Genomic DNA, 243,824 nt, shown 5'->3' on the forward strand with positions numbered 1-243,824 from the left:
ACCTACCTTTGGGAAGGGACCATCCCTGAAAAGCTCCCAGGAACCTGATGGGTGAGAAAGTCAATCTGACTTCCAAATTTGTTGAAGGGAAGGTTATCATGTAAATCAGTCATTCTATCCTAACTGAAAAATATTGTGTACTTGTTACTTCCCAGAAGAAAAGATACCATGAAGCATAGATTTATAGCTGTTCTTCTGAGACATTTTAGCCTAACCTCCACTCTTTACAGATGGGAAAACTGAGGCTCAGAGGTCTCATGAAATAACCAAGGTCATGCTGGTAGGAAGAAGCAGATCATGGATTTCAGCCTAGGTATTTTGACTCCAAATCCAGCACAATTTCTACTATGACATCACTATGGAAAAGTTATTTCTAAGAAGAAGAAACAAGGTTACTGAAAATTCCTTTCCTTGATGATTGACACTGTTGACATAAGGCCCATAAACGTTTGCAACATTTTCTGACTAATACAGTGAAATCTAAAGCTCATCTCAGTGATTAGTAATTCCTTCACCAGCCCTTTGATGTGGTTTGACTTGATGAATGTCAGAGACTAGAAGAGAGAAGAAGGGCAAACTGTTGGGGTATGGGATCAAGTGCTTTCAATGTTGCTGGGCCCCAGCCCACTGAAAGCTTGCCCCAGTTTCAGGGTGTTCTTGTGAGGATGCCAATTCAAAGAACAGCGTGTTATACACAGTACTTTTCAAGGTTAGACTTTTTTTTTTTTTTTTGGCAACTTCATCTTTATAAATTAGCAGGAAAAGCTCTTTGGCCCTGGATGACGAACCCTGTTCCTGCAGTCAGTAGGCGGAGAAAGCACTTACTGAGCTAATGGTGGTGGTACAGAGTTGCCAAGGCTCCCTAGGGTCTAATCCAAAGCCACCTGGCTAATGGAAATCCTGCCGGTGAAATACACAGCCTCTCCCTGCAATCTTGCAAGGACTGGGTGGAGCTGAGCAGGGGAGCTGTCCGAAGTAGGCAGCATCAGCATTCAAAAGCATTTTTTATTTATTGCAAAGTATTGGAGACTGAACTAAGTTTGGAAGTCAGAACCTTTAGTTAAGAGGGAGGAAGTGATCAAATTTCTTAATGGGGTGAGGGGTGGTTAGGAGTGGAAAGGGAACATTCATTTCTCTGGGAGAGAGAATTCTTTCAAATAAAACAAATGAGTTAATACACCTTTAAAAACCATTTCCTCTCTTTGCACTGATAGAGGCAGGGCCAGCATTAAAATGGAATATAACCATAAGCAATAGCATTGGATATTAATTAACCTTGCCCTAGAACATGCACCAAAAAGTAACCAGTTTACAAACATTTTTTCTCTCAGTTTGACTTGTTCCATAAGGTACAACTGGAATAAAGGAAACAAAAAAAATCACCTTCTGAATTATTCACTGTCCTATATAGAGGCAACCAACACTGGCATACCCAGGATGGCCGCTAGCACAGGCTCTTAGATCTGCTTTACTAGGAAAACTAGCTGTTTAAGGGATTAACAATCTTTTTAAATTACATTCACTAGTTTGGGGGGAAAGTCAGCACCCCAAACTTCAAAGAAAATATAAGCAGAGAAATAAAGACCAACAGACAGGGCTCTGACTGCCTGAATCAACTATAAACTTTACATACAAGCCTAGATCTAGAGAGCCTTTACAAATGAGCAGTTGGGGAGCTCTAAACATGTGGTCACTCAGAATCTTGACCAGGGAATCACAAGATCCTTCTCATAAGCAAAGCACCAAAGCAAAATACCAACTCAGAGTATATATTCACTTCTCAGAGTCAGAAGGCATCACAACCCTCTTGACCCAGTACCTAATTAGAAATTAGCAAAAAGTGTGAAAGCCTTCCTATAAGCAAGCCTCCCCTAAGCAAGTTTTCCTTAATGGGCTCCATGTGAGACCTATTAATGGGTGGGGAAGATCTTATATCCCATTAACATTACATCCTGACATAAAATGGAATAAGGTGCAAATAGGCAACTATGTCAAAGAATAAGTTAACCTAATGAATCTAAGAAATTATTACAACAAAAACTAGAACCTTTGATACCTGACCTCTCTTTCTCCCCTAACACTGAAAGGGAATGGAGTAGGCACTATCTTTATGCAGATATTTACAATGCTTTAAAGTTTGTAAAGCACTATACATATGTATATGTGTGTATGTGTATATATATATGTATGTGAATACATATATAATTTTATCTTCACAACAACCCTGGAAGGTCAGTGATATCATCATTCATATCTTAAGGATGAGGAAACCTGAGGCAGGCAAATATTAAATGACTTGCCCAGGGTCACACAGTTACCAAGTATCTTGAGGCAAAATTTGAACTCAGATCTTCCTGATTCCAAGACCAACACCCTAAACACTATATATAAGCATAATTTGTATTTTTTAAAAAAAACCTAATAAGTGAGCACCAGTCCAGGAGTCAGGAGAACTTGAGTTCAAATCTGGCCTCAGACACGCGACACTTTTACTAGCTGTGTGACCTTGGGCAAGTCACTGAACCCCAATTGTCTTGCCCTTCCCCCTGCAAAAAAATAAAAAGAAAATAAAAATAAGCATCAGATGATGACTTAATTTTTGAGGTTAGAATTTTCACAGATATAAATATGTAGCATTTATAAGATGGGATCTTTTTTCTGGCTAAAAATTCCTTTTCTTTTGATTTAAAGCTTTGTTTCAAAGTATATTTATTTTATTGAACAATAACTTAGTAATTCCTTGAGCAATGTGACAAGTATGTCCAATTGATTCTTATGTAAAAAAAAATTTCTGTATCTGAAACCTTTCCATTCCTGCAAATGCAAACTTTCCTTACATTTTCAACACTAGGCCAACTTAACAAGAGGTGGGAAGCACCAAGATGAATTTCAGTTAGCCTTCATGCTTACCATGAAAATCTAGTTTTCTTCCTGACTCCTGAAACTCCTGAAACCAATGGCAAAAAAAATCCTTAAGTTGTCAGAACCAGCTTGTAATTGTGGTATTCCACACCTTCAGCTGTAAAGGGAGTGGGGGGGGGGGGAGGAGTAAGTCAAGAAAAATACATTTTTTAGAAAGTTTCTTCACAAATTAAAATCTCTCTCTTAGTTGGGATCCTTGAAGGGAACTGCTTGTACCAGGACAGGTTTCTTGCTTCCTACCTAATTTGGCCAAGTTCGGCCTTGTGCTAAATGTCATATTTATTTTGTTTTGTTTTATTGGTCTTTGACCTGCAGTTTACTTGGTATTTAAAATTTCCAGTGAGGAAATTCCCTTTCCCAAAGTATATTTATAGTATTAGAGAACTCTCTGGGGCCCTAAGATTAGATCAGTCAATCAATAAACATTTCTAACTGCCTACTATGTGCTGGACACTGTGATAAGTTTTGGGCATACAAAGAATGGCAAAAGATAACTTAATGGGGAAGATAACATGAAAAACAATTATGTACAAACATGCTATACACAGAATAAGTGAGAGACAATCAATAGAGGAAAGGCACTAGAATTAAGGGAGGTTGGAAGTCAGGGAACCTTAGAAGTAGAGATGAGGAGGGAGAGAGTTCCAGAGTGGAATGTCTCATATACAGCACAGCAAAGAGGCTGGTATAACTCAAATACAGAGTATGTGGCAAGGAATAAGCCTAGAAAGGTGGGGGAGGGGCAAGTTAGGAGGGGCTTTGAAAGCCAAATTGGGGATTTTATATTTGGTCCTGGAGGTGACAGGGAACTACTGGAGTTTATTGGATGGGGGATGACATAGTCAGACTGTGCTTTAGTAAGATCAATTTGACATCTGAGTAGAGGGTAGATTACAGTTATCTCATAGCTTTCCCCAGCAGTTTCACTATACCACCAGTTGGCATAAGAAATTAAATGGGAATTTTGGAGGAGTTTATAGAAGGAGCAGATGACAGATGAATGCCAGTAGATGACACAGAGCCTATAACCAAATATTTACCCCAAATTTTACAATAAAGTACAGTAAAATTCAGACTTTTTCTCTGGCATGAAAAAATTTTCTGAAGATTTTTCCAGGTCATGAGGGCACCATACCCCTGAGCCCCATGATGTGGAGGGGATAACTGTAGAGTGGGGAGAGATTTGAAGCAGAGAGGCTTGTCCTGGTTTGTATAGCTGGAGTGTGCCAGAGGTCTGCCTGTACCCCGTCTTCCTGAATTGGAGGCTGGTTCTCCAACTACTGCCCTAAACTACCTCTTGATAACAAAGTAGTAACTGGCATTTAGTTAATTAACTGACTTTAAAGTCTGCAAAGTGTTTTATATATGCTGTATCTTTTGAGCTTCACAGCAATGCAATGAGGAGGAATGAATATAGGGCACCATTTTATAGATAAAGGAGATTTGGGTCAGAGAGATAAAATGCCCATTGCCTGTGGTCATTCAGCTAATGAGATTCAGAAGAAAGATTTGGGCCAGGGTCTTCTGGATGCCAAGTCCATGACCTAATACACTCTATTCCAGGTTACCTTCTTTTTTTAATTTATGGAATAAAACAAGCATTTTTATAACAGTGCAATAAAAAAAGGATTGTACATTAAATTGCAATCTACTATGCAAAACTTGATATTCCTTTCAAATATACAACAAAATTATCATGCAAGTTTCTTTTTTTCTTCCCATCCCCACCCTAGAGATGGCTACCATTAGACACAAATAGGTATGTGTATGTATGTACACTATATATACTATATATGTTATGTATATAGTATATTTAATATATATTCTACATATTTTTGTTAATCATTTCTATCCCTGGATCCAGATAACATCTTTCTTCATACATTCTTTAATTAATTTGAGTATTTATAATAGACAAAATAACTTTTTAGCTCAAAGTCATTCTTAAAACAATATTATTGTTATTATACACTGCTCCCTTTGTTCTATTCATTTCATTATTTCTTGCAAGTCTTTCCATGTTTTTCTAAAATCATTGAGTCCATAATTTCTCATAGCACAGTAGTATTCCATTACATAATATTCCATATCATCCATATACTACAACTTGTTTAGCCATTTCCCAATTGATGGGCATCCCTGCAATTTCCAGTTCTTTGCCACCACAAAGAGAGCCCCTATAAACTTTCTAGGACATATAGCTTCTTTTTCTTTTTGGAAATAGACCAATTAGAACTAGACTAATATTCCTGGGACAAAAGGTATATATAATTTAATAATTCTTTGGGCTTAATTCAAGGTTGCTCTCCAAAATGGTTGCATCAGATCACAATTCCACCAACAAAGAATTAGTGTCCCAATTTTTCCACATCCTCTCCAACATTTGCCACTTTTCCCTTCTATCATTTTAGCAAATCTGGTAGGTATAAAATGATATCTCAAGGTTATTTTAATATTCATTTCTCTAACCAATAATGATTTAGAGCATTTTAGGTGACCATAAATTATTTAGATTCCTTCATTGGAAAACTGCCTATTCATATTCTTTGACTATCAATTGGAGAATGATTCATATTCTTATATATTTGAATATTGTGTGTGTGCTTCATTGTCCATGGTACCTTTTATCAAAATGTAGTTACTTTATTTATTTTTTAATTACATCTATTTTAGCCATAACTTTGTATGAGATCGTAATTGCTACCCCTGCCTTTTTTGCATCAGCTGAAGCATAATAAATTCTACTCCAACCCAGGTTACCTTCTAAGTCACCCAATTATTATTCTACAATACTTAGTTCAAGTAGACCTGAAGTTCCTCCCTGACTATTTGAATACAATGACTTTGATGATGTTACCACGTTAAGAAAATAAAGTCAGGAAAATGTGGAGCTAGAAAATGTCAGTTTCCCTTCCTATCTCTAAGGGCTTTTCCCACTATCCTTTGGTCTTCACCTTTAGATTTGCTAGTAATGCTTGTCATGTTCAATCTCAAACCAGTCATTAATAATTATTTCACCTGAGGACTCTGGTTGACCTACTTTATCATTAGACTTCATTTTCAGAAGATATAATGAGAAATATCATCTTTGTTGCTGGTTTGCCTATTTGGCTCCATGACCTACTAGTCGACAAGGTCAAATGAGTTCAAAAGATGAGAGGTAGAGAAGGTAAACTCCTGGAGGGCAGGGACTACTTTGTTCTTGTCTTTATATTTCCAGCATGTCACACAGTACCTACATAAAGGTGCTTACATAAAGAATGGAGTAGGTGTTGTCTTCATGTATTTGCTGACTATTGAAGGATAAGGGTACCCTCTCTGAGATACATATCTAGGGGTTCAGAAATTACATTCATTGGGGAAACTAGGTCATGGAGTGGATAGAGGGTTAGGCCTGGAATCAGGAAGACTCTTTCCCCTGAGTTCAAATCTGACTGCAGACACTAACTGGGTGACCTTGGGCAAGTCACTTAACCCTGTTTGTTTCCTCAACTGTAAAATGAGCTGGAGAGGGAAATGGAAACCCACTCCAGTATTTCTGCCAAGAAAACCCCAAATGAATAAAAAAAATTTGAAGGGGCAGGTAGGTGGCACAGTGAATAGAGCACCAGTCCTGTTGTCAGGAAGACCTGAGTTCAAATGTGGACTCAGACACTTGCCACACTTACTAGCTCTGTGACCTTGGACAAGTCACTTAACCTCATTTACCTTGCCTTCCCCCCTCCAAAAAAAATAAAAATAGAAAATTAAGAAAACCACAAAGGGGGTCATGAAGAGTCAGACATGACTGAACAGTGACAACAATGACAATGGTGACAAATTACATTCACAACATTGCAAAGTCTAGTGGGCCTTACTATAATCTGGGAAACTTTTTGGCCATATTTCTACTAGTCCCTTTCTTTCTCTCCATCTCACTCTGTGAAAAATAAGTGGCTGGATGGAGATAAATGAAAAGAAGCTCCATAAGGGGATGTGGAGGTGGAGCATCCCTGTCAAGGGCCTGCATGACTAGAAAAGAGGATAGGCGAGTAGCATAGCAAGAATGAGGAATTACAGATGGCCAGTCCAAGAATTTAACTGTTACATGAAAACTATTCAAGGAACAAGAGAAAAGCCTTCATAGATGGAGGAGTTATGGAAAGATATAGACAGACTTCAGCATCAAATAATAAACAAGATGGAGAAGTAGACATTTTTCTCTGATCCCCTTCACCTCTCCAACCTCTCCAACACAGAAATTACACATCAAAGATAAACTTTGGTTGTCTCCATGATTTAGGACACCTGGAATCCAAAAGAAGGTTAAAAAACCCAACCAACTTTTTTTTAACTGTGAATGTACTTCTATACTGAGCTCCACCCTATCAGCATTTAGGGGGCACTAGCCAACCCACATTGGCTAGCAACAAAAGCTTGCCCCACATCAGGTCTCTCCTCATTCTTTCCTGTACCATGGAGATCCCAGCTCTAAGCTGTGGAAGTGTGTTCAGTCCTGACAGTTAGCTAGCGTACCTCTGTGGCACTCCAGACTACAGAAGCTCACTGGGGCCATACAGCCAGTGCTTCCATGACCGTCTTCTGTAACAATAACAACAACAATGAGCATTTCTATAGTGCTTATTGTGTGCCAGGCGCTGGGTTGAACACTCTACATTTATTATCTCATTTGATCTTGACAACAATCCTGGGAGGTAGGTACTATTAATACCCCCATCCTTTTTATAGACAAAGAAACTGAGACAGATAGAAGTTAAATGACTTACACAAGGTCACCAGCCAATAAATATTTGAGGCCACATTTGAACCCAGGTCTCCCTGACTCCAGGACCAATAATCTATCCAATGCACCACCTAGTTGTCCCATTGCTATTTAAGTATGTATTGAACTAGAGGACTTCTGAAATCCTTTTCAACTCTAATTGTAGTAGTAGTAGTACCGTGTTTCCCCGATAATAAGACACTGTCTTATTATTTTTTTTTTGAAATAAAAACACCAGAGGGCTTATTTTCAGGGGAGGGCTTATGTTGTCCTGCCTCAGCTCTCCTCCGCGGCACTGCTCTCAATGGCGCCAGCAAGCAAATCACTGAGGAAGAACAGGATGACGCACTCACTGCTGCAGCTCTGATTGGATGCAGCTCGGAGTGTGGCGTGCGTTTCACCCGGGGGGGGGGTACGGTGCATACAGAGGGTACCGTAATGTAGCGTGTAGCGCCGGGGATCACCTTCACTACAGTAGCAATCTCAATAGGGCTTATTTTCGGGGGAGGGCTTATTTTAGAGGAATCTTACACAGTAAGGGGAGGGCTTATTTTCGGGATAGGTCTTATTATTGGGGAAACACGGTAGTAGTAGTAGTAGTAGTAGTAGTGGTAGAAGTATTAGTAGTGGTGGCAGTAGTAGTAGTAGTAGTAGTAGTAGTAGTAGTGGTGGTGGTGGTGGTGGTGGTAGTAAGAGTAGGAGTAAGAGTAGTACATATTTATTTTTTTAAGATTTTTTCCAATTAAGTATAAAAATAATTTTTAATATTAAAAGATTTTTTAAAATTCTCTCCCTCCCTTTTCCCCTCCTATCCCTCATCACTGAGAAGGCAAGCAATTTGATATGGGTTATACATGTGCAGTTATGCAAAACATATATGCATATTAGTCGTGTTGTGAAAGAAAATATAGACAAAAACCCCAAGAAAAATAAAGTTTAAAAAACTATGCTTCAATCTGCATTCAGACTCCATCAATTCTTTCTCTGGAGGTAGATAGCATTTTTCATCAATGGTACTTTGGAATTGCCTCGGATCATTGTGAGAATAGCTGAGTCATTCATAGTTGATCATCATAACATTGCTATTATTGTGTATGATGATTTACTGGTTCTGCTTACTTCATTTTACATCGGTTCATGTATCTCTTTCCAGGTTTTTCTGAGAGCATCCTGCTCATCATTTCTTATAGTATGATAGTATTGCATCACAATAATATACTATAACTTTTTCATCCATTCTCCAATTAATAGATATCCCCTCAATTTCCAATTTTGCCACCACAAAAAGAGTTGCTATAAATATTTTTATAGATATAGATTCTTTTCTTCTCTTTAAAAATCTCTTTGGGATACAGACCTACTAATGGTATTGTGGGGTCAAAGGGTACTCACAGTTTTATAGCCCTTTGGGCATTGTTCCAAATTGCTCTCCAGAGTGACTAGATCAGTTCACAACTCCACCAACAATACTTTTGTGTTCTAATTTTTCCATATCCCCTCCTACATTTAACATTTTTCCTTTCTCTCATTTTAGCTAATCTGATAGGTGTGAAATTGTATCTGAGTGTTGTTTTAATTTGCATTATCTAATCATAGTGATTTAGAGTATTTTTTCATATGACTATAGAGAGTTTTGATTTCTTCATCTGAAAACTACCTGTTCATATCTTTTCATCATTTATCAACTGGGAAATAACTTATATTCTTATAAATTTGACTCTATTCTTAATATATTTGAGAAATGAGGCCTTTATCAGATAAACTTGCTGTAGTTTTTTCACAGTTATGATTACTGTGTATTTTCCTCCATCCTATTTCTTCACTATTTAGCCTTCTCTCTCTCCTTTCAACCTGTCAGTACTCTAAAGTGTTTTGCTTCAGACCACCACTTCCCCTAATCCATTCTCCCTTCTATCAGCCTTCCTTCCTTCTCTTTTCCCCTTCCCCTTCTACTTCCCTATATGGTTAGAAAGATTTCTTTATTCAACTGAGGATGTACATTATTCCTTCTTTGGGCCACTTCTGATGAGAGTAAGGTTTATGCATTGTACTCTACCATCACTCCATCTTCCCTTCTACTGTAAAAACTCTTTCCTGCCTCTTTTATGTGAGATAGTTTACCCCCATTCTCTCTCCCTTCTTATTATAACATTATTATCATACATACATACCCCTCAATGGGTTTTTCTGTATGCATTGTGGGTAATTCCATACACAGTTCCACTGTGACTGGGACCCCTCCCCTATTACCTAATCCCCTAACAAACCCCTCCAGTCTTTTTAATATTCAAAATTTTTGTTGTGTAATTGCATCTTTACCCTATAAAAATCCATCTTGCTTTCTCTGAAGTTGTTGGTTCCTCTTGGAATTTAGCCACTTCATGAGAGGCGTCAATCTCAATAAATGCCTATATTTGGATTAGAGGTGATCTGACTCAGAACTCTTAGAGATGGTTCCACCACAACACATCATGAAACCCCACCAGTTTTTGATGTCCCTGGGTGGGTAGAGTCTAAACCACATACATCATGAAACCGCAATGACAAATAAATCATTAACAGCAGAAAGAAATATGTCCTCCAGATCTAGTAAAAAAAGTTATAGCACCTATGGATAAATACTGAAAAACAAAGGGGAAAGTATCTAACCCTTAATGAGACAAAGGGCACTATGGGATTTGAGAAGAACATGGATCCACAACATACTGTTCCTGAGTGATTGAAAAGAAAAATGAGAATTATTAGAGAATTTATGGCCTGCACAGTTGGGGTGAAGGGAAGAATAGAAAAACTGAAATCTGTAAAGATAAGTCTAACCAAGGGAACAAAAGTATAAACTATAGACTGGGAATGCAAATATATGTAAAGATATGGACAGAAATCCTACATGATGAAGGAAGAAAATAAACATTTAATAAGCACTTACTATGAGCCAGGCACTGTGATAAGCACTTTACAAATATTATCTCGTTTGAGCCTTACAACAGCCCTAAGAGGTAGTGCTATTATTATCCCCATTTAACATGGAGGAAAGTGAGTCAAACAGAGGATAAGGGATTTGCCTAGGGTCACATAGCTAGCATCTGGGAGTAGATTTGAACTCCAGTCTTCCTGACCCTAGGCCTCTCACTCTATTCACTACACCACCTAGACGCCTCTATAGAGAAGACATGTAGTTGTTCAGTCATTCAGTTGTTTCCAGTTCTTCATGACCCAGAAGATCATACTGTCCATGAGGTTTTCTTGGCAAGGATACTGGAGTGGTTTGTCGATTTTAATCTCGTCGATTAAGGTAAACAGAGGTTAAGTGACTTGTCCAGGGCCACAAAGTTAGTAAGTGTCTGAAGCCAGATTTGAACTCAGATCTTCCTGACTCCAGGCCCAGCACTCTATCCACTGGGTCACCTAGTTGGAAGCAGTACCAATAGAGGGTACTATTTATTTCTAGACTGATTATATTTCACTGTGCTACCTACACCTAGCATTTGTATTTACCATATTTGTCTCTAATTGTGAACTTCCTCTTCTCCCCTCTCCTTTATTTCATGTCATTCATATGCCTTCTGCCACTATCTCCTCCTTTGCCATTGTCTCATGTGCTGAGGCGATCTTACTCCTTACCAAGGTTAGCCCTTCTACCTGCTTAAGTTGTCCCATTCCATCCCGTCTTTTCCAATACATTGCCACCTCTGTCACACCAACTTTATCACTCATTTTCAACTTCTCCCTGTTTACTGTTTCCTTCCATACTACTTACCAACATACCTATGTCTCCCCCATCTTGAAAAAAAAACCAAACCTTCCTCGATCCTTCCATCCCCACTATTGTCCAAAATTCCATCTGCCCTTGTTGGTTAAACTCCTTGAAAAAGCTTTCTGCAACCACTTTCTCTCCTCTCACTCTCTTCTTAACTCCTTACAATCTGGTTTCTGTCCTTATCATTTCATCAAACTACTGTCTCCAAAGCTACCTATCATTTCTTATTTGCCAAATCCAATGGCTTTTTCTCAGTCTCTCATTCTCCTTGATCTCTGTAGCTTTTGACACTGTTGATCACTTTCTCCTCGATATTCTTTTCTCTCTAGGTTTTTGGGACTCTACACTCTCCTGGTTCTTGTCTTACCTATTTGACCTCTACTCAGTCTCCTTTGCTGGATCCTCATCCTGATTATACTCTAGTTGTCCCTCAGGGGTCTATCCTAGAACCTCTTATCTTTTTTTTTATATTATTCCACTTGGTGATCTCATCAGTTTTTCTGTATTTGATTACCATCTTTATGCTTATGATTCTCAAATCTACTTATCCTGACCCAACCTCTCTACTGACCTCCAATCTCATACCTTCAACTGTCTTTCAACCACTTTGAGGTAGATGTCCAATAAACATCTTAAACTCAACATGTCCAAAACAGAACTCATCATCTTTCCCCCTAAATCTTCTCTCCCCATCTTCCTTATTACTGTAGAGGACAATACCATCCTCCCAGTCTCTCAGGCTTACAACTAGGAATCACCCTCAATTCTCCACTATCTCTTATCCTCCCCCCACCCATATCCAATCTGTTGCCAAGGCCTGTTGATTTCACACTTTCAACATCTTTCAAATATGATCCCTTCTCTCCTCTGAATCTGCCAACCACTCTGGTGTAGACCCTCATCATCTCAAGACTGGACAATTACAGTAGCCTTCTGGTGGGTCTGACTGCCCCAACTCTCTCCCCCATTACAATCTATCCTCCATTTGGCTACTAAAGTGTTTTTTTCTAAGTTGCAGGTCTGATCATGTCACCTATACCCCCACCTCAACTCAGTAAATTCCAGTGGCTCCCTAACACTTCAAGGATCAGATATAAAATCCTCTCTTTGGTCTTTCATAACCTTGCTCCCTCCAAGATCTAGAGGCAGTTGGACCACAAAGCCCCCCTGATGGTCCCCTCGCCTTAGAGCTTTCATTTATCCTCATTCACTCAACTCCTCTCCATGCTTTAGTACAAATCCGGCCTTATTTCCTCAAGTCTTCTGCACCAACATTCCCTGTTTTATATTTCATGTTCTCAATTGTTCTATTTAATGATGCTTTCACATCCAAAGTCCCTGATCCAGCCCTCCAAAATACATCCCTTTGCCTCATACATTGTACCTATCTCTAGGTATAAAGTTTCTGACAAAGACATGTGAATCAAAACAGAAGTATTGCTGTAGAATGTGAAGCAATGGAACAAGGTATGCACTCTCTGAAGTTCTCATACAAGCTCCAAGAGGCATGGTTCCTAAACTTTTTGTGTCACGGATCCTTTTGACAGTCTGGTGAGGCCAATGGATCCCTTCTCAGAAAAAAATTTTCAAATGCATAAAATAATAAGATTACAAAAGAAACCAAATTATTTTTAAAATACGAACATCAGAATGATTTTTACTTTGTTCTTTTTTTCCCCTCTCCTCTCCCCAGAAGGCTACAACAAAATTTAAATGTTTCTTTATAGCTATATAGATTCCATACACATATACATATATGGACATACACCTTCCCAAACCTATTCTACTCCTGATCTTTGTTTTTATGTTTGTGCATCTCTCTGTTTCTTGTCCCTCCTGCCTCCTCTACCCACCACTTTGCCCTCCTACTGCTTGCCTACCCCCCTCCAAGGATCCCTTCCCTATCCTCCCATTCCAATAAATCCAAACACCCTTCTCTATCCCCTTTTTACCTATTTCCCCCCCTCTAAAGATTCCTCCCTTGTCCTCTCCCCCTCCCTATACCCCCAACCATTTTATTTCTTCTGAATTTGGAAGACTTTATATATATAGTTCCCTCTTAAACCCATTCCTGATGAAAGTAGGTTGCCAGAACTACCAGCCCTCCTCCCCCATCTAATTCCTGTGTATCAATTCTTCCTCTTGAACCTCATTTGTATAAAAGAAAAAGAAACAGTTACAAAGAGTAATTTTTTTTTGGCTTTTTGGAGGGGGGAAGGCAGGGCAATTGGGGTTAAGTGCCTTGCCCAAGGTCACACAGCTAGTATTTCAAGTGTCTAAGTCCAGATTTGAACTCAGGTCCTTGACTCCAGGGCTGGTGCTCTATTCACTGTGCCACCTAGCCACCCCCTTTGTAACTGTTTTTAAATGGTTTTAATTTTTAAATTCATATCACACTCAGGTTTACCCCCAATCTTTCTTATGAGCTACCTAACTTTTAATAAGAATCTTAGATATACATTTCATATATAGAAAAAGTAAACAGTCTGTCCTTATGAATCTCTTATAATCAGCCTTTGGCATGTACCTTATATTTCTCTTGGATCTTGTAGGTCAAATCTTCTACTGAGTTCAGAATTTTTTTAAACAAAGTCTTAAAATAGGAGAGTTTATCAAATGTCCATTCTTTTCCTTCAGGATAATACTTAACTTTGCAGGGTATGATATTTTTGGTCACAGCCCCAGTTCTTTTCCTCTTAAGTATACTATCTAGTTCCAAGACCTGGGGCACTTTAATGTCTCTGCTGCTAGGTCTTGTGTGAGTTTAGTTATGTCAGTACCATATTTCAATTGCTTTCATCTTGATGCTTTTAATATTTTATCCTTGAACTGGGGGTTTTGGAATTTGACTATGATATTCCTATAAGTTTTCCTCATAGGATCTCTTTTAACTGATGATTGATAGTCTTTTTTTTTTTCTATTTCTGCTTTCTCCCCTTGTTCTAATACTTCAGGACAATTTTCTTTAATTATTTCTCGTATTATTGTATCAAGATTATTTTTTTGATCATAACTTTCAGTTAATCCAATTATTTTTATAATTTCTCTTCTGGATCTATTCTCCAAATCTGTTTTTTTTTCTTATAAGATGTTTCACTTTCTCTTCTATTTTTTTTTCATTATTCACATTTTGTTTAATTATTTCTCTATCTCTTATAATTTCACTGGCTTAATTTTGCTCAATTCTGATTTTCAAGGTAACATTTTCTTCTTTAATTCTTTTTCTAATTGATTGGCTTTTCTTTCATAATCTTCTTGTTTTTCTTAGATTATTTTTACTTTAAAAAAATTTTTTGGGAGGCCAGGTAGCATAGCGAGTAAGAGCACCAGCTCCAGTGTCGGGATGATCTTGGGATTGAATCCCAGGCTCAGACACTTAGCACCCACCCAGAAACACCTGGCCGTGTAATCTTAAGCAAGTTACTTAACGCCGATTGCTTTAAAAGAAATTTTTTTTCTTTTAGTTTTTCCTCCATCTCTGTCATTTGATTTGTAAAGTCTTTTTAAAGATCTTCTATGAATTCTTTTTGGGCAAGTGACCACTGAACATCACTCTTTGGGGGTCTGTTTTCTTCAGTATCTTCCTCCAAAGATGAACCACAGTCATCAACCATAAGAGTGTTCTATGGTTGCAGATAGCTTAATTATTTGTAGTCACCTCTAGCCCTGGGGTATGGGAAATGGTTCCTCTTGGCCCAAATCTTCAGTTCTTCCCTCTAGCCTGAGACAAAAGCCAAAGCTCCAGTCTCCTGTATGTGCCCATAGCCAGGGGTTTTCTGCCCCACTGCTTCTGCACTCACCAGGTGTGTGCTGGTTTGTTCCCTCCCCACCCCACCCCACAATCTCCCTTTGCTCTTCTCAGCACAGCTGGTCTGAGGTTCCTGGTCAGCAGAGGTTCCCTTGATCCTGCTAGGCTCAAATGCCCAACTCCCTTCACTATCCTGGGGGTAAAAGTTCCCATTGCTAGGGCAGAGGCAGCCTCTTAAACCAACTAATTCCAGGACTTGTCACTCATTGTTAAAACAGAACCTAGCTTGGAGGTGTTTATTCCTTGTGGGGCCAAATCTTGTCCTGGACTTTTTCTTCAAATCTTCTCAAATAGTCCCAGGAAGATCCCTGTTGTGTCCCAGTTCTTATTTATCCACATTTTCTTTGCCATGAGGTGGTATTTTAACTTTTTTGTGGGGGGAAGTCTTTTTTTTTTAATTTCATTTATTTACTTTTGGTTTACAACATTCAGTTTCACAGTCCCTTGTGGGGGAAAATCTTGAGAGCTTGGAATTTTCTGACTTACTGTCACCATTTTCCCAGAATCCTCTCCCCAGAATGATTTTGAAAAACAAATTTATACAGCTCAGGTTAAGAACCTCTTTCCTAGAGTGACAAGATTGAGTCTTAGATCAATCACCTTTATAAAAGATCCTTCTCCTCTACCCAACTCCAGGATATGTGTAAAGCACAGCCACAGAAGACCAAAAGGGAAGGAGGCAAATGGTACTGTGCCTTCTTACTTCCCTGCTTCCCTTCAGTTACCTTCTCCATGGGCCACTTACTCTAAAGGCAGAGAATTGTTGATGCTTTAAGGCAGAAGTTCTCAAAGTGTGGTCTGGTACTCCTGGGAGTGCCCCAGACTCTTTTAGGGGGTCTTCAAAGTCAAAACTATTTTCATAATAACATTAAGACAGTTGAATTTCCAATATGACAAATAACAACAGATATGACCAACATAAACAAAATCTCTTTAGGGTATCCTCAATAATTTTTATGAGAGTAAAGGAGCCCTGAGGCCAAAAGTTTGAGAACCACAGCTTTAAGGGAAGAATATTGGTTCCTCTCTCTATAAAGAAGCAAAATCTGTCTAAAAGTCAATTGCAATGGGGAAAAAAGTCAGTGTTAGGGAGTATAGCAAAAAAATAGTAAGGAGGCAATTCCAGGAGTGAAACCTGGAGAGTAATTAGGCGTCTTCCTTATAATGGAGGTTCTAGAAAGAACCCAATAATCAGAGGGAGAGGCCACAGAGACAGAGGCACAGTGTGAACAGTCTAAGAATAGAGTGAACTTTCAGGATGAAGAAGTTTAAGCAGCACAATACAGAAGATTTTGAGTCAGGAATGCAATCTGGAAAAGAATGAAGACCTGTAGTTCTCAGACTTTTGATCTCAGGACACTTTTACAATCTTTCACAGTATTTTTCTTTTTTTTTAATTTTTCAAATGCTTTATTAACTTCTGATTTAAATCATTCATTTCCACCAGATTTTGAGTTACAAATTTTCTCCCTGTTTTTCCCCTACCCACCGCCCCAAAATAGCAGTCCCACAGGATATCCCCTCCTACAATCTGCTCTCTAACATATCTTCTCCCATACCCCTTTAGACTTTTCCAGTGGATCTGAATTCCCCAGTGCCTGTATATCTTGTTTCCCAATTACATATAAAATAGTATTAATAATAGTTTATATATACATATACATATAGTATATATGTATTTAAATATTTGATTTTAAAACTATGAATTCCAGATTCATTCACTTCCTCCCTTGTCACCCACCCCCACTGGGAAGATAAGCAGTTCAGTATAGATTGTATATGTGTGGCTAATGCAAAACAATAACATAGTAGATATATTGTAAAAGACTGACTACATTTCCCTCCCTCCTATCCCACCTGCCACTTGTTCTATTCTCTACTTTGATCCCGTACCTTTTAAAAAGTGGGTGCTTCCAACTTCCGTCTCCCCAGCCTACCCTCCCTTCCATCATCCCCCCTCTCATTCTCTTCCCCTGCTACTCTCCTGGAGGGTGAGATACCCTATTAAGTATATATATCATTCCCTCCCTGAGCCAAATTCAATGAGAATAAGGTTGACCCATTCCCTTTTGCCTTCCTATTCTTCCCCTCCATTGTAACCATTTTCCCTTCCCTTCTATATGAGATAGTTTACCCCATTCTGTCTCTCTCCATCTCCTCTCATTATATTCCTCTCTCACCTCTTAATTTCACCTTTTAAGTATCATCCCTTCCTGTTAAATTGGTCCTGTGCCCTCTATCTATGTGTACCTGTAAACATGTATACACACATTCACATATGTATTCATATGCCCATATACCCTCACATATAGACATATATATTTCTATTCCCTTCAACTACTGAGAAAAGTTTCATAAGTTACAATTATTATTTTTCCATGTAGGAATGTTAATAGTTCAACTTTGATAAGTTCCTTATGATTTCTTTTCCCTGTTTACCTTTTCATGCATCTCTTGCTTCTTGTATCTGAATGTCAAATTTTCTATTCAACTCTGTTTTTTTTTTTCAGCAAGAATGCTTGACAGTTCTCTATTCCACTGAATGACCATATTTTCCCCTGAAACATGATACTCAGTTTTGCTGGGTAGGTGACTCTTGGTTTTAATCCCAGCTCCTTTGACCTCTGGAATATCATATTCCAAGCCCTTCGATCTCTCAGTGTAGAAGCTGCCAGATCCTGAGTTATCCTGATTGTGTTCCCACAATATTCAAATTATTTCTTCCTGGCTGCTTGTAATATTCTCTCCTTAAGCTGGGAATTCCTGAACCTGGCTATAACATTCCTAGGAGTTTTCTTTTTTGGGATCTTTTCCAGGACATGATCGGTGGATTCTTTCAACCTCTATTTTGCCCTCTGGTTCTAAAATAGCAGGGCAGTTTTCTTTGAGAATTTCCTGGAGGATGATTTCTAGGTTCTTACTTTGATCATGGCTTTCAGGTAGTCCAATAATTTTTAAATTATCTCTCCTGGATCTATTTTCCAGGTCAGTGGCTTTTCCCATGAGGTATTTCACATTGCCTTCTATTCTTTCATTTGTTTGGATCTATTTAACAGCATCTCGATTTCTCATAAAGTCACTAGCTTTCATTTGTTCCAATCTAATTCTGAAGCAATGATTCTCCTCACTGAGCTTTTGAGATTCTTTTTCCATCTGGCAAATTCAGCTTTTTAAGGCATTCTTCTCCTCATTGCCTTTTTGAGCCTCTTTTGCCATTTGAGTTAGTCTATTTTTTAAGGTATGATTTTCCTCAGTCAGGATGTTGACTCTCATTTCATAATTTTCTTGCATTGTTCTCATTTCTCTTCCTAATTTTTCCTCCACTTCTCTTATCTGCTTCTTAAGGTCTTCTATGGCCTGTAACAAGCTCATATTTTATTGAAGCTTTTGGTGCAGGAGTTCTGACTTCACTGTCTTCCTCCTCTTCCATGGTTTGCTCCTTTTTGTCCCCAAAATAAGCGTCCAATGTTGGAATATTCTGTCTGCTTTGTTTCCTTTGCCTGGTCATATCACCCCTCTGTCACTTGACCCCTGGGCTTTTTGCCACAGTAGGACTCTGCCACCAGACAGGGGAGCTTTCATCCCAAATGCTGGGGTTTTCTCAGCTGCTGGAGGTATTAGATGGGTGCCCTCTCTGAGGTCTCCAGACGCTCTGGCAAGCTGGACCCATGCCCCAGGACCTCCACCCCAGACTGCAATCCAGATTCCAGAAGGTTAAAGCAAGAGCAATTACCCCTCAGACTGGTGCCTAGTCCCCCTACACTCTGCAGGCCAGGAGCTGAAGCTGCCACATGGCGCTGGCTGGCTGTGCTGTGTCTCAGAGGCTTCACACCCTGGGGGCAAAAGCCACACACTCCCACTTACTGGGTCCCAAAGTCCAGACTGCACTGACCTCTCACTTTGTCCTTCCCATCTATGTGTTGATAATTCTGGAAACGGCCACAGCTGCTGGTGATCTGGAGTTCCTTCAGCCTGTGGCTGGTCAGGTCCATCCTCGGGCTTAAGCCTCGGTGTGGGTCTGTCCATGGCTCCCAGAGCATTGCGCTGGCAGATTCCTGCCGGCCTGCCGGGCTGTCCTCAGCAGGAGGTTAGCTTCTGTGTGTAATTATGTGGGTTCTGCATCTCCAAAGTTTGTTTAGTCCCCTTTTTACATGGATTGGGGAAGGTGGAAGCTGGAGCAGTGGGGAGGTCCTACTTCTACACTTCCTCCAGTATTTTTCTTTTTAAGCTTTAATCACTGAATGGGAGTTACCTCCCTCAAACTGAGACCTGTTAAAGACCCTAGTTTGAAAAGACCAAGATTTCCTACTGAATCCTGGGCCATCTCCTGTTGTCCTGATCCATATCTGGCTGCTGGACCCACATGGCTCCGGAGGAAAAAGTGAGGCTGGTGACTTTGCATAGCCCTCCCTCACTTAAAGTCAATTCACTTGCATGTCATGGAATTACCTCCCTGATGTCATGGTCTTCTTCAAGAAGAAAGGACAAGGGGGTGGCTAGGTGGCGCAGGAAGTAAAGCGCTGGCCCCGGAGTCAGGAGGACCTGAGTTCGGTTCCAGTCTCAGACACTTAACAGCCACACTAAAAACTAGCTGTGTAACCTTCAGCAAGTTACTTAATCCCAATTGTCCTCCAAAAAGCAAAAAGAACAAAACCAAAAAAGAAAAACAAAAAACGACAAACAGCAACAATCTTAAAAACTATTGAGGACCCTGTCTCCCAAAGAACTTTGTGTATATAGGTTATATCTGTGTGCATGGGTTACTGTATTAGAAATTAAAATATTCTAATCTTGCTATGAAAATAGTTTTAACCTCAAGGACCCCCTGAAAGGGTCTCAGGGACTCCTGGGGTCGCTGGACCATACTTTAAGAAATTCTGCCTTAGGGAGGAGCCAAGATGGTGGCATAGAAGTAGGAAGATTCCCTGCGCTTCCCCATGACCACCTCAAATACCTATAAAAATGACTCTAATAAAACTTTAGAGCTACAGAACCCATAAAGTGACAGAGAGAAACAAACTTCCTGCTAAAGAAAGTCCAGCAGACCAGCAGTGTACTAGGAGCAAAGCCCAGCCCTGCATGGACCCTCAGTTTTAGCCCCAGGGCAGCCTGACTAGTCCCAGCTGGAGGGACCTGGGGAGAGTGGATCACTAGCAGCTGTGGCAATTTCCAGAATTATCAACCCAAAAATAACAAAGACAAAGTGAGAGGTCAGTGGACTTTGGAAACAGAGGGTCTGGGAGTATGGTCCAGTCTCTGCTCCCAGAGGGAGAAGCAGCTGAGGCACAGCAGCTGCTGCCATGTGGCTGCTTCAGAGCTCTTGGCCTGCAGATTGTAGGGAGACCAAGCAACCATTGTGAGGGGTAATAGTTCTTGCTTTAACCTGCTTGGATCTGGATTTCTCTCTAGGGTGTAGGTCCTGGGGTATGTGAGCAGTGAGCCTGAGCTGGTGGAGGCTTCAGAGAGGGCAGCCAATTAATAGCTCCAGCAGCTGTGAAAACCCCAGCGATTTGGGACAAAGCTCTCCTCTCTGGAAGCAAAGTTCTACTGTGGCAAAAAGCTCAAAAGTCAGGTAACTGAGTGACAACATGAGCAAGTAAAGGAAGCACAGCAATCCAACTTTGGATTCCTATTTTGGGGACAAAAAGGATCAAAGCACAGAAGAGGAGGAAGACAAAAAAGTCAGAACTCCTATACCAAAAGCTTCCAAGAAAAATATGAACTGGTTAGAGGCCATAGAGGAGCTTAAGAAGGATTTTGAAAACCAAATAAGAGAAGTGGAGGAAAAATTGGGAAGAGAAATGAGAATGATGCAAGAAAATCATGAAAAGAGAGTCAACAACCTGACTGAAGAAAATAACACCTTAATAAATAGACTAACTCAAATGGCAAAAGAGGCTCAAAAAGCCAATAAGAAGAATCCCTTAAAAAGCCGAATTTGCCTGATGGAAAAAGAATCTCAAAAGCTCACTGAAGAGAATCATTCCTTCAGAATTAGATTGGAACAAATGAAAGCTAGTGACTTTATGAGAAATCAAGATACTATTAAACAGATCCAAACAAATGAAAAAATAGCAGGGAATGTGAAATATCTCATTGGAAAAATGACTGACCTGGAAAATAGATCCAGGAGAGATAATTTAAAAATCATTGGACTACCTGAAAGCCATGATAAAAAAAAAAAGAAGCTAGAAATCATCCTTCAAGAAATTCTCAAGGAAAATTGCCCTGATGTTTTAGAGTCAGAGGACAAAATGGAGGTTGAAAGAATCCACCCATCACCTTTGGAAAAGATACCAAAAAGAAAACGCCTAGAAATATTATAGCCAGGTTCTGGAGTTTCCAGATCAAGGAGAAAATATTACAAGCAGCCAAGAAGAAACAATCTGAATATTGTGGAAACACAATCAGGATAACACAGGATCTGGCAACTTCTATATTGAGGGATCGAAGGGCTTGGAATATGATATTCCAGAGGTCACAGGAGCTGGGATTAAAACCAAGAATCACCTACCCAGAAAAACTGAGTATCATGTTTCAGGGGAAAATATGGTCATTCAGTGGAATAGAGGACTGTCAAGCATTCTTGCTGAAAAAACCAGAGTTGAATAGAAAATTTGGCATTCAGATACAAGAAGCAAGAGAAGCATGAGAAGGTAAACAGGGAAAAGAAATCATAAGGAACTTATCAAAGTTGAACTATTTACATTCCTACATGGACAAACGATAATTATAATTTATGAAACTTTTCTCAGTATGAGAATAGTTGAAGGGAATATAAATGTATATGTGTGTGTATACAGATACATATGTCTATATAGGAGGGTATATGGGCATATGAATACATATGTGAGTGTGTGTATGTACAGGTATACATAGACAGAGGGCATAGAACCAGTTGAATAGGAAGGGATGATATTTAAAAGGTGGAATTGAGAGGTGAAAGAGGAATATAATGAGAGGAGATGGGAAGAGACAGAATGGGGTAAATTATCCCATATGGAAGAGTCAAGGGAAAACTATTACAATGGAGGGGAAGAACAGGAAGGCAAAAGGGAATGGGTCAACCTTACTCTCGTTAAATTTGGCTTAGGGAGGGAATGACATATACAGTAAATAGGGTATCTTTCCCTACAGGAGAGTAGGGGGGAAAGGGATGAGAGGGAGGATGATGGAGGAGAGGGCAGGTTGGGGGGGAGGGAAGTTGGAAGCACCCACCTTTGAAAAGGGACAAGGTCAAAGTAGAAAATAGAACAAGTGAGGGGCGGGATAGGATGGAGGGAAATATAGTCAATCTTTCACAACATATCCACTATGGAAATATTTTGCATAGCTACACATGTACAACCTATATTGAATTGCTTATCTTTCCAGTAAGGGTGGGTGATGAGGGAGGAAGGAAATGAATCTGGAATCCAACGTTTTAAAATCAAATGTTTAATATATATATATATATATTAACATGCAACTGGGAAATATGATATGCAGGCACTGGGGTACCCATCTTTCCCTAACTGACCCCTTCTTCTCTCTCTCCTTTGCTGGACCTTCCTCTAGATCCTGGCCTTTAACCTTAGGTGTCCCTTGGGGTTTTGTCTTGACTTCTCTCCTCCCTCTAAACTACTTCACTTGATGAACTCATCGGTTCCCTTGGATTTAATCACTCTCTCCATGCTGATTGTTCTCAAATCTACTTATCCTGCTCTTATCTCTCTGTTGACCACCAAACTGGCATTCCCTAATGACTCAGACAACTCAAAGTGGATATCCAGAGGATAGATATCTTAAACTGAATATGTCCAAAGCAGAGCTCATCTTTCCTCCTAAGCCCTTCCTATCTCCTACCTTCCCATTACTGTACAGGGCAAAGTCATCCTCCAAGTCCTTCAGGATCACAACCTGGAGGTCATCCTGGATTCCTCACTATTTCTCAACTTCATATCCAATCTCTTTTCAAGGTCTACCAATTTCTCCTTTGTAACATCTTTCCACTAAGTCCCCCCTTCTCCTATGTGATGCTGCCAACTCTGTGGTGCAGGCCCTCATCACTTCATGCCAAGACAATTGAAATAATTTGCTGGGGTTTCTGCCTGCCCCAAGTCTCTCCCCTCTCCAATTCATTCAGTCACCAAAGTGATTTTCCTAAAGTGCAGGTCAGACCATGTCACCCTATTACTCAATTCTTAGTAGCCCCTTATTGCCCCCAGGATCAAATACAAAATGTTCTCTTTGGCACTCAAAGTCAAACCTAACCATCTCCTGCTGTTCCTGCCTTCTTTTTTTTTGGAGGGGGGAAGGCAAAGCAATTGGAGGTAAGTGACTTGCTCAAGGTCACACAGCTAGTGTCAAGTGTCTGAGGCTGGATTTGAACTCAGCTCCTCCTGGATTCAGGGCCAGTGCCCTATTCACTGTGCCACCTAGCTGCCCCCTAGTCTTCTTATACCTTAATTCTTCCCCTCTTCCCATGTACACTTAGATCTATTGACACCAGTATCCTTACTGTTCTAAGAGTAAAATACTCCATTTCTTAGCTCCCAGCATTTTTTTCTGGCTGTCTCCCATGCTTAGAATGTTCCTCCTCTTCATCTCCACTTACTGACTTTTGGCTTCCTTTAAGACTCAACTAAAATCACAACTTCTTCACAAGCTTTTTTTCAACTCCTCTCACTTCTAGTGCTTTTCCTCTTAATTATTTCCTATTCATTCTGTATATAGCTTGTTTGTATATGTTTGTTGTCTCCCCCACTAGACTGTGAGCTCCGTGAGGGCAGGGATTCTTGCCTCCCCAGTGCTTATCACAGTGTCTGACATATTTTAGGTGTTGTTTGTTGTTGTTGTTGAGTTGTTTCAGTCATATTTGACCCTTTGTGATGCCATTTGGGGTTTTCTTGGCAAAGATACTGGAGTGGCTTACGGTTTCTTTCTCTAGTGGACCCAGTGGATACATTTTGTCAGGCTATCACAGATTAACTGACTTTCCCAGGGTCACACAACTAGAAAGATTTTGAACCTGTATTTGAACTCAGGTCTTTCTGACTCCAGTCCAGTGCCCTAGCCACGGAGTCACCAGCTATCTCTAAAAATGTTGTTGTTGAGTCATTTCAGTCATGTCTGACTCGTTGTGACCCTATATGGGGTTTTCTTGGCAAAGATACTGGAGTGGTTTGTCATTCCCTTCTCCAGCTCTCCAGATGAGAAACTGAGGTAAACAGAGTTAAGTGATTTGTTCTGGGTCACACAGCTAGTAAGTATCTGAGATCAGATTTGAATTTTCAGGAAGAGGAATCTTCCTAATACCAGGTCCAGCAATCTATCCAACACACCACCTGGCTGCCCATTTTGGTGCTTAATAAATGTTTATTGATTGATTGAGTTGCCTGGGAGCATTGAGAGATTAAATGACTTGCCCCATGTAACACAGTAGTGTCAGGGATGGGACTTGAACCCAAGTCTTTATCTTCTGTTCTAAGTTGGATTTCAGGGATATATGACTAAGGAAGAAAGATGGGCACGTCACAGAGAGAGAGAAAGTGATGGACAGTTAACCTACTCTACAGGTTTCCATGAAACATGAAGAAATTTAGAAGAAGGTCCATAGAATTGTTAGAATGTTATAATCTTCTGTGGAGGATGTGAGTGGGAGTAGAAAACCAATGGACAAGAATTGTACAAAATGTGCAGGAATGAATTGGTTGTAATCGATATTAACAGAAAGCATTCCTGTAGATGAGATGAAATCACAGATCCATCAAAGTATCAAGGTACGTGTCCAAGAGTCATTTTCCAGCAAGTAAGTGCTCAAAGGATATGAACAAAAGATTTTTAAAAGAAGAAATGAAAGCTACCAACAATAATATTAAAGAGTGCTCTAAATCACTAATAAGAGAAAGGCTGATCATTACTCTTTTAGGTTTCACTTCACACTCATCTTCAGATGGGCAAAGATGAACATGGTAAATAGTAAAGAGTCGATGGGAAGATTAATACATTGCTGATGGAAATCTGAATTTGTTCAGCTATTCTTAAAAACAATTTAAAATTATTCCATCGATACAAACATATTTATAATATCACACGTTGCAGCAGCAAAGAACTAGAAACAAAATAGATGTCTGTGGATAGGAAATGACTGAACAAATTGGGATATATCCACTTAATTAGTTGGGAATAGGGAAAGGACTAAACCTGAGATTTCATTGTGATAGGGAACTTTAAGATGAGGAAATTCTCCCTACCAGTGCAAGATGGTATCTTATCTGTAAATTATAGTCTTAGAACTACCCAAGAGCACTGAGAGGTAAGTAAATTGCTCACAGTTGTGTAGCAGCATTTATCAGAGACAAGACTCATACTTAGATGTTCCTGGCTGCAAGTCCAGTTCTCTTATTCACCATTCCACATTGCTTCTGCTATAAGAAATGAATGTGAACAATTCAGAGAGATTTGGGAAGACGTGTTTAAATATAAGGCAGGACAGAGTAAGAACCAGGAGAATATTTCATGCAAAGATTACAGTAAAAAAAAAAAGTAAAACAAAAACAAAAACAAAATAAAACATTGAAAGAACTCTGAACATTACAATAGCTAGTCGATTTCAGAAGGTTAAAAATGAAGCATACCTCCTGAGTAAAGTGGAGTAGAGGTATGGAATGAGGATATATATTTTTAGACATTACCAATATGTGGATTTGGTTGTTTGTGTGTATGTATACACACACACATACATATATACTATATATGTATGTATGCAAAACAAACCCATATTTGTGTATATATGCATTTGTGTATGCATATGTATACACACATGTACATATATTCCCATCAACTCTATATACACATACACATATGCACACACATATGTATATATGCAAAACAAATCCACATTTCTGCATATGTACATTTATATGTATACATATGTATACACACATATACAATGACAGATTGAGTTGATGGGAATAGTTTGAGAAAAGAGCATCAGGAACTTTTGCTTAAGATGGCACCATGAAAATTAGAGAGAAGCCCAGCTCTTCCACATACATGTCAAGAAACATCTTTTTTTTTCTTTTTGGAGGGGGGAAGGCAGGACATTTGGGGTTAGGTGACTTGCCCAAGGTCACATGGCTGGTGTATTTTTTGGTGTGTGTGTGTTAAGTGTTTGAGGCTGGATTTGAACTCAGGTCCTCCTGACTACAGGGCTGGTGCTCTATTCACTGTACCACCTAGCTGCCCCATGGCAAGAAACATCTAAAAGGGTATCAGAAAGATCAATGATCAACAAGGTCAAAGAAATATAGCAGTTAAGTTCTTCCATCCAATATAGGACTACATATGGAAATATTTGTGTTTGTTGATATTTGTCAAGTTCGTAACAAAAAAATATATATTTTTATTTTTTTTGTTCATTGCCTTTTTAAATTTTATTCATTTTTCAAATACTTTATTAACTTCTGGTTTATATCATTCATTTCTGCCAGATTTTGAGTTACAAATTTTCTTCCCATTTTTTCCCTACCCACTGCCCCAAAATAGCAGTTCCACAGGATATTCCCTCCTCCAATCTGCTCTCTCCCATATTTTCTCCCATACCCCTTTCGACTTTTCCAGTAGGCATAGTGGATCTCTATGCTCCAATGCCTGTATATCTTATTTCCCAATTATATGTAAAACAGTATTAATAATAGTATATATATATATATATATAATTTAAACATTTAATTTTAAAACTTTGAATTCCAGATTCATTCCCTTCCTCTTTTGTCACCCACCCTCACTGGAAAGATAAGCAGTTCGGTATAGGTTGTACATGTGTAGCTAATGCAAGACATTAACATAATAGATATATTGTAAAAGACTAACTATATTTCCCTCCCTCCTATCCCACCTCCCAGTTGTTCTATTCTCTACTTTGATCTTGTACCTTTTCAAAAGTGGGAGCTTCCAATTTCCCTCCCCCCCAGCCTGCCCTCCCTTCCATCATCCACCCTCTCACCCTCTTCCCCCCTATTCTCCTGTAGGGTGAGATGCCCTATTTAGTGTGTATTTCATTCCCTCCCCAAGCCAAATTCAATGAAAAATAAGGTTGACCCATTCCCTTTTGCCTTCCTATTCTTCCCCTCCATTATAACCATTTTCCCTTGCCTCTTCTATATGAGATAGTTTACCCCATTCTATCTCTCTCCATCTCCTCTCATTATATTCCTCTCTCACCTCTTAATTTGACCATTTAAGTATCATCCTTCCTGTTAAATTGGTCCTGTGCCCTCTATCTATGTATACCTGTCAACATATATATTCACATATGTATTCATATGACCATATACCCTCATATATAGACATATATGTGTGTGCGTATATATATATATATATGTATATATATATATATATATATAAAATTATTGGACTACCTGAAAGCCGTGATCAAAGTAAGAACCTAGAAATCATCCTCCAAGAAATCCTCAAGAAAAACTGCCCTGATGTTTTAGAACCAGAGGGCAAAATAGAGGTTGAAAGAATCCACCAATCACCTCCCGAAAAAGATCCCAAAAAGAAAACTCCTTGTTTGAAAGTCCTCTATTCCACTGAATGTCCATATTTTCCCCTGAAACATGATACTCAGTTTTGCTGAGTAGGTGATTCTTGGTTTTAATCCCAGCTCCTTTGACCTCTGGAATATCACATTCCAAGCCCTTTGATCCCTCAGTGTAGAAACTGCCAGATCCTGTGTTATCCTGATTGTGTTTCCACAATATTCAAACTGTTTCTTCCTGGATGCTTGTAGTATTCTCTCCTTAATCTGGGAATTTCAGAACCTGGCTATAATATTCTTAGGAGTTGGGGTGGCCAGGTAGCACAGCAAGTAAGAGCACCGGCTCCAGTGTCGGGATGACCTGGGGATCGAATCCGAGCTCAGACACTTAGTACCCACCCAGAAACACCTGGCCGTGTAACCTTGAGCAAGTTACTTAACCCCAATTGCTTAGGGGTGACCAGGTGGCTCAGTCAGTAATAGCACCGGCTCCAGTGTTGGGATGACCTGGGGATCAAATCCGGGCTCAGATACTTAGCACCACACCCAGAAATAACTGGCCATGTAACCTTGAACAAGTCACTTAACCCTGATTGCTTTAAAAAAAATATTCTTAGGAGTTTTCTTTTTGGGATCTTTTTCGGGAGGTGATTGGTGGATTCTTTCAACCTCTATTTTGCCCTCTGGTTCTAAAACATCAGGGCAGTTTTTCTTGAGGATTTCTTGGAGGATGATTTCTAGGTTCTTACTTTGATCATGGCTTTCAGGTAGTCCAATAATTTTTAAATTACTTCTCCTGGATCTATTTTCCAGGTCAGTGGCTTTTCCCATGAGATATTTCACGTTGATTGCCTTCTAGTCTTTCATTTGTTTGGATCTGTTTAACAGCATCTTGATTTCTCATAAAGTCATTAGCTTCCATTTGCTCCAATCTAATTCTGAAGGAATGATTCTCTTCAGTGAGCTTTTGAGATTCTTTTTCCATCTGGCAAATTTGGCTTTTTAAGGCATTCTTCTCCCCATTGCCTTTTTGAGTCTCTTTTGCCATTTGAGTTAGTCTATTTATTAAGGTGTGATTTTCCTCAGTCAGGCTGTTGACTCTCATTTCATAATTTTCTTGCATTGTTCTCATTTCTCTTCCCAATTTTTCTTCCCCTTCTCTTATCTGCTTCTTAAGGTCCTTTATGGCCTGTAACCAGCTCATAGTTTTCTTTGAAGCTTTTGGTGCAGGAGTTCTGACTTTGCTGTCTTCCTCCTGTTCCATTCTTTGATCCTTTTGGTCCCCAAAATAGGAGTCTAATGTTGGAATCTTCTGTTTGCTTTGTTTTCTTTGCCTGGTCATGTTGCCACTCAATTACTTGACTTTGGGCTTTTTGCCACAGTAGGACTCTGCCACCAGACAGGGGAGCTTTGTACCAAATGCTGGGCTTTTCTCAGCTGCCAGAGGTATTAGTTGGGTGCCCTTGCTGAAGCCTCCACATGCTCTGGCAAGCTGGACAAACACCCCAGGACCTCCACCCTAGACTGCAATCCAGATCCAAGCAGGTTAAAGCAAGAGCAATTACCCCTCAGACTTGTCGCTTGGTTCCCCTACACTCTGCAGGCCAGGGGCTGAAGCTGCCACATGGCAGCTGCGGCTGCACTGCAATCCTCAGTGGCTTCTCACACAGGGGGCAAAAGCCGAGGCCCTCCCACATACTGGGTCCCAAAGTCCACAGTGCACCGACCTCTCACTTTGTCCTTAGCATTTATGTGTTGATAATTCCAGACTGCCGCAGCTGCTGGTAATCTGGAGTCCCTCTGGCCTGGTCAGGCTGGTCAGGCTCACCCTGGGGCTAAAACCTCTGGCTCACCTGGGCCTGGGCTCGGCTCCCAGAGTGCTGCACTGGCCGATTCCTGCCTGCCTGCTGGGCTGTCCTCAGAGGGAGGTTACCTTCTCTGTGTCATTTTTTGGGTTCTGTAGTTCCAAAGTTTGTTCAGAGTCCCCTTTTACATGAATTGGTGAAGGTGGAAGCCAGAGTCGTGTGGAGATCCTGCTTCCACTCTGCCATCTTGACTCCACCCCAGAATATATTTTTTAAAAGGAGCATCAGTGATACATTTTTTTAAGAGAAAGTTTTTAATTCATAGTCAAAAGATTTAGGTTAAAAAGTCTTTTTAATATTACTTATATGTTCTTAAGTCACCTGTCTCAACTGATTCCTGTAGTCAGTCTTTTCTTGCTCTAAATCCTAGGAAGTCCTGTAGCTATTTTCTGTACCCTTCACTTGACATTAGGGACATTTCTTAATTGTTATATTATTAACTAACTATTGGACCTCCCTTCACACACACATATTGGAATGTAGGCACTGTCTTTGTATTTTCCCAAAATTCTTAGTAATTTGCATATGGTGGGTGTTCAATGAACAATTACTATTGATTGATGCTCAATAAATGCATGCATATTAATATGAGAATACTGTAACTTTATTATAATGCTATAGTTGAACATATCCTGGGATGTATACTCCAGGCCTTTATTAGCCATGAAATGCCCTCATAATGAAATCTTTTTAGAGTTTCAATAAAACTTCAACTGTTTCCAATGAGGCACAAGTCAGTTCTGTCTTAATTTTCCTTTCTACCAAAAAAGGATGTATATTTATGCTATAAAAATATTGTTTTAAAAATGGCTGCAAACTTGTAGCACGATTTATATGAAGCAGACACTTTAACTCTGAAGTCACAAACATATGGCCTCACTTTACAATAATCATTTATAAAGTGCTTTATGAGGTAGGTAGTATATGCCATGCACTAGTTTAGGCCTTAAATATAAAGAAAGATAGACTAAACAGTCCTTGATTCCAAAGAGCTTACATAAGTAAGATTGTACTATGTTTGGCTCATGTGAATTGCCTTATCTATATTGTGATATTTTCATTATCCTTTCTTTTTCATTTTCTGGGCCTTAGTAAACATCCCAAGGTATAAAATGAGGGGTTTACTTATGAATATTCCTGGAAGTATTGGGAGATTGTACACAAATCATACAATGTTGTGAATCCCTACATATGAGTCTCATTCATCTTTACCCACAGTACCTAAAAACACTATATATGCTCAATGTTTATTATATGAATTTTACTGGCAGAGCCCACTAACAGTGACTACTACTACTTAAGATCATATTAAGATTTTCTGAATTCAATAGATTACCTTAAATTGGATTATAGATTAGGAAGAAGTCTCAGAATGTACTTACTAAATGCCAGTTTGTGATATATTTTTATTAGTCCAATTATTTTTACCATTAAAGATTCTTAATTTCTTAAAACTTGTAGACTTGGAAATCTGACTTCTCTCACTTCTCCCTATATCATGCTCCTGTATACAGAAGCATTAGTTATACAGTGGCTACTTCTATATTCAGGCTAGGAGAGGTTTTTTTTCCTTTCAGCCTAGCTCATGGGTACCATTCTCTGAGCTGTGTAGTTAATAAGGACCCACGTCATTCGGTTTGTTTCTGTTTTTGTTTTTTTTTGCCTTTTGGAGGGTAATTGGGGTTAAATAACTTGCCCAAAGTTACACAGCTAGTTTGTGTGTGTGTGTTAAGTGTCAGAGGCTGGATCCGAACTCAGGTCCTCCTGACTCTGGGACCAGCATTTTACTCACTGTGCCACCTAGCCACCCCTATTATTTCATCTTTCAATGGAAAAAATCTCCTTTGTTAGCTTATACATAAAATCATTAATGTATAAAATATATCTTCTGGAGAATGCTCAAAAAGAAAATACCCAAAGGGCCTTAGAGGCCTTTACTCATGTAATAGAGTAGTTGAGCAAAAAGCTTTTCCCAACCTGACAGTGGTCAAAACCTCTGCTTAAATACCTCCAGTGATGAACCCACTATCTCATGAGTCATTTAATAATTTATTTTTCTATTCACTTTTTCCTTGCTAAAAAATTGATTTGTTATCTGCAAAATCTGACTTGTACAAATATAAACCAGTATCTATAATCCAATGACTTACCTATCTGCTACCTCTTGTTGAGAATTCCTGTGGCTAAGCTCAATTATTGTCTACATTTATAATAGCAACTTGAGCAAATGGAATATAATTTTTAAAAATTAATTTAATAAATTGTATTTCTACTTGCATATAGTAATCTTAAATGCCATCCTAATAGCAGATATAATTTAAAATTGCAAATCATATTGCATTAAAGCATCCATTTAGGCAATACAATGAACCTGTATGTTATGTAGGTGATTTAGATGTGCAGTAGAGTATTTAAGTGGTAATTAGCAATATCCCCATGCTTTTTAACAAATTGCCTTAAAATAATACTACCATGTGTTTTAACTATTTTCACAAAGGGATTGTTTTACTTATTCTATTTGTATCCCCATAACTTAGTACAGTGCCTGGCACCCAGTAAATACTTAATAAAGACTTGATTCACAAATCAATGAAAGTATTAATTACTAAAGATGTAACATATGAATGAAGCCTATATATGGGCAACACAGAATCTCCTCCAGCCAGTAGGTGGCACTGAAGTCTATCACTGGCAATAATAAATAGCTGATAACTCCCATACTAAGGAATATAGATTTGTAAAACATTTTGCATATTATCTGATTTGATCCAACAGTATTATGAAGTAGGTATTATAGGTATCAGTATGCTCATTTTGTAGCGAGGGAAAAGGTCAAGAAGGCAATATGACCTATTTGTGGCCAGAAAGTTTTATGTATTGCTCACTAGTTACTTGCTTTGTTTTTTTCCACATTATCTTTAGAATTATGATTTACTTTTTCCCCTTTCATTCTTCCTTTCTTCCTCCCATCCATCCACCTTACAGCATCAGACAGTGTTGTATTCTTGTACAGCTCTATTATATCAGTGAAAGAGTGAAATTTTAAGCCCTCTGCAACTGGTTGACTCTGGTAACATTAACTCTTCTTCATCTTCAGGAAAGAGTCTATTACCTCTCATGTAGTCTTGAGGTGCAGCTCTCCTGATGAACAAGTGATGTACAAAGAACAAAGTAAGATAATTAAATCTCTTGATATGTAATAATCTTTACAACTTTTTAAATCTTAAAAAGCTTTTAATGTGATATATTCTCTTTTTTGCTGCAATCACTCATACATGAATTGGCAGTACTTTCACAAAATTTTGATACGTATTCTTTAATCCACTATGAAGCCACACTTTTATCATCATACTGGATATTGTGTATCTTTAAAGAACAGTTAATTTCTCCACATCTAGCCTTTATTATAGTACATACTTTTAAGTTTAAAACACTGAACTTAAACACCAAATAAAGTACATTTTCATACAGAGCAGAGCACAAAAATATTCTATATTAAGCTGTGAATTGCCACTTTGTATTTTTTACTGTAATAGATTCTATATTACTTTCCAAACTGCTCCTTCTGTTTTCTTCTGTGCATTAAAAAAAAAAAAAAGTCAATGTTCCTTTTTCTTTTGCTGGCCCAAATGTTTTCAATGGGTTTAAATCAGATGAGTTGCCCTGCCATTGGGAAGCACATATATGTCTTTAAACTTTTTGTGATATGTGGCATAGTGCAAAGCTGTGCTGCAGTAATCCATCTCTTCTGGAAATTTTTGTTTAAATTCAGAAAAATTATGCTTCTGAGGATATCAATGTATTTATCAAAGTTCACTAATACCTCAAGGGAGATAAACTTCCAGGCCCACCAGAAAGTCCCCCAAATATTTTGGGGTAAATGTTTCACAATTTAATGAAAATGCCCAGATCTTACTGGCTCACCTGAACTTCTGAAAATACTTTTGGTATAAAAAGTAAGTTTCATCAGTAAAACTTTTTCAAATCTTCAGCATGTCATGAAAATCTTTATCATCTCATGATATTTTTTCTTCAGAGCTATGGTTAGCAACTAGGTTTCCTATTTCTATTGGTTTTCTTGCTCATGCAGTTTCAAGAAGCCTACGTTGTAGAAGAATCAATAGCATCCCTTCCAGCTGCTAGGTCCCTCTGAAGGTCTTCTCTTGTTTTCTGATAATTAATTAGACTGTTTGGCAGAAAAAAATTTATTGACATTTAAAAAAATTTCAGTCACACTTTCCTTTGTGCTTAGGTATGACTGTTACTGTTTAATTGTGGCCTTGAATGATCCTTGCAATGCTTTATTTCCCCACACCAACATCGACTGCAATACCTCTAACAGTTGATGAAGTGTGCTCTCCAAGTGGTTTAACTTTTAGATATTTCCTTGAATGATATGTTTTTTTAAAAAACACAGAACTAAGAATACGAGAGAGCAACGAAATATATAAATTCCGCACTCAACTACCAGAACACCAACCAAAAGGGAAATCACATCAATCCTACTGTATCTGGTCAAGGTTAGACAGTCTGGTCTAACTAGTGTCATTAGAAGCACATTCATAATGATAAAATGAAGTCATATAAAAGTTATTTTTTGTCCCAAGTAATTTGCAAAACACTGTATTTGAGTACGCAAGAGCTCTCTCCCTTTCTTCCCCTTAATTTAGGCAGAACCAGGGTTTATTTGAAAACTAGTAAAACCCAAAATTAATGGAATTACAGGTAAACAGAACAGATGAAGAAAATACCAAAGTCTTTTATTTAAAAAAAAGTACCCAAAGTGCCAAAATTAAAATCTAAAAATCATTGCTCATTTGTGAAAACTTGGTTTTACCTATGATAGAGCTCAGAGGGAATTATAATCTTTAAATTAGTCAGAACCAGATTAAGATAAAAAAAATAACTATATCTGATATTAAACGGGTGTCCACCACAAATTATTTGCTACAGTTGTTGTTTGGCAAGTTAACCATAGCCTACTTAGTAATAAAGTATGGAGTTGGCTGTTATGGGAGAGAGTGAGAACCTTATCTCCAATGATAGTTTAAATAGATGATTCTACTGAATACTTTTCTAGGTTTCTGACAGATATGGAAAAAATGCTTCCAATAAAGTGGCAACCCCAAAATAAAATAGAAATGATGTCACAGACACTAAATTTTTAAAAAATAGATTTTATTGATATCTTTTGTTTTTACATCATCTAGATTCCTTCTGCATCCCATCCCTTGCTCCTCCCAAAGAGCCATCCCTTAAAACAAAGAGTGTTTTTGGAAAAGAGGAAAAAAAAAACAGTAAAATTGATCAATACATTTAAAAAATCTGACATTTTATGCAATGTTCCACACCTGAGGACACACTTCCCCTACCTCTGTAAGGGTGAGGTGGGTAGGTGTCTTCTCATATTTCTTCTTTAGGGTCAAACTTTTTTTTTTTTAATAATTTTCCAATTTTTTTTTAAGTTTTGTAGTTCTTTCCACTTACATTATTGTAGTTACTGAATATATTGTTTCCATTTAAGTCTTTCCGTGCCTTTCTGTATTTGCCTCATTCATTGTTTCTTATAATACAGTAATATTCCATTACATTCAAGTACCACAAATTGCTAAGCCATTCTGCAAGTGATGGTAGCAAGGTGGCACAGTTAATAGGATGCTAGGAGTAGAGTCAAGAAGACTCATTTTCCCAAGTTCAAATCCAGCCTCAGAAACTTACTAGCTGTGTAACCCTGGGCAAGTCACTTCACCCTATTGGCCTCCAATTTCCTCCTTTATAAAATGAGTTGGAGAAGGAAATGGCAAACTACTCCATTATCTCTGCCAAGGAAAATCTAAATTGGGTCACAAAGAGTTGAACAAGACTGAAAATAACTGAACAACAACAAAATGTTTTTAGATCTTTGCTATCACAAAACATCTTGCTATAAATATTTTTAGTGTATATGGAATCTTTCTTTTTGCTAATGATTTCCTTGGGATATATGTAAAATCTCTAGGTCAACAGGTATAGGAATAAATGTTACATCCATCAGACAGAAACTTTACTCCCAAGTTTCTTTACTTTTCAACAGAAGGGTAATAGCCCCTTACACACGTGGACGGAAAATTTCAGTTTAAAAAAGTCTGTTCTGTCATTATACATTCATTATCATTTGTGCAATAAAATGTCATGAGAACGAATTTTAAGGATTGTAACATAACAAAGAAATGATCTTCTAATGAGGAACACTTTAACACCATAAACTACTTTATATTTCAAAAACCCTAAGTTTGGCAAATAAATGTCTCACCTTTTATATGAAGTCAACTTCCTTAAATGAAATGTTGATTTTTAGACCCATTTTTCCTAAGAGATGATACTAAAGGTTAAAAGTGAAAGGTCCTACAATAATGTGTCAGCTATTATTATCTGTAGTTTAAATTTATTTAATGAATTAGCAAATGAGTATCATTAGGGGAAGAGGACATAACCAGTTTAGTTTGTGTGTGTGTGTGTGTGTGTGTGTGTGTGTGTGTGTGTGTGTGTGTTTGTTTTCCCTTAAAAATCTTTCATAGAAAGTGACTGCTTATCAGGCCTGGAGAAATCATCTGTTGGGTTATTTTGTTGCTAAAAACCATGTCAATAAGGCATTACATCTATAAAACACTAAGATGACATGGGCTTAGTTTAATTTTAGCTTTCATTGTAACCAAAATTTTATGTGGAAAATGTAAAGCTCACATAACATCAAACAGAACAGGTGCTTAATAAATTTTGGTTGAATTGAAATTTGAATGGTTTAAAAGATAATTTCCTATCTGAAAAACTCTGTTTCAGAAGACACTAAAAAAGGAGAATGTTGAACATAATGGACAGGGTACAGATGGGCATTGTGAGGCTCAAATGAGTTAATGGATGTAAAGTACTTTGCAAACCTTAAAGTATTAAGTAAATGCCACTTGTTATTATTGTTCATTCAATAGGCTTGTACTCCTGCTAAGCTCAAGCAATGATTATAGAGCTATCCAGGGCAAATGTTTAACAATCAGGCTAGGGAGACTGGGAATTAGATAGGGAGGAATGTATGCATACACTTTTAAGTTTCATCTACATTACTAACACTTTTAACTCTGGATAATCAATAAAACAATAAATTATGCCCAGGTTGTAGTCTATGCTGATTTATGAGGTGTTAGTGCTCAGACAGAAAATTTAACAATCTGCTTGAGAATTAGAGCTGGCTCCAGGATATCCCTGGACCTTGGAAACTTCCTAGGTCATGACATCATAAGCAAGTCATAGTCTCAATTTTCCTGTCTGTAAAATGGAATAAAAATATAGTCTTTCTCCAGAAGAACTGTCAAATTCTTTGTAATTTGCCAAATTTGGCAATGCTTTTCAATTTCTACTTAGGAAAGTGTCAGAGAAACCTATCTCCCTGGGTTTAAGCAGAACAAGGACAAACTGACTTGATTTTCAAGACAGCATGGCATAGTTAAAGGGACACTGCATTTGGACTTGGAAGACCAGGGGTCTGATTCTTATTTCTGTCTGTATGACCTTGGAAAAGCTACTAAGACTCTTTGAGTGTGTTTTTTCATCTATAAAATGGAGATTTGGATTAAATGGCTTCCAAAGTCCCTTTCCACCTCTAAAACTAGATAATGAATGTTGAATATTAGGCTCTGTTCAGGAAAAACTGGAAATCCACCTGAAGGCTTTTGCTACTTACAGAACATAAGCTAAAGCATGGATAAAGAAAGATATTTTTAGACTGCTTCTATCTTTTGTATCCACAGCAAAATGATGTTTCTGAACCATACTTTGCCTGAAGGATGGCAATGCTATTCATATTGTTAAATAATTGCAGAGCTTAAGCTGTGGAAACAAGTTGAGTATCAAGTCTCGTGTCACATTACCTCACTGATTCAACTGAATGGTATAATAATATGAAATATAGTTGATTTATTATGTTAGCACTTAGGTATGGAATCTTACAAATTATTTCTGCCTGGGTTTCTGTTCAAAACTAAACATTAAAGAAAACTTAGGAAAAATTATGGACTGGTGTCATTTACAGAAGTTCCATCTGGTGATGAAGACTATCCTCAGAATAAGCCTATCAAATTCTTAAAATGATTAGGGGGTCTATTTCATACAGTATCAAAAACCTATTAAGTGAGATAGGAGAACAAGTACAAAATAATGGAAGCACCTGTAGTCTGCTGAGTTAGTGATGGAGAAAGTCACTTCTAATGTTGCTGATGGATTAAAAGACATTGATCACAATAGTGAAGAGTAGAGTGATTTTCTAGAGGAATAAAATGTCACTTAGGAAAAAGCTATTATTAACTGTGTTGAAAGGAATGTTACATATCCTAGTTAGTCATGCAAAGCTGTAAATGCTTTATTCCACCTATATGAAAAGAGGAAGATAACCAAGAAAGAAACTGATGACAAAACCTTTTTGAAGAACTCAAGTTTTAGAGTTACTGCTAGGATTACTACCCATTTAGCCCTTTGTTCTGTATTATCTAACATCTTCATCTTCAGTTATACCTATAGCATAACATAACTATTGTCCATAATGACTTAAGGAAAGGTTAGGTTATGAACTGTATTGTTTTTAAATAAAAAAGGAAACATAAGTACATTTTATAAAAGTTTCCTCTAATGGCAAAATTACAAAGTTCTAGGACTTAAGAAGTTAGCTTTCTGCTATAAGAAAACTTGACTGCTGAAGATCACTCATTCTGAAGGCTTAAAGTAGCAGGGCATTTACTATGAGAAATCCTGATACTAGTTAGAAAGTCAACAAATATAATAGTTATCCCTTTCATATGACCAGTTTCAATATGTTGCAGGTTAGCATTAGAAATTAAACAGAAATTTGGGAAGCCGGGAGTTTTGCAGAAGCCACAGACAACATGCAAAGGCCAGCAGATGATAGAAAAAGGTTAGAAACTCAGAAATGCATAACCCAAATTTTACAATACGGTACAGTAAATACCCCATAAAAGAAAAAAACAATCAGACTTCTTCTGTAGTACGAAGGGAGGGCCAAAAAAATTTATGTGGATTTTCCAGATCACAGGGGTGCTGTGCCCCAACCCCCTTGATATGGAAGGGGTGTAGTTACTGTGCTGTACCATCTACCATATTTCATTATCTCAAAATGGAAAAAGAATCCATCATTTTGGGGCGGCTAGATGGTGCATTGAGTAAAGCGCTGGTCCCTGAGTCGGGAGGACCTGAGTTCGGTTCCAGCCTCAGACACTTAACACACAAAAACTAACCTTGGGCAAGTTACTTAACCCCAATTGCCCTCCAAAAGACAAAAAAAAATCCATCATTTGATTACTTTTGAAAGAAAGCTTTATGTGTGTACCAAACAGAAACACTGCCCATCAATCTTTTCTAATTAGAAAAGCTTACCTTTCTGCTTTGTTTCAAAGGAATGAAAATTATATTGGTGTTTAATTCTCCACCCAAGTCTCACGACAGTATACTGACAACCCTGGTTGCTCAAAGTTTTTGCCAGGGGACCTACACTCTGGCATGTTCTATCTTAAATGCCACCAAGAACCTGGTGCCAGATAGCTATCACTTGAGAATCCAGCCTGCTTAGATCAGAAATCTTGGACATCAGGTAGATTTCTTTTCACTACAGTAACTCATGAAAATCTCTTAAAGAACAGAGAGATTGTAAATCTGCATCAATGGAGGAAACGGCCACACAGGTGAAAACATGGATCTTTTGAAGTACAGAAATAATGACAGTAATTGACACACGCTAGATCTGATAACATCCCCAAAAAGTATTTTAATCTTTTAAATATTGGTAGTCTCTTCATTTTAGCAGAATTACTAATTAAGTATATTGTAAGCAAATTAACTTCTTACTTTTCTTGAACAAAAAAATTTTTTTTCATGACTGTACTGTATAGTTGTCATATTCCTTAGCAACAATGAGACACTTTCACTGAAAGCAAGAAATTAGTCACAGGACATAACAAACTAAAGTTGTTTCCTTTATGAAATCAGCAACCACAACTCAAAAAGAATTATGTGTAAAATGGAAGAAAAGAGTATGGATCTTATCAGGTCAAATTGATGGAGGAAATTCAATTTATTTTTTTTCTCTGGTTTTGCCCATAAATTGTTATACAAATTTAGGACCCAATTAAAATCACTCTCAACAGAAATTTCACTGCTGTTCTAAAATCTTGGCCCATTAATTATTCAACTGACACAACCATTCACAATTTCCAGGACTGCAGATAAAACTGTAAAGTATAAAATCATTGATGTAAGTTTAAAATGTAGTTTTCATCATTTCTCATTAAAAGTAGTCATATTCCCCCCTCATGTGACAAAAAACCCTTATAAAGTAACTCTACACTAAACTTTTATTCATAAAGAGGCTCATTTGCGATTTCCAATTTCTATTATACTGCAAATTAATTACATTCTGTAAAATACTTAAGATCTTTCCATCTCAAAGGTAGCTTATATTGTATTATCAGGAAAACCATAATGCCCGATGATAGGCTTATTATAATTTTCTTTGTTAATGCTTGAAAAGCACTGTGAAAATGAAAAGTGCTGCTAAGTGCTATTATCTTTCTTAAATTTCGATTTATACTGTTTCATTTTGAAATAAACATATGCAACATGTTCATGTTTTGATATGTATTTTTATTTCCCTGCAGTTTTCACTTATCAAGAACAAGTAACAGGGAAAGTTGTCTGAACTAGTGCATAAACAAACATTCTGAAACACCACTACACATATCTAATTTACAAGAACCGTATAAAAAAAGTCACTAAAACACTACACTACGAAGGTGTCCAACACTTACAGTCAGACTTTTTCCAACCCGTTACTTGCCTTGTAGCCACAGGAAAATTCTCCGAAATTGAAAAGACAATCTTGCCACAACCCTCCCCCCTCCCACCACCTGGGATGGCTCGATATCTAGACATCCAATAATTATTGCAATGATATAATGCAATACATACCTGGTAAAATATTCTTTATGTGGTGTGTTACAGTTTTAAAGCCGTTAAAATATGTAGTCTTCAGATAAAATGTAATCAGTTGAAAAATTTTCTTATCTGCACAGTTTATATGTGCTAGATGCATAATTTTTCCTAGTCAGTTTTTTTCTGTGTAATTATTTTTTATAAACTGGTATTATAAATAGAAATATACATTCAAAATATATGGAAAAGTGAGTTACTACATTAAATTTGCATGTATCGATCCATCCCTTTCCCCTGCACAGTAATAGAAAATACTATTTTGCCTTGAACTTCATATTTGACAGTGAAATGCCACTAAAGTATTTACCAAAAAGTCCATCTAGTCAAATTGTGAAACAAAATGAACCAAGTGAAAACTTTACAGTTCCTTTAGAAAAAAATTACAAGAATTTCATTTCCTAGCTATGAATCTTTAACTTTTTAGACACAAAGTTTGATTTATTTGTACAAGATACAAAATGTAAACATGGCAAAATAAATAGTTAAAACAAGTGATGCAGGATCCCATTTCATGCTCATGATCCCATTAAAGAATTATTTTTTTAAATCCATTCAGTTGCAAATTCAAGTGCAAAAGCATGATGATGAATATCTACTATTCAAGTAACAGAAATAATATTGATGATACAAATAAACTATTTTACAAGGTAGTGATTTTCCCAATTTTACAAAATGTACATTATATATCGATTTACTATACGATATATTGATAGTTCAATAGGTCCATTTTAGTTCTCTGTGATCCACAGAGCACTGTATTTTGCATTCAGCTGGAAAAGAAATGACTACACACCATCAGCACAGGTCAGCGCCACCAGTTGGAGGTTATGTCACTTCCATAGCTACTGTTGTTTCCGCTATTCCATTTAAACCCAATCTTTCTGGTTCATGGTTCTCTCTGAAATAAGAATAATGATAATATAAATATCAGTGTTTTCAATATGATGTTAACATTGCTTGTGTCCCAAGAAATCTTAATAGGTGCACTAGTTCTGAACACATGCAAAACAAAATTCAAAATCAAGTACTGACATAACTAGACTTGAACAAAGAAAGTATAGTTCTTTTCACTGAAAGAATCCCTTTAATCTGCTCCTAACTTGACTATACTGTTATACTTCATCAAAATAAGATCTTTAGTCAATTTACCATATTTGTAAAGAAATATTTTATAAAGCTGATGACACGAACAATTTCAATATGTAACATGAGGTAATCAAAAGGTCTTCTTAAATAACTTCTGGGGTCATCAAGCAAGACATTCCAGAAACATTATGCATAGTGACATACAAGTTTTGCTTATTGTCTTTTAAAAATTAGCATGCATGACTATATGCTTATACTACTTGGCTGTCCTCAAAAGTTTCCCATTCATCAATTTAATAAATATTTAAAGGATGCATATTATATGCAAGTTGCTGTGCTGGGGGAAGAAGAATTAAGATATCATCACTGCTTTTAAATAACTGTGTATTTTAAGAGACACATAAAGGAGGCTGAAAACTTATTCTATAGTAAAAACCAATCAATTAATTAAACGAAAAGCATATTTTAAATACCTACTATACAATGCTAGGTAATGTGCCAAATGCTGAGGATATAAATATAAAAAAATGAGATGATCCCTGACCCAGGGGCTTACTTTCTATAGGGAAAAATAACACATATGCATACAGAAATATGTAAAATACACTTAAAATTAATACAAGGAAACTTGTGGGGGCAGGAAGTGACAAAAGCAGCTGGGATGATCAGGTAAGGTCTCATATAGGAATCAGAATTTAAGCTGTTTTTAAGAATACTAGAGAATCTAAGAGATGGAGATGAGGAACACATTACAGGTACAAAAGTCGGCCTGTACAAAGACAAAGCTAAGAATGATGGAGAAAGTAATAAGAATAAGGTAAATCTGTTAGACCAAAGGAAAGAAATGAAAGAAAATAATGTCTATTATGCTAGAACAGCAGGTTGGAAGTAGAATATGATGGGCTTCAAATGCAAAACAGAGTCTGCATTTGATCCGACAGGTTAATAGAGAGCCACTGGAGTTTTGTCATACATAGCAGTAGGATGAGACTGATGCTTTAGGAATGTTAGTTTGTTGACTATATAGGAGCTGGGAAGAGTGAATGAGAGGAAAGGGGAGGAAGGGAAAAAGGGAAGGAGAGGGGTACAAGAGAAGAAGAGGACATGACAAGACTGACTGGAAATGTACGGGGTGAGGGAGGGTGAAGGACAGTTTGAACTAGAAGATTATTCTGAGGTTGTAAACCTGGTTGACTTAAGATGGTGGTGCTGTCTACATAATTGGAGACGTTCAGAAGAAGAAGAGGTTTAGGGAAAAAGATAATGAGCTCAATTTTAGATATACTGAGTTTGAAATGCCCACAGGACATCCAAACAGAAATGCCCAGTAGTCAGAATGTGAATCAGGACTTGTGATTCAGGAAAGACTACCTGGATATAAAGATGTATGGAGTTGTCTTCCTAAAGATGATATATGAAGCCACAGAAGACAGAAGAGCCTTGGGGATATACCTACAGTTAAAGGTTAGAATATGGATAATGATAAGCCAGCTCAAGAGAATAAGGAATGGTCAGTCAGGAAGGAAAACCAAAAAGGTAAAGAGCTCTAAAAACCCAGAAATAAGGTATTAGCAAAAAGAGAGGAGTCCAATGTTAGATGCAGCAGAGAGGTCCAGAAGGACAAACTATGAGACAGTGCCAGAGATTTAGCACTGAAGAGATCATTGGTAACTTTAGAGAGAGTAGTTCCCATTCAGTGATGAAATTGGAAGCCAGACTGGAAAATATTTAGAAGCACATGAAAAAAGAGGAAGTGAAGATACCTAATGCTAGATGGCTTTCACATGTTAGCCAATAAAAGTGGAGAAATATAGGATGATAGCTAGTGGGCACACTGGGTTTTTTTTAGGGATGATGGAGACATGGTGCATTTGTAGGCAGCAGGAATGGAGTCAGTAGGAGACAAAGAGACATCAAAGATTAGAGAGAGAGTGAAAGATAATGGGGCAATCTGCTGGATAAGACAGGATGGGACCATGGGTGCATGTAAAGTATTGGACTTGGGGGTCACTTCATGTTAGGGGTGAAAGAGCAGAATCTTACAATGTGGAAAGAGTAGGGGAGAATTAATTATGGACATCATGGATACATGTATGAATTTGCTATTCTGTTCATATTTCTGGTTAGAGTTTAGAAACTGCACAACCCGTTCATTTTAAACAAATTAAAAGCAGTCAACAAGCATTTTTGTTTATTCTATTTAAATCAATGTAATATACTGGAAAATGCAATGAACCAAGAACCAGGAAACCTGGGTTTCTAGTATGATTCTGTCACTTACAGGCTGAGTGTCCTTACATGAGTCACTTAACTTTTTGTACCCAGTTTCCTTACCTGTATAATGAGAGGACTGGAATATAGAATTTAGAAGGTCCCTCATAACTCTGGCATTTTATTCTACTCTAGACATTGACACACACCTTGCTATGCTGCTGATGGCACTGCTAGGAGTCACCTTTGGCACTCTGTCCATACTGGCAGCAACTGTGGCAAGTTTTAAGGCTGTTGGCGATGGTGCTGAAGTCCTTGTATTGATATGCACATTGACCGGAGAAACAACACTGACATTGTTGAGGTGCACTGCATTTGTCAGGCAGGAATTGTTCATGGGAAGTGTCTGAGGACTGCTTGTGCACAATGCTGGGATTAAGTGGTTTGTGGTGGTGTGGCCAACTGTCCTTACAAGCTGTACAGTTGAAATCCCTGGGCTGGATGATAAAGCCATATTGGTGGAGTACAGAGTTTTAGAGGTTCCTGGGAAGGGAAGAAAAGTCATCTGGTGAAAAGGTGAATGAAATTATTTAAAACTAACCTACCACAAATATTTATGCTAGTAAATATTTTACTAGGATTGAAAAAGATCAATACTTTTATTAATGAGAATGTGAATTTTTTTTTCAAAAAGAAAGAAATAAAAAATTGACCATTTCTATAATGAGGCTCTGAAAGCTAGCAAAATACATTTAGATTTTTGCCATCTTTTCATTTTCATTATCTAGAAGCATACAAAAAAGGGAAATAGATATTGTGGGAAATTCACATTCTGCTGAAAACAGGCAACTATAACTAGATGAAGCAATGCATCCCCTATTTTAGGGGCATTTTGACAAAAACAGAGGGGAAATTAACCCATATTCAACAAACAGAAAATCTAAGATTGAATAGAGAACAAAATTAAATAAGAAAAAAATGGCCTGTTCACTAAGTGGCCTACTTTAAAAGTCGTATTTCATTCATATACTGGTACTAGGTTACCTAAATGCTTGCCAAGGAATCTTGGCAATCATTCTTAATTACTGTACACTTACCTAAAATTACTTCTACCCTGTCCTTCCTAACATTGTCACCGACCACTTTTCAAATGGCTTTTATACCCAATTCTTCTAACTTAGGCAGGTTAACAAAATATTTTGAATTGCACAGAACTAACCTGATCACCCAAACCATGTTTATGCCCATATCTGACCTCATTATTCCCATATACTTCCCTTCATTGCTGTTACTTCTAAAGTAAATAAACAGTCTTGCTACATGCAATACACTCATCTCCCACAAATCTAAAACTCATTAAAGGGGACCAGGGAAGACACAGTTTCCAGTTGCCTTCAGTGTTCTAGCAAATTAGAGCAAGCCGTATGTAAGTTCAAGAAGTTGAGAGCAAATTTTGGCGGTGGAGGCAGGTGGAAATGATAGTATACATTTTATTCCTGTTCATGGAAGACCTGGGATAGGTACCAATATGGATGTATAATCTGGAATAAGGAATTCTATCAAATAAACATGAAAAAATGTTGGTGTCTTAGCAGATATATTGAATATTAAAGGGTGATGGATGCAAAATATAATAGTCTCTAAAGACCCATGGCAGATGGGAAAGGCAGCCAAGCTACCATATCAATACAGATCAGGGTGAAGGTGAGTCATTGTATACAGTTATATACGTATTCAAAGACTAGAGGTTTAGCACTGATTTCACCTCTTTAAATATCTCTTTTCAATTGTGGCTGATGCATTGATCATTTATTATCCCAAGCGTAATGTGGTGTTGACATGGTATACAAGCACAATGGGTGAGATGAATGGCGAAGAGATTTTCAAGAAACTAGGAAGGATGAAAATAGCAAGGATAAATATAGAAGAGATTAGATTAAATCTGAGTTCTAAGAAATAAAAAAGAAGAAAGGAAGCTATATCATAATTTTCTTTCCTTCCATTCAGAATACCAAGCTACTGACATTCTTCTCTATCCCATTATTTCCCTCCCCTAGATATAAACCTAAGCTCCAGAAAATATCCAAGCGAAGTATTTCAAATTTTTTTTTTTTGCTTTTTGGAGGGCAATTGGGGTTAAGTGACTTGCCCAAGGTCACACGGCTAGTTTTTTTGTGTGTGTGTTAACTGAGTCCAGATTTGAACTCAGGTCCTCCTGACTCCAGGGCCAGTGCTCTATTCACTGTACCACCTAGCCACCCCGAAGCATTTCAATTTTGTGACTATATTTTTCCTCAGTTGGTAAATGAAACTCACATCACTAAGAGGCAGGAGAAAATAATATTTCAATTGTATTAAATCTTTCAGCTAACTTTTGGACACTAGTCAATTACTATTAATTATAACATGTATAAAAGTGGAAAAATCATAAATTATACCAACTATAAGATTTATTTTTAAAAATTTCTACATGATTAAAATTTTAATATTATAATCTTTTCCATTCTATTGCCACAAGTGTCACAGGATGTTAACAAAAAGGAAATCAAAACCTAACTTTGTGAATAACACGACTGGCAGTGTGGCACAGTGGAAAAGGTCATAGGATCTAAGTTTGAATCCCAGGTGTGCAACTTTACTTGGCAAGTCATTTATCCTCTCTGTATCTGAGCTCTGGATCTATGACCCTAAGTTCTTCCAGTCAAAACCACTTGAAATGTCAGCCTTACCTGAAGGCTGGACAACACCATTTATATTACTGTGGCTAGTGCTCTGTTCCTTGGTCACCTCACTGCGAGTTGGAACTGGTGCACTGACCACTGCAGATGCAGCAAAGTGGGCGCTGGCTGAGTCAAGTGTTTTAGACATACAGTCAGAGGTGCTTGAGCCCTACAAAATGAACAAAGTTAAATTCTTAATTCTGATTGTGACTTCCAAAGCACTCTGAAGAATGGGACAGTTCTAAAAGGCTGTTGCCTTTCCCTCTGGAACCATTTCAAAAACACAAATGAAAACATCTAGATTCTGGGCTTTCTTGAAATTCTCAAGTTGCTTGATCAGGATCCTAGAGTCAGTACAAATACTTCATGGAATAACACAAGTCCTTTTAGGAAAATACTGAAACTCCAGTCAACAATATTTACTGCATAAAGATCACTAAAAGTAATGGTGGAAAGTACCAAGGACCTGGGTTCAAATTCCAATTCCTTGTGATATACCTACTATCTGTGTGACCTTGGTTACATCACTTACACTCCCTGGGACCAGGCGTTCTCATCAGTAAAATGAGAAGGAAATTGCCCGTGAGGTCCCTTTCAGCTTTAGATCTAGGATTCCCCCAGATAAGATAGAAACTGTTGCTGTCTGAAAACAATAGTCAGCATCAATATGGGTAGATCCTACCAGGTTTGTCGAACAAAGATCTGGATCCAAGATCATGATAGTATACAGCTGAAAGAGGTTTAGATTCAGATATTTAGCAATGTACTACAGATATCTTTTTTCACTGTTGGCCAAAGTTTATAATCAAGTTAATTTGTACAATTATCTTGGAATATTGACCAGAGTAATAAAGTGAAGATGAAATCTGAGCAATTTTATTTCAATGTACAGATAATAAAGGTTAATAAAGTATACATGTATTATTTACGTTAAAACATCACACTGATTTCAAATTTGAAGCATATGAGGGAGGGGGAACAGTCCTAGTATTCTTATTTTTGTTCCTATTATAGGAATAGAGTCACATCTAGGACTTACTAAAGACCCTAATTTCTGACAACAGTAGACTCTTTCTGCAAAGGACTCCTCATTCTTCCCATGGAAGGTATAATGATAGACAGGAAGGCAGCAAAATAGAGTGAAGTAATTGGCTGGTTCCTTTGTAATTATTAAATTAAGGCACAATAATCTTTCATTTAAAATAAGCATAACAATATAGTGTTTGTTTAAATAATTATTAGAAAATAATAAAATACATCAGAAAAGTTCTATTTTTGGATAAATATTTTTAGTTATACTCTACATCTTCAGAATCTATTCTTAATTTGACCCCCCCCCCCCAATCATGAAAGCAATAAAAAGATTATCTGGCTCAATGAGAAATTCTAAATTTCAGGAATAAGTTAAGGAAATTTACTTTTCAAAAACAGATTAGCTGATGGGAAATTTCATCACCCCTCTAAACCCTAGAGCAGCAGTATCATGGTATTCTTTATGCTAAACAGAAGTAAAAACATCAACAAAAAAGGAAAGTCATAGAATGATTTACCTGTGCTTTTGGATGGGTCTGTTGTGAGGAATGCTGAGATTGCTGTTTCTGCTGAAGCTGAGCAAGTTGCTGCCTTTGCATTTGAACTAATTGCTGTTGATGTGTCTGAAACTGCTCCTCTGTGATACCCCCTGTTACTGTGTAAAGACATTAATTTCAAAAATAAGAACACTGTAAAAGGTAATTTTTAAAACATTATCATAAAATAATCATAAATCAGAGGAAAAAATTGAAATGATATTAAAACTTTAAAATGAGATTTATAATAAGCATATATAGAGAACATAGCTAAAAATGAATCTTCAGGAGAAAGGAGGACACAGCTTAGTCTGTAATGAAGTTTAGTAACAAACTTCCTAGATTTAATTATACTTACTGTTTCATCAACTACTAGACTGCAAACTCCATGAGGGCAGGAATACTGTTGTATTCTTCTCTATATCAACCCCAGTGACTATCACTTCATCAAGCATGTGCTTGCTAAAGAGTTACTGAATTACAACTCTATGATGAAGTTTTTTACCTTTTGAGGTTAGTGATTAACTCTGTCTTCTGTAAATAACTTGCTATATTTCTAGCATCCAGTAAAACCACTTTGCTCCTTCCCCCTGCCCTCCTTTTTCTGCTCAATAGCTATGATTTCATCAGTGTAGTGAGCTTCTTGTGCAGAAACCATAAATCCAAGCACATCAGCAACTCATTTGCAAATTAAAGAGTTTTTTTGAGATTTGCCAAGGACACTTAAGAGGCAAGAAAAACCTGTGCTCATAGAGCTACCATGTACCAGAAGTAGGATTTTAACCTAAATCTTTCTAATATAGCTCAGAAAGATTTTATATCCACTACTCTATTCTGCCATAATAAACTCCCTGTTTAACCAAGGACAGTGAAACAACAAATAAACTATATTTTCAATGATAAAAACAAAGCCATATAAAAAATATAAATGGTGCAAATTCAACTTCACATATACTAAAAGAAAATAGGATTTATTGACAAAGCACTTGGATATCATGGCTATCCAAATTAATTAACACTCACAAGCTCAATGAATAAAAGAAATCAGACTTAAATCAATAATTCATATAAGAAATAAGTTGGAATGTTAAAAAAAAATTAAAATCCAATTCACTGCATGATCAAATGTCTCATAGCCACAAAAATAAGAAAGACTAGTGGACCTAAACAAAAACAAAAAAAATCACCTTCTTCAAATAAAATTCTCAAGATTTTTGTTTGAGGGACCACCACCTGGAAACTTAAACCAAGCAAAACTTTCTGGAAGAAGATGTACAAACTGTATATACTTAATGTCCATTCACTGATAATTAAAACACAGGAATACACACACACACACACACACACACACACACACACACACATTCTCTCAGAATTGGAAATTAGAGTCCATCTATTCCAACCCTCTTACTTCATGAATGAGGAGAAACTAAAGTTCACATAAGTTAAATTACTTGCCCATGGTCACAGAGATAGTTAGGAATAGAGCTGGAACCAAAAAACTGATCTCTCCAACACTCTGTCCATTATCTTTTGTACTATACAAGACTGAACACCCAGGTAACTAACACTCATCATTTTTAAAATGACTAGACTCCACAATCTTATGACAAAATATGCCCCAAAAGCACATGATTAAATACTGAACTTCATAAAAATATTTTCTATATATACCATATAATCAAATTTTTGTTTCACTTTTTCATTCTTTATTCCTTCCTTTCTCTTCTTTACTTTCTGACTTGCAATCAAAAAATGAGTATTTGCTAACACTCTGTACACAGCACTATATGAAGCACCAGGGGAGCCACAAAGAAAACCAAACCTTTACTAAAGTATATAGTAGAGTTGATAAAATTATATACCTACATATATACATATGTGTGTGTATAATGAAAAGACAAATAAAAAAAAACCAAAAATATATGAAAAGTGACAAATGATCAACACGATCAACTATATAGATTCTATCTACTCGATTTAGGTTAGTAGACCCTAAATGTTTGCCAATCATTCCTATACTTATCAGCGTCATAATCCATCTATTGGGCAACAGCAGCACAAAGTACAAGTTAGGTGTCTTGGTTTCCATTTTCACTAAAACCATAGATTTATTCCATTCCCTGTGAGTTCTGTAGGCTCCAGATCTGAGTCTACGCTACTCTAAATGGCAGATTTAGAAAATTTGAATCCTTCTTTGATGTTATCACATCTCTAGACACCTACAATGCCATTCTAGAATATTTTCAACAGAATTCTTGTTGAAGATGATGGGAGAGCAACTTTCAAGTAACATTTTCTATTTTTAAAAAACTCAATAATCTGAGATTACAATACTCACTAAAAAAGATTTAACATCCACTATATCTGTAACACATCAATCATCTTTATGCTATCAACAAAATGAATTCTTCATATCTTCCTTTTCTGGAATCAAGTATTAACATAAAAACTTCAAAACTACAACAAAAATAAGACTTTAATTTTAAATCCAGGACCTTCTAAATCAAAAGGAAATTTCAAGTAAACATGAACTTCCATGAAGTTGGGGGGGGGGGGAAGTTTTGAGAAACAGATTAAGTATTCATGATATAAAAAAAGTAAAATTTCAAGTTAAATTGAAAAACAATATACATAGCCAAGGCTTAGATAGGAATCTAATACAATTTTCAAGAAATACATTTGCAAGTGTGTCAATGTGCATTCCCCTAAATACAATGCTTAGTAGGTCTTTCCACAAATGTGATTTGTCATTAAAAAAGTGAGAAAGAATACAGTTTGTCTACATTGTAGCAAATCTTCTTTGGGCCTGAATAAAGTTAAGCAGGAAAAGGAATGTGCATTCAATGAGTAACTTTAAATCTAAGGAAGAGGGAATACAAAAGTACATTTTTATATTTAAGATTTACATTTTAACAAAATTTTTTTGTTAGAGATAATTAGCATATCAATAGAATTTTCTTCTGTTTCCATCTCCTAAAAATGGGAGTATAGCAAAACTTTGCTAATTTGGAAGCTAGAAAACGGAACTCTAACCTCTATCCAAATTATCATAGATTCTACATATACAAAAACTGAAACTGGTTTTAGGCTATCTCTGAAATCTGGCTCTTCTTGAACTAGGGATCTATCTACTTAGACTATTGTAATGTTACTTTCCCAAAATTTTATTTCTAAAAGTAATTTTTCACTAAAAATTACAAAAGACTTTTTTTTGAAGTGGGGAGGAAGAGGTGTATCTATGATTTCATTTGTGTAGGGATGTTGCAGTGAGAAAACTCTCTTTACCAATGCATTTCCACACCCGTTCTTCTTAGGCCTTCTAGACCATTTTTGAGTTCTTAAAGTGTCCTGTTGGACAGCCAAGAGGGTAAGTGACTTGCTCGATCATAAAATCAGCATGTATTAGAGGTAGGACTTATACCAAGATCTTCCTAACTTTGAAGCTAGATTTCATATCCTTTATACCCTGTTGTCTTTCACTTTTAAATTATTGAGGAAAAAATGCAGATATTCCTCCTCAGATACTTGCTAGCCATGTTACCCTAGTCAAGTCATCTTAGCCCTTGAACTTCAGTTTCCTCATTTATAAAACGAGGGGAAAAATAGCATCATACTCCACAGGGTTGTGGTAAAGATCAAATAAAATAATATATGTAAAGGTACTCTGTGAATCTTAAATACTATATAAAGATAAGCTATTGGTATTATAATTGATAAAAAACAATAATTAGTACCATTATATAAATTATATATACATATTCATCATCCTATCGTAGGAAAAATGAGAGAAAACTCTCAAATGGTTAGTGATCACTAATTCATTAAGATCATAGGACTTAAGAGTTGGGTTTTTATGCAGAAATTTACTACCAATTTTTTTTTTAAGTATTTTTGATACTCTTTCCTACCATGGGAGCAATAGTTGGAAATGTTCTCCATTCCTACCATTACAGATTGATTTGTTTTAAAGTTTCTTGTTCTTTAGGTATCACCCATTACAGGATAACAGAAGTTTCAGAATGAAATAGAACCTCGGAGGCTAATTCAACTCCTTCATTTCATAGGTAAGGAAATCAAAGTAATGAGTATATGACTTGTCCAAGAAAGTTTATGCAGTAAACAGGAGATTCAAGGTTCAAATCCAATGATCTTTCCACTAGACCATGGCTGTCTTCCATGCCATGCTATGACAACTTTATCAGGCAACTGTCTTAAGATCAGGCTGTTCTTTTCAATGGACATTCTTTTGTTAGGTCCCCCCGTTCCATCTTCCCCCCCCCCGGGAAATTTATGCCACTTGCCATAATACTTCTATTTTCTTTTAGTCAGATTAATTTTGCTGGGCATGGCCTAAAGACTATAAAAGTAAAATATGCTCTTCAGATATTTGAGTATGAAAAACCATAATTCACTAGCATTTATATGGATGTCACAACAACTGAATTACTAACTACTGGCCTGAAGAAGAAAGGGTAAAGGCACTAAATGATAATTAAGAAACACAAATACCTAGGGTGGCTAGGTGGCACAGTGAATACAGCACCAGCCCTGGAGTCAGGAGGACCTGAGTTCAAGTCTGGCCTCAGACACAACACAAAACTAGCCATGTGGCCTTGAGCAAGTCACTTAGCCCCAAATGCCTTGCCTTCTCCCCTCTAGAAAAAAAAAAAGAAACACAAATACCAAAAAAGACATTCAAATTTGGATGTTGGCTGCCTGATCATGTTATTGTGTTTACACTATTCCTTTGCAAAGTTTTACTAATATGACCAATTTTGCTTTTGTTGAAACTATCTGTATGCCTCAAGCCAGAATCAAAATTAAAATTATATGACTTCCATCCTATGACAAAAGGAAAAAAAATCCATATAGGAGAAACTAAAAAAAGTGTTAACAGGCTATGCCTGAGGCCTTTGATCAGTATGATATCACAGGAATAATGAAGTAATTCTATTTTGTTTCTTCCTACTCTAAACTACCCACCCCCCATTTTGTATCCAAAAATTTGTTTGTATATTGCATGGAGGACATACCCATTTTAAATATATTAGATCCTATACTAAGCAAAATGCAAGAAAACACTCCCATGCTCATGGCATGGATCAATCAATTTAAATACTGGAAAGCAGCTACTAACTTCAAAAAATAATATTAAATCTACATTTACATATTTCATGGGAAAAGGCCAGAGATCCCTTCCAGTTTTAAATCTGTGATCCTATGATTTTTTTTCATGACTCAAACTGACAAAAGGGTATTACCATCCCCCACCACCCCCAGAATACTTACAGAATATGTAATATTTTATTCTATTTTTTTAAGTGCATTTCTTTTTTTCACACTACCTCAAGGAGATTTAACTTCTAACTGAAGAAATTTAAATAATTTTCCCCAAATCCAATGAAGAAAAGGTTACAATACAAACCTTCTGTTCCTATTTTTCATGCTAAGGTTTTAAGTCCTCAATTTTCAATGGATGACATATTCCCATAGATTATCCTAAAAAATGTGAAATTAGAAGGCTAGAAATAAAGCTGAGAGAAGTTTTCCTGTTATCTTTTTAGGGGCTACATTTAGCTATTCTATCTGGAAATTTATCCTATTTTTAAAAGATCAACCTCGCCTAGAGAATGGTGATTTGATATCTCCTTTGATACTTCTTCTAGTAGTTAACTGTTATGAAATATTCCTTTTCATTGACTAGAAAAAAAATCTATCTTTCTATATGCCAATATCATAGGAATGTTTTCTACCTTAAATGTATTTTATACTGAATTTTATTCTTATTTCCCAATGTCATTTGATTTCTGAGCCCAGTCTCCCAAAGCCTTAGATACTTGTCATCATCTAGCTGAAAGATATATTTAAAACAAACAAACAAAAAAGGCATTTCCAAGACTAAGTCTGGTTTAAATGCAAATACTTACTGGCTTTGGGACTGAACATGTTCCACTACAAAAGGGCTCTGTATTCCGTTAGTCAGTTTTAAACTAACTCAGTCTAGACCAGTTGTTTTTAACTTTTTTTGTGTTACAGACCCTCCTTTTGGTACTCTGCTGAAACATATGGAATCCTTTTCAGAATAATGTTTTTAAATGCATAAAATAAAATACAAAGGGAAAGGAAACACAAAGGAAACTAATTATATTGAAATACTGTTACTGAAAGGGGCAGTCTGAGCTCAGTGGACAGAGCAGAGGGTTTGGAGTCAGGAAGATCAGAGTTCCTATCTGCCCTCGGAAACTTAGTAGCTATTTCACTCCAGGCAAGCCACTTATCCTATTTGTCTTGCTTTTCTGGAGAAGAAAATGGCAAACCACTCCTGAATCTTTGTTAAGAAAATCCCATGAGGGGCAGCCAGGTGACGCAGTAAGAGCACAGGCCGAACCGGGATAGGTTCCGGCCTCAGATACTTGGCACCCACACAAAATAACTGGCCATGTAACCTTGAGCAAGTTACTTAATCCCAATTGCTTTAAAAAAAAAAAAAGAAAACCCCATGAACAGTAATGGTTCATAGGGTTATAAAGAGTTGGACAACAAATGAACAACTATAAAAAAAAAGTTTGTGGACATCATGTTAAGAACTCTTCATCTAGTTCAGGAGTGTGGAACCTGTAGCCTCAAGGCCAATTATGGCCCTCTAGATCCTCAAGTGCAGCCCTTTGACTGAATTCAAACTTCACAGAACAAATCCCCTTAATAAAAGGATTTGTCCTGAAAAATTTGGATTGTCAAAAAATCCTACCCAGTTGTAGCCTTGGGGCAACAGGTTCCCAACCTCGGTCGGTCTAGTTCAAGTTTACCAGTTTAATAACAGGCATCATATAGTATAGACTTTCCTAATGTCAAAACAGTATGATATAACATGGGGAAAGGAAGGGTAGTGTAGTATAGTGCAAAGTGTGTTGAAGTCAGAGAATCTGGGTTCAAATCCTAGCTGTACTACTTGCTGTCTGTGTGAATCTAGATAAAACACAAATTCTCTTGAATTCAGTTTCTTCATCTGTAAAATAAGGGGGTTAGATTGTGAGATGATTGCTAAGGTCTTCTCCAGTTTTAAAACTATGATCCTATTATGCTAATCATTGACCTTTTTTTTCCTGGATTTACCAGGCTTGTCACTATCATAGAACAATGTGTTAGTTGGATTTTTTTCTTAAAAAGTAATGGCTATGCTAACTGATACCAGTTTTCTTTTCTCTATGGAGTGTTAACATATTAATTTTTTAATTAAAATATGGTTACAAGAACAGGGTCTCTTTCCTGTCATAAATAAGACTGCACTGCATGGCTCATTTTCAAACCTTCTGGTTCAATGCCAAGAGAAAGGCCAAAAAAATTACCAAGCTAATGTGAAGGCCAGTTCATAGTAAAGGTTGCCGATTCCTTAAAAAGGAATTTTAATGTATCTATTACAGATAAAGACCAAAGTTCAACTAATAATCAAAAGCAACTAGAGCAAGAGAACTAGAAAACAAAACTGTTTCTGCACCGTTTTTTCATACCAAAATTAAATGGAATGTTTGATTCATTGAGAGTTCTCTACATTGCTGTACTTGGTAATTAAATTTCTGCCTGCTTTCCCACTGCTTCCCACCCGTTTAAATAGTGAGTCATTTTTGCAGCATAGGCAAGTATAGGGAGACAGACATATCTATGAACATTGGAGATGGGGTCTGGCTGAGAGCACTATGCAAAGCACTCGAGCAAAGAAGGAAGAAGGCAGTGCACTGAGTGCAAAAGGAGATCCTAAACCCATACTAAAACCCAAAGCAGGAATAGGTATCATCTGGCAGCTTTGTCATCTACTGCCACAGTCCTAGGTCACAGAATCAGAGCAGACTGAGAATGGGACCTGTGCCCAGAGTGTCATTATGGGGTAAGGAGACTTGAACAGTGTACCAGAAATTCAAAAGCAGGCAGCAGCTGTGTGGCTCAGACCCCAAGAGTAGAACAGAGTCTCAGTTCCAGCTTCTAGATCAGCCTGAATCCTACAGAGGAAAAACCAGGGTAGGAATCCCAGTTCAAAGACAGCCCACAGATCTGTCTTTCTGAACCAGCAAAGTTTCCTAGCTGGCTGATGGGCTGAGTTCAAGGGCAGTTTACCATTGTTTAGACCCAAACTCAGGTCAGAAACTTGTAGTGGAGCAGGAGGTGAGAGGGTGGATGGAGGGAAGATGATCAGACTTTGCCCTGAATCAGACCATTTCAGGAGCACTAGGCTGCTTGCAGGTCCCCAGCCTGAGCTGAGGTCCCGGAAAAATACAACTCAATACCCCAAAAGAGCAAAGACAAGATCAGTCTAGACCTTCTTTCCAGAAGCGCTCAGAGTTTAGCCCTCATATAAAGTATTAAGTCAGGAAGTAAGCTGGAACAATGAGGAAACGAATAAAGAATGCCACATTTAAAATTTAAAACAAACCAAAAAAAACCCCACCACTATTTTAGTGACAAGGATGCTTAAGACAGAAACAAATGAGAATGACTCCAAAACACCTAAAGCAAAGCCTCAAAGAAAAACACAGGTTGGCCATAAATTCAACTAGAATTCCTAAGAATTTAAAAACTTTTTGTAAATGAAATGAGAATACTAGAGGAAAAACTGAAGAAACAACAGCTGTTAGAAAGAATTAGAAAGAAAATTAACAGCTTGGCAGAAGCACAAAACCTCATCCAAACAACAAACTCACTGAAAAATGAAATGGACCAAATGGAAGTGAAGTATTCAATGCAACAACATGAAATACTGAAACAAAATTAAAAGACTGAAAAACTAGAAGAAATGTAAAGATCGGCTAGGTGGCGCAATGAGTAGAGAGCTGGCCCTGGAGTCAGGAGGACCTGAGTTCGGATCTGGCCTCAGACACTTAACATACACAAACAAAAAAACTAGCCGTGTGACCTTGGGCAAGTTACTTACACCCAAGTGCCCTCCAAAAAGAAAAAAAAAAGAAATGTAAAGATGTCCTTAAAGCAAAACAACTGACCCAGAAAACAGATCAAGAAGAAAAAACTTAATCACTGAACTCTTTGAACAACATAATGTAACACAACATAACAAATCATAACATGTCATAATGTTGTAACAAAAGCAAACAAGCAAAAAAAAAAAAGAGCCTAACAAATCCTCTTTCTAGAGACTGTATAATGTGAAAAGAACAGAGAACTGAAAATCAGGAAGCCTGGATTCTACTTGTCTCTGCCATTAAGTCATTGTGTAATAAGTCACTTCCCCCCTCAGTTTTTTTGACATACAAAATAAAAGGGGTGGACTAGTTGATCCCTAAGTTTCATTCTAGCTCTAATATTATATAATTGTAGTACAAAGATGGTTCCAGAAGAATTTCCACTACCTTACTGATCCGTACTACAATGTATTTATACAATGTTTTATACTTACGATTAATAATTAATAGTATCTTATGCTGAGGCTTATAAAGTGCTTTCTTCACAATAACTCTATGAGGAATATAATGAAAGCATTATACTCATCATTTTCTGGATCAGGGCACTGAAGGTCATAAAAGTTAAACTACTTGCTCATAGTTAATGGCTCACATTCAGACCTAGGTCTTCTGAATGACTCCAGTGCTCCATTCCCTACAGAAAGCTCTCTTCTACCTATACCATAACTTTAGAGCCAAGGAAACTAATTCTCAGACAAGATTAAGTGCTCGAGCCAGAACTTACACCTAGGTGGGTCTTCTGACTCCTAGTCCAATATGCTTTCCATAGTACAAAGTTTACTTACCATTCTGCCTGGTCAGTTTTTGTTAAAGGGATAAATAAATTACTATACTGAAAAGTAAATAGCAAAAAAGCTTATATTTGAATCTCCTGACAAAAATTTAACTTGCTACATCATGTCACACAATCACAGTTCTTTACTTTAGCTTTGTAGTTCTTAAAGGAAGTACCAAAATCACAATATTTTAAAGATACAGTACATATCATCTAGAAGAAAAAGAATGCTTGGTCTGTCAAGTAGGAAAGATAAAACTCCTATTATTCCATGATGCATTCTTTCACTTAAATATTAACTACTGAGAAAGTTGTTAGAATTTAAATATGAAAAGCACACACAAACACATGTGACATTTATAATTCTCGATTCATGGTGGTATGCAATTAAATAACATTAGAACTTTAAAGCTAAATATTACTTTTTCTCTAGCCCAAGTAATCTCTTTTTCCTCTGAAATAACATGGTGGCACTTCATACCTTACTGCACATTCAATCTATTTTACATACTGTTACATTACTGTTATTTATAAAAAAAAAAACTTAATAGATAAAAGTCTGCACTAGCGCTCTCAGAGGAACCCTTGATCATCTTCCCCTACACCAGATTTCTTTCTCAGTTAGGCTATAAACTTTATCTACAATGCCAAGAAATGTGTCTTATTTTCCTATGCATTCTAACACTGACAGTGTACAGAAAATGTTTAATAAATATTTGCTAGGTTAGCATTTATTAGAAACGGATATTGCTAATATCTGGTACAATTGTATTGTACTAAAAAAATACTAAGCTATATTTTTCTGGCATAGTATAATTTCTTTACAAAACGAGCTATAATACTAGTCAAATCCTATTACATTAAATATCTTTGTATGTATCAAATATCCATGTATCAAGCCCAGCTAACGGTGAAGTTATATTGAAACAACCAATTGATGCAGTGTAACAATTTTAATAGTCTGAGGCAGCTAGGTGATGCAGGTCACACCAGCCCTGGAGTCAGGAGGACTTGAGTTCAAATCCTACCTCAGACGCTTAATACTTACTAGCTGTGTGACCTTGGGCAAGTCACTTAACCCCAACCGCCCTTTCTTCAACCCTCCAAAAAGACCCCCCCCTCAAATTTTTTAATAGTCCCTTGGAATTCAATGAAAGTATATTTGACCTTTTGCAAAACAGTACACCATACCTTCTTACTATATTTAGGTATTTTTGGCATATTAGGTATTTAAAAACAAGATTGTATAAACCAAAGGGAGTCATATATCATAATATGAAGCATGTATATTTCAGCTTCAAAATCTTATTATTCACTTATTATTCATGAATACTTATTTATTCAAACATTCAAGAGGGTTTAAAAAAAAATCTGGACTGGCCATAAACTTTACTAATTAATAGACTTTATGTACCACAAAGTCATTTTCCCCTATATTCATTTAGAAGAGAAATAGTTAATTTGAAGAACAATGTGTCTACTTTAAATTACTTTAATTTACATTACTGTTATTTGTGAAAAGAAAAAAACCTAATAGATGGAAGTAGTCTAATTTTTCATGAACATTTTAAAAGAAATACTTCTATACCAAGTTTTAAATGTAAGTAGTTCAATGATAAATGATTGAACCCTACTGAGATCAAATTTCAAGCTAAAATGATTTAAGTCAATTTCAAGCAGTTTAATATAATTTTGCATACTAAAATGCACCATCACGTTAATAATTTAAAAATACAGGTACATATATGTTTCACAGAAACAGAGTATTCCCACAGTATAAACCAAGATACAACTACTAGAATCTCTGGATATCATACATTATTTACAATGTACATATCATAAGAATATTAATAAATTACATGTACACTTGTCATATAAAAAGGTTATCTACAGATGAAACAAAATCCAAGTTACATTTTTATAGTCTTTGGATACCATGTTATTTACATTGTACATAGAAGGAATATTAAAAGAAAACTGAAGAGCACATAGCCAAGCAATGTCTCAAAATTAAAAAATACTATTCAAAATTAGGTCAAAAGAGAAAAATACTTCAAATAAAATTACAACCTTTTACAGATTTTTTAAAAAGCATTCAATTTTGGGGGAATTAAAATATAATTTCCACATTACTCACAAGGAGCTACATTCTGCTTACAAACTGAAGCAATATGGTATAGAAAAAAGTTAACTGAATCCCAACAAACTGTATCTAGCGGTGTTGGGTTCTGTGGCCGGTTCTCCTATAGTGGATCCCCCCTGGACACTACAATATGCTATACCAGGTAAGCATACTCAAAACACAATTCATTTTAAAATCATAGCTTATAGTACAGTTAAAATGATTGGTCTTGATATGCTTACTTTTTGCCTGGTTTGAACAATGAAAGACAAAGGAAAATATGGATCAAAATAGCATTTTGCTAGTAAGTAGGATTCAACAACTCTATCTTACTATGAAATAGTTTTCTTGGTACATCAAAAAATGGAAAAATACACAGAAATATTTTAAATATTGGTTTGGAGCTTGTATTCCTTCAACAAGTATCATTAGGCTAATACTGTAGGCAGGCACATGCTTCAAGCTCCACAAGTCACATTCTTAACAAATTGGTAGCCTACCTGATATGCCATTCCTGCTGGTGTTCAATAAAGCTACAGATGCTGCAGAAACTCTTTTATTGTTCACAGTCTGCCCTGGTTTCCTTGAGGTACATTCTTCACTATCACTGTCCTGTAAATTTAGTAGCCTTGGTTGGAAACACTGCAGTCGACATGATCTGATATTGCTTAGTATTTCAGAAAGGGACAGTCTGTTTTCACAATGTTTATTGGAAGCATTGGTCCATGAGAAATTAGAAGAAAAGTCTACAGTTTGGGAAGAGCTTGAAAAACCATTCAGCATTTCAGGGTCTAGCTGTTTCAGGACAGGGTCATGTTCTGTGGATATCCGGTCCATTATGACCCTGAAAAACAGTGTATGATTAATTACCAACTACAAGAGCTTTATAGAATTTTCCTTATTTTTCACTGCCTGAATAGACTGAAAACAAATCATTTACCTTCCACCTCTGCCAATTCTCCTTCTTGCGAATCCTATACATCTTCTTGGGACAGTAAGAGTTGTGAGGCAGTGCCTATATCTCAACTTATCTAAATCTGCCAGTTCTGAATTGTCATTTGAATGGTTAGTTTGGTCCAAACGAGGCTATAAAGAAAAAAAAAAATAAAACATATAGACTAAGATAAGAAACATAGTCAACTGTATGGGAAAAAAAATCTAATAAAAAAACCCCCCTAAATTTAGTAGCATTGTGACAACTAACCAAAACTTAAACAAAAGGTTGTTCTAAGCAGCTCATTGCATTTTTTGGAAAGCTCTAAATGTTAGAAAGATTTTCCTTATCTCTAATCAACCTGCAACTTCTGTCTTTATCATTTCTATTTCTGACTTCTTGGGCCCAGCAAAACAAGTGCAATTCTTCTTCCACAAGACAGAACTTCACATATGTGAAGCTAAATATTTCTTCCCATGTTAAATTATCTTTTCAATAAAAACATACACAGCTTCTTCACAGATCCTTATATTGAATGGTCTTAAATTCACTTACCTTCCTGATTCCTTACATTAGAATAGTTTCTGTTTATGAGGGTGTTTCCTAATACATACCATTCATCCTTATTCTATACACTAAGTTTCAACTGAGAACTGTAATTACACTGGTTTTCTTGGTTGCTATACCACGCTGCTAATTTACAATAAGAAATTCATAGAATTTTTTTAAAAGTTCACTTATTAAAAGTTTTTACTTTGGGTTAATTATTTTAGAAGGTACATATTTTTAAAAGACTAGGGTGGGTCCTGATATTGAGGTTAAGAGTTTGAGAGTGGTACTATTACCAAATTATAAATGTCCTGGTTTAGGAAACTAAACAGAAAAGAATTTAATTTATAATAACTAAGAATCATCCTTGAAGCAGCCACTGGCCAAATTTAAGCTTCCAATTTACCTTTATTTACTTTCAAAACAATGATCCAATCAATTGCTTTTCAGTTCCTATTTCCCTTCATTAAAAAGACTAACCTCCTGTTATCCTCTGCCTTCTGTTCCCTTTAAAAAAATTAATTTTTGTTTTTATTGCTCTGGCTACCTCAATATGCAACTCCCAACTATTATCTTTATGAAAATTTTGAAAGGAGTGACAGACATAATGTGTGTGTGGCCTGACTGAAGATTACAAGATAGACTGATTCTTCAAAAAGCACTTGAGAACCAGTCTAATTACCTTACAATCAATCATACCTTACAGAATAATTATATTACTTGAAATTCAAGCAACCAGAATTTTGGGCTGACTGACAGGTTTTTTATATCTTTTATTAATTAATTCTTTGGGGTTATATACTAAATGTATTTCAACCATTTTATGTGTTAACACAAACTCAACAAAGTAGTTCAACAAGACTTGAATTTTTCCTAAATATACACACTATCAACAGAAAAACTCATGTCTAGTTACACCAATTAATTAACTGAATGACTGGATAAAACATTGTCGTAACACCTTTAAGACTGCCATGGTCACATTTGGTACCTGAATGAGTGGGCAGATTAACATCTTGCACAAGTCAAATAGTTTCCCCAAAGTGAAATGTTTTAAAAGTACACACTGCTGCTTTTTGTTTTTATTGAACCCTAGGAAGGAAATCTTGGATAAATTCTCTGCAGCCAATAAATCTACAGTTAAAACAAAATTTTAATGAACATAAATGAGATTCTTCAAATAAAAGAACCCAATGAACTTAGGAATGATTGACTTACTATCTTTTAGCTTCTGTTCTTCACCCAGTAGTTGCTAAATAAATATTGCTTACTAGCATCCAATTTCCAAGTCAAAAGTATGGTACCTTATTCTATTCCAGTTCACAATACCACAAAAAAGTAAAGCTCTTACAGCAAAATATTGGCATCCTGCCCTCCTCCTGAAAGCACAGGGACCATCAGGATCATTTTCTTCTTCAGGTTCTGAAACTGGTGATGGTACCTAAATGGAAAAAGTATTTCATATTTAGGTAAGAATTAATTTCATAGTTCTATATTTAAATATTCCTAAAATCAGAATTCTGGGCATAAGTAATAATCACTTAAATCATCAAAGACTTCATTTCTTCCCAAAACATTATTTAAAGGCTATTATTTTGGTTTTAAATGTCATCCACTCATCCAGATCCTGCTAGAGAAGTACATCAAGAAAAGTAAAATACTTTAAAACATGTCATTATTTCTTACTGGTCTGAAAAAAAACCCCAAAACCTAGTTCATCTCAAGAGCTTGGTGCTCTGTTGTTGTTTGTCCTTTGTTCTTTAACAGGACCGTGACATAAGGATGGTGATGCCACGACTGGCAAGTGAATTGGATTTAAGTGACAGAGGACTATGCAAAGACACAGCCTCATTCTCTCATCGGGAGTCACCTGGGTCCAGTAATAAGATATAGGTCAGGATGACTGGAGATGGTTCTGGATGCAGTGAGAGACTTTGGCCTTTTTAAGCTAAGGTCTTACCCAGGTCTCTGTTTGACTGAGGTAAGTCCCATTCAGTGATTAAGGCTAGGTAAGAAGTGAGGCAAAGAATGGCCTCTTTTGCCTAGTCCAAAAAAAAAAAAAAATCAATCAGGAGAGGATGGCCCTCAGGATTTCTGCCCAAAACAGAAACAATTGCTATTTACATTCACTCTGAGCCAATAGGACCCAAACAATGACCACCAAATGGAGCTTAGGTTGGGACCTATCAGAAGCAGAGTGAATTGGGTTTAAGGAATTGTACTTTAAGAAAGAAATCTAGTTGTAAACTCCAATATATCTTGTAAGGTTTCAGCCATCAAGATTTACATTCCTGAGGCAGCTATGTGGCACTGTGAATAGAGTAGTGGCTCTGGAGTCAGGAGGACATGAGTTCAAATCCGACCTCAGACACTTGACAAACTTACTAGCCATGTGACTTTGGTCAAGTCAACCCCAACTGCCCTCAAAAAAAAGATTTACATTCCTTTGAGCAGAGTTGGTGCTCTGCAATGAGCAAGGAAAGAGGCACTGGGTATAGACAAAGTAAGTGGTAATTTAGATAGAATGAAGGGTGTCCAAAAGCTTCTAGGCAGGGGCAACCAGGTGGCACAGTAAGAGCACCAGCCCCGGAGTCGAGAGACCCAGGATCGGTTCCAGCTTCAGATACTTAACACCCACACAAAATAACTGGCTATGTAACTTTGAACAAATTACTTAACCCCAATTGCTTAAAAAAAAAAAAAAAAGCTTCTAGGCACCAAAATGTTCCTACCACCAGCTTCCCACAGTTAATGACCTTTAGAACCCTTCTTTCAGGGTAACATTATCTTCAAAAGATTCCAGTTAAAATGTGGAGTGATACGCTGATTTTACTCCCTATTAATGCATTGCTTTATGAGGTACAGTGGATGGAGGGTTGGCTTTAGAATCAGGAAGACTTGGGTTTAAGTCTTATCTCTGAAACATTTTAGCTACAGGATCACAAGTCACTTAGGATTAAGGCTCCAGGCAACTAAGACTATCTATTATAGACAACATATCTATGTTGGAACATATTTCCACACTACTGAAATTAGAGGTTGAGCCTTGGCCCCACCAAAATTTAAACAGACAAGCTAGTAAACAGCTAAGTCTAGAGACAAAGGACTGAAATGAGGAGTGGAAAGGGCTAAGAATGAAATAAAGTTTGTTGGTTTGGGTAGTAAAAAACAAAGGACAAGGGCCCAATTATGGCACATCAGGTTCCTGAGGAGCTCAGAGGAACAAAAAAGATATGGGGAGCAGTTTAGGGGGAGGAACAGCAAAGTCACATAGAGAGCTCCAGAGAGGCTGCATGGCCAATAAAGTACTAAACAAACACTCTGAAGACCCACGGTTCTAGGCTCAGCTTTGCAATGCAATATGTGTGACCTGGGTTAAGTTACAAACTCTATAGTATTCACTTCTTTTAAATAAATTAATTAGATGGCCTAAGACCCCTTCTAGCTCTGACATTTTGTGACTATACAATGTACCCAAACAAATGTACTTTAAAATGTAAATATTTAATAATTTTAATAACACCTCATCTATCCAACAATTTTACTCATGTAAAATACAGCCAAGCACCAGGAAGTAAGCAAAAAGAGGCCTCTGAGCAGTTAAAATAGATGTAATAAAGTATATGCACTGAAGTTCATGTACTTTATTCACAAGAGAGCCCTTGGTTCCTCATTCAGAACTATTTAGTCTTACTTCACACAAAATTTATGCAAACTTGACTATCTGGTTTTCAAGCCCACAGATGAAAAGCAGCAAATAATGAGTGTGTTAAGGACTGTCAAGCTGATAGCAAAAAGAACAGCTGACAGAAAAGTTTTAGAAAACCTACAAAAAGCACAGTAAACTAGGGATAGTGAACATAGGACAAACAGTTCTATAATAATCCAGTTGTCAGGGAAAAGTTATATTATAAGTATACTCCATTTTAGAAGACAGTAAAGTATATAATACATTTTAAGAATTATATCCATAATGGCTACAATAAAGTAGTTTGTCACTTAAAAGACTATCAGGTATCTGGAAAAGTTATTCATTTGCAACACTGATGTTAGGTAAATGAGACATTACTAAAACCATATTTGATCAAACATTTTATCACAAAGCTGCGCTCCTACCATGAGGAGGAAATCGAGAAAAAAACTTTTTCCCATTTAATATTCCCTTTTATTTTTTCTGCCATTCCCCCTGAGCCTCCTAAAAAATTTAAGGAATATTAACTAATTGAATGTCTTTCCTTGCCAAGGTAGGCAAAAGATTAAAGGAGCAACAGTGGAAACATATTGCTTATTTCCTGCCTAGATGCAGGGAAAGGTGCCTCAACCAGCTTTGTCTGGCAAAGAATTACTGTAACTGGCACTGAACAGGCTCAGTCTGAGAAGAAAAGTGCCTGTTTGAGGTACTAACATACTTCCACAAACCCATGGGGAGACAGTGAAGCAGTGAGGGGTGGGAGTGGGGGTGAGGCTACAGCAGTTCCCTGGTTCTTCTTCCCTGAGGTCAAGGGTACTTAAAGCCCAAATCTGAAACTTGAAAGGAAATCCTAAATGTGAGTATCATCTTTTCAGTCATTTTGCAAATTACCTCTTTATCTTTCCCCTTCTCTTCAACCAACCCCAACTCTAGAAACTTCAAGAAACTCTAGAAACTTCTAGAAATTTATCCTTTTGTCCTCCTCCATACAATTAGACATACAAAAGTTTTCCTTAAGACTCCTCCAAATCCCTACACAAAATGTTTACTTCTTGTAAAATTTTTCAGGACCCAGGGTAGAACGAAGAGAAAGTGACATCAGGAGTACCTACAGGGCAAGAACATAACTCTGGGTACTAGTTCCAGTTCTTACAATAACAAGTTGTACAAAATTGGAGGTCACGTCAAATTAGATCTATCAATTCTAGACATCATAAAATCAAAACACTTTTAAAACAGAGTTATTACTAATTATTTAACTTCAGGTGATTCATTGTCCTTGGAAAATAGAATCTCAAATGATATATTAAAGGTTGTCATTACCAAGAGTCAGTGATTTGTGCTACCTTATGTTAAGAATGAATTTATAATGTGAAATGATAAGAGAGAAATTATGTGAGTAGATGTAGGTAAGCAGAAGTAGTGATTTTGAGATACATTAAGCATAAAAAAATTATACTAAGTAACATTTATCTAACGAGATGGAGATGTTTAGAAAGGACTTGGCATCAGTGGCAAACAGTTAAGGATGTACTTCAGACTGAGATGCTTCTCAGATTTTCCTAGTTTATTATGAATCTACCATGCACAAATTTATCTAACACTTCTTGAATCCATATAGCCAGGCTGAAACATACAAACAGGTTATATCTTAAAAATTCACTTATTAAGTTGGTTGTTTGTATAAAGGTATGTGCTTTCCTACAAAAACAAATTATCCATGATTGTTACGTTTCTAGGTCAACCCAGACACTGGGTTATTTAACACACTGTGGTAATGTACTGTAGGTTTGTAACAATGTTTCTATATAGGTAAACGTGTTTTGCATTTCAGTTTGATATTTCAGGTTACACTTGTTCACTACAGCCCTTACAAATCTGAAGTCCAGTTTTCATATTTCAAGCTACCTTTCAGGAAGTGATTTTGGTAGCAGAGATAAAGTCTATAGACCTGGTGCTAATACCTTAGGTAATGATTATCAGTCAGGTGCTATCCAATAAACAGAACCTGAAGATCTCTGGCCTGCAGGGTTAGTAATTAACTACTTTTTAATTTCAGAATTTTTATGCTTATAAATCACTGGTATTATCTAGTCAATTCAATTCAAAGGAAATCCTAGATGAAGATCCTTCTACCAAAACATTACAATTTACAGTCTTAGAGGTTTACCTAGGGTTAAGTTATTTGACCAGGATCTCACAGCCAGGTTCACTACTCCATGCTGCCTATGCTATGTAAAGCATTGAACATAATGCAGGAGCAGTGTGTGAAAAAGTATCAGCAGGGTTTAGCAGACTGGAGATTCAATAGGAATCAAGTTATACCACAGCCAGGGTGGGGGAGAGAAAAGAAGGCTATCTTGGTTACATCACAATAAGTGCACTGACAGTTCCATGATACTCCAGACTGGATTAAATGAGATAATATTTGTAAAAAGAAGTGCTTAGCGCAATGCCTGGCACAAAGTAGGTTCTTAATAAATGTTTATTCCCTCATTCCCTTCCTTTACTAGGACCTAGTCAGATTTCACTAGTGTTGTCTTCAGCTTTGAGCGTCACATATTAGGCAGAGCATTAAAAAACTATATAATATGTCCAGAAGAAGGTAAATACACTGAGGACCATGGCATAATAAAACTGCTTCAAGGACCTAGAGGGAACACTTAAGCAGATGTCATGATATGAAATGTCTTTACATTAAAAAGGGATTATTAGATTTGGTTTTTTTGTAAACCCAGAAAATAGTGTTTGCTTTGCAGAGACACAGATTATGGTTTGATGTAAAGAAACTTGATTACGGTGGTTGTAAAAAAAACAAAAACATGAAAACAAACAGAACAGACAGCTTTGGAAGGTAATGGATTATGCTTCCCTGCAAATCTTTTCAAACTTGAGATCTACTTGTTTCTTTCATTAAAAAATTTTTTTCTTTTAATTTCTGAACTTAAAAACCCAACCCTCTGTACCCCAAGGGTGTTTTTATATGCACAGAAGAACAACAGTAAAAAAGAGGTCTGGTATACAAACTGAGAATCTATTTCTTACTGTCTGCTTTTATTATAAGTATGTATATACAACACTCCGCTTTCAAAACCACAATGACCTGTTTGTGCTTCCTTCTGAACTGTCTTCTGTTCTTTTCTGTATATTTAAAATGTTTCAGTAGTTTTCTCTCTCTTTTCTAACTCTCCGTTCCCTGTCCCCATTTGAAAGGGAGGGATCACTCTTTTAATAAACTAGTATAGTCAACTAAAACAAATTCACACAGAAGTCAAATCCAAAAATGAATTTTTTTCTGTCCAAATCTTGGAACACATCACCTCTGTCTAGAGGTATATAACATGCTTCATCATAGATCCTATGAAGATGTGGTTGGTTGTTGCTTTGATCAAAGTTCTTAAGTCTCTTAAAGTTGTTTTTCTGTATGATGTTGTATAAATTGTTCTCTTAATTGTGCTTAATTTACTTTGCATCAATTCATACTTTTCAGGATTCTCTGAAATTGCATCTTTTATCATTTCTTATGGCACAATAATATTCCATTATATTCATATACAATAATTTGTTCAGTCATTCTCCAAATGATGGATAACCCCAATCATTAGCTTCCAGTGCTTTCTGTTTTTTCTTTCTTCCTTTAGATCCCTCCTTCAGGATCAGGAAATTTTGTTTTTTTTTGTTATTACCTGCTCCATTTTTGAGTGTTACTATTACTTCCCTCTTATTAACCTCTCTTCTCCCTATCCCCAACTATTTCTCTGTTAAGTTTGATGCATCTCTATATCAAACTCTGTGGGTGTGTTCAACCATCCTTTGTTTAATTCACAGAGGCCCTTCAAATTGTTCAAATAAATTTACCTTTTTGATATTATCTGATCTCTTGTACTTATACTTCAAGGTTCAAGGTTCCTATTCACCCCAGTTCTTTTCATTGGAAATGCTTCTATTTCTTATTGAAGTTTCATTTTTCCCTTATAGGATTATGCTCAGTTTTGCTGGGTAAATTATTTCTGGTTATAAGTCTATCTCTTTTACTTTTTTTTTCCCCCAAATATTGTATTCCAAGATCTCCTTTTTTTTTTTTTTAAGTAGAAAATGCCAGGTCATGTATCATCCTGACTGTAATACCTTGGTACTTGAATTGCTTCTTCCTGGAGGCTAACAGCATTTTCTCTTTGATGGAGAAGCTTTGGATTTTGGCTATGGTATTCCTGGGACTTTTCATTTTGGAGTTTCATTCAGGAAGTGACTGGTGAATTCCTTCTGTTTCTACTTTGCATTCTGGTGCTAAAAGATCTAGACAACTTTAATTTGTGATTTCTCTAAACAAAGTTTTGAGACAAAAAAAAAAAAGCAAAACACTGCTTTTAGGGAATTCAGTGAGTCTCAAGTCATTTCTTCTTAACCTCTTTTCAAGATCAGTTATGTTTTTTATATCACAGCTTACATTTTCCAATTTTTTAAATTCTTTTGATTGTTTTCTTTTTTAACTTATAATTTTAAAAAATATTTTCCTTTTACATTATCTATACTTCCTCCTATATAAGCCTTCTGAGAGGTAGCTCCACCTCTAAGAACAAAGAATTTTTTTTTTTTAAGCAATCAGGTTTAAGTAACTTGCTCAAGGTTACATGGCCAGTTATTTCTGGGTGTGGTGCTAAGTATCAGAGCCCGGATTCGATCCCAGGTCATCCCGACTCTGGGGCAGGTGCTCTTACTCGCTGAACCACCTGGCCACCCCTAAGCAATTGGGGTTAAGTAACTTGCTCAAGGTTACACAGCCACGTGTTTCTGGGTGGGTGCTAAGTGTCTGAGCCCAGATTCGATCCCAGGTCATCCTGACTCTGGGGCCAGTGCTCTTACTCGCTGTGCTACCTGGCCGCCCAGAATTTTTTTATAAAAGGAAAAAAATGAGGAAAAGAAAAAATTCAGAAAAACAGATGAATATACTACAAAAATCTGATATTATATGTAATGTTCCACATCTATCAGTTTTTCTGATTGCTTTTCCTCTTTTACTTTTCTATTTTTAAAAATAATCTTTGTGGTAAGAAATGGCTCTCTGGAAGATGGAATAAAAAGGGAGAAAAACACATAAATTAAAATGCATGCGTTTTAAAAAACCTTCCATACCCAGATACCTCCTTCCCCATAAACAAAGGAATAGAAGTATCTTCTCATATCTCTTCTTTGGAGGTGAAGCTGGTCCTTTTATTATTCTGCAACATTTGTTTTCGATGGTTTTGCAATCCTTCTTTCCATTTACATTGTTGTAATCCTTGGGTATACCGTTTTCCTACCTCTGTTTCACTTTACATCAATTCACATCAGTCTTTCTATGTATCTCCATATAGTCATTTCTTGTAGCACAGTAACATTTCATTACATTCATGTACCATCATTTGTTTATCTGTTCCTCACTTGATGGACATGTTTTCTTTCTTTTTCCCTACTACAAAAAGTGATGCCATAAATATTTTGGTGTCTTCTTTCTTTTTGTTAACAACTTCCTTGAGATTGTATATCCAGGGGTGCAAACTTTGGGTCAGAGAATACAGACATTTTAGCCACTTTTATTTGCAAAATTTCAAATTGCTTTCCAAAATGCTTTTCCATCCACTGACAGCTCCAACAACACACCAGTGTGCCATCTTCCTATAAGCCCTCCACAACTATTACCATCCTTTGTCATCATCACCAATTTGCTGGGTGTTAGGTGAAACCTAAAAAACTTATATTTTTCTTACTGCTAACATCTTGGAGATTTCCTTCATATTGCTAATGCTTCACAACTCTTCTTTTGCTTACCTTAATCATACCTTTGATCATTTGTCTAATAACATATTATCTTATTTCTATTAGTTGCTTCTACATTTTAGATACCAAACTCTTATCAGAAATATTGATAACACAAGGATTCTTTCCCCCCAGGGAACAGTTTCCCTTCTCATCCTAGTTATATGCATTAATTCTGTTTGTGTAAAAAGTTTTTCAATTTTATGGAATAAAAATGTTCTAATTTTATGTTTTTGTAATTGTCTCTATTGCTTGTTTGGCAAAAAAAAAATTATCTCCAACCCACAGGCATAAAAGATATATTATCTATTTCTCTTCTCGTAATTTAAACATATGAGAAATTTATTGTAGAATGTTATAAATTATTTGTCTAAGTCTAATTTCTTTAAAACTGCTTTCCAGTTTTCCTAGTAGCTCTTCTCAAATAAGTAGTTCCTTACTAATTAATTGATGTTTTGGTGGTTTACTGAGTAGGGGGTTAAGTTCCATTATTTCTGATACTCACTTGTTTAATGTTTTTCATTAATCTGCTTTATTTTTTAAGCTAGAATTACTGCTACTTTGTACTATAGTCTGAAATCTGAAAGAGGGAATACTCTTCATTCCTACTTGTTTTTGATTCCCTTGATGCTCTTGATAATTTGTTATTTCATGTGCAATGTTATTATTTTATCTATCCCAATAATGCATCCCTTCAGAACTTTGATTGGTATAGCATTAATTCTGTAAATTAACTTTGGTAATACCGTATTTCCCCGATAATAAGACACTGTCTTATTAAATTTTTTGGAAAGAAAAACACCAGAGGGCTTATTTTCAGGGGAGGGCTTATGTTGTCCTGCCTCAGCTCTCCGCGGCACTGCTCTCAATGGCGCCAGCAAGCAAATCACTGGGGAAGAACAGGATGACGCGCTCACTGCTACGGCTCTGATTGGATGCAGCTTGGAGAGCGGTGTGCGTTTCACCCGGGGGGGGGATGGTGCATACAGAGGGTACCATAATGTAGCGTGTAGCACAGGGGATCACCTTCACTACAGTAGCAATCTCAATAGGGCTTATTTTCGGGGGAGGGCTTATTTTAGAGGAATCTTACACAGTAAGGGGAGGGCTTATTTTCGGGATAGGTCTTATTATCGGGGAAACACGGTAGTAATTTTTATTATATTGGATATTCCTTTAGCTTTTTAAGTTTTTATATTTTTTAAGGATTCTTTTGGAATTGAATATACAAGTACAGAGTATGTTTTAGTAGAATGACTACCAAATATTTTAAGCATTGCAAAGTTATTTTGAATGGGAATTTTTCTATTATTGCTTCTTAGACTTTGTTATTACATAAAACTGCTAGGTTTTCTGAATTGCAAGCTATAAAACAAGTAGCTTACAACTTTTGCTACAACTACTACCTCAGTTTCATTGCTTATTCCCAAGAATTTTCAAAACATATCTTATACCTTCATGTGATCAATAAAAGAAAGGATGATTTTATCTACTATTTGCCAATCTTTATGCTTTTAATTTCTTTCTCTTCTCTTACTGCCACTGTTAGCATTTTTAGAACAACAGCAAAGAACAGCAGAGTAAAGGGGCATCATGGCTTTATTCCTGTATTAATTGGAAAAGCTTCTGACATATAACCATTGTATATGATGTTTGCTTTTGAATTGAGATACAAACTTATGTTATAAAAAAGTACCTCACTACTTACAATATGTAAGATATTTAAAATAAATTAGCTCTTTTTCTTTTTTGTATAATAATGCTGAACCACTTACAGACCCTTCTATAAACCTAACTTGGGTCAAAATGAATGATATCTTAAATAAATCACTGTAGTTTGTTTCAAAAGATTTTATTTGAAATTTTAGCTATTAGAACTATATTTGTCTCATAAAAAGAGAATGGCAATGTGTTTTCCTTCTCAATTTTGAGTATTGGTAGCAATTGCTCTTTAAAAATGTGATATAATCCTCCTATAAATCCATCCCGCCTTGTCCTCCCCTTCCATTTTGGTAGCTCCTTCACAGCAGGTTCTATTTCCTTTTCTGAAATTGCATTATTTAAGATCTCTCTTCAGTGTTCTTAGTTTGCATGATTTATATTTGTGGACATAACCCTCTATTTCTCTTGTATTCTCAGTTTTGTTGTCGTATATTCTGCTTCTAAGTCTTTATTCTCATGCTTGTCTTATGATTTCACCTTGTTCAGGTTTTATTTTGTTGATTTGATTGTTTTTCTGCCCTCTTTTTTTAAAATCAGATTAATCAGGTTTATCAATTTGGTCAGTCTTTTTTAAAGAACTACATTTTAATTTTATTGTCTTTTTTGGCTTCAATTGATTTCTCCTCTCATTTTCAAGATTTCTGCTTTTATAGTTATTTTGGGTTTATTTCTTGGGCTTCTCATTTTTTTTGAAATGTGTAACTGATTCATTAATGTGGCTTTTTCTATTTTGCTTATGCATTTTTTTATAAAGCAACTGGGGTTAAGCAACTTGCTCAAGGCCAGTTATTTTGTGTGGGTGCCAAGTATCTGAGGCCAGAACCGATCCTGGGTCTCCCAACGCCAGGGCCGGCGCTCTTACTCATCACTGCACCACCTCGCCGCCCCTGCTTATGTATTTTTTAGGCATATAATTTTCTTCTCTGAACTACTTTGGATTTTGGAGTATCTTAGATCTACTATAATTCTTAATAGTGAAGTCTGTAACTTTGTGTTACTCATCTCTTTTGCCTTAGTTCCCAAATTGGTGCTTTGGGTCAGGGCCTGGCTCTGCCCCACTAACTGTATTTTTGGGTGTTAGTGGTAGGCCCTCCTTTGTTTAATCTGGGTTAATATACTGACTTCCACTTCTTTGCGGTTCTAGAGTACTATATTTTTAAGAGTTTTCCATAGTGCCTCAGGACACAGAGGCTAAGGACCTTGGGGTTCCTCGATGTCATTCCCAGCCCCTTTCAAGGTCCCTGTCATGATGGACAGAGGCCCTCCCCTCTGCCTCCAGAAAGAAAGGGGGATACAGGATTTTCTGACCATTCTCTGTTGCTGGGGGAAACTATCATCTTGTCTGCCTGCTCTGGTGTTGGCTTTTCAAGCAGCTCCTTTTCCTATCTCCTGTGGGTTCTTGGTGAAATTTTATGAAGTTCTAGGGAGGAAGATGTCTGTTATTATAGTTGCTGATTATATTTCTTGATCTTTATTTGGTCAGGTGGAATTTTTAGGTTTTTGATGGGGGTATATATGTGGAAACTAGGCTAGTAACTGTCTCAGCCATAAGTTCTTAAGTTTCATTCTCAGTTATTTTATAAGAGGAATTCTTGGTCAGGTACAGGTTACACTACATGACTACTAAGGTACCTTCCAATTCTGAGATTCTATGATTTGAAGAGTTAGAAAGGAAAGGTTTCTCATGTAAATGAGGTCACTATGGGTTGTTAGGAAAGCAGTGTGTGTGTGTGTGTGTGTGTGTGTGTGTCTTACTGCATGTGGTAGCTCTTGAAGTGGAAAGATACTAAGAAGGTTAGTCTTTGTATTTCCCTGGTTCACGATTGTAGAAGTATTGGCCCTTCTTTTTCTGGGCCAGTAATCTAGGAGTCTATAAAAAAGTAAGAGTTTAGGGGGAACTGGCCAGTCTTGACATGCCAGAAAACATATATTTATATGAAACTTCCTATTAATGGTGTACCAAGGGTAAGCTTACTTAAGAAACTTAAGCCTCAAACAAGTGGTATATGCATAAACCACAAGGCCATTTCTGAGCCCAACTGGCTCTACAAATGCTTCCTTCTTTTTTCCCCCCACAGACCCAGGGATTTAAATTGAATATTCCTCGTTTCATAAATTTCAATTGGTATTTTTGGTCAGGGTCTCTCTATACCTTGGCCACTTTGGAAAAGAGTGAAGTTTCATAGCTTTTCTCCTACTTGTCTATTCTTGAAGCATGCACACTGACATTCGGAGGTTTCTAATTATTTTAAATTTCACCTCTACTAACAAATGAAGAGACAGAAGATGGGGAAACAGATAAAAGCAAAAAAGAAAAGGTTAAATGGGTGAAATGTGGGGCAGGAGGGGGCTGAGGCAGTAAAATTTGGTGAACAAATGTCCTTAAGCAAAATATCCATACCTTTTTATCATTTTAAAGGGTACGGTCACAACCACTTCTCCAGTTTTCCCAAACTTATAAAGGCTAATTTTCATTTGTCCTCATATATTAGCCCTTCTAGCATCTTAATAAAATGTTCATTATATTTCTCTGATGTAAAATTAAAACTATTAGAACGAATGGTTCTAGACTGGACATTCTTTTAGTTGATTACTCAAGAATACTGGTGAGCCTCTATTTTCTCATCCATAAAATGAAGGAGTTGGACTAGAATGCCTCTGAGGTCCATTCCAGTTTTAGATCTATCATCGTATGAACAAAGAATGACAGAAAAGGCCAAGACCACCCAAGTTTATTTTCTGGTTCTTGAAAAGTTACATTTAAACCAGTATTTCATAAATTAAGTTATTTTAAATATGATAGAATAATTACTTTAAAAAACTGACTAATATAGTTATAAAACAAAAATTTATTTGGTAATGTAAAGAATCATTTTTTAAAATTTTATGTTCTGAAGCATTTTTTTAACCTCAAAGAATCTTTAAATTAAAATATCAAGATCATTATCTGTGTCAAAATCTGGTAGGCAAATTTAATTTTAGTCAAAAATTCATTCTCTATTATATTGGGAAGATGCCACAGTCATTAACCTTGGCCTTTCAAAAACATCACAGTATGACTTCATTACATAGAATCTCTCACCATTTTTTTCTTTTTTTAAAGCAATTGGGGTTAAGTAACTTGTCCAACGTTACATGGCCAGTTATTTTGTGTGGGTGTTAAGTATGTGAGGCCGGAACCGATCCCGGGGCCTCCCGACTCCGGGGCCGGCGCTCTTACTGCGCCACCTAGCCGTCCCATCTCACCACTTTCTACAGGTATTCCTATGAAGTTTTCCAGCAAAATTCTAAAACTCTTGATTAATCAGGTAACAGAGTAGTCATAGCCCTAGAGCATGGATATTCAACATGCTCACTACATGTGGTCCCATTAGACAAAAACCTGTAATAAAATGATCTTCCTTGCCACAGTTTATTAGCAGGGAATGAGGAAGCAGAGAAATAGTTATCCATGTGTTAAATTTAGTATCCTCTAGTTCTGGATTATTGGGTAAGGACTTTACTTCATTTTGTTAAGACTCCTTTACATTTCTAAGTCTAACACGTGACTTAACAAGATCTCCCAATAATTCCTGCCTCTTCTGTCTTATATCAACTGGAAAAGGTAAATATGGTGAGTTAAAAATAACAAGATCCTCAAGCATTAAAATCTTTTTAAATATTATTTCATTATTTCATGAACAAAAAATTAACTACTCAAAAACTGTAAATAAGTTATCCTTCACCACTGTTAATGTGCATATTTTTTTTTAAGTGAGACTATTTGAAAGTGGGAAAAGGTGAAATTAAGCATAAATGGAGCCCACACATGTGAGCAGTGAAATTAATGCAAGGAAGAGGAACTTTTAACTAATTTAGTAGATACATCTTTATAATATATTAATTTTTAAAGTATACTTTTTGAAATAGCACTTTTTACAATGAATAAAACCATCAAAACTTTTAGTGAATGAATTTTACAATCGTACATTATGTTTGAAAATTATACAGTAAACAAAGGAATTATTTTCTATAAATGCTTCTTTTATCCAAGAATTTGAATAACAATTTTTGACTAAGTCAGAGGTTTTCTATTTGTGCCAACTATAAATTACAATAATGTTGACATCAGTGACTAGATCTTTTAAAATAAAGTGTAAATTAAGTACCTGTGGGAATTCATCCTCATCTGAGCTGTGGAAGTCATACTGTTTAATATCACTCTTATTGATCACAGGTAATGTCTCAGTAGTGGGCTGCTGAGGAGTTATCAAAGTCTCTGCTTTTGGCTTCTTTGGGTACTTCTTCTTTTGACGAACAACATCAGGAGCCTCTTCTTTTAAAGACGAATGATGAGGGTGCTGTTTGTTATAATTTTGCCCAAGATGAAAGGGAAAATGAAAATATTTTATAATTCAAAGAACCTAAGCTGCTCTATGAAAACCAAAAGTTTTATTTAGAAGTTATTTTATTTATTGTTTTGAATATGGACATGCCAGGAATCATTCTACTGTCATCTACTTCAACGTATTTTATTTCCCATTAGCTACAATAAAAGTCAATCAAGGGACTTGAATTTATGTTTTATTGATAACAAACTAAAATTAATAGTGTGACTTTGGGGATTATTCAAATGTTTACAATCCAAATACTGCAAAGATTTTTGTATTGTATTATCTTTTTTTTTTCTTTCATTATGGTAGATTGGCAATAATGATAAATTTTAGTTCATATTATAAATAAATAATTAGTTCAATTCAACTTATGAATCATTTGTATGCCTGTTTAGTAATTCAATTTATTTGGGAGCAATTTTTTTTTAAATAAGGTTGACTAATTCCCATGAAAATAGAGTTTCATTATTTTAAAATATATTAATATTCTTAATCATCTTCAAATACAAATATACAAATCTTAAGCTGATGATGAAGTTATATACATGGAAAGGTAACAGATATTATAACTGCTTTATAACCAAAGATATTTAATATTATGAAAATCAACTTGGTAAGATATAATTAGAATGAGAAGCAACAACAGAATAAGATAAAAACAATTTCTAAGAAACTACCTATATATAAAGGTCTGAAACGTGACAAACGTTAATATACTTTCAAGTAATTAAATTTTATGTGAGAGGCATAATCACAAATGTGCTGTATAAGAAAGTTGGAAATAATTACCATCAGCTATATCAACCTAAACAATAAAAATGCTGATTACAAATGAAGGAATATATACATACTTGCAAGATTCAGCACACTTTAACTCTACACTGATTCAGGTTTATATTCTTACAAAAAGAACATGAAGAGTTTAATTGTCAACACAAAAAAAAATTAGTACTGATGGTAGTTTCTGAGTTAAGAAATTAAACTTTTAAGTGCCCCTTTCAGATTTACAGAAAGATGTGGACAACTATTGCAAATGATAGGCAAGCATTGTATGACAGGCTATCAGTCAATAACCAATAAATATTTATGAAGTACCTACTACGTTCTAGGCCCTATTAGAAGTGGTGCCTTAATTGAGGTAGTACCCATATATTAATGAGATCATACTTCTAGCAAAGTGACTGCTCTCATTACCCTAGGGTAACTATTAAGCCAGGCTAGTTGGACTATGAAGACTGCCGATTTATTGCACTACCTGCACTAATGCTAATCCAAAAAACAATTCTGTTGCACTGGCAAATGTTCTCTATTTATAGATAATTTAGAAGTCATTCTGCTTGGAGACAAGGAAATGCACTATATGAGCTCTACATTAGATCTGTTCGTTTATGATGCCATGATAATCAGTAAAATATTTTATTCTTAGTAGTGAAATAAATTAAAGACTGCTAGTCTTCCTTCACTGACAGAAAAAGCAAAAGAAGAAATTTAATGATTAAAAGACTTTCAAATGACAATTTTTAAAATTCCAAAATTATATTACCAAAAATTATAAATTTTCCTATAATTTACTTTCTGTAAAAGAACTCTTAGTGACATACCCTACTTTTAAAAAAGGGTTAAAGCATCTTCCTAAGGTTTATACAAATCTTGAGTACAAGTGAAAATTGAGTTAGAAGAAGAAAGCATCTCTAAAAGATAGGTATGAACTAAAGATGAAAGACTGTATGAGTGTGAGTGTGTGTGTGTGTGTGTGTGTGTGTGTGATATCTACATTTTACCTTAACATTCTTCCTTGATAAAAATAAAGTTAAAGTTCTATTGGACTGGAATATTTTGCTTCTACTCTTCAATCTGAAGAAAAATATTCTAAGGTAAGAACAAGGTTTTATGCCCTATAGTAGAACTATAACATGAAAAGTAGTAGCAATAATCAACACTCTTGGCTCAAATGGATACGTAATACAAAGAGAAACAGCATGGCATGGTTAATAGTAGTTAAGTGACATGGGTTTTAATTCCAGCTTGGGACAAGTCACTTTAACTTTTCTAAGCTTCAGTACTTAGTCATCTGTTAGATGAGAGTACTGAACCAGAATTAGTTATAAGAAAATTTCTAGTACTAAGAACTATATTATCTAAATTTATAGCTGCCCCCCCCCTTTTTTTTTAGTAGGCAGCATCTAAAACTCAGGTTCAATAAAGTCAAAATCTCCATCAATTTATGACTTGTGAACTGATTTCTCAATAAGTACAGTTGAATCATCACTGACCAGGGATGAGAAGGGATTTAAGATTCAAAAATCCCTACCAAGATTAGAGTTCTATGATCATATACATTTTTATTTGTTAACTAAAACACCTTTCCCCCACCTACCCCATACACCTTGATCTTTTTCTTCTTGCTCTCATGAGGGAAGAGTATTCCTGCTTAAGGCTGTAGCTGTCCTTTAGCTTTCAAAGAGCTTAATAACCTGGCCTCCTCCTACCTTTTCAGTCTTTATACCCCTTATGCCTTCCACATGCTCTGACATCCTCAGACATTGGAACTCTTGCTTTTTCTCACCAAAGACATTCCAAAGACTGAGCATTTTTATCCACTGGATATCCCTACCCCATGACTCTCTATCTCATTTCCACCTTCGGATTTCCCTGGCTTCCTTTCAAGTCCCAGCTAAAAGCTCTTCTCCAATAAACCTTTTCTTATTATCCTTAATCAGAGTAACTTCCTAGTGTTGATTATCTCCAATTTATCTTGTAGACAGTTGTTTGCACATTGTTTCTCCTCCATTTAGAATTTAATGGCAAGGACTGTCTTTTGCTTTTCATTTTAATCTGTGTTTACCATAAAGCCTGGTATGTAGAAGGTACTTAATAAATGCTCCTTATCTTGAACTGGCTTTATTGTTTCCTCATACACTTTAGAAATGCAGCCAGGACAAATGAGGGTTGACTATATAACAGCCTTTCTAAAATAGATAAGTATTTTAAACAAGTAAATATTGTATTCAACTAGTTTAAAAACAATCAGTTCCTAGGGTTTTGGTAGAACCAAAGAATGAAGCTAATCTGAATTCCAAACATTCTTCAGATCCTGAAATGTGTCAGTAATTCAATTTCTGAAACCCTAATATCATTTGTATAGTCAAGTTTTTCCTGTGTAGCTAGCTGAAGTATTTTATGTATTTGAGTAAATATTGTGTTGGGTTTTTTTCTAAAGCTCCCTAAAATAAGAGTCAGTCAATCAATCAACAAGTATTTATCAAGTACCTAATATGCACTGTGCTAAGTGAATATAAGTAACAAGGAATGAAATGAATTCATAACCAAATCTTAATGCACTTTTGACACACATCTAAGTAAGCAATGAATAAATATAACCATAGAAACTTAGTGTGGAAAAAAGAACTTTAAAATTCAATTAGTCCAATCTTTGTTTTACCAAATGAGAAAACTGAGGTACAGAGAGGTTAAGTAAGTGACTTACCTAAAGTCATAAAGCCTAAACAGAAAATAAATAGTGATAGTAACAAAAAATAGTCTACCTGGAAAAAAATTTTAAATTCTGATGTTCATCTTTTATAATCTGCCACTATTAACAAAGGTTAATGATTATAAACACATTACAGTTACTTAAAAGGATACATTAAAAATAATGTATTTTTTGATTTATACTTACAGACTTAAGTACTGAAATCAACACTTACTTGACTCTGGTCAAATTAATCAGATGTAATTCTCTTCAAAAGTTATTTACCTTAGTTTTACATTCTTGGACTTTGTGATGATTTCCATTATGAAGAGCTGCTGGAGTGGCATATATTTCTTTTTCTGGTCTATTAATTTTCACTTCATTAAGGATTTCACCACCATAGTCTCCCAAATGATATCTTTAAAATATGATGAAAAAAAACAAACAATGCTATATATTATATACAAACATGAGCACAATGGAACCTCAGTTGGCCAGAAACCAACCAAATTTATCAAGAACATTTTCTTTGTATTGCTTTTTTTTTTTTTCCTGCTTTTTCAAGGGGGGGAGTGGAGGGCAATTGGAGTTAAGTGATTTGCCCAAGGTCACATGGCTAGTTGTGTGTGTGTGTGTGTGTGTGTGTGTGTGTGTGTGTGTGTGTGTGTTAAGTATATGAGGCCAAATTTGAATTCAGGTCCTCCTGACTGCAGGACTGGTGTTCTATTCACTGTTCCACCTAGCCACTCCTTTATATCCTATTTTTAGAGGAAAAAAAATAACCTTATATTGGAGGCTTAGTTAAAAATCTTAATTGTATGATTGATATACATGCAGTCAACTTCTAAACTTTCTACATTTTTTATGGGAAAGTGATGTTCAGAATGTTCCCCTGAGGTACTGAGATCATCACTTATTAAGCATCAATTAAGAAGAACACAGTTTCATAAGTCTTTTCTGCTTAATCAACTGTAAAATGAAACTAATATATGACTTAATTCTTCTTAAATTCTGGCTGAGTTTTTATTTTATGTATACCGACCATACTATAAAAATATTGTATAACATCGCTAAAAAAGTACACTTCAAGTTTAGTTTATTTTAATCTGTATGAAAACAAAGACCCCAAAATTCAAATCTTTTAAAAAATATATAATATTTAATTATTTTTAATAGTATTTATACTTATTAGAGAGTTACTCTAATGTTACACCACAACATACAGGTGACCTTGGTTCATGAAATCTATGCCAGTAGAATACAAACTTTGACAGGTTTTACTATGATAAGAAAGATCAGAAAATGGATGTTAATGGGCTATATGCCAGTTTTCTAAGGACCAGTCTAGCTAATTTTGGAAAAGCTCAAATATCAGGGATTTGAGTAAAGGCTCATGGAGTGACTGAATATCAATTTTCTATGGACCAGGTAACTTAGCTAATTTTAGAAAAGCTCATGATCACAGTGATTAATTTCACAGCTATAGTAATTCTTAAAGACGATATATACTAAGTTATAGAGGAATTTCATTAGTATTCATAATGACAAAAATGTGTCAAAATGCTAGAAAATACTAAAGTAATAAAGTCCTATTCCAACTTCTTATTATTATGGCATAGGGTGAACCATACATTCCTGAAAGCTTTCACAAGGTCTGATATGACTTACCTAACTGGAAAGGCATAGTTAAGTTTAAAAAAGCTTACAACCAGAATAGTAGCCATGACTTATAAACACAGCTTATTAAAGAATAGTTTGAGGCCTACATCTATAGAGGATATACAAATACCAATGAAATCACAAACTCTTGATGCATTGAAGAAGTGATTTTTAAAAACTCTCATGACACAAATGCTCATTGGTATAAAATATTATTAGTGTTACCTTTTTTCAACAACTTCTAATGTTAAGTGCAATAATTCCCGCTTTGTTTTCTCTCTTCTCTTAATCATTTCCAAAATAGTTATGGCTCTGCTAAATTCTCGTCTTAATTTCAACATCTTTTCATATGAGGCTTCATCATTTTTGCGATTCTATTGAAAAATGACAATTTTAAGATTATAATTGACAACAAAATGTTTTTCAGTCTTACACAGACAATAACCACAATGAGTCTAAATTATTACCAATATTATTAGTACTACTGAAGACTCACTGAAAGACCTCTGTGAATAAAGTCAATAAATCAAACAATGTTGCATAATTTTAATAAAGCACGTAAAGCCCAAATATCTAAAAATAACCAAAAATTAAATATTTCCTCTCGCTGTAATTTGGGACAAAAGAAAGGTAAATAAAAAAGTAAAAAGTGAATAAGCTTTACCCAAATAATACTAAGAAAGGAAAGTTAAACATTAAATGTTTATTAGTATCTTAATTAATGCTATGAATTTGAACTAATGGGATTAGGTTAATGATTGACAATGATATAACGATAGTAAAAAATTTTGAATTTCAGATTCTTTTGTAATAAACAATTCATTTTCAAGTATTTGTAGGAGTTCAAAACTACTGTTAAAAATATTTATAGGCATTGGTGTCTACAATGGTCCAAATACAGGCCACTCACTGCCCCTAAATTTGGCTTCAACAAAAAAGCCTAAATTTCAACTTACAATCACATTTTTAATACCCTTGAAAGAAAACTTGTCGCTTTAAGCAAAACCCCAAGAGCTAGGATTAGAACTATGGTATACTTTCGTAATTTTTCTAATATTGTGAATGTCTTTTAGTTTCCCTTAGTCTCTTCCATGATACATTTCAAATAGAATAGATAAGTTTAAAGATGATATACTACAGTGATAATGGAAAGAAAATTGTAATGCCTAAACTGATCAGGAAAAAAGTGATAATAAAGAGGAATAAAGTATCTTTATTTGAATTGAAAGGTTTAAAATAAAAATTTCACAATAATTATTTTAAACATGGTAAGGGAATTATTTTTTGCCTTTTTTTTTTTGCTATACACCTATATATTATTTTCCTCTCAAAGAAGTCTTTTTTTAGGAGTATGCTCTACATTCAGGAACAACCTATTAAAAAAAAAAAAACCCAACATGGTCATTAGCACTATATGCTGATGAAAAAATAATCAATTGTGCTAGATCTAAAAGTTCTGCTCATCCATTCATCTACTTTGTATAAAACTCTATGTTAGTTCTCTGAAGTTCCACTGCAAAATTATCATATCAGCAAAGATGAGAAAAAAGGAAAATTTGTTTAAGAGGATGTGAAAAGATAAACACAGTAATGCATTGTTGGTGGATTGTGAACTGGTCCAGCCATTTTGGAAAGCAATTTGAAACCATGCTCCAAAACTCACTAAAATGTGTATAGTCTTAGACTTATCAAGACCAGTATTATGTCTACGCCCCAAACATAGATTTTTATGGACAAAAACCTATATATATGAAAACATAGTGACTCTTTTGTTATATCAAAGACCAAGAAGAAAGGAAGTGCCTGTCAATTAGGTAATGGTTGGAGAAAATTATGATATATGAATGTAACAGAATAGTATTATGCATTAAAAATAAATGGTTTAAGATAAACCTGGGAGGACATCTATGAACTGATGAAGAAGTAAATGAGCAGTCCAGGAAAACAATTTATACAGTAACAACATTGTAATGAAAAATAACTTTGAAAGAATTAAGACTTCTGATCAATGCAATGACCAATTATGATCCCAGAGGATAGATCCATGAAGTATGTAACCCAATTTCCAGACAGGTATCAGTCAGGTAAGAAGCACTTATCAAGCACCATAGAAAGGCAAATGACATTCCTTGCTTTCAATGGCCTCACAAGCTAATGGAGGAAATAACATTACAAATAAGTACAAACAAGATAAATAATAGAATAAATTGGGATACTTGGAGAAGGAAAGCATTAAGATTAAGGAGGAAGAGGAAAGATTATAACAGAAGGCAGAATTTTATCTGAGACTTGAAGGAAGTCAAGGAAGCAAGGAGGTAGAGATGAATGGGGAGAGTATTCCAGGTATGGAAGACAGCCAATAAAAAATTCCTGGGGTCTGGAGATGGAGAAATAGCAAGGAAAAAAAATGTCCCTGGATTGTATAGGATGTTGAGGGAATAAAAGTTCAGTAAGACTGGAAAGGTAAGAGAGGGCTTTGAATGCCAAATAGAGAGTTTTTTTATTTTATCCTGTAGGTGGCAAAAAGCCCCTGAAAGTTTACTAAATAGGGAGGGGTCGGGGGGAGTGAAGAAGAGCTGAAATGATCAGATCTGTGCTTTAGAAAGATTGATTTGACAACTGAGTGGAGAATGGTGTAACAGCAACCACACTAGCACACTCAGGATAGTTGCTAGGATAGGTTCTTAGATCTCCTTTACTAGGAAAGATAGCTGTTTAAGGGTTCAACAATCTTTTTTTAATTACATTCACTAATTCAAGGGAAAAGTCAGCACCCTGAACTTCAGAGAAAATACAAAGAATATACAAGCAGAGAAATAAAGACCAACAGACAGGGCTCTGACTGCCTGAATCAACTATACACTCTACATACATCCCTGGATTGAGAGATCCTTTACATCTGAGCAGTCCAGGAGTTCTGAACATACAGCCTCTCAGAATCTTGACCAGGGAATCACAAGATCCCCCCCAAAGCAAAACACCAACTCAGAGTATGTATACACTTCTCAGAGCTAGAAGGAATGACAACAGTTGTTGTACCTCAGTGACTAAGTAGATACTAGCAAAAAGTGTGAAAGCCTTCCTAAAAGTAAGCCTCCCCTAAGCAAGTCTCCCTTAATGGGTTCCACCTAGAGGCCCATTAATCAGTGGGGAAGATCTTAAATTCCATTAACATTACAAATAGACAGGAGGAGAGACTAGTTGCAGAGAGACCGAACAGCAGACTATTGCAATAGCCCAAGTGAGGTAATGAGGGTCTACACCATCATAGTGGCAGCATCAGAGAGAAGGGACAATATGAGAGATGGTAAGATGATAAAATTGCCAGGCATTGGCAACAGATTATAAATAAAGGTGAGAGAGAATAAAGAGTCAAGGATGACACCTAGGCTAAGAACTTGGGTGACTAGGTTACTGCCCTCAACAATAGTGGGGAAGTTTGGAAGGAGAAGGGTTTGACAGAAAAGATGAGTTCAGTTTTGGACATGTTGAATTTAAGATGTCTACAGGACAACCAATTTGTGGTGTGTAATAGGCATCTGGAGTTGGGAGTCTGAGGGTTAGGACAGAAGTTGGGGCTAGAAAGATAGTTTTGTGAATTATCAACACAGAGATGACAACTGAATCTATGGGAGCTAGTGAAATAGCATAAAGTGAGAAAAGAAGGATTCTCGCATTTAACTGGTATGACCTGGACAAAGATCCGGCAAAGGAAAACTGAGAAAGAGTGATCAGACTGATAGGACTAGGATAGAAGATTAATGAACCTAAGCTGAAGAATGAGACATATATATTTTAGGCATGGCAATTATGTGTATTTCCCTGCTTGTTTGGTACAATGACTATGTTTTTCTACAAGAGAATAAAGAGTTTCAGGAAAAAAAATCTATCAATCTACAAGTGAAGGCCACCACTTAATAAGTAAAATATGATACTTGCTGTATCTTCTGAAAAAACTTAATAAAAACATATCAAGCAATAATTTAAACCAAATTTTTGAACACAAAATTTCAAAAAATCCAAACAAATATATTAGCTTTTTTTTTTTTTGAAACCCAAGAGACTTCTTTCTCCCTGTAGATCCCTGTGTTCTAGGTCAATGCTAGACCCTAACTTCCAGGAATTACTAAAAAGGCATTAATAATCACTTTAAAAAAACAAAGAAAATAAACACTATTATCATCATCAAAACAAACATGCAGTGTTTACAGTATATTCAGGGCACTGCACTTCACGAAGATAATATGAATTAAAACAGGAATAAAAGAGGGGTCTTGTTCTGGAAGAGCTGACAATCTAGTTGATAAGGCAAGGATACTTACAGAAAAAAAATAACACAGGGCAGCTTATACTTAGTGACAAACCCATGCTAAAATGAAGGGGTAATTACTGTGAGTTGGCTATCTGGAAATGGCTCATAGAGAAAGGAAGTATGAGATGGGTTCCATCTTCAATAATAGCTAACATTTATATAGTACTCACTACATGCCAGGTACTGTGCTAAGCACTTTACAAATATTATCTCATTTAATACTCTCAACAACTCTGGGAGATAGGTGCTATTATCATTCCCATTTTAGAGTTAAGGAAACTGACTCAGACAGAGGTTAAATGGTTTGTGCAGGCTTATAGAGTAAGTACCTGAGGCTGGATCAGAACTCAGATCTTCTTGACCCCAAACTCAGCACTCTATCAGCCTCTTCGGGCTGTCTTTAACTTTTAACATTTCATTTATAAATTTTCCAAACTATGGATTGTGGTAGAGGATGGGTCTGTGTATTTAATGCTTATAAGAGTATGAAAATTGTGGCTAGTGGCATTTTTTACTAAATCTTTGAAATCAATCATTCCCCCTTATACCTCTAAACCAAAAGAAAGGTGAAAAGTCTTTCCAAATCAATTCACAGCTCCAAACCTATTCCTCTTCTTGAAACTGAGAATGTTGTTCATCTCTGATCAACTGACATGGAGAAGTGATTTATATTTGTGTAATCCAGATAAGGAATAAAGTTCATATAAGACCTCCAACAAGTGGTTAATGTAAAGTACAAGCTAAAAATGAGACACCTTTACTCAAGAACTACTGAAAAACAGAATTTCAAATAAAGCTGTTAAATTGTTCTCCTTTAAGAGTATTAAATTCTATCACTCTAAATTATGTTCAAATTATTCAAAACCATTTACATTATTAGCAATAGAAAAACTAATTTTCTCTCAAACACCATTATTCTAAACACACTTAAACCCAATTACAAATTACCTTTCGAGTCTGCATTTTCTCTGTTCTTCTCCGGAAAGCAACATAGGGGTCATTGTTGGTGGAACCATCTCTTTTTTCTTGTTTTATCTGAGGAATGAGGGACGGCCCCCTGCAGTTTTTACGTTTCCTCACCCAGTAGTCATATACAGCCTTAATAAGGTAATCATCCTCATTTAGCAGCAGTTTTGCTTCTTGGAGTGTTACAAGCTAAATGAAAAATATAAAATGCCATCAGTGACAATATTTGAAAAAGAAAAAGAAAAATGCTAACAGGATTAAACATTTATACTTTCACTTAGACTGAACAGTTAAACTACAACAATTAAAATGACACATTAAAACTCAATAAGGTTTTAATATTAATTGATAATATAAAATTAACATTTAATATTAATAAAGTTTTAATATTATGATAGCTCTTTTCACACCACTTAAGAGACTTTGTCAAAGGTTTTAAAAAAATTTGTTTTGAATCTATTATTCTATCCCTAAACAAGACAAACTAACATGGCAACAAAAGCGCTAAATTTGCTTTTTCCCCTTTCAAAAAAACAAACAAACAAACCTGATGAAATAAAGGATAATCTGAGTACATATTACATGATTACTTGTGGTATTCAGTTTTTAAGTTTCCTATTTTCTTTAACTGCTTTATTAAAGTACACTGGATTTTATGATCACAAGCATGGACTTGTAAGTGGCTCTGACAATTCTTTTGCACAGCATCATTAATCAATCATAGGTGGTGCTTTCTGATTTTTCTGCTTTCTTGAGGAAATTTGACATAGATTTCATGAGGTCAGATGCCAACAGATCACAGGATAAGATGAATAAATATTCCTTTACAAATTATTTACGGACAACTTGTAAGGAATTGTCTAGACATACAAATCTCATTACATAGAGAATAGCTGAAAAATAAAGTAGGAACCATTACTTTTATACTAGAATATATTAACTGTATAGGTATTAAGACCTTGGTATCACATAAATTTTTTTCAAAAAATGGATAATAATAAGATGTCAAGTAGTTAATTTTCTCAGGTTTGCTTGCTAAATAGGTTACCTATAGCTATGCACATTAGTAGAGGATAACAATGGCACAAATTGTGTGTAATAACTTTATCATTCATACTTAACTTGGACATACTCGTTTTAAGTAAATATTTATTAAGCATTAAATTTACTAAGTAAATATTAGTCTGACCTGGGAAATCACAGTATACATAAACAAAATATGAAACCACATTGCCATGATATCACTTAGGAAATCTAGCAAATTTATGTAGATTTCTATCTTTTCTTCCTGCTTTTAACTTCATCACTTCTAATCTGACCTCTTCTCTAACACACAGATTTCCCAGGGCAAGAAAAAGAAGTAGGTAAATTAGTTGAAAATATTTTACTTTAACTCAAAGAGGAAGAAGCAGAAAAGGGAATAGAAAGGGTAACCCACAGGATATTAATATCAACACTGTTAGAGTTTTGACAATTTTAAGAACTCAAAAAAAAAAAAAGATTTCTCACCTAGAAAGAGTAATATATGTGCAGAAACTAACACAATTCATTTCTCTGGTCATCAATTTTGAGCATTTTTTAATGAAGGGTTTAACTTCAAATATAAAAATAAACATATTTCCTACTATTTTGATGGGCAAAATGTTTTATGTCTGACTAAATGGGCTCCCCTCACACTCTAAAAAAGTATTTTCCAGTAACTACACGAATGAATGTCAGTTTTCCTGGAAAATTCATGAGACTCATAGCTGGTAGTTCTATATTTCTGTGGGGAGTATTTAAAGACCAAGTTGAGGGAAGGTTTTATATACTTGTTATTTTATTTTGTGCTCCTGTAGCTATCTATAAGAAATGGAGGTGTCTTTTTCGTTTAGAAATAAATTTTATACTATTTGGCAAAATATAAATCTAGTTGTCTCTGATTCCATGTGTGTACAGGCATGTATATGTGTATGCGTGTGCGCACATACACACCCCTCTTGAGAAGTAGCTTTAGGAACAAATAAAGAGGCTTGTATTTATACCAATTTTAAATACAGAAGAACCAGCCATTTAACTTCAAAATCTATTATATTTTTGTGATATCAGTTTATACAGAAACTCACTATGTAAAATTAGTAACAATAACTTAAAATACAAATCTATGAATATTCAAAATATGAATATGCACTTCAAATTCCTGCTCTGATAGCTGAGACTACAGAGGACTACTAGAAGTACACATTAATAAGCAAATAAAAATGGAGAAATAACTAAGAGACTCATTTAATTCTAAGAGTTTAATTTTATATTTCTAACTATATATTTTAGGATATTTTCAAACAATTTGTAGACGTGTTAGGTATTTAATACAGTAATAATAACAAAACTTAAATTACAAGCAAATTATGGGCTGCATAAGTGTCATTCAGTCAATAAACAATAATAAATATTTTACCAGGAACTATGCTAAGTAGTGGGGACACAAAGAAAGGCAAATGACACTCTTCAGTCTTGAGGAGCTCACAACCCAACAGGGGAGACAACATGCAAACAACTATGTACAAAAAGATATATACAGGAGAAATAGGAAATAACACAGGAAAGGGACTACAATTAAGAGAGATGAGAAAAGGCTTCCTGCAGAAGGTGAAGTTTTAGCTGGCACTTAAAGGAAGGCAGGGAAACAAGGAAACTGAAATGATGAAGGAAAGCATTACCAACTTGGGGACTTTCAGATAAAATGTTTGGAGTCAAGAAATGAAGTTTCTTGTGGGAGGAACAGCAAGGAAGTCAGTATCTCTGCATCAAAGAATATGTGGTGTACAAGGTATAAGACTGGAAAGGTATTAACTATAAATATAAATTGCTGGTGCCAATTTAATGAAAGAGTTGAAACTGTAACAAGATTGTGTTTTGTTTTTAATTCCTAACAAAGCTAGCAGATCTTACATGTGACTAGAAATAGTTTTGTTCCTGCAATCATAAACAACTTCTGACAAACATGGTCAATTTTTTCATAATTTTTTTTTTAAGTAAAACAGATTTCCTTAGTGGAACAGAGAGAAGATCAGAATGGAAGAAAAGAAAGAAAAACTATACTGACTCGACATTAAGTTATCAGGAACCTGTGCTATAAGGAACTGTATAATATGGGTAGATATCTAGAACTCTTCTTTAGTAGTAAGCTGTGTATATCTGAAAAAAACTTAAAAAAATAAACCTAACACTGTCCCAAATTCAATCTAGTCTCCCATTTATACTTGGAATGAGATTATGAACTTAGAACAAGTCAAAATACAAATGAAATCATTATTCCATCTACCATTATGCAACATGCATCTTTTGAAATTTCAAGATCTGACTTTCTTCTTAGACCCAAACAAAGAAAGACCAAGATCCTGTGATCAACAGTCCTGGGAATATCAAGGCCCTGCCCATACCTCTGGCCCAACTTTAGACCCAACCCCTCAAGCCATCATCATTAAAGAGGGCAACCCTTGTGAAAAGGTAATTTAACATCCTCACAACCACCACTATAACTCACTGATCAACTTCAAATAATAGGCTAGGCAAGCCCAAGAACTGTGAGTACAGTAGAACTCAATACTCACAGTACTACTTTTTGGTAGGCCATCATGTAAGGGAGCAATGAATGTGGAGAGATAACCTGGCCACAATCTTTCCAGAAGTCATAAATACTGAAGATTTAGAAAATAAAATTCTCACAACCAAAATCCTTAGAATTGTCAAATAGATCAATGTCAGCAAAGAATATGGTTTTGTCAACTGAAAATGGCACTAAAGATAAATTAACAATTGCTATACACCCAAAGATGCCAAGGTTTTTCCATATGACTTGAAGCAAAAAACCTCTCTCAAGTACTACAAGAGATCTTTAGGAGCAAGAACTGTCTTGCTTTCCTATTTGTATCTCCAGAACTATACATGATAAGCACTTAATAAATGCTTTTTTCATTCACTCATTCATTCTTTTCTGAAGAATAGGAACTAATCTGAGAATTGTTCTATCATGGAGTCATTAGAAAATAAGTTTTTATTCATCTCTTTTTTCCTTAGATATGTAATTTCCAATAAAATTTTTGTTGTTGGTTGGTCATGTCCAACTCTTTGCGATCCCATTTGGGATTTTCTTGACAAAGATAATGGCATGGTTTGCTATTTCCTTCTCCAGCTCATTTTACAGATTGAGGAAACTGAGGTAAACAGTGGTTAAGTGACTTGCCCAGGGTAAAACAGACAGTAAGTGTCTATGGCCAGATTTGAATTTAGGAAGATGGATTTTCCTGACTCTAGACCCAGAACTCTATCCACTGTGCCACTTTTAGCTGGCCCCAGAAAACTATATGCAACAGGCTATTGTTGTTCAGTCATCTCCAACTCTTTGTGACCTCTTTTGGGGTCTTCTTAGTAAAGATACTAGTTCCAGCTCATTTTACAGATGAGGAAACTGAGGTAAACAGTGGTTAAGTGACTTGCCCAGGATCACACTAGCTAGTAAGTGTCTGAAGCTGGATTTGAGCTCAGGTCTTCCTGACTCCAGGCCTGGTGCTCTATCCACTGTGCCACCTAGCTGTCCGATAAAATCACAAATATTCAAGAGAATAATTGAAAATTCTATTAGATTAAGTCAAATAAAAGGAGTAGACTTCATTACAGTTCTATATTCTTTGCTCTCACTTGCTTTCAATCTCTTACTGTCTACTGGTTCCTTCCCTACTCCCTACAAATATGCCCATGTCTCCCCTATCCTAAAAACCAAAAACCAAACCCTCATTTGATCCCTCTATCCATGCTATCATCCTACATCTCTGCCCTTTCTACCTAAACTCCTTGGGAAGACCATCTACAACAGGTGGCTCCACTTACTCTCTTCTCAACTCCCTACAATCTGGTTTCTAACATCATCATTCAATCAAAACTGCTCTCTCCAAAGTTATCAATGCTCTCCTAATTGTCAAATCCAACGGCCTTTCCTCAATCCTCATTCTTCTTGCCTCTCTGCAGCCTCTGACACTGTTGATCACCCTCTTCTTTCTAGGTTTTCAAGACACCACTCTCTCCTGGTTCTCATTCTATTTATATGATCTGCTCTTTCTGAATCTTCTTTGTTGGATCCAGGTCACACCCCACTAACCATGGGTATCCCTACATGGTCCTGTCCTGAGCCCTCATCTCTTCTCACTTTATACTATTTCATCTGGTAACCTTATCAGCTCCCATGAATGATTACCACCTCCAAGCTAATGATTCTCAAATATACTTCTCCATTGCTAACTTCTCTCCTGATCACTCATCTAGCATCTCCAATTAATTGTCTTTCAAACATTGTGAACTGGATGTCTAGTAGATAGACATCTTAAACACATGTCCAAATTGGAACTTGTTATATTTCCCCATAAACTCCTGACCCCTCCAAACTTCCCTATTACTGCTGATGTACCCCCCCCCCAGTCCCCCAGGCTCACAACTTAGGGTATCATCCTCAACCTCTTATTCTCTCTCTTAAAACTACCAACACCACCACCCTCCTGGTCAATCTGTTGCCAAGGCTTGTCAAATCTTCCTTTGCAACATCTCTTCAGTATATGTCCTTCTCTCCTCTGATATTACCAAAATGCTGGTATAGGCCCTTATTACCTCAGGCCTAGAATAATGGAATAGCCTGAAGGTTAGTCTCTCTGTCACAAGTTTCTCTCCACTCCATTCCATTCTACACTGAGTAACCAAAGTGATTTTCATGAAGCACCAATCCAGCCACATCATCCCCATGCTCCACTCCAGTGAACCTCTAGGATCAAATACAAAAAAACCTCTGTTTGGTGTTCAAATACCTTCATAACCCAGCACCTTCACTCTACCTTTCTAATCTTCTTATACCTTACACTTCACTACAAATTCCTTAGTCCAGTGACAACAACCTGCTGTTCCATAAACAACATAATTCATCTCTTTCCTCTGGACATTTTCTCTAGCTGTCACCAAGCTTGGAAGGCTCTCTCTTCTCTTCTCTGCCTCCTAGCTTCCTTCAAGTCTCAGCTAAAATTCTATCTTCTACAGGAAACCTTTCCAAGTCTCTCTTAATCCTAATCCTTTCCACCTGTTAATTATTTCGTATTTATCCTGTATATTGTTTGTTTGTATGTATTTGTTTCTTGTTTCCCCTATTAAACTGTGAGCTCCTCAAGGGTAAAAACTATCTTTTGCCTTTCTTTTTATATCAAGAGCACAATGCTTTACACACAGTAGGTGCTTAATGATCTGACTGATCAAAACTTTTAATTTACCTCTTCATGTAATCATTGGTAATGCAGTAATTCATTAAATATTTATTAAGTGTTTACTATATGCAGGACACTGTGCTAACCACTGAAGATACAAATAAAAATGCAAAGACAGTCCCTGATCTTAAGGAGCTTACAGTCTAATGATCAAGAAGAGCTGGCATGAATTGAAAAGAAGATGGGTCAATTATGTAGTATTATGTAATAGAATAAGAAATAGAAATGACCACAAATGCTACAGCTATGGATATTTAAAGAACCAGATGAAGGCCTCCAATGTATCTGATATATGGAAGATTTCTGGATAGCAAATTCTTCAGGATAAGATAGTAATGGATGCCTGTGATCTATCAACATCTGATGGAAAAGGAAAGCACAGAGAAATCAAAACTATGTAAATCTTACAGGTAAGTAGGAAGCTGAATAAGTAACACAAGTTTGGAATAAACACATCTGTTAAGCAAGGGTTCTTAACCTTTTTTGTATCATGAAGTCTGGTGAAACTTATGGACCCCCTTCTCAAAATAGTGCTTCTAAAAGTATTAAAAAAAATGCAAAGAAGACCAATTATATAGAAATATAGTTAGCAAATTAAAAAAAAAATTCATGGACACTAGGGCAAGAACCCCTGCTCTAAAATCAGACTTCATGGACTTAAGTCTAGTCACTCTCATTACCTATAGGTCCCTTTGATTCCCTGTTCCTCAATTTCTTTATTTGTAAAATAAATGTTAAAAGATATCTTGTATAATGTCACTTCTCCCTTAGATTATTCCAATAACTTCCTAACAGGTCCCTCTGCCTCAAGCTTCTCACCACTCTAATCTATGCTACCACTGCTGAAGTAATTTTCCTTATGTGATTATGTTAGACTCAATCAATTCCAGTGATTTTTTATTACCTCTGGAATAAAATATCAAACTTCTCTATCTTTTAAAACTTTCATATAACCTAGAGCCAATGTATCTTTCTAGCCTCATTGGATGTTAATCCTTCTTCCATGTTCTGCATTCTAGACAAACTGGCCTTCTCTCTGGACCTCACACACCATTCTCCATCTCCTCCATCCCCATTACAGAAATGCAATCCTCCTTACCTTCCATCTTTTAAGGAGGTGGTTCAAACAACATCTTCTGCATGAAACCTTTGATGATCTCTCCAACTGCTAGTGCCTTCCCTTTCAAACTACCTTGTATAACTTTCCCAGGTTCCTGATGCCATGGTCCTCTTCGAGAACGAAGGACAAACAACAACAACAACAACCTTGTATGACTACTTTCCGTGTATTTATTATCTTTCTCGTTAGAATGTAAGTTTCTCCTAAGCAGGGACGGAGCTCCTTGTTTTACACGTGTGTATCCCCAGCATGTGGCACGCTGCCTTGCACAGAGTGGGCACTTTGAGAATGCTTGATGTTGTTGTTCCACAAGGTTGTTGACCACAGGGTGATGTCTTGACTGGCTCATGAATTGGACTTAAGTGAGGCAGAGCTGCACAAAGTCATCAACCTCAACCTCTCCCCCAGAGTCACTGAAGTCCAGTGGCAAGACAAAAGTCAGGACAACTGGTAATGGCCAGGGATGCAATGGATGACCTTGGCATCTCTGATGTCTGACCGAGCTCTGAGTTCTCCACAGTCCCTGCTTCAGTCACCTTTCTGGCTAGAGGAACAAACTCACCCATTCTACTGGAGAAAGTCTTCTTATGCTTGTGGCAGACATCCCTCTAACTCACCAATGGGCTTGAGGTCTGCTGGTTACCCTCAATCTGGTTTAGCCCATCTACTGAGATGATTTTACTGAAGTGGGGCCACTGCACAAGCTACAGCTTCTTAGAGCCACAGGTGAGAGGATACAGAAGGTGGATGAGTGGTCCTGAAAATGGTTCAGCAATCCCCCATGCCCAAGGTGCTAGTCTTAATGGTTAATGGATATGCTGGATTAAATAAGATTCAGTGTTTTACCAACGATACACAATATTCCATAATATTTTAGTTTAATATGCTCAAGATAAAATCTATGTGGTAAGGAAAAATGAGGTACCAAAGGATTTGCTCCTCAAAGATAAAATTCCCTCTTTTAGGAAGCTCACCAGCAATTTTTACACCTCTTCTTTGAGGTTTATGCCTCATCTCATAGAAATGAACCATAAAAGATTAAAGATATGAACAGACTTGGTACAAACTATATATTCTACAAGAAACAGTTTCCCCTTAGAGCCTTTCTCTCCAGTTTACTTCTATGTATTCTGCATTTATCTTTTAACTACATGTTGTCTCCCTCATTAAAATATTAGCTTCCTGAGGACAGAAGGTTGCTTTTTCTTCTTCTTTGCTTTGTGTAAAACTCATCCTCACTTAAATCCAATTCGTGCATAAATCAAGACATCACTCAGAGGTGTCACTGGTCCTCTTTGAAAATGAAGGACGAACAACAAACAACCAACAAGCGCTTAGCACAAAACCTCAGCACAGTTCCTGGCACACATCAAGAGTTTAATAAATGTTTATTAATTAAAATGCAAGCCATTAACAAGCATTTAAAAATGCTCTAAATAAAAAGAAATGCAAATTAACATAACTTAGCTTCCACCTAATACTATCAGATCAGCAAAGATGACAAAAAAAAAATTGGAAGAGAGGCTGTGGAACAACACATTTACATTCTGGAAAACAATTTGGAATTCTACTGAAATAAAAAACCTCACAATTTTTTAAATAAAGGGATAATACTACAAGACATATGTTTGGGCCATTCCTCAGTTGATATGTGGCCAAAGGATAAGAACAAATAGTTCCAAAAGAGGGACTGCAAACTATATGAAAGAATGTTCCAAATCACAAACCCTGAAATTGCACCTCATATCCAACAAATTGGTAATGATGACAAAAAAAATGAAGACATTGGAGGGGTTGGGGAAAGACAGGCACACTAAGATACTATGGGATGAACTGTAGATTAATGCAACCATTCTGGAAAGCAATTTGGAATTATGCTAAGTAAATGACAAAAATGTCATACGTACCTTTTGACCAAGAGACTATACTTCTAAGCTTTTACTCCAAAAAATTCAATAACAAAAAGAATGGCCTTGTATACAACAAAACACTTACAGTAGCACTTTTTATGATAACAAAGAACTAGAAACAAGGTAGATGTCAATCAACTGGAGAATGGCTAGACTAATTCAGATATGCAATGATGTATCATTGTTGTTCAGTCATGTACAACTCTATGTGACCTCATGGAGTTTGTCCATGGGGTTGGTTTGGGATTGTTTTGTTTGTTTTTAAGCAAAGACACTGGAGTGGTTTGCCATCTCCTTCTCCATTGTGTTCCCATTTTACAGATAAGAAATTGAGGCAAATAGGAGTCAAATGACTTGCCCAGGGTCACACAGTTAATAAATTTTCTGAGGCTGGATTTGAACTCAGTGATCTTCCTATCTCTAGGCCCAGTGCTCTATCGACTGCACCATCTAGCTACCCCAATGGTCTATTACTGTGCTATGAAAAGATGATGAAAGGAGGAATATTGAAAAGCAGAGAAAGACATATGAACTGAAGCGAATTAAAGTAGAACAAAAAAAAAAACAATTTGCTTTACTTAAACATTTTTTTTGGAGGGGTGAAGGCAGGGCAATTGGGGTTAAGTGATTTGCCCAAGGTCACATGGCTAGTAAGTATGTCAAGTGTCTGAGGCCACATTTGAACTCAGGTCCTTCTGATTCCAGGGCCGGTGCTCTATCACTGTACCACTTAGCCACCCATTTACTTCAACATTTTAAATAGAAAAACAAAACAAAACATAAAAATGCTGCAAAATTATAAGGACTATCTTGAACCCAAAGAACCATCTCGGTAGAAGCACGAACTTGTTGTAAGCTCCCGCTCCAATGACTTCCAATACACATAAAAAATGATTCTAAACAAACTTTAGAGCTACAGAACCCACAAAGAGACAGAGAGAAACAAATCTCCAGCTGAAAGCAGGCAGACAATAAGAATCTATTCCACTGAGCTGGGAGCTGAGAGCAGCTCCCTGTGAGCCACTCAGTTCTAGTCCCAGGGCAGTCCCAAAACAATAGCAGCCAGAGCAAACTTCAGGAGAGTGAATCACCAGAAGCTGTGGTGGTTTCCAGACTTCTCAAGCCATAAATGCCAAAGACAAAGTAAATGGTCAGTGTGGAACTCTGTGGGAATGGGGGGAGGGGGGACGGAAGAGTTCGGTCCAGCCCTTGCCCCTGGGGTGAGGAGGCTGTTGTGCTGTGGCTGCCTCAGGAGCTACTGGTGTGCAGATTGTAGGGGGAACAAGCAACCATTCAGAAAGCAATCGCTTTTGCTTTAACCTGCGCAGATCTGGATCGTGGTCTTGGGTGGTGGTCCTGGGGTGTGTGGCCAGTGAGCCAGAGCTTGTGGGGGCTGTGGAGAGGGCACCCTCCTCATAGCTCCAGCAGCTGTGAAAGTCCCAGTGATTTGGGTCACAGGTCTCTGCAATCTGGAAGCAGAGCTCTACCATGTCAAAGAACTCAAAAGTCAAGTAATTGGGTTGCAAGATGAGCAAGCAGAAGAAGCACAAACAGACCAGAGCATCCTTTTTGGGGGACAAAATAGATCAAGGCATGGAGTGGGAGGAAGACAGCAAAGTCAGAACTCCTGCATCAAAAGCCTCCAAGAAAAATATGAACTGGTTACAGGCCATGTAGAAACTCAAGAAGGATTTTGAAAATCAAGTAAGAGAAGTGGAGGAAAAATTGGGAAGAGAAATGAGAATTATGCACGAAAATCAAGAAAAGCAAGTTAATAGCTACAGGAGACCCAAAAGTACACTAGAAAATAAAATAACACCTTAAAAAATAGACTAACTCTAACTCAAATGGCAAAAGAGGCCCAAAAACCTAGTGAGGATAAGAATGCCTAATGTGCCAGACAGAAAAGGAATTTCAAAAACTCACTGAAGAGAATAATTCCTTCAAAATTATATTGGAAGCTAATGACTTTATGAGAAATCAAGATACTATAAAACAGATCCAAACAAATGAAAAAAAAAGAAGGCAATGTAAAATATCTCATTGGGAAAACCACTGACCTGGAAAACAGATTCAGGAGAGATAATTTAAAAATTATTGGACTACCTGAAAGCCATGATCAAAAAAAAAAAGAGCTCAGACACCATCTTTCAAGAAATTATCAAGAAAAATTGTCCTGATATTCTAGAACCAGAGGGCAAAAAAGAAATTGAAAGAATTCACCAATCGCCTCTTGAAAAAAATCCCCAATAGAAAACTCCTAGGAATATTAAAGCCAAATTCCAGAGTTTCCAGGTCAAGGAGAAAATACTGCATGCAGTCAGGAAGAAACAATTTTGAGTATTGTGGAAACACAAGCAGGATAACACAAGACCTAGCAGCTTCTACAATAAAGGATCGAAGGGCTTGGAATATGATATTCTGGAGGTCAAAGGAGCCAGGACTAAAACCAAGAATCACCTACCCAGCAAAACTGAGTATAATGCTACAGGGGAAAATATGGTCATTCAATGAATTATATTGAATCAATGAAATATAGGATTTTCAAGCATTCTTGATGAAAAAAACAGAGCTGAACAGAAAATTTGACTTTCAAATACAAGAAGCAAGTGAAGCATAAGAAGGTAAACAGGAAAAAAGAAATCATAAGGAACTTATTAAAGTTGAACTATTTACATTCCTACATGGAAAAACGGTAATTGTAACTCATAAGACTTTCCTCAGAATGAGGATAGTTGCATGGAATATAAATATATATGTATACATACATATATGTAGGTATAGGAGGGTATATATGCATATAAATATATGTGTTAGTGTTGGCATGTGTATATTCATGTATACATAAGACAGAGGGCACAGGATGAGTTTAACATGAAGGGAGGCTATCTAAAAAATAAAATTAAGAGGTGAGAGAGGAATTTATTGGGAGAAGGAGAAAGGGAGAGATAGATTAGGGTAAATTATCTCATATAAAAGAGGTAAGAGAAAACTGTTACAATGGAGGGGAAGACCAGGAAGGTGAAAGGGAATGGGGCAACCTTATTCTCATTGAATTTGGCTTAAGGAAGGAATAATATACATACTCAATTGGGTTATACATACATATTATATATATATATATATATATATATACACATACTCAATATATCTTACCCTACAGGAAAATGGGGAGGTAGGGGATAAGAGAAGGGAGGGCAGATTGGGAGAGAGGGTAGTTAGAAACAAACATTTTTGAAAAGGGATATGGTCAAAAGAGAAAACAGAATAAGTGGGGGCGGGATAGGATGGAGGGAAATATAGTCTTTCACAATATAACTACTATGAAAATGATTTGGGTAACTACACATGTACAACCTATACTGAACTGCTTATCTTCCCAGTGGGGGCGGGTGAAGAGAGAAGGGAAAAAAATCTAGAAATCAAAGTTTTAAAAACAAAAGTTTAAAAAAATAGGTTTTTGGTTTTTTTTACATGCAACTGGGCAATAAGATATAAAGGCACTGGGGTATAGAAATCCATCATGCCCTACTAGAAAGTTGGGGGGTAATGGGGGAGGATATAAGAGAGAACAGATTGGGGGAAGGGATATTCAGTAGCCTTGCTATTTTGGGGTGGGGATAGGGGAAAGATGGGGAGAAAAAATTGTAACTCAAAATCTTGTAGAAATGAATGCTGAAAACTAAAAATAAATAAATAAATTTAAGCATTAAAAAAAAATCTACTCTCACTTCTTTGCAAGGGTGAGGCACCATGCACCACTTTTTAAAACTGATTTCCAAATTTTTCAAGTGTCTCACATTGTGAACCCCCAAACTGAACCTAATAGCAGTGGTGAATATAAATGGGAAATGTTTACAGAACTGACTTTTAATTCACTATTATGACTATCTTTCCAGTCATAACAACTATAGTTAAATAAAACTCATCTCTTCTATCATCCTTAAATTATTTTGTACTATACATAAATGAAGATTATGATCCCTAGATTTATATTTATGCATGTTTTCTTGCCCTGACCATACCTGTCCTGCATTTCTGCATATCAAATCTAAGTATCACTATGTGTTAGGTACTATAATGAGGATATGAAGACAAAAACAAAATATTTTTTGTCCTCAAGGAACTTACTAGTAATTCTAACAAGGAAGGTGACAAGTACAAAAACAGGTATATATTAAACACAAAAAAAATAGACACAAGATCACATGTGGAGGAGGACACTAGCAGATGGCTACCAGGAGAAGCCTCAAGAAGGATGGTTAATACAAAATGTAAAGAAATAAGAGAATAGCAGTTAATATCAACAGCAAATTCACTTGGTAGGTCTGAGAGAGTCACTCTAGTCTAGACTTATCTTAGGAAAAAAAGGAAATTCTGTCTCTCATCCTTGATGTGGTTCTAATTCCTTTGAGATGAACAGGCCTAATTTTAATTAACCTAGACTCCTCCTAGAAGACTGCAAAGACTAAGACATTACAGAATAGAAACAATATTATCCTCAGAAGAGCAATGAGTGTGTCACAGAGGCAAATTTAGGCTTCATGTAAACAAAAACTTGCTAACAAAGCTTTTCAAAAGTGGAATGGGTTACCTTTGAGGTGGTAAATTAAACTGAAGGCTGAATGATTATCCGTCTAGTATTTTGTAGGAAGAATTCTTTTCCAGGTATAAATTTGACTAGACAACCACTGAAAAATCCCATCTAACTCTTAAATTATGTGATCAACCTGCAAAGGGTTTTTCTATGTTTCTTGAGCCTAACTGAAGCACTGAGTGGTGTTAATACTTGTGAGGCACAGTCACTATTTAGGTTTTTCTTCCTATCAATGTGGGAAATCTCTTCCAATGAATTCCAACAACTATCTTTGAAAATAAAAAACTGATTCTCGTAGAATGAGAACACAAAGTAAAGATCTGTCTTAGCCTATAGATACATCATACAAGGGGACTCAGTACTTTGTTTTATAGAAGTAAAATAAAACTTTTTTCTGCAATGATATGAACAATCATGGTCAGTTTCATAACTATAACTTGTGAAAGGTGTGGTAATATACAGTCTTAAATATGGAAATGCTGGGAAATGAAATATGTGGTAGAGTATTTCATGAAATTGTCATGGTTATGCTGAATTGCTGCAAATAATAAATAAAAATAACTTGCTATGTTTAGCTGTATCAGGAAAAAAAAACCCCAGCTAATATCTCATTAAAGGATACAAATAAAGGCAAGCTTATCAGGCTTTATCTGCCTCTTATTGAGGTTGTGATAGTAAAAAAAGTCATTCCACAGGGTGCCTGATATGATGAAATACACAAGCCCTGCTCTAAAATCACTACATTAAACTGGCAACACATCAACACTGTCAATAATTTTGAACATCTTGAAACAGAAGTGCTGTCCAAGGTCTGAAAGTTTATGCGTTGTCTGCAGGTAAACAAGGAAGTACTTCCTAAAAGGTAACTACATACAGGTAATTGGCATGGCTCTGGCCTCATTCTTTTGGTAATGACTCACACAGCCAACAGCTTAAAAGCCCAAAGCTTCATTGGTTATCTAGTTACAAGGTCTTCATTATTATCAGAAGTTTTTTTTTTTTTTTCCAGAAATTGAATGGGCATAGATGCTATGATTACTGAATTACAGATATTCATTAGAGAACGGCTTCCCAGAAATCCTTACTCAAGAGTACTTTGATAACTGGGACTTTTTTCACTCTTGAGAACATGAATATATATGTGTCGGTGCGTGCACGCACATGTACAAGGACACAAGAGTCATTCATTGCCGGATTTATAAGTAGGCCTGGGGGAACTAGGTGTTACAAAACTTAAGTGTTAGACAAGCTGCTATAGGGAAGAGGGCAATATATAAATTGGTAATGGTAACTGTCTCTCAGTTTGCATGTAAATGTAAGAGGGTCTATTCATATTGATCACTTCACTAGGAAGAATCCTGAAATTGTAGCAAAATGTGTTACGTAACCAAAAACTAACAAAGGTGCTATGCTGGACAGCAGGATATCAATATGCTACTGACAGACACTGTGGCACAGTCAAGAGAGCTGCCCTGGAAATCAGGCCTGGGTTCAAGCCTCTGACATGTTCTAGCTATGTGACCCTGGACAAGTCATTTAAATTTAATTACAGGAAACTCTCTAAGATTGCAGAAAAGACACTGAACTATGGGGACAGAATGAGTTTTTTTTACCTGAGAGTATAAGGATACGTAGCAAAGGATCACAGGTCTCTGGTCCCTATTCCTAGAGGGTGACAGTATAGGCTTAAAGACTAGATAGATCACTTCTAACGTTCCTGACAGGTTACTGTGATTCTTAAAATTCTATTTCCAAGGCTATTTTAACTGCAAAGCATAGAGAATAGAGCTCCTTTCTATGCAGCATACTAGATACAAAAAATTGAATGGTTATTAGATCTCACCTACATAGGTGTTGCCTCAAACAGTTCAGATTATAATCCCTATGCCCCAAAAGTGACTGCTTTCAATAACTTCCCAGAATCTCTTCATGGGAGCTCACTTCAATATGACCTTCCTCTAAATCTCTTGATATTAAAAGGGTACTATTTCTACACATAGCTCTTTCCATATGATCAACCTTGTATAATTATACATTTATTTAGCAGAATTTTTTAACGTGTGGGGTACAATTATTTACTTGGATAATGCTAAATCCTTTTCCATTGTCCTTTTGGGTGATTTTCAACCTCATTTCTTGGAAACTGTAGAATCCCGTGATTGATAGCCATATATAGCATTACTAAAAGACAACTGTTTTTTTTTTTACTTTTCAAGGACATTTATTTCAGGAAAAGACTTGGGATCGCTAAATGAATTGTACAATTTCCCAAATGCAATACAGTCCATTCTCTTGTTCCTATTTAATGCATTTTAGGCTCAGTTCATTTTCAAACTTCAGTACCTGCCCAAGAGAAATACATTAATGAACTGATTCTATAGTTAACCATCCATTCAATGGCATATTAAATCTTCAACCACTTGGCTCTTCTGTTATGGATAATTAAGTCAAACTCTTTGTACTCTTTGTTTTTGCTTTTTTTTTTTTTTTTTGGAGGGCAATTGGGGTTAAGTAACTTCCCCAAGGTTACATGGCTAGTTTTTTTGTGTGGGTGTAAAGTATCTGAGGTGGGAACTGAACTCAGGTTCTCCTGACTCTGGGCCGGCACTTTACTCACTGCGCCACTGCGCCACCTAGCCGTCCCAAGTCAAACTCTTAAATGACTATGGGTCTTAATAAGAAAGTACTATAATGTTCAGGAAGTTGATAAAATCAACATAACATCATTTACAAAGAGGAGTATCTGGGGAACCTCAACATCCATATGGAATCTCTCTTGCAATTATACTCTGAATTTAATATCCAGTGGTTTGAATGAATGAAAAAGCATACATTAAGTGCTTGCTAAATGCCTAACATTGTGGAAAATAGTAGGAACATTAATACTAAAGTTATATCGTCCCTGTCTTCAAGGAGCTTATATTCTAAAATGGAATGGAGGAAAAAAATTCAAGCAGAGAAGTGGTGGGAAGGAAAGAAAAGGAAGTTGCTATAGGGCAGCTGAATGACATGCCCTTTCCAAAAGCAAAGGTGGTACTGATTTGATTACTATGTCCAGAGCAGAAAATAGAAAGGGTGGGAGTGGAGGCATACATGGTGGAAAAGGGTGGAGAGGCCAGAAAAACAGATGGGAAGATGACCTGGGTAGATAACTCCGATAATATGAAGTATGGTCATCATGAAATGGAGCTGCCTAGACTAGGTGAGTTTGTACTTATCTACTCACCAATTAAGATAAGCTCAGTCCCAATACTGGTAAACAGCTTTGGCAAACATATATATCTGTGCTCTTGTGACCTACTTGATACTGATAATTAGGAGGATGAACAAAATTATCTCTGTTCTTGAAACAGTAAGCTGCAGTAGGAAGAATTTGGAGGACTTGAATTCTGAATTATCAACTATGCTGTTTATTACCTGTGCAGCCTTGGAGAACTCATAAAACCTCTTTGGAACTTGTTTTCCCAGAAGGTTGGGATTGTACTAGATGTCTGTTATGGTCCCTTTTAGCTCTAAATCTCTAGTGTGTGGTTTCTCAAGAATTTGATCAAACACAGACATATGGATAGAAAACAATTCACTCTCATCATAGTTCTCCCTTCCCTTTCTCATCAAATTCCTCCCCAAAAGTGATTATATTCACTGCATCTACTTCCTGTTTGCCCTCCTCAACCCTCTGAAATCTGGCTTTCAGTTTAATTACTCAACTGAAACTGGTATATCCAAAGTTACCAATGCCCTCTTAATTGTGAAACTTGATGGTTCAGAGTCTCAGTCCTAATCCTTCATATCTCTGCATTTGACACTGTTAGCAGCCCCTCTGTTTCTAGATACTCTCTCCATTCTTGGTTTTTGTGATATTATTCTCTCCTGGTTTGCCTCATACCTATCTAACTGCTCCTTCTTGATTTCTTTTGCTGGTTCAGGATTCAAATCACATCCACTAAGTGGATTTTCACTCCCCAAAGATCTGTCAAAACTAGGTTTTCTTTTCTCCAAAGTTGCTTATTTTAAAAAATTTATCACAGCCCCTCTTCTCTTCTCCCTCTGTATTATCTCTCTTACTTCATGTTAACAGTTCCAACAGGTATAACTACCATCTCTATTGAGATGACATATAAATATGCATATACATGTGTGTATACATATGCAGTGTTTGTGCATATCTAACCTACTCTCTTCCAAGCTTCAATATCCATTCACCAAATTAGACATCAAACTGGAAGTCCTATAGACATTTTAAAATCAACAAACATGTCTAAAGCTGAACATAACTTTCCATCTAAACTCTCCTCTTTTCTAAACTTTGCGCTTTCTTTTGAAGACACCACCACTAACCTTCCAGTTTCTCAGATTTTTAATTTCAGCACTATCATTGACTCATCACTGTCACTCATCCCACATATTCAACCAGTTACCCAATCTTACCATTTCTACCTTCACAACATATCTTGTATCCAACCCCTTTTCTTTATTGCTACCACCTTACTTCAGGTCCTCATCACCTCTGACCCAGACAACTGTAACAGCCTCACTGGTCTTCTTGCCTCACGGCTCTAATTCACTCTAGAGTTCATTCTTTAACTGTAGCCAAAGTAATTTTCATTAAGCACAAATATGAGCATGTGACCTCCCTACTTGACTAACTCCAGAGATTACCCTATTGTATCTATGATAAAATATTTACTCCTCATCTAGCTTTCTAAAACCCTTTACAAACTGCCTCCCATCATAACTTTCTAGTCTCACAGGACATTGTACGTCCTCCTCCTCCTCCTCTGTGATCAAGCCAAATTGATCTGTCTGTTCTTCATTTAAGATCCTCTAATTCCCAGTTCTATAGCCTGGATTTCTGTCCTACATGCTTAGAATGCACTCCTTAATTACCTAAATGGTAAACTCACAGAGTCCCTTTCTTCCTTTACAGTGAAGGTTAGGCACCCTCTTCTGAAGCCTTTCCAAATCCCCTAACTACTAATGTCTCCTCCAATAAACTACCTTGTATTTAACTACTTTATATTAAATTTATTAACTTTACATTTATGCTGTAAATATTTTTATACACATTTGTTTTCTACATGATTAGAATGTCAGCTCACTTCAAGTAGAGACTGTTTCATCCTTTGTTCTTTTATCACCAACACCTAGTAAGTATAGTGCTGTACTATACACAAGCAAATCAAATAAATGTTAACAGTCAACAAACAATAAGCATAGTGGGATCTTATATTCTCTGTAGCTCTAAGGTAGCAGTGTGACTGTAAATATGTGGTCCAGTGGAATACTAGAAGTTTGTTCCTTTCTAATACTCTTATGAAAGATGTTCAGGGAACAGTACATATTAATCTCATAAAGATTTTATAGAATTAGAAATGTAGGCAAATAGGTATGTAATTATTGATATTTTCTCAAAAAATACTGAGTGGTAATAAAGTTAATAATCCTTTCCAAACTGTTGGTACCTTCACTTCTTGCAGGTGTTAAATAATAAAAGATTCTTATTTAACACCTACAAAACTTCACTGTCTCTAGCACAGGCTTCCTGACTTAGCTACTCTCCCAATCTCTGTTTTCTTTAGTCCTATATCTACTTTTTATGCTGTCCATAAAAATCAAAAGATCTTTTACAAGTTTTTACAATTTGTAGACCTCTTTAAATGATCTCTGAATATCTACATTGCCACCTGTCAACTTGTTTTCCCTTCCACATCTTCTCATTATTCAAGAATTTGAAGTATTCTCCTACTTAAGATTTTACAGGGAGAGGATTCTGGAAAGATGGTGGAGTTGGTCAGAAAATTCCAAGCTCATGAGATTTTCCTTTCCTTGCTAAAGAGTTAAAATAGCACCTAAGGGTGAACAAAGTGTTGGTGGAGATAAGTAAGAACAGGGGCATAACTGGGGACAATTTATAACTAATTTATTAATAACTAGGACAATTTGAGAACATCTCAAGAGAAATCCCCGGAAGAGGTTTGGTCTCAGTGAAGAGTAAATACCTCCAGGCTAGGTTCCCTTGTAACAGAAAGCAGCTAGTCTCTTAAACTAGGGCTAGGCCCCGGGGGTTACTAGGTTTGAGAAGATGCCTTGCCCCAACCACCTAAACTTTTACCCCTGGGACAGTGAGGGGAGTTGGGCGTTTGAGCCCAGGAAGATCAAGGGAACCTCTGCTGACCAGGAACACTAGACCCACTATGCTGCAAAGAGTGATTAGGGGTGGGGATGGCAAGAAGGAACCAGCACATGCCCAGTGAGTACAGAAGCAGTGGGGCTTGGCTGTGGGTACTTATAGGAGGCTGAAGGTTTGGTTTTGGTTTCAGGCTAGAGGGAAGAACTGAAGATCTGGGGCAAGAGGTATCATTTCCCATACCCTAGGGCTAGAGGTGACTACAAATAATTAACCTATCACAAAAAATGTACAGGCAAAGGAGAAAGAATCCAACCATAGAAATATATTATGGGAATAGAGATGACTGGGGTTCATCTTCAGAGGAGGATATTGAAGTAAAGAAAGCCTCAAAGAGTAAGGTCAAATGGTCACCTGCCCAAAAAGAATTTATGGAAGATCTTAAAAAAGACTTTAAAAATCAAATGACAGAGATGGAAGAAAAACTAAAAATAATAATAATTCAAGAAAAATAAGAAGGTTATGAAAAGAAAGCCAACCAATTAGAAAAGGAAATACAGAATCTTAAGGAAGAAAATGTCACCTTGAAAATTAGAATTGGAAATAACTTCCTAGGGCAAAAGGACATGCTATGGACATAGACCATCATATTGGCTAGTTTGCTTATTAATTCTTCATTCATTCTTATAAGGGATAGCTTGCTGGGTAGAGAAGCAAGAAGGAATATATAGTCAGATGTGAAACAAAAAATAAAGTCAATATTAAAAATATTAAAAGAAAAAGTAAAAAAGAAGAAAATTAGAATCAGGCAAATTAAGTCAGTGAAATTATAAGAGATCAAGAAATGATTAAACAAAATACGAAAAAAAAATAGAAGAGAAAGTGAAACATCTTAGAAAAAACAGATTTGCAGAATAGATCAAGAAGAGAAAATATAAAAATAACTGGACTAACTGAAAGTTATGATCAGAAAAAGAATCTTGATACAATACAAGAAATAATTAAAGAAAACTGTCTGAAGCATTAGAACAAGAGGGAAAGTAGAAATAGAAAAAATTCATCAATCACCATTTAAAAGAGATCTTATGAAGAAAACTCATGGAAATATCATAGTCAAATTCCAAAACCCCCAGCTCAAGGAAAAAATATTAAATGCACTGAGATTGTAACAATTTAAATATGATGGTGCTACAATTAGAATTATACAAGACCTAGCAGCAGAAACATTAAAGGACTGCAAGTCTTAGAACACAATACACTGAAGAACAAAAGAACGGGGGCTCCTGGTCAAAAATATCATATCCTGCAAAGTTAAGTATTATCTTGAATGGGAAAAAAAAAAAGACATTTGACAAACTCTCAGACTTTCAAGACGTTGTTAAAAGAATCCTGAACTTAATAGATGATTCAACATACAAGAACCAACAGAAATATAGGGTACATAACAAAGACTGATTATAAGGGATCCATAAAGACAGACTATTTACTTTTTATGTAAGTAAAATGTATGTCTAAGATTATTATTAATGATTGGGTAGATTATAAGAAAGACTGGGGTAAACCTCAGTATTATATGAATTTAAAAAGTAAAACCATTTAGCAACAGCTAAAAATTAGAGTATTTTATACAAATGAGGTACAAGAAGAATTGATATACAGGAATTAGATGGGGGAGGAGGGCTGGTAGTTCTGGTAACCTACATTCATTGGGAATAGGTTTAAGAGGGAATAATACATATATATATTTAAAAGAATATAAAAGTTTTCTAAATTCAGAAGAAATAAAATGTTAAGGATATAGCGAGGGGGGAAGAGGACAAGGGAGAAATCTTTAAAGGAGAGGGTGAGGGAATAGGTAAATAGGGGTATTTAGAAGGGTGAGAATGGGAAGACAGGGGAGGGTTCCTGGGGGGTGAGGCAAGTCATAGCAGGGCAAGGTAGTGGGTAAAAAGTGGAGGAGGCGGGAAGGATAGGAAACAAGATATAGGCACATACATAAAAATAAAGATCAGTAGTAGAATAGGTTTGGGAAAATATATGTGTGTGTGTGTGTGTGTGTGTGTGTGTGTGTGTGTGTATATATATGTATGTGTTTATGTATATATCTATAGCTATGGAGAAACAGATCTAAACTCTATTGTGACTTTCTTGGGGGAGGTATTGGAGAAGGGAAAAAAGGAACAAAGTAAAAAAGTGCACAGTGGGAAAACTCACAAGGAAGCAAAGATGGACAATTCTCAACACAATTATTATTTATCATATAGGTTTTCTTGAAATGAAAATTTATTGTTCCGTATTTTGAATCCTCTTATGTTATGACATGCTTTTTTCTTTCTTTCTAACTTTGTATTTAAGTTTCAATATTTAAGCTTATGATATGTTTTTGTTTCTTTCTCTATTCTGTATTTGTGTTTTGGCATTTGAGACTAAAATAAAATTTTTGGGAAAAAATTTCACAAATTGTAAGACTTTAAATTTATATCCTAAAATAGTATTGCTTTTGGTTGCCACAAGCTTTCTGGATTGTTTTGGTTCCCTCATTGGAGCAATTAGTTTACGCTGGTTAAGCCTCCTTAGGAAATGGTGATAGTGTATGTTAAATGTCTGTTCTTTTATACATTTAACTTTTGATGGACACCAATAACTTATTTTATAAAGGTTAGAATGGAGAGTTTTTAACTGCACACCGTATCCTCAACTGTTTTCCTTTCACCTATTTTGGAATGGATTTCAATTGTTGCCCTAACAATTCAGTGGTTTAGCTATTAAATAGGCATTTGAGAAATGACTCCACGTTCTTTTTTGAAAATTTTCTTTATTGTAAACTTTAAAAAAAAGAAACATTTCAATATACAAAAAAAGAACAAGAAGTTTTCAAAAGAAACTACAAACTTCTATTACATACAATTTTTAAGATATACACACATGTACATACAATATGTAATTTAACAAAGCACTAACAAGCTGCTCTATTTACATCTCCTGCACTTTTAATTTTTTCTGTGCATTTAAACATTTTTTATTGATACTCTTACATTTGCAAATCTATCACTACCCACTAATTTACCACCCTTATTCTCTCATCTCAAGTAGAAACATTCTCTGTTAATAAATATGCAAATTCCATCAAATGAAATAAACATATTAGCCATGTCGGAGAATACAAATCTCATTCTGCCTCCTTAATCTAATATCTCTATTAAAAATGCTAAAAAAAAAAAAAAAAAAGGCTCACTTGATCCATACAACACTAACAAACATCCTTCTTCTCTCTGCCCTCTGGTGGCTGAATTCCTTAGAAAGGCTACCTACAACTGATGCCTTCACTTTCTTTCCTCTCACTTTCTTATTAACACTCTGCAATGTAGCTTCTGCCATCAATAATTGAAAAGAAAGTGTCAATCATTCAACAAACATTTATTAAGCACCTACTACATTCCAGGAACTGTGTTAAACACCCAGAATACAAAGAAAGGAGAAAGACAGCCCCTACTCTCAAGGAGCTCACAGTCTAATAAGGAAGATAATATGAAAATTATGTACAAACAAGCTATATACTGGATAAACTGGAAATAATCAGTGGAAGGAATGCATTAGAAAAGGAAAAGGTTTCCTGTAGTAAGTGAGATTTTAGCTGAAATTTGAAGAAAGCCAGGAAAGTCAGGAAGGAGAGATGTGGGAGAGAATTTCAGAGATGAGGAATAGTCAGTGAAAATGCCTTGAGTCAGGAGATAGAATATCTTGTTCATGAAACTGCAAGGAGGCCTGTCACTGGACTGAAGAGTGGGGGAAAGGGGGAGGAGTGGAAAGAAGGGAAAGGTAAGATATAAAAAGACTAGAAAGGTGTGTGTGGGAAGGGGGGGGAGGGGTGGTCCTCCATAGGTTATGAAAGGCTTTTGAGTGCTAGAGGATAATATATTTAGTTCTAGAGGTGATAGGGAACTAATTACATTTATTTAAGAAAGGGGCACCATAAGGGACAACAATGACATGGTCAGACCAGTGCTTCAGGAAGATCACTTTGACAGCTGAGTAAAGGATGGACTGGAATACAGAGAAATTTGTGGCAAGGAGACCAATCAATAGGTTATTCCAGTAGTCAGGGTGTCAAGTAATGAGGGCTTGCACCAGGGTAGTGGCAGTGTCAGAGAAGAGGATTTTGCAAGAGGTACTCTCCTCCAATCTCTTGTCAAATCTAATGCTTTTTTTCTTGATCCTTACCCTTCTTGAACCATTTGATGGTTCTTTGATGCTGTCTTTTAAATTGTTTTCTGTCTTCTTTATACAATGCTCTATCATGAGTCTGTTATCACCTGTCTGATTACTCCTCAGTCTCCTTTGCCAGATCTCCACCCAGGTTGTGTCTGCTAACCATAGATTGTCACCAAAGACTCTGTTGTAGTTCTCTTCTTCTCTTGCTATATTTTTTCTCATGGACGGAATCAAGCTTCTATGGATTCAAGCAGCATTTCTATGCAGATGACTCTCAAATCTATTTGTTTACCCCTCACCTTTCACTTGAACTCTAGTCTTTTCATCTCCAGCTGCCTACTAGACACCTCGAACTGGCTGTCTCAAAGGTATCTTGAATTTCTAGAATTGTGCTCATTATCTTTTCCCACAAAACCACCCTTCTATCGAACTTTCTATTACTATCAAGTGTACTACCATCCTTCTTGTCACCTAGCCTCACTACTTGGGTGCTATCCTGGATTCCCCTCTCTCTCACCCTCATATCATATCTTACACATCTCTCCTTTTATCCTCTGACACCACTACCACCTTGGTGCAAGCTCTCATCATTTCATGTCAAGATCTTTGCAAAAGCCTGCTTTGTCTCCCTGCTTCAAGTCTTTGCCCACTCCCATCCATCTTCTACTCAGTCATCAAACTCATCTTTTAAAAATTCAAGTCTGATCTTGTTACTTCCCTTTTTCAAAAAATTTTAGTTACTCCCTATCACCTGTAGGACTGAATATAAAATCCTTTGTTTAGTTTTTTAAGCCTTTAATAAACTGGTCCGCTTTATACCTTTCCAGTCTTCTTACACCCTACTCTTTCTATCCCCAAATCTGTAATCCACTGACACTGGACAGCTCCATGTTCCTTGAACACTTACTCTGTTCATTTTCACTAGATGTTCCCCATATCTGGAATTCTCTTCCTCTTCTGTCTCCAAGCTTCCTTCAAGTATCAACTAAAAAATCAATCTTTTACAAGAAGCCTTTCCCAGTATTCCTTAATCTTGGTCCCTCTTCCCTGTGAGATCACTCCCAATTTATCCCGTATATATCTTTACATAGTTATGCTTGCATGTTGTCAACCCCATTTTTGTTGTTGTTTGATTGGGTGGTTGGGTTTTTGCCTTTCCTTGTAACTTCAGATTACACTATTTACCATATTGTAGGTATTAAATAAATGCTTGTTAACTTCTTGTAGACTTGTTTTGGCCATGTGATTCTAGACTTTATTTGATTATATGATTTTAGTAGGTGACTAGACAAGGAAATCGTATTCACAGCATAAAATTAATGGATGTTTATAATGCAAAAAGCTGTAATACTTAGCAATTTCTACTGTTTTGCCACTACCACTTCAGAAATGGTACATTCTGACATTAAAATTTCTAATTATTGTTTAGCATAAGAGTGGGGAATCTTTTGTTCAATTAAATTTTTATGGATATCTTTTGTAAGTCATTTTAATTACTGAAACAATCTATCCTCACAATCACTCCATACCCTGCATGCTGTCTGTTGTAACAAGATGGAGAAGGAAAAGCAGTTCCACAAACTAACCAACACACCAAGTGAGTTCAATGGTATATGCAACAAAGGAACTTTTTTTTTCATAAGTCACTGATGAAGAAGAAAAATAATAACATAAAAAGAATTTAAAAAAAGAAAAAAATCAACCTAATGTGTCTTTAAAGCAATTATAAATGTTCAATTTATTTCCTTTTACATTTACAGTTAAATTTTGCTCATTAAGTACACTGAGAATTCATAAAAGGGTAGCATAAATTTATCATAATAATTTTAGGAAATCCAAAACACATGATAAAGTTCATGAAAATGCTGAAATTGCAAATGTGTCCATTTATCTGCATTTTAAAATAAGACAATGGATATTCCCATTCTTTGAGGAAAGGTAATTTAAAAATTAAGAGAAGACAGAAAGATGGAATAACTAAAAAAAATATTTTGTGTTTCCCATTTTCCATTGAAGAATAATATGCAAAATGGGTTAAAAAAAAGTATAAGGAGGGAATTATAATCTAAAGTGGGTGAAATCCAAAGTGAGGTGAACTTAAATGAATTCAAGTTCTAAGCTCAAAGAAATGACATCCTAGAAAGCTGAAAGAATACGAAGTACTAATCTCAGAGCCACTGTCAGTAATTTTTGAAAAATCGTAGAAAACAAAAAAAAATAGCAAAATGGATCTGCTTCAGTGGATCTGTGATTTCAATAATGTGGCTATTAAATGCTTACAGTGTACCAGGTACTGTGTTAGGTGCTAGGCATCCACATACATGTAATAAAACAATCTAAGCTCACAAGGATATGAGAGAATAAAACAAAGGAGAATATATAGAGAGGAAAGCACTGAGGAATACTCATAGTTAGGTGACACGATATGGATGATGAGCCAGTAAAGAAGACAGAGGGGTGGTTAGACTGACAGGAGAATGAAAAGAGGGTTGTGTCACACACACAAAAAAAACAAACAAAACAAAAAAAACCCAAAACAACACAGAGCAAGTATACAGAAAGAAAGAGTGGTCAACTATGTCAAATACTGGGAAAAGGTAAAGAAGGATAAGGATTAAGAAAAGATCTTAACATGTAACAATAAGAGTATTCATAATTTTGACAAGAAAAATTTCAATCAAGCAATGATATTGGAAACCAGATTACCAAGGGTTGATAAGTAAGATAAGTAACTGAGAGTAGAGGAAATAAAATAAATGAATGCAGAAAATTTTTCTAGTAATTTACCTGAGAGAGAATGGTAACTTGAATGGTTGGTAGATTCTAGTGGTTTTTTTAAGGATAGAGGATATGTTTGAAGTCAATAGGAAAAGAATAGATAGACAGATAGATAGATAGATAGATAGATAGATAGATAGATACTGAAGACTATACAAGGGAAGATAAATAATTAAGATCAGTCAGACACGGATAGAGTGAGGTTGAAGAGTATGGAGATAACACAATAGGAGGTAAGGAGTAGAGACAGTTTGCTCCTAGGTGTGATCTGTGATTGGGTAATTTAGGGATAAGAAGAATAATATGTGATAGAAGACTGTTGGCCAGAGAGATAATAGTGGATAACTGATGAATAAATAATAATGCCCACTAGGGTAGGGGCAAAGGGTTTAGGGTATTAGTCACCTGCCTATTCCTCTGGGACAGTTGAATGAAAACTGAGCTGAACTGAGCTGTAGCTCAGTCCACTTAAGAGTATGCTGGTAAATATTTAACAACCGGGAAAAATGTACAAAGGACACATTTTAATTTTAATCTGCATTTTTAGCATTTTCTTACTTATATGAAACATCACTTTCGTATGTCTGGTTGATCAACAAATCAAGCTGTCATCTGCAGCATTTGCTAATTTCTAAGGTATAACTGCTCACCATGAAAATTTAACAATCAGGTTGTTAAGTGGCAGAAGCTGACCCAGCATATCTTTGAATCCATTCCACCTGGAAGCAGGTAGGGCCACAGTCTGGATTTCCCAATGTATCAATAAACATTTATTAAGTGCTAGACACTTTGCTAAGCACTGGGAAAACAAAAAGAGGCAAAAAAAAAAAAGCATAGAATTTAACAAAGGAGACAATAAACAAATATGTATGAACAAACTATATACAGGATAAATGAGAAATGACTGACAGAGGGAAGTCACTGGATTTAAGGGGGGGGGGGGGGGTGGCCGAATCAAGATGTTGGAGTAGAAGCAGGACCTCTGCTCCAATTCCCCCTTCCCCAATCCATGTTAAAAGGGGACTCTGAACAAACTTTGGAGTTGCAGAAGCCACAAAATGACAAAGAGAAGTTAACCTCCCACTGAAGACAGCCCGGCAGGCCAGCAGGAATTGGCCAGCACAGTGTTCTGCGAGCCAAGTCCAGCTCCACCCAGAGGTTTTTTGTGGCCGTTTCCAGATATAGCAACACATAGATGCGAAGGACAAGGTGAGCTTGGTGCAGTGTGGACTCTGAGACCAGTAGTTGGAAAAGTGTTGCGTTTTACCCCGGGGTGAGAAGCCGCTGGTGGCTAGCCAGCCCCGAGTTGCAGCTTTGGCTCCTGGCCTGCAGAATGTGGGGGACCAAGTGACCAATTTGAAGGGTTATTGCTCTTGTTTTAACTTGCTTGGATCCGGATTGCGGTCTAGGGTGGAGGTCCTGGGGCATGTGACCAGCTTGCCAGAGCATGTGGAAGCTTCGGAGAGGGCACCCAACTAATACCTCCAGCAGCTGAGAAAACCCCAGCATTTGGGACAAAAGCTCCCCTGTCTGGTGGCAGAGTCCTACTGTGGCAAAAAGCCCAGGGGCAAAGTGACTGAGGGTCAACATGTCCAGACAAAGGAAACAAAACAAACAGAAGAATCCAACATTAGATTCCTATTTTGGGGACATAAAGGAACAAAGCATGGAGTAGGATGAAGACAGCGAAGTCAGAACTCCTGCACCAAAAGCTTCAAAGGAAAGTACAAGCTGGTTGCAGGCCATAGAGGACCTTAGGAAGCAGACAAGAGAAGTGGAGGAAAAATTGGGAAGAGATATGAGAATGATGCAAGAAAATTATGAAATGAGAGTCAACAGCCTGACTGAGGAAAATCACACCTTAAAAAACAGACTAACTCAATTGGCAAAAGAGGCTCAAAAAGGCAATGAAGAGAGGAATGCCTTAAAAAGCCCAATTTGCCAGATGGAAAAAGAATCTCAAAAGCTCAATGAGGAGAATCATTCCCCCAGATTCAGAATGGAGCAAAGAGAAGCTAGTGACTTTATGAGAAATCAAGATGATGTTAAACAGATCCAAACAAATGAAAGAATAGAAGGCAGTGTGAAATATCTCATGGGAAAAACCACTGACCTGGAAAATAGATCCAGGAGAGATAATTTAAAAATTATTGGACTACCTGAAAGCCATGATCAAAGAAAGAACTTAGAAATCATGCTCCAAGAAATTCTCAAGGAAAATTGCCCTGATATTTTAGAACCAGAAGGCAAAACAGAGGTTGAAAGAATCCACTGATCACCTCCTGAAAAATATCCCAAAAAGAAAACACCTAGGAATATTATAGCCAGGTTCCGGAATTCCAAGATCAAGGAGAGAATATTATTAGCAGCCAGGAACAAACAATTTGAATATGATGGAAACAAAATCAGGATAACCCAGGATCTGGCAGCTTCTACACTGAGGGATTGCAGGGCCTGGAATATGATATACCAGAGGGCAGAGGAGCTGGGATTAAAACCAAAAATCACCTACCCAGAAAAACTGAGTATCATGTTTCAGGGGAAAATATGGTCATTCAGTGGAATAGAGGACTTTCAAGCATTCTTAATGAAAAAACCAGAGTTGAATAGAAAATCTGACATTCAGATACAAGAGGCAAGAGAAGCTTGAGAAGGTAAACAGGGAAAAGAAATCATAAGTCACTTATCAGAGTTGAACTATTAACATTCCTACATGAAAAAGCGATAATTGTAACTGATGAAACTTTTATCAGTATGAAAATAGTTGAAGGAAATAGAAATATATATGTCTATATCGAAGGGTATATGGGCGTATGAATACATATGTGAATGTGTGTACATATGTTTACAGGTATATATAGATAGAGGGCACAGGACCAATTTAATAGGAAGGGATGATACTTAAAAGGTGAACCTAAGAGGTGAGAGAGGAATATAATGAGAGGAGATGGGGAGAGACAGAATGGGGTAAACTATCTCATATAGAAGAGGCAAGGGAAAATGGTTACAATGGAGGGAAGAATAGGAAGGCAAAAGGGAATGGGTCAACCTTATTCCCATTGAATTTGGCTTGAGGAGGGAATGAAATACACACTAAATAGGGTATCTCACCCTACAGGAGAGTAGGGGGGAAGGGGATGAGAGGGGGGATGATGGAAGGGAGGGCAGGCTGGGGGGGAGGGAAGTTGGAAGCACCCACTTTTGAAAAGGGACAGGATCAAAGCAGGGAATAGAACAAGTAGGTGGTGAGATAGGAGGGAGGGAAATATAGTCAGTCTTTTACAATATACCTTCTATGTTAATGTTTTGCATTAGCTACACATGTACAACCTATACTGAACTGCTTATCTTCTCAGTAAGGGTTATTTTACATGTAATTGGGAAAGAAGATATACAGGTACTGAGGCACAGAGATCCACCATGCCCTACTGGAAAAGTTGAAGAGGGTATGGGAGAATATAGGGGAGAGAGCAGATTGGAGGAGGGGATATCCTTTGGGATTGCTATTTTGGGGTGGTGGGTAGGGGAAAAACGGGGAGAAAATTTGTAACTCAAAATCTGGCAGAAATTAATGATGTAAATCAGAAGTTAATAAAGCATTTGAAAAATGAAAAAAAAAGTCTGTAACACATGAAGCATATAGTATAATAATCAATAAATGTGTTCTTATAATAAAGAGGATGGAAAAAAATAAAAAAAAATTACTTTCTAATTCTCTCTGGAAAAAAAAAAGAGTGACAGGGAAGGCCACCAGCAGAAGACAGGATTTTACTTGGGACTTAAAAGTAAGCCATGGAGGTCAGTATTCAAAGCAGAGGAAGGAGAGCATTTCAGGTAACAGGAATAGCCAGGAGGCCATTGTCATGGAGTAAGGTATAAAAAGATTGGAAAGGTTGGAGGGGGTTGGGTTATGAAGGATTTGAATACCAGAGGATTTTGTATCCTAGAAGCAAGTGAGCCATTAGAGTTTAATGAGTAAAGGTGTGACATGGTCTGACTTGCTTTTTAGGAAAATAACTTAGGTAACTGAATGCAGGATAGAATGAGTGGGGACAGAGTTAAGGCAGGCATATCTACCAGCAAGTTATTGCAAATGTCTTGGCATAAGGTGATAAAGGGTCTGCACCAGAGTGATGGCAGTGTCAAAGAAGGAGGTATGTTTGAGAGATCTCTCAAACGTGAAATGAACATGTCTTGGTAAGAGATTTGATACTAGGGGGAGATGTGTGTTAAGACAGAGTGAGGGGGTACAGGATGACTCCTAAGTTATGAGCCTGAGGAACTGAGAGGATAGTGTTGCCTTCTACATTAAGAGGGAAGGTAGGAGGGGAGGAAAATTTAGGGGGAATGATAATGAGTTCTGTTTTGAACATATTGAGTTTAACATGTCTACTGAACATCCAGTTAGAGATGTCTGAAAGACAACTGGAAATGTGAGAAACATGAGAGACTGGGGCAGGATAGCTAGATTTGAGAATTGTGAGCAGAGAGATGGTAACTAAATCCATGGCAGCTGATGAGATCAAATGAAGTAGTAAACAGGAAAAAAAGAAGATGGACCAAGACAAAATCCTAAGGGACATTTGTAGTTAAGAGGGCACGATCTAGAAGAGTTAACAGCAACTAGACAGGCAGGAAGAAAACCAGGAGAGAGTGGCATTCTGAAAACCTATAAAACAAAATATCATAGAGGAGAGAGTGAATAAAAGTATCAAAGACTGCAGGTCAAGGAGAGGCTGACAATGAAGACTGAGAAAAGATACTGGCCTAGCAGTAATCGGATCTCAAACTATACTACAAAGAGGTAATCATGAAAAACAATTTGGTACTAGATTAGAAACAATGTGGTTGATCAATGGAACAGATTAGGTACACAATATACAGGATACAAATACAACCTAGTTTTTGATAAAACACAAAGATACTAGCTTTTGGGGCAAGAATCCATTATTTGACAAAAACTGCTGGTAAAAACTGCAAGATAGTCTGGCAGAAACTAGGCATAGACCAACACCTCATACCATATACCAAGATAAGCTCAAAATGGGAACGTGATTTAGACATAGAGTGATATAAGCAAATCAGAAGAAAACAAAACAAAAAAATTACCTGTTAGTTCTACAGAAAAGGGAAAAGTTAATGACCAAACAAGAGACAGAAAGGATCACAGGAGGTAAAATGGATAATTTTTGGTAAATTAAATTTTAAAAGGTTTTGTACAAGCAAAACCAATACAGCCAAAATTTGAAGGAAAGCAGGAAATTGGGGGGGGGGGGGGTAAAAAGCCAGTTCTTTTAAAAAAAACTTATTTTTAAAAAAAACTAGGCAAAATTAATTAAAAAAAAAAAAAGAGCCATTCCTTAACTGATAGTAAAAAGATACGAACAGGCAGTTTTCAGAAGAAAACAAAGCTATCAACAGTCATACAAAAAAAAAAATGCTCTAAATTACTAATAATTAGAAAAATGCAAATTAAAACAATTCTGAGGTATCACCTCACACCCATCAGATTGGCTAAAATGACAAAAAAGAAATGACAAATGCTGGAAGGGATATGGAAAAATGGGTACAATAATATGCTATTAGTGGAGCTATGAACTAGTCCAACCATTCTGAACTATGCCCAAAGAGCTATAAAATTGTTCATATTCTTTGACCCACCAATACTGCTACTAGATCTATACCCCAAAGACATAAAAGGAAAAAGACTTATAAGTACAAAAATATTTTTAACAGCTTCGTTTGTGGCAGCAAAGAATTAGAAACTGAGGGGATAGCCAACAATTAGGGAATGGATGAACAAGTTATGATACATGATTATGATGGAACACTATAGTATAGTAAGAAACGATAAAGGAAATGGTTTCAGAACTGAAACAAAGTGAACATAACCAGAAGAACAATGTACACAGTAACAGCAATACTGTAAAGATAAAGTTAATGAAATACTTGGCAACTCTGATCAACACAATGATCCAGGAAAATTCCAAAAGACTCATAATGAAAAATGCTATCCATCTTCAGAATGAGAACTAATGGACTCTTGAGTGCAGATTGAAGCATTCTCTCTCTCTCTCTCTCTCTCTCTCTCTCTCTCTCTCTCTCTCTCTCTCTCTTTTGTTTTTCCTTTCTTCCCCAGAATATGGCTAAAGTAGAAATATGTTTTGCATGACTTAATACATATAATGGGTGTTATATTTCTTGCCTTCTCAATGGGTAGTAAACTTAAGTGTCCTGGGAAAACTTGTTGCAGTATCTTAACAGAGCAAGATGCCAATGGATCATAAAAGCTATCCACTAGTCATCTTTTCCCTCTCAATACTTGAGCTGCCTGTCTTTTTGTTCAACCATATCTTTCTTTGAGAATATACTTTATGCAACATTTCCTATATAATTCTTTATTTGTTGAATGCTATCACCTACATGTGACCACTATGTAGCTATTTCTTTCTAATACTTTTATCAAGAATGCCCTCAATACATGTGTAGATTCATCTCATAAAGATTTCACAGAGACAGGAAAGTAGGCATATGAGTTGGTAGTCTTTGTTATTTTATCAATGACTTGGGGAGGGGGGGGAATATTATCCTCATGGATTCAATTATTACTGTTATGTAGATGATTCTCAGATTTATTCATTTAGCCCTAACTTCTCTCTTCACTTCTGGTCTCACATTTCCAACTGCCTACTAGACATCTAGAACCGAATGTCTCATAGACAAACAAAAACTCAACATGTCTAAAACTGAACTCATTATCATACCCCTACCCCATTTCCTAATTTTCCTATTACTTTACAAACATCTTTCCAGTTACCCAAGCTCATAATCTGAGTATCATGATCAACTCCTTAAAGTCTTTCACCCTGAATATTTAATCAGGTGCCAAGTTCTGTTGATTATACTTTCATGATATCTCTCCTACATGTCCCCTTCTCTCCTCATTACCTCATGTCTATACTACTGTACATGGTCTGCTGGTTGGTCTCCCAGCCTTAAGTTTCTCCAGTCCATCCTCAACTCAGTTGTCAAATTGAACTGATCTTCCTAAAATTCAAATGTAACTGTTACAACTCTTTTTGATACACTCCAGTGGTCCCCTATCACCTCCAGAATCAAATATTAAACTTTTTGTTTTGCTTTCAAAGCCCCTCATAACCTGGCCCCTTTCTACCTTTCTAGTCATCTTATACCTTCACCCTCATGTACTCTGAGATAATAGTGACACTGTCCTCCTTGCTATATTCATCACAATACTTGTTATCTTCCTAAACTCTGGGCATTTTCCCTGGATGTTCCCATGCCTAGAATTCTCTCACTCTTCATTAATGCCTCCAGGCTTCCTGCAGGTCCCAGCTAAAATCCCACCTTCTACAAGAAGACTTTCTTGATCCCACTTAATGCCAGTGTCTTCCATCAGTAATTATTTCTAATTTATCTTGTATATATCTTATTTGTGCATAGTTGTTGGCATGTTGTTTCAACCAAAAGACTTTGAACTCCTTGATAGCAGAGAATTTGGGGGGGGGGGGGGGGGGTTTGAGGTCAGGGGGAGTTAAGAGGAAGGATAGATACTCATTTAGCTTAGCACCCTGCACATATGTAAAGAGTTTGCAACTACTGTAGCATCATCATAAGGATGCTATTGTTCCACAGTGAATAGAGCACCGGCCCTGGAGTTAGGAGGACCTGAGTTCAAATCTGGCCTCAGACACTTAACACAAAACTAGCTGTGTGACTTTGGGCAAGTCACTTAACCCCAACTGCCCTACCTTCCCCTCTCCAAAAAGTCCCCCCAAAAGGGGGGGAGGGGGGAAGCTAGTGTTAAGAAGATAAGACAAAGACTAAGGTCAAAGAAAGAATACTGTTATTTCCCTACGGTAATCTCATCTGCTCTTCTGCCTGTTCTACTCTGGGCCTAACTCACTGTCTATCATTTCTAGTGCCCATGCAAGACATGCATACAAGCATGGATGGATGGATGGATGGATGGATGCACATACATATATATGCACATGATAAATAAAGATATGTATGCATATGTCGGGTATATGTGTGTGTGTACACACACACACAGACTTGAGTTCTTTAGGTAGTCTTTTCTATTGTATTTCATAAACTAAACAATAAGAATTCTTCATCTACTTAATATTTTTTGTATGGATAGTTAGGGCTAACCTGAGCAATTATAGAGCTCAACTAGGAGACTGTTGATCATATGATCCTATAACTCAACATTTTCTTGATTTAATGCAATAAGCATAATATTATTCATAAGCAGAAGCATCTGAAGAACCTCACCATGTGTAGAGAATTCATCTACTTGAGCTATGCATTGGACCTTTTCTATGGAAGCATTAGAAATCTTTAGCAAGCACACATGTTGTTATCTTACTTCATATTAATAAGAGATTCATCAAACAAAATTTGTTATATTTTTCAAGAACTTTTATGATTTTGATATGAAAGACCTTCTTGAAGGAGAGTCTTTGAGGTATTACACTTTGCTCTATCAAACAAAATACTTTTTTATACTTAACAATAACCCCAAAGGGATGTTATATTCTCTACATTTTTGATCAATCATGTGGTGATAAAGATGTGAATTATTATTTACAAAAGTCTGTAACTTCATCAAGGATACCATTAATGAATGTGAACAATATTCCCATAAACATTTCTAGATGAGAAAGTAAGCATCTTGTTTGGTATTTATGTGTTCTGTGTTGTATTTTTTAAAAACTAATAAAGTCCAGAGATACTTTAATATCTTCTCCCTCAAATACCTACAGAATCAATTCACTGATGCTCTCAATATTATATTATTACTAGCATGGACCTGTTTTTGATATACTCAGTAGAATCAAACTGATTGGCTCATTTTTAAATTTTCTTAAATGTCATTTCCACATCTTCTATAAGCACATGTAGGACTTTGATATTAAGAGGTCAAATGTGATACCTATTACTGTGGATAAAAAGTTTGTCACAATAAGAATCTTTTAGAAATTTTTTTCCCCTTCTTTCATCTACTTTGTGGTCTTCCCTTTCCAGTTTCACAGTTAAATGCCATCATCATGACTTTGGTAAGGTCTCTCATTAATCTTTCGGTTATCTGGTTTTTCCTTCCATTATAGTCCCATTGTCTTATACAGCAATATTGCCCCAAATCTTCTATAGTTCTTTTCAATATAATTTTATATTTTAAACTAGTTTTGCCTTTGGCTACCCTGTCTCTTCATCTAGCAAGTGGAGCAAGCATTTACAGTCTTAGGTGTTACTAGAGTCTCTTGGTCTCTCATGATAGCCAATGATGTTATCTGTCAAACTTTAGCAATAAACTGTTGGCAGAAGTTTTCAATATCCTTTCCTCTGTCCAGTTCCCATTTAATTGTTGATCCCTGGCAAAATTCTAGAACAGATTATTAAACGTCTTGTATTTAGAGAAGATTTTAGAAATCACTATGAAACAACATGGGTTCAGTGTAAGTAATAGCTAACTAAACATAATTTCTTTTTGTGATAGGAATACAAGCTAACAAAAGTAGGCAAATGCTTTAGGCATAGTGTATTTTGATCTCATCAAAGCATGTTTCAAAATAAACATCCCATAAATAGTCACATGACAGAATGGTAAATTATGCACTGATAAGCACTACTGTACTGATTGGAAGAACACTAACTGACTGTCACTGGCCCTATTTCTTTCAATATTTTTACCAATGACTTAGATGATAACAAAAGGCATGATCATCAACTTTGGAGAAAATGGGGCAAGGTTAAGAAAGACAGATATATCGTGGATGACAAATCTAAGATTTAAAAGTATCTAGAAAGACATACAGACACATACCTTTACCTGGTTTGGCATACTCTGGGGTTTTAGATAACCAGATGCTTACCAGATGTGTAACATAAGCCAACAATGTGATTTAGCTATGCACTAAAAATACTACCACAAACTCAGGCTTCATTAAGAGATGTACAATGCCCAAGCTTTGAAATTTAACAATCCCAGTGAAGGACTCTGTATTGATTAGATCATAGTTAGAATTCTTTTGGAACAACATTTTTAAAAGAACAATAATAAAATTGGATTATACAAGAGGGCAAGTAATATTGTGAAATATCTGAAAAATAATGTCATATGCCAGCTGAAGAATCATAAGGTGGTTAGCCTGGAGAAACAATTGAGAACTGATACAATTTCCTGCAAAAAAAAATTGAAAAACTGATATGCCTTTTATGATTTTGTGTTGCTTCTTTAGAATTACTACGATAAATTAATGAAAGGTAGAAGAAATAAGACTTCAGTACAAACAAGACAAATCCTAAAATGAAAGTCTACCTCCAGACTACCAAAGGTATCCAAAAACAGAATAAAAGATCATCTGTCAGGTATGTTGCATGAGGGATTGTTGCACTGGTTGAGGATGGACAAAACAACCCTAAGGTTCTTTCCAAATCTAGCAGTCTCAGATTTTAAAATTCTGTGCTATTTCAGTCAGTTAATAAGGTAGAGAGGGAGTCAAGAGAAGGGACAAAGGGAAAGAAGCAGAATAAGAGCAAAAACAAAACAAAACAAAACACAAACCAGAAGACGTAAGGAGCAATAATAGATTGAAGAAATGAGACAACAAAAAGTTAATTCAAGATAAAGGCAAAATGATGCACATCAATTGGGAAATGGTTGAAGAAATTATGGTAAATGAATGTAATGGAATATTATTGCTCCATATAAAATGACAAATATGAAGATAAGAAAACCTAGAAAGACTTTTAAGAACTAATATAAAGCAAAGTAAACAGAACCAGGAGAACACCTTATACAAAGGACCAGAGTAATACAAAGGAAAACAAATGATATGAAGACCCATTAATGCAGTGACCAATTGTGACTTTAGAGGACCAATAATGAAGCATAATAAAATCCCTGACAGAGAGTTGATGGACTACATGAGGGCAGAAATGAGGCATATGCTGTCAGATATGACCAATGTGTTGATGTGTTTTAATTATACTTTATTGTTACAAGTGAGGACTGTATTGAGAGGGAGAGGAGTTACTGGGAAGTAGTATCAATTTTTTAAAGCATCAATAAAACATTTATTTAAGTTTAAAAATCAGTAAAGAATGAGACGAAAGAGTTACAAATAGAAATGCATAAAAAGAATGCTAGAAAGAAAACAAGAAGAAAGACAGTGGTAAAGGTTAGTGACAACAAAAATAGAAGTCAGCATCACTAAACCTGAAGTGAGCATAAGAGAGCATCCTCTTTTTTGCTTCCACTGTGGATATCTAAGAATTATAAAACTCACTAAGAACAGGACAGTTTCATTCCTTGTACTTCTAACTCCAGTTATAAGTGAGGTAGCACTTCACACATGGTAGGTGCTTAATAATTGCTGTAATTTCAAAAGATCCTAAGATTTCAAGTTGAAAAGAATCTTAGTATCTAATGTCATCATTTTAATTATGAGGAAAGCAGGTAGAGAAAGATTATGTGATTTGTACGAAGTTACAAAGAAAGCAACAGATCACAGATGAAGCCAAATTCTTTAACTCCAAAGAGCAGTGCTTCTCGACTAACACTGAAGTACCTCTAATTAATTCTTCTCATTAACTGATCTCTAGCTCTTTCAACTATTCTAATCCTTAAGCCTATATAAAACTTTAAGGGATAAGTGTCTAAGCTCCAGAAGGAATGAGTAGGGGAAAATTATCTTAAAATTTGGATCTGATCCCTTGGGTTGAAGATTTCTGATACTATATTTGTGGGGAAAAAACAGTAAGCAAAATTTCGACAAATGCATGAACAATAACATCATATTCATTTTCTAGCATTCTGCAATCCAACTTACTACAATCCAATATAGTTATATAAAAACCTATTTAGGCTTTAAGCAATAATCACTAGCTCATTAAATTGGTGGGTGGGGGCAAGTCAGAAATTAAGAAAAGGCAATGGGAATGAAATCAGCAACTATCATACACAATAAAACTTAGTTCTGTGGCTCAGCTGGTTGTACAATCCTAGAGCCATCAAAGAATCAGATAATGATAATAATAATATAAGTTTATGGAGACTTTTTTTTAAATCAACATACTGGGTTAATCAGTCAGAGATGGAACCACATGATAAGATGGATCTGAAAATGGCATCAATTCATATTCCAAATACAGAAAGCTAAGCTCTTTGTGCCATTATATGGACAAATGGGCAAATTAACCTTGGAAATGATACATATAAGTGAATTGGGTAGTAAAAAAACAAAAACAAACTACAATAATTTAAGACAAGAGGAAAAGAGGCTTTTTAAGGAATCCTGGGAAGCAATTTAACAGTTTTTGCCACTGACAGTGACTTCCTTTAATACTTGCTATGATGAATTGCGCACAGCAAGTTATTTAAATAGTTTTTCAACTGTTAAGTAAAATTTCAGAAAAATTATGAGTACTGATTACAATACTGATTTAATTTATTAAACACTTATTAAAATTCTGCTTCTCACAAGAAGTAAAATCTCAGAAAAAGTATGAGTACTGATTACAATCTTAATTTAATTTATTAAACATTTATTGAAATTCTGCTTCTCACAAGCTATCATACTAGGCACTAAAGGCAAAGAAAAAAAAAGAGATCCTATCCTCAAGAAGTTTAAAATCTACTAGGGAAGATAAAATGTGTACAAATAATATAAAACAATAGACAAAGGATTAAACTTTAAGTCAACAAGCATTTAAGTATTTACTCTGTGCCAGGCACTGGGGTAAGCACAAGGGATATAATAATAAAAGCAAAAAGAAAGAGTCTCTGCCCTTGGGGAGCTTACATCCAAATGAGGGAAAACAGCACATAAAAACATAGGAAAAAAAAAGAGAGAGAGAGAACATATACTTGACCAAGAAGTCCAGAGAGTCAAAATTTTCATGAGAGAAATGCTAAGTTCAGAGTCAAGAGAGATTAACTTGTGCTTGGGTAAGAAAATTTAACAGGATCACAAATTTTGAGCTTCAAGGGATATGAAAAATCAGCTATTCCACTGTTACTTAATTTGATGGGATCTGAGCTGGAGTTGATGGTGAATGAGTAGGAATTCAGTACAGGGGGGAAAAAAGGAAATGTTATTTCTCAGAGAAGAACAAGTATTAGAGTTTGGCAAGGAGTCATAGAAAACAAACAGAACAGCTTGGTGGAGAGCTTTGAATAGCATACCATGGAGTTTGGGCTTAATCAGCAAACAGTGGAGAATTAAAAATTTTTGAGAAAAGGAATGAAATTTGATCATGGGCAAAGTAATTTTAAACACTTTGAACCTCAGTTTCTTCTTATATAAAATGTGGAGTTTAGCCTAGAAAATCTCCATCCAACTTTTTCAATCTGAGATCCAAAATCTCTAATCAGAATGGCACAAACTTCCCCCAAATTAAATTATATTTTTAAAAAATAATCAGATTTCTTCCTAAAGTAGTTTCTTCCCCCCAAAAAAATCATTTTTAAAGTTTGGGGAGGGGAAAGATGGGGCTTGACAAAAGTTAGATTTGACTATAGAGATAAGGTGAGCTGCCAAATCTATATTTAAGAGAAAACTATTAAGGCAGTAAGGAATTTTGAAAAATCAATACTGAATAATAAAAGGATTAAAATAATGACAGGATCCTATAAACTATGGATGAGTTAATTAAAATCTGTTGCTCTGAGGAACTAATATGACAGGCTGATGGTAAAACATCTTAAGAGTGCCAGAAAGCACAATGTAGTAAGAATACTAGATTTAGACTCAGGAATCCTTAGTTCAAGTCCTATTTATTTGGTTTTTGGGCAAATGACTTAATAGAGATAATATTTCACTATATACATTTAAATGCTGTTGTAAGAAGAAAAAAAAATAAAGTACTATATAATTATGAATTATCATTAGTATCAGGGAAGTTGACATTATATAATACCCTGAAATGACAGTTTTTTAGTATATACTAAGAGCCCTAAACTCTCTGTTGATCTTCAGTCTCATACCCCTAATTGCCTTATGTATGACATCATCTTGAACTAGATGTCCTATAGACATCTCAAACTCAGCATGTCCAAAATTGACCTTTCTCCAAAAAACCCTACTTTCCACCCCCTTTTTAAACTTCCCTATTACTGATGAGGGTACATTCACCCTTCCAGTCCCTGAAGCTTATAACCTAGATGTCATTCTCATTCACCCTCTGTATGCAATCATGCATTAGATAGCCTGTTGATTTCACCTTCAGAACATCCTTAAGTATCTCCTCTGACAGTGTCACCACCCTGGTGAGGACCCTGATCACTGAAGATGGCAGAGTAAAAGCAGGAACTTGCTGAGCTCCTGCTCCAACCACCTCCAATACCTGTAAAATATGACTAAACAAATTTTAGAGCTACAGAGCCTACAAAGTGACAGAAAGAAACAAATCTGCTGAAGGCAGCCTGGCAGGCCAACACGAAGAGTCTATCACATAGAGCTGGTAGACGAGCACAGTCCTGCGTGAGCCCACACAGTTCCAGACCCAGGGTGGCCCCAACCAGCGGCACAGACCCACCAGAGCAGACTTCAGGAGAGTGAATCACTGGCAACTGTGGTGGTTTCCAGACTTCTCAATCCATAAACACCAAAGAGAGAGTAAAAGGTCAATAGGGAACTCTGTTGGAACTGGGTGATGAAGAGCGCAGTCCTGCCCCTGCCCCCAGGGATGAGAGGCTGAGGAGAAGTGGAGGCTGCCGCTGCTGCCCCATGGCTGCCTCCAGAGCTCCTGGCCTGCAGATTATAGGGGGACCAAGAGACGATTCAGAGGATAACTGCTCTTGCTCTGACCTACTTGGATCTGGGTTGCAGTGTTGGATTGTAGTCCTGGGGTAAGGAACACCAGTGTGCCAGAGTTTGTGATGACCGTAGAGAGGGTGCCCTCCTCAGACTTCTGACAACATCTGCGAAAACCCCAGCAATTTGGGACATAGCTCTCTCCACTCTGGAAGAAGAGTTCTACTGTGGCAAAGAGCTCAAAAGTCAAGTGGCTGGCAAGATGAGCAAGCAGAGGGAGCACAATCAGACTACAGAATCCTTTTCTGGGGACAAAAAGGACCGAAACATGGAACTAGAAAAAGACAACAAAGTCGAAATTCCTGCATCAAAAACTTCCAAGAAAATTATGAACTGGTTACAGGTCATGGAGAAGCTCAAGAAAGATTTTGAAAATCGTGGAGGAAAAATTGAGAAAAGAAATGAGAATGATGCAAGACCCTGATCACTTCATGCCTGGAATACTGAAAATATGCTGCTGGTTGATCTGGCCTCAAGCATTTTCCAACTCCAGTCCATCCTCCACTAAGTTGTCAAAGTGATCATCCTATATTTTAATAAACTTCCAGTGGCTCCCTGCTACCTTCAGAATCTCTCCCTGCCATCATCTGCTTTATGATCCAGTAATACTGGCCTCCTTGTTGTTTCTTATTAAGAAACTCTATCTCCCAATTTCAGGCATTTCCATTGGCTGTCTCCCATGCCTAGAATATCTCATTTCTGTCTCTCAGCTTCCCTCAAGTCTCAGTTAAAATTTCTTTTACAGGAAACCTTTCCCAGTACCACTGGATTCCAGTGCTTTTCCTTATTGATCATTTCCAATTCATATTCCATGTCGCTTGTTTGTATAGGGTTATTTCCATATCAGACTGGGCAACTTGGGAGCAGTCATCGTCTTCGCTTTTCTTTGTATTCCCAGTGCTTAGCACTGGGCCTGGAACGTAGCAGGGTACTTCATAAGTGTTTTCTGACTGACTCAGATGATTAAATCATTTTCCTTTAGCAGAAAGTTTAATAGTATAGTATAAGCTTCTTTGTAAATAGGAAAGTACTTGGAACTAAAATTTTAACAATAGCTCTAATTAGCAGATTCTTCAGCTTCAGGTTCATCAGGATCAAATGAGATAATATTTGTCAAGCATTTACAGTAGTGCCTGTCATATTAAAAGCTTAATAAACGCATGTTCCCTACCTCTACCTTCAGAAATCTAACTATGCCTCCTTTAAGACAATAGGAAGGGGAAGAGAAAACAAAGGTGTGAGAGAATAGCTCTATCTGGCTGCAGGATAACTTATCTCAGTAGTAACTTATCTTCACACCTCTCATTTCACTTCTCCGTTATCTTAACCCATTCTGTTTTTAGTTCTGATTCTCTTTGATATCTTACTGTCCTTCCTAGGCATCATTTTATGGTCAGCTCTATTCAGATTCCTGCATTTGGCAACATTTCCATCCTTCCAACCTGACACCTAGTTGCTAGGTCCCTCCCAGGAGGGACAGTTAGAAACACAGTTCCTCTGACATTTAAGCACAAATTTCAGCTAATCTACCTATAGTAGATTAGACTCAGGCTACCCGCTTTCCTTTTGGCCCAGAGTAAGAGCTCTGCTCTTTAACTGCCTTTTCCTTCTTTGCAGAGGTGGAAGACCATGGGTGTGAAATACTGTGGATACTGTCAGACATGGCTGATGTGCTAGTTGGTTTTGCTAAATTGCTTCCCCCCCCCCCACTATCTTTTTAAAGATTTATTACAATAGAAAGCTCATTGGTGGAGAGAGATACAAAGAAATAAATGTGAAATAGAAATCAAGGGTATCAAGAGAAATAAGATTACATTTAAAACAGTAGTCAGCCAAGTAGTACAGTGTATAGAGTGCTGGACTTAGAGTCAGGAAGACCTGAATTCGAATCCTCTCTCATACAACTATAAATTGTGTGATCCTAGCAAATTATTTAGCCTGTTAGCCTCAGTTTCTTCATGTGTTAAATGGGGACAATAATAGCACTTACCTTATCGAGCTGATGTAAAAATCAAATGAGAGAATATATTTAAAGCACTTTGCAAAATTTATAGAAATGCTATTATTGTAAGTTAATTAAAAAACAACACTTTAGTGAGTTCCTCTGCAAACTTAAGAACAAAGAGAGTAACTATTATTTCATCAATTCTTTTGAAAAATATCTAGGTTGACAAATACAAGGTTTTCTTTAAAAGTAGGATAAGTGAGTCTAGCAAATACTAGAAAGAAGAACTAGCCTTTAAATACTCCAAAACTATGAAGGGAACTTGAAAAGAACCATCTGTATTGGATCAGTACTTCTGAAAGCTTTCATCCCCACTATCAACTCATCACTGAGGAGCCAGTAACTCACAAGAGCACTTATTTTGTTATGGTGGCTCATCTAGGAGTCCTCAAAAAGCAAACACTGCCAACACTTGTTGGGGGATAAGAACAGCAGAAACTATTAGCTTCTTTATATGAGACTGTGTGGACTAGTTGTGACAAGGGCTAACTAATATAACTTCCTGCCTCCTGCTACTCTCCAAAACAAAGCAGTATGTATCTACAAATGTCTCTCTCAAATATTTTCAAAAGGCAGGATGGTGTCTGCGCTAATAAACATGTATTGAACTCAAAGGATATTATAATTGGAAAATGCATAGTATATCAAACATAAGAATTCAAGGAAAATCAAAGGCATTTTTTAAAACATCCAAGAAAATGAAAACAGAACTGTTCATTAGATTAACAATAAAACAAGATATAATTGTATTTTTATGCATACTATACCTGATTAGAACTGGCTTTTTCAAGCCTGTCAATCATAATTTCAAACTGCAGAGGCTTAATTTCCATCTTCCTGTTGAGTCTATTTAATAATGTCTCATCCTCAGAATCCATATCATAATCTGGTTGTTCATTGTCCAGATTAAAGGCTAGGAAGAATTAAAGAGAGAGAGAGAGAGAGAGAGTCCTTCAACTCAAGGGCAAATTGTAAAGTTACACAAGACTAAACATCATCAAGAATTAAAAATAAAGTTCAAACAATGGAAAAGCACAAACCATATGAGCAATGTATTTTTAAACATACATTTCTGTTACAGAGAGGAATCTCAGTAGTTGTCACTAGGAGGTAACAACAATGTTTCTGTTATTTAGTTTTTCTTTTTTATTGTAAATTCAACAATCATTAATAAACACATTTCAAGTCACAAAGGACAAGAAAAAGGATGTGAATTCCTATTATATACAAATAAGATAACATATATGTGTGTGTGTGTGTGTGTGTGTGTGTAGAAAGAGACAGACAGAGAACAAGCACTTTGCAGCAGCTATTATTATAGGGACTTAAAATAAACATATGTATATGTGTTTATATGTATGTATATGCAAGTTTTAACAAGTAGTAACAAATGACTGTTTCTCTTTATGCACTTCCCCTCCCTTGCTTCCATACATCTTATAAAATGAGTTATTAACACTCTTTTTTTTTTCCACACCCATCATTCTGTATCAACTCACATTCCTACCCAGGGACTATCATTGGAAAGTGACAGTAATGATTTTTTTTTAAAGGCTAACTAAATAAAACCTTTTTTTTAAAGTAAGTTTAAAGAAAAAACACTAATTGCAATGGAATTATGTATTTAACTGTATAACCTCAGCTATATTAACTCTTTAAATAAACATTTCTCAGGCTTCAATGGATACCTGATCTAAATCAGATTTATATAAACTTCCTATGAGGCATATCTTAAACCATGAAAATGTCTAAGAGAAAATTTTTTGCACTCTAAAAATCATTTTATTTTGAGAGGCTTGATATGTACAAATAAAAGTAGTTTTAAACAAAAAAGTTTACAGCAAATGGTGAACTAAGTCACTTTAGAAGTAATAGAAAAACCAATTAAATACTTAAAAGATAAATAGAAATTAGAATCTTACATCAACTGTCACAAAAATACTTCAAATATATATACTTATATGCTTTTGCATCAAATAGTAAGACATGTATGCTTAAGTAAGTACATAAGTTTTTCAGGGCTACTGCAGGCTGAGGAAAATAATATTTGGTTTATACTCAATATTAATCAAAACAGATACATAAGTAAAGAAGAACAGTCATTCTGGAAAGCACCTGAAAAATGCCCCAAAAGCTATTAAACTGTGCGTACCCTCTGACCTAGCAATAGTCCTAACTAGATATATACCACCAAAGAGATCAAAAGAGGGGAAGAATCCACATGTGCAAAAATATTTATAGCAGCTCTTTTTGTGGTGGCAGTGACCTGAAAATTAAGGGGGTGTCCATCAACTGTGGAATGGCTTAAAAAATTAATGTCAACTAATCTGATACTCATTATGGAACACTATTGTGCTATTTCAAGGCAATTTCAAAGAAACCTGGGAAGACAAGTGTGAACTTGATGCAATTAAGAGAACCAATATAACAATTTATACAATATTATAAATATAAACAACTTTCAAAGACTTCAGAACTATGTTCATTCCAATGACCAACCATGTTTTCAAAGGACCAATGATAAAACATGTTACCCCTCTCCTGTTAGAGAAGTGATGGACTGAAGGTAAGAATTCAGATACACATTTTTTGGACATGATCAGTGGGGAACTTTGCTCTGATCAATTTTATGTATTTGTGATAAAGGTTTCAGTCTTTCTTTTTCTAATCCTCCACCTCAAATAAATTATAGATTTTTGTTCACTAGAAAAAAAACTGTTTTTAATTTAAAATATGCCAAGAGAAAAACATACAAATAATAGAAGCAGCCAACATTTATATGGATAAAGGACTGGCCTTGGGGTAAGAAGATCTGGGTTTAAGTTCTGCTTCTGACATATACTGTCTGTGTGATCATGGGCAGATCACTTAAAACTCTCACAACCACCAGGTGATTTTCTAAAACTACAATTTACAGATAAGTTGTAAATCAGAGAATAAAGAGAATATCCACAAAGGGAATTCCCCATAGAGAATCTGAAAGTTGGAAAGGAGCTAAGATATCCTCTAATTCAACCCACAAACAAAAGAAATTTCCATTATAAAATACCCAACAAATGTATATATAATCACAGGTTCAGACATGCAGCACTATTAGATTGTGCTGATAGAAGTTTTGGGTACCTAGATGGCACAGTGGATAGAGTGCAGGGCCTGGAGTCAGGAAGACTCTTGAGTTCAAATCTAAACTAAGTCACTTACTAGCTGGGTGACCTCAGGCAAGTCTTTTAACACTGCCTCAGTTTCCACATCTGTAAAATGAGCAGGAGAAGGAAATGGCAAACCACTCTAGTATTTTTGCCAAGAAAACCCCAAATAAGGGCAGAAAGGGTCAGATACAATTGAACAACAACAAAAATAAAAGTTGGTTTTTTTTTCCCGACTTTTCTTTTTTCTTTTTGGAGGGCAACTAGGGTTAAAGTGACTTGCCCAAAGTCACACAGATAGTAAGTATGTCAATGTCTGAGGCCAGATTTGAACTCAGGTATACCAGATTCCAGGACCAGTGCTCTATTCACTGCGCCACCTGGCCAGCTGCCCCAAAATAAAAGTTTTAAGTAAAAGATACTGTATTTGTCCTACTTTCAGTTCAATTGCTCTTGATTAAACAGATATAGTTTGCCTTCAGCCTGCTTTCTTTTATCCCTGATTGAAAGATAAGAGAAAAGTTATACATTACAGAGAACGAATTATGGCCTCAGTGTTTTGCCAAAAATCCCAACTTGAGCCAAGAAAAATTATCCCTAGTGCAGATATTTTAAACATGAGACAGGGAATGTGAATTTTAAATGTTTGGAGGTAAACAACATTACTATTTGTCTGGGGGGAGGGAAAAACCAGATACAACCACTACTTTCATTTTAGATTACACAAAGAATTTATAAAAATTTACTCACTAAGCACTGTGCCCAACTATAGAACACCAATTCAGGAAGAATGCCTTCTATCACTGAAGATTCTCAAGCATGTGCTCTCTACATTGATGGCATATGCTAGCATTTCCCAAATTTTGTTCCACAGAACCCTGTTGTTTTGGATGATTTGAACTGAGGTTCTTTTGAGAAAATTGTTATTCTAACAAAAGTGGCCAGAAAGTTGGAAGATAATAATGTCATTGTCCAGGTGCTGGGGGTGAACCCTAGCACTGGCATTGCTCATCCTGTTATACAACCCCAGATGTGAGAAGAGACATTACGGTATACCACCTCCTCCTGACTTCTTCATGGTATAAACTCAATCCCTGACTACCCATCCCTTTTCCTCAACCTACACAGATATGAAATTTCCTACACACCTATCCCACCACTATATCTCCTCAAGCTTTTGCTTCCTATACTTATCCCTCACTATTCTCCCCCCATTTGTAACAGACCCATCTAAAAAGGCCCTTCCCTCTCCACCTTACCTCCAACACCATCAGAGAAATAAAGGGTAGTAAGCATTTACAATGTACTTACTACATGCCAGGCACTGTGCTTTTGATCCTCACAACAACTCTGCAAGCTACTGTTATTATTCCCATTTTGCAGTTGAGAAAACTGAGGCAAACAGCTAGTAAGTGACTTGCCCAGGATCACACAGCTAATAAGTGTCTGAGGCTGGATCTGAACTCAGGTCTTCCTGATTCCAGGCCCAAGACTCTATCCACTGCATCACCAGTTATCTCCATACCACCACCCCTTCTTCATCACCAAATGTCTACTTCACACATCTTCCACTATCTTCATTCACAGAAGAAGCATGATAACAGCAAAAGATCTGGGATAAGGGAAAGAATTACGTTCTATTCCCATTTCTGACATTTATTATTAGTGTGACCATGGGGAAGTCACTTAAACCTTTTTATCATTAGTTCCCTCACCTATAAAAAGAGATTTATCATCTACATGATAAGACTGTTGTGAAGACTAAATGACATGTCAAGTGCTTCACAAAATATTAAAATCTTACCAAAACTTATCAAAATTATTTGTACTCTCTATCTACATAAAGTACCTGTTTAATACATACTCTACCACCTGTCTTTCTCCCCCTTAAATGTCTTTTACGCATACCTTCCACTATTTTTATGCCTCTGACTTTTACCCAGACAACCTCTTCTTTTTTGTAGTTGTTTTTTCATTTGAATTACATTGTCCAGCATTTATTCTTCTTTCCTCTTTCTACTTTCTCTTCTCCAATGGAAAAATAAAAACAATAAATGGTGAAGATCAATCTCAACTAATTTTTGATACATTAACAATAATCTGTTTACCTGAACCACAGAATACCCACATTCTATGGAATTCATTGCAAAGAGAAAAAATGTTATCTCATAGAATCTCAAAAGTAGAAGAAAAATGAGGCCATACCGTCTAACCCTTATATGAATACAAATCCTCTTAAATGGTCATTTAGCCTATGCGTGAATCCTACTATTCTAGTGAGGGGTAAACTAATACAGACTTCCTGAGGCAATTCTACTTTCAGATATTCTACCTCTAGAAATAATAGTAAATTTTCTTTACCATTGTTCCTAGTGCTATTCTCCTGGGACAAGTAGAATAAGTCTAGTCCCTCTTTCATGACAGCCCTTCAATACCTGAAGAGAGATCACGTTTATTTTAAATTTCCTCTTCTCCCAGATAAACATCCCCCAGTTCCTTCAAGCAACTTTCACATGTAATGAACTCAAAATCCCTCGCCACTCTACTTGGTCTCCTGCTGGACATTGAAATCAATCATCAAACATTTATTTAAAAACTGTTATGTGCCAAGTATTACATGCCGGAGATTTAAGAGCAAAATTAGACCCTGCCTTCAAGAAACTTATATTTTCCAGCTTATTAATATCATCTGTAAAAATGTGGCACCCAGAACTGAGCATATTAACTCCAAATGTGGTTTGGCCAAGTCAGAATACACAGAATACACTTATTACCTCCTTAGTCCTGAACACAAGCCTGTCTTTAAGCAAACTCCAGTTGTTTTAGTTTTGGGTTTGGTTTTTTTTTTTGGTTGCCATATTGAACTGACTCATGTGGATCACAGCCACTAAAAATCCCTAGATTTTTTTTTTTTTCAGAAATTGATATGTAGGGGCAGCTAGGTGGCACAGTGAATAGAGCACCAGCCCTGGGGTCAGGAGGACCTGAGTTCAAATTCTGCCTCAGACACTTGACACAGTTACTAGCTATGTGACTTTAGGCAAGTCACTTAACCCCAATTGTCCTCCAAAAAGCAAAAAAAAAAAGCTATCTCATCAAGCCTCTCTCATTTAAAACTATGTTTCTCCCTACATATTGCCTGTACATTCAGTGTCATTCTCATCATATTCTCTCTCCTCTCTCTCTTCATTGTCATTCTCATCATATTCTCTCTCCTCTCTCTCTTCATTGTCATTCTCATCATATTCTCTTCTCTCTCTCTCTCTCTCTCTCTTCTCTTTTCTTTCTCTCTCTCTCTCTCTCTCTCTCTCTCTCTCTCTCTCTCTCTCTCAAATTGGAGAGTTCTTCCCTAATTCTCTACCATCTATGGAAGCAAACAGGAAACTTCTCACCTAGCTGACCTCCTGGGTTTCATGTTTCATGATCTCCAGAAATTCATCATTTTGCAAGATGAAATCAACGCTGAAACTCACACATCCACCAGTTATTTCTCACCCTGGCAGGATTTCCTCATGCCGCTGATCAGGATATCCCACCACCCCTCACAACCTTCAGTTTGTTTGTGTCTTATCTTCCCCTATTAGACTGAAGATTCTGTCTTATGCCTTTCCTTGTAAACTCAGCATTTAGCACAGTACCTTGCAAACAGCAGGTACTTATTGTTTATTGAACAATGACTTCCCTGTCTATGAGCTTGCCCAAGTCTTTTCTGCCTGGGAAAAGCACTCAATGAACCATATGCTCTCAGACTGTATCCTTCCTCTCTTTCATTTACCTAGGTTTCTATCTTGGATGCCCTCTTCTAAGTCTCTATATTCATTCTCTCAGTGACTTCATCAGCTTCCATTAAATTATCTCCTCTATACTATCACCTCTACATATGATTGCTAAGTCTATATATCCAGCCAAGTCTCTCTCCTGACTTTGTAGTTATCATCTACAACATCCTACAGTTAGTCAGTCAGTGAGCTTTCATTAAGCTTTTATATTACCAATGACTATGTACTGGGCTCTGTGAGTCATCTCAAACTAAACATGTCCAAAACAGAACTCATTATGTTTTCTCCCATAACCTCCCTAATCCATCTTTCAAACTTTCTTATTTCTATTGAGAATACCATCATCCGGGGTGGCTAGGTGGTGCACTGAATAGAGCACCGGCCCAGGAGTCAGGAGGACCTAAGTTCAAATCCGGCATCAGACACTTAACACAAAAATTAGCTGTGTGACCTTGGGCAAGTCACTTAACCCCAATTGTTCCCCCCCCCCAAAAGGAGAGAGAATACCATCATCCTTCCAGTCATCCATTTTTGTTTCTTTTCTCTGCCCCCCCCTCAACAGAGCTAAAGCAGAAATGTTTTTGCATGACTTCATATGTGTAATGAGTACTGCATTTCTTGCTTTCTCAAAGAGGGTGGAAGGGGGTAGAGGAAGGGAAAGATTCTGGAACTGAAAATAAAATTAAACTGGAAAAAGAAAAAAAAACAGACTCATAACAGTAGCTTAATGGAAAGAATGCTAGAGTTGGAGTTAGAAGACTTAGATTAGTAATACAGCTTGTAAACTTATTAAGTGTGTGATAAGGAGGCCTTGGGGAAATTACTTAACTTTTCTAAGCTTCAGGTTACAGTTAATCTGTAAAATGGATACTTGCTATTTATCTCATAAGGTTATTGTGAGGCAAGTACTTTGTTAGCCTTAAAACATTACATGATTGACAGTCAATATTATGTACAGTAAAGAATCCCATGAAAATTATTGTTCTTTCCCAGTCATTCAAGCATTTGTTAAGAGCTTAAGGTTACCAAAAAAAAAAAAAAAAAGATTTATGGTTAATGTCAATTTGCTTACATCAATGACACAGTATCTGATCAAGAAATTATTCATCCAAAAATGATACATTCTCTGCTTCCAAGAAACTTACATTCTAAAAAGTCTTTAATATTAGATCTGAAACAAAACATAAGGGCTGTCTAGTAGCAACCCCCATATTTTACAGATAAGGAAACTCTGGTCCAGAGAAAAGAACTGACTTTACCAAAGTATCTCAGAAAATTAGTAGCAAAGGTAATATTATATAACCAAAACTTCCTGAAATCTACCATTTTCTTTTATACCACTAGACAAATTGTCTTGTTAGACGGCTCTGTTATTCACAGAATCTCTAAGTTAAAAGAGAACCCAGATACCATCTAATTGAATTCATATCTAAATAAGAATTTCTCTATTTAATATAAATACATTTATATTATTTGTCATTTAGTGGGTTTTCCTTCCAATGGCACAAATTACAATCCATACACATTAACTTGTCCTGGAAGAATGTATCAATGTATAGATATAGATACAAATACAGATAGATATATAGATGTTGTTGTTCAGTTATTTTGGTTGTATCCAACTGTTTTGTGACACCATTTGAGGTATTCTCGACAAAGATACAGGAGTGGTTTGCCATTTCCTTCTCCAGCTCATTTTACAGATGAGGACATGAGGCAAACAGGGTTAAATGACTTGCCCAGGATCACACAACTCGTGTCTGGGGCCAGATTTGAACTGAGGTCTTCCTAATTCCAGGTAGAGCTCTATATAGCTGTCCCAGATGTAAATATAGACAGATATGTATGGTACATTTATGCCTACCATATATTTCTCCATTACCCTCTGTAACATGCAATTTTGATTCTTCATCAATTCTTGTATTCTATGGTTTTCAGCCTTGTAACATTAGGGAGAACAGTGATCTTTTAAAAAGACAGCATTTTCTGTCAGGGAATAACTTGGGATTGTTTAAGAAACTAAGCTACTTTTCCAGTGCAAATCACACTGCTCTCTTCTCTGTATCAAATGTTTACCCTATATATGGTCCTATGCTAGGCAACAGAGATAGAAAAACCTCAAAACAGTCCCTGCCCACAAAGAATTTATATTATCAAGAAGCTCTGGGGGGGAGAGATAAACACACACACATACATACACACACACATCCCATGTATTCAAGATAAATATGAATACATTTCTAAAGGATGAAGAATACAACTTCTGGTAGACCAAGAAGTCTTATGTAGGTAGTGGCACTTGAACTGAGCCTGGAAGGAAAGCATGGATTCCAAGAGGCATAAGAAGAAAAGAAGGGCATTCTACACATGAGGGAGAGACTCTGCATGGCACAGAGGCAGAGAATAAAATGTTATGTGTAAGGAATAGAATGTAAACCACTGTGGCTGAAAATAAGAATATAACAGGGAGGTATGTGAAAACATTTTAGGAAAAGGTTACAGAATCAGATCGTGAAAGATTTTGTCAAAGAGAAAAATTTAGGAAACAGGGAGACCTGTAGTTAAACAGGCTGGAAATAGGGCTCTAATTGCTAAGCTCCTACACTATACCAGGAGAGGTGATGTGGACTTGAATGATGGTAGTGGTTCTGTGAGTCAACAGAAAAGGAAAGATGATATTTTGGGGCGACCTGGTAACTGATTAGATTGGAGACTGGAGACGAAGTGAGAGAGAAGAAAGGATAGTTGTTTTTGTTTACAGACTGAGCCCATGTGTATATAGTTTCCTTTTAAAGTAAGAGTAGTAATGATGCATGGTTCAAAACATGACATGTGGTATTAGTTATAAGCTCTACAAGATTTTTTTGTAGTATGTTTGCTTTATATTTCTTTAGGGATTCAAAACACCCTAAGACTAATCATCTGTCAATGAATTCTAAGTGCTGTTTTGATTAAAACAGTCTATGAGTAAAGTATATGGATAGATGCCATAAATCTGGGAGCATTTGGGAAGGAAGGAAAGAGCAAGAGACTACTAGGGGTAGCAAAAGTTTATTCTTTATCTTCATCCCTCTAGATTTCTCTTCAGTCTTTAGGTTCTGGATTTCACTTTACCATCCCAAAACAGAGGCAACATTTAGAATCTTTCAGCAAATAATTACAAATCACTGCCTGGAATACTTTAGAAATGTTGGTAAGTAGGAGCCAACATGATGGATTAGATTCAGCAAACTAGCTGAAATCTCTCAACATTACCCTCCCAACAACTTTAAAATAATGCCTCAAATCAAATTTTGGAAGAGCAAGTCAGGGTAAGATATTTTTCTGGCCTAAGAAAATTTAGGAGGTTGGCAGGAGATGTCTGTGACAATGGAGTAGATGACCAGAGACTATATTAACATGGCAATGGCAACAGCACCTTTGGAAGATCTCAGTCCAAAGATGCTAAGGAAGTCAGACAACTGGTCAGAAAAAGAATACAGGGGTCTCTCTCTGTCTTTTTATTTTTGCTTTTGGAGGACAACTGGGGTTTAGTGACTTGCCCCCAAGGTCACATGGCTAGTTTTTGTATCAGGTGTCTGAGGCCAGACTTGAACTCAGGTCCTCTTCCAGGGCTGGAGCTCTATTCACTGTGCCACCTAGCCGCCCCTACAGGGGTCTCTTAGCTGGCACTGATCAGCAACTCTATTACCCACATGTAGTTTTGGGTCATAGCTCCAGGGTGGAGAGTAGTGCTTCTGGTCAGTCACAAGGAAGAAGGAGCCCTGGTCAGAGCAAAGCATTAGTGCTTGGAGCTGTAGGGGAGTAGGGGCCCTTCATAGGTAAAAACCAGAGCACAGACCAGAACAGCAGTAACAACACCTCTACCTGGATCACACCACCTTAGAAATACCAAAAATGTAAAGATACCCAGAACTAGCTCAGAAAATCAAGGCAAGAAAAAACCTTAAGTTTGGGATGGTGTCTCCCCACCCCCAAGGTGAGCAGAACCCAACTTTAACATAAAGTTCAAAATGAAAAAAAAAAAACAGTCTTGGAAAATGAACAAACAATAAAACAAGAGTGTGACAACAAAAAGCTATTATATGGCAGGGAAATCCAAGACATAAACTCAGAAGAAGACAACAAGGTGAAAACAGCTACAAAAAAGTCTCAAAGAAAAATGCTAACTGGACCCAAGTCCAATAAGAATTCCTGGAATTAAAGAGATAAAAATGGTAAAGAAAAATTTGGAAAATGAAATGAGAGTGATACAAGAAAATAATGAAAAAAGAATTAACAGTTTGGTAAAAAAAAAAAAAAAAAGAGGCACAAACAAAATACTGACAAAAATAACACCTTAAAAATAGAATTGACCTAATGGTAAAAGAGACACAAAAATTCACTGAAGAATTAAAATGCAGAATAGGTCAAATGGAAAAGGAAGTAGAAAAATTCACTGAAGAAAAGAGCTCCTTAAATAGCAAAATTGGCCAGGTGAAAAAAGAGGTACAAAAGCTCACAAAATAATTACAAAATAATTCCTTAAACATTAGAAAGAATAAAACAAAATCAAAAGAATTTAAAAGAAAACCTATAAAATATTTAATTGGAAAAACTGACCTGGAAAATAGATAATAGGAATACCTGAAAGCCACAATTAAAAAAAAAAAGAGCCTAGACATTGTCTTTCAAGAAAGTATCAAGGCAAAGTGCCCTGCTATCTTAAATCCTGGGTTTAAATAGAAATTGAAAGATATCACCATCACTGATCATCTCCTGAAAGAGATCACAAAATGAAAACCCCCCAGTAAAATTACAGCCAACTCCAGAGTTCCCAGGTCAAAGAGAAAATACTTTAAGCAGCCAAATACCACCACCACCACCACAAAATAACAAAAAACCACACACTACAATTCAAATATGGTAGAGCCAGAGTCAGGATCACACAAGATTTAGCAGCTTCCACATTAAAAAAGCAGAAAGGTTTAGAATATGATACTCTGGAAGGCAAAGAAGCTACTAGGATTACAATCAAGAATAACCTACCCGGCAAAACTGAGTATTTCAGTATTTCAGGAAAAAATGGATATGTAATGAAATAGAAGGCTTCCAAGCATTCCTGATGAAAAAAAAAACAGAGCTGAATAGAAAATCTGATATTCAAACACAATACTCAAGAGAATCATAAAAAAGTAAACACAAAAGAGTAACCATAAGAATTTCAATAAAGTTAAACTATTCACATTCCCATATGGAAAGATGACACATATAACACATAGGAACTTTATCATCATTAGGGCAGTTAGAAGGAAGATACATGACAGAGGGCATGGATGTGAACTTATTCTGTTGGAATGATCTCCAAACAAATGAAAAGGTGAGACAGAGGGATGAACTGGGAAAGGAGGGGAAGGGAGAGATAAAATAAGGAAAATTTTCTCACTTAAAAGAGGAAGAGCTTTTACAATAATGGGGGAAATAGGGGGAGGGGGAGCAAAAAAACGCCTGAATTTCATTCTCATCTGAATTGGTTCAAAGAATTGAAATTGATTCAATTGTATTTAGAAAGTAACTTACCCAACAGGGAAATAGGAGGAGGACAGAGTAAGGGGGGGGGGGGGGCAGTAGTTTAAAGCAAAATAAACTTTTGAGGAGAGACAAGACAAAAAGAGAGAAAAAGAAGAAACAGAACCAAATGGGAAGGAGAGGAGTACACAGTAATAGTAACTGTGAATGTGAATGGGATGAGCTCACTCATAAAACAAAAGCAGAATCCAACAATATTTGAAACAGAAAGACCCACACAGAATTAAAAAAAAAAAAAAAAGGGCTGGAACAAGAATCTAATAAACTTTAGCTGTACCTTCTACCACCCCCCAAACAAGGCGGAGGTAGCAATCATGATCTCAGACAAAGGAAAAGTAAAAATAGACCTAGAACTTGAAAGAAGCCTTCAAAAAACACCAATAACATGCCAGCAAATTTGGAAAACTCAACAGTGGCCACCTGTTAGGAAAAAATCAGTTTACACCCCAACCTGAAAGAAGTACAATGCCAAGTAATGTTCACATTACTGAACAATTATACTCATTTCACACACCAGCAAGATTATGTTCAAAATTCAGCAATATGTGAACTGAGAACTACCAGAAGAGCAGCTGGGTTTTGAAGAGGCAGAGGAACTGGAAACCAAATTGTCAACATTCAATGAATTATGGAGAAAGCAAGAGAGCTCCTGAAAAACATCTACTTCTGCTTCACTGACTACACTTAAGTCTTTAACAGTGTGGATCACAACAAAATGTGGCAAGTCCTCAAAGACATGAGAGTAACACATCATCTTGCTTGTCTCTGGAGGAACCTGTATTGTAGTCTTAGAAACAACAGTGAAAACCAAACATGGAACAATTGATTGATTTAAGATTGGGAAAGGAGTACATCATGTGAAATGCCAGGCTGGGTGGTCAAAAGCCATAATTAAGGTTGCCAGGAGAAATATCAACAATCCCAGATATGCACTCAGATGGCAGAGTGAAGAATTAAAGAAGCCTCTTTAAGAAAGAGGGTGAAAGGTTTAACATCAAAAAAAACTAAAATCTTGGTAACTGCTCCCATCACTTCCTGGCAAACAGAGGAAGAAGAAATGGAAGCAGTGTCAAATTTTAGATTCAGGGGCTCAACAATGACTGCAGATGGTGACTAATGAAAATTAAAGATGCTTGCTCCTTGGAAAGAAAAGTCATGGCAAATTTGGACAGCATACTAAAAGCAGAGCTATTACTTTGCCAACAAAGGTGTGTGCAGTCAAAACTATGGTTTTTCCAGCAGCAATGTACAGCTGCAAGAGTTAAGACTATAAGGAAAGCTGAGGGCTACAAAACTGACACTTTTGAATTGTGGTGCTGGAGGAGACTTTTGAGAGTGCCTTTGAAAGCAAGGAGGGCAAATCAGTCAATACTGTGAGAAATTTGAATTCAAGCTATTCACTGGAAGATCAAATATTGAAGACGAAGTTTAAATACTCTGGCTACATGAGAAGATGAGACTCACTGGAAAAGACCCTGATTTGGGGAAAGACTGAAGGCAAAAGAAAAAGGAAATGGCAGAGGATGAGATGGATAGTGTCAGGAAACAATGAACATGAATTTGGACAGAATTCCAGAGCTAGTGGAAAATAGCAGAGCCTAGAGTGCTATGGTCCATGGGGTCACAATGAGTTGGACATGACTGAACAACAACAAACCTGGACTGTGGAGGTTAAGGAAGATTAATTCTACTGCATCAGTTCCAAATCTTTTTTTTTTGGGGGGGGGGGATAATAAAGATAGTTTTCAACATTCACTTTTATAAGATTTTGAGTTCCAAATTTTTTTTTCTCCCTCTCCTCCCCCTTCCCCAAGACGACATGCAATCTGATACAGGCTATACATGTACAATCATAGTAACATATTTCCACATTGGTCATGTTGTGAAAGAAGAATCAGAACCAAAGGGAAAAACCATCAGAAAGAAAATCTGAACAAACAAAAAAATAGGAAATAGTTCTCTTCGATCTGCATTCTCACTCCATAGGTCTTTCTCTGGATGTGGATAGCATTTTCCATCATGAGTCTTTTGGAACTGTCTTAGATCATTCTATTGCTGAGAAAAGCTAAGTCTATCAAAGTTGGCTATCCCAAAATGTTGCTGTTACTATGTACAATGTTCTCCTAGTTCTGCTCACTTCACTCAGCATGAGTTCATGTAAGTCTTTCCAGGTTTTTCTGAAATCCGCCTGCTCATCATTTCTTATGGAACAATAGTATTCCATTACATTCATATAACACAACTTGTTCAACCATTCCCCAATTGATGGGCATCCCTTCACTCTCCAATTCTTTGCCACCACAAAAAGACTATATTTTCGTGTATGTAGGTCCTTTTCCTTTTTTCATGATCTCTTTGGCATAAAGACCTAGTAGTGGTACTGCTGGATCAAAGGGTATGCAGTTTTATAGCCCTTTGGATTGGCCCCAAATCTTAATGTTATTTCCCTGGATTGGATCCTAAGTGTTCCAAACTCTCTGTGAAATAAATTTCTTATCTTTAAAAAAGGGGAAAATATGTATTTAAATGTATTGCAGATTATTTTAAATTGCTTGTTATTTACACTAAATAAATTCTTGATATCTACAAGAGAACAGAGATGTCCCTAGAACTAAGAGAATAAAAACTGCTCAGACAAGACTGAGGTTTCCTTATCCTACAGATTATGTGAGGTAGGGGAGAGCTGTACCAAATATAAGCTAGAACACAAAGAAAATCATAAGATCACAGATTGAAAACTGAAAGGAACCTGAGAGGTCATCTACTTCAATTCCTTCGTTTTACATATGAGAAAACTGAAGTCCAAAGAGGGCAAGTTACTTGTTCAGGGTCTTAAGCATAACAAGTAGCAGAGCCAGGAGTGGAGTCTCAGTCCTCTGACTCCAAAAACAGCTCTTTTCCTATGGTACCAAGTCCTGAAGGAGGAGGGGGCCAGGAAGGGAAGTAGGTAGTGAATCATAACTGGAATTACAGAGTCTAAGTCAGAATATGTGATCAGAGAGCTCCAGAAAACAGGTAAACAGGAGCTAAAGTGAAGAAATCAAACACAAGGAAGTTGCTCACATGAAGTATAGGATGAGGCCTCTGGCAATGCCACTAGCCAATTTGAATGATTTTTCTAATTTTGTTCATAAATCTAGTCCACATTTGGCACCTCTCTAATCCTCTAGAACCCTATCAGGGGAACCTAGGAACTTTTAATTTTAGTCTATACACTTCAGAGAAATATCTATGTGTAGATACCCAAAAATAGTATCTATCTTCCAGAAATAACATGCAGAGTTAATAAGATTATTAATAAAACACATTTATTGACATTTAACATTAATGCTACTTTCAATATATTCATATCAACCCAAAAAGATGTTTTTATGACAAACAATCCATTACGTACGGCCTATGAACATTTCCTATGGGAATAACGCTACTACTATTCTATATCCTTTGAAGATGTATTTTGGTGTTTCGTCTGTCTACACTGTTTACTACCGTATTAACTTTTTTTTTTTCACCCAAAAAATAGCTGCATTATTTGTACATTTCATTCTGTTCTTTGTCCTGTTTTTTCCCTTGGGCCCAATTCATGAAAGACACTGGCCAAGATACTTCTTATCAACTGTGGGTCTTATTTAGGACTTTGCTATTTTGAAGATGACTTTGTGTTTCTGTCTTTCAGAAGTGCTCTTCAACTGGATTTCAGGTTAAATCCCACTTCAAAGAATTTAATAATGTTGAAGTGAAAAACTCATATTGCAGCCATGTCATAGCAACATATTGTCCATCTATCTTAAACTGTTTAGTTGTCTTGGTCATGTCTGACTCTTCATGACCCCATTTGGAATTTTCTTGGCAAAAAATACTAGAATGGTTTGCCGTTTCCTTCTCCAGTTCATTTTACAGATGAGAAACTGAGGCAAATAGGGTTAAGTCATTTCCCCAGGGTAACACAACTAGTAAGTGTCCAAAGCTAGATTTGAGCTCACGAAGATGAATCTTCCTGACTTCAAGATGCACACTCTATCCACTGAGCCACCTAAGCACCCTCTAGTTTAAATAGTGGTCTATTTAATAAAATTGGAGCATAATATATTTATGAATGACTGAAAGCTAATACCATTATGATTAATTGTACAGTACCCAACTCTTAGCAAAGTTTTTGCCTACTATAGGTATTTACTTGAGAAATGCTTCTGGCTAGTACATAGAATGTCCTTCCTCTTCTCCAACTCTCAGAATCTTCATTTCCCTTCAAAACTGTTTTATCTCAGGTATTATCTCCCACGTATTATCTTCCTTCTCTGCCTTCTAGCCCCAGTTATTAGTCTCACTCTTCAAATTTCCTTATGTTCTACTGGAAGAAAACATAGCATGTATGCCAACAAGTAAACAAGCTCCTTTAAGGTCAGGGACTGTTTTGTTTTTGTAATCTGAAGTGGCAGTGTCACACATCATTATTGGTGCAGTAATAGAAGTAATTGGCTGAAATATATTTTAAAGTTTTCAAAGTGATTTCCATTCATACTGTATTTGAGCCTAAAAATAATATTCCACTTTATCTATTATCTAATCCATATAGGCTTTCCTTCCAAAGATGCAGAGGGTAACCCACCTATGTCTGTCCGTCCTGTATGATTCACTTCCATGTCATCTCATAAATTTACCCTAACAAGCTGACCTAATATGCTGGGGAAGAACTTTGCTGAGTTCTCTTCATACAGGGTAGATGGCTCACATTCACATATCACTTTACCCTTTACTATGAACTTCATATATGCTAGAATCAAATTTAATCCTAGCTCTCTAATACCTATTAACTGTAACCAAGGGCAACAACAACCCTATAAAGTGCTACTATCTCTATTATACACATGAAGAAGCAAAGGCTCAGAGAGATTAAATGATTATCTCTGGGTAAGTGGTGTGAGTCAGGACTCAAACCCATGAAGCACAAAAGCAATCCAAAGGTTATCTCTAACTCTTACTAACTATATGATCCACACATAACTTCTTAAAGTCATATATTTCTGAAGACAAGGCATACATGAGGAAGAAGGCAGGTATTATCCCTATATTATAGATGAGTGTATAAGAGACTTAGGCTAAATTATTCGTCAGTGGTCATTCAACTAGTAAGGATTTGAAACAGGTGTTCTTGACTCTCACTAGGCCGCCTCTGATATCACAGGTGCCTAAATGTTTATTGAATTAAATTCTAGCTCTAATTAACTAAGTTCTAACAGACTTTAATAACTCTGTGACTAGAGGCAAGTGATTTAGCCTCTCTGTTCCTGTTTTCTGTAAAGTAGAAATGATATTTCAACTATTCACTACAATGAGCTAGTAGTTCCCCAGTAGGCTGGGGAAAGCCCTTTTAGACCTGAACACACTATTTAAATTAGTAATATCATCCTTCTACCCCATCATTTTAGAGATGAGGGAATAGAAGCCAAGAGAAGTCTATCCATGTCAAAAGTTCACTCAGCAAGTTAATGACATACTGAGATTAGAAAATAGATCTTCCTTGTCCCCAGCCCAATCTGCTATTGTCGTTCAGTCGTTGTGGTTATGTCCAACTCTTCGTGACCCCATTTAGGGTTTTCTTGGCAAAAGTACTGTGGTGGTTTACCATTTCCTTCTCCAGCTCATTTTACAGATGAGGAAATTGAAGCAAACAGGGTTAAATGACTTGCCCAGAGTCAGATGCAGTAAGTATATGAAACCAAATTTGAACTCAGGTCCTCCTGACTCCAAGTCCAGCACTCTATCTTTTGAACCACCTAGCTGCCCAATTTACCTGCCTCTATATCATGTTTCCTTCTGTCAATCAATTTGTGTGTTTTAACATTTTCAATGATCTGGTGATCATTACCACAAATAGTAACCTATTCGACAAGTATATCTGTCATGCAGTTCTTTCTTAGACTTAGCTGAAATTAGTCTCCCTATGCCTTCTCATACTTCTCTCCAAGACAAAAAGTTAATTCTCCTACCTACTTCATAAAAAAAAAAATTTCTGCTTGGAAATAATACCAAATCACAAATCAATTGCATTGATGATATAAAAGTTTCACAGCTGGAAAAAGTTATCCAAATAAGAATACAGCAATTTCTACTCTTAAATGCTTTAGTTTCACTAAAACTCAATTCTCATTAGGAAACACTTTTTACAAAGTGGAACTAGCCTTAATTTCTTAATTAATTTCTGCCTATTCAGGGGCAGAAAAAGAGACAATTAACAGCATCTGACTGTTTGTCGCTTACTGGGGGTGTGAAGCTAACAATACAGATTCAGTCTTCTATCACCAACTTCCACCCAGAAAATAAATCACTCTACTTCAATTTTATCACTATCTTCACTCTCTACTCCTCCTTCGGATTGGGGATGCAAAACTTCAGGGCATTTCATAGCAACCAGTTCAAGGGACAAGGTATGTGGTTATTCCTTTGGAATTCTGAAGTTCTAATGCAAATCTAATCATATGCATGTCCTTTGGCAAGAGCTAAGGCTACAACCTTTAATCATTACACTCCTTTCCTTAGACTGAACACATACAAGCCCTGCCTCCCTGCCCACAGAAGAAAGGAAGCCTATAAAATGTAAGCTCCTTGAGGCAAGGACTGTTCCATTTTTTTGTCTTTGCATCCTCAGTATCTAGCACCGGCCTGACACATAGCAGACACTTAACAAATGCTTATCATATTGAATATACATTCTAAATGTGATATTAGTCAATCATTTTATCTAATCTCTCACAAACAAGCTGAGACCCCACTATATTTTGTTTAAAGCATTTTTTTTCTAAAAAGCACTTTCCAGGAGGTAAACTAGGATAATGAAGGAAACTAACTAAAAAGTTCAGATTTTAATTAATTTTGCCGCTGATTCACCCAAATTACAGAACAATTTCATTTCTTTATTAAATGATATAAAAATCTCAAAATTAATAGTTCAAAGACTAGCCAAAGTCCGTCAGCAAACACTTATTAAGCCACTGCTAAGTTTCAAGCACTGTGCTGAGCACTAAGGACACAAAGAAAAGCAAAGATAGTCTCTGGTCTCAAGGAGCTCACAGTCCAATGGGAGAGATTACATGACATACAAAAAAGCTAAATAAGTTGGAGATAATTACTGACAGAAGGCACTAGAATTAAGGGAAATCAAGAAAGAAAGGCTTCTTGTACAAGGTGGAATTTTAGGACTTCAAGGAAACCAGGAATTAGAGATGAGAAGGGAGAATATTACAGACAGGACATCTAGTGAGAGTGCCTGGAGTCTGTAGATAAGAGTGCCTTGTGTGAGGAACAGCAAGGGGGGCAGGTGTCACTGAATCACAATCTTTGGCAGGGTATAAAATGTAAGAAAACTTTAAAAAGGTTAGGGGCGAGGGAGAAAGAGGTTACTAAGGGTTTAAAAAGCCAAACAGAGGATTTTATATTTGATCCTGGAAATGGCAGGAAGCCATTGAAGTTTGCTGAGTTGATCAAATTTGCCCTTTAGGAAAATCACTTTTGACAGTTGTAATGGGAATGCAAATTTAAAGATCTTCCCTGCCCCTAGGCTAAGGTGCAAATGAAGCCTGGGGTGGGAGGCTTGTTTTTCAGTAGATACTTTTTGATTGGCCAGTGGGTCCAAAAGGTTGTTACATTCTCTGAGCCAGGAGAAGGCTATATAAGCCCTGATGTGTAGCTTTGTTTTGGGGCTCACTTTGAGAAGTGTTCTGTGATTTGATATGGATTCTGGGAAGCTGTTGTCCTGAGCCCCCCCGGCTTTGAAAAAACCCAGATGTTGACTGGGTATGGATGTAATGGTTGGACAGTTTGAAATCTGTCTACTAGATCTGTTTCTGTCTTGATAATTCTGTCTGTGTACTTTGAAGTTCGGGGTGCTGACCTTTTCCCCTGAACAAGGTAAATGATACATGTCTGACTGATTAAAGTAAGCTTATTAACCCATTTTGAGTTGCTTTCCTTTATCAAAGCAGATCTAAGAACCTGTGGTGGAAGCAACCCTGAGGACACTTGGGGTGCTTGCCGCTACAACAGTTGAATGGAGGAGACATTGGAAGAAGAAGAGACTTGCGGCCAGCCAACCAACTAGCAACAGTTCAGGTACGAAGAGATGAGAACCAGCACCAGAGTGGTGGCAATGTCAAAGAAAAGAAGAGGCAAATGCAGGAGATGTTATAAAGTCAAAAATCAACAGTCCTCAGAACAACAGATTCATTATTATGACTGAGAAATAAAGAGAAGTCAAAGATAACACCTGGGTTTCAATCCTGGGGGAATGGAAGGATGTATACCCTCAACAGTAAGAGAGGAGTTTGAAGGAAGAAATGGTTTGGCAGGAAAGATGAGTTCAATTTTGTACATATTGAGTTTATGAAGCATTAAAATTCAACAGACAAGGCTCCTACCATCTGAACAAATAACACAAACATCTACTTACACCACCACATTGGGAGAGCACAAACCTCTGAGTACTCAAGGGGGCTCTTAACTCAGAACCCCGTCCAGGCAATCAAAAGATACTTCTCATGAACGAATCCCCAAAGTAAAATACCAACCTCCCAGTATATATACTTTTCAACTAACAGGATCAGAGCCAGAAGGCATCATCACAACCCCTGTAACTCAGTGCCTAATTAGCTTAGTACCAAAAGGTGTGAAAGCCTTCCTATGAGCAAGTCTCCCAGTAAGCAAGCTTCTCCTTAGGCAAGTTCATCCCCAATGGACTCTATGTGATTCAGGATGTATCTTAGCTGTCAAAGCAGCAAGATTTTCGTGACTGAAATACCTGTGTACCTCTAGACCTGGGAACGTGGCTGCTATTCCAAGGGAAAAGGGGACACGTGGTCACATAGGCCTATTAATGGACAGAGAAGATCTTCCTATTCCATTAACATTACAAAAACTGGAAGTTAGGCAAGGGCTAATAAAACCCAAAAGTACATAATTACATGATTTTTGTTAAACTAAACATGAGGTAAGTAAATTACACAATAATATAAAGCATCCAAAATTTTAAAAACCCTCTAGTTTGACAGAGTAATTTGAAAAATTCTTTGGTTGCAATAATTCCATTCAACGTTTATTAAGTATTGTTGGGATCTAGGTGCAAGCCAAGGTTAAGGCAATTAATAAATCAACAAGCAATTAAATGCCTACTACGTGCACTGTCCTTAAAGTGTTTATTCAAGTAGTACTATTTCTTGATATTGTCTCTTTCACCCTCCTCTCTTCTCTAATATGCCCCAGTCCTCCATCACTGTCTACCTACAGGACACCTCCACCTGAATGGCTTCATATCTCAAACTCAACATGTCCCCCAAAATGTGTTACATTTACTGCTAAACATTTCATTTCTTCTTAAGTTTATTATTTCTGTCCAGACTGCAAACTTCCTTGACTCTTCCCTATCCCCTATAATCAATGAGTGGTCAGATTTCATTCATAATATCTCCACATCTCTCCCATTCTCTCTGCCCATGGTCACTGTCCTAATTTAGGCTTTCATCAACTCTCAAGTTTCATGTTTCCAGAGTCTCTCCTGTTCTATCAATCCTCCACATAACACATTCCTTTTTAAAGCATAGATCTGACAATATCACTCCCTTGCCATACCCCTACTCTTCCTCCTTCTTACCTCCACCTCTCAGAATCCCTTGCCTTCTTTAAGGCTCAGCACTGTTACCACCTCTTAGAAGTATTTTCCTACTTTCCCATGTTGTAAAGTGCCCTCTAACTCATGGGTTAGCAACTTACTTCTTTTTTCTTTAATCTCTGTATCTAACGGGGAAAAAGCTTCAGAAATATTAAGTTTCAACTCCTTCTTCTAATCAATTCCCATATTTTTGGTTTTATCACTCTTACTGCATCATGTCCTTGTTCTGTTTAGATGTATCAATTCCTGAGACAAGTAATGATGTTTAGAAACTATCCTGCGTCCCAAACTGACAAGGCCAGCTTTACTCACTGCCCTCCCCATTATCATTTTCCTTTTCAAGGTCATGTAGTCTCATCTTTGGTTCCACTTCTCCCCATAAATCAGGGTACCAGGAACTTATACAGTCCATCTCCTAGGCCAGGATGTTGCCAATGGAGGCATAATACTCTCCCTGAAAAAGCGTTGCCTCAACTCTTCCAAATTAAACTTATCATGATGTCTCCATCTCCTACCACATGCAAATAACTCTTATCCATGGCAAAATTCTTTAGCAGGACACCATCTGCTCTTGCCAGAGGGAGGACCTCCCCACAAACACTATCCCAATGTCCAACAGACATCTCTTGGCTTAAAGTGCACAGGAATAACCACCCCTTCGTTGTTCACCCATGAACTTGGTAGGAGTGTATCATTCATTTCCTGTGACCCTCATCTTGCTCTTCCCATTAACACATTCTCCCACTGTGCTAGTCTGTCCCACAGATTCACCTGTAGGGGAGTCATCCAGTTTAAATCTTTGGTGTTTCAAACTTTGCTCCTCTACCTTCACTTGTTTCTTTAAATTCTGCCTCCATATTTATCTACTTTTATCCTTTTTTATACTTTGATAATCCCTCTTTTTTTTTACCCTACAGAACAGTCTTTTTAAAAACTAATAATAATGTAGGGGCGGCCAGGTGGGGCAGTGAGTAAGAGTACTGGCCCCAGACTCAGGAGATCTAGGATCGGTTCTGGCCTCAGATACTGGCACCCACACAAAAAAATAACTGGCCGTGTAACCTTGAGCAAGTTGCTTAACCCCAAATGCTTTTAAAAAAAACAAAAACTAATAATGTCTAAATATAGCATGAGTGATTTCACTACTTACTTGGTTACTTGGAGTATTTACATGCAATATATTGCAGGAATATCTCCAATGCCTTTCCACTGCTGAATATACATTTTTTTCCTTAATAATAAGGATTAACTTTAGCAGGATATGTCCTTTGAAGTTACAGCATGAGCTATTTGGGGGGGTGGGGGGGGAATATATTAAAAAAATTTTTTTAAAGCAATTTGCCATGGTTGCCAATTAAACTTGCCTTATTCAAATTTCCTTGTTCTTGTATTTGAAGGTTTTTCTCATAGACAGCTGCAAAATTTGTCACTGAAACTGATAAAGTTAACTATTCTCTGTCTTGGAGTTTGAGGAGTGGGTTTATTTTTCTTGAGGTATTTTAGAGATTCCACCAATTACCCATATTCAGAAGCTCTAAGCAATTTTCTTGTAGTATCTCTTGCATTACAATTTTCAGATTTTTTAAAATTAATTTTATTCTTCTAGGACTCCTATAATCCTTAAGTTATATCTATTCACCCTGTCTTCGAGGTGAATTACCCTGTATTACAAAGAATTCATGTTCTTTGCTACCTTTTGCAAGATTTTAATATATTTTAGTATATTTTTGTGTTCCAAACCTGATAATATCACTTTTACTTCTTTTAATCTGCTAATTAGGAAGTATGTGTGTATATGTATAATGGGAATGTAAATTTTTAAGATTTTCCCTGTCCCTGGGCTAAAGTGCACCTGGAGCCTGGGGTGGGAGGCTTGTTTTTCAGTAGATACTTTTTGATTGGCCATTGGGTCCAGAAGGTTGTTACTTTCTCTGAGCCAGGAGCAGGCTATATAAACCCTAATTTGAGGCTTTGTTTTGGGGCTCACTTTGAGAAGTGTTCTGTAATTTGATCAGATGAGACTCTGGGAAGCCGTTGTTGAGAGTCCCCCGGCTTTGAAAAACCCAGATGTTGATTTGGTATGGATGTAATGGTTGGACAGTTTGGAAACCTGTCTACTTGATAATGCTGTCTGTATATTCTGAAGTTCGGGGTGCTGACCTTTTTCCCCTGAACTAGGTAAACGATATATATTTGACTGATTAAAGTAAGCTTGTTAACCCATTTTGAGCTGCTTTCCTTTAACAAAGCAGATCTAAGAACCTGTGTTGGCAGCCACCCTGGGGACACTTGGGGTGCTTGTTGCTACAATGTGTGTGTGTGTGTGTGTGTGTGTGTGTGTGTGTGTGTGTGTAACATTCAACACTTGGAGCTCTAAATTCTGACCTTACATTCATTTCCTAACATATTCTTTTATAAATATTATTTCCTTTTTGAACCACTCTAGAATTTGGTGTTGTTCCATGCTCTCTTAGAAGTTCACAGAAATCTATTTTTCCATGAATACTGATTGGTTCACTTTCCTTTATCTTGTAATATTTGTTAAGAGAATTTGATATTAAGGATTTGCACTTCCTTAAAGTTTTACGATCCTCTCTATTGATCTGTCTGGGTTTTTATTGAAGATTTTTCTCTTGAAATTATATTTCATTTGATTTTTCTCTTGAAATGATGTTGCATGTGATGTTTTGGTCATCCAACAAGACTCAGACAATAATAGTAACACAAAAATAGTGGGAGACTTTAATATTCCTCTCTCAGAACTGGACAAATCAAAAGGATTTTTTTTAAAAAGGAAAATACAGAACTGAATAATCTGATGGAGAATTTAAGCTCTAAGACTCATGGCATCTTTGGAATGGGAACATTAAGGAATATACATAATGCTCAGGACCACATGGCAACTTTAAAAAAAAAAAGAACATTTAAAAATAGACCAACTTGACTGCAGAGAAATTATAAATATGAAAAAACAAATACTAAACATATATTTTATGTATCATAAAGCAAAATAATGATATTTATAACAGGAGGCACAAGGAAAAAATGTAATCCTAAATGAAGACTTAATGGAAACATTCTGAAGAATCAATAGATTAAAAAATTTATAAAAACAATTAACTATGGAAAAGACAATGATAACGATAAGACCACATACCAAAATTTCAGGAATGCAGCTAAAGCAGTCCTCAGAGTAAAAAATTATATCCCTAAGAACATACATTAACAATTTTTTTTTTAAAACACAGGGTTAATGAACTGAATATACAATTTTTAAAAATCAGAAAAACCAAAATATAAGCCCAACATAAGCACAAAAGAAGAAATGTTAAACATAGATAAAATCGAAAACAAAACACTACAGAACTTAACAAATAAAATTTAAACACTAGTTCTTTGAAAATACTGGCAAAATTTATAAACTATTAGATAATCTAATGAAAAAGAAAAGTAAGAAAAAATTTTTAAAAAAGGTTAGAAGAAATCAAAGAAATAAAAAGTATTTTTAAAAATCCCACTACACATTTATATGCCAACAAGTTAGAATTCAAAAGAATTATCAATATAAATACATGTATATAAATAAAAACTTTATTTACTAAAAACCAATAGATATCTTAAATAATTCAATTTCAGAAAAGGAAATTCACAAAGATGTAAAGGAACCAACAAAGGGGAAGAGATCCTCATCCAGATGATCTTTCAAGATAATACTATAAAATTTTTAAAAGAAGAATTAATCTATACTACACAAATTAATCTTACAAATTGAGAAAGAAAGCATTCTACCTATGAGACAAATATAGTTCTAATACCTAAACCATGGAAGGACAAAGCAAAAGAAACTATTAACCAATTTCTTTAGTGAACATAAGTTCAAAGAAATTTTTAAATTATGGCAAAAAGATTACAGCAATTTATCCAAATAATATTCATTGTCATCAAGCTCGATTTACCCCAGGGAGGCAAGAATGGCTCAACATTAGGAAAATTAATTAACATGACCACATTAAAACATTCATTTGTATTTTTAAAGCTTTACAAAGCATTGGCATAGAACATTTTTAGTATGATAAAAAAGAATCTAAAATAAGTTGTGATATGGAAATAGTAAAATACCAAAAGGATGTTCTCACATTCAGGAGTATTATCTTCCAGTTTCAAAATGCTAGCAATAGCAATAAAACAAGAGAAATTAAAGGCACAGAGATGCAAAACCATCCCTTCTTCCCACATGCTGATAAACAGATGGTTTGATGAAGAAATCCTAGCAAATAAAAGAAGCTATAAGAGACAAATAATTTCAGTAAAGTAACAGGATACAACATAAACCATACACAAAAAATAGCATCTATATTTACAGAAAACAAAAGCCAGTTAGAAAAAATAGAAAGTGAAGTCTAATTAAAAAAAAAAATACAAATTGCACTTAATACTTAAGAGTCGATTTACCAAGACACAGTCAATATCTATATAGAATCAATTACAAAATACTCCTTAAAGAAATAAAGAATGTGAAATAACCAGAAGGACATTCAGTACTTATGGTTGAATCATGCCAATATAACAAAAACAAGAATACAACTAGAAACTTTCAAGGGAATAACTTTATAGATCCAGACAGAATAATTAAAAAAAAAATCTTTGTCAGAGTAAAAAAGCTAGAATATTAAGAAAGACAAAAAAAAAAAAAAAGGAATGAAGGGAGAATGGCATTTCCATGACTTTAAACTATATTATAATGTTCCAATCATCAAAATTATTTGGTATTAATTTTGAAAAAAATAGATTAATGGAACAAACTAGAATCTGAAATACATGACCCCAATAACACAACATTCAATTAACCTTAAGATACAGAAAGAATTCTCTATATGACAAGACTTATTAGAAAAACTGGAAAGCAGTCTGGCAGAAATTAGCTTTTCACAATATCTTATACCAAATACCATAATAAACTTGAAATGGAGAAGTGATTTGAATAGTAAAGATTATACCATTAAAAAATCGAGAGAGGGGCGGCCAGGTGACTCAGCGAGTAAGATCACCAGCTCCAGTGTTGGGATGACCTGGGGATCAAATCCGGGCTCAGATACTTAGCACCACACCCAGGAATAACTGGCAGTGTAACCTTGAGCAAGTTACTTAACCCGGATTGCTTTAAAAAAAAAAATTAATTTGGGGCGGCTAGGTGGCGCAGTGAGTAAAGCCCCGGCCCTGGAGTCAGGAGGACCCGAGTTCAGTTTGGCCTGAGACACTTAACACCCACACAAAAATACTTGCCATGTAACCTTGGACAAGTTACTTAACCTCAACTGCCCTCCAAAAGGCAAAAAAAAAAAAAAAAAAAAAAGAAGAAGAAAAAAAAAATGGAGAGGATCAGATCAGGAACCTCAAATGGCTATGGTTAGATAACAAATTGTCCAAGCAAGGGTTAGAGGCATTTACAAAAGATGAAACAGATAATTTTGGTTACATAAAATTGGAAAGCTCCTATATGAAAAAAATCAAATATAGTAGGATAAATAAAGGAAGTAGTTGACCAGAAAAAAAAAATCTTTCCATGAAATATCTCCATTAAGGGTCTAACAGCAAAGATATTTAGGAAATTAACATAAATATCTAAGACCCAAAGAAAGACTTCACAAGAAAAAAGTTATAAAAGGATATAAGCACACAGTAACAAAACAACAACAAAAAATCCCTGAAAACTATTAACCATGTGAAAAGAATAACCACAATCACCAATAACAACAGGAATTCAAATCAAAACAACTCTGAAGTTTTACTTCACACACAGTAAAATGCAAAAGATGAGATAAGTTGATGATAAATGGATTGTGGAAAGATTCACAAATGGTAGGGTTCTTGATAGGTCCAATCATTCTAGAAAGTAACTGGGAATTGTGAAAAAAAAAAAAAAAGTATCTAAAATGTCCATGTCCTCAGAACCAGAGATTCTGCTAGTCATATAAACCAAGGAGTCAAAGGTTCCATAAAGAGCAAACAATTTATGGCTCCTCTTTTTTTGTGATAGCAAAGAATTGTAAAGATCACCATTACTTAGGGAATGGCTAATAAAACTGTGATACATAAATATAATGAAACATTATTTCTCTACAAGATACAATGAATATAATCAATCACATAGAAACATGGCAAAATATATAAACTGATGCAAAGTGAAATAAACACAACCCAGAAAACAATATACACAATAATTACAACAATGTTAATGGAAAGAATAACAAAACAACAAATATACAATACAGTGACATTATAAATAGAAGATAATGCTAGCGTTTCTCAAAGAATTGGTTGGTTTTGCTGAAGTGTTAAGAAATAGCTCTGAGAGAAGAGGATTAATTGTAAAATGTAAGTGATGTAAAAATAAAAGATATCAGTATTGAAGAAGCCATCAGTCAACTCCCTAGGAAAAAATCTTCAGGGCCAGAGGGATTTACTAGTGAATTCTATCAAACATTTAAAGAACAATTGATTCCAATACTCTACAAACTATTTGGGAAAATTAATGAAGAAGGAGTCCTACCAAATTCTTTTTATGACACAAATATGGTACTGATGCCTAAATCAGGAAGAGATAAAACAGAGAAAGAAAATTATAGACCAATCTCCCTCATGAATATAGATGCAAAAATTCTAAATAAAATACTAGCAAAAAGACTACAGCAACTTATCTCAAGAATAATACACTTTGATCAGGTAGGATTTATTCCAGGAATGCAAGGATGGTTTAATATTAGGAAAACTATCAGTATAATTGATCATATCAACAATAAAACTAGCAGAAACCACATGATCATCTCAATAGATGCAGAAAAGGCTTTTGACAAAATACAACATCCATTCCTATTAAAAACATTAGAAAGTATAGGAATAAATGGAGCCTTCCTTAAAATAATAGGTAGCATCTATTTAAAGACATCAGCAAGTATTATATGTAATGGGGAGAAACTAGAAGCATTTCCCATAAGATCAAGGGTGAAACAAGGGTGTCCACTATCACCCATCTTATTCAATCTGGTACTAGAAATGTTAGCAGTAGCAATTAGAGAAGAAAAAGAAATCAAAGGAATCAAATTAGGCAAAGAAGAGACCAGGCTATCACTCTTTGCAGATGATATGATGATATACTTAGAGAATCCTAGAGAATCAAGTAAAAAACTACTTGAGACAATAAATAAATTTGGCAAAGTTGCAGGATATAAAATAAACCCACACAAATCCTCGTCATTCTTATGTATTTTCAATGAAATTCAACAGCAAGAGATAGAAAGAGAAATCCCATTTAAAGTTACTGTAGACATAAAATATTTGGGAATCTACCTGCCAAAACAAACCCAGGACCTATATGAACACAACCACAAAACACTTTTCACACAAATAAAGTCAGATCTAACTAACTGGAAAAATATCAATTGCTCGTGGCTGGGTCGAGCTAATATAATAAAAATGACAATTTTACAGAAATTAAATTATATATTTAGTGCCATACCAATTAATTTACCAAAAAACTATTTTATAGAGCTAGAAAAAATAGTAACAAAATTCATTTGGAAGAATAAACAGTCCAGAATATCAAGCGAATTAATGAAAAGAAACGCTAGGGAAGGTGGACTAGCTATACCAGATTTCAATCTGTATTATAAAGCAGCAGTCATCAAAATTACTTGGTACTAGCTGAGGAATAGAGGAGTGGATCAATGGAATAGATTAGGCACAGGGGATTCAGAAGTCAACGACTATAGTAATCTATTGTTTGATAAACCTAAAGACCCCAGTTTTGGAGACAGGAACTCACTATTTGACAAAAACTACTGGGAAAACTGGAATATAGCATGGCAGAAACTGGGCATAGACCATTATCTAACACCATATACCAAAAAAAGTCTAAATAGGTGCATGATCTACGTATAAAGGTTGATACTGTAAGCAGTCTCCTAAAACAAGGAATAGTTTACCTGTCAGACTTGTGGAGAGGGAAAGACTTTATGACTAAACAAGAATTAGAGACCATTATAAAATGTAAAATGGATACTTTTGACTACACGAAATTGAAAAGCTTCTGTACAAACAAAGACAATGTAACCAAGATTAAGAGGGAGGTGGGAAATTGGGAAAGAATCTTTATAACCTATGTCTCTGACAAAGGACTCATTTCTAAAATAAACAGAGAATTGAGTCAAATTTATAAGAATACAAGTCATTCCCCAATTGATAAATGGTCAAAGGATATGAACAGGCAGTTTTCAGAGAAAGAAATTAAAGATATCTATAAGCACATGAAGAAATGCTCTAATTCACCATTGATTAGAGAAATGCAAATCAAAACAACTCTGAGGTACCACATCTCACCAGTCAAATTGGCTAAGATGACAAAACAGGAAAATGACAAATGCTGGAGAGGATGTGGGCAAATTGGAACACTACTGCATTGCTGGTGGAGTTGTGAACTGATCCAGCCTTTCTGGAGAGCAATCTGGAATTATGCCCAAAGGGCTATAAATACTTTCATATCCTTTGACCCAGCAATACCACTCCTAGGGTTATATCGCAAAGAGATCATAGAAGTGGGAGGAAGACCCATATGTACAAAAATGTTTATAGCAGCTCTTTTTGTGGTGGAAAAGAATTGGAAATTAAGGGGGTGCCCATCAATTGGGGAATGGCTGAACAAGCTGTCCTATATGCATGTTATGGAATACTATTGTGCTATAAGAAACGAGGAGCAGACGGTCTTCATATTTACCTGGAGAGGCTTATACAACCTGATGCTGAATGAGAAGAGTAGAAGCAGGAGAAATCAGACACAACGTATGTGTGATGACCAACTTTGATAGACTGGACTCTTCTCAGCAATGCAGTGATATAAGTCAATCCCAAAAGACTCATGATGGAGAGAAATATGTGCATCCAGAGAAAGAACTGAGTTTATATCCAGGTGGAAGCAAAATACCTAATCTTTTTCCTTCTCTTATTTGGTTTTATGTCCTCTTTACCATTTTTCATTCCATGTGATACAATCTGTCTTTATAACCTGACTAATATTTACAGATCCTATACTTGACTATATGCTGCCATGGGGAGGAGGGGAGGGAGGGGGATAAAATGTGAAACTCAAGGAATTTTGGAATTGAATCCTGTAAACTAAAAGGAAACAAACTAATTAAAAAAAAAGATATCAATATTGGTTTGTTTTTTAACTTCCTTTGGCAAGTACAGGTATTCAAACACTTTTTAAAAGCATAATAGAAAGCTGAGCACATACACACCAAAATAAACAAAAGCAAAGGTCCAATAATAATCCATACATAAGAATGCCTGTCATCATATACTGACTTTGTTTTTGAAATGTAATTATTTTGTATGATATTATGTAATATAATTTTTAAAATTTATTTTTTTTAATATTTCCCAAATTTTTTTTTCTTTTTGGAGGGGGGAAGACAGGACAATTGGGGTTAAGTGACTTGCCCAAGGTCACACGGCTACTAAGTGTTGAGTGTCTGAGGCCATATTTGAACTCAGGTTGTACTGATTCCAGGGCTGGTGCTCTATTCACTGTGCCACCTAGCCGGCTCCCCATCCCCAATTACATTTTAATGTGATTCTGGCCACACTCTGGAGTATTTTTGGGTTACATGCTGGCATGGTGTTTGACATTTCAGTTGCAGATAATCAGTTTATCAGAACAAAGAAATTCATAATGTTGTGCATGACCTCTGGGTTCCCTGTGCCTCCCCCAAAGGATCTCGGCCCATTCTAGGTTCCCTGTCCCTCTCCAACTGGACCTCTGAGTGGGAATTTCAGCCTTGGGTAAATTCACAAGGTCGGCCACACGCGCAGCAATTTCAAGGTGTGTACTGACCAATCACTGTTCTTGGCCTCTGCGAGTTTTGTCCCTTTAAAAGCCGCACACTGTCTGTGCAGACTCACTGTTCGATTTGTGCCTGTCCTTGGACAGTCCCTCAGAAAGTTTTACTCTCGGGGGTCTCTTGTCTCACTTGACACAACAATTACTTAAGGAGAAAAACTTATACAAGGACCTTAAATTCTTTTCACAACTTGAGGATATGCTATTCAGCCTATTCTAAACCTTAGGATTCCAGTCACCTAAACCAGGGGTGTCAAATTTGCAGTCCGGCCACAAAACTCTCTGAGTATAGCCAAACCAAATTCAAATGTAATTGGTAAATATTTTAACAAACTAAATAAAAATACAATATAGATAATATTAATTTCAGGTTTCTGTTTGTTTATTGCTTCCATTCTCACTCTATGAAATAGCTAAGTTGGCCTTCTTGCTGTTCCTCACACAAAACAATCCCCCCTTACCTGGAACTTTCTACATGAAGCCTTTCCTTGTTTCAACTAGTGGAGACTTAAGACACACACACACACATAACACATCCACAGCTGTATTATAACAAATGGTTTCTACCATGCAGAAAATAGCCACACAAGTCTACTCCCTAAAAAGAGCTCCCCTGGAAAAATATAATATTGTTTTAAAAACTGAAGTACACAATCTTTTCTGAAATACATATGTTGTATAAAATGAAGCAAACCTGAACAATTCCCAGAAACAGCATGTTAATTCACTATCTCTATAACATAGCTGTTCTAGTTATAGATTCAACTCTGAATAGGGTATCAGCAGATTCATAAACTGAATTCCTATTTACATTTCTAGTCTCTATGATAATTAAAGCAGATTTCTGCTTTGACTGGAACTGTGATCACTTTCATTTTCCTAGGAGCCTTTAGGCAATTCTTAATTAAATAATTTGCTTGAATAAAGGTAAAGAAACTAAATATGGAGCTTCCTATGTGCAGTGAAGGACAGAAAAAAGACTACTAACAATTTGGAGGGAAGGGCTTTGGAAAAGAAGGGATAATATGGTTTCCCTGCCTCCTTCTTCTGGCTAGACCTCCATGTCTTGGGGAGGAACACAGTTCAAAACAAAGAACTCAGATACTTTCTACATGAAGGACACATAAAATGCAAAGGAAGCATAGACCTCAGGCAATTTATCAGTCATCTTACTTATCAATAACACTCCCAACACCTATTAACACAAAAGCCCCTCAAGTTCCTTATACTCAATAAAAAAACCTGCCAATTTGGTGATTCAATAACCTTAATTATAATTCTACAATCAAAGATAAGGTATCTGATTCCCTACTCACCCCATCCGCATCCCCCCATACCCACAACCATAAGAAATAACTGCTCTATCATCTTAGTCAACTAGCAATCTACTGAAAATGTTAATATTCCTGGATCTAAGGTAAAAAAAAAAAATACCTTAATCACTCATAAACATGTATCACTGGGGAGTGAGGTGGGAGAGGGAGGGAGGGAAGGAAACACATCCTACTTATTCCAGCAATGCTACCATTATTGATGTCTAGTTTTCACATATTCATTTTAGAATATCCCTCCCCTATTATCCTACCAAGGTAACCAAAGCTTTGAAGATAGGAAAAGAGGAGAAAAAAAAAACAGATCCACAAAAAACAATACACAACTAAACTTGACATTATGAAATATTCCATACCCCTAGTCTCCCACCTCTTCAAGGAAAAGAAGAGTGGCACATTTCCTCATATATTTTCTAAGGCCAAACTTGACCTTAAAATTACTATGTTTATATTATTGTTCATTCTGTTTCTACTATCTTATTTCATTGCATATACTATTTTTCTGGAACTGCTTAATTCAGAAAAGCCTTCTACTGTTTCTCTGTTATTTTATTTTTTTTCTTTTTGGAGGAGCAATTGGGGTTAAATGACTTGCCCGAGGTCACCCAACTAGCAAGTGTTAAAAGTGTCTCAGGCCACATTTGAACTCAGGTCCTCCTGACTCCAGGGCCAGTGCTCTATTCACTGTGCCACCTAGCCACCCCTCTGTTATTTCTCACAGCAGTAATACTTCCAAAAACAGACATAATACAACTTCCTTAGCCATCTGAATCAATGGACACCTATTCTGTTCCCAGTACTTTGCTATCAAAAGCAGCTAGGTAACCTAGTGCTGACCCTGGAATCAACTAGGTATATAATTTACAATGTTGTTTTTTTAATCTCCTGCCCTGATTTCTTCTGACTGTCCATACCAAATTTTCCAAACATGATCATATAAGGTTATCCAACAAACATCTAGATATCCTGATGGAACCTCAAATTCAGCATGTCCAAAACTATACCCATCTTCCTCCCAAACCTGCACATCTTCATTACTTCCCTGTCTCTGTTACCGGGACAAACATCCTAATAGTCACCTAGGCATAAAACCTCAAAGTTCTGTTTCTGCCCTGTACCTCATTCAATCAGCTGCCAAATACTATCAATTCTACTTCCTTATGTAGAACTCCTCTGCTTCCCAAACCCATGTCTTTCAACCTAATTCAAACCCTCAGTATCTTTCACCTATACTGTTATAGCAGCCTCCAAATCTACCTCCCAGCTACCAAGCAGCTCTCAGACTAAGACAAGCCCAAGAAAGCAAGAATTTCCAAGATTCTTCTCATTCAGTCCTAAATTGCTTTAAAAAACCTTGAAAATCTAGAATTTTGAAACTCAACAACTCAATGTCTCATCCTGGGAAGCAGAGGTCACGTCACCCAGAAGAAGAACATAGATAATGCAGGGCAAGACTAGTCACTGAATCCAAAAGCAGCAAAGGGCAGCTATTGTCTGGCATAGAGCCTCGATTCAGTAACAAAAGCTAAAGAGATGAGTAAACCAAAAAAGACACTGACTAGCATAAAAAATTATTGTAGATCTTAAGATGCAAAAAAACCCTGCCTAAAATAAACTCCATTAACAACTGCAAGAAGTAATTCAAAGGAAAAATATAGGTTTTCCATAAAGATTACTTAAGTACCTAAATGAAATGAAGCAATCGATAAAACATGAAATAAAATCACTGTAGGAAATAACTAGAAAGTGAACAGTTTAGAGGAGAAAATGGTAAATCCCACCCAATTAACAGACTCCATGAAAACTAGAACAGACCAAACAAGAAGCAATGACTGAAAAGCAAGAAATAGTATAATAAAATCAAAAAGCTGATAAAAACAATGGAAAATTTAGATATCTGATATCAGAAACAAGTAAACTGGAAAACAGGTAAAGGAGAAGTAATTTAACAGCCATAAGTCTACCAGAAAACCACGATTTTTTAAAATAAAAAAGTATAGACACTTTATTTTTTAAAAATCATTAATGAAAACTGCTCAGATATGTTAGAATTGGAGGGCAAAGTAAAGATAGAAAGGATGCATCAATCATCTTTTCCTCAGAAGAAAAGGTCTATGAATATCATAGCCTAAATCTAGAGCTCCCATGTCAAAGAAAAAAAATACTGCAAGCACCTAGAAATAAGTATGACGAATACCAGAGAACCAAAGTTAAAGTACAAAACTTGGTAGTTTCTACAAAAACAGATATCTTGGAATACAATATTTCAAAAAGTAAAAGAGAGAGGCTTTTATAATCAAGAATAACTTTCCCTGTAAAGCTGAGGAAGAGAAATAAAGCTTCAGATAACAGATAACTGTCGAGCATTTCTAATAAAAAAAACAAAAACCCTGAGCTGAGTTGGAGTTTGGAGATCCAAACACAAGTCAAGAGAAGTCTACAACAGCTAATTTATTGAAAAACTGGAAGGCGCGGTATGATTATGTAGTACTAAAACTCTAATAAGGGAGAATAAACAAGTGAAGATTCAAAGAGTTTTGAGGGAATTGCCTGTGAAGAGATGAGGACTTGGGGGTAGATTAGTTCTGTTCTAAAGAACTGGGAGGGGGAAAAGAAGATAGGGTAAAAGTAATACGCTAAAGTAAAAAAGAGAAGGAAGAGTATACAACTTGCTATTTTTTGTAATTGAGGCATATGATAAAAAGCAAGGGGAGGAGTAGGCATCAAAGGATCCTTGATCTTATCTGAAACTGACACAGAGTTTGGTGTAAAAATACATCAAACTCAACAAGAAAAAAGGAGAGAACTGGGAAAGGAGAAGTTAAGAGGAAGAACGATACTATGAGAAAATAGTCAAAAGCAAAACAAACTTATTGACCTTGGCAGGGCAGTGGGGGTGGGAACAACTAGAATCTAATTGGGAGCCAGATGAACAAATTGTGATATATGAATGTAATGGGGCTATTTTTAACACCATGAGAAATTATGTAAGAAAATCCTAGATAGGATGAACTAACGCACAGAGAAGTGAGCAGGAAGAGAAGAAAAAAATTTACGACAATATCATAAAGAAAAAGAACTTTTAAAGACTTAAGGATTCTAATCAATATAATGGCCAATCATGTCACCAAAGGATTTATAATAAAGCATTTCACCCACTTCTTGATAGAGAAGTGGTAGATTCATAGTGCAGAAAGAAATTTTCATTGGATATGGCCACCATATGGTTTTGTTTTGTGACTGTGTTTATTTGTTACAAGGAGTTTTTTCCCCTCCCTTTCTAATTGGTGGGAAGGAAAAGGAGGAAAGAGGAATAGTTAAAGAATATTATTCAAAAAAGGAGGGTCACTGAATTTTTTTTTTAATGCACAAAAGAGAAGGAAGTCCAGAAGGAAACATAGGAGCAAGACAGTTTTAAAACTAACTACGAAATTAATTATATACTTTTTTTAAAAAAGCAAATTGAATTGAATATTCATGGCTTTGTACAAAATTCTTTTTGTGTTCTGCTTTATATATGGAAGTATTTTTTTGGCATCTAAGTTCACAAGTTTGTTTTTTTTTAATATAAACTGCAGGCAAAGTAAGGAATTTACTTGTGTCTTGAATTCTGGATGATATTTCAGTAGGCACAGGTTAAAGCAAAGTAGACATTCCAAGAACATTATAATAATACTTCTGTAAGGCAAAGTATCTTACAAATATTCTCATTTAAGCCGCAAACCTGTGGAGTAGAAATTACCAGTATTACCCTCACTTTGCAGATGAGAACACTGAGACTAAGGGAAGTTATAGAAATTGATCATGGTAACACAACTAATAAATAAAGAAGGTAACATTTGAATTCGGGTCTTCCTTATTCCAAATCCAAAGCTCTATGCATAACACATGCTCTCTCATCTTACAGAAAAACAAAAACAAAGAGGTGGTTAGAAATGTTTAGGTGGCAGCAAATTCAGTGAGTATAAAGAAGGGAAAACAGTGTGATATTAACATATTAGTGGCTATTTATAAAGAGGTTTAGCAAGTGCCACTGTCAAAACAATTCTGTGAGAAAGGTAGAGAGTCTTCCATTATAGCAGAGGTAGAATTTTGGGCTGGGATTTGATGAAAGCTAGGAATTCTAAGAAGCAGAGATGAAGATAAAGAGAGCATTTCCAAGAATGGAGGGATAGACATCCTGTTCAAAGGCAGGGAGAGAGTAGATGGGATGTCATAAACAGAGAACATCAAGCAAGCCAGCTTGGCTGGAAGACAGATTGCATGAGGGGAAACAATAAGAATTGTTCTAGAAAGATTAAATTTCTATTACTGAAGGATTTAAAACCCAATCAGAGATAAGCACATGACCAGAAAAAATGGAATAGCTGTTTTCTTCAAAACTCTTCATTGCCTCCACTCCACTCCAAGGAATCAGCCACCAGAAAAAGAGTATTACAGCTGAATTCAAAAGATAAAAACTACATACAAGGAAAATTTCATGATTAATAAGGTGGAAGTTAATACTCAGAGCTCCCATTCAACACTTTCACCCCCCTAACCAACTCTGTGCACCCATAGTAGTGAGTGCAAACAAGCTTACAACCATGTGACTCCTGCTATAGGGATCAATTACATAGGTTAGTGATATGACCCAAAACTCCTTCTGATCATACAAGGAGCAACAGATGGAGTGTGCCCAGTCAGATAAAAGGAAAAGGGCAAAAAACCCAAGCTAGGTGGGAGTCACTTAAGGTGCTCAATCTAAAAAGGAAAAAAGAGTGAGGACTGAGCACAGGAATTAGAAAAACATCTACAGTCAATCTTCTTTCCCATTCCCCTCCAGGTTACTCATGACTGAGACCTTCATATCTCCCCATATAAAGAAGTTGTTTTGCAGGAAAGGCCAAATGGGGAGGCGGGATGGGGAGATAGGATGGGGGAGACAGGAGTACAGTTTTCCTCAGACTGTACAAAGATGAGGTAGAAGCCAAAGAGAGAGGAAATTCCCTAAGGCTAGTGATAGGAAAATACAAGAGAAAAGGGGAAAGACTAAAAGATCGAGTGAAAATCTGTCTGAATAAAAACTTAACTAAAAAGGAGAGAGAGAGAGAGAGAGAGAGAGAGAGAGAGAGAGAGAGAGAGAGAGAGATCATTAAAAAAGAAATGAAACCTCAAAGAGAAAGCCAAGCACTTTGAACAAATATCAGGGAAAGGAAAATGAACCCTTATTACCTGATGAAAGACTGGGACCTCTCACCAGAGATGGTTAAATAACAGTAAGAAAGCTCAAGAATGGTACAAAAGAAAAATTCTTAAGAGAAATTACTAGTGAAATTAAAACATTCATTTCAGTATTTAGAAAACACAAATATCAAATAGAAAAACTTAATAATGCTCAAATACCTCTCAAATAAATGTGATCTAAAATAAAAAGTATAACAGATTTAGAACACAGCAGAGGAAAACTGGGCAGTAAAGAAACAAAAGATAACATTAAAAGAACATAAGATGATCTCTATTCAAGACAAAGAGACTAATATTAAAGAAAGGATGTGAAAAGAAAACTTAAAAATCATATCTTCCAAAAGAACATGACAAATCAAAAATTGCTGAGAATTTAGTGCAAGAAATAATTCCACAACTTCTAAATATAGGAAACAAAGCAGTGATTCAGAGAATTCCTAGATTACTACCAGAAAAACAAAAAACCACCATCAAACTACAAAGCCTGTAAAATTGAAATTTCATAATTTTAACAATAAATTTTGTGAGAAATAAGAGAAACTTTCAAATATGAAAGAAAGGTAACTCAAATTATATAGTATCCTACTATATTCACAAAAAGTCTTAGAAGAGAAAAAAATAGAACATTCCAAAAAGTGAAGATGAGGGTGTAAATTCAAATAACATAATCCTGTAAACCTAAAACAATTCATCAATGAATAAGAGTTATTCAACAAGAAAGAAGGAATGTGACATTTTTGCCCTCCCAAAAACAAATTAAAAAAAAAAGCTATATGAGATGCCAAACAGAAACATAAGAAAGTTAAGGCCAATCATCAAGAAAAGACTATGCAATAAAAACAATGCTTGCATGTAGGTTATTAGTGAGGAAAAAAAAGAATCAGACTGATCTAAGAAATTTTTTTTAAAAAGAACAAGATATATCTTCAAAAGAAAAAGGTCCTAAGGGGAATGGTAACTTTAAGAATCAGGAGATAAAATAGAAGAGCTGAATTAAAACCTCATAATCTAAATCCCCTGAACCACATTAAACAAATCCAAACTTTTTGTGGGCTAGAATAACAAAATGAAAATTTGGAAGGTGTCACAGAAGTGAGTGATAGCCATTCCTTTCTTCAAAGTGAGGTGGGCTGTAGAAGAACTTCCACAGAGGAGTGGGGATGGTGGAGCATATCAGAGAGGGATTTAGTAGTGCCACTGAAGAGCATTACTATGTAATGATGATAGGTGTAACAGTGAATAGAGCACCATGCCTGGGAGAACTGAGTTCAATTCTGGCCTCAAGTACTTACTAGCTTTGTGAACCTTGACAAGTCACTGAACTTTTCTTTGCCTCAGTTTCCTCAACTGTAAAATAGGGTTAATAACAGTACCTACATTAAAGGGCTGTTGTGAGGACCAACTGAGAAAATATTGGTGGGGAGGAAGAGGAGGAGCTTTAGCCCAACAAAGAAGTAAAGAAGATGGTGCCTGAGCTGTGTCCTGAAGGAACAAAGGGAATCTATGAGGCATGGAGCACATTCCAGGCCTGGGGAAGAAAGAGTACAAAGGCACAGATGAGGTGTCATATGTGAGGAACAGAAAAAAACTAACAGGAACATTAAAAACAAAAAGCTGGGGGGACAGAGCCAAGATGGAGGCGTAGAAGCAAGAAAACTCCCTGTACTCCCCCCATAACCACCTCAAATACCTATAAAAATGATTCTAAACAAACTTTAGGGCTACAGAATCCACAAAGTGACAGAGAGAAACAAATCTCCCGCTGAAGACAGTGGCAGACTGGCAGGAAGGGTCTATTGCAGCATGCTAGGAGTTGAGCCCAGCTCCCTGTAAGCCCTCAGGTTTTAGCCTCAGGGAGACCCAACCAGCCATGACTGGAGGGAGTTCGGGAGAGTGGATCACCAGCAGTTGTAGTGGCTTCCAGAATTATTAACCCATAAATGCCAAAGACAAAATGAGAGGTCAGTCGGCACAGGGAGTCCAGGAGTGTGGTCCACCCTCTGCCCCCAGAGGGTAATCGCTCTTACTTTAACCTGCTTGGATCTGCACTGCTGTCTAGGGTGGAGGTCCTGGGATGCATGAACAGCTTGCCAGAACATGTGGAGGCTTCAGAGAGGGCAGCCAACTAATAGCTCTGGCAGCTGCGAAAACACCAACGATTTGGAAGCAAAGTTCTACTGAGGCAAAAAGCTCAAAATTCAAGTAATTGAGAGGCAACATGAGCAAGCAAAGGAAGCAAAGCAAGCACAGCAATCCAACTTTGGATTCCTTTTGGGGGAACAAAAAGGATCAAAGTATGGGATGGCAGGAAGACAACGAAACCAGAACTTGTGCACCAAAAGCTTCCAAGAAAAATATAAACTGGTTACAGGCCCAGAGAGGAGCTTAAGAAGGATTTTGAAAACCAAATAAGAGAAATGGAGGAAAAACTAGGAAGAGAAATGGGAATGATGCAAGAAAATCATGAAAAGAGAGTCAACAACTCCACTGAACTGAAGAAAATAACACCTTAAAAAATAGACTAACTCAAATGGCAAAAGAGGCTCAAAAAGGCAATGAGGAGAAGAATGCCTTAAAAAGCCCAATTTGCCAGATGGAAAAAGAATCTCAAAAGCTCACTGAAGAGAATCATTCCCTCAGAAATAGACTGGAACAAATGGAAGCTAGTAACTTTTATGATAAATCAAGATACTATTAAACAGATCCAAACAAATGAAAAAATAGAAGGCAATGTGAAATATCTCATTGGAAAAACCACTGACCTGGAAAATAGATCCAGGAGAGATAATTTAAAAATTACTGGACTACCTGAAAGCCATGATCAAAGAAAGAACCTAGAAATCATCCTTCAAGAAATTGTCAAGGAAAATTATTTGCCCTGATGTTTTAGAAACAGAGGGCAAAATAGAGGTTGAAAGAATCCATGCATCACCTCCTGAAAAAGATCCCAAAACGAAAACTCCTAGGAATATTATAGCCAGGTACTAGAGTTCCCAGATCAAGAAGAAAATATTACAAGCAGCCAAGAAGAAACATAATCAGGATAACACAGGATCTGGAAGCTTCTACATTGAGGGATCGAAGGGCTTGGAATATGATATTCCGGAGGTCAAAGGAGTTGGGATTAAAACCAAGAATCACCTACCCAGCAAAACAGTATCATGTTTCAGGGGAAAATATGGTCATTCAGTGGAATAGAGGATTTTCAAGAATTCTTGATGAAAAAACCAGAGTTGAATAGAAAATCTGACATTCAGATACAAGAACCAAGAGAAGCATGAGAAGGTAAACAGGGAAAAGAAATCATAAGGAATTTATCAAAGTTGAACTATTTACATTCCTACATGGAAAAATTATCATTATAACCCATGAAGCTTTTCTCAGTATGAGAACAGTTGAAGGGAATATAAATGTGTGTATACATATCTGTCTGTATAGGAGAGTATATGGGCATATGAATACATATATGAGTATGTATATATATATATGTGTGTGTGTGTGTGTGTGTGTGTGTGTGTACATAGACAGAGGGCATAGGACCAATTGAATAGGAAGGGATGATACTTAAAAGGTGAAATTAAGAGGTGAGAGAGGAAATATAATGAGAGGAGATGAGGAGAGACAGAATGGGGTAAATTATCTCATATAGAAGAGGTAAGGGAAAACTGCTACAATGGAGGGGAAGAACAGGAAGGCAAAAGGGAATGGGTCAACCTTACTCTCATTGAATTTGGCTTAGGGAGGAAATGACATACACACTAAATAAGGTATCTCACCCTACAGGAGAGCAGGGGGAAAGGGGATAAGAGGGGGGATGATGGAGGGGAGGGCAGTTAGAAGCACACACTTTTGGAAAGGGACAGGGTCAAAGCAGAGAATGGAAGAAGTGTGGGGAGGGATAGGATGGAAGGAAATATAGTCAATCTTTTACAACATATCCACTATGGAAATTTTTTGCATAACTACACGTGTACAACCTATATTGAACTGCCTATCTTCCCAGTAAGAGTGGGTGATAAGGGAGGAAGGGAAAGAATCTGGAATTCAAAGTTTTAAAATCAAATGTTTAAAAAAAAAAAAAAAAAAAATATATATATATATATATATATATATATATATATATATATAAAAAAATATTTTTTTTAAAAAGCTAGTATGACTAGATAGATGGTAGAGTTCTGGAGGGGAGTAATTTTTAATGAGACCACAAAGGGAGATTGGTGCTAGTTTAAGAAGGGCTTTAAATGAGGGGTTTATATTCGATCCCAGAGACAACAGGTAGCCACTGAGTTTAACTGAGTAAAGGAGCGGCATGATCAAATCTGTGCTTAAGGAAAATCATTTTGATAGCAATGTGTCGGAATGGAATGGAGTAGAGAGAGACCTGAGTCTGGAAAACCAATTATAAGGTTATCCTAAAAGGTTAGGTGAAATGTAATGAAGGCCTGAACTAAAGTGTTAGTTGTACAGTGAATAGAAAGAAGGGGATAGATACAAGAAATATTGTGGAAGTAGATTTATCGATTGACTGTATATGTATAGTGAGGCAAGAGTTGAAGATAATACTGAGGTTGTGAACCTGGAAGACAAGAAAGATGGTGGTGCTTTCAATAGAACAGGAGAGTCTGAAAGGGATTATGGGGAAAGACTATGAATTCAATTTGGGACATGCAAGTTTGGATGCCTTTAGGATATTTAGGCTGAAATATGCTACAGACAACTGCTACCATAGTACCAATGCTCAAAGAGACTAGAAGATGGATAAAAAGAACTGTAAGTCATCTGCACAGAGATGATAGTTAAACCTATGTGAGCTGATGGACTGGTCACCAGAAGAAAGCAGAGAGGGAAAAGAAAAGATGACCTAAGACAGAGCTTTGGGAAAAAAACCCACAGGAGAAAGACTAATAGAAAATTATAAGTATTATCTATTCAGAAAAAAATAAAAAAGAGAAGTAGAGGGTAACATCGGTTTAAAGAAAACTTATCAATAGACTCAACTAAGTCACGTCACCCCAAGATCATTTAATTACAAAATGGAAAAATACTATCAAAGACAATAAAGCCACCACACTTACAGGTTAACATCATAATCCCAAATGTACTTAGAAAAGAGAGAGAAATGGCACTACAGTAAATAACTACTAGAAGAGCAGTTGTATTAGACCAACCATATATAAAGAAGACCTCTGTTGAAGCAATCACAAAAAAAAAATCTCGGACTTTATTTATACTGAAAAAGTGACACAGAAAACATCGACTACAAAGATAAATGCCTACTTTTTCTATCTACATGGTTTCAACCATCACTTCTATGAAGATGACTCCCACAACTATATTTCTAGAACTAAATATTCTTCTAAGTTCTAGACCCTGATTTTCAACTATGTGCCATAAATAATCTAAATGTCTCATTGATGTTTTAAACTCAACATTTCTAAAATTGAACATCCCATTTTCCTCTAAAATCTGCTATTTCTGACCTCTCTATTTCTGTAAATGAAGCTACCTTTTCTAGTCACCCCATGCTCATAACCTTACATTCATTTTTAATTTTTCCTTTCACTGATTTTCAACTTCTCACACCTGTTGAGTGTGTGTGTGTGTGTGATATCCTGTCCTGTCAAATATAATTAGAGCAATAAATAACTTTACATATATTATCTCATTTTATCCTCAAAGCATCCCTGTAAGGTGGGGACTGTCGTCTTCATTTATTGAAATATACTTGTCAAAGTATATATAAATATACATATTTAAAAGTTTATAGGCTCCCAATTTAAGAAAATTCCCAGTTTCTGAGGACACCACCATCCTTTCAGTCACTCAGGTTTACCCTCAACTGCTCACTCTCACTTCACCCCATATATTAAATCAGGAGACATTTCTATTTCCACATCTCTCATAAATGCCCCCTTCTTTCTTATGACTTCTCTCCATACTAGTTCGGCACTTCATTATCTCTGACTTGGACAATTATAAAAGCCTCCCAGTTCATTTACCTGCCTCAAACTCTTTCCCCAGGGCATCCTAAACACAACCACCAAAGTAATCTTCCTAAATCACCAGTCTGACCACATCACCTTAGTACACTAAATTGAGAGTCCCCACATTTTTCTATAGATCTTTCTGTTTGTCACTTAAAGTTCTTCACAATCAGGTCTAGTCCTTGCTTTCCGAACTTATTACATAAGACTCCCTTTCCTACAGGTACAATGGACTTCCTTGCCTTACCATAGTTCCTCACATATACCACTCTTTCTCTTATCTGTATGCTTCTGCACTAGCTGTCCCCAACTTCTGGAATGCTGTCCATAATCATCTCTAACTCTCAGAATAGCATTAAAGCTCAACTCATGACCAACTTTCTGAATGTGGTCTTGCTACTCTGGCCCACCCTCAATTCATTTCCCCAACATCTGACTTGAATATACTTATGTAAGTGTATATTGTCTCCCCGATTAAAAGGCAAAATCTTTTAGAATAGGTACTGTTTTATTCTTCTTTTCATATCTGTAACCCCTAGCATAATGCCCTAACAAAATACTCTTATTAACTGAGTGATTTAGCAGTTTAATTTTATTTGTTAAAAACATGTGGTATCATTTTTTCATATCTGATTAAAATATAAGTGGCTCAAATTTGGAAACTTTGGTTTGAGATTTGTTTGTTTTGAATGTTGTTATGTCTACTACAAATATTATGTTTATGGTAGAGAAATATATTTTCATTTTTAATATTTTAGACTTCAGATACTGAATTTCATTATACATGTAGTCTTTTATCCACACTGCAACAACACTATATGACCTTGAACAGGTCACTTCTTTGCAGCTCACATCTCAACACTCCGGACTGCTATACACAAAATGAGTCTTCAAAATATATTTGTTACAAAAAGACCTATAGAATAAAAGCATTGTTTATAAAGTATTATGATTGTTTCGTCTCCAGCATTTGCCCCCAGGGATAGGATGATGAGGAGGCACCATGAAAATTTTATGTGAATTTTCCAGCTTAATAGTAATGAACCAGATACTTTTTTTTTACATTTAATTTAGGAGGGAAATGTTTTTCTTACAAGACCTTCACAGTTAGTCTCTCTAACAATCAGGTGACAAAGTAAGATACTATATTTTATTGAAAAACACTTCAACAAAAGTGTGCAGAGTTTAAGATTCTGCTGGACTCTACTGAATTCTGGTTTTGGTTCTGGGCTCCTAAGAAGTATATGAAAAATCTACCTCTAATTCAAGAAAAGAAAAAAAGCCTTAAATTACCAATCTTGATAGAGAAATGAAATAATGAAATTCTTCAAACAAAGCCTTAACCAACATAGTAAAATAAATGGAAATATTGTCCAGCTGCACCATACTGAAAGAAAATGGGTTTCAATAAAAACAGGAGTCTTCAATCAAAACTAAAGAGCTTACATCTGCCTGACTAATATAAGTGAAATTAACCCAACAAATTAAGTAGAAGACAATAAAACCAGAGAATAAAACAAATCATAAGAAATTCAAATTTTTTTTGAAAGAAAGACATTTCTGGGAAACAAATTCTAACACCCAAGGATTTTTATGTCATTTTTAAGAGATGACTTTCCTGAATCAGCATTAAAAATGTTTTTTTTTAATTCACCTCCTGATATTAGATTTAATGGAAACTAAACCTAAATATTTAAAAAATATTTACAAGTGCCTCTTTCTTTCTCTCCCCAAAGCTGTGGAAGAAAGTCTAAATGAAATATCAAACAGAACCAGCAACAAGTTCTAAAGGCCACATAAACATTAACCTCTTACAAGCTCTAACAGTACTCCAAATGTACTTCAATTTTAAAAGCAGATAGAATAGATTCCATTTTTAAATTTATGATTGTTTTAACCAATGTGTACATGTAAAAACTAATTCAGAAGAGGGGCAAAAAAGATCTAATAAACTGATATTGCAAAAAGAAAATAATGACTCAACAAACTTACGCTGAATATGAATGAACTGTTTTGGCTGTTTAAACTCTCCTTTGTACAGACGATTATAATAGATGACGTTGCTTTCTGCCTCAGGAACTGGAATGACCATGCTCTCTTTCTTTTCTCTAAACACTTGCTGCGCTGAAATTGCTCGCTGTAAATGGTGTTCCTGGAAAATGTAAAAGTGAGCAATTTAAGTTTTGTTAATAATCAAAATTCACCAGACAACTATATTTAACATTTGTTTTGTACTATTACATTCCAGTAGCTTTAAAGAATCCAAATAATCAGGGCTTGAATGTTTTTTCTGCCACTAATTATTAGAGAACAAGAAGCAAATTATAAAAAAATCTGGTATCATTAATGCATTAAAAAAAAAAAACTTTCAGCCTGTAACCCAGGATAAGCATACATTCAGTCATGACCTACATATTTTACTTCAACATAAGAACTAAATCGCAAAGACAGATAGCTATTAAAGATGAAGAACTAGAACAGTGGCAAGACACTCAAACAGAAATGGATCCTTGCAAGCCAAATACTGATTTAGAAAACCACAAATTAACATTAGCTATGTTGTATTATATTTTTATTTATTTTACTAAATATTTCCCAATTATATTTTAATCTAGTTCAGGATCCACTTAGTAGTTCTGCAGGTCCCTTGCAATCCAAGGAGTTGGACATCTTTGAATTAGACAATGATAATTTTTCCTGAAATTCACTTTTGCTCAATACTCCTAAAGCAAAGAAGACTTGAAAACAAAAATAAAACCAAAAAAGACTTCTTTGATTAATCCTGCGTTAACAAAAAAAATTTAATGACTATAAACAGTAGGTACAATTTCCACAGATTCTGGTTGATACTTTGTTTAGATCTTTTGAATGGGTTGATTATATACATGCACAGATGTGTATGCACAGATGTAGGTAGGCATGTGTACGCATCTTTAACAACCACTTCAAATAGACAATGAGTTAGGCTAAGATTTAAACAGAAGAGGAAGCTGAACTACCTCTGAGAAATTGCAAACCTTTTTTTTTAAATAACCCCAAATTTATCCCTAAAATAAAATTCCAATGTTTTAATATTACTATTATACCTTGTTATCATATTGCTACAAGTCATGGAAGTCCTATAGTCTTCTGAAGCTTCAATACTCTTTTTTTAAGGGAAGGAATAACACAACACTCACATATAACACTCCCTTTTGTGCCTGTCTTTCTACTAGTTGTCTCCCATGCCTGGCTGGCACCTCTCATCAACTCCATCTCTTAAGTTCTCTCTATTCAAGGCACAGATCAATCACTACCCTCAATTGTTATTGCCTTATCTTCAAATTATCTTATATTTAACCTCTAGGTGTTTATTTGTATTTTTTTCTATTTATATTTATTGTGTATGTATTTCTATGTCCTTGCAGTCTCCAAAATTAAATACAAGCTCCTTGAGAGTAGGAATTGTTTTATTTATTGTATTTGTAATCCCTATTGCTTAGCATAGAGACTGGGCAGAATGGGCACTTAATGAATACTTGTTGACTGGTTGATTCATTGAACAAGAATCCAAATATAGGATTCCACAAAAGACATATATGAGAAAATAAATGGGAAGGTCAAGTGGTTAAAAAAAAAAAAAGGAAATAATGGACAATTTTGTATGTTCCAGTGGTATCCTTGAATATAAAAAGAAATAGTCTCAGAATATTGGGCAAACCTCCTACATATTTAAAAAGACATGGACAAGAGTCACAAAGGATGGACAAGTAGGAACAAGTTGTAATGTATATTTTGGAGGTAATATCCACACTGATGAGATCACTGATCCATTTGAAAAACTAAACACATAAATTTAGCATTACAATGTCCAGAACAAAACGGAGAACACTCAGTTTTATTTGTCTTAGGTAGATAAAATATTATTATGTGAAAAACACCTAAGGTCAAAACTTGGGGAAAATCAATGCAAGCAATTAAGTTTAATTATAATCAATAAGCATTCATAAAGTACTGATTGCATGCCAGGCACTGTGATAGGAGCTGGGGATACAATGCCTTCAAGGAAATGGTGTATTCTATCAGAGAAAACAAATGTGCATATGTCACTATATATAAAATAAATATGTCATTTTGGGAATAGGTACTAACAGAGGGAGATCATAAGGAAGTCTCATACAGAAAGTAGCTTAGGTTGAGTTTAGAAAGAAGCTAAAAGGTAAAGGTGAGGAGGGAGTACAAATACAAAACAGAACCGAAATGTTACACATGAGTAGCAGCAAAAAGTCAAGATAGGCCAGATCATAGATTGTAAGAAACTTGAAAAGTTAGTCTGGAGTCGGTTACAAAGGACTATGAATTTACAAAGGGCTATGAGAGTCAACTGACAAATTGATAAATGGCTAAACAATATAAACTAGCAGTATTCAAAAGAAGAAATCCAAGCTATAAACAACATGAAAAAAATGCTTCAAAATTACTAATTTAAGAAACACAAATCTCTGCAAATGCAAATTTGAGAACATGTCACACACATCAAACTGACCAAAATAAAAATGCTGGAAGGCCTGTAGGAAAACAGGCCATTAATACACTTGACACATTTGAGTTTTCTTGAAATATAAATCCATATAAAGAGGTGCCCAGGTGGCACAGTATCTAAACTATTGGACTTGATCCTGCCTCAGCCACAACTACTGTGTAAGCCTGTTGTAAGCACCGCTGGCTCACAAATCAGGCAAACGAACGTGGGCTTTTCTTTTTATCTCAAGTGTGAAAAAAGCGAAGATTCTCCTCTCTAAAAATTTCCATTTGAATTATCAACTTTTTCTTCAAAAACAAAACTATTACAAAATCAATACCTTGGACCTTGGCTGTCTAGTCCATCTCCTTCATTTACCAGGAGGACAAAGACCCAAAGAAATTAAGTCATTTGCCAAAAGTTTCAAGAAGTAAAACTGGGATTTGAACCCAGGCCTTATGACTTCAAACACAGAAATGAATGTGCTAGTGAATTGCATTTCCTATTATTTTTCACTACACTTGAATGAAGAGAAAAAATAAAAACTAAAACACCTCTGGAATTGTAATTAGCAAGGGAAAGATATTGGAAAGCCTTAAAATTAATTCTGTATGTTGTAAAAATATTCTAAATTTAATGATGCAAGGGTGACTAGGTGGCACGGTGAATAGAGCACCTACCCTGGATTCAGGAGGACCTGAGTTCAAATCTGGCCTCAGAGACTTGACACACTTACTAGCCATGTGACCTTGGGCAAGTCACCTAACCCCAAGTGCCCTCCAAAAAGCAAAAATAAATAAAATAAATGTAATGATGCTAATTAAACTAATTTAATTTTTATACAATATGACCATTATTTTAGCATATTAATAATTATTTTTTAAGTCTGCTCATTGATATGGTAGGTAAAACAATATTAGAAATAAGAAGAATAAAATCATTTTACTAAATAAGCTTTTCAAATTCTGGAATAATTTCAATTTAAAACTAAAAGAAGGTCCTAGATAAAAAAACTTCTAGGAAAAAAGTATCTGTCCATGAAAATAGCATGTTGTCAGGTATTCTCAAGTTTGGGGCAATTAGGTGGTAGAATGGACAGAGTGCCAAGTCTGAAGCCAGGAAGACTCATCTTCACGAATTCAAATACAGTCAAAGACACTTAATAGTTGTGTGACCCTGAGCAAGTCACTTAACCCTGTTTGTCTTAGTTTCCTCATATGTGAAATAAGCTGGACAAGGAAATGGCAAACCACTCTAGTATCTTTGTCAAGAAAACCCCAAATGGAGTCAGAGTCAGACACAACTGAAAACAACTGAACAACAAATATTCTCAAGTTTGATGAGTATTATCAAGTAGTTAATAAAATCTATTCATCTGCAGAACCTAAAAAGTTATATCTGTAGTTTAGATAATAACATTATTTTAGCATCTGTTCACTAAGTTTACCACCACTCTAGACAATACAGTGGATCTACACAACATAGAACTAAACACTTCTAAAACTTTCACTTAAAATTATTTTGACAAGAGACAGCAGTTATAAAAAGTATACAAGACAGGGGCAGCTAGATGGCACAGTGAATAGAGCACCAGCCCTGGAGTCAGGAGGACCTGAGTTCAAATCCCAGCCTCAGACACTTAACACTAGCTATATAACCTTGGGCAAGTCATTTAACCCCAATTGCCCTACCTTCCCCCCTCCAAAAAGCAAAAAAAAAAAAAAAAAAGTATACAAGACAGCATAAGAAAAAAAGCAAGACTAGAGAAAAAAACATGGCATGAGTAATTACAATAGCAACTAATCAGATCTGCAGACAATGTTTTTGTACCTTATCTTACTTGTTTCTAACAGCCATGGGCAGCAAGAATCACAAACGCTATACTCCTATTCCATTAAAAACCAAGGCAACAGAACAGAATATAAGCTCAAATAGGTTATGCCTTGTTAAAGGTCATATATACAGGAAGCTAGAATCTGAACCTCTGCCTTTTTTGTACTAAATTCAATGTTCTTCTCCACTATACCATGTAGTTTCCTACATAGTTTTTCACAACTATTCTTAACATCATATATCAGACGACTTTACCTAAAAATAAAGAATATCTTCCTCACCAGTTCATAAAGCTACATGATCTTTTATTAGTTTCATGCAATCCAGGTATTTGGATTAGAAACATTTTGAGGTGTTCACAAAACATTACAGTCAAAACCCCACTACAATTAATTTTGTAGAACAACCAAGCACTTTTTTAAAAATAGAATTGCATCATAATGCTAGGCTAAAAATTATTCTCAGTTTACAAATACTAAAAGTTTTTTTATAATGAATTAGCAAGAGTCAAGAAAGGTTCTTTTTTTAAAAAGCTACCACTGGGGGCAGAGTCAAGACAGCAGAGTAGAGGCAGCGACCCAGTTGAACTCTTCCAACATGTCCCTTCAAACAACTTTAAAATAACTTGTCAAATCAAATTCTGGAGCATGAGCACAGTCAACAAAAGGTTGGAACAGGAAAAAACAACATAGGAAGTTGAGAGGAAAGATCCATGACACCAGAGAGGAGCTAATGACAACACCAATGACGGACCTTGGATGTAGTGATGCAACAAAAGCAGCTTCGGAAACCCTCAGCCCGAAGACATTCCAAGACCAAGTGAAGCACTAGTGCTTATGTCTGCACAGAGCTAGGTCCCTTCCTGGGGAAAGCCCAGGGCAGACTAGAAGTACAGCGACCACATTTCTCCCTGGATCACACCATCCTGGAAGTACCAAAAACTTATAGACCCCCAGAACCAGGTCTGGAAAAAAAAAGTCTGAACCTTGGAACAGTGCCTCCGCACTCCAAGGTGATCAGAAACCAACTATAAAATAAAGTTCAAAGTCAACAAATAGACTGGGAAAATAAGCAAACGATAAAAAAAAGAACAGTACTACAAAAAGGTACTATGGTGAAGGGAAGATCAAGACAAACTCTGAAGAAGACAACAACGTAAAAATATCTACAAGCAAAACTTCAAAAGAAAAAACTGAAAATTGTACACAAACTCAACAAGAATTCCTGGAAAAGCTTTAAAAAAGAGATAAGAGCAGTAGTGAAAAAACTGGGAAAAGAAATGAGTAGTACAAGAAAATAATAAAGAGAATTAATAATTTATAAAAGAGGAACAAAAAATGCTGAAGAAAATAGCTTCCTAAAAAACAGAAGCAGGGGGCGGCTAGGTGGTGCAGTGAATAGAGAGCCCCCGCCCTGAAGTCAGGAGGACCTGAATTCAAATCTGGCCTCAGACACTTAACACAAAAACTAGCCATGTGACCTTGGGCAAGTGACTTAACCCCAATGGCCCCTCCAAAAAGCGAAAAAAAAAAAAAAAAAAGAAAACCAGAAGTGGGCAAGTAGAAGCTAATGATTCCATCATACATGAAGAATCAAGAAACAATAAGCAAAGTCAAAAGAATGAAAAAAACTGAAGAAAATGTGAATTTTTTTTTTTTTTGGAAAAACAACTGACCAAAAAATAGATTGAGACAGAATTAAAGAATTATTGGACTAGGTGAAAGCCATTATAGAAAAAAAAGGGGGGGGGGGGAGATTAGACTTTGTATGTCTAGAAATTATAAAGGAAACTTGACCCAATATCTTAGAACCAGAAGGTAAAATGGAAATGGAAAGAATCCACCAATTACCTCCTGAAAGAGATCCCAAAAGGATAAATCCCAAAAATATTATAGCCAAATTCCAGAGCCCCCAGGTCAAGGAGAAATTATTGCAAGCAATCAGAAAGAAACCATTCAAGTATCAGTGGAACAGTCAGGATCACACAAGATTTAGCAGCTTCTACACTGAAGAAGGAGAGGACTTGAAACATATTCTAGAAGGTAAAGGAACTAAGATTACAACCAAGAAAAACCAACCCAGCAAAACTGAGTATACTTCTTCAAGGGGAAAAATATGGATATTAAATGAAACAGAGGACATTCAAGCATTCTTGATGAAAAGATCAAAGCTGAAAAGAAAATGTGATTCAAATAAAAGACTCAAGAGAAGCATAAAAAGGTAAACCATGGAAGAGAAAACATAAGTTACTACAGTCAAACCATTTACATTCCTATATGGGAAGATGATATATATAACTCCTGAGAACTGTACCATTATTCGGGCAGTTAGAAGGAGGACTATACAGAGGGCAGGGATGTGAGTTTATTGTATTAGGATGATCTCAAAAAAAAAAAATTAAGGGGTGAGAAAGAAGGATACACTGGGAGAAGGGTGAAGGGAAAAGAAGAATGAGGAAAATTATCTCACATAAAAGAGGGAGCTTTTACAGTAGAGGGGAAAATGAGGGAGGAAAATGAACCAGAACTGGTTCAAAGAGGAAATACATATATACACGCGTGCATGTGCACAGATACACACACACACACACACTCAGTTGGATATGGAAATCTTCTTACCCAACAAGAAAGTAGAAAGGGAAGGGGAAAAGAAAAAGGAATGGGTGTGATAAAACGGATGGCAGATTAAAAGAGTCAATGGTCAGAAGAAAGGCAGAAATTTAAAGAAGGACAGGGTAAAATGAAAGGAAGAGATTAACCGAAGAAACTGGGAGTGAGGGAAGTATACAGCAAGTTTAACTGTGAATGTTAATGGGACAAACTCACCCAGAAAATAGAAGAGGACAGTAGAAAACACAATCCAACAATATGTGCTTTGCAAGAAACACACTTCAAAAAGAAGAGAGTTAACAGCTAAAATAAGAGGCTGCAACAGAATCTATCAGGCTTTGGCAGAGATTTTTTTTAAAAGGGCAGGGTCATTACGAATCATGATCTCAGATAAAGTAAAAGCAAAAACAGACAAAATTAAAAGAGAATCAGGGAAATTACATTAGGCTAAAATGGACAATGAAGTAATATCAATAATAAACACCAAATACAAATATTTAATACTGAATATTAATGCAACAAATAGCAGAGCATCCAAATTCTTAAAGGTACAAACAAAACCAATGCCGGCAAAATTAGAAGGAAAGTAGGAAAATGGATGGGGGGAAGGGATTTCAGCAAGTTACTGATAAAAGTATCATTTCTCAAATATATAAGGAACTAAGCCAAATTTATAAAAGTAAGACCCCTTCCCCTACTAATAAATGGCAAAAGGATAAGAACAAGCAGTTTTCTGAAGATGAAATCAAAAGTATCTTACAGTCATGTGGAAAAAATGCTCTAAATCATTATCTATTAGAGAAATGCAAATTAAAACGACTCTAAGACACCACCACACACTTATCACATTGGCTAACATGACAGTAAAGGAAAATTACAAATGCTGGAGGGTATATGAAAAAATAGGGACACTAATGAATTGTCGATGGAATTGTGAACTGGTACAAACATTCTGGAGAACAATTTGGAACTATGCCCAAAAGGCTATAAAACTTTGATCCAGTAATATTACTAAGTTAGTGTCCTAGAGAGATCAAAGAAAAAGAAAAGGATCTATTAAGTAAAAAAAAACATTTATGCCAGCTCTTTTCGTGATGGCAAAGAATTGGACAATGAGGGGCTGCCCATCAATAGTGTAAGGCCAAACAAGTTGAGCTATATAATCATGATGAAATACTATTATGCTATAAGAAAGGACAAAGGGAATTGTTTTAGAAAAACCTGGGAAGACTTAAATGAATTGACACAGAATGGAGTGAATAGAACCAAATCATTGTACATGATAACGGCAATATTGTAATGATGATCAACTGCGAGACTTAGATATTCTGATCAATATAAAGATCAAAGACAATTCTGAAGGACAAATGATGAAAAATACTATCCATTTCTAGAGAGAGAACTGATGAGCTCTGAGTATAAAATGAAGCACAATTTTTTTTACTTTACTTTTCTTGCTTTTTTTGGTAACATGGAAAATATAGAAATGTTTTACATGTTTTCATATATATAATTAATATCATATTGCTTGCCTCTTCAATGGGGGGGGCAGGACTTGAAGCCAGAAGGAAAAAATTTGGAATTCAAAAAAAATTTTACGGATGTTAAAAAAATAATTGGGAAGGGCGGCTAGGTGGTGCAGTGAATAGAGCACCAGCCCTGGAGTCAGGAGGACCTGAGTTCAAATCCGGCCTCAGACACTTAACAAAAACTAGCTGTGTGACCTTGGGCAAGTCACTTAACCCCAACTGCCCTCCCAAAAAAAGCAAAACAATTTTAATTTGGGGGTGGAGTCAAGATGATGGAGAAGGAACAGGACTTCCAAGGGCCTCTGGCTCCTACCTCCTCCAATTCATATAAAAGGTGACTTTGAACAAACTGTGGAGCTACAGAAACCACAAAAATGACACAGAGAAGCAAACCTCCCTCTGAGAACAGCCGAGCAGGAAGTGGCCAGCGCAGCGTTCTGGGAGCTGACTCCAGCCCCACTCTAGCTGGAGGTTTTAGCCTCAGGGCGGGCTTGAGCAGCCACCAGCTGGAGGGACTTCAGATCACCAGCAGCTGTGGAGGTTTCCAGAATTATCAACCCATAGATGATAAGGAAAAAGTGAGAGGTCAGTGCAGTGTGGACTTTGGTGTCCAGTAGTTTGGGAATGCGGTTGGCCTCTGCCCCAGGGGCTACAAGGCAATGAGGTGCCGCAGCCATGCAGCTGTTAATATGTGGCAGCTTCAGCTCCTGGCCTGTAGACTGTAGGGGGATCAAGTAACCATTCTGAGGGGCAATCACTCTTGCTTTAACCTTCTTGGATCTGGATTGCTGCCTCGGTTGGAGGTCCAGGGGTGTGCCACCAGCTTGCCAGAGCGTGTGGAAGCTTCAGAGAGGGCACTCAACTAATACCTTCTGCAGCTGAGAAAATCCCAGCATTTGGGATGGAAGCTCCCCTGTCTGGTGGCAGAGTCCTACTGTAGCAAAAAGCCCAAAAGTAAAGTAATTGAGTGGCAACATGAGCAGACAAATGAAACAAATCAAACAGAGCAACCCAACTTTACACTCCTATTTTGGGGACAAAAAGGATCAAAGCATGGAACCGGAGGAAGACAATGAAGTCTGAACTACTATACCAAAAGCTTCCAAGAAAAATATGAATTGGTTAGAGGCCATAGAGGAGCTTAAGAAGGATTTTGAAAACCAAATAAGAGAAGTGGAGGAAAAATTGGGAAGACAAATAAGAATGATGCAAGAAAATCATGAAAAGAGAGTCAACAACCTGACTGAAGAAAATAACACCTTAAAAAACAGACTAACTCAAATGGCAAAAGAGACTCAAACAGCCAATGCGAAAAGAATGCCTTAAAAAGTCGAATTTGCCACATGGAAAAAGAATCTCAAAAGCTCACTGAAGAGAATCATTCCCTCAGAAATAAACTGGAACAAATGAAAGCTAGGGACTTTATGAGAAATCAAGATACTATTACACAGATCCAAACAAATGAAAAAAAAAAAAAAAAAAAAAGGAGGCAATGTGAAATATTTCATTGGAAAAACCACTGACCTGGAAAATAGATCCAGGAGAGATAATTTAAAAATTATTACCTGAAAGCCATGATCAAAAATAGAACCTAGAAATCATCCTTCAAGAAATTGTCAAGGAAAATTGCCCTGATGTTTTAGAAACAGAGGGCAAAATAGAGGTTGAAAGAATCCACCAATCACCTCCTGAAAAAGATCCAAAAAAGAAAACTCCTAGGAATATTATAACCAGGTTCCAGAATTCCCAGATGAAGGAGAAAATATTACAAGCAGCCAGGAAGAAACAATTTCAATAATGTGGAAACACAATCAGGATAACACAGGATCTGGCGGCTCCTACACTGAGGGTTCGAAGGGCTTGGAATATGATATTCCAGAGGTCAAAGAAGCTGGGATTAAATCCAAGAGTCACCTACCCAGCAAAACTGAGTATCAAGTTTCAGGGGAAAATATGGTCATTCAGTGGAAGAGAGGATTTTCAAGCATTCTTGATGAAAAAACCAGAGTTGAATAGAAAATCTGTCATTCAGATACAAGAAGCAAGAGAAGCTTGAGGAGGTAAACAGGGAAAAGAAATCATAAGCCACTTAATCAAAGTTGAACTATTTACATGGAAAAACAGTCATTGCAATTTATGAAACTTTTCTCAGTATGAGAATAGTTGAAGGGAATAGAAATATATATATATATATAAACACACCCACACACATATATACACATACATATATGTCTATATGAGGGTACATGGGCATATGAATACATATGTGAATGTATGTGTATATATGTGTACATGTATACATAGATGGTGGGCAGAGGACCAATTTAATAGGAAGGGATGATACTTAAAAGGTGAAATTAAGAGGGAAGAGAGGAATATAATGAGAGGAGATGGAGAGAGACAGAATGGGGTAAATTATCTCATACAGAAGAGGCAAGGGAAAATGGTCACAATGGAGGGGAAGAACAGGAAGGCAAAATGGAATGGGTCAACCTTATTCTCATTGAATTTGGCTTAGGGAGGAATGACATACACACTAAATACGGTATCTCACCCTACAGGAGAGTAGGGGGGAAGGGAATGAGAGCAGGGATAATGGAAGGGAGGGCAGGCTTGGGGGGAGGGAAATTGGAAGCACCCACTTTTGAAAAGGGACAGGATCAAGGTAGAGAATAGAACAAGTGGGAGGTGGGATAGGAGGGAGGGAAACATAGTTAGTCTTTTGCAATATATCCACTATGGAAATGTTTTGCATAGCTACACATGTACAACCTATACTGAATTGCTTATCTTCCCAGTAAGGGTGGGTGACAAGGGAGGAAGGGAATGAATCTGGAATTCAAAGCTTTAAAATCAAATGATTTTATATATATATATATATATATATATATATATATATACATACACATATATAATTAATATTATTTTACATGTAACTGAGAAATAAGATATATAGGCACTGGGGCATAGAGATCCACCGTGCCCTACTGGAAAGTCGGAGGGGGTATGGGAGAAGATATGGGAGAGAACAGACTGGAGGAGGCGATATCCAGTGGAATCACTATTTTGGGGTGGTGGGTAGGGGCAAAAAAGTGTAACTCAAAATCTTGTGGAAATGAATGATGTAAACTAGAAGTTAATAAAGCATTACAAAAATAGAAAAAATAATTACATTTTTGGAGGGTACAGAAAAAACCTATCAAGAAATCAAAAAATTAAATTTAATAAACAGCAATCAAAAATTATTTACAGAATGCTATAATTTCATAATCATAAAATCAAAACTATTGCAATACCCTTCTGATTGATATTCTTGCTTCGAGTCTATTCCCACTACCATCCAACCTCCACTCAGCTTTGAAATTAATCTTCCTAAAGCCCAGAGTTGACCACGTCATATCCCCATACTCCCTACCCTTCAAAAAACTTCAGTGGTTCCCTATCACCTCCAGGATCAAATATAAAATCTTTCCCTTTTTGACATTCAAGGACCTTGCCAACCTTGTCATCCTCCTACTTTTCCAGACTTCTTATACCTTTCTCCCCTAAATATACTCTGGCTAGGTGGTGCAGTGAATCGAGCACCAGCCTTGGATTCAGGAGGACAAGTTCAAATCCAGCCTCAGACACTTAATACTTACTAGCTGTGTGACCTTGGGCAAGTCACTTAACCCCAATTGCCCTGCCTTCCCCCCCCAAAACACAAAAAACAAAAACAAGCCACTCCATCTCTAGATTGGGCATTTTCACTTGTCATCTCCATGCCAAGAATATTCTGCCTCCTCATCCCCACCTGCTGGTCTGGAATCCCACCCACTACTGTGAACCCCCAGAGAGAAGGGACTGTCTTTTGACTTTCTTTGTAATGCTAGTGCTTAGCACAGTCCTTGACAAGAGTAAAAATGGAACAAGTCAAAATATTAACAAAACCCAATAGCATGGAAACATCCATAAAATACAGAAATAAAATCACAGATTTGCTGAAAAACAGAAAAAGTTAAAGACAACAGAACAAACAGTGAAACAAGGTCAAAAGGCAGTTTACCTAGAAATATCCTTAATAATTTTATAGAGAGATGAAGAGGTGGCCTTTCCTGTAAAGGATTATCCTTCCACCTATGTCCTTGAATCCCATCATCTCTAAAACCACAGGGTTATTATTAGAACTAGAAAGGCCCTTTGAAGTCACCTAGTCTAACCGCTTTGTTTTATAAATGGGGAAAGTGAAGTTTAGAGGGTGACTTGCCCAAAGTCATATGGGAGGTAATTTGCCAGGTAACCTAATTTCAAAACAAGCACTCTTTGCACTGACTCACACTTCTCCAATGTTAAAGACACTTGCACTTACCTCTCTTCCTTTTCCCAGTCAAGTGTCTCAAGAAGCTCTCTACACTGTTTGACTCCTCTTCCTTATCATTCATTCACTTCTCAACCCCTTACAGTGATGAGAAGAAAACATGGACAACCATAATGCAAGATGAAAAGGCAGTGGATGGGTCTTAACCTGCACTAAGTATACTAATAAGGATGAGATAGAGATTTAAAATAAAACATAGTCGAAGACTTAGTGCTTTACATAAGAGCTCACAGAATTATCAATCTGACTTAGAAACCCATATGGAGAGAGAAAATATCAAACTCTCTAACATCCTTCTAACAATACCCCTCCCTATCCTCAAAAGCAAACGTGCTTTCCCAGACCACTGACAGTACCTGAAGGGGATTACTGAGTGTACCTTCCCCATCACCTATTTTCTTGTCCCATCAGTGATACAGGGTGTCTTGTTATGCCCCCTCCCCTTTCTCCATTATTCACCAGCTCATGGTTAAGTTAATTATAATTCAGGCAATCTCTCATGCATATCTATATCTTCATAAAATCTCTACTTCTTTACTTATCTTTTCCAACTCTTGCATAGTTACCACACAAGGAAATTTCTTTTTTTTTTTTTGTTTCATTTGTGAGTAAAAAAAAAAATCCTAATTACAGAGGTTCCTAATTATAATCTTGAGTCAATAAAGTTAGTGGCAATGCTACTAATATGGCTGTCAGGGTAAATAAAAGCAATTTTAAGAACCGGATGAAAAGAAAGCATCAACAACAAATAAATCCCCTGAAAATACCCCAAAGAAGATACCTGAGAAGACACCTCTTCTCCTTGCTCCTTTGCAGAGATGGAAATCTACAGTGTGAAGTATGACACATCACATCACCAGATTTTTTCACTGTATTGACTTGTTTTGCTCAAATGTTGTTCTCTTATTCCTTTTTTTAAAAAAAATTCTGTTATTAAGAGATAGTTCTTGAGAATAGGAGAAGAGATATAGAGGGAAATATAGGCAACGTAAAAATAAAAGATACTGAGTGTTTTGTTAACAGAATTCTCCAAAAATTTTTCTTTTCCTCTATACCTACTTTTATAAAATCACAAAAGTTACATATTATACTTATCCAATTTCAAATTTTTTGTTTATTGTTCCCACTGTAAAATTACATTTTATGACTTTGGGCAAGTCACTTAACCCCAATTGCCCTGCCCTCCCCCCTCCAAAAAGTACATTTTAGCTTTTTCCATTCACTCTTCTCTGACTTAACTAAACTAAGGACCTTAGGACCTAAGGAGCCTTGCCAGCTCCTTCCACTCTACTCCCATCTCACTTCTTGGGTTTTCTAGGTCCTTCCATCCTCCTGAAACTGCACCTTCTTTTTCATGTGCCATCTCCTATTAGAACATGAGATCAGGGAGGCAGAGTCAAGATGGAGGAGTAGAAGCAGGACCACCGCTGGGCTCCGGCTTCCACCTTCCCCAATCCATGTAAAAGGTGACTCTGAACAAACTCTGGAGCTGCATAACGCACAAAATGACACAGAGAAGCTAACCTCCCGCTGATGACAGCCCAGCTGGCCGATTTGGCCAGCGCAGCGTTCTGGGAGCCAAGTCCAACTCCATGCTGAAGTTTTAGTCCTAGGGTGGGCTTGACCAGCTGCTGGCAGTAGGGCCTCCAGATCACCAGCAACTGTGGCTGTTTCCAGACTTCTCAACACATAGATAGATGCGAAGGACAAAGTGAGAGGTCAGTGCAGGGTGGACTTTGGGACCAGTAGTTGGGAGAACACCTATTGGCTTAGCTAGCACCACATGGCAGCTTCAACTTCTGGCCTGTAGACTGTAGGGGGACCAAGTGGCCAGTCTGAGGGGTAATCGCTCTTGTTTTAACCTGCTAGGATCTGAATTGCAATCTAGGGTGGAGATCCTGGGGCGTGTGTGTCCAGCTTGCCATAGCATATGGAGGCCTCAGAGAGGGCACCCATCTAATACCTCCGGCAGCTGAGAAAACCCCAGCATTTGGAACAAAAGCTCCCCTGTCTGGTTGCAGAGTCCTACTGTGGCAAAAAGCCCAGGGGTCAAGTGACTGAGGGGTGACATGTTCAGGCAAAGGAAGCAAAGTAAACAGAAGAACCCAACATTACACTCCTATTTGGGGGACAAAAAGAAGCAAAGCATGGAACAGAAGGGAGTGAAGTCAGAACTCCTGCACCAAAAGCTTCCAAGGAAAATACAAGCTGGTTACAGGCCACAGAGGACCTTAAGAAGCAGATAAGAGAAGTGGAGGAAAAATTGGGAAGAGAAATGAGAATGATGCAAGAAAATTATGAAATGAGAGTCAACAGCCTGACTGAGGAAAATCACACCTTAAAAAACAGACTAACTCAATTGGCAAAAGAGGCTCAAAAAGGCAATGAAGAGAGGAATGCCTTAAAAAGCCCAATTTGCCAGATGGAAAAAAGAATCTCAAAAGCTCAATAAGGAGAATCATTCCCTCAGATTCAGAATGGAGTAAAGGGAAGCTAGTGACTTTATAAGAAATCAAGATGATGTTAAACAGATCCAAACAAATGAAAGAATAGAAGGCAATGTGAAATATCTCATGGGAAAAACCACTGACCTGGAAAATAGATCTAGGAGAGAGAATTTAAAAATTATTGGACTACCTGAAAGCCATGATCAAAGAAAGAACCTAGAAATCATGCTCCAAGAAATTCTCAAGGAAAATTGCCCTGATGTTTTAGAACCAGAAGGCAAAATAGAGGTTGAAAGAATCCACCAATCACCTCCTGAAAAAGATCCCAAAAAGAAAACTCCTAGGAATATTACAGCCAGGTTGCGAAATTCCCAGATTAAGGAGAGGACATTACAAGCAGCCAGGAAGAAACAATTTGAATATTGTGGAAACACAATCAGGATAACACAGGATCTGGCAGCTTCTACACTGAGGGATTGCAGGTCCTGGAATAGGATATTCCAGAGGTCAAAGGAGCTGGGATTAAAACCAAGAATCACCTACCCAGAAAAACTGAGTATCATATTTCAGGGGAAAATATGGTCATTCAGTGGAATAGAGGACTTTCAAGCATTCTTAATGAAAAAACCAGAGCTGAATAGAAAATTTGTCATTCAGATATAAGAAGCAAGAGAAGCTTGAGAAGGTAAACAGGGAAAAGAAATCATAAGCCACTTATCGTAGCTGAACTATTAACATTCCTACATGGAAAAACGATAATTGTAACTGATGAAACTTTTCTCAGTATGAAAACAGTTGAAGGGAATAGAAATATATATATATATATATATATATGTCTATATCGGAGGGCGTATGAATACATATGTGAATGTGTGTATTTATGTTTACAGGTAGACATAGATAGAGGGCACAGGACCAATTTAACAGGAAGGGATGATACTTAAAAGGTGAAAGTAAGAGGTGAGAGAAGAATATAATGAGAGGAGATGGAGAAAGACAGAATAGGGTAAACTATCTCATATAGAAGAGGCAAGGGGAAATGGTTACAATGGAGAGGAAGAATAGGAAGGCAAAAGGGAATTGGTCAACCTTATTCTCATTGAATTTGACTCGGGGAGGGAATGACATACACACTAAATAGGGTATCTCACCCTACAGGAGAGTAGGGCCGAAGGGGATGAGAGGAGGAATGATGGAAGGGAGGGCAGGCTGGGGGGGAGGGAAGTTGGAAGCACCCACTTTTGAAAAGGGACGGCATCAAAGTAGAGAATAGAACAAGTGGGTGGTGGGATGGGGGGAGGGAAATATAGTCAATCTTCTACAATATATCTAATATGTTAATGTCCTGCATTAGCTACACATGTACAATCTATACTGAACTGCTTATCTTCCCAGTAAGGGTGGGTGACAAGGGAAGAAGGGAATGAATCCGGAATTCAAAGTTTTAAAATCAAATGTTTAAAATTAAATATATATACATATATACTATTATTAATACTATTTTACATGTAACTGCAAAATAAAATATACAGGCACTTGAGCATAGAGATCCACCATGCCCTACTGGAAAAGTCTAAGGGGGGATGGGAGAAGATATGGGAGAGATCAGATTGGAGGAGGGGATATCCTGTGGGATTGCTATTTTGGAGTGGTGGGTAGGGGAAAAACGGGGAGAAAATTTGTAACTCAAAATCTGGTGGAAATTAATGATGTAAATCAGAAGCTATAAAGCATTTGAAAAATGAAAAAAAAAAGAAGAGATCATCCTTGAGATCAACATCTGACACAAAGAAGGCATTTAATCTAGATCACTGACTTTCTCAATCTGAGTTTCTCAGTTTTTCTATTATCACTTAGCATAGTAATTAAGCACATAAAAAAACAATACATTTTTTCATTTATTTATTAAACGTTTTATGGGTTAATCTGGAATAATACAAATTAAAATGTTTATGGAAAATGCATCTCAATATTTGAAAAATACCCTTATGGATAAAATTACCATTCTCCATTCTCCCAAAGGAGTCCTGCATCATATTGAATCTAGTAAATCATCAGCTATATAAGGAAGATATGTGAACTTCTGATATACACCTAACTCCATCTTGATCAATAACTTGACATTGTTCTTAATTTTCCCTCAGGAAAGAAATATAAGAGATGAAAAATAAGATCAGATTCCAATTACTATTTCTAGCCTTCAAAACATTTCACAAGTTTTTGTTAATTAGGTTATGGATAAAGAAAAACCAGTAGGATCAAATGAAGTTTCTTTTTGAAGCAATTACAAAATTATGTTGCTTGAACAATTATACTTTTGCAGGGGAAATTACTAATCCTGCAATGTTCCCCAAATTGAGGATTTATATCAGTATGAAATTTGTTTTTAAAATAGCACTGAGGCTGTAAAGACATCCTCAGCTGACACAATTTTTATTCAGTCACTTATTGCCTATGTCTCTGGTTATCACATCTTGTTCACACATAGAAAAAAACTGGCCTATCTCAGTTTTTGCTTCACTCCTAAGGAGAGTTATGTCAGGTATCATCATCATGCAGACAGCCAGATGATGATTACATGCTCTCTAAGTCAATTAAAACATAATATTCTTAAACAGATATTAGAAGTTTTTGGTAGGCTGTACATTGGAAATCAAATAGTAATATGCAGCTCAAGAGCTTTGGTCTACTATTTTAGAGACTAAAAACAAAGAAGTCTGTAGCTCTAGAAGACAGAATGAGGACCAGACGACAAAAATTACAGGAAGGTACAAGGAAAAATGTAACAACTGGAACTTTTCAACAAAGGAATATACTGCCAATCTCTAAGAGATATTAAAGAAAGTATTCCTCCATGGAAAGATCTTCAGCATTCCCAATCCAATGTTTAATTAAATTCCTTAAATATGTATGATGCCTAAATGCAAGACTCTATATTAGCAAACTATCAAATACTCAAATGGCTCTGATATAAAGACTTCCATGTTTCTTCCAACAATGCATATAACAAACCAACTATACCTGCCCTTACTGCTCAGTGACTGTCATATTATAAAATAAATAGACCACAAGTGAACCAATGTCCCAAAGTCTTCCCTTTTTTCTCCTAACAGACTGAGAATACTTGTGAAGCATCCCTAACACACAACTGACCAGACCATCATTTTTATGTCTGGCATACATTTACCTGATAATACCTATAAGAATCAGTTCCTCATCTGTAAAATGAGCTGGAGAAGGAAATGGCAAACCATATCTCTGCCAAGAAAACCCCAAAATGGGGTCATGAAGAGTGCGGCATGACTGGAATGACATACATATGTATATGTATATATATAAGCATATACATAGATGTGTGTATGTATTACATACTGTTCACACCTACTACGTGTAATATTCATTTTTCACTTCTCTGGAGTCTGTTTAATATGTCAGAGCAATACAACAGCATTCATAGAATATTAGTATTATAAAGATAAGCTGTTACGGCTCAAAAAGAGAACTGTGAGAAGGCTTCCTCATCCCACCTCTTGCAGAACTTAGAAGTCCACAAGTGTGATACAAAACATATTTTTAGATTTTTTCCAATGCATTGATGAGTTATGCTGATTTTTTCTTTTTTATGTTTTTGTCTTTAAAAAATATTACTTGCTAGATGGAATGGCTCTCTGGAAGGAAAGGGGGAGGAATGTTGGGGGAAACTATGCTGACACCCAAAAAAAAGGCATAAATAAATTTTTTTAAAAGATAAGGTTTTTTTTCCAGAATAAGTTTGGGGTCATTAAAAGAGTCCATCAATTTCCTGAAAGTAATTCAGCCTGGTCTCGTCTTCCCATTTAATTGTGAACGTAATTAAATATACTGGTGAGATTAAAAACAAAATGTTCCTAACTTCAAATTCTATACTGAATTATATAGATAATATAATTATAGAACACTTTTAAGGCTTGCAAAGTACTTTACAAATGTTATCTTTTTATCCTCACAACAACTCTGTAAAGTAGGTGCTGTTATCATACAGTTAAGAAAACTGTGGAAGGAGGCAGCTAGGTGGCAGTGAGTAAAGCGCCGGCCCCGGATTCGGGAGGACCTGAGTTTGGTTCCAGCCTCAGACACTTAACACAAAAAAACTAGCCATGTAACCTTGGGCAAGTTACTTAACCCCAATTGCCCTCCAAAGGGCAAAAAAAAGAAAAGAAAAGAAAACTGTGGAAGAAAGGTTAAGTGACCTGCCTAGGGTCACGCAATTAGTAAATATCAAAGGACAGATGTGAATTCAGGTCTTCCTGAGTCCAGGTTCACTACTCTATCCACTGGCCTAACTAAATTAAATGAAAAATGATAGATAATACATATATCATTTGTATTTGATTTTGAAATTTGACAAATTAGTACAGACTAAAAGCATGCAACACTTAGAAATAATACATTTCAGGCTACCTAAAGTCCTTCACATGAAAATGAATGAGAAGTAGTGGTACAAAGATCTCCTCTGAAATGTCTTCTATGTTTATTGCAGTAGTGGAAAATGGTTGCACTCCTTGATATAAGGCCATCAATCTGAACTATGTAGATACCTTTCAAATTAAATAAACCCTGGGTTGTTCTGAGTGATGAGGAATACTAACGAATCAAATAATCTATTTAACAAAATTGCTATGTAGAGCAATTAACTGACCAATTTTCAAAGAATTAGAATACAGAATACAACATTAAAACTATACCTATAAATAACTTATCCTTTTTAATGATCCAGAAAGAACACCAATATAAAAATTAATTATCACAATATTGCAGTTATAAAGAACTGACATTTAATTGCATTCCAAATTATAGAATACTGGACATCAGCTAAATATATATGACCCAATGTTAAACTATCCAGTGATTTGTGCTAGTTCAATAAAGTGTCAAATATACTGGATATGTTTTACATTTACCACTAAATAACTAAACTGGGTACCACATTCTAGGAGGACACTAATAAACTAAAAAACACCCAGAAAAAGTAAAACAAAGCTGGTAAAAGTCTTGAAATTATGTCAGATGAGGATAAATGGAAACAATTTGAAGGGAAAAAAAGATCTGGGGTTTTTAGAAGACTGCAAATATGAATCAGTAGTGTGATGTGGCAGCAAAGAAAGATAAAGTACATTAAGAGAGGCATAACATGCAGGAATAAGGGAATACGATATTCTATTCTGGGCACATTTTAGGAAGGACAAAGATAACTTTGAGATCAACCAAAGAAGGACAAATAATATGATGAAGAAACTAGGGTGTTGTCTAAATAAAAAAAAGTATTAGGTGGAAAATGATAGCAATAAATAGTCAAGTATATGAAGATTTACCATGTAAGGGGAGGAGAGTTATACTTCATCTGCTTGGCCCCAAAAGGGTTGTTAGGAAGTAATAAGTGAAGTTGCAAAAAAGCAGATTTGGGCTTGAGAGCTCTCCTAAAACACAATGAATGAACTACCTGACAGGCAGCGTGATTCCACATCACACTAGTCGTGTTCAAGTAAAGATTTGTGACCAATCTACAGTATAGATTTTTTTTCAGGTACAGTGCTAATTAATTGGCTCTAAAATCTCAGCCAGCTCTGATATTCCCACAATGCCTTATGCTGAGCAAATGCTCAACAAATATTTGAATGATTACAAACCAGACTGGAAAGGGAATCTCCACTCCACAAAAGCTTTAGTTCCATGTTTATATACAGTACAGAGGATGACCCTGGGCTCTTCCACACCAGCAGTGTACAAAGTCTTATTCTAACAAGCAGGAAAGGTTTTCATTAAATGCTGAACTCTAGACAATTAAAGTACAGAGGTTCATCACAAGAAGATTGGCCACTAGATGACTTTACCATGGCAATTCACAAAATAGATGATTAGAAAGGATTTGATAGTTACAGTTCATGTTCTAGAACAGACTTTTTAACAATTACAAATTCTTAGGACTGAGGCAGCACCAAATCTGAAGTTATCTACACCATTCTGTTTAAAAGATATAAAGGACAAATTGAATGGATGGAGTCATTTAGACATGATGCTACTAAAAGTACTGTATTACCTACTACATTTCACAATCTTATCTAGTATGATGACAGATCCCACATTAGAGGATATCATTAAAATATTCAAATAAAATCAAAGTTCATTGAAAATGACTTGGCGGGTAGGGGCGGCCAGGTAGCACAGCGAGTAAGAGCACTGGCTCCAGTGTCAGGATGACCTGGAGATCAAATCCCGGGCTCAGACACTCAGCACCACACCCAGAAATAACTGGCCGTGTAACCTTGAGCAAGTTACTTAACCCCAATTGCTTAAAAAAAAAAGAAAAGAAAAGAAAATGACTTGGCAAAATCTCAATCTTGGAGAACTGATGTCTTCAGATTTTTTCTTCAAACATATATTAGTTATTCATCTTTTCCTCATTTCCAGAGCAAATTACAATTCAATCCACATTTATTTTTTTTTAAATCTGCATGCTTTGACTAGTTAAAAAATGCAAGAGAAAATTTCTATTGGAAGAAAATTACCTCAATTAACAATTATTATTGAAGATCTATTAGTAAAGCTGAGTGCCCTGGGAAATGCACGTAAGTATTTAATATAGAACATGGACAGAAGCAGCTCACAAAGTGTAGTTGGGCAGATGAGATGTGTGTGCACATACATACATACATGCACACATTACACAAAGAAAATAGCAAACATTTATATAATATTGAAAAATACTTTGCTTATCTCACTTGATACTCAAAGTAACCCTTTGAAGTTAAGTGCTATTTTTATTCTCATTTTACAGATAAGGAAACTGTGAATGTTTAAATGACATGCCCATAATCAAAAAGCTAGCAAAGTGTCTGATGCAGAACTTGAACTGAGGTCTTGACTTTAAGTCTAATGGTCTATGTTAACTATTTTTAGTAAAGCAATATATGAGAATCAAATGAGTAGACATCAAGTGCTACAGGATTCTAGAGAAGGTTTCACAGAAAAGACTGAATTCAGTTGGGTCCTGAAAGATCTGCAATCTTTACTACTTATCAGTTGGCTTTTGCATATAATGTAAGCATGTACTTTAGACCATAGTTTCTTACAGTGAGAGTATATGGCAATGTTCCCTCCAAGTTTTTCTATCTCTTTTGGGGGCTGGTAATATTCCTATTAAGTAGTTAGGAGGGCAGTCAATCTATTTCTCTGCGGCCAGGACTAGAAAATTTTAGTTTTTGCAGAATGGGGTTCACATCACACAAAATTGTCCCAAAGACTGCCAACACTGCCGTTCTTTCTAGTTTGCTTTCCCATTTGTCTCACCTTTTTTTCACCTCTTCCATCTCCCCCCATAAGCTAAGTCTCTATAAACTTCAAAATGTTAAGGTATAGTCAAGTAGACATTTGATCGTTTTTATAACAAGCAAAACAAAGGTACCACTGATAGCATGACTCTTCTCAACCTGAAGTCAAATCAAGAAGCATTCATTAAATACCTACTGGATTATAGACTACATGGAGTGAAACAAGGTGTAAAAAAAACCCAGTCAGATTATGAAGGACTTTAAAATTCTAAGAGTTGATTTAATATTTAGTCCTAGAAGTGATAAGGAGCCAATGAATTTATTCAATTAATTTATACAGTCAGATTTGTGCTTAAGGAAGATCAATTTAACAGCTGAGTAGAGGATGGACTGGAGTGGAAGAGACTGAAGGCACAGAGGCCAACCAGAAAGCTACTGCAATACTCCAGGTGTGAGGTAATTAGGGATTACACTTATGTGAGTAGAGAGAAGATAACATATACAAGAGATGTTTTGAAGCAAATGGGAGGATGAGAGGGTCAAGAATGACACTAACACTTATTTTCTGAAAAAAATCTTTTATGTATCCAAGGTGCCATCTCAACACCCAATATCTCAACACTCCAAGAAACATCTGGTAGGTATAAATGCAGCCTTGATACCCTCCCTGTGGATATTGAATCTAGGTGACTGGACAGATGACAGTGTTCTCCACAGTAATAGTAAAGTTTATAAGAGCTGAGGGTTTATCGGCAGTGGCGTGCTGATAATGTTTAACAACTTGTTCTCTGAGAAAAAAAAGTATGCAAATACACACATAAGTTTATTATAAATTTTAATAAAAGCTGTGTAACATACAACTTACAAATAATAATGCAATATACAATATTCTTTATGTACATTCCATATAGCCAGAAATTTTAAGTGATTATTTTATTTCAGATACTGAATTGCCAAATGATAATTAAAATAATTTTTAAAGTGTCAAATGACGATTTCAAAAAATTTTTCTAGCAACATCACAGCTTCATCCCAGCATTAGTACCATCAGAACAAAATATAATTGTTCACTTTCAAATATTCAATATTAAAGCTACAATCATTTAATGGAGACAAATTTTGTGTTGCAAATATATGCTGCTAGGATTGACATCAATTCTTTAAAAGTAATAAATAGGGGTGGCCAGGTTGCACAGCGAGTAAGAGCACCGGCTCCAGTGTCAGGATGACCTGGAGATCAAATCCTGGTCTCAGACACTCAGCACCACACCCAGAAATAACTGGCCGTGTAACCTTGAGCAAGTTACTTAACCCCAATTGCTTAAAAAAAAAAGTAATAAATAACATTATCAGCACAGATTGTTGAACTGTGCAGTGGCTATATTTAAAAATCAGCTCCTAAATTTCCTGAAATTTTAACAACTGGCTCTCCTAATCTGGCATAGGTCAGCTCCAGTAAAACACTGATTTGGAAGGAAAGATAATGAATTGTTTCAGACATGTTTAAACTTAAGATATCCAAGGAACATCCAGTTCAAGATGTCCAATAGGCAATTGGAGATGCAAGACTGGAAATCAAGAGAATTCAGGACGGGATAAGTCGATAGAATCACCTGAAGAGAGATGATGATTAATGAGATGGTATCACCAAGTGAAACAGTAAAGAGGAAGAAAAGAGCTAAGACAGAGCTTGGGAGACAATACCAATTGGTAGGCACAACCAGAATGAAGATATAACAAAGAAAAACTGAATAGAAGGTGTCAGACAGATAGGAGAACCAGAAGAGAGAGGCATCACAGAAAAACCAAGTGAGAAGAAAGCGATCAACAAGGTCAAAGGTTACAAAAAAAGGTTAAGAAAAATAAGGATTAAGAAAAGGCTATTAGCATGGGCAATAAGAGATCAGCAGTAACTCTGAAGAGAGCAGTTTCACAGTTGAATGATGCAGAGGGATACAAAACAACAGCAATCAGGGATGAAAGGTTCCTGACAAGCCGTGGGTAGGGTTATAGATAGCAGGGAAGCAGCCAGGAGGCTAGGAGAAACTGAATATTAGGGAAGAGTAAGGGCATGGAAGAACCAGACGGGCAGTGGGGATTATTATAGATGGAAATGTTCAAGAGCTGCTATTTATTTTCTATCAATCCCTCCATACATATTTTTTAAAAACTAACAACTGATAAAAATTTGAACCAAGATATCACTGTAAGGTGAATTAGCAGCTTAAAGTATAATACCAGAGCAACTGAGTTTTCTATTTTTTTAATGCTTATCTGTATCTAATTTCACAGTCGCCTAATTTAATTTTTTGAGTTCTGAATTTTTATTTTTTTGTCCTGTTATAAGATCTAATTTCTTCAAACCATTCCTCAAAGGTTTTATTTTCCAATTCTTCTATCTCTTAATCCTGTATAAATTCTCTACATCTACATTAATTTGTAGGGTTCAGAATGCTAATAAAGGTTGAAACAAAGCCCAACAGACACAACCACTTCACCTCCAACATGTTCTTCTTCATGAATTTCAATATCGTTTTTTTTTCCTTTTCGGAGGGGGAAAGCAGGGCAACTGGGCTTAAGCGACTTGCCCAAGGTCACAGGGCTAGTAAGCGTTAAGTATCTAAGGCCGAACTTGAACTCAGATCCTCCCGACTCCAGGGCTGGTACTCTATTCCCTGTGCCACCTAGTCGCCCCTCAATATCATTTTAATACATGAAGCAATCAATCAAAGAACATGTCAGGCACTGTGCTAATCAATGAGCATGCAAAGACAAAAGTAAAGTCCCCTATCTTCAAAAAGTTCATAATCTAATAAATTTGAGAGGAGAATGCTGTAATGCCATGCACGAGCAGCTTTCCAGAAGAATGCTACTGTGAACAGCTTTTAAGATTCTGATTACACAGTATAGTGAACACCCTGTTTATTCCATAACAAATCAGAGCAAAACATTCACAGAAAATCAAGGTACAGCACTCACAATATTACAACTTATCACAGAAAATCACAATATAGTATTCACAACAGCTTATCATTAAAATGGCCACATAGTTTTCACCAAAGTTGTAACAATATTTAGAACAAAGAACAATCATCTCAAAGTACAATAGTCAAAGTCTTCCACTCCTGGGGCACACACTAAATTAACTCAATCAGTCACTTGTTCAGCAATCAATTACTAAGTATCATTAAACACTAAGTACCATCATTAGAAAACACACAAACCCTCCACACCTAGATCACTAGGTAAACTACAATTTCATCATTACTCAGTAACCATGGAGAGGTCTTTTCATCTTGACTTGGGGCTGGTATTTGGATTCCCTGGATCCCCTTCCATGGTCCCAGATTCTACTTGGATTCACCTGACTGTCACCTGGGTTCACTGGCAGACAGCTCCCAGTTCCTTGTCCAGCTCTCGGGGTAGATCTTGCCCCACACTTAAGTTCACAGGGTCCAGTCCATCTCAAATCCTTCACAATTTCTGCTCCCAGGAATTCAAGGCTCAACCAAGCCACAAAGTCCCTGCATCCTGGTCATGCTTCCTCAGTCTTTTGCAGCTCATTCAAAAAAATCAGAATCACCTTATCCAGCCTGGGAGCAGGGGGCTCCTGGGTTCCTGTTCAGAAGAAGCTCCACCACCACAAGTTCTCAGGAAATTCTGGCTCAGTTCTCAATTCTCTCTCCAGCAGAACAGCTTCTGCCACCAGATTCTTGTCTGAAGAAATTTTGACTATGCCTCTCTGGGGCTTTTCTTATATACACACAGCATTAGCTTCCTGTTTCAGCCAACCCCTTCCTGTTGTCAGCAACAAGGAGACAGGAGTTCATACCTTCTGTTTCCTCAACACAGTCTTGGTCAATTACTAAGTGCTAAGTACCTACTTACTTGACAATATAAAGCGGTCAAATTACATTACCATTACAAATGCACAGTTCCAGATCTACAAGGCAGATGTGAGCAAAGAGGTACACAGCAGGCATGGAAGACAGCCAACCAGTGTAAAGGAGATAAAGCATCATGCATTCAGAACAGTAAGTAGGTCAGTATGGTTTGACCCTAGGATCCACAGAAGTGGTTATTTTATGAGAAAACTAGAAAGGTAAGTGTCAAAATGCCTGATAGGAAAAGAAAGATGAGGGTTGAGAAGAAGAGACTATTAGATTTGGCAAATAAAGCCACTTGATAAGATTGGATGCCAGGTTGCAGAGCATTTAGAAAAAGTAAAAGAAGAGGAAAGGAAATGCGAACACAGAATACAGATAGCTATTTGAAAGATTTTGACTGAGAAAATAAGAAAAGATTTAAGACATTAACTAGCAGGAATAGTGTGATCATGTGAAGGAGTTTTGAAAATGTAGTAGTCTTGGAAATGGTTTGTAGGCAACAGAACAACTAAGACTAAACAAAACAATAGTAATAGATCTCAGAATTGTAATTCAAGGAAGCTATATATTTTCCTTTAAGGTTTTCACTACATTGTTCACAGCTGTTCCCAATATTTTTATTTTCAGGTAATGGTAACCAAATGTCTCACAGGTTCATTCATAACCTCAGGGTCATCCTCCACTCATTCACCCTACATTTCCCATCAGTTGCCAAATCTTCTAATTTCTACCTCTACATTCAATCTCTTCTCTCTACTCAGTTACAACACTAATTCAGACTCTCATCACCTTTTGAATAGGATACTTGCAACAATGTCTAAACTGTCCTCCCTGTCTCAAGGTTCTCCCTACTTCAAAAGCATATTCCACTTAACTGCCAAAGGAATTTTCCTATAGTGCAAGTTTTATTTTCACAAAATTAATGTTTTTAAAATGTGTCTATTTTAATATCTAATAAAAGAAACAAAACAAAAACATAAACAAAAGTTCTTTGGGGTTCTCAGTTTTTAAGTGTAAAGATGTCCTCAAAATTAGAAGTATAAAAGGGGTCCTGAGATGAAAAAAGTTTGAGAACTAGGCTATTCTACTCTATCTACAGATCAGTCAAACTGGTCCTACTGTTCCTCAAACATGACATTCTACATCCCTTATCTATGCCTTTGCACTAGCTGGCTTACAACTACGCTGCCCTCCCTCCTCACTTACACATCTAAGAATCCCTAGTGTCCTTCAAGATTCAGCTCAAGTATAACCTTTTACATGAAGTCTTTCTTGATGATGCTATCCCCAAATGTCTTCACCTCCAAAATTACTGCTTATTCATGTCTGTATATGTATGTACCTATATATGCACACTGTCTCCCCCACAGAAAGTAAATTCCTTGAGAGAATGGGATGTTTTGAATTTTATCCCTAGCAACAGAGCCTTACCATGCACTTAATAAATGCTTACTAATTGACTAGTGAACCTTTTCTATTACAGCAATAATTTAAGCACAGAAAATTTTACTGGTTTTGCCACGTTTATACCTATAACATTCCAACTGACCAAATACTATGTGAACAATGCACTTACATGCTGACACAGCAAACACTGTCCAAGTTCCCTCTTATGATGTAAAAAAGGCAAAATCAAAAATTTTTTTATTTTAAAAATTTTTTTAAAAAGGCAAAAATCCATATTGATAGAAGAATTATTTCATGCTGAAATATATCTCTACTGCTGTCATATTATTTAAAATGACATCTTAGAACTATTACTTTCTATTACAGTATTGAAAAACTACATGCTATAGTGGAAAATAATGCTATCATTGGCATCAGTAAAGACCTGGGTTTGAATCTCCTGACATTAACCAGTTTTGTGATCATGGACTATTATTTAAGCTCCAAGGTTTAATTCCCTCCACCATAAAATGAAGAAAATATTTGCAAGTCCTTAACTTCAAAGAGCTGTTATTAGGATCAAAATCATGAGATAATGTTTGCAAAGTTTTACAAATCTTGAAGTGCTATATGCTACATATATGTCAACTATTACCATTATCATTACTGAAGTTATTATTATACAGTGTATCTGAAATAATATGGTTTTTAAAAATTATATCAAGCCTAAGAAAGATAAAGAGAAATTAATCTTCAGCTAGTTGGTCTTTTTACCTCAGTCCTTTATGGAAAGGTGCTTGTTTCAAATGAGAATACAACAGAGAAAATTATAATTAAAAGATGAAAAATGAACACAAAGCTTCCTAAATAAATCTTCGATTCCCAAGGGAAGATAAGTCCACTCCCTGACACAAATAATTCAGTAAAATAATCTTTTTTAAGGCAACATTTCAGCCTGAACATGAAAAATTGCACTAAGTCAGCACAATAATTTGACTTTTTGTGCAGAAGACACAAAAGTAAGCCAATCGAGCAAATTATCAGCTTTTATTTAGTGATTCTACACTAAGCAGCTTCTGGTTAAAGATACTATTGAATAGGAAGTATTACAGTAATCTAGAGTAATATATAGTCTTATAATTTCAGGTACTTTGAAAGGAGGAAAGGATTGAAATACATCTTTGGGCATAGTTTTGCAGGAATATAAACATACATTTGAATAATTGAACAACAAGCTATCTAAATCAATATCCAGGCAAATGACACACTATTGTAATTGTAAGCATCTAACCAATATATATGAGTTGTTAATTATATGTATTTTTAAATATTCCTAAGAAAATATGCCATGCAATTAGGTCAACGCTTAAGGTTAACAATTTACTATACAACAAAAGTATCTTATAATTCCATCAACTGCCACAGGCAGCAAATTTCTTTTTTTCCAGTGCTATCTCCAGAATCCCATAAAAGGATGATCTCCCAATTTACAATAAAAGTAATTTGAGATGTCCACAAGAAAATAATATTCTACTTGAAACCACATTTCCTCAGCAAAATGGCTAATGCTAACACAATATTATAATGAAACAGATTAACAAATATGTAAATGTATAAAATATGAAGACTACATAGAGGCATATTATTCTTCCCAAAAGGCAAGAATTTTGACACTTGTCAAATTAACCAAAGCATTAATGAAAACTATTGTACCAACATATCAAGAATACCCACTACACATCAGTATAGCTATCATGATTCACAATTCCTAAGAAAGTTATTTAATTTGCTAAACATATTGGCTACTTCTACATAAGAAATAACTACATTCCAAAGGAACAGTTTGTATATCATATGGCTGAGTACATATCCAATAATCACTGAATCAGTACTAGCACAACTACATGGTAATATACTTTCAAACACACTACACTAATATATTGTCAGCAATAAAGGGAATATAAAAAGAAAACTGAAGGGTAGTTAGAAGAAGCACATATAGATAGAGCACAGGTGTGAGTAGAATATGAATAAATAAAAATAAAATGATTTTAAAATAATTTTTTAAATTATAAAATAAATTTTTATTTTAAAAATTAAAAAAATTTTAAATAAAATTAAGGGGTGAGAGGAATGTACTGGGAGAGAGATAAAAGGGACAGGTAGAATGGGGTAAACTGTCTTACATAAAAGAGGCAAGGAAAAGGTTTTTATAGTGGAGGGGAAGGGAAGAGGTGAGGGAGAATGAGTGAACCTTACTGTCATCAGAATTGGCTCAAAGAGGGAGTAACATACACACTCAATTGGGTATAGAAATCTATCTTACCACACAGGATAGTAGTAGAAGAAGGGGATGGGGGGGGGGGGGAGAATTAATAATTAAGGGAGGGAATATTGGGGGAGGGTGTAGTCAGAAACAAAACACTTTTGAGAGACAAGGTGAAATGAGAGAGAATATAATAAATAGGGGAATAGGATGGAAGAAAAAACTGTTAGCAATAGTAACTGAAAAAAATTTTGAAGCAAGTTTCTGTCATAAAGACCTCATTTCTCAAACATATCGAGAAGTGAATCAAATTTATAAAAAGAGCCATTCCTCAACTGATAAATGATCAAAAGTCAGTTTTCAAATGAAGTAATCAAAGCTATCCATCCATAGCCATATGAAAAAATACTCTATTTCACTACTGATTGGAGAAATGCAAATTAAAACAATTCTGAAGTACTACTTCATATTTATCAGATTGGCTAAAAGATAAAATGACAAATTTTGAAGGGGATGTGGGGAAAATGAGACATTAATGCACTTTTGGTAGAGTTGTGAACTGATTCAACTATTCTGTGAAACAATTTGAAACTATGTCCAAAGGACTATAAAACCATGCATACCCTTTGACCTAGCAATATCACTACTAGGTCTGTATCCCAAAAGAGATTTAAAAAGAGCAAAAAGGAAAAGGACCTACATGTACAAAAATATTTATAGCAGCCCTTCCCTGTGGGTGAAGAATTAGAAACTGAGAGGATACCCATCAATTGGGGAATGACTGAACAAGTTGTGGTATGTCATTATAATGAAATACTACTGTACTATAAGAAATGATGAGCATGTTGCTCTCAGAAAAACCTGGAAAGACTTGCACAGATTGATGCAAAGTGAAATGTACTGTGTACAAAGTTAACAGCAACACTGTAAGATGATCAGTTGACTGACTTAGCTATTTAAAGCAATACAACAACCCAAGACAATTCTGAAGGACTTAATAATGAAAAATGCTATCTCCTGAAAAAGAACTGAGGGTGTCTGAATACAGATTGAAGCAAACTTTTTTTAAATTGCATTTTTCTTAAGGCTTTTTTGGTTTATGTTTTCTTTCACAACATGACTATTATGGATATGTTTTACATGACTACACATGTATAACATATCAAATTGCTTGCCTTCTCAATGAGGGGGTGTGGGGAAGGAGGAAAGGAGAGAATTTGAAACTCAAAAGTTTTAAAAATGAATGCTAAAAATTGTTTTCACATGTAACTGGGGAAAAATAAAATACTATATAAAAGCTTAAAAAGAGAGAGAGAAAGCCAAGCAATCCTTAATTATGTCCCTCCTTCTACACATAATTCTTTCATAATAAAAGTCATACTACCTAGCTGGTGTTGTAGGTGCTTAATAATAAGTTTTGCACATACATGTGTTTCTATACTGATACAAATGTGCATGCATATGAAAAATCTGATCATTAAGCAAAATTTACCTCAAAATAATGTAAATAAATCCAGTTTTAATTAGCATTCTTAAGACAGTCCAAAATCTTAACACAGTGTAATACTAAATATTGTGTATAGATTCTCAATAATAATAATCAACAAAATGATGAATAAAGTTGGAGAAGTAGGCATAACTTTATATGTCTATTTTTTATCTACTAAGACTCTCAATGATTAGCTAGGATTTATATCAAACTATTACAGTATAACAGAGGAAACAGTTTTTATTCATTTATACTTTGCCAAAATTTGGTGTACAGTAAACAATCCTGAAAATAAACTCTACAAAGACAACTAAATTGTTGTATTGATATTTTTTTAAAATAAATCCACTGCCAAAATGACATTTAGTCCAAATATCTCCTCTACTAGACTGAGCTCCTTGAGAAGAGGGGCTTGTCTTTTGCCTCTTTTTTGTATCCCCCAGGGTTTATCACCATAACTGGCACATAGAAGATACCCAATAAATGTTTACTGACTAACTGGTTGACTAGTCTGAAGGATATGAGGCTAAAAAGAGAACATTTACCCGTCTCTCCTTAGAAATGGGCATGTTCTAGATCTGATTTAGCTCAACTCCTAATTGGAAGGGATAAGCACATATAGGAAGATTCTGCTACAGGGAGAAGGTCAAGATCATTAAGTATTTTAGGATACTCATCACTGAATTGGAAACTTAGAGGGGTCCAATCTACCACCAATGAGAAGGAAGGAATGAGTAGGAACTATGGGTTCCCTCTGCAAGAAATTACAATTGAGGGGTGGGAGTTAGGGGAAAAGGTCATATGACCAGGAAAAGAAAAGGATAAGAGGACACTGGTAGTAAGGTTGGGGATGGGTCTGGATGTCAAGGACAAAGCTGGGCAACCCACTTGGCACTAACTCTGTAGTATCCAGAATTACTGACTCAACCATACATTTGTTATGTGACTGACCAGAACAAATGGAATCATTTGGGCTATTGGTTAAAGCAAAGGTAACCAGTTCACAGGGATGAAATAACTGGGACCAAATGAACCATGACAACACAAAAATGCTACCTAAGTGTTCTACTCGTTTCATTTTCTCTTCATATAACTTTCTCTCTATTTCAGTTTTTCATCTCCTCAACACTGCAGAAAACGCTTAAAAATTATGTAAGGTTAGACATCATGGTATAGTGGAAAGTATGCCAGCACTAGCATCAGAAGATGTAGATATGAATCCCGGCCCTGTTTATTACCTATATGACTTTGGGCAATTAACCTCTTTTAGCTTCAACTCCTCATCTGTAAAATGAAAAGAATGGACTAGATTAGTTACACAACACAGGGTAGTAAATGACCATTTACTAGGAGCAGCTTTGAATAAGGAACACTCATCTATCTCCCTGAGTTCAAATCTGGCCTCAGACACTTACTACCTGTGTGACCCCAGGCAAGTCACATAACCCTGTTTGTCTCAGTTCCTCATCTATAAAATGAGCTGGAAAAGGAAACGGCAAACCACTCCAGCATCTTTACCAAGAAAACCTCAAATGGGGTCACAAAGAGTCAGACACAACTAAACAACAAGGAAAATAGCTAGAATAATGTAGTGTTTGAAAACCTGAATATCCAAGCTTTTGGGGGATAAGAACTCACTATTTGACAAAAACTGCTGGGAAAATTGGAAAACAGTTTTACAGAAACTAAGGATGGACCAACAGTTCACACCATATACAGGAAAAAGTCAAAATGGGTACATGATTTAGACATAAAGGATGATACCCATAAGCAAATTAGGAGAGCACGGAAGAGTTTTCACCTGTCAGATGTATAGGGAATAGAAAAATTTATGACCAAACAAGAGAAAAAAGAACATTACAAGATATAAAATGGATGATTCTGATTATATTAAATTAAACAGGTTTTGCACAACAAATCAAGATTAGAAGGAAAGCAAAAAGCTGGGGGAAAATCTTTTACAGCAAGTGTTTGATAAAGGTCTCATTTCTCAAAAATAGAGAACTGAGTCAAATTTATAAGCATAAAAGTCATTCTCCAATTGATAAATGGTCAAAGGATATGAACAGGCAGTTTTCAGATGATGAAATTAAAGTTAGGTAGTCATATGAAAAAATGTTCTAAATCACTACTGATTAGAGAAATAAAAATTAAAACAACTGAAGTATCACACCTCATACCTATTAGATTGGCTAATATGACAGAAAAGGAAAATAATAAATGTTGAAGAGATGTGGGAAAACTGGGACATTAATGCATTGGTGGTGGAATTGTGAACTGATCCAACCATTCTAAGAAGCAATTTCAAACTGCCCAAAGCATGATAAATTTGTGCATACCTTTGAGACAGCAATACTACTATTAGGTCTGTATCCCAAAGGAAAAGGGTCTATTTGTACAAAACTATTTATAGCAGCTCTTTTTGTGGTTTGCCAAGAATTGGAAATTAAGGGGATGTCCATTAATTAGGGAACGGCTGAACAAGTTGTGATATGTGATTGTAGTAATAAAATACTATTGTGCAGTAAGAAATTAAGAGTAATAAAACACTATTGTGCAGTAGGAAATGAAGATGATTTCAGAAAAACATGGAAAGACTTACATGAACTGATGAAGAATGAAGTGAGTAGAACCAAGAGAACATTGTACAACAAAAATATTGTAAGAATGACCATCTATGACTTAAGCTATTCTCAACAATACAAAGATCTAAGACAATTCCAAAGAACTCATAATGAAAAATGCTATCCACCCCCAGAGAAACAACTTTTTTGGAAATGGAATAGAATGCAGATGAAAAAAATACTATTTTTCGGGCGGCTAGGTAGCGCACTGGCCCTGGAGTCAGGAGTACCTGAGTACAAATATGGCCTCAGACACTTAACACACACACACAAAAAAACTAGCCATGTGACCTTGGGCAAGTCACTTAACCCCAACTGCTCTCCAAAAAGAAAAAAAAAAAATACTATTTTTCACTTTATTTTTTTTCTCGGTCCATTTTTTTTTTCACAACATGACCAATATGGAAACGTTCTGGATGACTTCAATTATGTATTACCTTTATCAAATTGCCTGCCATCTCAGAGAGGGGGAAGTGGAGGGAGGCAGGGACAGAATTTGGAACTCAATTTTTTTTAATGTCAAAAACTGTTTTTACATGTAATTCGGGAGAAAATAAAATATTATCCAAAAAAAGTGAATGTTGCAAAACTACAATGAACAAGCATGGGTACAAAAAAGAGATAAGACAATACATGCTCACTTTTATAGTTAAAAGGGCCATTACTGTGGTACACTGCATGTATTTTTAGACTTTTTTACTTTAAAAAATATTATTTGTTATGTGGGATAGCTCTCAGGGGAAAGAGATATCAGGAGAGATTTCAGTGACTTATAAAACAAAAGCTATCAATAAAAATCTATTTTTTTTTAATTAATACAGATCAAGATTTGTCTTAGCCTTCAAGGCTTTCTCACAATGCTCACCATGCAGCTCACAATTCAGTTCATTAGGAGAAACTGCTAGTACTTCCATCCCTCAAAGCATCATTCCCCATTACTGAATTAAAAGTCATTAAGCCGCTAAAGTCCAAAAGAACATGTATCTTTTATAAAGAATAGAATAAACACACAAAATGGTGATCTTCAAGAACTAAGTCCATGGAGAAAGGGTGGTGAACCATTGGTGAGGTCTGAAGAGAACCCAACTGGTTCAAAACTTCACTCATGAATAACGAATAAATCCAATATGACCAACTCAATTTTTCAGGAACCACTTTTCCTGTTTATAGATTATCTAAGATAATATAGTTCTTCTTAAGATCATTCCTGACTGCCCATATACAAAGATGAAAACTCTAGTGAAAAAAACAAAAAACAAAAACCTCCACAACAATAATAACAAAAACAAAAACTACTTAGCACTCTCCACCATAGAGAAATCAAATAAGACATACACAGGTACCACAGGAAGTACAGATTTAGAATTGTTTTTTTATGAAGTTCTTTGTAATCACTGTTAGTTCTTCTGTCCCACAAAAGAAAAAGCTTGAAATCTGAACATATTGTCAGTTTTGGTTGAAATATTTGTTAAGTTTTGCTCAACTGTTTTTATTTTTCTCTTTTCAAAAAATTTTATTCCGTGGGGTGGCTCCCTAGATAGGGAAAGGGGAGGGAGATATTTAAAAATAAATGTTATATAAAAATAAGAGATGTCCATAAAATTTTAAAATTGTTTAAAATAAAACAAAAAAGTTAAGAGCAGGAGATGAGTAGGCAGAAAGACAACCAAACATATGCTTAAAAAGTCTTTCCATTATCCAGCCATGCAGTCTTCCTACCTCCTGTGAGCTGGTCTCTCTGCCTCCAGTCTTTCCCTTCTCCAATCCATCCTCCAGATAGTTGCTAAATTGATAAATCTAAAACACTGATATGACCATGTAACCAACTTAGTTAAGAAAAAAAAGAAAGAAAAGGAAAAAAACTTCAGAGGCTCCCTATTGCCTAGAAAATGAAATACAATACAAACTCCTTTGTTTGGAACTTTAAATCTTCTACAATATGGTTCTCAAACACCTTTCCAGTTTTATTCCACTCCTTCCCTTTCACAATACTATATTCCAGTGAGTAAGGGACATATGGAGTGTTCAAGGAGGACTAGGACCTCTGTTTTGAGGGCTAACCCTTTTCAGGGCTGCTCATCCACCTTTGGTGTCTACTTGGCACTCAACTCTGACCTATGGCTTCACCCCAGTAAAACCTCTTAGCAACAGTCTAAACCAGGTTGAGGGTAACCAATGGACCTAAAACCTGTCAAAAAGTTAGTGGGGATTCTACCCAAGTATGTAAACACTTTCCTAGGCTGAATAAGCAAATGAGAACAATTTCTTCTAACAGCCATCAAGGCAACTAAAGCAGGTACTGTGGAGTGCTTAGAGTCTAGTCAGACATCAAAGATGCCAAGGTCAACCAATGCATCCTGAGCTATCTCCCACTCATCCTGACTTTTGTCTTTTCACAGTACTTCAATGATTCAGGAAGAGAGAGATAGGCTGAAAAGTTCGTGCAACTCTGCCTCACCAAAATCCAATTCTTGCACAAGTCAAAACATTACCCTGTGATATCACTGGTTCTCTTTGAAAATGAAGGACAGAATCAGGGGTGGCTAGGTGGTACAGTGAGTAAAGCGCTGACCCGGAGTCAGGAGGACCCGAGTTCGGTTCCAGCCTCAGACACTAAACACCCACACAAAAAAACTAGCCCTGTAACCTTGGGCAAGTTACTTAACCTCAACTGCCTTCCAAAAAAGACAAAAAAAAAAATGAAGGACAAACAACTAAATTCCAGTCAAATTGGTTTGTGCCTCACTATTGGCCAAACCTGTCAATGTATCTCTAAGTATTTCTATATAAGTCTAGAATATATTTCTTCACTTCCAAGTAGAAGAATCCTTACCTTTTTCAAAGCATAGATTGGATCTGCCACCTTCTATAAAAGACCTTTCCTGATTTTTCCCTACTAATAGGTATTAACGTAGGCTCTCCATTGCATATACTTTCTATTTACCTGTATTTATTTGTATTACAATGTATTCTCCCAATAGACTACAAGCTTCTTTGAAAACAGGGAATGTTTAAATTATCTTTGTATTCTCAGCACCTAAAATAGTACCTAAGCACGTAGGAACAGACAAAGGGACTGGGCCTTTAATAGTAAAAATTTAGATAGAGAAACCCCCTCTACTAATGCAGGTCAGAAGCTTGGTCTCAGGAGTTCTCTAGAGCACTGAGAAGTTAAAGCAATTTGCCTACCTCCCAACCAGTGTATGTGAGAGAAAGGATTGGAACACAGGTCTTCCAGCTCTGAGGTCAGTATTCTCTCTACATCACTTTTCAAAATTTTGACTATGACTAAGTAGAGCCAACGCTATACCTCTGTCCTTGATGAGCACAGGTTCCCAAACTTATTTAGCCTACCCTGCCCTTTAAAAAAAAAAATTACCCAGTGACCCCCTGGAAATCTATTTTTTTAACCCTTTAAACAGGTGGGGGTTTTTATTTGCATCATTTCAAAAAATATATAAAATTTTATTTTGAAATTATGCATCTTAAATTTTAAAATGTATTGTAAATTTGTGGATATTTTCCTGCATTGAAATTTTAATGATGGAATATTACATCACGTAACCATATAGTATCTCATGTAAACAAGTGATTACATGCATATTCCTGCTGATCCATGTTGGACTTTCCAACAATGCCACTACACACTCGCCTGCCAACACTTGCTTGTTAATACGGTACCTGTTGGTGGACTCAACCACTGATTGATTACAACTTGCATTCTGTGTGTTTATTTGGAAATTAATGTAATCACTGACTTTACCTCTGTTACACAATAGATGAAACATGTACAAAGGGTTTTTCAAAATTTTCTTATCTTCTTTCTTTATGATTCCACCACCCTCTTATTTTTATTCAAAGGCCCCGATTGCACAGAAGGCTACTATTCATTGCTGCAGTGCCCCACAGGGGGAGGTAACCATCACTTTGGGAAGCTATGTTCTAGAGCAACGGTTCTTAACCTGGGCTCTATGAAGTTGTTTTTTTAAATATTTTTATATCTATTTCAACATAACTGGTTTCCTTTGTACTCTGTGCATTTTATTTTATGCATTTAAAAACTATCTGAAGTGGCTTCATTCCGAGAAGGAAGACTTCACCAGACATCCAAAGGGGTCCCTCCCTCCCTCTCTCTCTGTTTCTGTCTCTCTGTCTCTGTCTCTCTCTGTCTCTCTCTCTCTCTCTCTCTCCTCTCTCTCTGTCTCTCTCTGTCTCTCTCTCTCTCTCTCTCTCTCACACACACACACACACACACACACACACACATACACACAGAGTGCACACACCTGCTTAAAGATCTGTTCTAGAGGTCTTTTCTAGGGTACTCCAAAATAAGATAAAATTTTAAGATTTTAAAAAACTTTTACAGCTATTTTGTTGCTCCTCCAAAGTCTTGCCCATAGTAAGTACCAAAAATTAAATATTTTTTTGTTAAATTAAATTGTTTATCCCTCTCCTTTCTCAACAATACTAACTGAATGACAAGACAATTTCTACCATGGGTAAAACAGGAAAAGAAAACAATGTAACAGGCAACCTCAAGACAATTTTAAAATCTAGGCTATAATCAAGTTTCAAAACACCAGACAAAGAATTGGAATTATATGGGGCAGCTAGGTGGCACAGTGAATAGAGCACTGGCCCTGGAGTCAGGACAAGTCACTTAACCCCAATTGCCCTCCCTTCCCTCTCCAAAAAGTTAAAAAAAAAAAAAAAACTGGAATTATATGATATAATGTCTTGATTTTGAATATATCCAACTGTAATGTGGGACAGAGACAGAATAATCAAAGATCTGGTTTCACAAAGGTTTGATCAAATTACATTTGCAAAATGTTTAACAAGGTATCTCACACCCATCTTACAACTACTCACGCCCTAGGCTTCTTCTGGGCCTCAGCCTGAGAAGGCTCTCCTCACTACCAACCACCAAACCATCAGTAATATACTCCCTGATGCACTCTAAATCCTACTCTTCCCTTCAAGATCTAAATTAAATTATACCTCAATAAATTTTTCAGGTCACACTGATTTTTCCATTTTTCCACCTTCCACAACACTTAGTTATTCTAGCACTTAACTATATTCATTCTCACATTTTTTGTTTTTTGCTTTTTGGAGGGCAACTGGGTTTGTTGGAGGGTTAAGTGACTGGCCCAAGGTCACACGGCTAGTTTTTTGTGTGTTAAGTGTCTGAGGCTGGATTTGAACTCAGGTACTCCTGACTCCAAGGCTGGTACTCTATTCACTGCACCACCTAGCCGCCCTCATTCTCATATTTTAACATTTAACTATATTTATTCTCATATTGTATTCTAAATATTTCCTATGTATAATCTTTGGGGGCAAAGGTGATGTCATTCACTTCTTTTGTATCCAGCACAACACAAAGCATAGATTTTTTTCCTTAAACTATTTTTGGTCGGCAACTGTGATTTGAAAATCCATCGAGGAAACTCCCTCTAATAAGGTAGATCTGAAACAGTACAGAAATATATAATCTTAGGGACTTTCTTAGGATCAGCAGAAAGACTTAAATTCAAGTTATACTGACTCTAAGGCCAGTTATTAACTACTACATACTGCCTCTAGCTCAACTGATACGTGTATAAATTAAATATTTTAAACAAATGTAGAGAATCATAATCATTGCTATGTTGGTCACTCTAATTTAATATGTTAATTATATAACCTACCAGTTTATCAATGCCTAATTTCGTGCTACAAATTCTATTTTCTACTGCCCCATTTTTATGCCAAATTTTTCTCCAGTCAGTCTTCTATAGGGCACAAAAAATATAGCAGCTAGCCATCAAATTATATTTTCAAATTACTAAAATCAAATCTAACTGAAATAAGTATTTTCCCCAGTTATGTTTGCTTAGTTTTAGCTACACTGATTTTTGTAAAAAAAAAAATTTTTTTTTAATTTTACACAATTGAAAATCATCTATTTTATTATCTTCTCATGATCCTCTCTATCCCTAGTTTAATTACTTAAGTCTTCCCCATCCATACATCTACAAGGCAATTTCTTCCTTGCTCTTTTACTTTGTTTAAGATGCCACCCTTTATTAAGTCTAAGTAATGTATTCATTTAAAGCTTATCTTGGTATACAGTGTGAAATGTTGAACTGTATCTTATTCCTACCAGATGATTTTCCAGTTCTGAGTTTATAGAAGACCAGGTGACTATATATTTTCTTCTGAATGTTTCTTTTCCATTGATAGACTTGTCTATTTCTTAGCACTTCACCTCTTTAGATCTATTTCTTCATTTGCAAAATAAATGTGTTGGTCTAGATAACTGTTTTTCAATATTTCCAAGTGTGGGGACCCCTTTATAATATCAAAAATTAGGTGGACATCTAGTAAGTGTACTGTTTTAGCCTTTGATTGAGAAAATAACAATGACAAAATACTTCTATTCATTCAATAACTTGTAGATGAATTTTTATTTTACTAATAATCATGACAATACGGGCATATGAAAAAGTCATATGTATCTACAGGCTACGGATAGGTTACTGAAGGTATGTATGTTTGCTTAGTTCAGCACTATAAATTACTATGTAAAGAAAACGTTTAATAATATTAAGTTCGATAACACTATTTTAACATTTAATAATAAAGTTTAATAACTTTAAATTAAAACATCATAATAAATGTTATACAGATAAAAATTTTTAAGACATTCTACTTTTAGAACAACCTATAAACAAAGGTCTAGACTTTTACCCTTTATCAAACTTTTATCTAAATAATAACTGGAATAATGATATTCTAAAAAGGGAATATTTTACAAAATGCAGGAATTTTTTTCATTATGTCCCTTCTCTCATCAATAACAAATTATTCCAGGCAGCACAGTGAACAGAGGCCCTGGAGTCTAGAAGACCTGAATTCAAATCCGACCTCAGACATTTGACACTTACTGTGTGACCCTGAGAAAGTCACTTAACTCTGCCTAACCCAAAAAATATATATATATCTATATATATAGATATATTTTTCCCCTATGCTTACAGGATCAAGTATTCCCCAATCTAGGATTCAATATACTTCCCATAAACTACCCAGCATTCAATTATTTAATAAATATATAAGTGCCTTCTATGTACAGGGCATTTTTCTAACATTTTCTCCCACTATTCTCAAATACAAAACACTCTTCCATTCATGATCGTCTACAAGTTTCTCCTTCCATTCTACAAGCCTACTAAACCCAGTTCAAAACCCACTTCCTTGAAGCCTTCCCTGACTCTCCCAATTCATAATAATTTCAATTTACTCAGAACTACTTCAGTATTTATTTTTAGAATTCACAGAATCATAGAATGTTAGGGTTAGAAGAGACCTCAGGAGGCAGGTAGTCCAACCTATAGCCAGAAATAACTTCCATATAAAACCTGACAAGTCATGGATTCTATGTTTGAAGACCGACAAAGAAAGGAGAACCAACCACCTCTCAACGCCCTCCCCCCAGGCAACACGGCCACAGGTTTTTTCAGCCCTCTGAGTTGCCCTCCTCTACACCACTACTTCATATTTTATCTGACCCATTTATTATTATCTTGCCAATTAAACTGTAAGCAACAGTCTTCGAATAGCAAACACCAGAAGCCACAGTTTAGAGATTTGATATCCCATATAAAAGCCAATACAATCAATCTTGAATATAGAAAGTGCTGAAAAAATTATGACTGATGTATTCAAATAAATTTTAAACATTAATCAGTTTTTAAATAACCATTAAAAGACAACTTTTCAGGAATATCTCTATTATGTGAAGTTATGCTATGTTAAACATATAATACATAAAACATAATAAACATGCAATAAAGATAAATGATTCAAAATATTCTATATACTCTCTCAAAGTATGAATTTGAATATGTATTTAAAAAGATTGCATAAAATTATAAATTCATGCTGTGAGGCCTATAAATCCAAAAATGTCTCCTAGCTACCACTGTGACAGGGAACATGTTTTGGAATTACTCAGCTAATGTTACACACAGGTACTGCCGGCTCTCTGCCTTAGTAAATAAAAACAGGAGTATTACTCTAAGTGAGCAGCGAAGCAGCACAGTAGATAGAGCACCAGGCCTAGAGTCAGGAAAACCTAATTGCAAATCTGACCTCAGACACTAGCTATATGACCCTGAGTAAGTCTCTTAACCCTGTTTGCCTCAGTTTCCTCATTGATCAATAAGAGTCAGACACAACTGAAACAAGTGAAAAATAAATTGTTTTCAGTAATAAAAAAGCATTTTCCACACACTTCCTATGTACTTCAATAGGTACTTTGAGACATACTAGCTAACAGTTACTCATATAACCATGATGTTGCCGGTACCAGGGAGAAACTATACTAATAAGGATCAATTACTTCTCATTGCTGGTGTTGTGTTGCTAAGAAAATAGGATTAAACAACAAAATGTCACACATTCAGAGTCAGTTCAAGGTAACTGAAAAGATTGATGTAAAGCTGGCCCATACAAATTAAAATTTTTTTAAAAGAATTAAAATACTACAAAATACTTAAAACTATGGAAAGTAATTTAATATCCACTTGATTCAAAAGGCAATTTGGAAATCTTGCAGTGCCCAGGGACCATTATGAATATCAAATAGTACTACATGTAGTAGTATTATGAGTATCATTTACTACTACACAGCAACATGAAAAAAAAAACATGGAATAAAGTGGTGTAATGCTATCTATGCTATAGGTTGCAGCTTTTGAGTCTTAAAAAACAATTGGGGAGCAGCGAGGTGGTACAGTGAGTAGAGCATGGGCCCTGGAGTCAGGAGGACCTGAGTTCAAATCCAGCCTCAGACACTTAACACAAAAAGTTAGCCATGTGACCTTTAGTCACTTAATCCCAATTACCCCTCAAAAAAAAAGCAAAAAGGTTTAGGAGACTCAGAATCTCCATGCCAACATTTATAGAAAAATAAAACTATTGTCTTGTTATTTAAAGTGCCCTACTGAAATCTGTTTGTATAAATTATTTTTTTCAAAATATATACAACTGTAGAATATACATTCTCCTGCAATTTTAAATAAACTTTACTGTAAAAGACAGAAGTTATTTAGTTCTTATTCATTAGAAATAGTTATTAAACTGGGCATACAGTGCACCTTCTTGTTCATTAGACATATTATGAAACTAAGTATATAATGCACCTATAAGCAAAAAACAATGAGTAGAATTATATCTATAATTCTACTATAATAGGTACATGTTTGGAAATTTATGATCCTAGAGGTTATTATTAGTATGTGAATTTTCAAGTTGATTATGCTGCTAAAGTGAGGGATGAGAGAGACAGCCAGAGAAGTATACTGGTACTAGTATATGATTACTACCTATAAAATGTAAAAAGACCTAAACAAAGACATCCTATGTGAACCCTCTCAAGAACTACGTTTCTTTCAGATATGGACAAGAATCAGATGCACAGAATCAGATGGCACGGCTAGGCTAGGATCTGAACTGATGGGGAAAATTATGCACATGGATGAGAGCATGGAGCCTTTAAAAATTTTGAAACAAGTTGTCTGCAATGCAACAAATGCGAAATTCTAACACGTGCAAAATTTATATCACTTACTCAGACATTAAAGCAACAATGACTTTTATAAAAGCATGGCATCATTTTAAAAATAAATAAAATTATTCTCCTTGCTAAAATAAAAATAACAAGTGTTAGATTTTCTAGTTAGTCTTCTTGTGTGGGTTTTCTTCATATACACATGAATAACTAAGAAAACCATTTAGTACCTTGCTCTGCTATGGACTTCAAATATATAAAACAGAAAGCATCAAATCTAATACTAGTAATCCTATCTTACATTTTTATAGGACTTTAGAAAGTGTTTTGACATAAAAGATCTCATTTTATCTTCACAAAAACCTAAGGGGTAAAAGAACATTAGTATAGAAAGAATTCAGACATAGGCTAAACTCAGCTCTTTCCTATGATAATCACATGACCTTGGGAAAGTCACTTAACTTCTCTGAACCCCAGTTTCCCAATTTACAAAATGAGGTGAGTGAAAAATAGATGCATTCTAAGGCTTCTACCAACTCTAAAATTCTATGACTAGCATATTCTTTGGGAATAGAATTTAAATAGTCTATTCGTTAAAGTACCAGGCTGGCATGCTCTGCTCTTCGAGAATACAGGGTAAGGAATTTATAACCAATTTCAAATCCTGATTCATACAAACTGCCTAGCAGTCAAAGGTCAGATTTTTAGGGACAGTGGAAACACATTTAGCGATGGTATGAATATGCACATATGGTCATAGCTAACGTGCCAATGACAACCACAAACCCAGCTGTTTGGCAATCACACCACACAGAGTCACAACCTCTGTTCTTCTGAAAAGGTTAAAAAGAATTTTCCAATATTGTCATTAGGAGGCACAGGTTAAGTCCCTGGATTTAAATCAACATTTATATGTAAATTTAATTGCTAAAAAAAAAATCCCAATATTTTCTATCCCTTCTTCTCCAGCAGACTGTTCCCTCTATCATCCTTATTCTCTGACAACTCTTCAAACTCTATCATTGGCTGCTTTCCTCCAGTTTACAAACGTGCCTAAATCTCCCCCACCCTAAAACAAAAACAAAACAAAAAGACCCTCCCTTAATTTATTCCTCTATTACTAGCTACTATCTAGAATCTCAAATCTCTCTTCCTTCTTACGGCTAAACTCCTTGAGAGAGTCATTTACAATAGGTGCCTCCACTTCCTTTCCTCTCACTATCTTCTTAACTCTATCTGAACTCCAGACCTCATCATTCAATCAAAACTGTTCTCTCCAAAGTTACTAATGACCTCTTAAATGCCAAATCTAATATTTTCACAATCCTTATTCTTCTTGATCTTTCTGCAGCCTCTGACACTGTCAACCATCTTCTCTTTTATACTCTCTTCTCCCTAGATTTTCTCAACACTACTCTCTCCTTGTTTTTCTCCTATTTGAACACTGTCTCCTTTGCTGGATCTCTGTCCAGGAAATACCTAAAACATTAAAGGCAAGTGGCCCCAAGAACTCTATCTGCGCCCTCTTCTTGTCTCCTTCTATACTATTTCACTTCGTGATATCATCAGTAGCCCAAGGAATTAATTACCATCTTCTATACTGACAATTCTCAAATCTACTTAACCAGGCCTACCCTTTCTGATGAACGTCAGCATCTCCAATTGCCTACTGGACATCTTGAACTAGATGTCTCACACACATCGTAAACTCAACATGTCTAAAACTAAACTAGTTATTTTTCCCCCTCCAAAAACCTTCTCCTCTTCCTAACTCCCTTATTAGTGCTGAATGTACCTCCACCCTACCAGTCACCCAAGCTCACAACCTAGGTGTCATCCTTGACTCTTCCCATTTTCTGTTTCCTACCCCTTATCCAATCTGTTGCCAAGTCCTATCAATTTTACCTTTGAAATATCTCTCCTATATGTCCCCTCCTCTCCTTTGCTGCCATCATTACAAGCCCTGATCACCTCACACCTAGACTACTACAATAATTTGCTATTGTCTTCCCTATCACAAGTCTCTCCCCACTCCAGTATATCCTACTCAGCTGTCAAATCCTCAGTTTGACATTCAAAACCCTTCATAATCTGTCCCCTATCACCACCACCACCATTCCAGTCTTCTTACACCTTATACCCTGCCATGTATTCTATGATCCAGTGACACTGGCCTCCCTGCAGTTCCTCCAACAAGACACTCAATCTCCAAACTGGGCATGTTCAGTGGCTGTCTCCCATGTTTGGATTGTCCTACCTCCTCTTCTCTGCCTTCTGAGTTCTCCCTCGTTCTCTCCAAGTCCCCGCTAAAATCCTACCTTCTACAAGATGCCTTTCCAGAATCTCCTTAATTTTAGTGCCTTCTCTTTGTTAATTATCTCCAATTTAGCCTATATATAGTTCGGTTTGAACAGTTTTTTGTGTATCTTCCCTATTAGCCTGCAAACTCCCTGAGAATAGGGACTGTCTTTTCCCTTTCTTTGTATCTCCAGTACTTAGCAGAGTGCCTGGCATATAAAAGGTTCTTAAAAAATGCTAACTGACTGAAGCAGTAAGCCAAGAATCATCAGGTTATTCATCACTGTATATAATTAATTGGTTTGAGACTGCATGACCTAGTGGATTGAGAGCTGACTTCTGAGACAGGAAGAATTGGTTCAAATCCCACCTCTGACACATAGTTTGTGATCCTGGGCAAGTCACTTAAGCCCTCTGTGTTCAAAGTAACTAAGACTACAAGTTGCAGAAATGATGTCTACCTGCATTAGTGGAGGATGTTTCTTCATCTAAGAGTTTCCCATGAAAATGGTAGGTGCAGTCCCTACCCTAGAGTTAAGTAGCCCTAAAAGAGATTGCTCTTTGGGAGAAGGATCACATTTTTGGAAGGAAGTTAATAAACTGGAAACTTTGATGCATCAGAAATACAAAAAAAATAATAATAATAATCAAAGTATTCACTGAATTGCAGACTTTTAGAGCTGAAAATGATCTTTTAGATATGGCATCTATACAAGTTGTGCTATTAGGCTGCATTAAGACAGGCAAAATGTTGGCTCTAATACTGGACTGGTCACTTAACCTCTCAGTCCTTGAGGAATCTGTCTATGAGTATGCAACCAAAGGAGGTAACAATCTGCACTGGCAGAAGTGTCCTACAGTTGGGTGGGAGGAGAGGGGGAGGTTAAAGGACAGGGAGGAAGAGAGGAAAGGACAGAAGGAAAGAGAGAGAAGAAAGTTGAAAAGGAGGAGAAAATCAATAGGTGCTAATACAACATTTTAGGAAAGATGTTAATAACCTAGTGAGTATCCAGAGGAGGGCAACAAAGTCAGGAAAGGGTTTCAACACCATGCTACATGAAAAGCAATTGAAAGAACTAGGATATTTAGCCTGCAGAAGAGAATACTTAAGAGGGCACATGATAGATGATTTCAAAAGAAAGGCTGTCATGTAGACAAGGAGTATGCTTATTCTCTGTGTCTCCAGAGAACAAAAATTGATATGTTGTAAAGGGACAAATTTTGGCTTGATTTAATGAAAAACTTTTTAACAATTAGAGCTATTCCAAAGTGGAATCCCCTGACATGAAGTCTTCAGGCAAAGCCTGACCACATCTCAGATATGTTGTAGGAAAGATTTTTTTTTTCCAGATTTGACCTAAATGGTCTCTGAAATATCATAATCTGTGCAAGACAGAATCACGATGCAAAAAGATACGGACAAGATAGAATGAATAAGCTGATTCTAATATCTAGTCCCTCACTTTTTTAATGAGGAAAAGTAAAACCTAGAAAAAGTTAAGCAATTTGTCCAGGATCAGAGAGCTATAAACAGTATCATCTCCAGACTTTGAACTCAAATCTCTTGAATTTTAGTCCAAAGCTTTTTACTACACTAATTATATACAAGAGTAGATGCCTCTCTTTTTGAAAGTCTAAAAATGTGTATCTGATATCTACGGAAATAATTATTGAAAATTCTTAAAACCAAAAGTTTAATAAAACACGAGGCATCAGGGTGTAGTGGAGAGTGAACAATATCGGTTGTATGAATTTGGCTACGTCATTTAACTTCTCCATGCTCTAAGCACTTCTCTAAGACTACATATTGCAGAGAAAAGTGTCAACTTTAATCGACAAAAAGAGTTTTCTAACCTAAGGTTCCCTACACCTGGGAGAGATCAAAAGCTGATCTCTGAGGTAAAAAAAAAATAATAATAATTAAAGTTAATTCTTCATCCAGAATAGAACTTTTTTTTTTCTAAATGCTAGTCCCATAAGCAACTATTTGTTAGTGGTGCAATGAGTTGAAAACGTCTAAGTAATTTTTTCTATTGAAGCAAAGCCTTTACCCATAAATATTTCTTTTTACTCTAGTTTAAAAAAAAAAAAACTGGAGAATTTTATCTCCAAAAGTCTTAGAGAACATATTCTCCAAGATCACAACAGAAGACGGAAAGTTTTATTCAGAAATAAAAACACCACCATGTTTTCAAGTGAAAGGTTATGTCAGTGATTCAAATTCTAAAGGGAGATGTGATTAAATCACAGCTAGAAAGTAGTAATAACAGGGCAATACAATGAGGTCAGAAGCATGAGCAGCCAATCAAAGACATAAAAGTGTTTCCTGCAATATTAATAGTCAAAGGAGAAAACCAATCACAGGGATGCAAGCCTTCTTTTGACAGCCACAGAAGCAGGAGAACCAATCCACACACACCGGGGGTTGACAATGAGGCGGAGAAGTAGGTTCATTGAAGAAATTCTTGAGGGTGCAGTTACTATGAACTCCGCATGCAAGTAAAACCACTCGAGGGGTCATAAACACCCAGCATCAAGCCAGCTGAAATTCAACCGGGTGCGAAAGTCATCCCCATAACAAGAAAAGCATTCCATCCCGAAAAGACATTGCAACAATCCACAACTTAGAATTCCAGACGAAATGGATCCTACCACCAAAATGTCAAACCTCAAAATAGACAGATCAGCGACCCTCCCTGACAAGTCCGATAACTGGTCGCATGTATCCCACTGAAAATGCAATGCCTCGTATAGAAGAATACAACAAAACAACTACGTATACCTTAACCTACTGTGAAGGCAACACTATAAAAAAAGGGGGTCTGCGCCTGCATGTTGACCGTTAAAGCTTAATGCAACACTGTAGCTGCAATGTAGTGGTCCCCGCGTCGTCGTCGTCGCCGTCGCCAGTCTCCCCCCACCCCCTGCAATGCTGCACTACGGAGTACTTATTCCTACTGCACTAGGGATGGGGGGTGGGGGGAGATGAGGAGGATAAAGGGGGAGGGGAAGAGCAAGAGGAACTCTATCTTGCAGGGATAAAACAGATGTTTGATTTGAGATCGTTCTACTTCCCCGAAGTAATTTCAAAAAAGAAAAGGAAACCCGCTGCAACAACCAAAACAAAAAAAGGAAAAGAAAAAAAAAGCCAAAAAACCCACCCCAATACACCCCGAAAAACAAACCTTTCTGGCCCCAAAGGCCCCCAGAGCATAAACGAGTAAGAGGCACTACGCCAAAAGCGGCCGGCGCATCCCCCTGCGCCATTCCTAGACGCCGCTTACGGCAAGGCCCCCATACGGCAGCGTAAGCGCCGCGGAGAGCTAATCACAACACTGGGACGCAACAACATGGCGGCCGCGGAGGGCTCTGCGCTGCCGGAGAGAATTTACGCTACTCCGCCGGCGTACGGTCCCATGCGGCGGAGCAGCGGCTGCGCCCTCCAGCGTGCGTAGAGCGCTCCGTGAATGGCGATGCCCGACTGACAATGGGGAGGGGGGGAGGGAGGAGGGAAAGGTGGGGGGGATAATAAACACTCGAGTCCCTACCGATTCCTCCTCCTTCTCCATCCCGGTGGGCATCTGGGGCACGGCCCTGTTGATGGAGACGCAGTCGTTGAGGTCGGGCATGTCCTTGCCGCGGTAGATGGGCAGCGGTTTGGCGGCGTCCAGCGCCCGCGCTCGGAAGGAGAGTTTACTCATTGTCTCCCCGCCTCACAGGAACAGCCCGGGCGGCGGCGGCGGCGGCGGCGGCGGGGCGGGCGAGGGGGGGAGGGCTCCCGCCGCCTCCTCTCCTTCCTCAGTGCAGCACGGCCGGCCCGCTCCTCCTCCTCCTCCTCACTGCCCCCGTCCACAGCATGGGCGCCCACCCCGCCCGAGAACAACCCACCGCCGCCCGCGGCCGCTTCCACACACTAGATCCGCCGCTCGCCCGCCCGATCCGCTCCCTGCGCCATGGCCAACATGGCGGACATTACCACAGCGGCGGCGAGCGATCCCGGCAGCCCGCGCGAGGGCGCGCCCCCGCCGCGGGGACGCGCCTCGTCCTCTCCCTCCCTCCCCGTCGTCCCCTCCCTCCCTCTCTCCCTCCCTCCCTCTCTCTTTCCTCCCTCCTTCCTCTCCAGTCTGCTCCCCTCCCCACCCACTCTTTTCTCGGCGCGCCCCCGGCCCGCGGGACTGTGCGCGGGCCCTAGGGCCTCCCAGGGTGAGAGGACTGGCGAAAACCCTGCGACCCACCACCAGCCTGACGATTGTCAGTTGTGCGTGGGTTGGCATGCACCATAACATGTGTCCCATGCCTCCTCAACCCATCCCATCCATGTACACCACCGGGGGAAGGAGGGCGCCTGGAAAATGCATGCTCACCCTTAGCTCTGTCCATGGGTGCTTAGGCAAAGTCAGAGTAAAACAGTCATCATCATCATACTACCCTGTATTTAAACAGTGCTTATCTCCAAGCAGCCCAGAGCACACTCTTAATTCATTCTCACAACATACCCAGGAGGTGTGAAAATACCGTAGGATTGGTCTACGCGGCTTGGTAACAGAACTCCAGCCGAGCCTCCACTGCCTGGAGCCAGTTTTGCTACCCCAGACCTTTTTCTTGCTCCCTTTTTACCTAAAATACTCCTGGAAGGGAGCTGAGCTAGGGGAGCGACCTGCCTTTGGCACTTGCCTTCCTTGGGGCAATGCCTAAGGCAATAGTGCTGCGGAAGTGAGGGGATTCCGAAGCTGCGCATCAGGTCTGGTGGGGCAAGTGCCCTACTCACTTCTTTCATCCCAGATCCTAGAATCTTAGAATGTGGAGGAACTTTTGATGTCACCTGCGCTATCCTAAGGCTTCAAAAGTGTAGAGGATTTTTTTTTTTACTTAAAAATATCAAATCAACAAACGTGTATTCAAATAGGAGACATTTCACTAGATGCTGGTAGGATAGAGGGTTGTATAAAGACATGGTGGTCCCAGTTAGGTTCTGTTGGGAAGCAAAAACATCCATTTTATCTAAAATTATACAAACTTATGAAAAACAAAAAAGGTGTTTAAGATTCAGATCTGGAAGGGGCCTTAGAGATCACCTGATCCTATCCCTTCATTTTAAGGAAACTGAGGTTAAGGACCCAAGATTTCACAAGTACACGGTAGCAAAGAGAGACGATGTCAAAACGCAGCAAATTATTACATACCGAGTAAATTATGCAGAAAATAATTGTTCAGTTAATAAGAGGGAGAAATCACCTTAGGCTGGGGTGTTCAAGGAAAAGAAATATGATTTGAGCTCTACCGTGATAACAGTATTCTTGGCACTTATTTAGCTGGAATATCTTGATTACTCTTTAAAGAATTATAAAATCCTAACAAAATTCCTAGGAATTCGGTGATAAGTATTATCAAACCTTGATAGTTAAGGACATAAGGGACAGAGACATAAGAAAGTACTGGATTGCTCAAGGTCATATAATGAAAAATGAAACTCTACAGTCATTTCTGTATGTCTCCAAGATTTTTTTTAACAAACATCTATAAACATTTCCAGTTCATAAATGTTTATCAAGCACCTACTGTGTGCCAGTCATTATGTTAAGTGGTCAAGATATGAAGAAAGATAAAATCAGTCCTTGTTCTCTAGAAGCTCACAGTCTAAGGGAGGAGGTAACATGCAAACAACTTGGTACAAATTGTATGCAAGATAAACTAAAGAAAACCAATAAAGGGAAGGCACTAGCATTAAAAGAATCAAGAAAGCCTTCCTGTGGAAGGTGGGATTTTAGCTGGAAAGAGTGGATAGTCACATTGGGTAGAGTCTGAATTATCAAGCCAGTTTAGAGCACTATTTAAAGTGGTGTGTTGAGTTGAAATATTAGTCTTGTAACCAGAAAAGAAATGTGTTCAAATCCTGCCTCTGACACTCACTGTATAACCATGGACAGATCACTTAAGTTCTCTGAGCCTCTGATTGCTGTATCGGTGAGTTGATACCTGTTCTATCAACTTCATCACCCCATTGTCAGAATCAAAGAAAATAAGGCATTTGAAGGATTCTGGGAGCCTAAACAGCATTACACCTAGTGTCCCAAAATTCTGTGTGCGATTTTAAAGGAATTCAAAGCATAAAACTGCATTAGGACTCCCTTTATAAATGTCAGTTATCATTAAATCATGATGTAATGAGAAAAACAATGGATTTAGAGATGGAAGAGCCAGATTCGAATCTTGATTTCAGCCTCTTTCACATTGGCATAGTCACAGACTCCTTGGACCTCCATTTCTTCATCCAAAAATTGAGAGGATTAGACTAAGGAATCTCTAAGGTAAGTAGGTCTTTTCCAAATCTAAAGTCCTAAACATTTTCCACAGAAGATGCTCTTAATAAAAAATGGGAGTTTCGAACTAGAACTTTTCTTAAGCTGGTGAGCATGTTTAACTGTGAACCTACTCTCTGAAGGAATCTCAGGGCTGAAAAAAGGGAGGCACAAAGAAAGGAAAAGAAACCAAGAAGTTGAGGGCGCAACACAGAACCGAATATGAAAAGAGTAAGGATAATACAGGGAAAGAAAATGGAATAAGTGGGCTACAAGGATTTCTCCCTGGGTCACCAGAAATTTTCACGAGCAAGTAACCCTCCCCCACACTTCCTCTTCCCCTCCTTTATTATTCTCCTTCTTACTTGTGAAAATGGATCCCACTGCTGACCATTCCATATGGTAAAGTTTCTAACCTAAACACCCCCAAAGATCCCAATAAAGATTCATAACCCATAGCCTAGAGGCTAGATTTATGTCTATTATTTATTCCATTGTGGATTCAGTGGTGGAGGTGGATAAATGGGGAACCAGGATACTTCCTACTCCAGCTTGAGATAGAGTGCCTCAGTGATCCCTTACCTGAATTGAACTTCTTTATTCATTCATTTTCCTGTAATGACCCACAGCATTTCTGGATCCTCGGCCCAACGTTTATGGGCCAATACCAGTTTGGGAAACAAAACAACACATATACTATAAATCATATTAATTCCTAGCATATAGTAATAAGAACAGATTTCTTTTTCCCCCTTAACTCTGAGAAACTTCCCGCCATTGTGAGTAAGAGCTACTGGACTTGAAGACTAGAAACCCTAGATTTGAATCCTGCTCCTGAGATTTTCTAGCTATGTGACTATAGGCAAGTTAGGTATTTAAGTCCTCTGTACCTCAGTTCCCTCATCTATAGAATTGGGGTAATAAGACCTTTAGTACCTATTTCATAGGATAATTGTAAGGCCCAAATGAGCCAGTACATTCAAAGCCTTCCTAAATGATCATTAAACCTTTGTCCCCTTAAGTTTCTCACTCAAGTCTCTTTTTTACTTTTGTTTGCCATATGGGCAGTTATTATAGAATTAGGAAAAAAGAGTTTGAAGGAAACAACACAATACATATTTATCATAAGGCAGTCTGGGGTTTTTTTCTTTTATTTTTTACTTCCAGTTCATTACTCAAACTAGTATTTGACTCTTGTTAGTGTCTGGGAAGTCTTTCATTTGTACATAAATATTATTTCTTATCAAACTACGCTTTCTTCCTATCATATTTGTTGAATTTCACCACTGTTCTTGCTGCTATAAATAGCATAAGATTATAGTCTCAACCTCTGAGACAGGACCTCTTACTAAGAAAAAAGTTCACTATCAAAAAGAATTTTGAATGGTTTGGAATAAGTACAACACGTTCTTACTGATCTGTTCAAATATGCTTTTCTCTTGACCCATAATGAACTGCATACATTTAACCCAAGAAATGTAATACGAAGAAAAATCAGAGAATCAGAACTGGGTTCTAAGGCAATATTAAAAATAAAACAACTGTATATATGTAATTTCTTAGTGTGAAAAATAAGGAAAGTGAGTCACACAAAGTGGGTATTCAAATTCAAATAGCAATTTATTGTGAAAGCCAGAATAAAATCTCACTGTCTGTTTCCCACTCCTGTAATCAGAACAGGCTTTTTCTAAATAATTGACAAATAACTTTTAAAAAGCAAGTTTAATCTGGTTGAGAAAAACAAATAGTCATAGTTACTATTCAACTATTTAAGAGTTTTGCAAATGTCACATTCTTTCAAATTGGCTCAGTATTTCAACAACCCAATTTAAAGTTAATTAAGTTGGTATGTGGATTTCCTTCCTGCCTCCTGACCTCTATATATCCCCCAACCCCCACTCCCCAGTTTTACTGGAATGATCACAATATCAGGGGAGCCTTGTTCTTATCTATGAGTAATCTGGATGTATTGTTTGCTTTCCTTATTATAATCAATCAGAATAATTTCCCAGCTCCCTACATCCCTCTACTGTGGCTGCTCTCAACCCCTGGACCCACTGAAAGGGACGCCATTCATTAATGCTGATGAGCATTGTCTGATTCATTTTCTGGGTTGTTGTTTTTTTCTCCACAGTAAAAAATGCCAGGTGGTAAATTCAAGAATGTAGTTCAGTCTCTTCTCTCCATCTCTTCTCTCAAACCTGGCTGATATCACAGGGTGCCACCTTGTGTATAAGTTGACAATTTGCTTTTCCAGCTCCATAAAAGACTCAGAAAGCCTCCAAAATTAAATATTTAGCAATGCTCCGCATTTTCTTTATTAATGAAATGACCAAAAAAAAAAAAAAAGGAAAAAAGCAGATAATGCAGACTATTAAAATGCCTCTCCAGAGTTCACATAATAATTTACTGGATCCTCTCCTCACTCTGAAATCTTTTCCTTGCTCCCAACTACCCACATGCCATTCCCTTCTTTCATGAAATAAATTGTAACAACACACTCAGGCAATTATATATGTGCACACCAGGATAGTTTACTTAAGTGAATGAGCTGGTGAATATGAGAGTCAACTATGATTGGAAGAATTTCTGTATCCAAACAGCAGGAAAGTTCTATAGATCTAGGACTTTAGATACAGATTTTGGATTCAAGAATTTGGGTTTACAGAAGGACAGTGATATAATAATAAGGCAAATGACTCACTTAATAGCACTTTAAAAATAGCAAAGCACTTTAAATACATGGTCCCATTTAAGCTTCAAAAAACCCAGGAAGGAGATATTTCAGGTATTAGTATCCCCATTTTACAGATGAGGAAACTAAGACTCTGAAAGACTGTGATTTGCCCATAGCAATAGAGTGAGCAATAGAGACAGAACTGGATTTCAGGTGTCCCTGACTCTTAATGCAATTACTCCATCCCCTGGATGTAGAATCAAAACAGTAGAATTCAAGTTCTTCAACTAAATAATTTCACTTCTCTAATCTTTGGCTTCCTTGTCTGTAAAGGGAGGAGGTAGGAAGAAATTATATCTAAGGTGCCACCCAATCCTAATCGAATGATTTGTTATTCCTGGTGTATGGATTGTAAGGAGGTAACAAACAAGGAGGGCAGCTAGGTGGCACAATGGATAGAGCGCTGGACCTGTAGTCAGGAAGACCTGGGGTTAAATTGACCTCAGATGCTCACTAGCTAAGTGACCCCAGGCAAGTCACTTAACCCTGTTAGCCTCAGTTTCCTCATCTGTAAAATGAGCTAGAAAAGGAAATGGCAAATCACTCCAGTATCTCTGTCAAGAAAACCCCAAATGGGGTACCAAAGAGTTGGACATGACTGAACAACAATGATGAAGGAAGGTTCTCATTCTTTCAGCAGATCTGAAAAAAAATGATGTGGCATTTAGAAACAAACAGAGGCTGAGTTTAAAGAGGGAAATAATCAATTGACAAGTGTTTTTGAAGTGCACTCTAGGTAGCTGGTGTTGTACTAGGCTGTGGGAATGTACATGGAAGAATGAAACAAACACAATTTAAATTAGCAAATCTTTTTGAAACAAGAGTCCATCTCAAAGAACTTCCTCCTCTGCTAGAACTTTAAGAAATGTGAATCTTAAGGAAACCAGCTCTGAATCCATCTATCACTCTGCAATCAGTACTGGCCCAGACAAGACACCTTACTATCCATCAAACCACTAAAGCCATCCTTGCATTTATTATACATGTATATCTGTACCTGTCAGACTATTTTGTGGAAAGGATTTGGAGGAAGGTTACCTCAGTTTACAGTCTGACAGTCTAAAATGTGCTACTGGTTCAGATCTCCTCCAACTTTTTTCCCCTATCCTGATCCCACCCAACCTCCCTCTCTCATCTACTCCCACTCCATATCCTGTTTTCTTCAAGTATCTTTGGGAGGGACTGGTAGCTTGCCAACCTCAATGGTGGTCTCTCTGTTCCCTCAGGAGGCAACTCAGTCCATGTTGACTTGTTGCCAAAACTTCTGGTTGCTTTCTCTTCCATCATGGAGCTGAAACAGGTGCAGAGCTGAAGCCTACTTAAGCTGCTACTCATATACTGTGTTGTATGTGTGTGTGTGTGTGTGTGTATATACACACACATATATATGTAATATATGCACCTACATGTATATATTGCATATATATTCACATATATATATAATATATATATGCATGTACACACACAAATATCCTACTTTTCATTTCCTCCCCAGGAAGTACATGATTATGAACATAAATTTGTAAATAAAGCAAGCTGTGAGAATATGACTAAAAACAGCTGTTAGCATCCACAGTCGAGAAACTTAACCCTGTAACAACAGCTTGCATCCCCCCACAAGTAATAAATGGTCTGTTTCCCAAGATAAAGTCCTAGGATTATGGGTTTCCTAAATCTCTGAGTCACCTTCCTTAAATTCCAAACACTGTTTGTGAAACACAAGGAAAGGGACAATTTGGTCTATAAATTAAAATAGTTTGGCATGTTAGTCAGATTTCAAAGGTACCTTTTGGCTAGAAGAATTGGAAAACATAGAGCTTCTGACTAAATATACTAATTGAAGTCTATTCATAAGTATGTGGATGTGCTAACTATTTAGTGTTGTTGCTGATGGTGCTGATATTCATATGTTCACCTGAAACTGGGAATAAAGGGGTGGGGGGTGCTCTCATTTGGCTTTCTCACACGCCCCATGCTTTTCCATTTCCAGGGCTTTGCTCCTGTTGTTTTCTTCATGTAAAATGCCCTTCCTTTCATTTTTGTCCATCCCAATTAATCATCTTTCAAGGCTCAGCTCAAACACTACCTCAGTCACAAAGTTTTCCATGAATCTTCAAAGCAGAACTGATTCCTCTCTTTCCTGAACAAATGAAGCACTTTTCTTAGTACACATATGTTCTACCTCGAGTTATCATTGTTTGCGTCCATCCCATCTCCCCAGTTAGATAGTAAACTCCTGGAGGGTTGGGCCTGTGCTTACTCATCTTTGTATAACTCATATTGCTTAGTCCAGTGTTTTCATGTGTTTTGTTTGATAAACAGAAGGAATTTATGAATGGAGTGAGCATGTGTGTATGTATGTGTGTGTAAAAAGGAGGGAGAGCGAGAGAAAGAGAGAGAGAGAGAGAGAGAGAGAGAGAGACAGAGAGAGAGAGAGAGAGAGAGACAGAGAGAGAGACAGAGAGAGAGAGAGAGAGAACAGGTGTACCAGATAGCAGCTAAAGCCAATATCTATAGGGAACATAGGTATTTGTATATATACATACGTACACATAAATATATACATACACACAAATAAATCTTTGTAATTTTTGTTTATCTGTTCAGTCCTGTCTGACTCTTTGTGACCTCATCTGGGGTTTTCTGGGCAAAGATACTGAAGTGCTTTGCCATTTCCTTCTCCAATTCATTTTATAGTTGAGGAAACTGAGGTAATGAGGGTCAGATTTGAACTCAGGTCTTCCTGACACCAGGCCTAGTGTTCTATCCACTGTGCCACCCCAGCTGACACAGTGTATATATATATATATATATATATATATCTAGAAATGTTTACATGATGTATATATGCGGTATATGTGTGTATGAAGTATATATGTATATACATGTATTGTATATATGATATATAGTTAGATGGATAGAAAAAAGAGAGATAGAGAGAAGATAGATAGATAGATAGATAGATAGATAGATAGATAGATAGATAGATAGATAGATAATTGGTTTTAGTTTCTATCTGATAACCCTATTTTCTGGCATTTCAGGTTCTTGATTGCTTAATTCTAATCACCTTCCCTTTCCAGACCTATTTCACCCTGATCCTCATCGTGTACTGTACATACCAACCAGTTAGGACTTTTAGTTGTTTTTTGTTCTTTTCTTGACGTCTAGCAAAACAGCACAGTGGAAAGGAGGCAGGATTTGGTGTCAAAAAATTAGCTGGGATCTACTACTTAGTACCTGTGTGACCTTGGTCGTCATTTAATATCTGTATATCTCAGTTTCCTCATCTGTATGATGAAAGGAGTGGCTAAGATAGTCTCTAAGGTCCCTTCAGCTATAAATCTATGACCCTCTGATTCTCCTGCTTCCTCTGTGCACTCATCTTCTGCATGAAAACTTTCCTGATTCCTACAACTGCTAATGACCTCCCTCCCAAATGTGATTATTTTGCAACTTTGTATATATTTGTATTATTAACTTTTTATTTACACTGAACATATTTATATCTATAATTATAATATTATATTACTATTTCTATTTATTATGTTTCTATATGTATTTATTGTCTCCCCCATTAGACACGTTAGCTCATATGAGCAGAAGCTGTTTCATTCTTTGAATATATATATTCAGCATCTAGTATAGTGCCTGGCATACAGTAGACATTTAATAAATGCTTGTTGATTCATGTGTTGATTCATTCAAGTTGTCTTTCACGCCTGAAACATCCCTGTATGGAGGAAAGCTTAAGTGCTGCTTCCTCCATGAAGCCTTCCCACATCCCCCAGATAAAGGCGATCTCTTCCTCCTCATATTTCTTATAGCTCATTGTCCAGGTGCCTTTACAATGGTGGTCAAGTGTATGCTCAGATCCCATTAGCTTGTTTAACTAGTGTAACCTCTTTATGTGCAAGACAGTGAAGAGATGGCTGCTAGGAGAATCACAATGATGTGTGGCAAGAACATGGCACACCTGTGGACATTCTGTAGCTGGTTGGCTAACTGGATGTTTGGAAGGAGCCTTTTCAAATGAAGGCAAAGGGGAGTCATCTTTGGTTGTCTCTTTCTTTGAGTTTGATGACTCTCTTGCTCATAGCATCTGGGGAGAGAGCACGAATGGGAAGCATAGCCTTATGGCCTTCATCTCTTCTGAGGCCATATGGCCCAGAAGAAACAGATCTTCATCCTTGTCTTTTTTTATTTGTCTTTTCTGTTCTAGGTGAAGGGAGAAAAGGCTCACAACCTGGTGAGTTTGAAAGATCATCAACATCTAGCCTACAGGCACTCCAGAACCTATGTTCTAAGGCTGGTATTGAACTCAGTCAAGCACTTAATGATGGCCCTGGACTCATCTGGCAGTAATTTTGCCTTTGGGTGGAGACTTGGTGGGACCTATGCTATATAGGAACTGAGCTTAGTTTTGAGTGTACTCCATCAGACATCTCTATAGAGGTGATCTAGTATGCTCCAGAAGTATTTAGGGGAAAATGTTTAATACACACACACATATGTATGTGTGTGTATATACATATACCGTGTTTCCCCGATAATAAGACACTGTCTTATTAATTTTTTTGGACAGAAAAACACCAGAGGGCTTATTTTCAGGGGAGGGCTTATTTTAATGAACATTGACAGCAATTTTAATAAACAGGTAAATGTGAACAAAAAAATGTACCTTTATTCAATAAGCAAGTCACTGGGGAAGAACAGGATGACGCGCTCACTGCTGCAGCTCTGATTGGATGCAGCTCGGAGCGTGGCATGTGTTTCACCCGGGGTGGGGGGGGGACGGTGCATACAGAGGGCACCGTAATGTAGCATGTAGCGCAGGGGATCACCTTCACTACAGTAGCAATCTCAATAGGGCTTATTTTGGGGGGAGGGCTTATTTTAGAGGAATCTTACACAGTAAGGGGAGGGCTTATTTTCGGGATAGGTCTTATTATCGGGGAAACACTATATATATATATATATATATATATATATATATATAAATATAAATTAAATGACACTAGAGTGCTAATGGAGGTCTCTGCATCCCTTGGTACATTTGGAGAGATAACCTTCTTTGATTGGCTGTCCACATCATTAAAACTTGTGAGATTGAACCAATCATGACTCCACTCCTTTTGCGGCTACATTCTTTTCAGAAACTCTTACCTGCTGCACCAAGTATAAGTGCCATGACAGGTGAGAGGTGAAGAGCTCCTTTCCTTGCTCTCCCTCTTTTACTCCAGTCCCGAGAAATGGACTCGGCAAATGTTTCTGTTGGATGCTGTTTATCTTCCTAAGTTTCAGATACCAGAAGCGAACCCCACTGGACCCAAGAGTTCAAGCTATGGCAACCCTGGAGCAAGGATGATCAACCTGACATGGAAGTCTTGAGAAGCTCTCGTACCTAGAACTCAAGCCTGTGCGGGGCTTTGGACTCGGAACTTGGACTGTACTCTATGCTTTATAGGAACCAAGCTAAACTATAGACCCTTCCCCTCCCCAGAGACTGAAGTGGTATGGGGTAGGGATTAGGTCTCTCACTTGTTGAAGAAATAATGGTACATTTGTATTTATACTTTCTGAAGTAAATATGTCTGTGTAAAAGCTAATCTGACAGCTCGTGGCTAATGGAACTGGTATTCAGGGGACCTACACCCCCATTACAATTGAGTGAACACCATCAGTGGAGGCTGGAACCATTGGCAGAGACTGCCCCCCCGAGTGTCTTTAAGGGTGCCAGAGAGATGAAAAAGTGGAGTGAAATGTAACACACCTGGCCTCCAGGTAGTAGGAGACAGAGTAAACTGTGCTACATTTGCTAAGGCTAACTCTTTGTTCTTGATTCCATTCCTACCTATCTCCTCCAGGACCTTGATGCCCTTGATTATTGAATTGAATTGAATCCTTCACTTTTTCCTCTTACCTTCCATCTCTCCTTATCATTGGCTCCCTGCTTCCTACAAACAGTAAAGGAGACCTAGAAAAAATGTCCAGATGGATGAAAGGGGAACCAAGAGAGAACAATGACACTCACAGAAGCCTACTGAGGACAGTCTGGAAGAACGAAGTGACTGACAGTGATGAAAGCTGCAGAGAAGTTCGTAGAATGAAGACTGAGAAAGGTCATTGCCATTGCTAGGAAGTCCAAGACTCACAACTCCATTGCAACTTTATACAATGGCTTTGGGGAACTTTAGCTCAGGCTTAGAGCTTGATGGCACGTCAATGTCACAATCTGTCAATTTGCGTCTTAAAGGTCAGGCTGGCCTTCTTGATCCTGTTTTCTACTTCCTCTTCAGCAAGATTGTAAACACAAGCCTATTCCACTGGGGTGGACTAGCCTTTAAAATAACCTGCCTCAATCCATGTGTAAAATACTTCCTCTGGTTTTAAACTTCATCTACATTGTGCACGGGAATCTAACCAAAGAAAGCAACATTAAAAACCCATTTTGAAGAATTATTATTGTTGTTTCCATAACATGACGTGGAAAGCACACTTAGGACAAAATCTGGGGTTTCTGTTGTGTCTCCGGGTTCATTTAAAACATTTAAGTATAATCCAGGCTTAAACAGACCAGGGCATTTTTCCTCCCTCATTATTGCCTCATTAAGCTATCCTGCTTTGGTCTTGCCAGTTACTAAGGTTTGGAGTTAAACTATTATTCAAATTGGCATGACTATAGAACCCTGCTAAAGAGCTAACATTAGATACTTTAATAGGTGGACATTAGAAGTCTATTAAACATGAAAACATGTAAGTATTGAATACTTAGTTGGAATTCAACTTTTTGTTATAAAAGTCAGATACTTTATATTTTGATTGTAAAAGATTTTTAGAATGATTTACATGTATTTTTCTAAGGATATAACTCAATAATCTGTTAGTCTAAATGAGGAACTAACCTTTCTTTCTCTTTGTTTTTCTTTTCCTCCTTACCTCTTTTCCTTTCTTCCTCCTTCCCTTCCTTCTTTTTTCCTTCCTCCCTCCCTCCTTCCAAATCTTCATCCTTCCTTTTCTTTCCTTTTCTTCCCTCCCTTCCTCCTTTTTCTTCCTTCCTTTTCTTCCTTCCCTTCTTTTCTTCTTTTTTCTTTTCTTCCCTCCCTTCTTTCCTTTCTCCCTCCCTCTTTTCCTCATTCTCTCCCTTTCTTCTTCTTTCTTTTTTCCTCCATCCCTTCCTTTCTTCCTTCTTTCCTACATTCCTTCCAACTTCCTTTCTTTCCTTTTTTCACTTTTCCTCCTTATTTTAGAAAGAAGTGGGGTTGCAATTTGAGTAGCATCATGATTAGCTCTGGTTCATAACCACAACATGATAAATAAATCAATGGACAAGTTATAATTTCATCCAAGAGCAACTGTGGAAGCCTGCATTTGTTCTTGTCCATTAAAAGAATAACCTTCACTACAGCATTATAAGGATTCATATCACATCTAAGAATTTTTGAAAGAAATATATGTATGTGTGTGTGAGTCACTGAACCCTATTTGCCTCATTTTCCTCATCAGTAAAATGAGCTGGAGAAGGAAATAGCAAACCACTCCAGATCTCTGCCAAGAAAACCATAAATGGGGTCATGAAGAGTTGCACATGACCGAAACAACTGAGTAACAAACTGAGTAAGCTTTGTAGGGGTAGCTAGTTGGATAGAGTGCCAGACCTGGAGTCAGGCCCACTCATCTTCCTGAATTCAAATCTGGCCTCTGACACTTACTAGCTGTGTGACCCTGGATAAGTCATTTTACCTGGTCTCAGTTTCCTCATCTGTAAAATAAACTGGAGAAGAAAATGGCAAAACCACTCATCTCTATCAATAAAACCCTAAATGGGGTCATGAAGAGTTATGCAGAGCTAAAACAACTGAACAACTCTACCCCTCTCTGAAATCCTATCTGGAGGACAAAATCCAAGAGACAATTACTTCTGAAAGAGTGGCTTCAGAAATAATTTGAGTAATGGCAGAATTATTAGAATAATTAACATTATTAGAATAATTAGAATAATAACCAAGCAAGGTTAGACTAAATGTCTATAAAGGTCCCTTCCAACTCTCAAACTCAGTGATTCTCTGATACTTTGAAAAACAATACTCATTTGAATAAATAATTGTTTGGTTTTTTGAGACAATCAAGGTTAAGTGACTTGCCCAGGGTCATACAGCTAGTAAGTATCTGAGTCCAGAATTGAATTCATGTCCTAATGACTCCAGGATCAATGCTCTATCCATTGCACCACCTCACTGCCCCAATATATTGTTTTAGTGTACAAATTAAAAAATCATTCTCATTAGTCTATAATTTAGTTTTATTCTTCTTTTCCCTTGCGATCATTATTTTCTTTCAGATGAAAAGTATTGAGACATAAAACTTAAATCCATGGTTTCAGCAATTTCTTTTGGATCTTGGAAGATGAGGAGATTCTCCAGATATATAAGCAGGGGTGTACTAAGCTAACTCATACAGTCTTATGAGAGCTAATTGTTAAATTTTCAGTGTGACTTACACCTTAGAAAGTGGTAAATGCTACAAACCACGGCTTAAGAAACTACTTAGGAAAATGATGGAGAAAATGTTAATGATGCAGATTAAATTTTTTAAATTGTCCTGCATACACTTCCCCTCGTACCCTCCCAAAGAGCCAGTTTTTAAACATTTATCAACACAACCCTGGTTATTGGTGAAAAGACCGTAGCCGTCCAAGATTCACCAATACTCTCAGACAAAATACTTATTCCTTGAGGTGAATCATTTTTTAAAAATTAATCCCTGAAGTGTGTTTATCTTGTTAAGAAATAAAAGCATTCTTTTTGGGTGGAGTATATAGCTTATCTGCCTATTTTTCCTTGGCAATATTAGATGGGCCTTTAGTCTAGCACATAAGAGCTTTTCACCTTTTTAATATTCACACTATTCTTGCTACACATCGTTTATCATTATATATGATGATAACAGGAGAAAAATTGGTCTAAATGTGTTCAGGATTAAGAATGTCAAGACCATTTCCATTTTAAAACTAAAAACTTGTTTTCCATTACAGGAGTTGATGATCTCACTCAATAGTACAGCTAACAACCCGAAACATGCACAATTATTGGCTGCCCTCCTGCCCTGTTTCCCGATCTATAGCAGTAAATTCCCAGGGTGGCCCTGCAATTACACACAATGTGATCACTAACACAGCAGGCCCAGTTAGATATGGATACATAACATGATCACTTACCCCATTGGCGCAGTTCGATATGGTTAGACAAGAGGATCACTTACACAGCAGGCATGATTCAATATGGATTCCCAACATGACTATGACTAATACTCTACAAATCTGCCACACAACCAATATCACAGCAGGCAAAGTTCCATAAGGACAACTAATATAATAACTAACCCCATATGTGTCATCTGATGTGGACCCCCTATGTGATCAGTAGCTCAGCGGGTTCAACCATAGCTTCAGTACAATCATGAACGCAGCAAGGATAATTAAAATGGTTAGCTAGGGCCACATAGTACAGTCCTTCATACAGGAAAAATAAAATGGGATATGGTCTTACTATGCAGTCACAAACTTTTCTGGCAACATTTTAGCAATAGCTAAATGTGAATAAGTGTTGAAAGCCTTATGAAAAACAAAAGAATTGTCAGTCAGGAGATCTTCATAAGAAATATACTCAGAAGCAATTAAGACCTATATTTTGCCATATATATATACACTGCATGCTTTTCTACACCCATGAAATCAACACTTCTGTCAGAACAGAAAGTACTTGATGTGATGCTTCTCTGAATGTTATAGCCAATCCTTTTGGTAAATGATAATGCAGCTCTGAAACTGATTTGATGTGCTGGGCACAGTACAGGATAGTGAGGTGGCACCATAGTGCATAGAGTGCTGGTCCAGGAGTCAGGAAGACTCATCTTCCTCAGTACAAATATGGCCTCAGACACTTACTAGCTATGTGATCAAAAAGGCTATCCTTTTTGCCTCAGTTTCTTCATCTGTTAAATGAACTGGAAAAAGGAAATGGCAAACCACTACAGTATTTTTGCCAAGAAAAGCCCAGATGAGGTCACAAAGTCAAACACTATCGAAAGGACTTAACAACAACAAAACTGGGCCTAGTGGCAAATGAAGGTAATCCTACTGCTAGAAAGGCTGAAGCTGGTGGTTGTTTTAGCTTGGAAATTCTTAACTATACCAGGGATAAAATGCAGGGAGTATGAACTAGGTATGTGGTGAGCCTCTGGGAGTGGGTTGAGGGTGAAGGGTGTACTGGCTACCTAAAGAAGGTCAGACTGGTCAGGTAAAAAAAAAAAAATGGAGGAGAGCCAAACTTCTATGCTGATCAGTAGTGGGATTGATCCATGAGCAGTTACTGCATTTCCAGCCTGAGCAAGATAGTAAGGCGGAGGAGGAGGAGGAGAAAAGAAGGAAGGAAGGAAGGAGGGAGGGAAGGAGGGAAGGAGGGAAGGAGGGAAGGAGGGAGGGAAGGAGGGAGGAAAGGAAGGAAGGAAGGAAGGAAGGAAGGAAGGAAGGAAGGAAGGAAGGAAGGAAGGAAGGAAGGAAGGAGGGAAGGAAGGAGGGAGGGAGGGAAGGAGGGAGGGAAGGAGGGAGGAAAGGAAGGAAGGAAGGA

General features: G+C 36.6%; 1 protein-coding gene across 3 annotated transcripts; it reads right to left on the reverse strand.

The window, feature by feature from the left end:
- Positions 1–40,299: 40,299 nt before the first annotated feature.
- EPC2 (enhancer of polycomb homolog 2) lies at positions 40,300–227,923 on the reverse strand. Of its 3 annotated transcripts, none has more exons than XM_069066727.1 (14): positions 227,709–227,923; positions 178,058–178,217; positions 132,240–132,385; positions 87,579–87,785; positions 82,544–82,692; positions 80,945–81,077; positions 76,963–77,154; positions 62,957–63,046; positions 61,063–61,208; positions 60,623–60,966; positions 48,236–48,372; positions 46,695–46,854; positions 44,175–44,508; positions 40,300–41,566 (listed from the first exon to the last, which is right to left on the reverse strand). In XM_069066727.1, exons 1-14 carry the CDS (start codon positions 227,859–227,861, stop codon positions 41,494–41,496), a joined length of 2,424 nt encoding a protein of 807 aa, XP_068922828.1. In that variant the 5' UTR covers positions 227,862–227,923; the 3' UTR covers positions 40,300–41,493. The 3 variants fall into 3 exon arrangements, with proteins under 3 accessions (XP_068922828.1, XP_068922830.1, XP_068922829.1); XM_069066729.1 differs by lacking the exon at positions 227,709–227,923 and adding an exon at positions 227,346–227,433; XM_069066728.1 differs by lacking the exon at positions 76,963–77,154.
- Between the last annotated feature and the right edge of the window lie 15,901 nt (positions 227,924–243,824).

This window comes from Petaurus breviceps, unplaced genomic scaffold (genome assembly GCF_028583685.1).
Source record: "Petaurus breviceps papuanus isolate PSGF00001 unplaced genomic scaffold, PetGlider_PUasm1.0 90723, whole genome shotgun sequence".
NCBI lineage: Eukaryota > Metazoa > Chordata > Mammalia > Diprotodontia > Petauridae > Petaurus > Petaurus breviceps.

Excerpts from the sequence above, each read along its gene's own strand:
- EPC2 (XM_069066727.1), bottom strand. The coding sequence starts at position 227,861 with ATGAGTAAACTCTCCTTCCGAGCGCGGGCGCTGGACGCCGCCAAACCG. Across the intron at positions 132,386-178,057 it reads ACAGTTCATTCATATTCAGC|CCTTTAATCTGGACAATGAA; the intron begins GTAAGTTTGTTG and ends AATTCTTCCTAG. Across the intron at positions 44,509-46,694 it reads TGGTGTTGTCCAGCCTTCAG|GAACCTCTAAAACTCTGTAC; the intron begins GTAAGGCTGACA and ends TTCCCTTCCCAG.